General features: G+C 49.6%; 73 protein-coding genes and 1 non-coding gene across 74 annotated transcripts in view; 33 read left to right on the plus strand and 41 right to left on the minus strand.

Moving 5' to 3' along the window:
* Window positions 1–15,093: 15,093 nt before the first annotated feature.
* On the minus strand, window positions 15,094–16,670 carry B0H65DRAFT_577988 (uncharacterized protein; the record flags this gene model as incomplete). The annotated part of the gene is made up of 2 exons (XM_062830712.1): window positions 16,289–16,670; window positions 15,094–16,109 (listed from the first exon to the last, which is right to left on the minus strand). Exons 1-2 carry the CDS (start codon window positions 16,410–16,412, stop codon window positions 15,094–15,096), a joined length of 1,140 nt encoding a protein of 379 aa, XP_062679313.1. The 5' UTR covers window positions 16,413–16,670.
* A 255-nt stretch (window positions 16,671–16,925) lies between these two features.
* On the plus strand, window positions 16,926–18,634 carry B0H65DRAFT_528787 (uncharacterized protein; the record flags this gene model as incomplete). The annotated part of the gene is made up of 3 exons (XM_062828903.1): window positions 16,926–17,408; window positions 17,485–17,815; window positions 18,026–18,634. The coding sequence occupies exons 1-3, from the start codon at window positions 17,278–17,280 to the stop codon at window positions 18,632–18,634; spliced, it is 1,071 nt and encodes a 356-aa protein (XP_062679314.1). The 5' UTR covers window positions 16,926–17,277.
* A 1,030-nt stretch (window positions 18,635–19,664) lies between these two features.
* On the plus strand, window positions 19,665–20,638 carry B0H65DRAFT_430691 (uncharacterized protein; the record flags this gene model as incomplete). Its single annotated transcript, XM_062824897.1, has 2 exons — window positions 19,665–19,926; window positions 20,067–20,638. 2 exons carry the CDS (start codon window positions 19,665–19,667, stop codon window positions 20,636–20,638), a joined length of 834 nt encoding a protein of 277 aa, XP_062679315.1.
* Window positions 20,639–21,142: 504 nt separating this feature from the next.
* Window positions 21,143–23,751, minus strand: B0H65DRAFT_432002 (uncharacterized protein; the record flags this gene model as incomplete). The annotated part of the gene is made up of 2 exons (XM_062824973.1): window positions 21,143–23,450; window positions 23,582–23,751. 2 exons carry the CDS (start codon window positions 23,749–23,751, stop codon window positions 21,143–21,145), a joined length of 2,478 nt encoding a protein of 825 aa, XP_062679316.1.
* Window positions 23,752–28,936: 5,185 nt separating this feature from the next.
* On the plus strand, window positions 28,937–30,727 carry B0H65DRAFT_577990 (uncharacterized protein; the record flags this gene model as incomplete). The annotated part of the gene is made up of 3 exons (XM_062830713.1): window positions 28,937–29,005; window positions 29,697–29,958; window positions 30,056–30,727. The coding sequence occupies 3 exons, from the start codon at window positions 28,937–28,939 to the stop codon at window positions 30,304–30,306; spliced, it is 582 nt and encodes a 193-aa protein (XP_062679317.1). The 3' UTR covers window positions 30,307–30,727.
* Window positions 30,728–31,142: 415 nt separating this feature from the next.
* Window positions 31,143–34,584, plus strand: B0H65DRAFT_497914 (P-loop containing nucleoside triphosphate hydrolase protein). The gene is made up of 6 exons (XM_062827804.1): window positions 31,143–31,477; window positions 31,571–31,594; window positions 31,661–31,716; window positions 31,771–32,020; window positions 32,086–33,577; window positions 33,637–34,584. The coding sequence occupies exons 1-6, from the start codon at window positions 31,418–31,420 to the stop codon at window positions 34,227–34,229; spliced, it is 2,475 nt and encodes an 824-aa protein (XP_062679318.1). The 5' UTR covers window positions 31,143–31,417; the 3' UTR covers window positions 34,230–34,584.
* Window positions 34,585–34,621: 37 nt separating this feature from the next.
* On the minus strand, window positions 34,622–36,704 carry B0H65DRAFT_257462 (pyridoxal phosphate-dependent transferase). Its single transcript, XM_062822567.1, has 3 exons — window positions 36,231–36,704; window positions 35,910–36,170; window positions 34,622–35,828 (listed from the first exon to the last, which is right to left on the minus strand). Exons 1-3 carry the CDS (start codon window positions 36,493–36,495, stop codon window positions 34,720–34,722), a joined length of 1,635 nt encoding a protein of 544 aa, XP_062679319.1. The 5' UTR covers window positions 36,496–36,704; the 3' UTR covers window positions 34,622–34,719.
* Window positions 36,705–39,222: 2,518 nt separating this feature from the next.
* B0H65DRAFT_257488 (fork head domain-containing protein) lies at window positions 39,223–41,787 on the minus strand. The gene is made up of 4 exons (XM_062822569.1): window positions 41,549–41,787; window positions 40,413–41,423; window positions 39,521–40,350; window positions 39,223–39,457 (listed from the first exon to the last, which is right to left on the minus strand). Exons 1-4 carry the CDS (start codon window positions 41,663–41,665, stop codon window positions 39,352–39,354), a joined length of 2,064 nt encoding a protein of 687 aa, XP_062679320.1. The 5' UTR covers window positions 41,666–41,787; the 3' UTR covers window positions 39,223–39,351.
* Window positions 41,788–43,963: 2,176 nt separating this feature from the next.
* On the minus strand, window positions 43,964–48,504 carry B0H65DRAFT_257515 (clustered mitochondria-domain-containing protein). Its single transcript, XM_062822570.1, has 3 exons — window positions 48,298–48,504; window positions 47,925–48,088; window positions 43,964–47,864 (listed from the first exon to the last, which is right to left on the minus strand). Exons 1-3 carry the CDS (start codon window positions 48,335–48,337, stop codon window positions 44,205–44,207), a joined length of 3,864 nt encoding a protein of 1,287 aa, XP_062679321.1. The 5' UTR covers window positions 48,338–48,504; the 3' UTR covers window positions 43,964–44,204.
* Window positions 48,505–49,149: 645 nt separating this feature from the next.
* Window positions 49,150–52,360, plus strand: B0H65DRAFT_472184 (uncharacterized protein). The gene has a single exon (XM_062827133.1). The coding sequence runs from the start codon at window positions 49,446–49,448 to the stop codon at window positions 52,302–52,304; it is 2,859 nt and encodes a 952-aa protein (XP_062679322.1). The 5' UTR covers window positions 49,150–49,445; the 3' UTR covers window positions 52,305–52,360.
* A 342-nt stretch (window positions 52,361–52,702) lies between these two features.
* Window positions 52,703–53,536, plus strand: B0H65DRAFT_257525 (uncharacterized protein). The gene has a single exon (XM_062822571.1). It carries the CDS (start codon window positions 52,985–52,987, stop codon window positions 53,450–53,452), a length of 468 nt encoding a protein of 155 aa, XP_062679323.1. The 5' UTR covers window positions 52,703–52,984; the 3' UTR covers window positions 53,453–53,536.
* Window positions 53,537–55,668: 2,132 nt separating this feature from the next.
* B0H65DRAFT_472188 (uncharacterized protein) lies at window positions 55,669–55,939 on the minus strand (the record flags this gene model as incomplete). The annotated part of the gene is made up of 1 exon (XM_062827134.1): window positions 55,669–55,939. A coding segment is annotated over one exon (234 nt), but the record flags the coding sequence as incomplete, so codon positions are not given.
* On the plus strand, window positions 55,669–56,800 carry B0H65DRAFT_257547 (uncharacterized protein). Its single transcript, XM_062822572.1, has one exon. It carries the CDS (start codon window positions 55,969–55,971, stop codon window positions 56,707–56,709), a length of 741 nt encoding a protein of 246 aa, XP_062679325.1. The 5' UTR covers window positions 55,669–55,968; the 3' UTR covers window positions 56,710–56,800.
* A 7-nt stretch (window positions 56,801–56,807) lies between these two features.
* Window positions 56,808–58,693, plus strand: B0H65DRAFT_432070 (ferric reductase like transmembrane component-domain-containing protein; the record flags this gene model as incomplete). The annotated part of the gene is made up of 2 exons (XM_062824976.1): window positions 56,808–57,569; window positions 57,632–58,693. The coding sequence occupies 2 exons, from the start codon at window positions 56,808–56,810 to the stop codon at window positions 58,691–58,693; spliced, it is 1,824 nt and encodes a 607-aa protein (XP_062679326.1).
* Window positions 58,694–60,299: 1,606 nt separating this feature from the next.
* On the plus strand, window positions 60,300–61,193 carry B0H65DRAFT_510529 (yippee zinc-binding/DNA-binding /Mis18, centromere assembly-domain-containing protein; the record flags this gene model as incomplete). Its single annotated transcript, XM_062828407.1, has 2 exons — window positions 60,300–60,806; window positions 60,960–61,193. 2 exons carry the CDS (start codon window positions 60,300–60,302, stop codon window positions 61,191–61,193), a joined length of 741 nt encoding a protein of 246 aa, XP_062679327.1.
* Window positions 61,194–61,885: 692 nt separating this feature from the next.
* On the minus strand, window positions 61,886–63,871 carry B0H65DRAFT_257657 (uncharacterized protein). The gene is made up of 3 exons (XM_062822573.1): window positions 63,586–63,871; window positions 62,604–63,493; window positions 61,886–62,514 (listed from the first exon to the last, which is right to left on the minus strand). The coding sequence occupies exons 1-3, from the start codon at window positions 63,679–63,681 to the stop codon at window positions 62,250–62,252; spliced, it is 1,251 nt and encodes a 416-aa protein (XP_062679328.1). The 5' UTR covers window positions 63,682–63,871; the 3' UTR covers window positions 61,886–62,249.
* Window positions 63,872–64,492: 621 nt separating this feature from the next.
* On the minus strand, window positions 64,493–66,415 carry B0H65DRAFT_257681 (uncharacterized protein). The gene has a single exon (XM_062822575.1). The coding sequence runs from the start codon at window positions 66,018–66,020 to the stop codon at window positions 64,929–64,931; it is 1,092 nt and encodes a 363-aa protein (XP_062679329.1). The 5' UTR covers window positions 66,021–66,415; the 3' UTR covers window positions 64,493–64,928.
* A 583-nt stretch (window positions 66,416–66,998) lies between these two features.
* Window positions 66,999–67,813, plus strand: B0H65DRAFT_257708 (tRNA-splicing endonuclease subunit Sen15). Its single transcript, XM_062822576.1, has one exon. It carries the CDS (start codon window positions 67,208–67,210, stop codon window positions 67,673–67,675), a length of 468 nt encoding a protein of 155 aa, XP_062679330.1. The 5' UTR covers window positions 66,999–67,207; the 3' UTR covers window positions 67,676–67,813.
* B0H65DRAFT_257673 (chaperonin 10-like protein) lies at window positions 67,753–69,730 on the minus strand. The gene is made up of 5 exons (XM_062822574.1): window positions 69,406–69,730; window positions 69,084–69,138; window positions 68,149–68,910; window positions 67,993–68,085; window positions 67,753–67,926 (listed from the first exon to the last, which is right to left on the minus strand). Exons 1-5 carry the CDS (start codon window positions 69,491–69,493, stop codon window positions 67,830–67,832), a joined length of 1,095 nt encoding a protein of 364 aa, XP_062679331.1. The 5' UTR covers window positions 69,494–69,730; the 3' UTR covers window positions 67,753–67,829.
* A 350-nt stretch (window positions 69,731–70,080) lies between these two features.
* On the minus strand, window positions 70,081–72,171 carry B0H65DRAFT_257754 (Zinc/iron permease). Its single transcript, XM_062822577.1, has 3 exons — window positions 71,811–72,171; window positions 71,625–71,755; window positions 70,081–71,545 (listed from the first exon to the last, which is right to left on the minus strand). Exons 1-3 carry the CDS (start codon window positions 71,884–71,886, stop codon window positions 70,208–70,210), a joined length of 1,545 nt encoding a protein of 514 aa, XP_062679332.1. The 5' UTR covers window positions 71,887–72,171; the 3' UTR covers window positions 70,081–70,207.
* A 1,048-nt stretch (window positions 72,172–73,219) lies between these two features.
* On the plus strand, window positions 73,220–74,608 carry B0H65DRAFT_257775 (mitochondrial nuclease). The gene has a single exon (XM_062822578.1). The coding sequence runs from the start codon at window positions 73,487–73,489 to the stop codon at window positions 74,465–74,467; it is 981 nt and encodes a 326-aa protein (XP_062679333.1). The 5' UTR covers window positions 73,220–73,486; the 3' UTR covers window positions 74,468–74,608.
* Window positions 74,609–75,330: 722 nt separating this feature from the next.
* B0H65DRAFT_431176 (polyadenylation factor subunit 2) lies at window positions 75,331–77,299 on the minus strand (the record flags this gene model as incomplete). Its single annotated transcript, XM_062824929.1, has 2 exons — window positions 75,331–77,103; window positions 77,159–77,299. The coding sequence occupies 2 exons, from the start codon at window positions 77,297–77,299 to the stop codon at window positions 75,331–75,333; spliced, it is 1,914 nt and encodes a 637-aa protein (XP_062679334.1).
* A 5,395-nt stretch (window positions 77,300–82,694) lies between these two features.
* On the plus strand, window positions 82,695–84,931 carry B0H65DRAFT_257804 (MBOAT, membrane-bound O-acyltransferase family-domain-containing protein). Its single transcript, XM_062822580.1, has 4 exons — window positions 82,695–83,146; window positions 83,213–83,253; window positions 83,334–84,372; window positions 84,461–84,931. The coding sequence occupies exons 1-4, from the start codon at window positions 82,855–82,857 to the stop codon at window positions 84,712–84,714; spliced, it is 1,626 nt and encodes a 541-aa protein (XP_062679335.1). The 5' UTR covers window positions 82,695–82,854; the 3' UTR covers window positions 84,715–84,931.
* A 1-nt stretch (window position 84,932) lies between these two features.
* On the minus strand, window positions 84,933–86,140 carry B0H65DRAFT_257799 (Isoprenylcysteine carboxyl methyltransferase family-domain-containing protein). The gene has a single exon (XM_062822579.1). It carries the CDS (start codon window positions 86,035–86,037, stop codon window positions 85,102–85,104), a length of 936 nt encoding a protein of 311 aa, XP_062679336.1. The 5' UTR covers window positions 86,038–86,140; the 3' UTR covers window positions 84,933–85,101.
* Window positions 86,141–86,918: 778 nt separating this feature from the next.
* Window positions 86,919–90,210, plus strand: B0H65DRAFT_510540 (uncharacterized protein; the record flags this gene model as incomplete). The annotated part of the gene is made up of 4 exons (XM_062828408.1): window positions 86,919–86,983; window positions 87,340–87,401; window positions 87,581–87,582; window positions 87,967–90,210. 4 exons carry the CDS (start codon window positions 86,919–86,921, stop codon window positions 90,208–90,210), a joined length of 2,373 nt encoding a protein of 790 aa, XP_062679337.1.
* Window positions 90,211–90,471: 261 nt separating this feature from the next.
* On the plus strand, window positions 90,472–91,356 carry B0H65DRAFT_257835 (uncharacterized protein). Its single transcript, XM_062822581.1, has one exon. It carries the CDS (start codon window positions 90,732–90,734, stop codon window positions 91,275–91,277), a length of 546 nt encoding a protein of 181 aa, XP_062679338.1. The 5' UTR covers window positions 90,472–90,731; the 3' UTR covers window positions 91,278–91,356.
* Window positions 91,357–91,980: 624 nt separating this feature from the next.
* Window positions 91,981–92,671, plus strand: B0H65DRAFT_541099 (uncharacterized protein; the record flags this gene model as incomplete). The annotated part of the gene is made up of 2 exons (XM_062829168.1): window positions 91,981–92,080; window positions 92,186–92,671. The coding sequence occupies exons 1-2, from the start codon at window positions 92,063–92,065 to the stop codon at window positions 92,669–92,671; spliced, it is 504 nt and encodes a 167-aa protein (XP_062679339.1). The 5' UTR covers window positions 91,981–92,062.
* Window positions 92,672–93,158: 487 nt separating this feature from the next.
* On the minus strand, window positions 93,159–95,529 carry B0H65DRAFT_472226 (uncharacterized protein). Its single transcript, XM_062827135.1, has one exon. The coding sequence runs from the start codon at window positions 95,301–95,303 to the stop codon at window positions 93,495–93,497; it is 1,809 nt and encodes a 602-aa protein (XP_062679340.1). The 5' UTR covers window positions 95,304–95,529; the 3' UTR covers window positions 93,159–93,494.
* Window positions 95,530–95,652: 123 nt separating this feature from the next.
* B0H65DRAFT_472227 (uncharacterized protein) lies at window positions 95,653–96,572 on the plus strand. Its single transcript, XM_062827136.1, has 3 exons — window positions 95,653–95,911; window positions 96,017–96,492; window positions 96,550–96,572. The coding sequence occupies exons 1-2, from the start codon at window positions 95,868–95,870 to the stop codon at window positions 96,333–96,335; spliced, it is 363 nt and encodes a 120-aa protein (XP_062679341.1). The 5' UTR covers window positions 95,653–95,867; the 3' UTR covers window positions 96,336–96,492; window positions 96,550–96,572.
* A 238-nt stretch (window positions 96,573–96,810) lies between these two features.
* B0H65DRAFT_510544 (WSC domain-containing protein) lies at window positions 96,811–99,056 on the minus strand (the record flags this gene model as incomplete). Its single annotated transcript, XM_062828409.1, has 3 exons — window positions 96,811–96,923; window positions 97,192–98,409; window positions 98,480–99,056. 3 exons carry the CDS (start codon window positions 99,054–99,056, stop codon window positions 96,811–96,813), a joined length of 1,908 nt encoding a protein of 635 aa, XP_062679342.1.
* A 3,114-nt stretch (window positions 99,057–102,170) lies between these two features.
* On the minus strand, window positions 102,171–105,581 carry B0H65DRAFT_444409 (uncharacterized protein; the record flags this gene model as incomplete). The annotated part of the gene is made up of 2 exons (XM_062825682.1): window positions 102,171–105,359; window positions 105,579–105,581. The coding sequence occupies 2 exons, from the start codon at window positions 105,579–105,581 to the stop codon at window positions 102,171–102,173; spliced, it is 3,192 nt and encodes a 1,063-aa protein (XP_062679343.1).
* Window positions 105,582–107,993: 2,412 nt separating this feature from the next.
* B0H65DRAFT_510546 (uncharacterized protein) lies at window positions 107,994–108,368 on the plus strand (the record flags this gene model as incomplete). Its single annotated transcript, XM_062828410.1, has 2 exons — window positions 107,994–108,134; window positions 108,183–108,368. The coding sequence occupies 2 exons, from the start codon at window positions 107,994–107,996 to the stop codon at window positions 108,366–108,368; spliced, it is 327 nt and encodes a 108-aa protein (XP_062679344.1).
* A 902-nt stretch (window positions 108,369–109,270) lies between these two features.
* On the plus strand, window positions 109,271–110,628 carry B0H65DRAFT_472247 (Rdx family-domain-containing protein). Its single transcript, XM_062827137.1, has 2 exons — window positions 109,271–109,624; window positions 109,872–110,628. Exons 1-2 carry the CDS (start codon window positions 109,517–109,519, stop codon window positions 110,484–110,486), a joined length of 723 nt encoding a protein of 240 aa, XP_062679345.1. The 5' UTR covers window positions 109,271–109,516; the 3' UTR covers window positions 110,487–110,628.
* Window positions 110,629–111,760: 1,132 nt separating this feature from the next.
* Window positions 111,761–112,765, minus strand: B0H65DRAFT_258093 (uncharacterized protein). The gene has a single exon (XM_062822582.1). The coding sequence runs from the start codon at window positions 112,485–112,487 to the stop codon at window positions 111,882–111,884; it is 606 nt and encodes a 201-aa protein (XP_062679346.1). The 5' UTR covers window positions 112,488–112,765; the 3' UTR covers window positions 111,761–111,881.
* Window positions 112,766–112,927: 162 nt separating this feature from the next.
* B0H65DRAFT_431942 (Metallo-dependent phosphatase-like protein) lies at window positions 112,928–114,135 on the minus strand (the record flags this gene model as incomplete). The annotated part of the gene is made up of 4 exons (XM_062824970.1): window positions 112,928–113,017; window positions 113,080–113,379; window positions 113,460–113,861; window positions 113,956–114,135. 4 exons carry the CDS (start codon window positions 114,133–114,135, stop codon window positions 112,928–112,930), a joined length of 972 nt encoding a protein of 323 aa, XP_062679347.1.
* Window positions 114,136–119,641: 5,506 nt separating this feature from the next.
* Window positions 119,642–124,107, minus strand: B0H65DRAFT_472256 (uncharacterized protein). The gene is made up of 2 exons (XM_062827138.1): window positions 121,351–124,107; window positions 119,642–121,294 (listed from the first exon to the last, which is right to left on the minus strand). The coding sequence occupies exons 1-2, from the start codon at window positions 123,840–123,842 to the stop codon at window positions 120,010–120,012; spliced, it is 3,777 nt and encodes a 1,258-aa protein (XP_062679348.1). The 5' UTR covers window positions 123,843–124,107; the 3' UTR covers window positions 119,642–120,009.
* A 1,533-nt stretch (window positions 124,108–125,640) lies between these two features.
* On the minus strand, window positions 125,641–126,138 carry B0H65DRAFT_258264 (uncharacterized protein). The gene has a single exon (XM_062822583.1). It carries the CDS (start codon window positions 126,010–126,012, stop codon window positions 125,740–125,742), a length of 273 nt encoding a protein of 90 aa, XP_062679349.1. The 5' UTR covers window positions 126,013–126,138; the 3' UTR covers window positions 125,641–125,739.
* A 493-nt stretch (window positions 126,139–126,631) lies between these two features.
* Window positions 126,632–129,738, minus strand: B0H65DRAFT_258288 (uncharacterized protein). The gene is made up of 3 exons (XM_062822584.1): window positions 129,715–129,738; window positions 129,405–129,651; window positions 126,632–129,320 (listed from the first exon to the last, which is right to left on the minus strand). The coding sequence occupies exons 2-3, from the start codon at window positions 129,444–129,446 to the stop codon at window positions 126,792–126,794; spliced, it is 2,571 nt and encodes an 856-aa protein (XP_062679350.1). The 5' UTR covers window positions 129,447–129,651; window positions 129,715–129,738; the 3' UTR covers window positions 126,632–126,791.
* A 6,203-nt stretch (window positions 129,739–135,941) lies between these two features.
* B0H65DRAFT_258347 (uncharacterized protein) lies at window positions 135,942–136,480 on the plus strand. Its single transcript, XM_062822585.1, has 2 exons — window positions 135,942–136,395; window positions 136,471–136,480. The coding sequence occupies exon 1, from the start codon at window positions 136,055–136,057 to the stop codon at window positions 136,295–136,297; it is 243 nt and encodes an 80-aa protein (XP_062679351.1). The 5' UTR covers window positions 135,942–136,054; the 3' UTR covers window positions 136,298–136,395; window positions 136,471–136,480.
* B0H65DRAFT_258355 (uncharacterized protein) lies at window positions 136,444–137,282 on the plus strand. Its single transcript, XM_062822586.1, has one exon. It carries the CDS (start codon window positions 136,589–136,591, stop codon window positions 137,081–137,083), a length of 495 nt encoding a protein of 164 aa, XP_062679352.1. The 5' UTR covers window positions 136,444–136,588; the 3' UTR covers window positions 137,084–137,282.
* Window positions 137,283–141,473: 4,191 nt separating this feature from the next.
* Window positions 141,474–142,853, minus strand: B0H65DRAFT_510551 (uncharacterized protein; the record flags this gene model as incomplete). The annotated part of the gene is made up of 2 exons (XM_062828411.1): window positions 141,474–142,687; window positions 142,793–142,853. 2 exons carry the CDS (start codon window positions 142,851–142,853, stop codon window positions 141,474–141,476), a joined length of 1,275 nt encoding a protein of 424 aa, XP_062679353.1.
* A 401-nt stretch (window positions 142,854–143,254) lies between these two features.
* On the plus strand, window positions 143,255–144,955 carry B0H65DRAFT_472275 (uncharacterized protein). Its single transcript, XM_062827139.1, has one exon. It carries the CDS (start codon window positions 143,681–143,683, stop codon window positions 144,782–144,784), a length of 1,104 nt encoding a protein of 367 aa, XP_062679354.1. The 5' UTR covers window positions 143,255–143,680; the 3' UTR covers window positions 144,785–144,955.
* Window positions 144,956–145,337: 382 nt separating this feature from the next.
* On the minus strand, window positions 145,338–145,441 carry B0H65DRAFT_t370. Its single transcript has one exon. It is a non-coding gene; the product is annotated as a tRNA-Met (tRNA).
* Window positions 145,442–145,530: 89 nt separating this feature from the next.
* B0H65DRAFT_472276 (CoA-transferase family III domain-containing protein) lies at window positions 145,531–147,512 on the minus strand. Its single transcript, XM_062827140.1, has one exon. It carries the CDS (start codon window positions 147,282–147,284, stop codon window positions 145,869–145,871), a length of 1,416 nt encoding a protein of 471 aa, XP_062679355.1. The 5' UTR covers window positions 147,285–147,512; the 3' UTR covers window positions 145,531–145,868.
* A 6,184-nt stretch (window positions 147,513–153,696) lies between these two features.
* Window positions 153,697–155,772, plus strand: B0H65DRAFT_432090 (fungal-specific transcription factor domain-containing protein; the record flags this gene model as incomplete). The annotated part of the gene is made up of 4 exons (XM_062824979.1): window positions 153,697–153,795; window positions 153,846–154,197; window positions 154,256–154,949; window positions 155,010–155,772. The coding sequence occupies 4 exons, from the start codon at window positions 153,697–153,699 to the stop codon at window positions 155,770–155,772; spliced, it is 1,908 nt and encodes a 635-aa protein (XP_062679356.1).
* A 242-nt stretch (window positions 155,773–156,014) lies between these two features.
* Window positions 156,015–157,120, minus strand: B0H65DRAFT_578012 (Intradiol ring-cleavage dioxygenase; the record flags this gene model as incomplete). The annotated part of the gene is made up of 2 exons (XM_062830714.1): window positions 156,015–156,801; window positions 156,863–157,120. The coding sequence occupies 2 exons, from the start codon at window positions 157,118–157,120 to the stop codon at window positions 156,091–156,093; spliced, it is 969 nt and encodes a 322-aa protein (XP_062679357.1). The 3' UTR covers window positions 156,015–156,090.
* Window positions 157,121–159,549: 2,429 nt separating this feature from the next.
* B0H65DRAFT_550873 (small oligopeptide transporter) lies at window positions 159,550–162,465 on the minus strand (the record flags this gene model as incomplete). The annotated part of the gene is made up of 6 exons (XM_062829769.1): window positions 159,550–160,321; window positions 160,428–160,633; window positions 160,696–160,891; window positions 160,945–161,163; window positions 161,226–161,565; window positions 161,628–162,465. 6 exons carry the CDS (start codon window positions 162,463–162,465, stop codon window positions 159,550–159,552), a joined length of 2,571 nt encoding a protein of 856 aa, XP_062679358.1.
* Window positions 162,466–163,275: 810 nt separating this feature from the next.
* On the plus strand, window positions 163,276–165,043 carry B0H65DRAFT_472297 (putative3-oxoacyl--synthase). Its single transcript, XM_062827141.1, has 3 exons — window positions 163,276–163,834; window positions 163,904–164,626; window positions 164,683–165,043. The coding sequence occupies exons 1-3, from the start codon at window positions 163,412–163,414 to the stop codon at window positions 164,842–164,844; spliced, it is 1,308 nt and encodes a 435-aa protein (XP_062679359.1). The 5' UTR covers window positions 163,276–163,411; the 3' UTR covers window positions 164,845–165,043.
* A 149-nt stretch (window positions 165,044–165,192) lies between these two features.
* Window positions 165,193–167,027, plus strand: B0H65DRAFT_258650 (ubiquinol-cytochrome C chaperone-domain-containing protein). The gene is made up of 2 exons (XM_062822587.1): window positions 165,193–166,037; window positions 166,148–167,027. Exons 1-2 carry the CDS (start codon window positions 165,575–165,577, stop codon window positions 166,792–166,794), a joined length of 1,110 nt encoding a protein of 369 aa, XP_062679360.1. The 5' UTR covers window positions 165,193–165,574; the 3' UTR covers window positions 166,795–167,027.
* B0H65DRAFT_472300 (dihydrofolate reductase-like domain-containing protein) lies at window positions 167,018–168,133 on the minus strand. The gene is made up of 2 exons (XM_062827142.1): window positions 167,799–168,133; window positions 167,018–167,618 (listed from the first exon to the last, which is right to left on the minus strand). Exons 1-2 carry the CDS (start codon window positions 167,946–167,948, stop codon window positions 167,076–167,078), a joined length of 693 nt encoding a protein of 230 aa, XP_062679361.1. The 5' UTR covers window positions 167,949–168,133; the 3' UTR covers window positions 167,018–167,075.
* Window positions 168,134–168,272: 139 nt separating this feature from the next.
* B0H65DRAFT_528884 (uncharacterized protein) lies at window positions 168,273–172,580 on the minus strand. The gene is made up of 4 exons (XM_062828904.1): window positions 172,316–172,580; window positions 172,052–172,172; window positions 169,194–171,979; window positions 168,273–169,131 (listed from the first exon to the last, which is right to left on the minus strand). The coding sequence occupies exons 1-4, from the start codon at window positions 172,316–172,318 to the stop codon at window positions 168,502–168,504; spliced, it is 3,540 nt and encodes a 1,179-aa protein (XP_062679362.1). The 5' UTR covers window positions 172,319–172,580; the 3' UTR covers window positions 168,273–168,501.
* Window positions 172,581–172,927: 347 nt separating this feature from the next.
* On the plus strand, window positions 172,928–175,785 carry B0H65DRAFT_498000 (rRNA processing/ribosome biogenesis-domain-containing protein). The gene is made up of 2 exons (XM_062827805.1): window positions 172,928–173,514; window positions 173,575–175,785. The coding sequence occupies exons 1-2, from the start codon at window positions 173,176–173,178 to the stop codon at window positions 175,750–175,752; spliced, it is 2,517 nt and encodes an 838-aa protein (XP_062679363.1). The 5' UTR covers window positions 172,928–173,175; the 3' UTR covers window positions 175,753–175,785.
* B0H65DRAFT_528889 (uncharacterized protein) lies at window positions 175,786–177,545 on the minus strand. Its single transcript, XM_062828905.1, has 2 exons — window positions 177,292–177,545; window positions 175,786–177,194 (listed from the first exon to the last, which is right to left on the minus strand). The coding sequence occupies exon 2, from the start codon at window positions 177,159–177,161 to the stop codon at window positions 176,121–176,123; it is 1,041 nt and encodes a 346-aa protein (XP_062679364.1). The 5' UTR covers window positions 177,162–177,194; window positions 177,292–177,545; the 3' UTR covers window positions 175,786–176,120.
* Window positions 177,546–179,025: 1,480 nt separating this feature from the next.
* On the plus strand, window positions 179,026–180,591 carry B0H65DRAFT_258737 (concanavalin A-like lectin/glucanase domain-containing protein). Its single transcript, XM_062822588.1, has one exon. The coding sequence runs from the start codon at window positions 179,238–179,240 to the stop codon at window positions 180,444–180,446; it is 1,209 nt and encodes a 402-aa protein (XP_062679365.1). The 5' UTR covers window positions 179,026–179,237; the 3' UTR covers window positions 180,447–180,591.
* Window positions 180,592–184,295: 3,704 nt separating this feature from the next.
* B0H65DRAFT_578028 (uncharacterized protein) lies at window positions 184,296–185,426 on the minus strand (the record flags this gene model as incomplete). Its single annotated transcript, XM_062830716.1, has 2 exons — window positions 184,296–184,808; window positions 184,834–185,426. 2 exons carry the CDS (start codon window positions 185,424–185,426, stop codon window positions 184,616–184,618), a joined length of 786 nt encoding a protein of 261 aa, XP_062679366.1. The 3' UTR covers window positions 184,296–184,615.
* B0H65DRAFT_472314 (uncharacterized protein) lies at window positions 185,031–186,109 on the plus strand. Its single transcript, XM_062827143.1, has one exon. The coding sequence runs from the start codon at window positions 185,500–185,502 to the stop codon at window positions 186,052–186,054; it is 555 nt and encodes a 184-aa protein (XP_062679367.1). The 5' UTR covers window positions 185,031–185,499; the 3' UTR covers window positions 186,055–186,109.
* Window positions 186,110–191,253: 5,144 nt separating this feature from the next.
* On the plus strand, window positions 191,254–194,451 carry B0H65DRAFT_258805 (uncharacterized protein). The gene is made up of 3 exons (XM_062822589.1): window positions 191,254–192,587; window positions 192,708–193,686; window positions 193,745–194,451. Exons 1-3 carry the CDS (start codon window positions 191,592–191,594, stop codon window positions 194,203–194,205), a joined length of 2,436 nt encoding a protein of 811 aa, XP_062679368.1. The 5' UTR covers window positions 191,254–191,591; the 3' UTR covers window positions 194,206–194,451.
* Window positions 194,452–195,982: 1,531 nt separating this feature from the next.
* Window positions 195,983–198,270, plus strand: B0H65DRAFT_590577 (dihydrouridine synthase-domain-containing protein). The gene is made up of 2 exons (XM_062831071.1): window positions 195,983–196,314; window positions 196,396–198,270. Exons 1-2 carry the CDS (start codon window positions 196,126–196,128, stop codon window positions 198,121–198,123), a joined length of 1,917 nt encoding a protein of 638 aa, XP_062679369.1. The 5' UTR covers window positions 195,983–196,125; the 3' UTR covers window positions 198,124–198,270.
* Window positions 198,256–199,722, minus strand: B0H65DRAFT_472321 (uncharacterized protein; the record flags this gene model as incomplete). The annotated part of the gene is made up of 1 exon (XM_062827144.1): window positions 198,256–199,722. A coding segment is annotated over exon 1 (1,034 nt), but the record flags the coding sequence as incomplete, so codon positions are not given.
* A 2,263-nt stretch (window positions 199,723–201,985) lies between these two features.
* On the plus strand, window positions 201,986–203,086 carry B0H65DRAFT_472323 (dolichyl-phosphate mannosyltransferase polypeptide 2). The gene is made up of 3 exons (XM_062827145.1): window positions 201,986–202,181; window positions 202,279–202,359; window positions 202,489–203,086. The coding sequence occupies exons 1-3, from the start codon at window positions 202,179–202,181 to the stop codon at window positions 202,675–202,677; spliced, it is 273 nt and encodes a 90-aa protein (XP_062679371.1). The 5' UTR covers window positions 201,986–202,178; the 3' UTR covers window positions 202,678–203,086.
* Window positions 203,087–203,389: 303 nt separating this feature from the next.
* On the minus strand, window positions 203,390–206,753 carry B0H65DRAFT_258891 (uncharacterized protein). The gene has a single exon (XM_062822590.1). It carries the CDS (start codon window positions 206,510–206,512, stop codon window positions 203,450–203,452), a length of 3,063 nt encoding a protein of 1,020 aa, XP_062679372.1. The 5' UTR covers window positions 206,513–206,753; the 3' UTR covers window positions 203,390–203,449.
* Window positions 206,754–210,117: 3,364 nt separating this feature from the next.
* Window positions 210,118–210,987, minus strand: B0H65DRAFT_258948 (uncharacterized protein). Its single transcript, XM_062822591.1, has 2 exons — window positions 210,730–210,987; window positions 210,118–210,578 (listed from the first exon to the last, which is right to left on the minus strand). Exons 1-2 carry the CDS (start codon window positions 210,902–210,904, stop codon window positions 210,199–210,201), a joined length of 555 nt encoding a protein of 184 aa, XP_062679373.1. The 5' UTR covers window positions 210,905–210,987; the 3' UTR covers window positions 210,118–210,198.
* Window positions 210,988–211,944: 957 nt separating this feature from the next.
* On the minus strand, window positions 211,945–215,182 carry B0H65DRAFT_472342 (uncharacterized protein). The gene is made up of 2 exons (XM_062827146.1): window positions 212,440–215,182; window positions 211,945–211,966 (listed from the first exon to the last, which is right to left on the minus strand). Exons 1-2 carry the CDS (start codon window positions 214,927–214,929, stop codon window positions 211,952–211,954), a joined length of 2,505 nt encoding a protein of 834 aa, XP_062679374.1. The 5' UTR covers window positions 214,930–215,182; the 3' UTR covers window positions 211,945–211,951.
* Window positions 215,183–215,336: 154 nt separating this feature from the next.
* B0H65DRAFT_472343 (uncharacterized protein) lies at window positions 215,337–216,325 on the minus strand. The gene is made up of 2 exons (XM_062827147.1): window positions 216,178–216,325; window positions 215,337–216,107 (listed from the first exon to the last, which is right to left on the minus strand). Exon 2 carries the CDS (start codon window positions 215,966–215,968, stop codon window positions 215,738–215,740), a length of 231 nt encoding a protein of 76 aa, XP_062679375.1. The 5' UTR covers window positions 215,969–216,107; window positions 216,178–216,325; the 3' UTR covers window positions 215,337–215,737.
* On the minus strand, window positions 215,630–216,799 carry B0H65DRAFT_578053 (uncharacterized protein; the record flags this gene model as incomplete). Its single annotated transcript, XM_062830717.1, has 4 exons — window positions 215,630–216,107; window positions 216,178–216,276; window positions 216,372–216,425; window positions 216,513–216,799. The coding sequence occupies 4 exons, from the start codon at window positions 216,797–216,799 to the stop codon at window positions 215,981–215,983; spliced, it is 567 nt and encodes a 188-aa protein (XP_062679376.1). The 3' UTR covers window positions 215,630–215,980.
* Window positions 216,800–219,250: 2,451 nt separating this feature from the next.
* On the minus strand, window positions 219,251–220,856 carry B0H65DRAFT_259071 (uncharacterized protein). Its single transcript, XM_062822592.1, has 3 exons — window positions 220,329–220,856; window positions 220,124–220,205; window positions 219,251–220,054 (listed from the first exon to the last, which is right to left on the minus strand). Exons 1-3 carry the CDS (start codon window positions 220,685–220,687, stop codon window positions 219,377–219,379), a joined length of 1,119 nt encoding a protein of 372 aa, XP_062679377.1. The 5' UTR covers window positions 220,688–220,856; the 3' UTR covers window positions 219,251–219,376.
* A 1,120-nt stretch (window positions 220,857–221,976) lies between these two features.
* Window positions 221,977–223,637, minus strand: B0H65DRAFT_510570 (uncharacterized protein; the record flags this gene model as incomplete). Its single annotated transcript, XM_062828412.1, has 3 exons — window positions 221,977–222,790; window positions 222,926–223,515; window positions 223,623–223,637. 3 exons carry the CDS (start codon window positions 223,635–223,637, stop codon window positions 221,977–221,979), a joined length of 1,419 nt encoding a protein of 472 aa, XP_062679378.1.
* A 23,547-nt stretch (window positions 223,638–247,184) lies between these two features.
* Window positions 247,185–248,389, plus strand: B0H65DRAFT_259167 (uncharacterized protein). Its single transcript, XM_062822593.1, has 2 exons — window positions 247,185–247,620; window positions 247,750–248,389. The coding sequence occupies exons 1-2, from the start codon at window positions 247,528–247,530 to the stop codon at window positions 248,206–248,208; spliced, it is 552 nt and encodes a 183-aa protein (XP_062679379.1). The 5' UTR covers window positions 247,185–247,527; the 3' UTR covers window positions 248,209–248,389.
* Window positions 248,390–249,131: 742 nt separating this feature from the next.
* On the plus strand, window positions 249,132–250,089 carry B0H65DRAFT_578063 (mitochondrial import inner membrane translocase subunit tim-14; the record flags this gene model as incomplete). Its single annotated transcript, XM_062830718.1, has 3 exons — window positions 249,132–249,182; window positions 249,381–249,508; window positions 249,800–250,089. The coding sequence occupies 3 exons, from the start codon at window positions 249,132–249,134 to the stop codon at window positions 249,936–249,938; spliced, it is 318 nt and encodes a 105-aa protein (XP_062679380.1). The 3' UTR covers window positions 249,939–250,089.
* Window positions 250,090–250,765: 676 nt separating this feature from the next.
* B0H65DRAFT_259251 (QDE-2-interacting protein) lies at window positions 250,766–253,302 on the minus strand. Its single transcript, XM_062822594.1, has 5 exons — window positions 252,497–253,302; window positions 252,389–252,441; window positions 251,591–252,331; window positions 251,110–251,514; window positions 250,766–251,046 (listed from the first exon to the last, which is right to left on the minus strand). The coding sequence occupies exons 1-5, from the start codon at window positions 252,920–252,922 to the stop codon at window positions 250,875–250,877; spliced, it is 1,797 nt and encodes a 598-aa protein (XP_062679381.1). The 5' UTR covers window positions 252,923–253,302; the 3' UTR covers window positions 250,766–250,874.
* Window positions 253,303–254,365: 1,063 nt separating this feature from the next.
* Window positions 254,366–256,996, minus strand: B0H65DRAFT_498037 (SPOC like C-terminal domain-containing protein; the record flags this gene model as incomplete). Its single annotated transcript, XM_062827806.1, has 6 exons — window positions 256,313–256,996; window positions 256,188–256,248; window positions 255,622–256,137; window positions 255,172–255,569; window positions 254,906–255,117; window positions 254,366–254,847 (listed from the first exon to the last, which is right to left on the minus strand). Coding segments are annotated over exons 1-6 (2,163 nt in total), but the record flags the coding sequence as incomplete, so codon positions are not given.
* A 268-nt stretch (window positions 256,997–257,264) lies between these two features.
* On the plus strand, window positions 257,265–258,876 carry B0H65DRAFT_259317 (uncharacterized protein). Its single transcript, XM_062822595.1, has 4 exons — window positions 257,265–257,406; window positions 257,476–257,509; window positions 257,597–257,903; window positions 258,335–258,876. The coding sequence occupies exons 1-4, from the start codon at window positions 257,357–257,359 to the stop codon at window positions 258,499–258,501; spliced, it is 558 nt and encodes a 185-aa protein (XP_062679383.1). The 5' UTR covers window positions 257,265–257,356; the 3' UTR covers window positions 258,502–258,876.
* On the minus strand, window positions 258,877–260,140 carry B0H65DRAFT_259318 (uncharacterized protein). The gene has a single exon (XM_062822596.1). It carries the CDS (start codon window positions 259,897–259,899, stop codon window positions 259,252–259,254), a length of 648 nt encoding a protein of 215 aa, XP_062679384.1. The 5' UTR covers window positions 259,900–260,140; the 3' UTR covers window positions 258,877–259,251.
* Window positions 260,141–261,441: 1,301 nt separating this feature from the next.
* The window catches only part of B0H65DRAFT_259369 (uncharacterized protein), a 1,628-nt gene continuing 108 nt past the window's right edge, over window positions 261,442–262,961 (minus strand). The window contains exons 1-3 of the mRNA XM_062822597.1: window positions 262,606–262,961; window positions 262,265–262,553; window positions 261,442–262,204 (exon numbers count right to left, since the gene is read on the minus strand). The exon at window positions 262,606–262,961 is cut by the window's right edge and continues 108 nt beyond it. Of these exons, the coding sequence (XP_062679385.1) occupies window positions 261,771–262,204; window positions 262,265–262,553; window positions 262,606–262,961 (1,079 nt within the window). The 3' untranslated portion in view covers window positions 261,442–261,770. The remainder of the gene's footprint in view (window positions 262,205–262,264; window positions 262,554–262,605) is intronic.

Here is a 262,961-nt window from a genome sequence, read left to right on the forward strand (position 1 = left end):
CGAGGGCGTATTTTATAGTTACGGTCGAAGGAAGGCCGGTAAGGGGATTATTATTAAAGTTTATAAATACATTTGCGAAATTATTATAAATTATTTAATTTGCGGGGTTAGAGACTTAAAGAGCTCCGATTATAGTAACTACAATAAAGTTATCTATAATAATTAGGACGCCCAATATTAATCGCTAGATTAATTATAATGGCGGTAATTTTTTAAAGTTACCATTTTAGAAATAAGAGGGGAGAGAGGATTAAATACTTAATTAATTAATTAATTCCTAGCTCGGACCTAGGGGTATTAGGGTCGAATCTTATACTTATCCTATTAATAAAGGCCTAAATCTTAAAGAGGTCACGATACAAGATCTATAATTATTTAAAAGCTTGATTAATTAATTTCTTCCTTAAGCGCGCGTAGCGTAATAGTTAGGTATAATAAATTATTACGGGGCGAGGCACTGTTGGGGGTAGGGTAAAATATATATTATTATATAGAGGAGAGGAAAGGGAAGTGTGCGTAGAGGACTGGCTATATAAGCGAGAGCCCTAGCAGGCCAGTCCGTATACGCGTACACGTACAGCTGCACACAACTGCTATACTCTAGGCATGGCACATAAGGTAGTCAATACAGTGCGAGAATGTCACAAGCTAGCCCTATAACACTTATTAAATTTACTATACCCGCTGAACTTACCGCTCCTACCGAACTTACTATATTTACCGAACTTACTATACTCGCTGAATTTACTATACCCGCCGAGTCTACTATACCCGCCGCTCCCGTGTTCGTTAAATTTACCGTAGCCGCCGAACTTACTATACCCGCCGCTCCTATATTTATTAAATTTACTGTAGCCGCCGAACTCACTATATCCGCCGCTCCTATGTTCGTTAAACCTACTATAGCCGCCGAATTTACTATAGTCATTAAATTTATTCTAATTATTAAATTTATTATAATCGTTAAATTTATTATAATCGCTAAGCTTATAGAAGTTAATAAAAGTAAGAAACTTATTTATTTAAATATATATAAAAAGGTTTAAATTAATATATTTTATTAAAGCCCGCCATTCTACCTACTTTACCTTCCGAAGCCTAGGACCCTTTTTATATCCCCGTAAACTTTTTAGAACGGCGAATATAATTCTTTTTATACTAAGAGGACATTTTTTATATAAAGGAATAATAAGTATAATATAAGGACTTTTTAAATATAATTTATACGCCCTCTATAAAGTAATACGTACTTAAAAAAGTTAAAAGAGCGACTATTTTTTTACTAGTAACCTAATCTTTATATTATTAATTATATAAAAAGAATAAGAAAAAAAGGGGATGAATCGAAGTACTAGTTAATATAAGAAACTATTGTATATATTATCGGCTATAATAAATCTATTAAGAAAATTACTTTCCCGGACAGATTAATATTATTTTAACTGGCTATTTAATTAAAGAATAATCTTAATAATATTAATAATTTACGCTATTACTACGACTTAGAATTTTTAAATTAAAATAAAGTTTTAAATAATATTCGGAAGTTTTTATTCTATAAGGCCATTCGTAGCCTCCTTCCCTCTACTATTTATAATTAGCTATATAATAGTAATAACCGAAATCCCGATTTTGAAAAGTAATTATATAAAGCGGGTAAACGTTAATTCACAAAGCAAAATATTATTAACGTAGGCCATTTATAGCGATTTATATATTTTAATCCATAGCGAATAAATAAGGACTTCGTTAAAAATATTTAAATAAATTAAATACTAGACTTCCTAAACGCTCAACCCCCCGACCCGACCGATAGAAGTACTTAATATATTAAATTTATTATTATTATTCGAAAATTAAATAATAAATTATTATTAGGTATATTATAAATTTTACTTAAATAAATCAAGATTTTAAAACGGCGCGGCTATTTAACGCTTATAAATACTATTTATAAAATTAATTAGTTTAATTAATACCTTCATATACTATTTATTTAGAATAAATAATATTATTAAATACTATATAATCATTTTCTTACCTAAGAAATTAATAGTAATATTATTACTAAAGTATTATTAATAATCCGTAAATAAATTAGGAAATAATACCTTAAAGAGTAGCCGTTTCAGTATATATTCACCGACGATTCGGTTATAGAATAAAAAGTAATGTGCCGCTACTAATATAAATAAATATTATATATTCGAATCGTATCTATAATAATCTTTCTTTCTCTTTTACTTTATATTCGTAAATATAACCGTAACACTTAATCCCGTTTACACTAACCTCTCATAAATACTATACAATTTTATCCGAACTAAGGAGACTGATTTAGGGAGAGCTATTTATAAAAGTCCTATAACGCAATAAAATAAACAGATTAAAATATAATTAAAACAGACTATCCCTCGGAATAAATTTAAGAGATTTATTTCTAAAAACTTAAAGTAGAACGTACTTTGTAAGTCCCAAACTCTTTTTTTTTTTTTTTTTTTTTTACTAAAATTTTATCGATCGCTTACTTTTTATTTAACCTTATACCTCGCCGAACTAGTAATACCTCTAATTATTATACTAATTCTAATATCTCTAAAATATCTAACGCCCGTTATTTCTAACATTATATTATTATAAGCAAACTCAGCCAACGGTAGCTAATTTACCCACTCGTCCTATACTTAATTAACGTAAAAACAAAGATATTACTCTATCTCCGTATTAATTCTTTCTATTTAATTATTAATTTACGAATAGAAAGCTGAAGAAAACTTTACCGTAATACCTAACCGTTTATATAAAGTCCTCTAAAATATTAAAATAAACTTTAAGCCCCTATCCGAAATAATATTATTTAGAAGGCTATAAATACTATAAATCTTTTTGATAAATCTTTTAACGAACTCTTTTATTTTTAGGGTTTCTATCAGAATATAATACTTTATTTTAATTAAACGGTTAATAATAACCGCCACATACCTATAAATCCTGCCCCTTCATATATATAATATTATAAGCGTAATATAATTAATTCAAATTTCCGTCTAAAATTTAAATACAATTAGGAAAAGCTTCAAAAATCCAATAGGGGAATATCTTAATAATTCAGTTTTAATATAAACTAAATAAATTTTATAAAACTCCTTAACCGACTAATATATTCCTAACTAATAATAAAATCTATTAAACGTTTTATATATCCTCTTACAACCTAAATAACCGCCTAGTTTAACAGTATACATTTTATAAATAAATTATAATTAAATATTTTTATCGTCGGAATTAATAAATACCCTCTCTTTTACATCTTTTTTCTAATATATATAGCCTTATTTAATTAAATATTCTACAAAAGCGATCTTAAACTTCTTTTTAATTTTTATGGTCTAGTTTCTTTATTCCTCTTTTTATAAATAAGAAATTATTTCCTATATTAAATTAGACCTAACGTAACTATCGTCGATTAAATCGTCTATAGACTTCGTAACATAGAATTCGTAAAAATTAAGATCCCAAAATTCCAAATCCTAATCGTATAAATCTATAGCGTAATTTATATAATAAACTTCCTCTATAATTCCTAAATATATTCACATAATATCTAAATTCTCCTCTATATTATTATCCTCAAAAAAGGCCGGGTCGAAGTAGTCTAGGTCGATTAAGGGCTTTTTCCTTACCAGCAACCGTTTATTATCGTCGTCCATAATCTATCCTTAAACTTCCGGCTCAAAATATTAGATTTAATATTATTTAAACTTTACTTATATATAATATAGAAAATAAAACGATTGAAAAACTCTAACTACCTTATATAACAAGGAGTAAGCTACTTTATAATTATAAACGTTTTAAAATTTTTATAATCTATAATAATTTCTACCTCCTCTTAAGCTCCTTCGAATTTAAAAGATTACTCCCCTAATACTTTTATGATCGCTAATAATTTCTTATTATAAATATCATAATTATATTCTATTACGATATACTTTATTAAAAAGTATATTACTAAGTAGAAAATTCCGTTATTTCCCTATTAGAATAAGGTTCTTCCGGAAGCCTAATTCGAAGTATTTATTTTAACTACTATTTTCCTATTCTAATCATAAATCTTGAAAATTAATACCGTCGTAAAAGCAATTTTAAAATTATTAAATGCCTTCTAATACTTAATCTCCTAATACTAATCCGCCGTCTTCTTAATAAATTCGTAAAGGGGTTTAACTATATTTGAAAAATTCTTAATAAACCGTCGATAGAAATTAATAAAGCCTAAAAAAGATTATAATCCCTTTTTCAACTCCGGAGCCTCCTATATAATTACCACTTTAACCTTATCTATATCCATTTCAATACCGCCTAATATAATAAATAAATCCAGATATTTCGTTCTTATAATAGAAAACTTATATTTATTAATATTAATATATAGCCCGGACTTTTCGAATCGCTTTAAAATATCCAATATATATTTAATATAATCTTCCTCATTATTTAAACAAATTATATTATCGTCGAAATAAGCGGTAGCGAACTTCTTTAAAATATTATAAAGAATATTATTAATAAAATTCTAAAAAGTCGTTAGCGTACCCTATAAACCGAAAGGATAAACTAAAGACTTATATAGTCCAAACTGTATTATAAACGCTATTAATTACTCATAACCTTTATAAATTCGTATATAATTAAAAGCTATAATAATATCGAACTTAGTAAAAGTTTTAACTTTATAAATAGTATCGAACGTCTCTTTAATTAAAGGAAAAAAGTATTGTATTTTTAAAGTCGTATTATTAATACTTCTATAATCTACGTAAATATAGATACTATTGCCTAATTTCTTAGTTAATAAAATTAGGGAAACCGTTAATAATTAAAATAGTTTAATAAATCCTTATTTAATATTCTTATTTAACTATTTTTTAATAACCTCTAACTCTAAGAGGGAAAATAGTCGTAACCGAATATTAAATAATTCGGCTCCTAGGATTAATTCAATCTTATAATCGTAAGACTTATATTAAAGTATAACTTTAGCGTCGCTAGAATTAGCTACCCTCTAATATTTATAATAATATATTAATATTTTTACCTTAATTTACTCTTCAGTAGCCAAAAATCTATCCGCCTTCTCGTAGAACTTCCTAGCGTCCTCCTTTATAATCCTTAATATAATTTCGCCTATATTACCCTTCAAAATCCTTAGAAAATAATCTATAAACCTATCCTTATATTTAATTCTATTACCCGTATAAATATCTTTATATATTTAATCCGTAACTTCTAACTTTCTTGATTCTTCTTTATCTTTACTCTTATCCTCCGCTTCCGCCTTTATTTACTTAATTGCTTCTTCGATTTTAATTTTATTCGTAATGATCGCTTTCAATTACTCTATATAGATTACGAAATTAAAGTTCGTAACGTTAAATTCTATAATATTATTTATATTAATAAAAATACCGCTAACGTCGAAAAGCCTTACGAATAATAGTCTTAAAAACCTTCTAACTAAATCTATAATAAATATATATTATCTATTAACTATTTTACAAAATATTAATTTAATTTTAGGATCGGATATAAGTATTAGGTTATAAAGTAGTATCATTACTTAATTCCCTTCTAATAAATTAATAGCCTATAGTTATTTAGGGTTCGTACCCGCCCTCTTTATAATTTTTTCCTATAATCGAACTCTTCTATATTAAATCGTACATTTAATTTAAAATAATATTAGGGGTTCCCGGAAACATTTCGGGTTTAGTATTACTAAAGGTTCCTAAGTTCCAGGTTTAGTACCGACGGCCGAACCGGTTCTAAGTTTAGTATTAATAAGCGAACTAATTTTAATTTTAATTTTGATAATAGCTTAGCCTTGGGCTCCGGTATTACCAGTATATTCTCGAAATTTGGTCCGTTATTTAAAAAAGGCAACGCCGTTATTAATACCGATTTTATTCCTCCTTCCGTCCCCTCTTTGACGACCTTTATAATATCCTTGTATAAAATTTTAAATACCCATATTTAAATATCAAATATATCCTTAAAAAGATATTTACCCCGGTATTTTCTATTAAATTTAAACTCTCCTATCTTCTAATTCGTAGAAGGGTTATACTATTACAATTAAGGGAATTCTAAAATAACCGGGTTTTCTAATAATAATATAAATATTAATATATCGATTTCCTTATTATAAAGGCTAATCCTCATCGTTAACCGTATATAGTTGGTAATATAAATATTAATATTACCGTCCGCTAACTCCAATAGTTATAGCCTTTCTAATTTATAAATTAATAAATTATTTTATTTAATAAAATTTATATTAATAAACGCTTTACTCGTATAATTACTATTAATTAATACCGAATAATATACTTCATACCTACTATAATAAAAATAATTAAAAAGAAGGATATATTTCTCTAATCTAATTATAATTAAACTAATTAATAAAGATTCCTTTTAATTTAATTCTCTACGCTCTAATTTTAATAAATATTCTTCTAACTCCTTTTCCCTTTCCTTCTTTTATAATAGTTTCTATTAACGATTTATAACGGAGGCGCTATATTTCCCGTACTGGTAGTACTATTATTAATTTTGAAAATAGCTTTACCGCTATTACTGTCGACTATATTAATATTATCGCTGCTATTATTATAACCGCTCTAATTAAGCTTCTTACTATTATTATTACCAGACTTTTTATTATTGTTAAAATAATTAATTTTAATACTAGCGATAAATCCTTTATTATTACCCAAATTTACGAATTGCTAATAATTCTTCTATTTATAACTTTTCTTACCGTATTTCTCGTATTCGCCATTATCCTAATAACGTTTCTAAATATTAGAAGGTATAATATAACGTATAATAACTTCAAACTAATCTAAATCTATAATATCGCTGCTTTATAAAACGGTTTTAATAAATCCGCCGCCGTTACTACTATTATTAAAATTACCATTATTAGAACTAGAACTACTACGACTACTAAGAGGGTTAGAAAACTTCTTTTTGAAAGTAGCCTCTTCGTAATTATAAACGAAATTATATAAAAATATAACTTAACTTTAAAAATTATTACTAATTAAGAGGTTAATCTAATAATCAATTGGCTCCCTAAATTAATTATTAACTTTCTTCCTAAATAAGAAAATTCTTATCGAATCGCCTATATTATAGTAATTGGCGTAAAGGATAAATTTATCCTCAAAGTCCTAAAAATTAAATTTCTATTAATGTTATTAAAAAGTACATTTGGCATCCAATTTTATATTTATAATATTATAACGAATATTAAAATAATCGATTAAATCCTCGCCTATTTTCTAAAATTACGTCGAAGAATCCTTACTTTTTATAATAAATTTTATACCCTTCTTCATATTAATTATAAATACTTTACCTAAGCGGGTATAAATATAGAAAAATTTAGTATATTCCGTAAGGAAAGCTTATTCGTTTATATTCTAATATAAGCGATCTTTCGTACGCTAAATCGAATAAGCGTTGTTACAATCCCTAGGAATTTTACCTAATATATCGAAAACCTCGGGTTCTAATACTATACAATGACAACTACTACTATTGTAATTTACGGCCGGAATTAGAATTAGGAGTTTAGAAGGAACGTTGTAATTACCACTACCGGGACTTCCGGGACTTCCGCCGCCGCTACCGCCGGAGCTATTATTATTATTAAAACTAAAGTTAGTAAAGGTACTAACGCTATTATTTTTAAACAAGGCCGTAAAGTTATCGTTATTAATTTATAATTCCGCAACTTAATTCTACAAATAAAGTACCTAAATTTACAAAGAGAGCACTTAAATTTTCATAATACCGTTATTATTAACTATATTAAGTATTTCCCTATTATAATTTATATATAATTACTCTTTATCTTTATATTTATTAAATTACTTTGTAACCTCTAACTTCCACTAAATAACCTCGTTTTAAAGGGTTTTCTAAAATTAATAATTAATATAATCTTCCGCTTCCTTATATAAAATCTGTTAATAATAATGTTCTTTAGAAGTATAAAAAGCTTCAGTAATAATATTGACTATAATTATAAAAACGGGTAATTAAGTAATATAGTTAGTATATTAATAAAAGACAACCGGGTATAAAGCGATAAGGTCGTTAATTAGTAGTATATTATATAAACAGGATTAAGTGTAGTAATGTATAGTATTATTATTATATATATATAAAGCTATTAATAATTATTTTATTATCATCGATTAAAGGATCGTTTAATTTCTAAGGGACAAAATTAGGACTATAGAACTTATAACCCTAATAATAATAGTTAGGGGGACGAAGAACGTTAGCCTTATAAGAATTCAACTCCTAAGGAATAGGGTAATTATTAATTATATTAAAGGTTAAAATTTGATCGATAAAAATAGAAATAACCTTACCTAAAAGATTAGGAGGATTATTAATAATTAGTACTTCGGTATCGGTATTATTATTATAACGGATAACTACCGATTCGGTATTATTATTATTTTTAAAGTAAATAAAATAAACGTACTTAAAATTAAGGACGTTGTTCAATATTTAATTATTATAACTACGACAATTGTAGAATCCGCTTATAATTAGGAATACCAAACGGGTATATCGTTATTAAATTAATTCTCCGTTTTATAAAAGGCGAAAATATCGAAAATAATCCGAAAATTTAATTACTAATAAATCGCTACGAAAAATATTCGTCGCGATATCTATAGTAAATGAGCGCGCGCAACGCAATATATAAGTACAACAAACTATTACGGGGTAGGCACCGTTAAATATAAAGTATAATCTTTATTATTATACAAATAAAGTAAGAAAAGTATACGTAACCAAGGTAGATATAGGATACGGATAAGATCCACCTAGTTGGGTAGATCTACCCTGTAACTATTGCCAAGGCTAAGCCTAGTGCTATAGTAATAGCTACAGCTGAGCCGCAGTGCAGCATTGGCTAATAGTACGACTGGTACAGAGTATGTAATCTAGCCTTGTAACAACTTTATAGCGTATAACCCTTTAATTAAACCTTATAAGCGACTTTATAAACGACCCTATATATAATTAATTCTTCTTACCTACTTTACCTAATCGCTCCTCCTTTAGCTAGTCGTTCCTACTTTAGCCGGTCGCTCTTACCTTCCCTTTTTATATACTTTGTAATTACTAATTTAAGGAAGGTACAATCCGACGGTTTAAATTACAACTTTCGAATTTCCGTAAAATTTAATTTTCTAGGAAATTTTAAAAGTCGACTTACAACTATTAAATTCAACTCCCCCGTTATACTTTTATATTAACTTCCCCTAATTAAGTTGGCCACCGCAGTTAATATATAAATAAGGTAATAAGGTAATCGATTTAAATGCCGGGTAAATAAACTACCTTCCCCTAATTAAATTAGCCGCTACGGCTAATAATAAAGTAATCGATTTAAATATTAAGTAAGTAAACTACCTTCCTCTAATTAAATTGGCTACTATAATTAATAATAAAGTAATTAATTTAAATGCCAGGTAAGTAAATTACCTTTCCCTAACTAAATTGCCCGCCGCGGCCAATAATAAAATAATCGATTTGAGTACCGAGTAAATAAGCTACCTTCCCCTAACTAAATTGGCTGCTACGGCAAATATATAAATTAAGTAATAAAGTAATCGATTTAAATATTGGGTAAGTAAATTACGTTCCTCCAATTAAATTAGCCGCCGCGGCTAATATATAAATAAAGTAATAAAGTAGTCAATTTAAATACCGGGTAGGTAAACTACCTTCCTCCAACTAAGTTGGCCGCCGCGGCTAATATATAAATAGGGTAGTAGTAAAGTAATCGATTTAAATACCGGGTAAATGAACTACCTTCCTCTACCTAAATTAGCCGCTACGGCTAATATATAAGTAATATAGTAAGGTAATCGATTTAAATACTAAATAAGTAAATTACCTTCTCTTAACTAAATTGGCCGCTGCGGCCAATATATAAATAAGGTAATAAAGTGGTAAAATAATATAATAATAAAATAACAAATAAATGAAGTATTAGAGTATTAAGTTCGAATATAAAAGAGAAATTAATAATTTATAAATTATTCTTATAATTATATGCATTATATTAAGTAAAATAATAGTAAAATAAAAGTATAAAATCGAAAATTTTATTTACCTTATTATAATATATAAAAAAAGAAATATTCATTAATCTTTATCTATTATTTTGACAACCTTATAACTTTTTTCTTTTAAAGTTTCAAATATTCTTTTTCATTTTTAACTTTCTTATTTTAAAACCCAATAAAGTATATAATTAAACTACCCTATATACTTTTAATATTATTATAGCTATAAAGAATCTAAAAATATTTTTTATAGAATTTTATTCTTACTACCGGAAGAGGAAAATAATTATTTATCTTATTTTAACTCAGAAAAAAAAATTCCCAAAGCAAAACCTTACCTACGTAAAAAAAACCGGTAATAATAAGAATCAAATTAACGACTTCAATAGCATAATATTAACGCATTTATTATTAAATTATAAGACCGTTAATAAAAATAATCATTTCTTTTATTTATTTACTCCCTTCCCCTCTCTTCTTTCTAAAATTTTCAATACCGTTATTTACAATGTATATGCGATATAAAAATTTTCAAAGACGCGAATTTGGAATAAATTATACGTAACAATTACGTATAATATATTACTAGAAAGGGAAAAGAACAGTTTTTTCAATCTTGACTATTTTGAGCAATATATATACGATACGAGCCTTATACGCCACGTTGAGCCACGCGCGCGTGGGTCGCGTATAGGTCTCGCCCGCGCAAGTGGGCCCAGGAGGTACGTCCCTTTTATATAGCCCTAATAATCGATACCCCTGTCTGGTAGTATCAAACGAACTTCTCTCCGATGGCCTCGACCCGACGGAAATGTAGCACGGCGATAAGTTTGTAACATCGAAGCTCGGGTCCGAATTGCTACCTACATGACACTTTACCATGTGCTACACGTCGAGATAGTGCCAACAGATTCACTGGTTCTCTACAACGCCGCAACCGTGTACTTATCCAGCCGCCTATCACACTTTGCGCTTCTTTCCTGTAAGGTACTTGTTTGCTGGGCAGTTGAGCACTCTATTCCTGCATCAGAAAGTGCAGAATACCATATTCTGTTCTCCCCTCCTCGTCTCAGATCCATCCATGGACTAGGACGAGGACCGGTGGCCCATCAAAAGCTGGGTTTCAAGGGGTTCTTGAAGGAGGAGGAGGAGAAGACCTCCATGGTGCATAGAGTCACGATAAGGAATCAACGAAGTCTCTTCCCGGCCTGTCAACCCTTACCCTGCTCCCATTCGTCGCCCTGAAATCTTTCAATTTGGGTACAGATGCATCAACAAGAAAGCTCACTTGCACCTACCACGCCTCGTCACGAATCCTGCCGAACCTAAATGCGGTTAAAAAGGCTTAGGTCGAGGCTTATTCCTATGCCGAAGGTTCCCTCTTGGTGTTTCCAAAAGATCGACAGGGCATATTGCTCCGGATATCAGTCTGGTGGTTCTGGCCTCCGAGCACATCGACCTTAGCCCGAGTCCTCACATATGTAGGGACAAGTTGTGTTGATGGTACAACTGATGTTCTATGCAACCCATATACTACGTATAATGCGTCAAGGTGTGTACGCCGTCATCTGGACCTCGACGACTCAATGGACGGGTATCGTCCCGGTAGCAGCCTTACGGTATGTATAAGCATACCAGACCTTGATTTTGAATGCAACATGTCACCCAATGAGCGTGTAGCTGGATGCGTGTGAGCTAGGTATAATGGTACTACCGCCAATACACAGGAACTACGTACGAACAAGACAACGAAGAAACCTGAGAATAGTTGTGCTTTCTGTTGGTAAACAAAAGGGGAAAGGGGGGGCAGATCCAACCTTAACAGTTCCCGTTGTCTCAGACAAAGATGCATGGCCGGAAACCATTCGACAGGAAGAACAAACGGCAGGCCTCATGATGGAAGTCGATGGTCAGGTAAGCCGTTGAAAAACTCGCATCCGGCAGCAACGCTTTGCAAGTGCTTATGGTGTACATCCAAATCCATATCAGTTACGGTACAGCCATCATCTTCCCTCAGACCCAGCTTGTCTGAAACACAAGTTGAAAACTAGTCGAAATCCCACAAAGAAAAGAACCAGTTCACCTAGGAAAACCCCCAAAGATTTGCTTCTTCTGTCAACATAGCATCCTCCTATAACTTTACTTCACCATATCGTCCATCCATCCAGACAACCATCCACCGAGCATGTGATACACAGTACGTATATAGCAACAAACCGGCCCAATAGAGTATCCTCGAACGAACAGGCCCATACAAGGAACTCAATGGGGCCTTCCATTTAGATGCCCCTGTTCCCCCTGCTTCTCTTTTTGCAAGTCCCGTGATGATCCCCCGCACGTGTGCGGCTGTTGGCACCTCCAGAAGGGAAGCAGCCGCGGAAAGCAACCACACAACAAACTTGTGAAGGAAGCAGACATCCGCCCCACCATCACCATCATCACCATCACCATCATCACCGCCGACTTTCTGTTGTTGGCACCAATGCTCAACCCTACCTCTAGACCACCGTCTAGGTAGTCAAGCAAATCCGGACACATGGGAGTTCACAGCTCCTGCTCTCCCTTTCCATCCCGGTTCTCCATGTCCACGTTTGAAACCACATGCATATGTAGATGTATACATATGCTATGATCACCATACACAAGTAGTAGTTTCGGCCGAGTTTACCATATGGGGGATGATGCTCATACCCGTTACATGGCACTAGGAATCCCGGGCAAGTTTTCCATGTTAGCAACCCCCACCCCTCCGGTATTCCTTTCCAAGTCAGGATCACAATTTACATATATCACATCTCATCATACACTCGTTCGGACGGCGGCAGCTGCCGCTTTGCTTCTTCCTTTACCGAATGTCTGGGGTACAGTACACTGGCAAGAAAACCTTTCTGGCTTTTCTTCCTGCCTCTCTCCGTGCCAGCTTTCTTGTCTATCAATATGTACCTTGACCTATCACTGTCAACAACGGGTTTGTCTCCGAGAAATCAAATGCTTGCTTATTACCCCATACCGCCCATTGTTCTCCTTGTCCGGCGTGGGGGTCGTCTCACATATGAGTGAGTGTAGGTAGGCTGGTATGCCCGCGCTTAGTCGGCTACCTACCTCTACATCATTATAACCTTTGGAAACATACACGCCATATGAACTATACAACATGGTGCCTACGTTTCTCATGCAAAAGAACACACTAACGGAGCATAGGTAACGAGAAACATAGGTGCTAAACAGATCGTCAGCCTTTAAAGACTTCACATCTACTCACTTCATTCGCTTCACTCCCCAAATACCTACCTTCACTTCAGCTTTCCATCCCGCTGCCCAGCATTTCCGTTCCCGTGATTTATCTTGCTTTCCTCGCTACCGACCTCTCGGGATGACTTCTCCCTTTTCGGGGATGTTTTCAGTTCTTACATCCTTACTATGCCACCTGCAAGCGCCTCGTTCCTGATTGAGTCACCATAGCCGAATCACATCCCGATCACTCGCTGTCACTTGTTGAGGCCTTTTGAGGGGAAACAACAGATATATCACGATATCTTTCCCCGTAAACATGCATACAATACCAGGTTTTACGTGTATACCGCTTCCGTCTCCCGCTGAAACTATTTGCCGTTGCCGTTGCCGTTGCGGCTCCGCTGCCACTGTTCCTGCCGCTACCGCTCTTGCTGCCGTTGTCAGTAGGTTGTCAGGTGGCGTTCGGAACTGGCGAGTCCGCTGCGGGATGACAATCGAATGTGATGGTGATATCGGAATGACCACCGACCCCAAGTCGTAACTTCCATGGAACTCGGCAAATTCATGGTCGTTGAACAGCTGGAAGGTGCGGTCGTGCGGATGGATGGATGGAGGGGTGAAAAAAAGGATCTACAACGTCACTTCCCTTATTGGACAAATTTCCTACCTCTTTTCCCTGCTTGATGCCCTGGCAGGCAGGCACGTCTAACACGCAGGTTGGGTTAGCAACAGAAAAAGGCTGGGTCTGGCCAGCCGATCATTCAACTTCCGAACTTCAACTTGGAACCATTCCGGGTGGGCAGTTTACGGTTCTGGCTCCGAATATTTATGCCTGCATTGTTATAGTCCGGCATGGATGGCCAAGAAATTGATGGGAAATCCAGATCCAACAGCCAGTTGTATGATTGCCCGAAAATGAAGACCGAGAGTCACGATTGTCGTCGATTGATCGATCGATCTCGTATCCATCCAAGTCGAAGCCTCTCCCGTTGCCCCGGTCTTATCACCTCACTTGTGACCGTTGCTTGTCAACCACTACTTACTTGCCCGTTCGAGTGTCAATCTGTCAATCTTACTACCTTACCTTACCCTACACCTGTAACTGTCCTGTGATGTTCGGTGATTTGCGAGTGATATGTAAATCACCCGCGCGCGTTCCTGCGGTAGTAGTGTACTTCGTACCGACCAACTTGTATCGGACTACGACGACAGAAATATGGTGGTTGATCAACGTTCTTTGTCATTGCCGTACATGAAGGAAGATGGTCTCTCTGCATGTCTCTTAGTCGATCATACAACCGGAAGATTCTGATAACTTCTGGTAATCTCTCACAGATGAGAGAAACGAAGAAACACGTTCTGTCTTACTCAGCATGAATACAAATTGGCACTGATAGTGAAGTATGATTCTGAGGTCGATAGTACTATTCGAGTGTTCATCGAGCGTTGGGGTTGAATTAGCCCACCATCATCACCAAATGCCGAGTAAGAATGTTAGAAATAAACTTTCGATTGAAAACCAGTATGGGAAATCCTATTTTGCCATCATACATAGAGGTAGAAACGCAAAAGCCAGCTGCTGATGAGACACACATCGGCCTCTGACCGTTGACTAAAAGATACCATAGAGTGCTTCGCCTTCTTCATGTATGTTGCTGTCCCTGATCCTCTTGACAGATTTTTCATTAGTACCTTAGCCATGATGACAGTTTGCATAAGGATTCTGAAAGCCGTGAAGACGGCGACGTCCACTAGGTTCAGCTCGTCCACCAGGTCTGGGTCCATTCTGCTTGCCAAACTGCCCCTGCTGCTGGGCGCCATTGTTGAAGCCTTGTGCACCTTGACCTGGCTGGTTACCCACGTTGTTGTTCGTGTTGTGGTTGTTGTGGTTGTTGTTGTTGACACCCGGCAGCTCGTTGTTGGTTTGGTTCTGGTTCTGGTCACCAAAGGCGCCGCCACCGTTTTGACCCTGACCGGCACCACCTCCCTGGCCGACGCCAGCAGGACCTTGGTGCGCGCCGCCGTAGCCGCCTCCGAGGCCGAAGCCACCGGGTCCAAAGCCACCGGGTCCGAGGGGACCGGGGAAGCCTTGCTGCCCCTGGTTGCCGAATTGCTGGTTGCCGAATTGCTGGTTGCCAAACTGCTGGTTACCCTGGTGTTGACCACCAAAGGCACCCTGCTGACCAGCACCAGCGCCTTCACGACCGGCACCCTGAGCACCAGCACCACCAGCTCCCTCACCACCAGCGCCCTGTCCACCCTGAGCCCCTTGAGCACCGGCACCACCAGCGCCTTGAGCGCCACCAGCACCCTGAGCACCTTGACCACCATTAGCACCCTGAGCACCGGCGCCCTGCTGGTTACCATGCTGCTGGTTGTTCAGCCCTTGATTATTGACGCCTTGCTGGTTGCCATTACCATTGCCGTTGCCATTGCCGCGAATCTGGTTCTGGTTGTTGCCCTGGTGTTGATTGTTGCTCAGACCTTGCTGGTTTTGGCCCCCCAAGCCGCCTTGGCCCTGGTTGTTTCCTTGTTGTTGGTTGTTGTTGTTGAAGCCTTGCTGTTTCTGGCCATTGTTGACGCCTTGATCCTGGTTGGGGTTGTTGCCATGGTTCCGGTTGTTGCCCTGGTGTTGGTTGTTGTTGTTGTTGTTGCCCTGTTGGTTTTGGCCATTGCAGAACACGGCCAGCCAGCAGGATCGCCACCACGCTGGTGCGGAGACAACTCAAAGACATGTTTGGTTTCTGACCAGGCACTTGCCGATACTCAAGTTGCTCGAGATGTTACAAGTCCACGTTGACTTGGGTAGTAAAGCAATCAAGAACGAGAGTGCAAGCAACACGAGTGATAAAACACCTTTTTATTTTGCCGGCACTGGCAGAGCAAACCTGGCACATAGAGATGGGCATATGATTCTCCCAAGTTCGACCACAGAGGCAAGGTGACGAAACGATCTGGAGGGGATTCCTGGTTCCAATGCTCCGTGGCCATGGCAGGACATAACGATGGCATAATACTCCACGGCGTGTGCGTGATAGGAGAAGATGCAGCTATTCACGTGAAGTGTACGGCACTACCCGTCGAGGTTGGTTGCTAGAAAATGTTAGCACCACGTTTGGGCAAGAAGCTGAGGACAGACGGGATGTATTTGAAAGGACAACAGCATTGCCTGCGCTTTTGTATGCCGATACCAAACAGCTCTACTTTGTTGGGACACCGATGCCCTCCACCCCTCCAAGGCGTACCTACTGCAGGAAGACAGATGGGGTGGCATGAAGTTGAAGTTGAAGGTTGAAGAAGCCCTGTTGCAGCCGAAGTTTTGTAAGTGGGAGCGTGCACAGACCAGACCTAAGTGGATAATTAAAACCTTGGTCGGACGGCCTACAAGCTGTCCTGTTGATCACAGACCTAATTATTTACGAGTGCTGCTCCTGCACGCGTCCTAAACAGCTAGGCTGTACCCAGGTACAAGTCCAATAACCTCAGACCCCTGGCTGCACCTGCACTGTTACCTGTAGCCCGTCTGGCAATACCAGAACCTCCACTGGAACTTCCCATTCCTCACAGCCTCGTCTTCATTGTCCGCCGCGTTTTCCAACCTCGCTTTCCATCTGCAGAGACCTAACCTTCTTCAACTTCAACTTGCACCGCTTTTTACCGCATTTTGAGATATTCGACTGCCAGCATTTCCCTTGCTGGATTTGGGATTTGCGACCAACAACCTTACTACAACTTTCGGCCGTGCCCTTCTGTCAACCCTCTCCGGCGCAATCGTATCAAAGACCTTCCACTTCTGCTTTCTAGCCTCGCCTTTCGCCCTTGAACCTCCGAAACCGTTAGCTATTTAGCCCACGCATCGCTTCACCTCTTTGCTGCCATGGCAAGCAAGAATTCGTCGGCGCCTGTCAAGGTTTCCGGCTCGGCTGCCAATTACACGCCTGCCACCTTGGATCCCGAGTTGCGATCGGCCATCAATTCGGTCTTGATCGAAGAGGGCCATGTCGGCAAGTACGTACTCTGTCCCCGTATCCCTTTGAAGATGAGCCCCGTTGACCCGGTCACCGTGTTCTTTCCCCGGAAATAGGATTCAAGACCACCTCTTACACTCGCTGCATGCCCACTCGTCGAACTGGCCTACGACCGTTCAGAACCACGCCCTCGCCCTCCTCCGCTCTGGCGAAATCAGTACCTTCCCCGCCCTTCTACGACGAGTCTTGGAAGATGTGCGCCACGATACAGCCAATGCTCCCTCCGGCGACGCCAACGGAGGCGATGTAAACGGCAAGAAGCTAGCCAACGGCGCCGACACTACCAACGGCAATGTGCCCACTGCGACCACGACAGCACCAAGCCTAGCGGTTCCGCAGGCCGTTATCAATGACGCGCTCAAAGTCACGCGCGAAAGCCTGGAGATGGTGTGTGAGATTGAGGCGAACGGGGCGACGTGACATGTTTGATTCCCCCCAAAACAAGAAATCTTGAACCAGGTCATACACACAAAGCACCCATCCAGTTTTGATTATCTTTATCGCACACAAATCCTCAGAATCCATGTCATTCCTGCGGCGATATACAAGAAAAGGGCCAGTACCGTTGCTGACCTCGGCTTTGGTATTTCGTTATAGGGGTCTGGCGCCGGCGCCAAAAGTAAGCAGCCAGTAGGGCTGAGAAATGATGGAAGCAATAAGCGGAGAAAACTGTCGTCAAGAGACGATCGAGTCTACTGTCAAGTTGACAGTCTTCCCAGTCATATCGAGGATGGTCACGGTCAGGGTGTTAACGGCGGGGAGGAGGAAGAGGAGGAAAGAGATGGTCGCAACCAAGGCGTTGCCTCAGATTCGACACTAGCAACGGCGGCCACAGAGGATGACCCGTCGATATCCGATGACGACCAACGGGAAATCATCAGAAGGCATCACCCAAGGGTAACCAACGCCCTACCGGATGCTCTTCGGAGAGCTGGCTTGTTGCCCCAGAGGTTTCATGATACTCGGCCTCAAGATCAGGGGCAGCACCAGGGCCAACACCAACATCCACGACAAACTCAACAATATCAAACCGCACGTCATCCCCTGCCTGGATCTCCAATCCGCACACATCCTCAACCACAGCTACAATCGGAACCTCAGCCTGGCGCATCACATACCGGACTGGGCAATGCGCAGGAAGCACTTCAGACTCAAGATACCGTAGGGGCAGCTGCCCAAGCAGACTCATCAGAGCAGCCGAGCTAAATGGGGCATAGCTACATACTTGGAACATGTAGCAAACACCGAGTATGGTCTAGGTGGCATGTACATAGCTGGGAAACTTCTGTGACCGGTCGCACTGACGAGCAGCCGGTGAATCCATAGCCTCGGTACATATATGGCACATACATTATTGCTTGGTGCTTGCTTAGTTCCATTACGTGAGCTCATTGAAGAACAACTTTTTAGAACCGGTTCTGACCAAAATTTTGGAACAAGACACATTCTTTAAGGGAAGTAAGGGGACATATGGGTGTGACGCCGTTTCCAACCTAAGAAAGGGGTGGGGGGCCGATAGGGTACAAAATATCGGGGCTCGCAATAATACCCACCTCGCTCTAGGGTCTTTATTTTGTACAAGAAGCCTCCAATTACTCTAGGGCGAATGGCGCTAATAAAGGACGAAAAGAAGGTAACACAGCTGTGTCATAGAGAATTTAACAATAAATCCACGAATTGGTTTGAGCTTGTTTGAGCTTGTTTGACAGTTATCTTAAGGATGGTCGTTTTTCTGTACAAACCACAACCCCGGGGCACGTACCCCTCGCTACCGGTGTTAGTCGGGTGACCCGCAGACTCGCCTAGAACCTCCAAAGAATCTCGACGGGCAAGTACACCACAATGGGCGGTCGAGCATAGGTGAGCTCGGGAAGCGCGGGCCAACAGTTTTCTACTTACCTTACTATTTGCACAGCAATGACCTCACTTAAGCTTATTTAACAGCTTCAACCTTCAGTTCACGTTAACCTATTCCGTTGTTTCCTACAGCACACACACCGTTCGGTGCATCACCTTGAGCTTGGCTTGATTCACCTTGGCTGTCTACAGCTTCTCACTCACCAGGGGCACTTACACAGACCGACCCTCAGTGATCACCACGCCACCTGCCCATATCTAGATACTGACCGACATAATCTCTCACCACACCTACCAACCTTCACGCCTCTTCCTTAACTCTCACACAAATAACAATCAATCATCATAAACTAGCCTGTCATCAATCAACTTCCCAAAGATGCCCATCTACGCCGGTGAAGACGGCTCACCACAGCTCTACACCCCCTCCTCGGCCTCCTACGACACCACCACCTTCCCACCCACCCCCATCCCTCCCCGCCCTCAAAGCCAACACAACCGGCAGCACGATGCGGAAAAGCATCCGCACGAGGTAGCCCCCGTTCCCATAATGGGAGGCAGGGCGCCTCAGTCGGAGCAGATCCGTTTCCCAAGCGCCAAGCCGACCGTGATTTTGTTTTTGAGGCATTGTGGGTGTCCTTGTAAGTTTTCTCTTCTTTCCCCTCCCCCCTCTCTCTTCCACTTACCTTGCCTTATCCTTTTCCCCCTTTCTAGTTTGTTTCCCTCCCTTTATCCCCTTTCCCTTTCCCACCTCTCACTAGGTACTTACACAAAAATCCAGTCGCAGAAAAAGCCTTCCGCATCCTCACCGCCCTCTCCGTCTCGCACCCCAACCTTCACTTCCTCGCCGTCTCGCACTCCTCCCCCCAAGACACCGACGCCTGGGTCATCGACGTCGGCGGCGAATGGGAAGCCGACGTGATCGTCGACGAGTCGCGCTTGCTCTACGCGAAATGGGGTTTGGGCACGACATCCACGTGGTACGCGTACAAGCCGACGGCGCTGTGGAATACGTACGTACTAGGCGTGGCCGAGGGGATTTGGGGACGGAAGGAGAAGCCGAGGGCGGCTAGCGTTGGGTCGAATTCTAGTGCTGATGGACATGGACATGGTGATGGGAAGGGGATGAGTGTGCATGAGAGGACGGGAGGGACGTATAGTTCGGGCAGTGTCTGGCAGATGGGAGGAGCGTTTGCGGTGGATAGGATGGGGTTTGTGAGGTGGGTGGGTGTCCCACAGGATGCGAGTGAGGTGCCGGATTTGAAGAGGGCGGTGGAGGTTTTGGAGGAGCAGTATGGAGGGCCGGGGCAGGGGAATGGTAGTGTGAAAGCGAAGAAGCATGGCAAGGCGTAGTATGAGATTGTTGTTTCTTCGCCGGTTGATGGGGTTTGAAAGTCTTTTGTTTTGGGTGGTTGGTGTTTGGTGTCTTGAATGGGTTTTCCTGTGGGTTTGGGCTGGCTTGTACATCTTGAAGGATGAAAGTTTTATGACGGCGTTTTCTAATATGAAATGAGTGAGTTTAGTCACTTCACGTCAAAAAGCAGAATGATGGGCCTGGTGGATGAAAATGAGTAGGGGTGCCAGGAAGCTGTAGTGACAGAAACCTCCAATTACGTTGTTCAATATCGTCTTGATTGATTGACTGGAGTTGTTCCGTGTTAAACCTCTACGATACCCCCGTCTCATCCATGCATGTGCATGCTTCTCTGTCCCATTCCATTTCCACGTCCCCCCGTTGCTTCCACATCTCCAATGTCCACAAGCGAAGTCCCGACCCTTAAGACTGAGACCAAACCACGCCAGAAATGCAGCCATGACAATGAAGACCACCCAAAACTCTTGCACCTCAAACCCCGTTCAACTAACAGCCAAATACTCCGTCTGAACATCCCACTCATACCCTAACCCCCGCAGCTTCCTCAGCAAAACCACCTTACTGCTACTCCTCCTCCTCGAACCCGTCCCCTCTTCCTTTCCGTCGTCACAGTCCGACATCAGCGCCGCCGTGTGCACCCGGAAGTGTTTGGGGACATCGTAGGGGGCGTCAGGACTGCGCATCCGTTGGGCTTGGGCTGGTGTTGGCGGTGAATGGCTGGGGCTGAAGGATATGCCGGACGATTGTTTCCGTGAGTGCGGCGAGTGTGGGTGTGTTGTAGTATATGAGGGGGCGTTTGCTGCCGTGATAGTGTTCCAGTTCAGTTGCTGTTGATGTTGGGTTTGCTGTTGGTTTTGAACCAAGGGAGTGGGTGGTTCGAGGAAGATGCTTGGTGTCGGGTATGTGCCGGTTGTTGTTGTTGTTGTTGTTGTTGTTGTTGTCCAGGCGGGTGAGGTTGCTGATAGTGTTGTTGGTGTTGATGTAGCCGCGGTCACTGCTGCCACTGCGGCTGATAATGTCATCGGAACTGTTACAGGCGTGTTGTTCACGTCCACGTCCATGTATATCGTGCCGTTTGACTCAGCGGCGGCATCCATGTCGTACGAAGACGCAGCAGAGTAGGAATAACCGCTGAGCGAGTGCACCGAATGCTGATCTTCAGCAAGCAGTAGGGATGGGTCGACTGGGAGATTGCTGAGGTCCAATTGGGCCAGGTCGACTGTTCCTTCGCCGACTGATCCTGACGAGGAATCGGCGTCGTTATACCCAAAGGGTGTGTCTTGAAGTTCGCTGGACCACATCTCACCAGGGGCGAGAGGGTACGAGAACGGCGAGCCCGTTGCGTCGGGTGGAGATGCCTGATGTGGTGGGGCATAATCGGAGTCGGGGGAGTGCAGATGCCTCTCCTCGAGCTTGATGGTGTAGTCAGCTATCGAAGCCATGATGTCGGCGCGCCAGACATTCTCGCGGCGGGCGGGGTTGCGACGGAGGAGGTCGAGGGCGGCGCGGCGGACTTCGGGGTGGCGGCATTTGATGGCGACGAAGAACAAGGGGGCTATGACGTGGGTTTCAAAAGTGAACATGGCCGAGAAGCGTCGTGCGTCTGTTAGTGAGGCCGCTGTTCCTGTTGCTGTCATTGTCCCGGCTTTGGTTGTCTGGTTTTCGCGTGTTGTAGGGCTGGAAAGAGTTTCCATGAAGGCGGATGCGCGGGGAATGATGGCGGAAAAGAATGAGATGTGGTCATCGAAGGCGGTTTCGTTGGTGCTCAGCGCTGTTGATATCCAGATGTGGATGGTTTTGGTATGTATTTCGATCAAGTCGACACATCCCGGCGGGAGAAGTTTTTGGTTTCTTGAGAGGAAGAGCGAGAATGCGACGTTAAACCTGGACAGCTTCCTCATCAAAAGATCCTGTTCTTCTTCCAGTGCCCGCAGTTCTTCTGGTGATACTTGTTGGTACTTTGCCGGCTTTGACTTCTTTGTAAACCTGAGACACTCCTCCATAAAGTCGTGTAGAGCGTACCGAACTTGGTCAATCGTTTCGAAGGTCGTCGGAACGTCGATCAACGTCTTCAAGGGCACTGGTATAGCAGTAGGATCGCCACCGATCATCATCAACGTTAGACTGATTCGCGTGTACATGGGAACAATGTGATTCCGTATGATCTCAAATTCGGGGTTCCCCCGCAGCGATGGCTTCCGTTCGAGCTGACTTAATATCTGGTGCCCTTGTTGTAAGTGGATAAGTGATTCGACATCCTTGAATTGCATAAACTCGACAAAGACGAAGAGGATGCAGGTGAGAAGTGGTACAAGGGGCCTTGAGTCGGCGTCTGGCATCCGGTCCAAAAGACAAGAAATGGCTTTGTTGTATTGGAATAGCGCAAATGACTGCTTGTCGGTAATGTCGACGTAGGGCGCCACCGCACCGCGTACCATTGCCTCGTGCAAGCTGCTAACAGCCAACACGGCGTGCTTCACTACTGGTTCGGATTCGCAGATCTGGAGCACAAGCACACGCCAAAAAGCACCGTCGAAGTCACCGGAAAGACAAGGTGCCGTGACGTCCTGGAAAAAGTGAAAGGAACGTTTTTCGTCGGAGGAGGCCCATTCGTAAAAGACAGATAGCGAGCCGCGAGGGTTGTTGGCACCGGTCTGGGACACGCCGCCGGACCTTCGGGGTCTCCTGCTGATCATGGTTTTTGCGTCCAAGTATCCATCGCATCTTCGACCGGTCTTTGTGCAACGGACACAAAACGGTTTTGCCTCATCGCACTTGACTTTGCGGATTCTATACGCGAGTGTCAGGTACAACTTCCAGTTGATTGAGGGCGTCAAGGGGAGATCCGGTTGTTGATGTACTCGTAAACCGTATTTTTTTTTGTGAGACTAGGCTGCTGGGGATTGGGAGCTCGGACTTACTTGCAGGTTAGACAGCCGGTTCTTACTTTCTTCGACCCTTTCCTTCCCGACTGAGCAGGCCGAGGTGTAGAAGATGATGTTCCTGAGGGGTCTGGACGGGGACCCATGATAGTCGTGGCCTCCCTGGTACCCTTAGCTCGGTGATAACTCATCCCTATTTGCTGTTGCATCTTGTCTGTGGAGGGTTGGTAGTAGGTCTAGCTCGGACTCAGAGATCGTTCATGAAATCCGAGCAGTACTGGTTCGGGTTCGGGAAGTTGACTAAGAGGAGAGAAGGGGCCAGGATAAAGTCCGCCTTCGTTCTGAAATAAGGAAAGACAGCGAGCCGAGATGTAAGGTGTGGAACATGAATGGGCGAGATATCAAGCAGACCGAGAGTAGGCTTCGTGGATCAAGGGTAGAAGGCCGAAGTGGTCATGCCCTCACATATAAACGAAAAGAATCTGAGGCGGTTGTAGCTGGCTAGGCGAGAGAGGATGTAATAAGCCCTGGGCTTGGGGCAGTATCCATCATAACTTGGTCCTATACTCCCCGCCTATGATGGGACCCCAACCATAGCCATGAGGGAGGTTTAAAATGGAAATGGGATGGGATGGGGAAGGGTATGATGCTGCCGGTAGCGTTGGTGCATGCCGCCTCACTGTCGAGCGAACCAGGACGGTACCCTTTTTTTGCCCCGTCCCTTGGTCGGATGGTATGATTCTGTGCTTGTCCCCTTGTCACCGCAAGGCGCCAATCGTATCAGCGAAGGGTAGCGGTAGCATTGGGACAGTACAAAGTACAAGGCTTGCCAAGCACGTGTGTTCTTTGAAGGTGTGGAGGATCTTCATGCTCTGCCATAGTTCTGGGCATGCTCAACTCGAATAGATGCCTTTCTCGTCTGTGCCCGTCTTGTCATACCACGAAACAGGGACCATACACACCAGAATACTGGCTCTCAGCCTTGTGACGACAGGTTCGGGCAGACGAAAAGGGAGTAGACGCGGTACAATGGCCAATGACCGTCTGTATGACAGCCACCTAGAGATGGTCTCATACGCCTCCTTGACTTCCACGATATGGACAAGCTGTGCTGGAAGAGAAAGAGAGGCAGAAGGATTTTGTGACAATCCAGAAGCCGCCAAGCCGGGGCAAGGAAACCTTCTTAGAGAAGCAGGCCGCGATGTCATGTTACACCGGCAAGCAGCACCAACAGCATCGAGGACCGACCCGCCATCATCTGAATCCCATTGTTCTCCATGGCCCATGCTCCTCAGCTTCCCCAGCTCCCCTGGCTTGCCGCATACCCAGCCGCCATTGAGCTCATCTCAACATAGCTAACCCCCTCACTGCCACTGCGTCGTATCTAAGGGGGACGGGAGTGGACGTGATCGATCCCAACTAGGAAATTATTAGCCGTCAAAATCAGGCACCCATTTAACGTCCCGTAGACTTGAGGCATAACGACGACACAATGGGGCAGTGAACGGGAGACGGTATCAATTCCACGCTTGGCGATAGGGAGAGAGGCTCGATCCTGGGAGTCATCTGGTTCGATGCTTGTTGCTGTCGAGGTTACATCTGATTGTCATGAGGGGTTGACATTTTGACAATCAATAACATCAAAGCAAGGGTTGCTGACTGCCGGGGGCTCGGGCAACAACGTGGTGTTAGCGCTTATGTTGCGATCTCTAGCAGCGGAGTTAGCGGCTATGCTGTTATCTCCAGGCGTCACTAACAATTAGCAACAACAGCTAATCGCAGCACCTAACAGCTGTCTCCATCCATGGAAATAGGGTATTGGGGAAACAGCAACTCACCTCAGTCAACGCAACTTCCCGTTATCAACTCCCAGTTTTCAACAACACCAGCAGTCCTCAAAATCAAGGTGATACCTTCCACTTCTTTCATAAGCAGGGTCCATAACACCGAAATGTTGACGAAGCAAGGTGGTACTACCGGGCCGTCCTACCGTAAGAGTCTTGTCGATAGCGTCCCCCCCTCATTGGTACCTCACACTATTGGTTGACCCCCCACTTCTTTCGTACATATGGTGAGATTCTTTTTAGCTTTTGTGACCTTTATCCTTTCCCATGCATTATTCCAAATACCCTGTTTGCCCTGCCACGATCTTCTGACAATCAACCACCAGTCAACATCTACCAACCTTCCACACAACTGTCGTGGACGTTGAGTACCGACTATCAAAGAGAAGAGACACAGCAACCAGGAAAGGCAGTTCTCCCATGTTCACCTCGAAAGGTTTCACGGTTACCACCCCCTCTCAAACCGACGAATGAAACAAAATACCATCTAGCAGGGCTGGAATGATAGAGTTGAGACAACCGGGATCTTATCCAATTCGTCCCGATGGACACTGGCCAGTATCTAAATGTCTCCCCCCTTCCAGCACCGTTGTTCATTAACTTCTCAACAGATGAGACCATGCAACCTTAAATGCACGGTTCTACTTGACTCCCCGGCAAAAGCCAAAGCTAATGCCGCCACTGGGTTCTATGGCTCTACCTGACCAAAGTACGCTTATCATGGTGGTATCGATTATCATGGTTACATGAGCCTCTCAGAATCAAGCTGTCCTACTGGGCAGCAGTATCACAACTCGCCTTCTTCTCGACAGTTTTGCGTCTAATCTGCGTCTAAACTGGCCGAGTGGTCACAGTGACGGCAGCAGTGTCACCTCAAAGCCCCCCTCCGGTGGATCGGCGCTGTTAGCCACACCGCCCTTCCGTCTTCCGTGTTCCGACCTCCGGGCCACTCCGTCTCCGAGCTTCATCTCCGTCACTTTCTTCATCGTCTCCGTTCGGCATCCACAGCAGTTCATGGCTTCTCTATGTCGAAAAAGGGCTGGCTGTCGATGGAACTCAAAATACCTCTCAGCTTGAGTTTAGAATTATTACACTCTGCTGTCACTGATATTTTTTGTCAACAAAGTGCCATATCACTGAGCACCATCTTCACTATCCGTGTAAGTCGGGTGACTTGGAAATATGATCGGATATAAGAGCCAAGCGGCCAGCAGTTTTCCTTATCTGCCTCGATGCACATAGGGCTGAGGCTGAGCCCAAGCAAAACATTTGTCAGATTTCAAGGGGAAAGAAAATAAACTACTCGCTAGGCCCGGCCTGGCCGCAGCTTTGTATGCACTTGCAAGTCCTATGGGGGCGTAACTCAAGTGTAGATGGTGTATAGGGCGCCTCATCAAGTGTCTCGAGGCTGAAAATGGTTGCCTCGTCTGTTTCGCCGTTACATCACAGCTTCCACCCTCTTTGACGGTCTATCATCCTACGCGTGGAACGGCAAATTTGATCAGTGGTTGAAATGTCTAGCAAGGCACAATTGGATGGGAATAGCTTCTCCGTTTGATTATCACAAGTGTGAGTTTCACCCCTTATGAGATCAAAAAACACTCGTACAGTTACGTGCCGGTGACCATCATTGCCCTCGACTGTTTATTTTGAGCAGGTTAAACTTTCTTCCACGACACTCGCTTGGGCACCATCCACTACGCCCTGCGCCACACCGCCAAAACCTGGTAGGAAACGATATTATTTCGCAGGTGGAATGGCGGGCTCTTCGACTCATTGGCAGAGTTGGCAGCGTAGCTTTGTATTCATGCGGCACCAGGCGAGAATAATAAGACTGGTCCAGTCCCGGTCCCACTTGTTTATAAGTGCGAGCACCTCGGACTTTTCTCTCTACTACCTACCCCTGCAACCACTCACGTTTCCCCAACCTAAATACAACCCATCTCCCACTTCCCACTATCTACTCGGCTACTGGACCGGGAGCATATGATATCGAGCCGACCGGAATAGACGCGGTAGGGCTGCCGTTGCCGAAAATGGTGAACATCCTTTTTAGTGTACCAGAAAAGCACCACACGCTACTTACCCGACGTTGGGATAGGGCAAAGCACATCAAGACACCCACTCAACGCCACGAAAACGTGCTTTTTTTGCATATCCCTCTTGGATTTAAGCGCGCGTCTGGGGAGAAGATGGTGTGGCAATGGGAGATGACGGGAAACTATGAAGTGATGCCGCACCCATTTCATAAAAAGCTTAATTTCTTCACTCGGGAGAGTTGAACAAGATCATCAGTTGTTATTTCCCGTCTGGATACGACTTTCGATGCCTCGAGGCAGCATGGTAAAATCCGCAGTGTCTGTGTCTCTGTCATCCTCGCTGAGAACATGAAGGACTTGTAAAAATAACAGGAGAGAGAGGCAGGACACTTCTGTGGCTTCAACTCAGCTGAATATCTGACAACCTACCTAGGACTGTTCTTAGTGGCATCCACATGAAAAGCAGACCAAGACTGTGTCTCTGGATATATCAGGCAGAGCAGTAAAAAAAATAAAGCCGTGCCACAGACATCCGTTCATGCATCATGTCCATTCCTTCCTCCCGTCTCTGGTACTCGATTGAACCCATCCAATCGCATCTAAAACTTAGCGAGGTAGAACAACTTTCTATCGTTTCTTCATTAGCTAGAATGAACTTCTGCCGCCCCTTCACCTTACTCATAATACGCCTTACCGTACCTTATCTACCTACTTTGCCTATCTTCTACTCTACCCCTGGGACAAAACATATCATACCATCGCTTACGTATTGCCGTTCTGGTTCGATGCCTGCTCACACACATATATATTATGTATATATATGCAAGATAAACTTTCCATCGATCTCTATGCACATACATCTTGGGTAAACTCAACCGGATCCCCTGCGCCACAACCGGGCGTTACTCCGTAGTCTGGACGAGGAAGGATTGATTCAGTACCTCTACGTACCTAGGTACACCATTTTATGTTGTTCCTGGTCCATTTGAGTCCTGTCAGTACATACCCCTAAGAGTCTGTTCCTCTTGTGCCTTTCCCCTTGCAATGTCCTTCCTCGCTGGTACACTTGCCACTTGGGATCACATAGGTCCCTATGATATCGGTTGACCAGGGGCAAGTATCATCATTCTGGTCATTCCAAAACGACAACGCTGTTACATTATCATATTGAAAATACTAATGATGCGCACCACCTCATCACTAGTTCCAGTATAGTCGCAGAAGGAAATATTGGATGGCCCGGTCAGGGATATCCTGGAGACATAGTCCCATCTTGTCACTCATACGGTTCAGTCCTCATTGCCCGAGTGTCCCATCTGAGACGCCGGTCTAGGCATAACCAAGCGAGCCAGACCGTTACCCGTGAAAGAGTGTGGGTATTGGTAAATTAGGCTTGACGACAGACTGCCTCAACGAGACACCCACGAGCATCGAACCTCACACGCTACTGCTACGGACCGGAGGTAGTTCCATCCCTTCAGTTATTGGTCCTTCTTCAAACCTCTCTAGATATGTATCTGCCTAGAACAGTGAATTTGGACGAGACCGGCGCTTATGGTGCCACCGACGTCTGCCGGGTGGTAACAGGCAGCAGAATTCCACTTCCGGGTCTACTTGAAAGCGGGAGAGGCTTGGTACCTTGCTTAGTTCCGAGGGGACGGAGATAAGGCCTGAAAACTCGCCCGGGCAGTGTCCTCCGCGGTGACTTGCAAATGTACCGGCACTTTCAGGGTTGGAAAGTTACCTTATGAAGTGACGAAGTGAGTAGTGGCAATGTGATTTCATGAAGGAAGGAAGAAGGGAATGGTGTGCGTTCCATGTACCGAACAAAAGTCCTGTAAGGCAATGGAATTATGTGAGTTTTCGGTTGACTTCATTACCCCGTCACTAACTCGAGATTTTTGCTGTACGTCCTGGACATGATACTTGGGACATGAGCTTCTCATATCAGTCAACAGCTTCTGAGCGTATTGCGCCTCCTTAGAAGTAGGCTTGCAGTATCTACATGCCCCTCTGAGCCTTCTCCATCCAGCTGAGTGCGGTTAGCATTGAATGTATACACGTCTTCCATATCGATGCCGCATCTAGTTGATGCTCTAATCTCAGATCTTATGACAGAGACTTGATAGGTACCCCGGGGTCATCTGCCTTGATCATGATGAGAGTCCTATCTTTAGCAAGAATGTCAGAACTCAATCAGGCTTCCAGGTACCGCGTGGCTGGGGCAGATATTTGGGGGGGGGGGACGCTAAACTGCCAGAAAGGCAAAAGGTCAGATCTAGTCGACTGAGGATGACTCTCATGCCTGATGAGCGAACCCCGGGAGCCGCCACACCTTGCTTGCGCCAACACGATGAGAGTAAATACCGTGAAGCCTGGAGGCAGGATGATATAGAGAGAAGTCCTGGTATTGACAGGCTGATTTTGAATGTTATTCTGTTGCCTGAGAGGAAATTGTCGACTCTGTCGGGCTCAGCCTCATTCTGGCTCAGCGCATGTCGTAGAGGTAGTTCATCGGATCCGGAACATAGAGGTATCGGACTTGGACCCTGAATGGTCAGCTGGGCGGCGTGCCGTAGCGTCTTCGGGGTTACAGCGGGGTAGGTAACACCCACGGTACTACGCTACAGGGGTACCGAGCTCCCTGGCTTCTAGTCCGGCCCTCTACCAGCCGAGCGCCGAGCACCCCGGGGAGAGACTCCGGGAGGTACTGGGTATCGGCTTGCCGGGGCAGAACCGTACGGCCGGCACCTCTTTAAACACAGACGTGCCCCTTACGGCCCCTGACGGCCCCGCTCTCGGTCGGGTCGAGGGACGTCGTTTGCTCTCCATGTTAACCTTGCCTTGGCCGCAAGAATCAAACGCCACTCGCTCGCACTAGTCAAAGCGGCATGCGGGTTCCTGCGACGTCCGGAACGGACTCATATCAGTGTTCAAACGGACTCCCTCAAATCTCGATAAGACAACAGCTGCACCTATCCAGCTTGCCGGCCTGTTATCCTGTCCTATTTCGTGTCGTGGTCTGTTGATAGCAGCACCTTTGACCTGTGGCATCACGGCATCTGTACAGGCCACGGTGGTGCATGCGAACAACACTGACCGCCTTGTTGTTCGTACTGCGGGGGAGGGGCAAATCAGTCCAAGCGTGTCATGAATCGAACTTGGAGAGACCTGACAGCCTGGCCATCTGGATATCGGTGCTACAGCATCCGAACCTCCCTTCACTGTAATATCGAACTGAAGAATGGAACGAACTCCAAGCCAACAAGATGAAGCTTTGATCTGTCAGCAGGTTCGGCAGCGGTAGAACGCATTCGAAGGTTCCGGCCGCACCGTTGCTTTGCCAGGTGTGTCGACCTGAAGATCCTCGGAGGGATGGCAGAATTGGCAGAAGAGGTGCCTGGAGCCCTGGAACAAGGTGGCAGAATCGAGGTGAATGGGCGAAAAGCACGGACCTTTGTCGCCCCAGAAAAGGCTCCGCTTGCACTTCGTCATCCAAATGGTCGCCTGGCGGGGCGGTTTGTCAGTCAGTGACACTGACAGTGGTGAATGAGGTGCTGTTGCTGTTGCCGCTCCCAGCTGCTGGCCACCAGCTGCTTGCCCCTGGTTGGCTGGCCTTGGAGGGAGCAAGCGGTGCCACTCGCCGGTGCAGCGAGTGGTGCTTGCTCGCTTTGGCTCGAACCGTTCTCCCAGGTTGTCCTCCCAATGAAACTTCCAAGTGAACCTGAACGTAAACGCAACCAACCTCCAACACCAAAACGCAAAGGCACTTCGTCCCTCCGACTGGTCCTTTTTTCCATCCCAACACCATTCACATTCACCTCGCCGTCCAGCCTCCAAGGATCCTTTTATCAGCGGGTCAAGAGGCTACGAATCTTATTTCTTCTCCGAAACCACTTCTTCCCGCTACATCCTCTCCGTGGATTAGCATCACCGTCCGCGATACCCAAACACCACATTTATTCTACTGATCCATCAACACAAACGTCAAGATGGCTCCCGACCCTAATCCCGACCACGCCGAGCACAAGAAGAAGGTCAACTTGATGTACGTGAAACAGCGACCCTGATCGCGGGAGCTCTCGAAGCCGTCGCGCCCCCCTCATCGCGAATGACGCCAAGCTGACTTGAAGCTAAATAGGGACGCTTCTGGTGCCGAGCACAAGGCCGTACGTTCAACCTCGCTTGCCCGCCAAAGACATCTCGAGAGCCGCTCGTGCTGACCGATAGAACAGGAAGATGATACTGCCACCGCTATTCTCAAGAAGAAGAAGAAGCCCAACCAGTTGATGTAGGTTGACGTTGACGATGCGGGGCACAGCGACATGAGCTAACACATATGCAGGGTTACTGACGCCGTCAACGATGATAACTCGATTATCGCCCTCTCCAACAACACCATGGAGCAGCTCCAGCTCTTCCGTGGTGATACCGTTCTCGTCCGCGGAAAGAAGAGAAAGGACACCGTCTTGATTGTCCTCGCCGATGACGACCTTGATGATGGCAGCGCCCGCCTCAACCGTGTTGTTCGCCACAACCTCCGTGTCAAGCACGGCGACATCATCACCATTCACCCTTGCCCCGATATCAAATATGTTAGTCTGAACCAGTCGCCTAGTCCTGGGATGCGCATTTTGCTGACACATACATTTCCTTGCAGGCCAAGCGTATCGCCGTCCTTCCTATCGCCGATACCGTCGAGGGCATCACCGGATCCCTCTTCGACGTCTTCCTTGCTCCCTACTTCCGCGAGGCCTACCGCCCTGTTAGGCAAGGCGATCTGTTTATTGTCCGCGGTGGTATGAGGCAAGTCGAGTTCAAGGTCGTCGAGGTGGACCCACCAGAGTATGGTATTGTCGCTCAGGATACCGTCATCCACTGCGAGGGCGAGCCCATCCAGCGTGACGAGGAGGAGAACAACCTCAACGAGGTCGGTTACGATGATATTGGTGGCTGCCGCAAGCAGATGGCACAGATCCGCGAGATGGTTGAGCTGCCCCTCAGGCATCCTCAGCTTTTCAAGTCCATTGGTATCAAGCCGCCCCGTGGTGTCCTGCTTTATGGGCCCCCTGGTACCGGTAAGACTCTGATGGCTCGCGCTGTTGCCAACGAGACTGGTGCCTTTTTCTTCTTGATCAACGGTCCTGAGATTATGTCTAAGATGGCCGGTGAATCTGAGTCGAACCTGCGCAAGGCCTTCGAGGAGGCTGAGAAGAACTCGCCCGCTATCATCTTCATCGATGAGATCGACTCTATCGCCCCCAAGCGTGACAAGACCAACGGCGAAGTTGAGCGCCGCGTCGTCTCCCAGCTTCTTACTCTCATGGATGGCATGAAGGCCCGTTCCAACGTTGTTGTTATGGCTGCCACCAACCGTCCCAACTCGATCGATCCCGCTCTTCGTCGTTTCGGCCGTTTCGATCGCGAGGTTGATATCGGCATTCCCGACCCTACCGGCCGTCTCGAGATTCTCCAGATCCACACCAAGAACATGAAGCTCGGCGATGACGTCGATCTTGAGCAGATTGCTGCTGAGACCCACGGTTACGTTGGTTCTGATATTGCTGCCCTCTGCTCCGAGGCTGCCATGCAGCAGATTCGTGAGAAGATGGACCTCATCGATCTGGACGAGGATACTATCGATGCCGAGGTCCTTGACTCTCTTGGTGTTACCCAGGAGAACTTCCGCTTCGCTCTCGGTGTCTCCAACCCCTCGGCTCTTCGCGAGGTTGCCGTTGTCGAGGTTCCCAACGTCCGTTGGGAGGATATCGGTGGTCTCGAGACCGTCAAGCAGGAGCTCAGGGAAAGTGTCCAGTACCCCGTCGACCACCCCGAAAAGTTCCTCAAGTTCGGTCTTTCGCCATCTCGCGGTGTTCTTTTCTACGGCCCTCCCGGTACCGGTAAGACAATGTTGGCCAAGGCTGTTGCCAACGAGTGCGCGGCCAACTTCATCTCCGTCAAGGGTCCCGAACTGCTTTCCATGTGGTTCGGTGAGTCTGAAAGCAACATCCGTGATATCTTCGACAAGGCTCGCGCTGCTGCTCCTTGCGTCGTCTTCCTCGACGAGTTGGATTCTATTGCCAAGGCCCGTGGTGGCTCTGTTGGTGATGCTGGTGGCGCCTCTGACCGTGTTGTTAACCAGCTTCTTACCGGTAAGTTGATTCTCCCTTGTTTCGTGCCACTCTGCTTTGCATACTAACCTCAGCTATAGAAATGGACGGCATGACCTCCAAGAAGAACGTTTTCGTTATTGGTGCTACCAACCGTCCCGAGCAGCTCGACCCCGCGCTCTGCCGTCCCGGCCGTCTCGACTCCCTCATCTACGTTCCCCTTCCCGATGAGGAGGGTCGTCTCGGTATTCTCAAGGCTCAGCTCCGCAAGACTCCCGTCGCTGCTGATGTTGACCTGAAATACATCGCCTCCAAGACCCACGGCTTCTCTGGTGCCGATCTTGGCTTCATTACCCAGCGTGCTGTCAAGATCGCCATCAAGGAGTCTATCACCGCCGATATCCAGCGCACTAAGGAGCGCGAGGCTGCTGGCGAGGATGTTGAGATGGAGGATGAGGTTGAGGACCCCGTTCCTGAGCTCACCAAGCGCCACTTCGAGGAGGCCATGTCGATGGCTCGTCGCTCCGTCAGTGACGTCGAGATCCGTCGCTATGAGGCTTTCTCCCAGCAGATGAAGAATGCTGGCCCGGGTGCCTTCTTCAAGTTCCCCGAGGGTGGTGTTGAGAGCAGTGGCAACGGCGGTGCTGGCAACTCGTTTGGTGATGCTGGCAACGATGATGATCTTTACAACTAGAGGGGGAGGGGTTCAAGACTCAGTATTAGAACAGTCTTCCGCTAGCCTTGGGGCTCTGCTTGTATGTTAATATGCGCTCAAAGGAAAGGAGTTGACGAGCTATTCCTTCAGAAAGTTGATTCACGGTGTGTTGGCATAGTCTCTTTTGCCTGGCCCATCCGAGGTCGGTTTATAGCAATGGGGCACGAAGGATATGACATTTCCACTTATCAGCGGTTACTCTTAGACAAATAGGAGGAGATCGAGATGGGAGAAGCCCGCGTCAAGTAGATGTGGTGTTTTATCACCATAGCGGACCCCAGCGAGTGTTTAGCACTCGGATTCGATGAAATTGAGAAAATCATTTAAGCAATGCCTTTGTTTCCTTCAACCTCGTTGTCTTTGTGTTTGACTTGGTTCTATCCATGCAGCTAGCTCTAGATGCAGTCTTGAACACAGGAACAGTGACCCTAAACTGATGTCGACGTGCAGCTCTTTTTCTACTCACTCCTCAGATTCCACCAAGTTTCTCAAACACACTCTCAACCGCCTTCCCAAGCCTATCCACGATCATCTCCAACTCCTCCTCCAAAATATCATACGCCGGCATAACCATAACATGATCCCCCCTCCCCTCTCCAGCACATCCCTGGCCATTATACACCAAAACCCCAAACTCCTTCATCGCCGTCCTATGCACCATCTGCGCTACCCCCAGTCCGACATCAAACGGCTCCTTGGTCTCTCTATCCTTCACAAACTCTACCCCCCAAAACAGTCCCCGCCCTCTGATATCGCCCACATTCGGATGTTTGCTTAGTCGCTGTCTAAGTAACCACCCCAGCACTTTTTCGTGTTCTCTCACTTTTGCAAGTAACCCCTCCCGCTCAATAACACCCACTTGGACTGCCAACGCCGCGGCCGCTACGAGAGGGTTGTTTTGGTAAGTATGGCCGTGCGTGAATACCCTTTTTTCTTGTTCCATGACTCCGGCGATTTTGTGACCGACGAGGAGGGCGGAACCGGGGGTGTAGCCGCCTGTGAAGCATTTACCGAGGGTTTGGAGGTCTGGGACTACCTCTCCCCCCTCCTCGCCGTTTTCTGGCCGTTCGATCGACTGCCACGCGTGTAAGGTGCCGGAACGTCCCATCCCACACATAACCTCATCAAAAACCAACAGCGCCCCATACCGCTCACATAACTTCTTAACACCCCTCATATACCCCGGTGGGGGAGGCACACAGCCCAAAGCAGCGCCGACGATGGGCTCCATGATGACTGCCGCTACTGTTTCTGGCCCTAGCCTCAAAAACATGGATTCCAGCTCGGCTAGTTTGCGGGAGACGTAAGCAGCGGTGGGTTCATCGACAGAAGAAAAAAGTTGGTCGCGGTAGGGGTTGCAAGCTGAAATAGGGTGGAAGTGAGACTCCAAAAGGATGCCGGAGGAGATGAAAGGTAAGCGACGGGAAAAGTGGTTGGAGGCGGAGAGGGAGCCGAGGGTGGTGCCGTGGTAGGAGGGGGTGCGGGTTATGAAGTTTGTTCTTTTAGTGGTAGAACCGCCGGTCCAAGAGTGGTGGAATTCGAGGGAGAGTTTGAGGGCTGCTTCTATTGCTTCGGAGCCTGGTAGAGGAGAGTTGATGAGTAATGACATGATATTTGGAGAACAAGCGGAGGTAGAAGGGGGGACTGGGGGAGACATACCAGAACACATCAAATAAACCTTCTTCATCATTCCCCCCGTGCTTTCAACCAGCCACTCACTCAACCTTTCAACAGGGTCCAGTTTGAAGTGAGCGTACGAGGCATAGGAGCACGAGGCCATCTGTTTGGTGATGGCTTTGATCACCTCTTTGCGCCCGTGGCCGATGCAAGCGACGCCGGCGCCGCCGCAGGCGTCGAGGATTTTTGCGCCCGTGGTGGTGATCCAGTAGTGGCCTTTTGCTTTGGCTAGTTGTGGGAGGGCTTCGTTGTCGTCATTGTTAGTGTCATCTTGGTGGTGGGGGTGTTGTTGTTGGCTCTTGCTTGTGGGAGGGGAAGGGGGAGAGTCATCGTTGCTGGAGACTTCGGAATCGGTGCCGGTTTCGTAGGCGGAGTCGAACAGTTCTGGTGTTGTTGTTTTCGGAGTTTGTTGGTCGGATATAGTTTTGATGGGTAATGGTTTTGAGGGAATGGTGTCGTTCACGGTGGTAAGAAGACACTGGTCCATCTTGTTGGTCAAGTCTGTGGTAAAGGATAGAGAAGTTCGTTTTGAGAAGAGAGGTGAGGGGCGTCGTGATGGGATGCTCATGGAAAGATGGCGGTTCCAAATGGAGGAGGGGGTTCAATGGCTTTAAATCATCCTGCTCACCACCGTGAGGGATCAACACTTAATTATCCCACATCGTGAAATGTACTTCTTCTAGTGAGAATGCTGTATGGTGTACCCTAGTGAGAATGCGTGCTGCCTGTCATCCTCATCCATACATCTCTTCTCCCGTAGTTGCATCTGTCTAACGGACCGGTGAACAAGATTATCCGGCTGTTGCGGTTCATTATGCTAGAGGCAGTGAAGTATCGAAGCATAACTACCAAAAAGAAAAGAGGGAAAGAACGAAGGCTTGGTCCTACACAGTCGGGACTCGGAAGAGTATCAGAAGCAAGGTCGTCCCTTCCGCGGATGGTGAACCCTTGGAGACTGACACGGTTTTCCGTCCATGACACTTCGGCCCTGATGGCTAATGGACGGGAGACTCCGATTTGGATCCCGTCCCGATTCGCGAGTTGAGTGAAGTCTGGCCGAACTGGCTAGACCGAGGAATGACAGGGAGGGTCAGTGACACTGAGCCATGAGAGGAAGAAGGATGATTCGTTGTTTCTACGGTGCATAGAGAGTCGGCTAAGCGAGGCATCAGCGGTAGAAGAAAATTAAGAGCGTTAGCCGTTCTGAGAGGGAAGGTATGACCTAGCGGAAGGCAAAAAGGCTCTACCTCTAGCCAACGTTAGACGGGAGGTTGCAGGATATACAATGTCGGTCTTTATGGATTAGGGAAGGAGCGAGTGGGAAGTTGTACCCGAGACAGGGATGTTCACTTGATCGATTGTAGATGATCAAGAAGTTTCACACAATTTGAGGTGGTCGGAGAGAAAGAAATCCTAGCAAACTGTCAAAGGAAGATTATCCTCATCACTACCAATTCTAAGCAACAGCACACATCATGTTACCTTGTTGAAACCGACCTTGAACATTCAGTCAACAACCTCGAATTCACGCCCAACCAACACCACTCCAGCACACACTCAATCATTAATAATGCCCTTTCTCTTCCAGCACTGTGCTCAAAGTACAAGTACCTTTCCCCCAGCATGTAACCTATCCAAACACCACGTGGTATACCGTTCGGCATGGATGGACAAACGTGGTTTGAACGACAAGCGAACACAAAGTTTGCTTTTCTTCAACTAGCCACTCAACTAGCCGCTTTTGCTGCCCAATTCCAGATTGGAACACTATACCAATTCATATGGCTACAATTAGTCGAATCATGTTGTCTGCCGAGCACGACTTCCGTCATTCATACTTCAACGTTGCCGTCCTCGCGTTGACCTCGACTCGGGCCTCAGAGGGTCTATAACTAACATCGGGCCGAAATTTTGTTTGAGAATGCCCTGCCCGAACCGAGGCCAACCCCGAGACTCGAACTAGAGCACAGCCAGAATGCTACAATGCTACTATACTTATCATACCGTTCTGTGTTTTCCAGCCAACTAACTGGTTGATCAGATTTCTTTTCGGAGTTTCTCCCGTTTTTTTTCAGGGACTGCATTCATTTGTTGTCACAAATTTTAAGCCACGGCGCATAAATATGTATACCTGACATTTGATATCCACGGTTATGTAGTGAACCCTTTTCGTTGAACTCACGTTGAGGACAGACAGGGTGCTCGTCCCGAAGCATCTAAGCAGTCGATTTAGAGATACCGGCCGGTTCCGCACCATGGAGCGGTAGACGGTGTTGATTCTGGTTGTCATGTATTCTTGTTCGATAATGTTGATAACCCCATTGTACAATGAGTTTCGTCAGGCGTAACTGCGTACAGAAGTGAACGATACAAACCAATCCACACTGAGTATCTCTTCTTCCGTAGTCATCAGATTGAGCTCGATCAACTACTACTGACAAATAAATGCCCGGCTCTGCTCAGTTACAACATAAATCCTTCGCTGATCTGGAAACCTCCGCGTGGAATGCGAGTGAGTATAAGGAGCACCACCAGAACCACCCATCTTAAGATCATCAAACCCTTAACCAAAGGGCATGCTATCCCTATCCGTGCGTGCGTGTGTGTGTGTGTGTGTGTGTGTGTGTCCCTCCTCATGGTGTCTGGTCTTCCTAGACACATCTGCCTGGTCTTCCTAATCCGCCTGCATTCACAATCTCTGAAAATAACAACCAGGACACAAGAAACAAAAGGCCTCTGGACCATGACGAAAGAAGAAAGAGAACGCAACTTTGGGATATCAATATCAAAGCCATTTAGACCACCACCCCGTCAGAAACACCGTTGAGTAGTAGTGAAGAGGGGAAAAGACAATGACCTCCGAGAAATGATCCTGAACTGAACTGAACTGAACTGACCCGACCCAACCCAACCCGACCCAGATTGATGGAAAAGATGAGGAACGTGGCACTTTGACCTTTTTTCCCTGAACTTTTGGCCTGAAACACCCTGTTCCCTCCCATTTGTGTTTTATACCTTCCGTACTCATATGACTACCCGCCTCCAGGCCCAGGAAAATACAACTTGAACATAAGAGGCAGAAGAAGAATGACAACAAAGAGAATAGTTTGCCCTGAAAGCAGGAAGCCATTGTGCCCTTCCTCGATATTGAAATTATCGAGTCCATCCATCCCTTATGGTATCACACAAGACACGAACTAAGGAATATAATACCCGGTAACGAATACCCTTAAAAATAAAAAAAAACTGGTTTAATGGTGATAAACTCATACGGCAAACGACAAGGAAGAACTGAAGAAGAAGAATGATGCAGAATACGTGAACAAAAGCCCACTTAGAACAATGATGCGTAAATGGCGCTAGCCACGTTCTTGTATATTTCGCGAAATCGGTGTTGTAGCTGCACCCTCGGCTACGTGCCCTTCTAAGAGCTCAGGGGCGCCATAGAGGGCACATCGCCGTTTTCAGCCGGCTGAATCTCCTTGCCACGACTGACAGGAGCATGATAACTACCGATGCTTTGGAATCCCCTAAGAACGTGAAGTTTAGTATATATGGCCAGACGAACCACTAGAGTTGAGAGTTGCACTTACTTTGTAAGATCAAAAGCCCGGTCCTCCTCCTCGGCAGGGCTCGGGGATTCTTCTACGCCGACGGTGGCGCCGCGGCTGGTCGTTCTCGTCGGGCTTGCACTCCCGGCAGGCGACTTACTCCGCGCCGGTGGCGGGGGGCTGCTGCTCTGCGATGGCAGGTTCCCGTGTGTCTTGGAGGGGCTGGCGTCGTACTGAGCAGGCTTTAGCGGCGTACTTGAAATATCGGCATATCTCCAGAACGGGGCGGGTGAGCTGGTCGGCATGTGTTGACTAGGCCGTTGGGCCGTGCTGGGGGGTACAAGCCGGGGATTAACTCGGTTTGGAGCCGGCGTAACGAGAGACGCACCATCTTCCTGCAGGTACGACGACCCCAACGTCGGCGAAGCAGGCGTATCCTCCACTATCCCCGATGTACTCATTGTCGCGGGCTTCCGGATCGTCGACAGCGGGCTAGCCTCCGTACCATCCTCCGCTTTGTCAGGGAGAGGTTTGCGCTGGGCGGCGCGCACAGGCGTTGATTGCGAGTCGCGGAGTGTTGGGTGCGGTTGTGGTTGGGGCGAGTCGGACGGCGAAATCTTCCGCTTACGAGACGACGTAGGCTCCTTGGCGGCCATGTCCTTCGGACCCTGCGTGATGTAATTCAGCCCACTAGGAGAAGCTGGGTTAGAGGTGCCTCTATGTCCACCACGACCACCTCGGTACGCATTGCGTATCATGTCGTCACGGGCGTCGGCAACAATCTGCCACTTCATGCCCTTGCCGGGCTCGTCTGTCGACCTTGCGACCTTCTCGAATGACTTATTCAACGAAAGATTATGTCGAATCGAGTTCTAGTAACAGGTATGTCAGCTATCCAAGTATGCGAGGGTACAGCAACAGCTGAGAAACGTACCTGCCAGCCACCAGCGGGTTGATGCCTATAGTATGAGTAGCGGTTCATGATGAACTGATAAATGCCGGAGAGATTGAGCTTCTGGTCTTCTGTGTTCATGATCGCCTGCGTGATCATTTGTGCATAGCTGAATTGCGGCTTGATGTGTTGATTTTCGTCGAGACTAAGATCAACCTCGTTGTTGGTCATGACAAGCGGGCCTGCCAAACCTTCATGAACCATCCTGTGCATCGGCGGCCGAGGAAGGTTAAGGGGAGGAGTGACGCCTCTCCGGTAGTCTGGAGGAGCTGGAGCCAATGCCTTTTGTGGTCCTTGATTCCGGGGGGCGGCCTTGCTAGTCGGAGACACGGCCTGAAAAGCATGCGATTCTCCTGCTGAGGGAAGGGGATGGCGAGCTTGGCGAGGAGAAGTCTGCGAGTCTGGGGGAACGATGCCGGCTCGCTCGAGATAGTCCCTCTTGATTTGAAGAGCACTGATATCGGCCGGCAGAACAAACATCATCTCCATGCCGCCAATCTCGATGACCTCGCCGCTTCTCAGAGGACCCTCGTCGCCCACTTTCCACGGAACGCCATCGACCTTGAGCGCATTGCGACCCTTGACGCGCAACCACCACTGCTCCTCTGTAGATTTGAAGTAAATGAGAGCATGCTGACGAGAAACCTGCTTGTTGGGGCCTAGGTCGATGTGTACAATTTTGCTGGGGTCTTCCTCCTGGCTCTGGCCGGCGGTAGTCTGTATAGGTTCGGAGGAGCGACCGATATTAACATTGAGGCTCGTGATGTAGTAGGTCCAGTCGAAGGCCGCGATTTTAGCAAAGGCCTGAACGCCCTGGCTCGACTCGTGGATGCTGTTGGAGTGGTCCTTGCTAGCCTGAACATTCTTGGGCATCTCGAGATACTGTATCACGCGTGCGACCACCTGGTCATCGTCGTTCATGTCTAGAGCTGACTGGTCGGCGACTAATGACGAGTCGGCCTCGTCGGCGAGATCGGTCGGCGCATCGTCATCCTGCAGCAAAGAAGAAAGGCCTGGTTAGTTTGGATCAGGTAGCTTATGGGGGTAGTCAAAGAAGCGCACGATGGCAACAAAGCGTGGCAAAGGAGAGGGGTGTGCGAGAGCAGGGTGCGCCTTACCTTCTTGCGACGCTTCGAGGGCCGTGAGGGCGACGACTCTCCAGTAACTGGATCGCTGAGATTTTGCTGGTCGGCAGTGTTGAAGCTCGCCGTGTGCTTCGGTGGTGAAGGCGACATCGTGGGTGGGAGAAAGCGCTAGCACATGCGCTTTGTGAGGTCTGATGGAGCTCGGGGAACGGAGGGGTTGAGGATGTTGTAAGTAAACAGAGCAGGTCAGGGGCCCGGGTGGTGGAAGTGGGTAGGCATCTACCAAGACCAACGTTCGGGTAGTGTAGCGGAGGGCGACGTTGGCAGACGTAATCAATATTGCCAGATCGGAGGGCGGCGCAGTGGCCGGATTGGTATGCGTGCGGTTGCGGGCGATGAAGGTGGTGAAGTGTGGACGAAGATCGATTGCGACAAATTTATTGAACTTCAAAGTTCCATCGATTACCAGTTCCCCAGTCCCCTGCGTTAATGGCAGATGCTGCAAGGGGCCGCCAAGCCTTCGAGGTTCCAATTACCAATGTCTGCGGGCCGGGCAGCCAGACAACGTCAACAAGCTTGTTGAAGACAATAGAAGGGGGGCCTCGGGATCGTCAAAGGGCGCTGTGAGACTGATGAATAGGAGCGCGTCGGTCTTCTTTCTTTCCTTCTTTGAAGCTTCAACTTTTGGCTGAATGCGTGAGTGGCCGTGGGGGGTTAAGAAGAAAGAAAGATATATGTTCTCGTGCCCTAAAAGTCAACGTTGAACACCTTGTAACTTGAGGGCCGTGGTCGAATGCGGGCGGTGCCTTGGGTAGGAGGGTAGTTAAGGTAGGTAGAGGTTTGTATTTGAAGACACCAGATCAAAAAGTGAATGATTTGTTTAATTGACCCGCCGACGCTTTCTCCGAATCCCAGGTTTTTCGCGTGCGCAATTGGGAGGCATGCGCAGAATGCGGATTGAAGCAGGCACAGGCCGGCCACGGGCCAATGACTGCGTCAGGTTGCTGGGATTTTAGCGGGGCGGGGTGGAGCATTCACGTGTTTGAAGCTTCCGTCCACTCTGTTCGTCATCACTCGCTTTCGAAAGCAACGCAACGCAACCTAACGCCGTTCGGTTCGGACCTCCTTCGATTTCCCCGTGATCCTATCATGATTTTTTTTTTGCAATAGAGAAGATGGAAAGCAACCAAATATGGCCTGCTTCACCATTGGCATCAAATGTGCTGCCCATGTTGGGTGAAATGTGCAAGCAAGGCCCGGTGCCATTTTCAGACACCGCAAACAAAGCAATCACCACGCATCCTTCGGTCGCTTGTCCGAAGGTTTGTTTACATCAATCAGGGGGATGACGAATGAAGCAACGATGGATGTCTTGGAACCTTTTTTGGGGTGTTCACATTGCGACTTCCCAGGGTGAAGGAAGATACACCGTATGATCACCCTTCTTCTGCACTGTGATTCTTCAGTCCTGTCTTTCCCCTTCCCGCAGCACTCCAATGGGCAAGTCAATTTGGCAGACGGGAATGGTTGGCGAATGGCTGGGACTTGGGAGTCTGGGGGCGGGGGCGGGTACCTGAGCACCTCCAGCCTCGATCAGATTTGTTTGGGGGTTGGCGGGGCTTGATGGGATGGAAGTTTGAGGTTGGGGCTTTTGGTTACGATTTGGAGAGGTTTTCATGATCCGAATTACACATTTCAGTTTACATCGGTATACACAATCATAGCCTTGGTCATGTTGGCTCTGAATAAAGAGAGATCAGACCCCAGTTACCTTCGAGCTGTCTTCGGTATACCTCTACCGCTGAAACGGTAATTCGGCACTGCACTCGAAAGCAGTGTGACCTCGCCCACGCCGCGCCGAGAACGACAGAAAAGGGGGAGGCGGACATGTCATCCATACACACTGTGCAAGTAAACAAACTTCAGTCTGTTTCTTTTCTTCTTTTCCTTCAACAATCCAGCCACCCCCTTCCTCACGAACCGTCTTGGATCAGCATGTTGGCTCTTGATTTCCAATGCATGCTGCCAACAGCTGCCCGATCCTCTCCAGTGACCTTGTACACTGTTTGATGTATCCTGTGAACGCTTCATCTGAAGCAACTTACCAACCAACTTAACTTTTCCCAAGTAGCGCAACTCCGAGCCGTGAATGATAAGTTCGAAGGTATGTGCATTTTGTTCAAGCCAACGGAACCGTTCTATATATAAAGGTTCTGTAAACGCACTCGGCGATTCAACTACTCGCTCATCCCATCATGAAAAAAAACATAGGAAATTCTAAAGAAAAAAAAGTGGGGTGTGTTCTGTATGCTTGCCTCCTCTTCTTGACCGCTTTATAAATGCTTCTAACGCACTGCCTTTCCCTTTTTATTTTTCCCTTTTGAAACTTTACTCTTCATATACAAGGATATCTCTATGACTTGCTGGACCGTTTTCCGCGTGGCCCCCCTTATTGCGTGTTAATACAGGTACATACAGAGTGCTTTTAAAAAGACGCCAACCAGCCAAGAGAATTCCAAAAAGGTCCCCACAAGCCCAGGAACGCCAGCCATATCCGGTACCTAAATTTTGTTTGATGATGATGGATAACAATGGATGATCATATACATCAAGTAACGGTTCAGTCAAAGAGTAATGACATGGCAGTCATGGTACCATGAATCACAGAGACATGACAGGGTCAACACGCTTAGGCGTTGCCGCCACGCTTCTTGGGGTTGCTGGGTCCCTTGGACTTCTTGCCGCCCTTCTTCTTCTCGCTGTTCTCAACAAACTTGACGAGCTCATCGATGTTGCGGTTGTCAACGCCGACAGCGCTGGGCACAACACTTCCGATACCAGCCGCGCCAGCGGTGGCGTTGCGAGGGCTGAAGCCGAGACCACCCTTCGCGCGGCGAGCCTGGAGCTCCTTGGTGGCCTTGGCGACCGACACGGCATTGTGGGTGAGCTGAGTGAGCCAGTGCTCGGCCTCCTTGGTGTTCTTGTCCTCAGGGCCCAGGAGGGTCTTGAAGATGTTGTAGCTCTCGCGCATGCGGTCGACGGCCTTCTTAGCGTCCTGGTCGAGGGCAAGGGCCTGAGCAAGCTGGAACAAGAGGGTGGCGGAGTGAACGGTCTGCTCGCCAAAGACCTTGTTGCACACACGGAGGGACTCCTCGAACCAGCGGCGAGACTCGTGGTAGGCCTTGATGCTCTGCAACATGACGGCATAGTTGTTCATGGTGGTGATCGTATCGGGATGGTCAGGTCCATAGATGACCTTCCAGAGATCAAGAGCATGTCTGGCGTAGAGAAGAGCCTCCTTGCTGTCACCACGCTGGTGGAGGAAGAGAGAGAGGTTGAGGTAGTTCAACACGGTCTCGGCAGAGTCAACGCCGACGGTACGCTCGGCAACGATGGCGGCCTTGCGGGACAGCTCAACAGCGGCATCCTTCTGGCCCAACTGGTAGTAGAGCTGCGAAAGAGTGTGGTACATCTGGGCAACCTCGGGGTGGACGAGACCATAGATCTGCTCATGCAGAGAGAGGGACTCGAGGAGAAGGTCCTCGCCGAGCTTCTTCTGGTTCTGGTAGATGGAGAGACGGCCGGCCTCGAGAGCCTCCTCGGCAAGGGCGCTACGGGGGGTAGAGTCCTTGACGATAGGGACAACGTTGACGAAGTCGTCAGGGCTGAAGGTGTGGGGCACGGTCACAACAGGAGCGGCAGCCACAGGGGAGGCCTCACGAGCGGCCTTCTTCTTCTTCTTCTTCTTGTTGCCATCCTCAACGGGGGCAGGAGCAGGGGCAGCAGGCTTCTCAACAACAGGCTCGACCTCGCCCTCGGTGGCAACGAAAGCGTACTTCTTGTTCTGAATCTGCAGACCGAGCTTCTGGGAAACCTCGCGGAGCATCTGGACGTGATGGAGCTGGTTGAACCAACCATCCTCCAGAGTGAATCTGAAGCGGTGGAGGATCTCCTGCTGCATAGCCTCCCTCAAACTTTCAGGAGTGACCTTCTCGAAGCTGTAGTCGGCATCGCTGAACACCTTGCGGAGCTCCTCATCAACCTCGGCGACAGGCGACGAGTTAAGACCGAAGCCCAAGAAGCAGTTGAGGAGGTGAGCCAAGCAGGCCGAAGTCAAAGGCAGAGGCAGGTACCTCAAGTACTTGGCGGCGACGTGCTTGAAAGCTCTGGCGATCATCTCACGAACGCAGAGCTCACGGAAGCACTCTACACGGGTACCCTCGCTGAGGGTAGCGAGCTTACCGAGGTAACGCATGTTGATACCGCGGCGGTGCAGAAGGCGGGTGAGCGAACGGCCATCCATGGGGAAGCTAATGTCGGACTCCTTAAGATCGTTCAGAAGGGCAGGGATGACCGAGTCACGGAGGTAGGTGCAGGCGTCACGGACGTCCTGCTCATCCTGGGCCATCTCAGCCTTCTCCTCCTCAGTCTGAGGAACCTGGCCGCTGAAAACATCGGGGTTCAAGGCAAACTTGAAGTTGCTGATATCGATGCGCTCATCCTCCTTGGCGGCCTCCTCATCCTTCTTCTCAGCGACCTCGGTGGACTCAGCAGGCTCCTCGGTCTTCTCAGTCTCCTCAGCCTTGGCCTCATCAGCCTTGGGCTCCTCAGACTTCTCGCCCTCCTCGGTCTTGGTCTCCTCGGTCTTGGCCTCCTCAGTGGCCTCCTCGCCCTCCTTCTTCTCCTCGGGGTTCTTGATGATGCCGCGCTTCAGGAGCTCGGCCTGGACGTACTCCCTGGTCTTCTGCTTGGCCAAAGCCTCAACAAGCTCGGGGCGGAGCACAGTCATGCGGTGAGGGTACTCAGCTCCCTCAGGTCCGCTCTCCTCCATCCAGGCAATATCCAGGGGAGTGATGCGGTACAGGTCCAAAACGTACTTGCGTCCATCAGTTCCGAGAAGACCCTTCATCTCAACACTGGCCTCAAGGTCGTGGCGCTTGTTCTCCTTGTCCCAAACGGCGTGCTTCTTGACGCGCAGGGCAGTGGCGAGCTTCTCGAAAGAAGGAGCGAAGCGCTCATCAGCGGCAACAATGTCCTTGCCGTCGACAGCACCGTAGTGGATCTGGTTCTCACCAGCCTCGGGCTGCTTGAAGATGCCAGGAACGATGCTCTGGCCGACAATGCGCTTACCGAGATAATCGATAACAACGGTGCCGGGAGTGTAGAGACCGTCAATGTCAAGCTGGTTCACGAGCTTGACACCAAGAACGTCCTTGCCAGTGGCAACACGCGCAGCCTCATCACCACCCTCGCTGGTGAAAGTGCCGACACCGTCAGCGCCGAAGGAGAAGAAGATGTTGTTGTAGACGAAGATCTGCGCATCCTTGTCCTCAGTAGGGTTGAGAGGGGCGACCTCGCCACGAGCGACAAGGACGCCACCGCGGGCAGCGGCATCAGTGTAGTCAGCAAAGAGCTTAGCGAGCAGGCGCTCCCTGAAGACGCGATCCTGGATGGTCTCCTTGGGAAGTTCCTTGGCAGACTGGAACTCCTCGTTCCAATCCCTCAGAGAGTCAACATTCTCAGCGCCGCCGAGCAGGTAGGTCTCCTGCGAGCGGGTGGGGTCGGCCTCGTGGGCAGTAAGGGAAGAGTTGTTGGAAGGAACCAACCACGGCGCAGATGGGAAGGTGTTGCCGACTTGGAACGTGGCCAAGGGGTCCTTTTGGCTAGAGAACTCCTGGAACTTCTTGAACGACTCCTCGAAAGAAGGAGAAAGCTTCTTGATAAGGGTGAAGAGAGAGTGGGAGGCGCAATCCTTGGGGGCCGGCTTGGGGAGAGGGTCGAACTTGGCGTTGCTGCACCTGTTGACGAAGAAGCCACCAGCATGGGCGGTAACGTGGTGCTGCTCACCCTCGTTGGTCTGGACGACGAGGTAGAGAAGGTGGCCCTTTTGCCTCCAGTAGGCAGGAGGGGGGTTCCAGGGGGATAGAGAGATGGACTTGATGGTCTTGGGGGCGGGGCCAGTCTCCTTGGGGAGCAGAATGGCGAGGTCAGCGGGAGCCTGGAAGTCGTACTCCTTGATCTCGGCCTCGGGGGCATCGGGGTTCTCGACCACAATATCGTCATGAACGGAAACGCCAGCAAGAACGCCGTGGACGGTATCGGTGCGGTCTCCGGAGGCGCCAATCAGTTCGCGAATGCGGATGAGGTGAATGCGGGCCTCCTTCTCAGTGTAGGGATCCTCGACAAGGTGTAGCTGGGCGCCGTTCTCGAGACCCTCGACGTCGGAAACCTGGATGAAGTCGTTGATCTTCTTGCCGTTGAACTCGAGGTGGAAGCAAGAGAACTCGATGGCGATGGGGTGCTCGATTATCGACTGGCGGATCTCATGGATCTGCTCCATAGGGGACACCTGTTGCGCCGTCTTAGAAGACTGGTTATTGGTGGTGATATGCGGTCATGGAACACATACCGGGATATCAAGTGTCTCGGTGGTGTGGGGGAGAACGATGGTAACGACGAAGGGCTGGTCCTCGAGGGCCTGCTCGGCGCCCTCCTCCGTCTGTTCCTGTTCTGTTGTGCCATTGACATCGGCCGGAGGCGTCTGGGTCTCGGGAACCTCGGGGACGGGGCTGCCTGTTGGGAGAGAAGGCTTGTGTTAGCGACGATGTACGGTGGCAGCAGTGACAGTGACAATGACGGCGGCAGGGTCTGGCAGATAGCATGTATGCAGCGGGTAGGTAGGTAGGCAGGTGTGTAGGTATGACAGGTCCAGGCTCGTCTCGTCTCAAGTTTAATATGTACAACGGGTGCTTGGGACTTGTTGTTTGGGGTTGGCTTCTTACCCTCGACAGCGGGAGTGGTTGCTTGGGATGCGTCCGCCATGATTGTGTGTCGATACCTTGTGGACTAGCGCAGCAAGGTGTAGTGGGAAACAAAAAGACGACAGGCTGAGGTATATGAAATGAGGTTGAAAGGAGGGGATGGGGACAGAGGCTCGGTTGGTCCTAGGCCTGGTCCTGGTCTCGGGATTCGAGGCACACAAAAAAAGAGTGGTTTAAAAGTGGAATTCTACAAGTCCCTTGAACCGGGCAAAAACAAATCAGAGAGTCCAATTGGGAGGTTTTTGGACAAGTTCAAGCCGCGAAAGTCGTGGAGAGGATGTCTCAAGTGTAAATATATTTCACGGTAACGCAGGCGTGTGAATGACTCTTTCCCTTCACCTTCGGCCTTCTTCAAATTCTGGGGGCGATCGGATGAGACATCGACTTTTTTTTTCTCGTCTCGGCCTATGATGCAGATTACTGCCGGGTCTAGCGGCCGGCAACAGCCCGTTACCAGGGCATGACTCGAGGCGGGCAAAGGCGGGCAGGCGGGTACCGGGGGTGGTACCTCTACCTCCACGCTGATGCTTCCTCTCCATTCCCCCGCCTTCAGCACTTTCCCTCCGATCGAGGGAGGGACGGGAGACACGCACACACGCCCTCGTACGCGACCACCCACTCACAGCGCTCACTGCCCTCCGATGCAGCTCGCGACGCTCCAGCCAGGGCGAAGACAGGAAGTCACTCCCGAGTCCCGACAACCGAAGCAGAGAGCGAAAGGTGGCCCGAGCTTCTGCGACGGGCGATTCCTGCTTCCACGCGCCCTGGTTGGCTGATTGCGACCAACTCCATCTTTGCACCTCCATCCAATTGCTCCGTCCCGCGAAAGACGCTAGTCCAAAGACGGTATTCAAGTAAACATCAATATCATTCCAGAACCGCGACCAAAAAGCAATCTCGAACACAGCATTCCAACAAACAGCAATACACCGACCAAACATGTATCAGCATTGAACAAAGGACTCGACGGTATTTTTGGCGTATGGCATCCTACAACAATATTTCCCCTTTATCGCTTCAGCTTAATCGCGAGCCTTTTGGTCGTTGCGATATTCGTCGCCAGCATCAAATTCACCACTTTAGCAATTGCTTAACATCATTTTCGCTTCATGGATTATTCCCCGCCAACCTCTCCGCAACCATCATGGCAGTCAACCAAGCGCAGACCACCACATCAAACCGGAACGGCACATGAACAAGCTCAGCCCTGGACAGCGACGAGATGTCACCGCCTACTTCGCCCTCTGCTCGCCCACCTCGGCGCTTTGAAGAAGGAGAAAGCGCGAAAGTCGGGCGTATCCGAGAGTACAGACGACGGAAACGGCCCATCGAACGGAAGTCCAAGTAAGCGACAAGGCCGAGGTGGTTCAAAACAGACAACGTATTCCGGCAAGACATCATCACGAGCGCACTTGACGACGCCTGAAAAACCCCGGCGACAACGGGCTGGCAGAAGGCCTGTTCAAGAAAATGCAGTGCCTACTCCCTACCTTAGGCATACTACGAACAACCATTTAGCATCGTCTCCAGCTCAGCCCGTTTTATTTGCTCCGGCAGAAAGCAGCTCAGCCAGCGACCATGGAGGAAGCGCAAAGTGTATTCACAGAGGATGTAAGGGAGGTCGATGCATGCTGGAGGCGTCGTTAAGGTGTCTTCGTGAAATGGTGGACCCAGAGATGTATTCAATATACGAGTCTGTATTCCGCGCGCTGGATGCCTTGCTCCGAGCTACCTGTCCTCCAGAGTCTCAACCCAGCGGTTCCTCCAAGTCCTTCCTCGCCATGTGCTTGCGGAGAATACCGGATTACATTACAGAGCTTGAATACTGGGAGAAAAAGGACGCCGAGGCAAACAAGACCAAGTCCGTCATACAAGAGTCCAAAGCGTCCTTCGACATATACTCGGAGCTCGAGTCGCTGGGTGCGCTCGGGGGCTGGAAACATCTTCGCATAGTTGTCCGAGCCCATGGCGTCAAAATTATCCAGGGCGCCATCAGGGACGGCTTGGTAGAGGATCGAGTGGCAACTACGCTCATCGGTCTCTGCTGCATGTACCTGCCGTTCGTCGAATCTCAGGATCTTATCAATGTTTTTATTTCGCGTCAGTACCCACCTCCAGATCCCTCCGTGCGTGACGGGCTTACGGTGAAAGCACCTGGGCTATTCCCGCTCTGGGCGTTTGGATTCGGCAATGGGAAGACTAAGCGCTTCATGCTTGGAAAACTGGCTGACCTCTTTGCCGATGGCTCTTTGCCGGCGGAGTGGATGCTTGTCGATGCCTTCAAGACCACGCGCCTTGATGCCATGGCGAAAATGTTCTATGGGGCTGGGCAAGACTGTGTTGATTTCCTTATTACCATGATCAACGTTCTTTCTCCGCTGATGTCAGAAGGAAGACAAAAGAAGAAACCTGCTCCGACTTCTTGTTCTTCCGCTGACATCGCGTCGCCCCAAATGGCAAGAGGAGTCCTGACTGGATTCATGGCAGCGCTGGTACATCAGGTGCTCCGTCACTTAGACGATCCTGACAGGGAAGAGGCCGCACTCACGCAGTCCCAGCGAGCGGTATTCGTCCACCGCGTGCGGTACATCTTCCGCACATACTTACTTCATGCTAGGAAGACGGCGGGCCTTCCATCCCCTGCTGTATATCTTATCAGCCTCTGCGACTTCCTCGCATTCGGTACCGAGTCCTCGGCCTCCACCATTGCTTCAACAGCATGGATAGGGGCAAAAAGCAGCCACCGCAATGACCGTCTGTCTCAACAATACTCGACCACGCTGGCAGTCCTGACCACGATAGTGCATACCTACAGTCGGGAAATTGGGGCGACCAGTGCTCACGCCTACATTCCCCAAGTTTGTGAAAAGATAAAACCGTTACAGGCTCCGGGCAATCTGCCTTACCATCCCTTCGAGAACATCGAAGTAGACGTCGCCTTCGCGGTGGCGTTTGAGACAAACGACCTCCAAGACCTCGCCTACGCTGAGAAGCTATGGGCCCAGAAGAAGTCGGTAAGCTGCCCCCACGCCATGATGAAGGCGAAGCCCTACTACGAAGAGCGCATCCGCCGCAGGAAGGAATCGGAGGGTAAGTCCTTTGCCGGGTTCAAGTGGGACGATGCTCTGAGCGAGTGGGTCACGGTAGACTCCCCTGAGCCGCCCGTGGGAGCAGGCGGAGGTCGAACGACGAGGAGGTCGACAGGGTGTCCACCTATAATGAAGGCCATTCAAAGGTATCCTCCTACTGCTGCGTCCGCATCAACATCCACGTCTGTGCCCAACCCAAGACAGACGCGCGGTACACGCCTGCTACGATCTAGCTCAGCTTCTACTGCAACACCTACCACAGTTGATACCACCGACGATAACATCGACGCGAACGATGACGACGACCTCGAAGACGACGACGCCAGCTCTGAAACAACTACCGCAACATCTCAAACCGACGCCGACGTCGCCTCAGACTCGGACTGGGATTCCGACTTTGAAACATCAAACGTCGTAGGCCCAAACGAAACATACCAGCAGATACCACCACCTCCTCCTCCAAGAACGCAACCCCAACTGCGGCGGCTAACCGGCAAGCGAAAACTAAATCCTCTCGAAACCGAGGTTGAGGACGAGGACACCGAACAAGAAGAGGACTCCAATGAGGATGACAACGACGACGACGACGACGACGACCTCTCCGCTCCTGAGCCGCCGCCGTCTAGAGTTACTGGGCGTCGTCGTCCGCTGGCTAAACGGCCTCGGACGAGGGCTTCATTGGCTGCTGTCACAGCTACTTCTAGTGCTAGTGCTAGTGCCAGCGGCAGTGCTAGCGGCAGCGGTAGTGGTAGCGGTACCAGTGGTGGGAGTACTACTGCTCGCCGGCGATCATCACTCAGGAGATCTGCCGGTAGTAGCAGCGGCAGTGGCAGGGCGGTTCACGGGGGAGAAGAGACATCCGAAGATGAACTTGGTTAGCTTTCGAAAAGGGACAGGATGTGTGTGGATTAATTCTCCATTTTTTTTTTTTTTTTGCTTTACGGTTGGTTTACTTTGCGGAACACGAGAGGTGTTTGGGGGTGTACACAGTCCGTCAAGGATGTGGGATGTTGGATTGCGATCTCCCCGATGAAGAAATAGGGGAAAGCAAGTAAGGAAGGATGGATACCCGATTGCTTTTGCTTAACATTAACATTGGCTGCTTGCTGGATGGATACTGCTCTAGGGCACACATTGACATAACTGGCTAGCTAGCTGCTTGACCTTTGTATAGACGATTTACTCTTGATAAGTAATGTTAGAGTAGATATTGTACTTATTTGAGTATACAAACCAAAAGATTATGGAATTTACTAGCACAGAATCACATCTTCTACCTCGCCTTGTCCTTGCCCATGTCACCTACTCAACTTCCCCCTACTGACGTTTTTCTACATCATTTTTTTCCTTCCTGGCTCCTGTCCCTGCACCACCCCCTCCCGTCGAGACAAGATGAACTTACACATATGAAACATCCCCCCCAACTGCGCTTCGCCTTGCCTTGCCCTTGCCCCTGGTTTACTCTAGTCTCCTCACAACGCACAGACACCGCCGCGCGTATACTTGCCTGAACTCTTCGCTTCGCTTGGGCTTGGGAGTTTGGGCCGGTTGGTTATCTGATGCTGATGCGGCTTGTGTGTGTATTGTATGTGTGTCCGGATCCTCCGTGTCGGTTGAGCTGGCCTGCTGGGTCTGTCGGCCTGCCGGGAAAGGCCGTCGGGTTCTTATCACATCAATCTACAGCGTATCTACCTGATACATACCTACCTACCCTCGAGCTACCCAGGCCTTGGGGGTTCACAAGCCCGAGTATGTACCTCACCCATCTACCCATCTTTCCCCGGTCCGCCCGGTATGTACTATACAAAATTGGGAGATCTCAGTCATACGCATATTATCCCATGTCTCAAGAACGGGTACCCGTCAGTCAGTCCGTCAGTCGTCAACCGAGAACCTGCTCTCTTCTTTTTAAAAAGACTTTAAAAGATGGTCCGTCGTGTCACGTGGTACGTACACAACCATTTATTAGGCAACCAAGGGGGGGGGGGGAGAAAACATTCCAAATTACCTATACTGCGAGCCTATGACGGTCTAGACTCCAAGAGAAGATCTAGCTAGGTACGTATTTTGTTTGACGCTGATCCCAGGAACAAGATTAGATTGCTGCTCTTGCTGGCTGCAAGATGGGACGATGGAGGTATGCGTGCTCGGCATACTCTACGGTGCTTAATTGAGCCTCTCGTGCCTCACTCAGTTCAGCGACCTCGCGGGTTCAGGCTCGGGTTTGGGCTCGGGGGTGCTTTCACAAACAACAGTAATGGTGTATGGGTTTCATCAAGTGTGTCGTTCAGTTTTGATGACGCCGCATGGCATGGTTGTTGTTGAGGCTCTATCTTTCCTTTTCCTCTGTCCATTGTTTCCATTGTTTGTGATCGGGAGAGAAAGTGATAGTGACAACTGACCCGGTGAAAATGGCAATGACGAGCGACCGAGGTTCGAACCGGGCCGTTTCGACGAGCCGCGCAGGCTAGACAAGCAAGGCCAGATGAGACGGGATGGGAGACGATCTTATCTACCGCCAGGGGTTCGTCTCAAACTCAAACTCCCAACTTGGCGATAAAATTTCGATGATGTTGATCCAAGAGGACAAGGACAAGGTTAGGTTTGATCAGGGTGGAAAATGGAAAGAGAAAAGTGTTTTATAAAACACTACTACCATAAGCCCACCAGTCCTGAGCTTGGATTTTCGGAGAGTGAAGTGACGGGAAGTGACCCTATGTATTGGCTATCCGGGGGTCTGTTTCGATACACGCTTGGCTTCGCAACGGCGGTACGAGCAAGACGGGGGAGGGAGATTACGAATACCTTCGACGACCTCGTGTAGAATTGGATGCTACTACTCGGCGGTTGAAGACCCTAGAGGCCACACGGCGATAACCTCCTCTTCGAGGTCTTGGGTTGCAAAGCAGATCCACAAAGATGCTCCGTTTCTCGTTCCCCGGCGAGCCCGGCAACCGGTAGACGAGCCCGGGATAAAAGGGGAGGAGGGTACGGGTTTCTTGGTAGCATTGGAGTCCATCAAGGTGGAAGCCTCTGGTCGCAACTGTGATTGTTTGGGATGCGTTACAGGGTTTGCCGCACATGGCCGTTGCTCGGCTGATGGATGTGTGGATGATATGCGTGTCAATGGGGAGGATGATGAGTATGTAAGATGTTTGCACAGCGTCGGTGATTCCTGCGAGAAAAGATTGTGTGGGCGGTGGCTTCTATCAAACCGAATTCTCTGCAGTTTGTCGGCAACGAGGTGTTGTTGTTCACTTGACAACCGGAGCAAAAGAGACGTGATGAGATGACACAGAGAACAACTGCCCGAGACCTGCTCGCTCCATGTGGAGATCTCGGCTCTTCCTTCCGTTGGCTGATGGTGATTTAGAGGTCATTTCAGCTGACGTGCGCTTGTTTGGGAACATGGCAGCTTCTGGCCGGGAGGGCTGATGGTTGGATTTTGGGATAACCTTGCGAAGGGGATCTCAGCGACCTCAGGGGGGCGTTGTAGAGGCTGTTTCAGATGTGGCCAATTGGCTCCGCAGAGTCCAGTGAAGTGGAAGCGCACGGGCCAACCCCACCTTTCTTCGGAGGGAGTTCCCGTTCGTCTCTTTTCCAGTTTTCTCTTTTTTTTTGCCGACCATCCAGACCGTCACATGTGGAAGAGTGTTTGTAACCCGGACGTCGTTATTTTCAGCGCTGTGACCCGGCGGTGGAGAGAGCATCACTCGCAGCACTGCAGCCGCCACAATGCAGGGACACCCGATCCCAAATTGTTAGGCCAGGAGGAGGCGAGGAGGGCTAGGTGGTCATAGCTTTGAATCCTGCCCGGCGTACTGTGTAGACTCCGCTGAATACGACAGACGACATGGATAACTCGGAGGCAGAACTGAAAAACTTCGGACGAGCCACTTCCGCGGCACCTCGTGGAGATGGACTGATCGTGGGGAATATTCCATGTGATTAGAAACACCAAACGGAGATCCTATGTGAGTTGTGACGGTAGTCTGGTTGAGTCTGGGGTTTTTAGGGCGGTAGTTGGCGGTACGTCAGAATGGATGCCGTTGGAATTCTCTAATCCACAACCACTTGCTGGATCGCAGTGACGGCGCTTTGTGACGGATGTGCATGCCACACGACATCTGATGTCTCCCCTTGCGTGGAGAGATCTGAATTACCTTGAGCACAGGCTGGAATGTCGTCAGCAGGAAGAAATAGAAACGCAGTTGCAACACTATTAGGAGGATCTGACCAACACCACTATTTCGCTATTTACTACCCCCATCGTTTGGAAGCTAGACACACATCCCGATGTGCATGAGAGGCGTCTGGCAAGTCCCGTTGTACGCCCTCGTTGTGACTCTGTTGATGCAGCGCATTAACCAGGGGCAACGACATAACCACAACCACAACATGCAGGAGTGAAAACACAAACGGAAACCACAAGACGCCTTCTTTTTGGTGGAGGGCCATGAAGAGGTACTTACAACTGGTACACAACCCGAGGCACACAGGCGCATGAATAAAAGGTACCTATGGTCAGGGATTGGACGAGGGCATGGCCCCCTCCCCTGGTCTCACCTTCCGCCAAGTCCATCTTCTCAAGTTCCATTTGGACGATCGCGCCGGCGATAAACCCACCCCACAAAACCCACTCTTGGAACCTACCACGCCTCGAGCACGCCTGCCAGTCACACCCTCCTTCTCGAACCCATCTGTGCCATTCTCTCTCATTTTACTGTGTATGCCCAGGAGACCCCCTTCTCACTTTTCCATCTCTTGTCATCCAATTTTCCTCCCTCCACTCCCTTCCCCAACTCCTGGGTTCCGTCATCTTTTTTTCATCCACAAAAGGCCCCATCCCTCGTGCCAGTCGCAACTTGACTGTCACCTGGCTGTCAACAATCTTGGCCTTTTTTTCTTCGCCCTCCTTCTTTTCGACCGTCACTCATCCATCATTCCTTCCTTGTCAGTGTTGATCGTTGACCGAACACGCCTACTTTCACTACGCGCCTTCGAAAGGATCCCTTCTTTCCAAATCTTACCCCGGAGGCTCAACCGTCAAACCGAACTCGGCAATAGAAACACTCACCAAACCCCAACCCGGTCACCCTTCTTCAACTCATCAGTCCCACGCTGGCGACCCAGGGACAGGACGTCACTATCATTAGACCTTCACTCGACACGCCCTTACGACACTCATATACCCGCGCTGGACTCGGGCAACCTTGGGGTCGTATATCAAACATTCATTCGTCAAGAGCCATATCGACCATCTAGACATCTACCTATGCTTTAGGACCGTTACACCAAAAAGACGCTCTCAGGTGTCAGTCACTTGTATCACAACATCAACAACAACTTCCGGAAACGAACAAAAAGAAAGGATAAACCAAAATGTCAGCTCAACCACAAGGAAACGCAACAGCGGGGGCTCAAGGGGCGCAGGCAGGAGCAGCTCAGCATGCTGCGGGGAGTAAAGCTGCTGCAGGTGGAGGTGGAGCTGCCGAAGGTCCGGATGAAGCCGCCATTATCAACGACATGCTCTCGGGATATCTACTTCTTGTCCTGGGGTGTATCTCCGTTGTTCTGATCATCTGGAGACTCAGCACAGGCCTCAGCAAATACGTACGACATGTTTCGTGCCTCACCAACGATACACAGAAATACTTTGCCAGGGCAGGCGCCAAGTGGACGTGGTTCAAGAAGAATATCCAGTACTCACCCATTCTCAGCAAGAGGCACAACCGCGAGTTCCAGCTCAGCTCGGCCATCAACGTTGGAACTCTCCCCACCCGCCTTCAACTCGTCTTCCTCCTCGGCTACTTCTCCACCAATGTCGCTTTCTGTGTTATGGGGATCGACTTTTCGAAGCCAGTGGGCGCGTCGGCCACTGTGTTCATCAATCGTACTGGAACCCTCGCTGTCGCCAACATGATCCCCCTGTTCCTCATGGCTGGCCGGAATAACCCCCTCATCAACCTTTTGGGTATCTCGTTCGATACGTTCAACCTCCTTCACCGATGGTTGGGCCGTATTGTGGCTGGGGAGGCTCTTGCTCACACCCTGGGCTACCTTTACCGTTCAGCTGCTTCCAAGGGCTGGGCTGTGGCTTTCCAGGGTATCTTCAAGAGCAACATGCTCATCTACGGTTTCGTGGTATGTAAACACTATATCTTGATGATTCGTATTTGAAGTACAGTAACTAACATCCCTCCTAGGCAACCGCTGCTTTTGTCACCATCGCCATTCAAGCGACCAGCGTTTTCAGGCACGCCTTTTACGAGATCTTCAAGATTTTGCACATCGCATTGGCCATTGCCTCCGTCGTCGGCTTGTACTACCATCTCGGACCGACGGGCTTACCGCAGATCAAGTACCTCTACCCTGTCATGGTCTTGTGGGCCTTTGACCGTACTGCTCGCTTCCTTCGGGTGGCGTACTACAACTTTGGATCTGGCGGCGGAAAGGCTCTGGTTGAGGCTCTCCCTGGCGGTGCCACGCGAGTCACTGTGACTGTGGCGCGCCCCTGGTTTTTCAAGCCCGGTCAACACGCTTATCTTTACTTGCCATCCGTCAGCCTCTGGCAATCTCACCCGTTTTCCGTCGCGTGGAGCGAAGAGGCGGACTCGCCCAACGGCGAAAAGCTTCCCATGGACCGCCGCGACGTCCTCGCCATGAAGAAGACGACCGTTTCTTTCATCATCCGTGGTCGCACGGGCATGACTGGCAACTTGTATGAAAAGGCTGCTTCATGCATCGACGGCAGGATGGTGACGAGGTGCCTTGTTGAGGGCCCCTATGGAGGCATGCACCAGATGCACTCGTACGGCACCGTCATGCTCTTTGCCGGCGGCGTTGGCATCACACAGGCGGTGCCTCACGTCCGTGATTTGGTTATTGCCTACAGCAATGGCATGGCGGCTACCCGCAAGATTATCTTGGTCTGGACTATCCAGAGCCCCGAGCATTTGGAGTGGATCCGCCCCTGGATGACCGAGGTCTTGGGTATGGAGAAGCGCCGTGAGGTGCTCCGTATCATGCTCTTCGTCAGCAGGCCGCGCTCGACAAAAGAGATTCACAGCCCAAGCTCAACAGTGCAGATGTTCCCGGGTAGGCCGAACATCGACATGCTACTAGCAAGGGAAATGGAGGACCAGGTGGGCCACATGGGCGTCTCGGTGTGTGGCCCTGGTGCGCTCAGTGACGAGGTTCGTCGCTCTGTCAGGAACAAGCAATACAACGGTGCTATTGATTTCGTCGAGGAGGCATTTTCTTGGTAAAATTAGAGGATTCCGTTGGAATTGGCATCAGGCAGAAGGCTTGAGGTTATGAGATATGAACTCACATTTATGCTATTTGAAGAAACTTGTTCAGCCCGTCTTGTTGTACATCTCATGGCTGGTCTCTGGGACAAGCTTTCATCGCGCGGACATTTTCCCATTTTGTCATACATCACTGTCATTTCCGCTTTGCGAAATGTACAATGAACATTCTTGTACATGAGGTTCCCATTCCCTCTTTTTTATCTGGGTGGTTGTGTCGGTAGGCAAAAGATAGCATAGCATTCACTTGTTTGAAATGACTATATCACAAGAAGACGTACCCAAAGTTATGATGCCGTGATCAATGCCTGTTCTAAATGATGGCAGTTCATTAGTTATCCCCTTTCGAGCCAAATGTAAACAAAGGTGATAACTGGGAAAAGGGGACGAAGCCCCTGCCAGTGACAAACACTACACTAACCATTGGATTTGCGTATATCAGTACGTGTGAATAATTTCCCATCGCTCCCATTTCTTGTCAAACGCAAAAATCTTTGTTTTTTCCAAGAAGTAGTGTTCGAATGCTTCGCTTGACGCCCAATTAATTTTTATATAGGAGTCACGAGGGCTTCGTTCAGTCCGGTAGTTATTCATAGGAATCCAAGATCAAGCTGCAGCTCACACCTTCAAACAATCGGAAACCTTCGATCTGAAGTGGACGATGATTTATGTACAGCATAGACATACAGTACGAGCACGTATCCGGCATGTTGTACGCATTCGCTGCATTATAGACAGTACAGCGGCCTGCTGCCAACCATAACAGACAAAGACTGGACTGTCTACGCCAGGCATGCTTGCCAGGTGTAGGTGGGAGGATCACCATACGACGGGACGCCGAGCGGGTGCTACCATCCATTCAACGAAAGGCAACCGCAACCGTACTGCATACCTCTAGCAGTGTCGTCACTTTGAAGCAAGTGCAGCCACATACACTGGCAGGTGACAGCATTCCCTACCTTCCCGAGTCATGCCTCCATTGCGGGCACTTAAACACGACTTTCCCAGCTTGCTCTTGCCTAAGGTATTCAGCTCTGGGTCGCACGGTTTCTCATCCTTCCTTCTCACCATCTCTTACAGGTCAACAGACCTGCCTATTTTGGACCTCATATCTGACAATTCGTTGCCCAAAAGTAAGTGACACCTTCCGTTCTGTGTGTTTGACAGACGGACTCTTTGTTTGGTCAACTCGTCCGGCTTACACATCGGTTGACAGAGCAACCAAAGTAAGCCAATCTAGGCTCCGCTCAACGACGTCAGTGGTCGTTTTATCACAAGGGTACCTCTACACTAGTTGTATACTACCTAACCGCAAACGTTCGTCCTCTTATCGCTCCGCTTGTTAGTCGTTGGCTTCGCCGCCGTCGGACAGACAACCCCGACAACAGCACCGTTCATCAGACCAAACCAATCGGTCGATCATTGATTACCATTCATCGTATTGATTCATCCCATCCGTCGTTTCGCATTCTTGTGAATTGCCCTTCCGTTTATCCCTTTTGCAACTGCTGCTCGCTCGCAAAGCAATAACGAACACTCATCATTTTGTATGTGAACTCTATAGATGATCGAAAGCGAACCCCGCGGCTTTGGCAGGAGAGCTGAGCGAATCGTACCGGAACTGGAAGTTCACCATCAGCAGCATCAACCTCAAGAGCAGAACGCCGAAGCCCAAGACCAGCAGCAGGTCCAGCAGCAACTTCAGCGACTCGACATCAGCGACAACACCGACGAAAGTAACAACGCCCGGGCAGCACCTGAGCCGGCGGCACCAGCATCAGCGGAGGAGGACGCCGGAGTCATCCGTGTCAGCGTCACCACTACGACCACCGTCAGCGAGGCGGCCTCAGGAGCGACACCCGCTTCCAACAGCAACAACAGCAACTTCACGAACTACAGGAACTACAGAAACTACAGGAACACCACCACAAACAACGCTGCCAACGATACTACCACCAACAACAACAGCAACATGGGTCTCGCCTACAACGTCTACCTCAACAGCGGCAAGATTTACGGATGCAGGAACTGCAAGACCCATTTAGCTAATCATGAGGATATTATCAGCCGTGTAAGTCACCTTCCCTTCCGTTCCCTTCCGTTCGGCCCTTTCTACCCTCTTTCCCATCTCTTCCCCTTCCCCTTCCCTTTTCCCCTTACACTCTCCCCCTTACCCGCTTATCTTCTTTCATTCCACTAACCCTTCCCTTCCCACCAAAAACAGAACTTTAGGGGCCAACACGGCAAAGCCTACCTCTTCAACTCGGTCGTCAACGTCGAGACGGGCGACGCCGGCGAGCGTAATATGACGACGGGCCGCCACGTCGTTCGGGACATCTACTGCCGCCAGTGCAAGGAGGTGGTGGGGTGGAAGTACGATAAAGCCTACGAGCCTAGCGAGAAGTACAAGGAGGGCAAGTTCATTTTGGAGGCTGAGTTGCTTGCCAATGTTAACTAGGTTCACCTGTCGGGATCTTGGGGTTCGATACATACTGGGTGAGGGTGATGAGGCGAGATGGATAGGAGGGGACTGGAGAGTCGGATGGTACAGGACGACAGACCGATGGATGAGATTACGATATGACACTACACGACTTTACATGATACGATACGGCAGGAATAACAGGACGACAGCGGAATGGACGACTACCTGCAACAGAACTACCTCTAGGGCAGGATCATGGCAGCGAGGCAGCAGGGCGCAGGCAGGGCGCAGGGCGAGCACAGTCAAGCTTATATGCACGGCCCGGAGTTTCAAGAGCTAAACGGAATATGCGCATCATGTACGGTAAGTAAGGGGTGGAGAAATTATTAGGGTTGTTATTGACTTTCGGTTGTAAATCAACACTTTCGAACACTTTCCCTCTCTCCAGGCTTGGTGAAACATGTTCGTGGTCTCAAGAAGTGAGAGTCCTAGAACGAGTAGAATGCGAGAGCGTTGAGCCTGTGCTTGAAGGACATGTGTGTTCGATCCATCTCTTTGTTGCAGGATGTCCCATCTGCTTTGTTATCTGCATGCACTCGAAACCATGACCCAGACCATCTTTCAGCCGAGACACAATCATCTCCATGTCTAACATAGCCAGATCATCAATGATCCACATGCTACCCCCAACTTCGCATCCGCAAGTCATAGACATGTCGCGGGAAGTAGAGTATCAACATGTCTTGTTCATTTGCCTGAAAGGTGATGTATGATACATCACCTGTATATGTGTATATATGCTATCGCTGCAGAAGTGAACCCCCATCGTGACCCTTTGTCATCTGTCCGAAACCAACCTATTGAACGCCTTACGTCCCTAACCTCACCCACCACCTGATATCGACCCTGACCATCGAGCAGCATGTCCTATGACAAGTGACACTAGTGATACCCGTCTTACCCAAACTGAGAAGTCAAACTAAATACCCAAAAAGACTACATAAAACCAGTACAGACTATGTCCCTGTTTACCGTTCATATAACACCGTGTATGAATGTTACAGTATCCCACCCTATAGTCCAGTTCACCTAGTTATGTTCAATAGGCTCCTCAGGCAACAACTCCTCCACCTGGCTGACGCGGAGGAATTCGAACGGCGGCTCGACGATGCCGTTGAACAGGAAAGTAAAGTAGACGAGCAGGCCGAAGCCGACGACTTGGAGCCACTTGAACGTCTCCCAGCCGAGGCCGAGCGAGACGATCCAGATGAAGAGCGTGCGGCACGTGTCGATGGTGGAGCGGGAGGTGGCGCTCACGCTGCGGGTTACGGAGAGACCGAAGAAGTTGAAGCCACTGTAAGAAGAAATCAGTGTTAGGGTGCTGTTCTGTTTGGAGAGGTTGGGGGGAGGAAAGGAGGGCATATGGACGTGAATGAAACTCACCCAATGCTAATCATAATCAAAATGCTCGAGATGAAGACAGACTTGTACTCCCAAAACTGCCTCCACCCCTCAACCATATCGAACGGTCCATACCGACCTGCCTCGGTCCGGCCAATGGCAAAGTGCAAGATCACCATGCCCAAGAGCGTGACCGTAAAGCCAAAGAGGCCCTCCCACCCGACAACACGGATTGGCTCGATCGTGGACCGCTCCAGGATGTACTCCTCCAGCACAAACTGCGTAGCAGTAAAGATCTGTGCGCCCGCAATCATCAACACGCCAATGATCACCTTGAGGGCGTCGGCGCCCACATCCGCAACCGCAGTCGCACTAGGATGTTTCTGATCCGGCTGAATCGCACCAGCCAGTCCCACGAGCGCCACGCCGACCATGACTCCCACCAGCGACAGCCACTGGAAGGCGTACAGCTTGCGGCGCAAGAAAACGACGCTGAAGACGCCGACGAAGAGCACCAGGGCGCCGCGCGTCATCTGGTAGATGGAGGCCGCCACGAGCAGCAGGCCGGCGTTCATGAGGGTGGTGCCGCAGATGTCGCAGATGGCGGGGAGCGAGAGCAGCACGACGCGCCAGCCGCGGAGGATCGAGGGGCCGTCGTACTTGGAAGATGCGGGCGAGTCGGTGAGAGGGGTGTGGGAGCGGATGCTGGCGTCGTCGGGGATGGTGGTATCCTCGTCATCGGCCGCCCGGTTGTTGATGCGCTCGTAGGTGGTGGATTTGGAAACGTAGCGGCTCCAGAGAGACATGATGCCTACGACGAGCCAACAGCCCATCTCGCCGACGAACATCTGGAGGGTCTGGATGACGGGCTGCTCGAAGTGCTTCCGCTTAAGCGGGTCGGGGTCGTCGCAGTTGCGAACGCATTGGTTGTCCTATACATACAACAACAAAGAACGGATCATGGTCAGCAATCGATCTATGATAGGGACATACAGTACTTTGAGCTGCAAGATTCCTTCCTTACCTGGTACTTGGTCAAGAGCGTATTGCACACTCCTGTAAGCAACATCATTCCCACCAGGAAGGGGATGATGGCCCGGGCGGGTATTATCGAAGTCATCGTGTCGGTGGCTCTCTCTCCCTTCAACTCAGGTTTGGTGAATTGTTGTGTCCGGGAGAAAGTTTGAACTGGCGAAGCTTAAGGAAGGAATGGAAAGGTCGAAGTCAACCTACGGACGGATGACCGGTTGACGGAGGGATGATCGGGGAGACGGGAGGTTGATCAAGTGATATGATGCCAGGACTGATAACGATATCGGTAACCTTCCCTCTTGGACGATCAGTGGCGCTAAAATATGCCGCTACTGCGCGTGCTGGCTAGCTGCCTCCTTCGGTTTGCTTGAGGTTGGGAATGATGCGATGCGGTTTCCGATAAACCTGATCGCGGTCGTGATGCGGTTCTGCGTGAACGTGTTTCTGTGAAACACTTGGATTGGTTCTATATGCTTGAAAAGAACACCTTCGTGGTTGGTCTTGAATTCCGAGAGAGTACGAGTCAATCCGTCCGTCCTTTTCTTTGTTTGTGGACGGTTGCCATGTCAGGGCGAACAGAAGGTCGGGTCGGGTGGGTGACAAACGTGGAGTGGAGCGGTGCGCTGGGAGGGTGCGGGTGCCAAGGCTGACGTCCTCAGCGGACATTTAGACTGCGGCACTTGCGGCACCCCAGATAAACGCCCGCCGATCATTTCCACAGCGGATATCCACAGGGCCTCAGTGGTGAAACGCCCGGGCGGAACAGAGGCGGGGACACGCCTTGAGGTTGGTCGCTGTGGCTTGAATAGGCCGGAAGAGGTCATCAAGGTGTTCTCCTCCGTGAATCTCGAATCTCAAGCCACAATGCCCCAACCCCTTGCTGCTTTACATGCTCAACTGACTATGTATGGTGCATCCAATAACAGAATGATTACGTAGGAATATCTACGTATATGATTGTCATGTGTTTGGGGCCGTGCTGAGGGCAGGGAATATTCGCGGACAGCCTGAAGAGAGAGAGACAGATCCAGATATTCACCGCCTCACTTTCTGACCTTGTTCATGCAGTGCCTGGAACTGTGAGATGCCCGTGGCGATCTCTGCTCGCGAGTTCCATATGGCTCTTCATACATATTACTAGCCGTAACTACCTATCGTGTTCTGTTTTCCATGTCATCTTCTCACAAAGAAGGGGTATCCCATACAACATAACAATGTTCCCTATCCTTTCCCAAACTCCCGTCATAACAACCTCCTGGGTTGCTGCGAAACTTATTCCTCCGAATAACGCCTGGTCCCAAAACCCAAATGCCGAATGCCTCTGCCAAGAACTCCCTATTTCTCAGGATCGCTTTGCTTCTTCTTCTTGGGCTTCTTGTCGCCGATGTTGTTGTAGTGCAAAATGCCCAACTCCTTATCCTGCGCCAGCTTCTGCAAATCTCGCTCACTGCAGGGAACACCTTCGATCCTCTTCACCTTTCTTCCCTCAAAGAACATAACCAGCCCACCGACCATAGCGATGATACAGCCGACAGCCACCAGAAATCCCGTTGACCAACTCGGGCGGTCATACCGGTTCATACCCCACATGATGCCACACAGACCGACCTGAGCCAAGGTATTGAGAACCATGCACCAGATCATAAAGTCCATCTTCCAAACCTTGGTGGCCGGCGCTCGAACGCCCGTCAAGGGAGCGTTGGGCATCTTCTCCTGCGGGATAGGAACGCACTGCTTGGGGACATCAGCCGGGAGGTTGTCCGGTCCGATATCCGGAGACAGCTCCTCCGTGCCCGGGAGACGGAACCAGCTGCGATGAATCCCAGCGAGCCTGAGGAGGCCTTCCTGCTGCCCCTTGATCCGGTACTTCATCAGAAGCCACAGATCCCGGAAGCGCCATGGCGCCAGTCCGAACGCAGTGACGCAGAACAGTCCCGTGAGGACTTGCGAGTCCCACTCAACCCATTTCCGCCTAGGCGAGTTGATGTCGTTGCATGTCGGATGGCACATGGCCGGCGCGGCGTTGCAGATCAGAAGGAATAGCATGCCACCCCAGGCTACCACGTTAAGACCGTAGAATGTCCAGAAGGCTCCCATCGGTGTCGTGAAGAACTTCCAGAACGAGGCGAGCCCTTGCTTTGTGGACTCCTGCCAGGAGTACTTGGGTGGGAAGTGGTAGCCATTGTCGAAAGGCCGTGTGTAATCTGTCTCTTCTGCGACGCGTTCTGCGGGCACTGCTAAGGTGACATCATCTGATGATAATCGAGCAGGCTTCATGGTGTCGGTTTGCTGTGAGACTTGGCGGCTTGCGAGTGACTGTCCTGATGTGACTGGTTTCAAGTTCTCCGTATTTCGGTCATTGTGAGGAGATAGATTGTCGTTGGGGTGGGTTAGGCCCTCGGCTGCGGCATGGTTGCTTTGAACCATCGCAACTTCTTTGAGGAAGTCGTTAATCGAAGGGAGCTGTTGGCGGCCGTGGTTATTGAAGCGTGGCGGGGGTTGATTAAGGATTATGTACTTGGTATTCGTAAATGGGCAAACAACTAATGCTTGGTTATAATGCAAACAGGTAGAAGGTAAGATGAGAAAGAAGATGGTAGGGGATGGATCGGAGACGGATTATATTCTACTGTCTCAAAGTAAACGAGAGACAGTCATTGTGAGCACGGTTGATGGGGAAGGAGGAGGATGAGGAAGGGGAAAAAATGAAGGGGCGGCCGAGAGGTCAAAGGGTCCGATAGCAATCGTCGTCACAGAACCAACTTGCACCCTTTCAAAGGGCACGGTAAGTACCTCCGGCTGCAACTGACGACACAGGAGGGTCACCTCACTTGCACAGGACGCACCGACTACCCGCGTCCATGCAACTGCTCAAGTGGCAGAAAAGGAAGCGAGGAAGTCGACACAACAAAACCGCCTGAGGTAACGGCGGCTGGGGGGCGAGTGACGGGCCAGACCTCAACCTTAACTGCCACTACGTAGCAGCCAGAGCCCAGGAACCTGCCGAGCAGACACTCAGCCCCGTCGTCACACCCATCCTCCAAAAACCCAGAAAGACCTGCCCAACAGAAATGTCTTGGACCCTCATTTCATTGGTGAACCTTTCCCGTTGTAATCTCGGCCTGCTCACTGGGAGCTGGTGGAACGAAGCTGGCTTGACGGGATCAAACACCGGCCGACGTAGCGGTGATGTCATGCCGCATGTGTCTGTAAAGCTTCAGATCACAGACTGACTCGGAAAAAGCGTTGGAATTTGTCGTGTCGACGGGAGGTGATGTGAAGATGATATGGGGACAACATCTGAATCATTCCATTCAGACAAAGTCCATGCTGTCGTATTTCGGCGGCCAGCGGCCTCATGTTCCAGGCTCGACTGATCTTCAGTGACCCACTGTCCCCACCGATAGGGGACCCTTGCTGATCGCGTCCCTTCAGGTTCAGGCTTCTTTGTGGGTGAGACCCACTGAAAATTGGAGTCGGAATCAACCCCGCCAACAGCCAAACAGACTCGGAAAAATGAACCGAGACTGGACATCTTCACAAGCTTCGACAACTTGACCTCTCACACAGTCGGTCAGTCACCCCAAACGCAAGACTGTCTAATTATCGCCAACATGTCGGTCGATCAACACCTCCAAGCTCTCACAAAGGTTGTGGTGAACAACCTGGAGAACCAACACGATTGGACCCAGGTCAAGATACACACCCAGGACAATCTCCCTCGACCTCTCCTCTACGGACTCCCGCCAAAGCGTCTCTATGTGCACCCCGATGAGCAGATCGAGATCATCAAGGCCGAGAAGGAGTTGAACGAGCGTATCCCCCAGGAGCCTGAGCTTGAATGGGTCCTACCACTTCACCTGGCTGAGAAGTGGTCCATCAGCGACTTCGCGGCCGTCTTTGATGCCATCACAGCCATCCCTCCCGGAGGTGAATCTGTGAACGCCAACGAGGATGCTCAGTGGCAGTTGTGGAGGGGCCCGAAGCGTGGCAAGCGCATCTTGCTCGCGACCGTCCAGGATGATTCAACTGTTACGTATTACTGGATGCACAACGGCCTCGTGAAGCCCAGACAGAACTGAGAGTTACCAGGCACAACAAAGTTCTACATCCGTCAGTGTAATGCGGTGGTGTCTGTCTGTGGAAGTACTTGTAGATGGCTAGGCTATCTGATCTGCTCCGGATACTCTACCCATGCGTATGACATCTACGGCCCGCAGAGAACATGCCTCCCTATCAAGGCGTGAAGATCACCTTCTGTACCTTCATGTTATCAAAGAGATCATATCCCTCGACAGCCTCGGCAAGGGGCATGATCTTGTCGTACATGAAGCTATATGCGACAGCTGGTCAGCATTTTGTATCAACATTTGTACGAAGCACATAGAGCGGGACTTACCTAAACTTGTGCTGGTTCCTAGCCATCACCTCCAACGCTTCCGGGAAGATGGACCGTACCGGGCACCGGCCCATCTGTACTCTCAGATTTTTGCTGTCACCGGATTAGCCAATCCATCCTCCATCATATCAGGATACAAAACGGGGAAAAACTCACTTATACCCATCATCACCCGTCCACGGCAAATCATAATGTCCCTGGACACCAATACTGCTAATCACCCCAAACGGCCTCAAAAGCTCATACGCCGTCTTAAGCGCCGACCTGTTGCCCACCACCTCAACCACCGCATCCGCGCCCCTCCCCTCCGTCACCTCCTTGACCCTCTTCACCATCCCATCCATGCCCAACCCACCCTTCTCAACGTCCGCAAAGTTCAACGGCTCCGCCCCCAACTCCTTTGCCAACGCCAACCTGCTCTCCACACAATCCACAGCAAACAGATGCTTAGGCTTATACTCCAACGCGCTCACAACCGCACACAGTCCCACGGGTCCACAACCCACCACCACCACCGTCGCCTCTTGGGGGTTCAAACCATGCATCAACCCAAACGCATTCTTGGCCCCAAAATACCCCGTGGGGAAAATATCCGCCATCAACACCAGCGCCCTCTCATCTTCGATTTCGGGGGGCGCCACGACCGCGGTCCCGTCGGCGAGGGGGATGCGGACGTACTCGGCTTGGCCGCCGTCGAGCCCGGGGGACCCGAACAACAGGGAAGAAGCGCAGCGGGATGAGAAGCCGTGGAGGCAGTAGAAGCAGGTGCCGCAGGAGATGGTGAAGGGGGCGACGACCTTGTCGCCTACTTTGATGGTGGTGACGGCGGAGCCGACGAGGTGGGCGACGCCGGTGAATTCGTGGCCCATGATGAAACCTGGGGTTGAGGACTCGCGGCCGCGGTAGGTGTGGAGTTCACTTTTGGGGGGTTTGTTTAGCTTTATGCCGGGAGGTTGTTAAATGGGGGTGTGGAAGTAGGTTGGTAGGTTGGTAGGTGGTAGGGTACGTGATGATGGGGTGTAGAGGAGTAGAGGTAGCTTGATTATACTGAGGCTTTATAAAAATGGAAAGAATAAAAGTAAAAGACCTACGAGCCACACAAAGCAGTCATCTGCACCTTGACAATGATGTCCCTGGGGTCTTGTACTGCTCATGTATAATACACTCTCGTCAGCTAACCTCACAACACAAAGACTCCTATGATGATTGATGTAGATGGTGGTTTGAGTTGCAGTCAGTCAGTCAGTCCCATCAACTTGAACAGAAACAACCCCCTTATGCCGACGACCAAGCTTGTGCTCGAGTTGGCAGGCAGCTCAAGTGATATACAACAAGATAACCACATCGTATGTATCCCCTTGAGTGAGTACTAGTAGAGCGTGACTGAGGAGAAAAGATAAAGAGAAAACCTACACTCAGGAATAGGCCTCTCCTGAACAGAAACCTTCTTAGGTCCCTCAAAGACCACGGCCTTCATTGTCTTCTTTGCTTCTGTCGACATTTTCCGTGTTTTTTGATTTCTTGGTATTCACAGGCCAAAATTGGTATGTTGATTTTCAGTATGCTTGTGTTTTGGTGGTGACTCCAGAAATTGTGTTGTAGAGGATAAACAATGGAGATGATGATGATGATATCTCACTGAGACTTTATACCCGCCAATATCCGATCGGCTCTATGAATGTTTAGTCCCGAGGTTAGATCTAGATATGTACACCACACCAGTGACCACAGTGACCACACCATTGACATGTACTTGGTAGACTTGGCTCCAGCGAGCGACCTCGGAGAATCGTAGAAGGCGGGGAAAATTCGGGGCTGTGAGGGCGGGGGTTGATTAGCACCGGCTTGAAGTGGAGTAGCGCGTGGCATTCAGATTTCGTCTTGTTTCGGCACCACGTAGGAGACGACGTCCAAGTTATTGATATTCAATAGGCTTAATACTAGATATATCACAAACTTCATCGCTAGCAATAAACCCGCCGCTTCCTTTTCCTATGTCAAAAGTCATGACTTCTCCAATGTCCAATGTTCCCAAAACGCCCCGTGACCGACCGTTGTATTTGTTCCCAATTGTCATTATCGTAAAAACTTCATGCGATGATGTCCCCTGATCCAAGTCAAGAACGCCAATTAGACAAAGACCACTTCAAAATTCGTTCTAGTAGTCATGTAGTCTTCCGTCTATAAACGTATTCAAAAAAGGGGAGTTGCGGTTCTACTCGTCGGCGATGGCGTCGCAAACCCCAAGCATGGTCATGCCCAGGAAAGCAAAGAATATGCTCATATTACGGTTATGGGTCAAACTCAAGCTCTCCGAAAACAGCTGCAGCGCCACGCTGGTCATGATACCCGCGGTGACAGCGAACAGGCATCCGTACGCCGTGCCGTTGATGGTGATGTTGCTGTGCTTGGCAACCTTAAACCAGAGCACTGCAACTCCGGCGCCCACTGGCTGACTGAGACCACCTAGCAGTGTGGCCCAGGCAATGGCCTTGAACCGGCTGTTCAGGGCCATGTACAGCGGCAGGGCCATGGAGAATCCCTCGGCAATGTTGTGAACGAACAGGGCCATAAAGACATTGAGTCCGAGTGAAGGGTTCACATGGTTGGTGGCGTAGGTAATGAAGCCCTCGGGGAACTTGTGCAGCGCAATGGCTATGACGGTCTGCAGGCCAATGGAGAGGAAGGCGTTCGTCGGTACATGATGGTGGTGTTGAGCCTCGATATCTTCCTCTACCGCTGAACAACAAGTGTCATCATGGTCATCTTCGTGATGATCGTGGTGTCCATCGTAGTCGGCATGATCTGCGTAACCGACAGACGAGTCTCTGGAAATTGTTCGACTCCGTACTTGGTATATGGGACCGTTGAGAGATTCCGGTACCTCGCCCGTACCCACGGAGCCTCCGGAGCGTATAACTGGGAAGGTGGCGAAACGTCCAGGCTGGTTAGAGCGTGTACCAATGTGTCTGAAGCACTCCTGCCCACAAGGATCCGTATATCCGAAACATGGGCCATCGCCATCGCAGTGAACCTTGGTGTCCTTAACAAATGATAGTACTCTGCTCGTCATCTGCCGTACGGATGGCCGTCTGCTTTGGATGCCAGTAGTGCTGCGGGCCTGCCTTCCAATGGCATGAGAATGACCAAGAGGATTAGGCCTGACTGGAGAATTCGGCTGCGCCTCGTGATCGGTTTCGGTTGGGAGGAGGGGAGTTGATTCGGTCGCATGTCCATTCGCTTCGACCATGGTTGGTGTTTCTGGAGATTCCGAGGATAGCGTCCTGACTGACTGTCCATGGGTGCGGCTCGCCCAAGGCGGCTGGTGATGATGATCATGCGCATTTGCGTGTGGGTTATGGGAATGAGAATGGTCGCACCCAACAACGTGGGAGGGTATAAATCGATGGAGGACTCGGGAGACGACCTGAATGCCGAAAAAGCCAGCGATGTAACAGCCCATGTTGATGAGGCCTGCGGTCTTCTCGTCCCGCCCGTCCTTAGTGAGGTATCGCAAAGCAGATGGAAGCAGGCTAAACAAGGCCGAAAACATCTGTACATCCAATAGTTAGCTCGCTATGTTCCTGTAATGTCGAGGAAAGCCACTAGAACCAGGTCTAAGGCATACTCACCATAACCCCGAAACTCAGACTCAACGAGCCTGATATGAAGACATTGCTCTCCTGTATACTAAACTTGCTCTTGATGTTGAAAAAGCGGATGGGGACATCGATGCAAATGATGGTTGATCCAAGCATGCATGCTAGGAATTGCTGGTCAGCTTGGATAAGGGACAATGGAAGGTGATGGATACGTACCCAAGCCGCTCACGGCGGTCATAATCCACCCTCGGGTGTCATTGTCGATCCCGGTTGTAAGCATTGTGGCAGACATTGGGTGGGAATCGGAGGTTGCCCGATTGTCGTTGGCGCCGCTCGTCTGCAGTCGGTTTCCGCAGTCTCTTCTACTCCCAGGACGGCGTGTATGGCATGGAGGGGAGACGGGGATCGATAACTCTGCTGGTCGGAGCTAGGAACAGTCGAGTAACTGTCAGGATCGTATATATATCGGTATTCGTCGAGGAGGACCAAGAAGGGGGAGTCGGCGTCAGCAGAAGTCGGATGGACGAGAGGGCGTCACCAGTTCGATAAAGATGGTGTTGGGATGGAAAAGGCGGCGAGGCAAGATCAGGCGTAGGCGGAAACTAGCAGGTCGTGTTTGAGAACCTCAACGGCCACACCCAAGCCCAGACAATGTATGACACAGGACAATCAATTGGAGCCTGCTCTTTGTCCCTGGGACGGTGGGTTTGTGTTTGGCTGAGATTGTTGATCCGGACCGGCGTTTGTAGATGGAAAACTCTATAAGAGATGGTGTGTGCTAGTATTGAGGACCTTGCTGGCTCACGGTAGCCGCCCCTGGATGGGCTGTTGGCGTTGTGAAGGTAAGCAGGTGATCAGATTGGATGGAAGAAAGTCAATCGGTCAGAATTTTTGTCAATCGCGGTAGGTACGTATGGAGTGCAGGTGTCTGGGGCGCCGAGTGCGGAGACGGGAAGCTACGCAGGGCGGATGCCGGTGGGAACTTGCAGCCTTGGAGCTGTTGTAGACTGCCGCGAGTTGATAAGTTGACAGGATCTGCTACAGCCGATGTTTGACGTCGAAGTCGATTGATTTGGAGATATCCAGGCTGAGGTTGTCAAGGCGAACAATTGCGGCTCTCGCAGGCTTTTAACAAGGACCGTCCGTTCGTGCTTGATAAGAAGCAGCGAAAGGGACAAGGATCATTGAGGGGAGCACTATCTCAATGCCATCATAGGTCCCCATCTTGGCATTGTTGACAACAAATCCCCACTTTGTTTCTCTTTTTATCCATTGTGAGTCTCAACAATTCGGCTTTCTAATAGGTGCTATTTGATCTAGTATCTTCTCTAGCCTCATGTTTCCAATATCGAGAAGAGTACTGGTCCATACATACCTCTACCAAACTATGATCCGTCGGAACGGTTGGCAAAATGGTCCATGTCAGGCACCATCACAAGTTATACCTCCAAGGGACTGGACAGCATTTGATCTCCATGTCTCTGCCTACCAGATGAAGAACCCGTTCACATAACGGCAAGTCCATGTGTTTGTGATGTGGTACCGTACAGTGTAGTGGTTGCCCGGTGGGCACCGAGGGCACGTGGGGTAAACGTTGGCCTCCCCACTCTCGTCGCCGTGTCACCAACCGGGGCCCGGAGCCGGGGTCACTGGGTCGGGTGTCCCTTGCTGCCCGAGATACCGCGGGAGCGCGAGTCGCAAAGTGGCGGGTCGCGGATCGTGGGAAATTTAAAAGTTTAACATCGGACCTCTTCACCTTTGCAACTCCTCAGTCCGAATCCCATCACCACCTCACCCACCTCAAGCCCACGACAAGTACCTTGCGCCGCAACACGACCGCAAGCAGGCCCATCGAGTCTACCTAGGAGGAGACCCCACGAGAGCTATTCACCATGTCGAAAGCTACCCTCGCCGTTATTGCCGCCGTGAGCGCCGCCGGTGGTGCCGCGGCCACCGCCGCCATGTTCTCCCTCAAAAGCGACAAGAAGGTCGACACCACCTCGCTGAACGCCCCCGTCCCCGTTGCCCCTCCTAAGCCGGGCCCGGTTCCTGCCAGCCAGGTCTTCAGCGGTGACAAGATCGTCGACCCCTCCGCCTTCTTCGAGTACGGCTTCCCGGGCCCCGTCGCCGACCTCGCGACCCGCCAAGGCTTCGTGTCCTCGTACGACCGCCGCACCAAGAACCCGCACTGGACGGTCGAGCACATCACGCCCGAGTCGCTATCCATGTCCAACGGCGACCGCAAGAAGTCGACCTTCGTCGAGGACGACGCGATCCCCGAAAAGTTCCGCGGCAAGCTCAAGGACTACTACCGCTCCGGCTTCGATCGCGGGCACCAGGTTCCCGCCGCCGACTGCAAGTGGTCGCAGGCCGCTATGGACGACACCTTTTACCTGTCCAACATGTGCCCGCAAGTCGGCGAGGGTTTCAACCGCGACTACTGGGCGCACTTTGAGGATTTCTGCCGTCGCTTGACGAAGCAGTACCCTTCCGTCCGCATCGTCACGGGTCCCCTGTACCTGCCCAAGCGCGACCCCCAAGATAACAAGTGGTACGTCAAGTACGAGATGATCGGCCAGCCGCCCAACGTGGCGGTGCCGACGCACTTTTACAAGGTCATCTTTGCCGAGGACGGCAAGAAGGGCGGAAACGTTGCGCTGGGAGCGTTTGTGCTGCCCAACGCCAAGATCCCCAACGATAAGCCGCTGCAGGACTTTGAGGTGCCCCTGGAGGCGGTCGAGAGGGCGAGCGGTCTCGAGTTTGCGCACCAGTTGCCGGTGCAGAGGCGGAAGAGGCTGTGTGCGGAGACGAACTGCTCCGTTCTGGTTAAGGACTATGCTGAGAGGCAGAAGTCTTTTGGCAAGAAGCAGTAAGGGGGGAATGCACGTAATATGGGGGAAGAGAAGGAGGGAGTTGGGTCGTAGCAAGCTCGGTGTTATTCAAGATACCCTCTTGTATATACCTCTACTTCTTTACGGGGCGGATTGGTGTTGGCTTCGAACTCGATAGATCGGATATGTTCGGGGTCGATGAGCAAGTATAGACGGGCATGTTTGTTCTTGTTGGAACCGTCGTCGGTTTGACAAAGGTTAAACAGGCCCTTCTGTACCTGTTCATCTACCCCGAACATATCCGATCTATCAAGCCAACACTAATCCGCCCGTAGCGGTGGCGGAGGTCCGGCATGCGGTTGATGATGGGGAACAGTGGAGAAGGCCGCTGTGAGGCTTTATACTTGCATATAGACGGGTTGTGCATAGCATCATACATGAGCATAGTTTAGCGTTTATAATTATACCCCATCGGGAGGGAGCAAGATCATTCACATTTTTCCTAAGCTACAGTGATATAAGCGTACAACTTCATAACATTGGAAAGGAGGAAAACATTGTGATGCACTTGGGACATCGGAAAGTCAGTGAACCCAGCAAGACCATATTTATCGCTATCAGCCTTGGATAACCAGGTAGCCTTATCATTACATCTACTCTCATGCCTTTGAATATTTCCCTTTTCCTATAGCTTCCTTCTTATGTCCCTTCAAGACACTCGCCACCCATGTTCTCCCAGCACATCCACCGCCCGTCATGTCCTCAGCAGCGCTAGATTGACCAAGACCATCGACCTGAATAACACAGCTGATAAAAGCCAAGTATTTCTAAAGCCAAGTATTTCTAAAGCCAAGTATTTCTAAAGCAAAATATGTCTCCTCCACAACCTCCTCCACAATCTCCCATTATCTTATGCGCGTATAATTGCCCTTGCTCTGCTCCATCCTCAGACTCTCTTCCTGACTAGGCAGCGGCGCACGTCTCCTGCCCGACGAGTCATACTGGTCGTTTCCACCATCAGGGTGAGTCACTCCTCCCGGGATCACAGCACCAGGAATCGGCGGCGGAGGCGCGAACCCAGGAGGGGGCATAGGGAAGCCCGCCGCGCCTGGGGGCGGAATGAGGCCAGGAGGCAGGATGCCGGGAGGGGGCATCGGTCCACCGCCAGCACCCGGCGGCGGCGGCGGTTGGATACCGGCCTTCTTCATCATCTCCGCGATCGCGCTGAAGTCGGGCGGGTTCTTCAGGTCCATGCCGGGAAGGGGCGGCGGGACGACACCAGCGGGTAGACCGGGCATGCCGGGGATAGGGAAGGGGAGAGGAGGCGGCACGCCGCCGGCACCGCCGACGCCGGGGATGACGGGTGGTGGCGGGATAAGGCCGCCGCCGCCAGGGCCAGAGCCAGGAACCTGCTGGAGAGGAAGGCCGGGGATGCTGGGGAAGGAAAGGCCGGGCATCATTCCGCCGCCGGCGCCGGGCTGCCCCTTGATGGGCATCTTCTGGTCCACCAGGCCGTCCATCTCGTCCTCCAGCTCCTGCTCCTCTTCGACTTGCCGCATGTGACGGCCGCCGCGGCGGTCCCAGGTGCCTTGGGCTTCGGCTGCTGCTTCGCCGATGTGATAGCGGTCGTTGAAGGACTCGGGTGCTTCGCCCGGTCTTGCGCGGGACCAGAAACGGGTGATGCGATCGTTGGATCCCGAGGCGAGGATGTGGCCGAGCGGGTGCCAGTCGAGCGACCAGATGGCGAAGTCGTGGGCGTAGGGGATCTTGTGGGCTGGGTAGATGGGTTGGGCAGGTGCGGAGGAAGGGTCGGCGCTGTCGTAAACTGCCGGAATCGGCATGACCGAGCCGTCGGGTGCAGTGTTCGGCTCGTCCAGTAGGTAGTGGAATAGCGAGCCGTCTGAGCCGCCGGTGCTTAGGAGATTGGAGTGGACTGGGTGCCACGTCAATGTCGAAATGTCCTTTTCGTGGCCCCTGAGGAGGGCGATGTCTCGCATCATTCGAAGGTCGAACACGCGAGCTGTCTGATCTCTGGCTGATGTTGCCAGACAGTTTCCTTGCACTCTCTCGAAGAGGGTTTTGGTGATGGTGTTCTTGTGCCCATGAAGCGTGGTCAGGCATCTACCTGTCCTGGGATCCCACAGCTTGACCAAATGATCTTTCGAACCAGAGACGATCAGGCCTCTGCTGGGATGCCAGTCGCAACTCTTGGCGTCCCAACCATGCCCAGTCAAGGTCATATCCGTTGAGCCGCCAGCAAAATCGAAAACTTTGAGTGTCTGATCATCTGAAGCCGTGACGAATTTGGTGTCGTTGGGGCTGAAGGCAAGGTCACGGATGGGGTCTGTATGGCCCCTGATGCTCTCGACATTGTTGAAGTTTGGCTGCCAATACTTGATGATACCGTCGTGATCCGCAGAAACGAGCCAGTCGTCACTGTGTGAATATACTAGAGCACGAATGGCAGAATCGTGGGCCTGCATGATCGTTTCGAAATTGAATCCTGTGCCGTTCCAGAGCGTAAACTCTCCACTGCTACTGGCAGTCAACAACCTTCGTCCTTCTGGGGTCCATCGTACAACATTAATAGGGTGCTTGATTTTGTTCAGGGAAGAGTGAAGATGCCGCGATGGTACGGAGTCTGCTGGGCTGGTGACTCGGGCGTATGGTGGCAGCATCTATGTCAGGTATTAGCATGCATCCGGTGGTTTCGTGGTTCGCATTTGTCCTCACATCAACGATATAACTCGGGCTGGGCCTTTCAACTTCACCAGCATATGATCCCCGGTATCTTGGTTGCCTGTGGCGCATGTAGTGAACTACTGAAGCACCATAGTCGGTGACGGGGCCTGAGTCTGGGGTCAGTTTCTTCATTGTCGAACGGCGTGTGAAAGACAGGTGCTATCGAGCTAGATGAGGGAAAGGATGCCACGGGGGCAGCCGGAGATGGTGATGTGAGATGATGGCGGTGGTGATTAGGAACGGGTGAACGAGAGGTGAGAATAAAATGAGTGTCAACGAGGTTGAGTGTATTGTCGTCGGTGATGTCCAGGCCATGGTCGGCAACAAAAGCTACGCCATTACGGAGCAAACGGATAACTGTTGTCACCTGGGACGCTATCGTGATTGATAGACAGAGCATTGTGATGAATGAGGCCTGGCCAACATGCGCTGTGTACATGGTATATTCACTAGAGGTAGAGTTTGGTTATGTCCGAAGCATGAACTTACGTCTGCCTCTATTTCGGGGTGGAAGGCCGTCGTGGCCTCCTCCCCCTCCATAGCCCTTGTCATGATCTCCCCTGGGCTCGTATGACATGATAATCAATCGACTGAATTCTGATGCTGACGCGCTTGGTGGTCGCGTTTGAGATGATGGCTTGTATCTCCTAAGCGCGTGTAATTCTCAGAACTTTTGTGAGGTTATCTAGATGTACATTAGCTGCATGCTCCACCCTGAACTTTCAAGGACGGAGAGACTCACTTCACTTGAAGCGCGGCTTCCTTCTTTGTTGGAGTTGTGTTAGTGGTTTGGTTGAACAGGCCGTGTGGTGAACCAGTCAGTGTTGAATGGAAGTCGGTAGGTGGTCCGTGCCCTTGGTGGTTTCGTTCAGGAATGACAGTGCATCAAACGCGGCCGGCATAGCGCACGGGCCAACCCTTCCGCTTGAGTCCACAGCGCCTGCCTCCAACGCAAGGCCCGGCGGGCGTGCGATCAGTGGGGCTGAATGTTTGGACCGCCCGTATTGAGATGTTCCCGTCTCAACCACAGCAGGGACACTTCAGGTCAGCACTGAATAACAGTTGTCTATCCGAGTTCACATTACGAAGTGTCAATGCTTCTGGGCATTGGATGAGCGATGTTTACCTTACCGTGGAGGTAGGTATACACAAGAGTTCCGATATCCACAAAGAAACCCTTCCCAGGTCCTGTTCTTCGTCGGTTAGTACAATAACAGACAGATATGATGGCACCGTGGGTGATCCTCTGCGAGTAGGTGCCTTGAGCCTATTCTCCTCACTTCAGAAGTTTAGTTTTTACCTCGTGGATTACATGTGTGGCTACTCGTCAGGTCTAGAAGCGACTCTGACCCTTTCCGCCAGGAAAGGGTTAGGGGGTTCAATTAGCAAAAATCAGGGCGATTAGCAAAAAAATTTAGATACTTACTCTACTACCCAAATGACTAGCAAATGGAGGTACTACTGTATTGTTATATAATTGTATGTAAGTTAGAAAGTTAGCTTTTTCAATTCTAATTACCGTATTGTATCGCCACATTTTCGTATAGTGTTTTGAGACTAAAATATCGTGATTCTTATTAAATATTATAATTACTCGTTATTATTATTATAATTATCGTAATTTTCGTCACTCTATTATTCCTCCTCCTCCTCTTCTCCCTCTTTATCTTCCTCTTCCTCTTCCTCCTCTTCCTCCTTATCTTCCTCCTCCTTATTAAATGAATTGAAGTAATAGAATTTGAGAGGTAAGTATAATTTTATTAATTTATTCTCTTTTTACTAGATCTTATACTTTTGTTAAATAATAGCTCGATTTATAGGGGTTGGAATTATATACGTATAAATTTACCTCCTTAATATTATTATCCTTGATTTTAATAATTTGATTGGCAGTTGGGTTAATACTAATAATAAATGTAGTAAGTACCTTCTTTACTAATATTTCCTTTTTAATATTATAAATCTAGGGAAGGGATAAGTTAATTTTTAGTAATTAATTATGAAGGAATTGTATATTATTAACTTTGTAACCTAATTATATTATAAATATTATAAGCGCTTTACTCTTTTTATCATTAAATTAATTCTAGCGTATTTTCTTAATTTCTTGATATTAAGTGAAAAGGTAATCTTTATCCTTTAATAATTCTAACGATTGTTTTATAATATTATTTTATTTAAAATGGTTCTTACTTTCTATTTTTAACTGTATTTTATTTATTTATTTATATTTTTTAGTCTTTTTTAAAATTACTAATCTATTTACGTAAAGTAATTCTTTTAACTTCTAGATTTTTCTTTTTAATCCGATCTTTTTTTAAATATAAGGAAATACAGTTATTATTGTCAATTATTAATCGAAAACGAATATTACTAATAATAATTAGATTAATTTTTATTACTATTTTATTAGATTTAGAATTAGCTTTCTTTTTGAAGGTGTTTTTAACTTCTTTCTTCTTCTTTCTTTTACTAACTTTTATACAAAATATTGCTACTAATAAAAGACTAGTTTATACTTTATCCCGCTTATATATTATATATTTAATTATTAGATTTAAGGGAGTTTTATTAAATTTTTAGTACGTTTAATACCCTTATCGATGTATATAGAATAATTTCTAATAACCAGTAAAGTAAAAGGAGGGATAATTACGTTAAACCAGTTACGTTTATTAGTTGGCTTCTTAAGAGGGGTTTTAAAACTATACGTTTTATATAAGGGGACTATAATATTGTATATTATAGGATTTGTTATAATAGTTATTATTTCTTTCTTTTTTATTATAAAAAGAGATAGTTATTTTTAATAGAGGAATATTCCTGCTAATTAGAATTATTTCTCTTATTTTTATAATTTTTATTAAGAACGATGTGCCTTCTTTTCTTAGAGATAACCATTAGGTTAATTATTAAAGTAAGAGGATTAGATAGTTTTAATAATATTATATTAGGGTTAATAGGGTAAAGGTTAGTTTGCTCCTAAGTAAATTTGATATTACTTCATTTAAATAAGTAATTACGTATATTATATAAATTATTAAGAAAGGTTAGTTTAGTATATTCAATATCTTTATATGTAATTTTCTTAAGTATATCCTTTTAATAATAGTATTTGTAAATTTGAAAGATGTTTATATTAAAAGGTTGTAAGAAGTATATGGAGTGAAGAGGAAGGAGGAAAAGAATAATGTTATTCTTATGGTAACGTTTATTAAATTTGATAGTATAGTGATTATTATAATTATTTAATAGGAATAATTGTTTCTTTTACTTATTGATAGGTATATTATGTTAATTCTAGTAATTAAATTAGTATAATGTAAGTTGGTCGTTGATATATCTTTTTAGCGATATAGATAGAATAGTATTGTTATAGAGGCAGTTATTAATGTAGTTTTTTATGATTTTGAGCTTAGAAAGGATAATAAATAGGGGAATAATTCGCCCAGCTGCTAATATATACTTAATAACGGTAATAAGCTTCCTAGTATTTAGGTTAGCGATTTAGATAATTGGGACTCTAATATAAATTTAGATTATATATAATTTAGTAAGATAGCCGATTTTATAATTAGATTCGTCCTTATTCTATTAATTATTTAGTATAATATTGTAATTTATAATATAATTATAACATTATTCGAAAACTTCTTTAATAGTTGTTTTAGATTGTGTTGCCTTTTTTATTTAAGTAAGGAATTTGGTGCGGGTTGTTTTGAATTCGTTGTAATAGTCTATATAATTTTTACTTTATTATCAGTTTACGTTATTGGGTTTTTTATTTATTTGTAAGATTTATTATATTGCTTTTTAAAGTTCGTAATTCGTTACTTCTATTCTTATATGAACGTTAGCTATTATTAATTGCAATTAACGTTAATTAAAGATCAAAAAGGTTGATTAATTAATGGAGAGACATATATTAATTTAAGTTAGTATAATAAGGTTTTTCTTTTTTATTAACTTTTGGTTAAAGTTACCGTTTTATAACCGTGGTAGTGCGTTGTTTATGTGGCTTCGTATTATATAATATAGTATGTTGTATACGGTGGCGGTAGTTTGGATATTTTTAAATTAATTTCGAATATATACGTTAGCGGCGAATTCAATTACTTTATTGACGTCCTTTTTGGGAATGCCTTTATTATAAAGTTTATGTTTAGTTTTCTTAACCATTTTTGGCGGTAGTATTGTATAGAGTTAGTTCGATTTAGTAGTTGGTTAGAATAAAGAGTCGATATTAAAATTAAAGAATAGAATAGAATGTGACTGCGATTAGTATATAGTATATATATTCGATATATAGTAATTTTGAAAAGTACGTACATTTTATTTATATATTAGAAGATCTTAAAACGCTACAGTTCTATTGTACTTTTATTTATATTATTAAAATAAGAGATATGAAAAAAATTAAATTATTATTAGATAAAGCAAAGAGAAGCGTATAATTTAGCATGTTTATATCTTAGATGTATGTATTGTGTGGTTAGAAATTAATATATAAATACCTTTACCTTGTTTAGTAATATATAGTTATACTGAGCTACCTTCATTTATTAGTAAATTTGTAAGTAGGTAATATATACTAAAATTTTGCTAATCGCCCTGATTTTTGCTAATTGAACCCCCTGACCCCATACTGTCGCATAGGGTTAGAGACGTTTCTAGTGCTGACGAGTACTGGCTGTCTCGCCAATTTATACAATGGATTATGGATGTTCATGAGGTCCGTGACCTCCAAAATTGGTAGCGCATCATCCCGGCCCTTGTGCTTTCACATGCGTCGAGGAAGCTTCGAACCTTCAATTTTTAGGGCTCCGTCCGTGGACTCCCTTCCGGCTCCCATCATTCCAACTCTCAAGTGGAAGGGACATCTTGAGTTACATTCGCGTCCCACTTCTTCAAGTGAGGATGCCCGAACAGGGGTCCATTGCATGGAACTTGAAATCTCGGAGCGTGGAGCTAGAACGACATCGACGGAGATTTTGTCTTGGGTCGTCGCTTCTGCTCGGGAGCCGAGAGTTAGAGTTCGAAGAGGTTGTACAACATGAGCTCCATTCAGCCAAGATAGCGGTAACCGTTGATATACGGAACCGGAACCCCTTTTTGGTCTTTGAGATAACACGAAGGAACGAAGCTCCATTTCTCCTTTATTTCGGGTTCTCTACTGAATTAACTGGAGGCCTTCTCGGATGGTCCAGTTACAACGCCCGGCCACCAATTTCGCGTGCTGCTATAGCTATCTCTGTGTACGCTACAAAGCTTCCAAGACCACACTCTAGCTGCCCTTCTTGTCTCTTGTACAACCTCAACCAACGGATTCATTCCACAGACTCCGTCCAAAAAGGTCCCCTTGCATAATATCATCATACCCTCGGCCTCCACCGTGTCATTCCGAGGCTTTGACCGTTCAGAAAAACTTGATGTTCGGGGCAGGGTCCGGCGGCGTGCCCCAACCAACATTGACAGTGACCCGTAGCTAAACTACGAGCAAGCGCCCAACCCGGCTCGGCTTGACCCGGAGATACACCCTTGACCCTTGCCACCTTCACACTGTTTCATGAATATACATCAACAACACCCCCCGTCCTCCTCTCACGATTTAACTCTCGAGAAACATAAAAAGGCATTTTTCACAAAGTCACCAGCTACTTCATCCCTTGCCGGCCTATGCTTGCAAGATGAGTAGTCCAACGGCCACGACGACGGGGCTTGACCCCGCTGTCCAAAACGACAACGTCATCCGTCGGGCTCATGGTCCAGAAAATGGCAACACTCCTAATAACAATAACAAGGCCAATGGCTCTGTTGACAGTGATAACGACACCAGGAAACAAGTGAAAAAGGCAATTCGGAGTAAATACCGCCATGTCGAGGCCGTTCACTCTCAGTCAAGGCCATCCTGTCTCAGCCATGACACAACTGAGAGCCCCAGCTTCCTGGGGTTCCGCAACCTGATGGTCATTGTTTTGGGTAAACATTGAGAACCTTGCTCCTTTTTATAGTTGAGACAGACATGTTGGCTAACGATATTTTCAGTTGTCGGTAACCTTCGTTTGATCATTGAGAACATTCAAAAGGTTGGCCATCTCCTACCTCACTTCGACCGGTCTGGCCTATCTGTTCTTTAAGAATCGGGATAGCTAACAACCCTTAACAGTACGGCGTCCTGATATGCATTGGCTGCCATGACTTCCGCAAATCCGACATCAACCTCGGCCTGCTTCTGTACTTCCTGATCCCCTGCCACCTCTTCATCGCCTACATCATCGAGCACTACGCCGCCGTCCAAGCCCGTGCCGAGCGCAATGTGGCCGCCTCCGAGCAAAACGGAAAGGAGCACCATCACCAAGACGGCACCAGCAGCCCAACCGAAGAACAGCACCGCAAATTCCAATCCACCTGGAAACTAGTCCGCCTCCTCCACGCCATCAACGTAACCACCGCCCTCGCCCTAACCTCGTACGTGGTCTACTACCACATCCACCACCCTTTGATCGGCACCCTAACGGAGGTGCACGCCATCGTGGTCTGGCTCAAGACGGCCTCGTACGCCTTCACCAACCGCGACCTGCGGCACGCGTACCTGCACCCTGCTCGCGGAGAGCTCGACGCCCTGCCGGAACTGTACGCGCAGTGTCCCTATCCGGAGAACATCACCATGGGCAACCTCTGCTACTTCTGGTGGGCTCCCACGCTGGTCTACCAGCCCGTGTACCCGCGCACTTCGAAAATCCGGTGGTCGTTCGTGGCCAAGCGGTGTGGAGAGGTAGTCTGTCTCAGCGTGTTCATCTGGTTCACGTCGGCGCAGTACGCGACGCCCGTGCTGCGTAACTCGCTGGACAAGATCGCCTCGCTCGATATTCCGAGCATTGTCGAGCGCCTGCTGAAGCTGTCGACCATTTCCTTGATCATCTGGCTGGCGGGGTTCTTTGCGCTGTTCCAGAGTTTCCTGAACGCGCTGGCTGAGGTGACGAGGTTTGCGGACCGCTCGTTTTACGACGAGTGGTGGAATAGCGAGAGTCTGGGCGTGTACTGGCGCACGTGGAACAAGCCGGTTTATCAGTACTTCAAGCGCCATGTGTACTCGCCGATGCGGTCGAGGGGGTGGAGTAATGGGACGGCGAGTTTGGCGGTGTTCTTTTTGTCAGCGGTGCTGCATGAGTTGTTGGTTGGTGTGCCTACGCATAACCTTATTGGTATGTCCCTTTTTTCCCCTTTCTTCTTCTTTCCCACTTCACAGACAAGCTGTATAAGACGAATTGTCTCTAATAACACAAATTACAGGCGTCGCTTTCCTCGGCATGTTCCTCCAGTTGCCGCTCATCGCGCTCACCAAGCCCTTGGAGAAGAAGACGTCTCCCAACGGCAAGCTGCTGGGTAACACAATCTTCTGGGTTTCCTTTACCATCTTTGGTCAACCGTTTGCCGCCCTCATGTACTTTTACGCGTGGCAGGCCAAGTATGGGAGTGTGAGCAAGATGGCTACTATGCAGCAGCTTGTCCAGCAAGGGCAGGGGACTTGCCCTCCCCTTGTGTAGTTGGGTGCTTCTGGATTTGTTGGATTGACGTTGGGGGAAAATATAGGCTTAATCAAAAGGACAGTGTAATGTGATGGACAGTTGTTGTTCTTGCATCTGTATGAGGTTCTTTGGTAGACCGATTGCTATAGCCACGGTGTTCGAGGGCGTTATCTCGGGGCTATGATGTTATTTTATAGCAAAGAAGGGAAAATATTACGCGGTGTCCAAATCTGGGCCTAGCACAGGCTTCCTTCTGGACTGGCGGAGCTGTTTGATTCTGATGAACTCTCTGGATCTATTCTTTCAACGTGTATATCAAGTAAAGAGACACCATGCGAAAAAAACAATGGCAGACCATAGTCTGGCTCCCTTTGAAGAGCACCACCCCTACACCAGATGCCCAAATCAGGGGACAAACGGAATCTTGGTCCCCACCCTCCTCCGATAATCCACATACTCTTGCCCAAAGAACTTGACCAAAAACTCCTCCTCATGTTTGATCCTCGAGCTAAAGAACTTCCACAACACCGCCGCGTAGGCCACAAAGCTAACGACGTTGCCCATAGCCATCTGCGTCCCCAACGCCCACCAAAAGAAGCCAAAGTAGCTCGGGTGCCTAAACTTCCCATATATCCCCGACGTCACCAGCACGTGCGCCGAGCTCCGCTGGCGCTGCACCAAGTGGTTGAAGCTCGGTCCCGCCTGCACCATGGCCACGCTGCGCACCACCTGGCCGATCGCCGTCAGGGCCAGACCGAGCAGACACAGCAGCGCACCGGTGCCGAACGGCGCCCACGCGCGGTTCGGCCAGAAGGTATTGGTCAGCAGACACTCGAGCGTCGCGACGCCGTGCGCGATGGCGTAGCCGGGCCAGTTGGCCGTGAGCAGGAAGGACTTGACGTCGGCGGCGCGCGTGTTATAGGCGGCTGTGGTCCAGAACTCGAGGAAGTGGAAGGTTGCGAGGGCGGCGAGGAAGAAGGGCAGGCGCCAGAGCGGGCTGGACGTGTAGAGAAGGGTGGCGCCGGTTGCGCCGACTCCGATGGTGACGGCGATGCCGAGGCAGAAGGAGCGCGTGGCGATGCCGGCTAGGGACTTGGGTTGGTAGGGGAAGTAGACTCGGTCGTTGACGAGGTTGGAGTTGGAGTTCGCGCTGGTTGGGCTGTCCATTGGGAGGGAGAGGTCAGCTTCTGAAGGCTCTTGAATAGCGGAATCGGTAGCGGCGGTGATGTTGATGTGGGTGGTTTGTCCGCGCGAATGCCGTCGGTTGTGGGCGGATGGACCGTCACTACGACCAGTAGCCAAGGGCGCCGACGACGAAGGGCTTGACGGGATTCCAGACATGGTAGACTAATCTGGTGATGTGGTGCAAAGGAGGGGGCAGAATGGGCAAGACGGCATGGCGACAGAGAAGTGGGAGGTAGCGAAGATACATATCATATGCTGGCGCCCGGGGACGGCAACGCCGCAACAGAGAACAATGGCAAGAAAACGAAACAATAGCATTTAGGGGAGACTTACCCATCTTGCGACCACTGCCGCACGTTGGATGAGGTTTCCATTCTTTCTGACGCCAGTCAATTGCAGGCTGCCGGGTGCGGAAGAGCTGAAGGTACGTATTCGTCGAGGTCGGGATGCGGTCGAGAAAACGATTCGCGATTCGGTCAAGGTTGAGGTGTTTGTAGTCGTAGATATTGTTGTTGCGCCCCCACCATTTCCTTTCGCATTGTCGTCTGACACGCCAACAGATTGCCCTCCCTTGCCTCAAAGGCCGAACAGCAACACAGAAAACAAAGTGGTGATGTTGGGTCGAGGATGCAGAGGTGGAATAATATCAGTAACAAATACCTATCAGGACCTCGGTGCAATTTGTCGGCCCCGGATGTTGTGCCCCGCCTTGAACCCGCTAACAGCGCTGCGTACAGGGGCCGGGGTGCTGTGAGCGTTATGACGCAACCTGGGTGCCCCTAGAACCCCGTATCGTCCGTGTTCCTGATCGCCATGTCCAGAAAAGGGGTGAAGTGGTCGGGTGGGTTCCATTCAATGAAAACATGCCGTTCCCTCCCGGAGCCGTCTTCACCTCAGCTCAACATTAGGCTCGGTGCCTGAATAGACGGTGGACGTATGCTGAGCACTTCCAGAAAGCACACAGCTTATCGACCTTGCAGAGAAGCCAGACGTCCCACTAAAGACCGCCCTGGATTCGGAAGGACGACAGAATCAAGATGAGCACGTTGACCCAGCCCCAGATGAAGGGGATCCACGTCGACATGGTGAATGCGCCCGCCTTGTAAGTAGCTCCCACTACTAACCCAACGAGACTTCCGGCCAGCAGAGCCTCGGCGCCAGCAACAGCAGCATAGAGCAAAGGGACCAGCCAGAGGAACTTCCAGTTGGATTTCTTCTTGCCGACTTGCATCATGAGGGCAATGCCAGCAGCACCGAGGTGGACAAGGCCAAAGATGATAAGGGTCCAGAGAAGAGTGAAGCGCCACATGTCCTCGAGGTCGTAGAGACTGTAGATGTCATGTTGAGGAGGCCAGTGGAGGGAAGGAAAGGGAGGAGTGACATAGCCAACCGGTTTAACGCGCCGGATGATACTGCAAGTATGGCTATTAGTGAAAATACACCATATTGGGGAACTAGTCAAGAGCCGTACGAGCGTGTTTCCATTGGAGATGGTGCCGTTTCCATTGAGCTGCAAAGATGTTGACTATTTCGTGGTGTGAAGTCTACTTGTCAGATTGATTGGTGTAAAGTTTGAAAAGTGGCTGGCTTGGTTGATACTGTCTAATGTGTGGTGATGTTTATGAATTTGGCTGCTTGTTGTCGTTGGCCGTGTAAGAAAAGTCCCGTTTGTAACCATTCGTTACTTGCAAAATTACAGATGTCAAGAACAGTGGCCGATTACGTTACGGTAAGGTACCTTAACTAACACCCGACTATTCAATATGGGGCATCCCCGTATCATCGAGTTAGCTGAAATGGGGGCAGGAAGATCGGGTCGGGTTCAGCTGGAGACGGGACTCACCTGCTGGAGCCCCAGAGAGCCTCCTCACTCCCTACCGCGTAGTTCCTCCTTACAGTACTACCTCGGCCCCGGCAAACAACGTCGGTCGCAACCTTTTGTCTTTAATGTTCTTTGCCAATTGACATGCCATGCGATTAGTTTTTATTACATACCGCCCCATTAATCTCTAATATCCGACGACGCATTGACAACGACGGCGACTGCGACAGCGACGACGACGACGAGCACGACGAGAGCGGCAGCGACCATCCACCAAGCACGCCATGTCGGTCGAACGACTTCTGACCAACGTCCTTCGGTTATACCAGGACGTCCACGACGATGATCGCACCGAACAGTTATACTCGACCACCACCACGCTGCTGACCCACCTCTCCAACCCGCTCAACATCACCGTCCTCACCTCACAGCTGCTCAATGCGCCAGCGATATGGGAGCGCGGCGATGGCATGAGGGCCTGCTACCGCGTCATCAGCATCTTCAACAGCGCTGCCACCCACGTCCGCAAAAAGGAGTTGGAGGCCGCGAAACTCTCCGAGCAAGCCAAACACAAGCAGCCGCCCCAGCCACTTCCACTCCAGACACACCCGGCACTGTCGCGAGCGTCACAGGGCCCGCCGCCAGGTTCGACGGGATCTCAGGCAGGACCACCGCCGGTGCCACAGGCGCCACGCACTGGTGGTGGTTTGTCGTGCGATGACTGGGTATCAGCCGTCCTCAAGGGTGCAGACGACAAGTCCAGCAGGTGGCAGCATCTGCTTGTCTTCTGCGGTGTTCTCCTTGGCATGACAAGTCAGAAAGATCCCAGGAACCGCCATGGCCTGAGCTACTCGATGCGCAATACCGTCGAGCAGGCCATCGTCACCGCCGTCAACCTTGCCCTCCGTCCCAATGAACAACCACACGGCCAACATCGCGAACCAGAGCCCCCTGCTCCCCCAGGCCCGATAGCGCTGGCCCTCACCTACGCTTTCCCGCTACTTTCCAAGTCCTCTCGCCTCGCGTTGGACTGTGATGCTATTGTGCCCGTTGCTCTGAATGGCATGACTGGAGCAGATGGCCTGCAAGACGGCCTGTTCCTCTGCACTATCGATGGAGATCTCAAGCAATCAGGAAACCACTTTACTTGGCAGGAGAGCTCCCCATCGGCTCTTCTTCTCCGCCAGCTGGAGCAAAAGCCTCTGGTTAATGGACTTGGACCTCTGTCAAAGGTCGTTGGATTTGCCATCGAACATGCGCGTGATGCCAACGTTGTCTTGCAGGCTCAGAATGATCTGCTCACGTTTACCCAAAGGCTCTTGCACGAGTGGGAGGCTAGCAAGCTCTCGGAAATCGAAATCTCCGAGGAGGAAGTGTTCCTCACCCAAGAGACTCTACAAGGTCCTTGGGTGGCTTTGTGGACGCTCTTGAGGAAGGTCATGTATGGCTCAGTTGCTGTGCTGCAGACCATTGTGGCTCGCAGTCTGCTCGATCCTCGGATGAGGAATGATACCATGGCACCCGTCGTGGCCAGCAAGACCCTCAAGGCCCTCCGCTACCTCTACTTCATTTCGTCTCGGAACGGAAGCGATGCCTTCCAGGTATACACCTTCACGTACCTTACGTCCGTTGACAACCTGGCGAGGTACTCGGACGCCTGTGCCGCCTTTCTACGCGATACGAAGCCACTTAACCCGGGCACCATTCCTCCACATCCCCTTCACAGAACCCTGGACTTGTTCTACCTGAACGTTGCCGAACACCTCCCCCTTAAGCTGACACCCGAGGACTGCGACTCGCTCATTGTGCAACCGGCCATGGCCTACCTGACTCACCACTCAACCCCCCTCTCGCCACGCATGCTCGAGTTGTTCGAGGCAGCACACAGCGCTGTCCTTTCGGTTCTCTCGTGCCCACACAACGCACCCGTCACCGTGAAGCTCGCCCCTTTCTATGCCGAGGCTCTGTTCTCGGCCTTCCCCACGTACATCTCACCGCGCCAGTTCCGCCTTGCTTTCAAGACCTTGATGCAGATCCTCTCTCCCCCGTACCCCATCTCGTCAACCCATCCGCAGCTGGCTGAGACACTTTTAGAGATGGTTCGTTTCCGCATAGGTGTCGCAAGCAAGGTGCCGTTGCCGCCTCCTGAGACCCACGTCCAGTCGGCCACTCCCGAGCTACCCGTGTCTGAGCAGAGTACCTTGGTGATGACCTTGATAGACTCTCTGCCGTTCCTCCACCTCAGGATCTTTGAGGATTGGCTAACGTTGGCCGCTCATGCTGTGAACCAGATCGAGGACGTGGCCATGAGGGAGGCTGCCAAGAGACGGTTCTGGGAGATTCTGGTCAGCGGAGAGATGGACGTCGAGAGATCGGCTATTGGTGTTGCATGGTGGGGGACAAAGGGAGGCAGGCAAGCGGTTCTCTACGGATCTCAAGGAGGACTTCCTGATGTGCCCATGATGAGTGGCGCCATTCAGAACAACATGGACCGAGCCAAGCTCTGATTCTTTCTTGCATATGGAATAATGACATCTTTCTCTCTCTACTTTCAGTAAAAAAAGCATGGAAGTTCTCTCTCAAAATAATACGTCGATACCCCCTTTATTTTTGCCAACCTGTAGTCTTTAGTCTTCTCGCTTGTCCGCCCCGCGTAGGGGCTTACGCGGCTGGCCGTAACACTTTGCTCAAGCTGATACGCCTTGTACTCTTTTCTTGTCCAACTGCTCTTCTCGCCTGGTTCTCGAACAAAAATCTCAAGTCGCAATTGCGTCAATGATGCCGTGGGAGCGTGGCACGCCCAGCTTCTTAGTCTAGTATGGCAGCGTCATCAGCAGACTAACCTGATGATCCTATCGTTTTCCAACTTTGAAAGCTCATGAGGCTGGATTGACCGCTTTGCTTGCATTGCAAACAACACAATGACCTTGGCCAATGTTCTCGTGAACAGAACAACAACAACCATTCGAGAGCGCGTATCTTGCCCACATAACATACGAGAGAGACTCACCGTCCCCCAAAGCCTGTTATGTACGGCGGTAGGTGGTACACCGACCGAGCCTTTCATTTCCCTTCCCCCCTCACCCTCCTCTCATCCAATTACGGGATCTGCAAAGATGATACAAGTTCAAGCGTTGTACCTCCTAGAAGGCGCAAAACAACCAACGCAATTCTCTGTTTCAGTCTCGCTCTTTTGTTCGTTCTCTCTTTTTCTTCCTTTTCCCCTGCCCGGCATCCCACCACCCCACATGATCGGGGAACGGGGATCGGACAGTTTTTTTTTTTCGATCATAACATCGAGGCGAGGCGAGAGGCCATGAGGGAACCACATGGTTTGTTGTTTCTGACCGGTTGTTGTGTCCGCGCGTCAGTCAACATTGTCTCAGATTTTTTCTTGAATATGGATGGCGAGGGGAGGAGGAGGAAAGCGGGAAAGCAAAAAAAAAGGGCAATAAAAAGGAAAAGGAGATTACGCAGGCTTTTTGGTTATACACTGGGGCTACTACCGTACACGACAGCTCTTTTTGTCGGACTTGAGGATTTGGGGGGGGGAAGGCGGTCGGATGGGAGATGACCGAGAAGGAAGAAGCATCTTTTTCTTGCAGAAAGACAAACAGACAGACAGACAGACAGACAGACAGACCTACGATGAGCCAAATCCGCTACATTGATTGATTGATTGATTGGCAAGGCGAAAACAAAGGCGAGTGAGTGGATGGGGGAACACTTGGAGCTTGAGCTTGAGCTCCGTACTCCAGAGTCCAGACACTGAAAGTGTGGGACAAGTTACCTCTACCTTGGGTATGTTGAGGTAATCGGAGACACTTCGGCAAGGACTTCAACGGCGGCGGTATGGTCGCGAGTGGGGAGTGGGAAGGGAGGCTGATGGTCATGGATGATGATGGTATGAGACGATTTCGACGTGGCCGAGAAACTTGGTGGGCGGTAAACGACTCGTGGAAGGGCAAAGCGGGAAGAGATGGGTATGATTGTGTCGTTTCAAGGAGTGAGGGAATGGTTGCGGTGGTGTTGCGCGGGATCCGTTCTTTTGTGTACAGTGGGGAAAGAACTTGCTTGGTTGTTGATGAAGGGCGTTCGAAGAGACGAAAGTTACTCGGCAACTTTTCTTGGATGGGAAGAGGAAAAGGAAGGAAGGAAGAGAGAACCCAAAGGACGGGAATTTGGGTTAGGAAGAAAAAAAAAGTATAAGTATGAGGGCATCGCCGAGTTGGAAGAGAAAAAAAGATCTAGAAGAAGAGCATCGAGAGTCCTTTGTCCTCATCTGCCTGATAACTCTATATTACTTTACTACAATCACCACTCAACCACTTCTCCAACCCAACTCCCACCTCAATCACCATGTCGTCTTACGAGAACGTACGTTGCCCTTCTCTTTTCACCCAAACCTCACCTCCATGGTCATGATCACAAAAGACACATCTTTGCTAAGCCTCACTTCTGTCTTTTTCCTCCCACCAACAGACTCGCGAGGAGACATTCGTGAGGAGGCCCTCATCTCATACACATCACCATCATCATCATCATCATCATCATCATCATCATCCTCATCATTCTACCCGCTCCAATTCCTCACCAACTCCCACAAGCTTGTCTTCTACTACATATGCATACGTCTCATCCTCATCCTCATCACCCTCACAGAACACACAGAACCTCAACCACATCATAATCTACCGCACCAGACACCCCTTCCTAACCACCACCGCCACTTCTTCTTCTTCTCCTTCTGACAACCAACAGACCTCCGGCCAAGACACCACCACCGGCGGGACTACCTTCCCCGGTGACGAGCAGGTCCCCAAGGATCAAACCACCACCGACACCTCGAAGAAGGACGAGTCGTCCTCCAAGGACTCCAAGGACGAGTCCTCGAAGGACCAGAAGCCCGAGGAGACGGAGGCTTCGACTACTACTGCTTATAGCAAGAAGAAGTACCAGTCTGGTTAAAGGATTGGGCACCGTCTTCTGGAGGGGGAGGTTGATGGGGTTGGTATGTTACTTCTTTTACTCGGATTATGTATGAGAGGAAGGGGAATGTGGGAAAAGTTGGGATGATAACTGACTGACTGACTGACTGACTGGTTATGAACCATCCAGATGGCTACCACAGCCACGACCACGACCATGTAGACATGGATACCGATACCCTGTGGTGTGGTTGATGGGTTGGGAAGGGAATGGATGTGTTGATTAGAGTGGTGTGAACGTATACCCGAGACAAGACAAGACGAACAACACTGATGAAGGAAGGATGGGCAAAGAAAGAAAGAAAGGGATTACGATCGTTTGCAAGTGTTGGGATTTTTTCTTCGAACTTGTTTGGTTAGCTTGTTGTTGTCGGATAGATACCTCGCCGGAGCTTGAGTGAGGAGCTTTGATCAACTATACGACTTGGAGCTGGCTGGGCATGAATAAATCACCATGGTTGCTGTCCCCTAATGTCAGTACATCGGTTGTGAAGCTTTGAGTGAGCTAAATTTGCTTTATTCTCTTTTGATAAGCAAACGCTACAGAACCGTGTATGATGATATATGTGGAAGAAAGCGAAGCTGGCCGCGACCTGTATGTCTATTCCGTTCAAACGCCGTAACCGTAAACCATATCTTGTTCCTCCATGTAGTCTACACGTTGTCAAAGCCACATAACAAAAGGGTATCAATATTTCCGTGAACCTTCCCACCTAGCATCTCCTATTTTGTTTCCTTGACGATAACATCAAATAGATGACAAGTCTCCCGCTCTTGACCATTTACTGGTCTCGCCGTGTGTCCTACGCTCTGGCAAGCTGCGGGTCCGAACCCTCACCATCCTGGCCCATCAACAGCTGCATATCGGCAGCCCAATCTTCGAAGACAGGAGGCTGTTGCTGAAGTGAAAACGGATCTGCCTGATCGCCAAGCCAGAAAGGCACAGCGCCGAAGCTTCCGCCATCAGTAACTGGAACATGCGTGAATTGCTCCATTTGAGGGGAAGGGGCAGCGCCAGAGGAGGTGAGTGCGGAGTGGACATCTCCTTGCTGAAGTTGGGGTTCAAGACTAGGATCGATAGCATATCCCAGGTCGTCGACGCCAAAGTTGGCAGCACTCGGGAATGGTACCGTGGCTGCCTGTTCCTCGGCCGCGTGCAATTGAGGTAGCAGCAGCAGCTGTTGTTGCTCTTCTTTGATACCATTGCCGCCATGATCATGCTGGATATGTCTATCCAGATCAGCATGACGGATGAAGCGAGCGGCGCATCCGTACACAGAGCAAGCAAGGTCACGACTGTCCAGCAAAGCCTGTTGAGCTTGCTGAGATTGGGCGACCATTGAAGGGACGGGATACAGCTTGGGTGGACGCTTCTTCCCAAGATGAACATGAAGAACATGCTCCTCCAGCTTCACCCTGGTTGTAAATCCCTGGCCACAACCCTCTTCCGCGAAGTTCCAGTCCGCAATCTCCGGAAGTTTGGCGTCGTAAGTATCGGTTTGTCCGCAGACGAAACGATGGCCTTCGTGGGCCGACTTGATGTGCGTGTTGAGATTGGAGACACGTGTGAACTTCTTGTCACAGCCCTCCCATGTACAAGCGATGGTCTTCCGATCCTCAACCGTCTTGGCTGAGTGGTAGAGCTCAACGTGGCGCATCATGTCGTTTTGTGTACCGCATCTGACACCGCAGAAGGCGCAGTTGTTGTGCTCCTTCTTCATATGAGCTTGAAGCAGCAGCATAGTGGTAAATCCAACACGGCGACCTCCATTGTCATCACCCTCTGCTTCGGCGTTGCATTCGTCGCACCAAAATTTGAGATCACCGTGCTCGCGCTCTACGTGCCTCCTCAAGGCACTTGCAGTGTCGAAGCCGGCGTCGCATCCGTCGTTACCGCATGGGTACGCCGACTGGCCTATATGGGCCGTTCGGATGTGTCTCTGGAGCGTTTGGTGCTTTCGGAAGCTCTGGACACAGTCCCCATAGCCGCGGCAGCGGTAGCGGTCGGCGCCCTCGTGGACGAGAGCATGGCGGCGAAGTCGTGTGTTGGTCACGAAGGACTTTCCGCAACCGGGTTCGGGGCAAGTGTACTTTCGATCGTTGGTATGGGAACCCTTGATGTGCTGGGACAGGTGCTTCTCTTCGAGGTAGTCTTTGTCGCAGTCATCGTAGGGGCACTTGAACGGGCGATCGTTGGTGTGGGAACGGAGGTGAGCAGCAAGACGAGCAGGGCGGTTGAAGGTCTTGGTGCAACCGGCGAATGTGCACCTGATGGTCTTGAGGTCGGAGGGGAAGCGGCGCGAAGCACGAGTCGTGGTAGTGTTGATACTAGTTGCTGCTACCGTAGTCGTCGGGTCGGCGTGGGTGAGGGAAGTATTGGCGACCGAGGCGACAGAGGCCGAGTCAGGGTCGAGTTCGGGGCTGTCGTTGCCATCCATAAGAAGTGGTGATTGCGATTGCGAGGGCAAGGCCGGTGCCTCTAGCTGTTCCTCTAGGGAGTGTTCCTTCTTCTGCTGCTGGACCCAATCAGTAGCTCTTTTCTTGGACTGGACTTGAGCATGGTCGGAGCCGTCATGGCCATCAGGGCCCTCGTCGTCATGTTTTCGCTTCATTTTGGGGCCTGGAGTAGCAGCACTGGTCGCCGTGGCCTGCTACCCTGGACGTTGTTGCAAGCTCCGGGTTGAAGCTCCAACATTGGAGAGAGAGCTCCGAGGTTTGGAGGAATTCGCTTGAATTGATTTTTTACAAGTTCACATTTCCGGTTGTGACGGAACCTTTGCATTGCACCTGCCGATTGGACTTTTCGTCTGGGGTGGGTGTCCCTGCCGCTTCAAAAAGTTTATCTGACGTTTTCCGCAGATTCCAGTACCGGCAGGCAATTTTACGAGCAATTCGGGAGGATGCCCCATTGGCCCCACCCCCATGTCCTTTCAAGTTCCATGTCTTGGCGCGGTTCAGCCTTGCATAACTACCGGCCCCACTCGAATTTTCTGTCGTCCTTTGTCAGCCCTTCGCCTTCCCTCACCACCCTGCTGCGCATTCACGGTCGCCAAACACGTCCAAACCTCGACATCCGCGCGTCTTGGGTGATCCCGTTTCGCCCACATAATTGTGCAGCTGCAGCCCATATCTTATCATCCTTAACACCAATCAACTTCAGAACAAACACAACAACAATGTCCGACTACGGTGACCACGGTGACGATGATCGCGAGCCTATGTAGGTTTTCCAACGCCACCTACCCAGTTACTGGCATCAACCTCTACACACACACGAGACCGCAGCTCATGCGCAGAGCAAGAGATGCTAACACGTATCCGCCAGCGACGAGCCCGCCTTCGATGAGGACCCGGATGAGTACTACGAGCCCGAACCCGAGCCCGCGGACGACGACGTAGCGGGCAGACCCGGCGATGAAGTCGACGAAGCAGAGAATGACAATAACATTGTCACGTCGGGTGACCCTAACGCGGCCGCCAACGCTGGCAAGGGCAATGAGAAATCCCATAAGGACAAGAAGATCCCCAACGACCAGCGTTCCACGACGCCCTACATGACCAAGTACGAGAAGGCTCGTATCCTCGGCACACGCGCTCTGCAGATCAGGTGGGTTTCCAAATCGGTGGCGCTTGGAAGACTGTAGGGATGGACTTGGGCTGACAGGGAATTGCGCTTTGTAGCATGAACGCGCCAGTGCTGGTTGATCTCGAGGGCGAGACGGATCCTCTTCAGATCGCCATTAAGGAGCTGCGCGAGAAGAAGATCCCTCTGATTGTCCGTCGCTACATGCCTGATGGATAGTAAGTCACCTTTTTCCTCGGCACCTGGCTGAAGCACCTGCTAACGTCCCTATGTAGCTACGAGGACTGGACCTGCGAGGAGCTCCTGCAGTAAACGGAAACCTACAAGACCCGTCATGGGATAATAGGGGCGACCCAGTCTTTGGTCAGAAAATACACAAAATTGCATTAGCGAGGGCGTTCAGGTTGAAATTTTACACATCATATTTTGAACATTTTGGGAGGGTTGGACTCGATCCAAGGGGCAACAAGAAGAGCACAACGTGTTCCTCGAGTTGAATAAAAGGCCCATTCAAAACTTCACGTGCGTCTGATCAGTCATTGTCCTGTACGTTCAAGTGCTATTGTTGAATAGGCCTGGGCATATGAGGTATCAAGAGCCATGTTTCCTCCAGACTTCTCACGCTGATATCTGATTAGATTTCGCGTTGCTACTCGATAGCGAATGTTCAAATTAATTATGTATGTCAATTATACAGAACAGGGGTAGAGTGAACACCCATACAAAATTATGGACTTGAGAATCGAAGTAATGTCCCTCGCATATTCAGAAAACAGCCCCATTATCAACACCTCTCCAAACCTTCCCTTCCTTCCCCCTTTCACATCACAACTCATACAACCCACACGCTCACCAAGGCCCCGTCCCCCAATCCTTACACTTCGCCCCCGCATCCCTCCCCCAATTAGCCTGCCAACAATCCCCATACTGCTCCTTGCACTTTTGCACCGCCCCCGCATACGAAGTCGAATCGTCCTTGCCGTACTTCCCTTCCTTGCACCCCTTGGCGTACACATCCACACAATCATCGTACTGCTCCTGGCACGCGTCCAGACAGGCCGTCGAGAACGACGAGCGAGCGTACGACTTGCATTTGCTGGAATCCGAGTCCGTGTACAGCTTGAAGGGGTGACCCGAGGCAAAGGAGGAGAGGAGGTCGTTGCAGGTTACCACGGGGAGAGGAATTCCGCCTACTGGGGGTTTGTTGGAGGAAGGGGACTTGCAGAGTGAGGTGGAGGTTGGGATTGGGCATTTGGTGCTGCTGGTGGTGGTGGTGCTGCTGGTTGTCGTTGTCGTTGCCGGTTTGGTGGAAGTAGATGTTGGCTTGCCAGTGCTAACAGGGAGACAAGGAACCGTGATCACCGTCGTTGTCGGAACACCACCAGGTCCGGGAAGGGAGGGGGGCGATGACGAAGGCGGCTTGTGATTCCAGAAATCCTTCTTGGAGCAGACGCCGCCGGACTTTCCTCCTCCTCCTGATCCCTTGCAGTAGACACTGAGGGCGGAGCACCACTCGGCAAAACCGAAGCAGTCGAGCGCACCAGGCCACCCGGCTTGCTTGAAGCAGGCGGATACTTGGAGGAAGCAGTTGGCGTGGCTGGGGAAGCAGGACTGGGGGGAGTCCCATTCGGGAAGAGGGGAGGAACACCACTTGCCGCACTTGTACTCGCAGGTGGGCGGGAGGGTGACGGTTTCTTTGCAGATGGAGGAGGTGGTGGTTGTGGTGGCTGTGGTGGAGACGGTTGTGGAAATAGTAGTAGGCGGTGGTGAGGTGGTGGTGGCTAGAGTGGTGGAAGTGGTGGTGGTGGTTGAGCTGAGGGTATAAGAAGTAGTAGTGGAAGAGGGTATATCAGAAGTTGCCGTGGTCGAGCTGGTCACGCCTGGGGTAGACGAGGAAGAAGCAACTGAAGTCGTTGATGATGAGGATGCTGGGACGGAAGAGCTGCTGCTGCTTCCTGGGGGAGGTGGCACATATCCACAGGGCTCGAGGGACTGAAGCTCGTTGGCGACGTAGAGGTTGAGACGAGCACGACCGCCGCAAGTCTGCGTGGAGTTTCCATTGCAAGGAATGTCACACTCGCTATCAGGGGCGGAGAAGGTCCCGTTGCCTATGACAACACCACACCAACACTCGCCTAAGGGCACCAGCAGTTAGCATCCGGCGTTTCTCGTTCACACAACGTTCAAGTACAGCTTGCTACATACCGCCAAACTCAGTCCCAGCAAACGGATACCCGCCATCACGACAAGCTTGCAAGCACTTCTCAGTCGTCAATGTGGCCCCATCAAGCTGATCCTGGGGATAAGCCAGCGCCCTTCCGTACGCGGAATCATCAGTCCAGCATCCAAGATGATCATAATCCGCAATGGTGACCTCATCAACCGGCAAGAAAGTGGGATCCTGGTAGATGGAGATGATATCAGTGCCTCCGCAGACCTGCGAGGAGTTACCGGTGCAGGGGTAGTTGCACTGCTCCTCGTCCAGCTGCTGGCCGTTGACGGTTTCGCCGCAGTAGCACACGCCGTAGTACTCCAGACCGGCGTAGCGGAAGCCGTTGCCCTTGCAGACGGAGACGCATTTCTCGATGGTCATGTTTTGCTGGTCGAGCTGGCTACGCAGGCTGAGAGCGTGAGGGTTGCCGGTGTCGGCGTAGCAGCCGGAGTAGATGAAGGGTTGGAAGGGGTCCAGGCAGGGAGGCAGTTCGATGGTTGTTGCGCGGACGCCATCGCGAAATAGAGCGAGGGCTGCTAATGCTGCAGCTCGGAGGGTGAGGGAAGTCATGGTGAGGACGATATGGAGCTGTGAAAAGCCCTCGGGATGGTTGAAAGAACGTCGGATGCTGAGCAGCAAGAGGCAGGTTGATGAAGCCGGATGGCCATCTTATATGCTCACCACGACGATGAAGTGGTCACGATCCAAAGCAAGCAATGCGAGATACATTCTACAAGTCTCTCAGAAGCAGATATCGAAGTGGGCTCACCGGCGTCCAGTCTGGAATCAACACAACAACGCCACATCACGTTGAACGTCCGGTCACTGAAGCCTTGCGGGCTTGAAAACGGAAAGAGTAGTGCTATCCAATCTCTTTACTCTTCCGGCAAAAGAGAAGAATTCGGTGCATGTGAAGACTCTACAACATACTATCTTCTGCCATGGTACCTACCTGCAGCTTTACCGAGAAGGTGACTTTTACGAGGGACATCGGTGAAGCTGAGTACGAGAACCACAAGGTAGCCAGCTGAAAAAATATATATCAAGCCCTCCTCGTGTTGGACTCGGGTGTAAGCCCATGGCGTTGACCATCACACTTTCACATCATAGGAGGTGGTGTTTTTGTTTTCGTGGATTTGGTTAGCTAATCTCAATCTGCGAATCTTTCCCTCTCTTGGATTTGGGGCTTTTGGATGTGGTCCATGGTTCCGGTAACCATCACCTTCACCTTCGGGCTTCAGCTGAGAACGGGAGCGGGGGAACACGGGACAGGACGTGATCTGATCTGATCTGATCTGATGCTCTTCAGCTTTCTGTTGTAGGGGTAGTATTATTGAGGGCTTACAAGTCTACCGAGAGGGTCCAGGCCATACCTCTGCATCTTCAATGTGACTTTGTACGAAAGAAGAAAGTCAGGATGTTATCGTAGGGAAGCTGAGGACGGGGCCTGAGGAGGAGGAGCTGCGATAACTGATAAGGTTTTGGGTGAACGTCCTGCCCCTGTATCTTGCAGTTTTTAGGGAACGGGTACCTGCATTCGCTCCATCTAAGGTACCCCACAGCGCCAGTCTGGACCCTGCAGCAGCTGACTTCTTGCTTCTCAACTTTGTTCCTTGCCGCCTTTCACTTCTCATTCTTGTCTTTGTCTCTCTATACTTAGTCCAGGGGCCATCAACGGCCACAACAGTCAAGAAATATTGCGCAAGAGTCATTGGGAGAGAGGAACAAGAAGCCAGCCATCTGTCATCGATGGTGTCCTGATCTCGCCATATCACGGCCCCCTTGCTTGGAGATCTCTCTCGATGCTGAAGCTACCATTACATGCTTACCTCTCTCGAGGACGGGAGCTATGGTACGGTAACTACAATAGTTTTAAAGTCTGCTTCAGCAGCCTGACAACATGTAGTCCAATCTGGACATCTGCAACGGTTCGATAGGGCCGAGGGGCCAAGAGAAAACTACATGGAGATGAGGCTGTGCCCATCACCTGCTGGGTTGGAGGACTTTCTTACACATTGCTCAGTGTGTTCTCGAAGAAGGAGACATCGATTTGGAGTCTAAGCGTTGTGGCGAGGATATACGTTCTTCCGTGGACGTCTTGTAATTCCGCAAGAATTACTGGTTGAGGCATGACAAACTCAAGGTGTTGTCACGAGACTAAGCTGAGGTGTACTGATGTTGAGACATACGTTAAAATGGTATTGCGCCTCTCTTCATATTTCTCTCGGGGAAACGAAGAAGAAGCATGTTGGAACCCGAACAATAAGACCAGAAAAACCCACCATATCTTGATGCAAATGTCAATCTAACTGCACGCCCGCTTCATCACCGTTGTACAAGTCTTTTTTTCCCCCGTGGTCATCCGTGGCACATGAAACTCCTTCGAATTTCCACGACGGTAACCGCTTTTTCCAAAAGGGAGACATCAGACGATCCAAATCCAGCTATTGCTTGCCCGAATCAGATCAGTCACAAGTTTGGCCCATAACAAGGCACCGTTGAGAACGTGTTCGCGCTAGAAAAGCAAACATCGGAAAGGTTTATCAGCCACAATCTCGTGTAGGGTGTCTCGAAGGTGAAAAGTATTTGTGAGTGTTGAGCCCCGCCTCACTACGAGGATGAGCATGACTAACCTCAGGGTAGCGCAGTTACCTACATGCCCAGCCATGTCCTATCCAGGCTCAGCCAGGCTTGCATTGACGACACACACGTACGCGACCTGTGTATCTTACTAATCGCCTAATCCATTTTGCTGCGTCTTGTCTTCAGCTTTCCACACAGAGAACCTGGACTTCATACGGGTACTAGTATCCGTCAGAGGTCCGTCCTAGATACTAGCTAGGTAGGTAATCCTCCAACTTCACCTCCTAGCTTCCTCCCCAGAGGGAGTTCTCCCAGCCACCGTCGTAGCAAGCATTGCGAAACGTCACAGAAAACCCCTTGAGCAATAACAAAACCGCACTATTGACAACGGCTAGGCGCGGCAACGACGGGTGATGATGCGACAGCCGGAAAACACGATACGATACCTAGATAAAAGGAGGCTGATGCGACGAACTCAGGGGTGGTTAGGTAGGTAGTGTAGTACCGGGGGAGGTGTGAAACGGGATTAATGAAACAGTTTTTCCTTGAAATTGGGAAACAAGGAAGAAAAAGAAAAACTTCGTTAAAGATTTCGGGTCTTTGTCACCGTGGTGAGTGCCGTGATCGTCGACCGGGGTGTTCCCAAGCAACGGGGCTCTGGGGTCGATCGGTGCTCCGTCCTCATCTTGAACAGTGGAGCTGCGACGGAGAATAACTCGTCCTTTGATATTGCAACGCAATTTCGAATTCTCCCGAGACCGAACCCTTGGTCTTTTCGTCGCTGAATTACTAAAGTACGCTAAAGGATGTTACAAGGGATACATAAACGTACGGACTGGTACCAGCAGATTCACTACGTTTGTGGACAGCTTTTGGAACTTGTCATGACCATTAACCCTCAGATCAACGCTTTGGAGGACTGGGACCGTTTGGATGAATGAATGATAAACGTGAAGAAAAACGCACAACCACTTTTAGTCCAGTCTATGCTGCAAGAGGTGCTCCCCGTATTACGTGATGCTAATTTACATGAACCTCGTAAAAAAAGGAGCGCGAACAACCCTTAAACTCCATTGTGAACAAGTGCAAAGAGACAACCTCTTAAGCACCCTCACGTCTCCACTTAGGAACATACTTGCCGGGAGCACCGCTCGCCTTCAAGGGCTCCGCAGGAGGGACGTCCTTGTCATTCTCGAGACGACCGGATCCAGCCCCCTCGACAGTAGGGCGAGGGGCGGCAGCCCTGAGAGGAGGAGCGCTCCTCTCGGGGACGGCCGCAGGGGTGCTACCTCCAGAGGCGGCCTTGGCAGCCTCTCTGTCGCGCCAGCTGGGGCGGTTGCCGGTAAGGGGCAGGCGGGGAGGAGCAGCAGCTTCTGTCCTCTCCGCAGGGGGAGCAGCGGCACGAGGTCTCTCAGCAACGGGCTCGGCGGCAGCAGGCGCGGGAGCGGCGGTCTCTCCAGAGGCAGCCTTGGCGGCCTCGCGCTCTCTCCAGCTGGGACGGTTGCCAGCGAGGGCAATGCGGGGAGGAGCAGCAGCCTCGGTACGCTCCGCAGCCGCGGGGGGTCTGTAGGCAGAAGGGGTCGCGGCGAGCTTCTCCTTCTCGGCCTTGCGCCTGGCCATGGCCTCCTCCTCGCGCTGTTGCTGGCGGGCAGCAATCTCGCGCAGCTTCTCGCGCTCCTTCTCCTTCTCCTCCTTGAGACGCTGGAGCTCCTCCCTGCGAGCCTCCAGACGCTTCTTCTCTTCCTCCTTCTCCCTGGCGGCGCGCTCCTCAGCCTCGCGGAGTTGACGCTCACGCTCCTCACGCTCGCGCTTCTCACGGATCTTCTTCTCGCGGGCCTCCTTGCGGCGGGCGTTGATCTGCTTCTCCATCTCACGCTCGGCATCACGACGGCGCTTCTCGAACTCATCACGGCGACGCTCGTGCAGGTCAGACCTGAACGACTCGTAGTGGGGCATGAGGCGAGTAAGACGGTGCTTGAGCTCAACATCAGCCTTGTGCGTAAGCTCAGCCTCCTTGAGAGTCTGGGCCTTGGTACGCTCGTAGGCAGCGAGATCGCGCTCGCGCTGCTTGGCGTAGTCTTCGGGGAGCTTCTTAGCCTCCTCCTTCCTGAAGGCACGCTCGAGATGATCAAGACGCTTGCCGGTAATACGGAGCTTCTCGGAGACGGTGTTCTTTTCACGCTCGAGTTGCTGGAGCTTGATCATGCGGATCTTGTTGCTGTCAAGGGTCTCGATGTCCTCACCCTGGAGTTCTTCGAGCTTCATGTCCTTGAGCAGGGCTTCAACCTCCTTCCTCTTGATCTGCTCACGCTCGTTGGCAAGACGCTTCGCCTCGCGGAGCTTCTGCTCCTCGGCAAGACGGGCGGCCTCAGCCTGCTGGAGGGCCTGCTCCTGGAGCAGCTTCTTGCGGGCATTCTCCTTCTCCTTCTGGGCCTGAGCCTCAGAAGCCTTGTCCTTGCGCTTCTGAATGATCTCCTTGCGAGCAAGGACCTCCTGGTGCTCCTTCTCGGCTCCAGCCTTGGCACGAGCAAGGGCCTCATCACGAGCCTTGATGCGAGCCTCGTTAAAGCTAGGATCAATGTAGCGGCAGGTGGTGTAGAGGGCCTCAGCGAGGCGAGTGAGCTGAGAGCGCACAATCTGGGAGGGAGTGCTCTGGAGACGCTGGACAGAGCCAGTCTCGCTCTCGGCAGAGCCGGCAGAAGAACCGGCGTGGACAGCCTTGGCGGAAGAGAAGACATCAGCGTCGAAGCTAAGAACGCCAGTGGCGTGGTCCATGCGGATGGCAAGATCACCCTTCTTGTTGCCGTTCATGATGAACTTCTCAATGGTGCCGCGGGTGACCTGGAAAGGCTCGGGGAACTGAGCCAAGCTCTCGACGAACTCAAGGTCGACAGTCTCATACACCTGCGAAAGCTGCTGGAACAGGCGGGTGAGAATGACCTGCTGAAGAGGAAGGATGTACTTCTGCATCTCGGCATCGGCGCCAATCTCGGCAAGAATGGGGGAGATCTTTTGGCAAATGGAAAGAGGGTGGAAGTCGACCTCGAGGATGTTGTAAAGATCGCGAATCTGAGGCTGAGCGCGGCGGAGGAGCGACTTGGAAAGGGCATCACGGAAGAGACCAGCACGGGTAGGGGCCTGGGCCATGCCGAGCAAGTGGGTCAAACGAGAGTTCTTGTTCTTGCGGGCCTCGTCAAAGTCGACCATGGCACCGCGAGAGCGCGAGGTGCTGATGACGGGGATGGAGAGGGCGGAGAGAATGACGAAGGTGGCAGCCCTCTGGAGATCAGCATCGCTGCAAGCCGGGTTATCAGCCTTCTTGCTGTGGCCAGAAGCAATGAGAGCAGCAGACTGGCGCAAGAGGTTGTAGTAACGGGCCCAAGCAGCGGCGTGGAAGAGGTAGTTCTCGCCAACGAGGAAGATACGGGTGAGCTTCTCGTAGTAGTTGGCCATCATGACGTTCTTGGCGGGACGCTTGCTGAGGCTGAGGAGGGTGTGGATATCCTCAACACTGCGGAAAGCCTCCTGCCAGAGCTCGAGCTCGACAGCGACGTTGAGCTGCTGGAAACGGGTCTCAAGGTGACGCTGAAGAGTATCGGGGTCGTTCAGGTTGATAGCGTGCATCTGAGCCGAGTACTTGGCGGCGGTCTGGACATGGTTGCGGAGAAGCTCGCAAAGGCGGCGGAACTCGGTCTTGCGGGTGTACTTGAAGCAAAAGTCGAAAGCCTGCATGGCGGTGCTCTGGTAGAGAACCTCGAGGCGGGCATTGTTCCTGAGAATATCAAGAACAGTGCGGTAAGCCTCCCAAAGGAACTTCAGCCAAGGAGTGACGATAGCGCGGTCGGTACGGTCGCGAGACTGCTCACCGGAAACGGTAGCGAGCAGGATAGACTCGGGGGTCTCGCTGGCCTCGAGATCGTCGATGTTGGAGGTGGTGGCCTCGATGCTGGACTGGACCTCGTCGGCCTTGGCCTGGGCAGCGGTGACCTTCTCGGCGGCGAGCTCGATGAACTTCTTGAGAACCAACTCGATGGTGGCGACGTTGGTGTTCTGGGCGATGTTCTTGTACTGGTAGAGGGCGTCCTTGGCGAGCTTGCCCTTCTTCTGCTCGACGGAGAGCTCGACGAGGAGGAGCATGACGGGCTCCAGGGAGGCGATGGGGACATTGCGGGAGCGCTTCGAGGTGATGTGCTCGTGGAGCAGGGTCAAGGCGGCGGAGGCCTGGTTGACCCCGATGAGCTCGTGGGCGCGCTTGAGAACATTCTCAGGCTTCTGGTGAGGTGGGGGAGGCTGTTGATGGTCAGTAACGGTCACCAAGGGTCACAACACTCGACGACATTTGGAGGTGAGCGGGACAGGCGGGGAGCGGGGGTGGTCGAGGGTCGAGGGTCGAGGGGGGGTGAGGGCAGGGTGGGCGGTGATGAGGTAGGTGACGATGCAAAAGGAGGGGCAGAAGATAATATGAACTCGAAGCCATAACCATAAGGCTAGGCTGTGTTCCCAACTTACCATGATGGGCGACTCCTCTGCACTTGGCTAATCTAGAGGAGATATGGATAAAGTGGTGTTAGGGACGCGGCGCGCAAAGCAGCACGTAGATATGCTGGAGACTTTGGCTGAGGCTGCGCTGTCCAGGACGATTTTTTCGCCTCGTGGAGAAGTTCAGTTGCTAGGGTAGTCAGGCTCGATTTTGCTGAGGAGCACTTTGTGGGCTGGGATGATGCGGGACAGTCACGTGATGCAGCTTATAGAACCCGGTGCTGCGAGAACAACTCAGAGGCGGGAAGTGCAAGCTGTTTGGTCACACTCCTGTGGCAGTTGGGATTGATGGACATGATGATGCGATTGTTTTCTTGATATTGAATCAATCTGAAGTGAGGCTATTTTGCACAATGGTAGAGGGTTAGAATGTCGCAAAGGACAAGTGGGATGTTCTGCCATCTTTGCGACTGGTGCTGTCCAGTGTGGAAAGTGTGTGCGTGCGGCTGCCTTTTCTTTGTTCGTGCGCGAGTTCCCAGCCCGCTGGCGACGTTCTTTTCTGCCCGGCCACGGACCCCCGCCTTGCGTGACGGACCGTCGGCAGTCTTGCCAAGCTTCCTAACGGCTGTCATCGAGCACGTTGCTCTTCGAGGCTTGGAACTTGAACTGAACCTTGGTGAACCTCAGTCGAACCTTGACAAAGTACCTCTATGCCCAATTACTGCATATATATCTTTGGGTACTGCTGCTTCAAACGTGAGAGTTTATGTTCAGTCTCTCCCTATAAGTGAATATATACCCGCAACTGCATAAGATAAGACTTCGAGATCTGTATAACATGCAGAAACAGGGGATTCTCCTCTGTATCCTCGTCGTCCCACCCAAAGCGTTCAAGCGTCCATTCGGAGCAAGTGGGCATCCACCCACTTGCGCCATTCCCAATACCGACCGGAGATGCCTGTTGGAGCCGGGGTGGTTCCGCAAACATCAAAGGGGGGACGATAAAGTGGGGGCGGGCTTGGCGGGACCCGTCGTGTTCCATTCTGGCTGCTGCATTTGCCATTTGCTGCAGCATTTAGTGTACAGTATGCACAGCACCGACAGCCCGTCCAAGAGGTCGGTTGGTCGGGCTAATCCTGCCGGTGTCCCTATCCAGAAGGAGCTGCCCATCTTCAACGGCTTTCATCTTCCTTTTTTCCCAGATCTTGACTTCCAGTCTTCCAGAAGCTTGCACAATGTCAATCACAATGGCACGGATGGGGCTGGATAATAGGGAGGCCGGACATCCTGAATGCGGAGCTTGCGGTGATACCTGCTATCTTGCCTTGATACTAACTCGACTGCACCCATTCCGTCTACGGTCGTAGTTAGTGTTGAGTAATCTAACAAAACCTTGCTAAGCGACCCCCTGGTCCGTCTCATTTGCACCGGGCCCTTTTTTCCTCGTCGCCTTGGGTTGCTTTGGCCGCCCAGAAGAGGAGTGCAGCACCGAAGCGAACCAGCATTGCAGCAGTGCAAGTGCAGGTAAAAGCGCAGCACTGCAGCAGGCCAAGCAGGGGGAACTGGGGCATTGCACGGACTGCACCCACCTACCGAACCGTTCCCTTCAGGTTCTGTTGCGCTGCTACTGGCTCGATACAGGCTGCGCACTGACCACCGTCGCGGTCCGGGGCCCGCCAGTGCCTGCACTGAAGGAATGAAGGAACTTCCATCCAGATATGGGCGCCCCTTCTCTTCCTGTTAGGAATCGTCAATCGTGTGTCGGTCCAAAGCATTGGCATCGTTGTCCGCATTCCTCCATCTCTTCAATCAACTTTGGACAAGTCCATTATACGGCCGATAATCAATCGAATGCGCCTTCTCCGACCCTTCGCTTACAACCATCAACTGTCGACCTGACCTTTTCCTGCTGCGTGCCAGGAGGTTGCCACTTACCAAGAGTGTCCGGTACGTATTCGCGATTCCTGATCGTTCCATCTCAGCTTGCCGCAATTTCCAGTTGCTCCATCGCGGCCGTCGCCCTTCAGCTTCACGTTTGGCACCTCCGTCCGTCCCATTCGTAGCCGCCCATTCGCAAGCCGTTAGTAGCAAGGACAAAGGACCGCGGGAGAGGAGCCCGAACTTCAAACTATTTTTCCATCTCGCCCCGACTCGAGCAAGCACCAGCGCGACCCCGACGACCGACTGGAGTGATTGAATGGCGATTGAACGACGGCATCTGAACAACACGACTGACACGACATGTTTGAGCAGCTTAATTCCTATCGTTAAAGACCCACAGCGCCGCCGACCCCGAATTCCACTTGCGACCCATCTTCACCACAAAGCTTGTCCCACCAGTTCTCGGCTTTTGTCGCAGCACCATTGTCGCCCACGTCCCCGACGACACTCCAACACTCCTTTAATTCCTACCCCGGAGTCGAGGCTTCGACAAAATCCCCCAAAATGCCTCAGTACGCCTCTCGCGATGTCGGCGACCCGTCGCAAATCAAGAAGAACAAGCAGAGCATGGCCGACCTAAAACTCCGTCGATTGACCGAACTCAACAACCGACTACGTGAAGATTTGGAAAGGGAGAGGATTCCGGTCAGCCAGGCGGCCAAGAGGTGAGAACTAGCATTCGTTGTTGCTCAGTCGTTCGGCACATTTGCCGGTCGCAATTCAATGAGGCTGACAGTCGTTTCTTTTTCTCCATACAGCATAATCGCCTACTGCAACAGCACACGAGACTACATGGTACCAAGTGTTTGGGGGCCGGTGCCCAAGTCCGAAGATCCGTACTTGCCACAACAGAGCAGCGGGTGCTGCGTCGTCATGTAAACTTCGGACATGGAAAAGCTATGACATCAATGCGGCGACAAAAGGGAAGGATATTCGAACTACTCGGTCAATCACGGGCGTTCAGTTTCAGCTTTCCAACACAGCGTTTCCTACGAAAGTCTATTGGTGGGCGGACACCGTCGTTCGCAAGCGGGATTGGAGCCGGACGGAGTTGGTTTGGAAGGCCGAGAACGTTATCGGAGATTATGAGCGATCAGATGGCCATCACCGGAAGGGAAAGAGGTCGACATTCTTGCGGCTCATCCTTTTCGCCGCCTTTATCACGATACGTCAAACCGGGGAGAAAGGTTTTGAGGAGTGAAGACACGACGGCTGGCCTGACCATAATGCTTATTCAAATACCCCCATCCGTTACTTCGGATCTCACGGCAGGCAGGCTCGGCAGACTCTTCAGCATGTAATACCTTTTTATTTTTCTACTTTTTTTTCCTTTCTTTTTCGCTTCTTATTCCCCGGTTGTACTCTTTTTTACTCGGCCTTTCTCGATTCCCTTTTTTTGTCTTTTACATGTGTATATCCTGCTTCATGAAGCGCTTTCCGCGCGGCTTCCTCTTCTGGGTCTGGAAAGGAAGGGGCTTACGACATGAGAAGTGAGGCAAATGAAATGCACTAGACTATTCTACTCAACTGATGATATTTGGATGAAATGCATCAAAATAGCTCCAGTTTCCTCATTAACAAGGTACCAGATCCGATGTCCTGGTGAGCTTCAGTGTGGGAATGTCAGTTTGTGAATGCTGCAGTACGGTCATGGAACGGACAATATAAATGTCTGTTAGTGCACTTACGATTGGCGAATCTCCAAACGATAGTAGGAAGCAAGGTAATCCACATTAGATCGTGCTCTCAATGGCAAGGTCGGGTGTTGATGAACTGGAGGCGAGATGACGCACAGGCGATTCGGGGTGCGGAACCCGTCGGATGGAGCTGACTACAGCTCCGGGATTTGACTGTTTCGTGTGTGGACTTTTCCTCCATCACATGAACTCCCACTTACACGCCACCACCAGGAACCGACCAGAGTGACGGAAACACGCAAAGGCCACAACAATCTAGAGGCCTCCGTCTACGAAATTATATATATATCTCTCTCGTTGTTGATATAGCATTGCCCAGTACACACAAAGATGACGGACCAAACTCCTACTACTACCAGTGCCTCGACTCCAACTTTACTACCTCGCGTCACCATCCGCTTTTGTACGCAGTGCAAGTGGATGCTGAGGGCAGCTTATGTGAGTTTGACATTTTCTCTTAGACGCGATTAGTGGTTTTAAGATGTTCCAAGTCTCACTACTATCACTTATTCCCCTCTTTCTTATCGAGTTCTTTTTTCGCTTCCTTACTTTCGCTTCATCCTTCCCTGTACCCGTACCAGTCATCATCCACACCTCATCTCTCTACCACTCATTCATATCACCCATTACGCCCCATGAAATGATCACAGAACTCAAATACTAATTCCAACCAAAAAAAATACAGTACGCCCAAGAACTCCTCTCAACCTTCTCCACCTCCCTCGGCGAAGTCGCTCTCCAGCCCTCAACAGGCGGCACTTTTGTCGTGGACATTACTTACGCTGCCACTACCACCTCTACCTCTACTTCTGCCCAAAATTCCACTACTATGGAGGGTCAAACCCCCAGTGTTCAGCAAAAGACAATCTGGGACCGCAAAACAGACGGCGGCTTCCCCGAGACCAAGGAGCTCAAGAGGCGTGTGAGAGACGTGATTCAGCCAGAGAGAAATTTGGGGCATGTTGATCGGGATTATCATTCCAAGAAGCCCTCCTCTACTTCGCCGGAGGCTGCTGCTGAGATGGGAGCGGCCAAGGCTACGGAGGCTGCCCCTGCCCCTGCCCCGCAAAGTACCTCTAACAAGACGACGGAGTGTGCGGATTGCGATAATTGGATGACGGAGGAGACTTATAAGGGGGATTTTGAGGGGGGGCATGCTGGTGGGAGTGGGAGTGGGAGTGGGCAGCAGCAGAGCAAGGGTGAGACGGCGGGGGAGAGCGGAGAGAGCGAGAAGAGGACGACGGCTGATTCGAACTGGATGACTGAGGAGACTTATAAGGATTTGGAGGGGGGACAGTGAATGGGGGGAACGAATGTGGAAATGAATGAATGGATGGATGAATGGAAGACGGGGAGAGAGGATGAATGTCTGGTCTGGTTAGATGGCTGTGGTTTGGCTGGGTTGGGTTAGGTTAGGTTGGGTTAGGTTAGGTTGGGTTAGGACACTCTCCCCTCTTTGCATGAATACGAATATTGATTGGACCTTCTTCCAAACGTTCGATCAATTGTGTCTAAATGGCCAAAGCCTGGTTGGTAGTGAGTTATACTACTGCGTATATGTGATGACGATTCACATCGAGGATAGAATCAGGCTTGCGGCTGCTTTCTCTGGGAAGCCCTGGTGGCGAGTGAGTTCATGGGGAACGTCGAGAGCATGACTGGAGTCTGGGAGGAATGATATGGATGTATGAGGGAAGAAAAAACAGATGATGATCCTTTCACACGAGTATTATGCCTAGAACAGGGCAGATGAACCAGCTCGGCCATGTACCGGTGTCGGTTAGGAATACTATAGACCTTACATATATGCTCCTAGGTAGATACCGCCAAGTTCACAACGCAACTGTAGAAAGGGAAGATGAAGCAGTGATATCGGTTCACCACTGCATCACCCCTTCCCTTCAGACTTCGACTTGTACAAAGATTGTATTACTCAAGTGCGGTTATCAATATGCTTGTGTCGACACTCGGCAACTACAAAGATCTTGGAGCGATATGTACTACTAAAGCAAGATGTAGAGAAGAACAGCTATATGAGGCAATGTTGTTGGCAATAATATTTGTGAGAGCTCATGAACATGAGAGTATAATCAGTACACCTTAACTTCATATTTCCCCTTATCTGTATTCAGATAGATACATGACAAAAAAACAAACAGCACGCAACGAAGAAAACACAAACGGTAACGGAATCATAGAGATAAGACGAGTCGATCACTTGGAAAAGACATGAAACGAAAAGAAACTTTAAGCATAAAGTACGAAAACAAAACAGTAAAAGAAGGAAGATACGTAGACATCAGAGATATCTTCAGCCCTTGCCCAAACCCAACCCGAATCAATACTCCAGCCCCCTTCTCTTTCGTCCCTCTATCATCCGACCTTCCGACCTTCCGACCTTCCGACGAGCACGCTACGCTTCCCCTTCATGTTATTCGTCCCACCCATACATAGAGGTATGTTCAACGCACCATACAACTTAATCGACTTATTGGCTTCAACATCCCTTTCCCTATCCCGCCCCATCGTAACGTATACTCGTACTAATAAATATACAAATAATTCAACCACAGAACAACTCATATCTTAGGACCACTTTTGGCTCTCAAGTCACCGTAAACCACCACCTATTCAATTCCGTACAACGAGCCTAATCAATCAACCGACAACAAAAAGTCCCACGCGCTCCTATCCGTTAATCCGCCTGCCTCCTCTTTTTCGACCACAGCAACCTTTTCGCCCCATGAGAACAAGACGCAACTGTCCCAAAAAGCCGAGCCTGCCAAGCCGTTCTGTCTTCTCCACACTTATGTCTTAAACTTGATATCGTACTTCTTTTTCCCGTCCTGGTCTGTCCAATGCTGTTTGCTCTTGTATCCATCAGGGTGTTCTCACAATGGCAGAAAGGGACCAGGGCGCAGAGACAACCGCGGCCTTTCATCCCATCCTCTTCCTTCGGTTGCCATCCAAACGTTCCGTCCCACCCGTTTAATATGTTCGTAGCTTTACCTCTGCGATCGTGGCCTAGCCTTTTCCAGCATCCGGAAATATAAATGCCTAGGTTATGAGAGCTGTGGAGTGAGTGAGGTAGGTGAGGGCGGAAGGATTCTTCGACCGGGCCGATGAGCTCCCAGATCAAGACGAAGTCATGTCTGGACGCTGCTGCAATGTGGATGCCCCTCAAAATCGGACCGTAGATGGAAGAGAGCGGAGTGGCGAAACACAGCATATCGTAGTCAGAAGTGCTGGAGCGGATGCAAACGGACAAATTCTCGATACACTCTCTCATGAGGAATGACATATGCTTTGGGTAAAAAGCGAAACAAAACAACTAGTTTCCCCCCAAGACACACACTGCTTATCTATACCTTTCCTAGCAGGAGTAGTGACCAGACAAGAAAAAGAAAAGGTCGTTCGTTATTCATCCCCCCGAAATATAAAAAGATTCCCTTCCCTTCCTACCCTCCCGAGTTGTGTGGATACCGGACAGACGGAGAGACAGGACGGGTAGACGTGGCTTTCGTTTCGTTGGCGCGACAGGAGGGGCGAAGACCTCCCGAAAAGAAGTGGTCAGAATGGACGGCAGACGGGATGATGGTTGGGGGCCCTGGCGATCAAGAAACACGGAGGCGGTAGACAAGCTGGCGGTAAGATACTCATGTTTGTTGCGGGGGCGAAAGTATCAGGCGTTTATCGGCGGCCGAACCTAAAAAAAAACGGGGTTGTTCGTAAAAAAACTCTTCACTTGTGCTTCCTGGGGGTAATAATTTTGCTACTGCCTCCTTTGAGACTGGGAACGTACTTCTGTTTCTTCTCTGCGGGCTTGAGAATCTGCAAAGGGTGTTAGCAAGAGTGCAATGGTCTCGGGGCTTGGCAGGACAAGGAAAACGTACCTGGAAAGAGCAGAGCAAACTTTCGTCGACGCTCATCATAGCACCAGCGTTGTCGAATTCGCCGCAGTAGTTGGGGGCACTAAACAAAGTAACGAGCTGGCGCTTCGAGAAGAACTCGTATCCGTCCTCGACAACCTGGTGAGCACGGCAGATCAAATCCATGTCGTGTTTTTGAAGGAAGCGAGAAACGACATCCGGACCGAAGGTGAAGGAAACACCACGATCGTTTTCGCTCCAACCGGTAATGTCCTTATCGGGATCCGACCACAGGAGATCGCAAAGAAGACCGCAGTCAGGAATCTGGTATTTTTGTTAGCTTCTCAGGTTACGGCAATTTGCCTGAGCAAGCGGGAAACCCGTGCATGTATGGTGTAACGTACGTCAGTTGGTCGCATGACTCGGCGGATCTGCTCCATCGAGTTGAGATCCGGGCTCAAGCCACCGTGCATTGTGAAAATCTTCTCGTCGATGATGGCAGCGATCGGTAGGCAGTTGAAGCAGTCGGTGAAGGTCTTCCAAAGCTTGATGTTGTACCTGCGCTTGCACTCGTCGTAGAAACCATAGATACGGTTGATGGACGCGCACTCGTGGTTGCCACGAAGGATGAAGAAGTTCTCGGGGTACTTGATCTTGTAGGCGAGGAGCAGGCAGATGGTCTCGAGGGACTGCTTGCCACGATCGACGTAATCACCTAGGAAGAGGTAGTTGGCCTCGGGAGGGAAGCCACCGTACTCGAAGAGACGGAGGAGATCATAGTATTGACCGTGGATATCGCCGCAAATCTAGCAAGGTGGGGCACGACGTCAGCCGCAGAAGGGGCAGTATGGCGCACGACGAGGCCATGTAAAGGGATAACAATAAGGATATAATGCTTACCTTGATGGGAGCCTCGAGCTCAAGCAGGATGGGCTGAGAAATGAAGATTTCACGGGCCTTGGTGCAGAGATAGCGAATCTCGGCTTCCAGCAGCTGCACCTGCTTACCAGGCCGGCTGCCCCGCACTTCCAAGAGGCGGTCGATTATAGAGTCGAGATCGACTTCGGTATGGTCCGCCATTGCAAAATCCTCACCAACCGGAAAGATACCGCGCACAGGTTTTCGAAGTCACGGTAACGACCGACAGACCCCTACTAGTCGGATGGGACGGTCCTAAAAGAGCGGCACGCGTAAGGAGTAGAAAACTGGGGAAGATGCACTTCTGCAAGCTAGATGATTGATGAAAACGTTAGTACGTTGCCTATGACGACGCAAATTTTGATTGGGGTTTGCGGCACGCGATCGCGATGGCGGGAAAGTGAAGGAGGAGCGACGACCGGGCAGAGACTGGGAAGCGGCAATGTAACGGCAGTTGATTCAACTTACGCTCAGAAGCGATCCCAGCAAAAAGCGATTGTTGGAGTTTTTCGGAGAGGCGAACGCGTTCTCCTTGGGGATACAGCAAGCGGTAAAGTATTTTCTTGAGATAGGTATTCTTTCGGATACCGAATGTTGTATTTTTGTTTTAGTAAATCGTCACCGGGTTTGGCGGAGGTGCGAACGGTCTAGAGCAAGCGCAAGCAAATCTAGCGCAGCGTCGATCGGAGTTGCGAAGAAATCGGTCCGGTAGTACGCGGCGACAAGAGGGTTAGCAATGATGGAAAAAGGAGACGGGTCCAGAAGTCTCTGATCGTCCTTTGTGAGGTAACGTGGTTTTTTTTGTCGCCCGAACGGGCTGGGGCAAAACGCCGTGTCGTCGTCGAAAACCTGAGTCGAGAAGGTGTAGAAGGGGAGTTCAAGTGGTCCTGAGACTGCGGGATGGAGAGGCTGTCACTGCCACTGCCAAAACCACGGTCGGGGAAAACTGGTCGATGGACTGCCCGGGAGAGTGCAAAGTGCTGCAGTGAGGTGCAGTGCAGAGCGCTGGGCCGGTCGGAGGGTCGCTGGAAAAAGCTGCGTCTAATTGAGCGACAAAGGCCAAAAGACAGAGATGCCGAGAGATGATGCCTATGATGCTAGGACTTCTATCGCCAGGGGTGGGGTTGGAAATGCGCGTTCTTGTGGTTAAAGACGTCGCCCTGTTTTGGTTGGGATAGAAAGCGTCGGGAGAAAAAATCAACGTCGGTGGTGGTTGCTTGGAGACTTTTGGAGGAGAGGGACGAGCGCAGACACTTCCACTTGGCTGCCCGCTGCTGGGGGGTCCGGCCGAGGGATGGGCTAAGAGACTGGCGACTGGCGACTATTAGTTGGGCTATCTATTGGCTTGGGGCCACTGGGCCGATGGAGCAGCAAGATTCGCACGCACGCAACGCAACGCAACGCAACGGAACGCACAGGGCTCCAGACTACCTACTAGCAGAGCAGTGGGCAGGCAGGCAGGCTGGCAGGAAGGTCCAGGTCCAGGTTCGCGTTCATTTAAGGTCAGGTATCAATGAAACATCCGACGCGATGGCAGGCAAGAACAACCCTCACTCTAACTAAACATACTATAGCTGGAGGACGACCACAACAAGGACAAACTCAGATTGAAGTGAGCTTGGCGCCCGTTCTGAATCTCCGTCAGATCCTGGCCGAGCCCTCTTGCCCTTTCCAGTTGGGCCCTTCCCAACTTCCGTTGGCTCGAGAAAAATTGCATGCACTCGCCTCTGGGGGAAGCAGGTATGATGATGGGTCGGTCGATGTTGCTCACTAACGCGACTGGGTAGGAGTTGCGCTGCCTTCCCCCGCAGTTACGAGCAATTCTGTTAGTGAGAGCCCAGAACACCGGACCCTCCTTGGCGGGCCTAGGCCTGGGATTGGTTCGCCTAAGCCGCTCGCGATCCCGATGGATGGTGGATGTCACCTGGAACTTCCATCTCTTCCAACCCTCCAACTTCCTCCTCCCTGACTCTGAGTGTAGAGGTAGTGTGTAATACTTGCATGGTATGTACACGGTAACAGCAAAGACGGGAATGCCTTCTTGGTCGCCTTGTTGTTACTTTACACTAATATTCCGGCCGATTCTAGGGTTTGTCTTTTTGCTCGTTTCCCCCACCATCAGCATCAGGTTCCGCAGACGCAAAGATAGGCAGCCTGGCTCCCTGGCCTATGTCAGGCACAAGCACCTGGTATGCATGATTACAACAGCTCGAAACAAAGGGGTATAAAGACAGGTCGACAGGCAATCTGAGCTTCGAGCGACTCAGCCGCCGACGTGTATCCGCAAGAGCAGTGACAGGGGAGCTCGGCAGCAAATTGGCAAAGCCTCAGTCAGGCTGTCGAGAATCTTGGGGATCTCGGGGATCTACTCCTCTGCGGTCATAGGTGATGCTTAGCTGCATATCAAAACCTGAGATTCTGGTAACTCAAGGATGCCAGTTTCCGTCGAAAAGGAGGCCCTTTGGCAAAATTACCGGGTTGCTGAGAATTCGGTGCCTTGTCCACGTCGAACATAAGTTTCTTTGAACCACCATCACCACAACACCAGGGAGAACCTTTGATAGGTCCAAGTTGGGTAAGATCTTGGTCGGTTACGGCAAACGATACGTTGAGAAGAGAAATCACCATCATAATGGCATCAGAGCATGGGAACTTGCACCTTTTATCCCTTGGAGTCGTGGTTGGTCGCATTGGGTTGTCACCACGACGAGACACATCACACACACGAAACCAACGACTAGGCGCCACTAAGATATGTCTGAACATAAACCTTGGGTAACCTTCAGCTTGCACCTTGGCGCCAACGACGTCTGACCTACGACCTGGATCTCGGGGACTATAAATGTTTCGGCAATGTGTCGAGGTCTCCCTTGTCACTTTTAACCTCGTTGCCGCTCTCCTCAACTGTCCGGGTTACAACTCCGTTTCGTGACATGGGACGGCTCCTGATTTGCTCGGACAGGTCTCCCTTTTGTCTTGCTTGCTATGTCTGGGCATTCGTTCAGCCCAGAGTTTCTCAACATCAAACGCCTTCCAACGGCTGGCTTCCCGCAGTCTTCCAACCGCAGCTCATCATCCCAAGTGCATAGCCTGCCCCACCAAACAGTTCCAATTTGACGACCTCGTCAAACACGGCATCCGTCATCCGCTTCTGGAATCCAAGAGACTCGAGGCTTCAAGTGTTCCTTTCTGCTCTGCTGCTACAGCGGGGATCGACCCATCTGCCTTGCCATCGAGCTTGAATCAATGGGGGCCACCCAAAGCTCTATTCCGTCTTCCATTTTCGAGGATTAAAGTATCTTTTGTCTGCCACCCCGTCAGCATCCTCCCCTCTTAATTACCGGTCAAGACGGACTTTATACACACTGCATTCCAACGACTTGACCGGAACAGCTCTTTTGTCGTTCGTGTTGCCCCCCACAAGGCCTAGACTGCCCAGAGTGGCATGGCTTACTTTGTTCGGGTTACCACGGAAGGCGGGGCAGCCCCTCCATTAGGCGCCCCCCCTCCATCCCGTCCATTTCCCCCCCTCCAGCTCGAGACCCTCTCCTCCGCAATATGGAGCGCGCCCTCTCCCCCTCCTCAAAGCAGCCCCTCCTCCATCATCAACTGAACTGTGACCGGCACCGGGAGCCTGCTCAAAAAAAAGGTTCAAAAAGGGACGCTGTCCTACCACCACCACCCCTTGACTCGATTCCATGCCCCTCCATCCTATGCCTATGCTGTCATTGTGCGCAAGTTCCGATTTCCATTTGTCCAAATTCATTGCATTTCACTGCCCATCGCCCGTTGAGAATATCATCCACTGTCACATGACCAATTATGTGTGACTATCTTTTTGTTCATCTTTCCCAATGCTCCGAGACATAACTTACATAAGGTAACTTTTTTGGCTTGGTATGACAGAGTGGACCACACATCGCCAACGTTATAACGGAACATCCATCTACACTACTAGTGTATACGTACCATACCATTACCAGCTGTTAACGATGGGGAAGCCTGCTACAGAGAGTATGGATATGCACCCAGGGTTCATCCTCCCCATCCTCCCTCCTCCCCCAGACTTCCATCCATGAAACGATCTTCGCCCCCTTCCATCCACTCCATCTACTCATCTTGGCCATCCTATCTCATTGATCCATCCTCCTGTTATTATATGTCATGGGCCCACCAAGGTGATCCAACTAACTGCAAGTCATACATACCGGAAGGATGGGACCACGATCTCGTATGCAGAGCAGGCAATACTTGGCGGAGAAACAGAAAGAAACAAAAACAATCACCCAAGAACCTACGTACGTATGTAGGTTAGAGCACGTATGAAGAAGAGGGAAGAGAGAGAGACTGACATCACTCATGGTGTGGGTTAACTGAAACTACGAAGACCAATCTGACAGATCAGATCAGATCAGATTAACCTGCCTAGCTGTGCAACGAAAACAACTTATTTGCTTGGGTTGAGTAGGTCGACCTGAGTAAGGAAGGCCTGTCGACAACACGTCTGCATGTAGTTAGTGACCGCATCCCATTCAAGAACCCCGATGGATGATGGAAGATGCCGTGACAGGGTGGTCTAGACTACAAGTCGGCCTACTAGGCACATACCTACAGCAAGATGTCTAACATATTAACACCATTTCAAAGAACCTGATGGATGATAGTACAAGTGGCTGGCATATCCAGAGTATGGAGAGGGTATGTCGCGGCACCCGTGCAATCTTGGAAGAAGTGGAAGACGAGAGAGAGCATGATGATAGAGACTATATAGGCATACCTGTAGACGTTCGTTTCCTTAAAAGGTTGTGTACATCTGAAGTAAATAGTGAAGAGCACAACGAAGGTAGACTGACTGTCTTTAAAAACTTTTTTAAGTTACACAGCCTAGTCTAATTGTGTATGAAATACATTCAAATGTCAAGACTTCAAGCGTACTTCAGCCATAGATATCTATCTATATGCATGACACGAAGAATCGGGCTACGATGACATCGTATCGGCCTCCCAGGTAATGCAAGAAAATCACCGTACATAATCATGTATTTTTCTTTGGCTGCTCTTTTTTTTTTCTTAGTGACCTTGTTGCTTATGCCCGGATAACTATGACAGAAGTATGATAGCTTTGGACATCTAGAAAAAGAAGACAACGCAGTTAAATTCAACGCCGGTGGTGTAGATATTACTCCCAAGGAGAGGAGAAATACTGCTGCGCTGGAGAGAAATGGCACATGCGGCAGTAGAGGTAGTATGTGATAAACTATGATGTTGGCATATATATATAAATGAAGAGAGAGGCCAATGTCTCGAGTTTAAGGCATCGATACTCACGAACCGAAAAAAAAAAAAAAGAAACATACCACTCAAGAAAAGGCAGTACCCACGGGCTAGTACCCACGGGCTAGTACCCACGGGCTAGTGCCAACAAACACCGTGACAGAGCAAGCAGTGAAAGCTCATTCGCAGGGTAATACCGAAACAATATTGAATCTCTGTTTCACACCTCTTCGCCTGCCTTGGTTATCATGTTAAGAACACTGATCCGTCCATCCCCTTTGCCCTCCGCGCCTACTCCTGACCCATCCATCCCGTATCCCCCTCCGTTTGGCTATATAATACTCAAAGATGAAAACAAAACAAGTTAAAAACTTCCAAAAAAAAAAAAAAAAAAGCATACTCCGGTTGTGGAGAGGATAGAATCAAGACAACAGAAAACAAAAAAGGGAGGCGATTGCTGAGCCAACGAAACGCAAACCCCGTTCATGAAAAGCGCCGCGCCGCCGCCGCCGCCGCAGAGGTGGTTGATGTATCCGTACACAGTACGATGATGCTCCTCCAAAAGAACAGGTAAAGCAAACAAGGAGGAAGAGGATGATAGAATCGAAGAGAAAAAAAGAATATTTCCCGAATTAAATTTGGTAAAAAAAAAAAGAACACAACGTACGAGGAAAATCCAGCACCATATATCCATCAACTTCATCATAAACGATAAAACGCTGGCTCGCTCCCCCATGTCATGTCATGTCATGTCATCACCTCCTACCTCCTCCTCGCCGAAGTTCTAACACCTTTCCTAGCCCTCGCCGGGTTTGCCCTCTCCCTTCTCCTCGTCGTCATTGATGGTGCTGACAACGTAGCAGCAGCCGTATCAGCAACAGCAACAGTAGCAACAGCAGCATCCTTACTGCTGCTGGCGCCGCCCTCTACTGCTACTTCTTCCGGCAGAAGGGGGACAGAAACATGGTTAGGAGGCGTCGCCGTGAAGGTATCAGCTTCATCAACATCAAACTCGAGGTCCTTGAGGGCCTCGTCGTCCATGTCTGTAAGTTCCTCACTTAGACTTCGCACGGCTTCTCTGCCGGGCCACTGTTCTTCGATGACTGAGGTTCCTTCGATCTGGAAGCCGTGTAGGTAAGTGGGCACACCGCCCTCGGTGAGGATGTTGCTGGTGGGGTCGCGGCCGAAGCTGCCGTTGGACTGAGGTGGCGTGAGGGGCCCGGACTGTTGTTGAGGGTGTGAGAGCTGGGGGACATTTGCGGCGTGGTCGGGACCTTCGCCGGGTAAAGAGGGGGGAGTGCCGGAATCTTTGGTGGGTCCATCGGGAAGCTGAAGCTGTTGGGGGTCTTGCTTGTGATTCTCCTTCTCTTCTCCGCCAGTGACCGACTGGTTTGCTGACAGTGTGCCGTTGGTTTTTTGTGCGTCGTCGACCGATGAAGTGTTTACTTCTATGCTGCCCACATCTGCCTTCTTTTGAGAGGTGTCGACGTCCATCTCATCCGGTTCATCGTCGGCATTAGCGCCAGCGTCCACTTTGTCGTCCGCGTCCCCGTCACCCTCCCCGTCTGCCTCGCCGTCGCTCTGATCGGCTACGATGATCTGGCCGCCCTCTTCTGGAGCATCGGTCATTTCAACGTCCTCAGCCGCGACATCGTCATGGCTGGACACAGTGATTGTGGGTTGCCTGACTTCCAGGCTCGCGTCGAGCATACCTTCGAGTTCTTGATGGAGGGCATCGTAGGGTTTGCTGCAGATATCCGCCTCTGCTTGTAGTGCTGCTTCGAGGTATGGCTGGACCTGCTTCAATATCCTCTTGCCCATCTGCTTGCGTTTCTTAACTTCAGCATTGGCGCCGTGTTTCGTAGGTGAAGCATGCGATGGTTCGACATCTGGGTCTAAACCAGCATGCGGGTTCATTGCAGAGTTGATCTCAGCACTGATGACTTGGCAGAGATCGTGGGTGAACTGCAAAGTTGTGGTGTAGTAGCGCTTGTCCATTTTGTCCTGCAATTCGGACAAGCCCTTCGCAAAGACGTCCCTATCTGACCTATTCCCGTTTGTTAGCGCAAGATTCCTTTCGTGATAGCGGTTTAAGAGACGTACTGGACGGCCTTCTGGAGCACCGGTATCAACATCTCATAGACAGGGAAATAGCAGCTGTCCACGAAATCGCGCTCCATCTCGACTGCTTCAAGCTTGCTAGCCTCGCGCTGCACAATCTCTTCTGACAAGGCCTTGAGGTGTTCAAGGTCTTTCAACAATGTCCGCGCAAACTCAATCCGCCTAGCCAACCGTGTCTTGCCCGATGGTCCCATAGCTGCAAAGTTCCGTCTGGTCAACTCCATGGACGAGAATGTCTCCATCTGGAGCTGAAGTCGCTTCAACAAAGCAGCACCCCTGCGAGCTTCACGTTTGAGGGTCCAATAACGACAAGCCTCGGCGACAAAGTCCTTCCTCTTCAGGATAGTGAAGCGTGCTAGAGCGCTCTCCACTAGATCGTAGACTGCTTGTGGGATAATTGGCGCTCCAGATGGCAGCTTCCATATAGGCTTTCCTGGCTGGCCGTTCTTGTTCTCCCCCAGGACAGCAGAGACCTTGGCTCCCGTCATCTGTGATTCATCAGGGGGGTGTTCAGTGATGGCGTGCCGGTGGGTGGCTGCCAATTGCAGGGCTGAAGCTTGACTGTCGGCCCAAATACGGCCCTTCATGGCGCGTTTATAGAAGCGCTTGGCATCTTTCGTCGCCTGAACCACATCGTTCTCCTTCGCGTAGTCCTGAGGACAGTGTTTGTCGCAGTATGCTTTGAGCGGGAGACCGCCTTCCAACACTGCGAGAGCACCCTGGCTATTCTTCATCTTAAGATAGAGCCGACTTCGTCTGGCGCATGTGACGTGGAAAGCCTGGAAGCAGTTTTTGTTAGAGCACTGGATGCAGGCTCCCATCTTCTGATTGCAAATGTAGCACACGAGTTTCCACCTGTTCTTAGGGACCTTTTCCACTTCCATCACCGGCTCCATGAAGGTGTGATTCCCAAGTGACACTTCTGGAATCCACATGGCACACAGAAGATGTGCCCATTTTGACGAGTTTGTCTGCTTGAAAGCGCCGTCGGTATTTGGGCAGAAGATGCAGGTTGGAATACCACGCCCAATAAGCTGGCATTTTCGACATAGCCACTGGCCCTCTGGAATAAACGGTACACCGTAGCACTCTTGGTGTACTGCAAGATCGCAGCCATCACAGAAGACAATGGCATTGGTGTTTTCGCAGTCCCCATCATCGCAAATGGCGCACTTGCTATCCTGCTCCTCGCCGGTCTGCGGTTCGCCGTTAACTGCCGCTGCTGAGCTCGACCTTGGCCTATGAGTCTGTGGTGGTTTCGGATTTGGCTTTGGTATCCTCTTCTCTAGCGCATGCCACTCCTTCTCGATCTTTGTTATTGTGATTTCGAAGATTTCGCGGGTTATAGTGTCGAGGTTGGAGTCCTTGCGGCGCCTGTTGAGTGTCTCAAGCCACATATCATCTTGCTCATCCATGTCATATTCGACCCTGCCAACAGCCCCCGCCGAAGTGTGTGTAGCTTCACCGTTTGGTTGTGTGATGGTCGAAGGATCGATGTCTTCCTCGACGTTCGCATCCGTGGCCTTGATGAGTTTTCGATCTGACCGAATGAAGTTGTCGCTTTCCTGATAGCCCACGTTAGACATAGATTTGTCGACATATCGTGCTTGCCCGAAAGTTTTGCTCTCGAAAAGGGCTATTCGGTCGGTTTTCCGGTATGATGGTTGCTTGAGGTCCAGACGCTCTTTTGGCGTCTGGTTGTGGATCGGAAGCACCTTTGGTGTTTTTGGTGTGATGCCAAAGTCCAACGGACGGTTGGCATAGAGGGAAGACGATTCCCTCGTTGGTCGCAGTGGTCTACGCCTACTAGGTGTATCCGTGACCGAACCAACAAGTAGAGGTCTATCCTGCCCGCTTGGTGTTGCATTTGGTGCGTCCGTTGACGCTATGTTGTTGTTGGTACTCTTCGTAGGAGTAGTGGCGCCATTCTCTTGGCCACCCAGTTGTTGTTGTTGGACAGCAGGTGTTGGAGGTGCCTCCCTCAAGATACCGTCTACTTCGTCGGCTTGAAAGACCATGAAAGTTCCCTCAATATCCAGGTTTGGGTGAAACTCTTCCCACCCACGCTCCTCTCGGGGCTTGTAGCCTTCGCTCTGGACAACGGCCGCTACCACAGCGGCAGCCGAACTGTATTGCATATCATCGAGTTTGTCGCGGTTTACGGCGGTCCGTATCCTTGTACTTCGCTCTCGTTTCGGGAAAACGCTTGGGGAGGCATGGGCGGCGGATGTTCGTACTCTTGACGCGGAGCCCGATGGCTCGGCCGGTGTTTCGACGCCATCCTCATCAATGAAACGTCCGCCACCGCCGGGGCCGCCAGGAACGTATCGTCTCTTCTTAAGGGGTGGCTCGGTTGCCGGGGCGCCCGAGGCGTGTCTCTTGCTGCGGGAGGTGGTCGCAGAACCTCCGGCCCTCGAACGAGCCTTGGGCCTACTCTGAGGTCGCCGCCGCGGGGTTGATGGCACCGGGGCCATGGCTGCTTGATGGAGGAGCGATAAAGCTGATGGATAAGTCGAAGGTGACGGCTAAGTGATGGGTAGGCGGTGGTTAAAGGGGAATCACCGCGTCGGAGATGGTGGCTGAGGAATCACTCGAGACGGTCGGCGGTTCGGCTCGATCATTGGTGGAGGAAGCGTAGATACGCGACCGTGGGCTAGAAGACAGGAAACAGCGGTTGCGCGATGGTCAACGATGCGGGAAGCGTGAGGGAGTCCGGTAGGTTTGAAGACGTGACGTTCTGGAAAACGCGAGGCTCGAGTGACGGCTAGCCAATCAGCATGCCGCGGGCAAGGGTGGAACTGATGCCCCACCGGCTAGCTGCTTACGTAACGACAGCCGCACGCATGTCACGGGCCCTAAAATCGACAAGAACAGGGGGTTCCAGGGGCTGGGAGGGGCTTGCCGCTCGTTTCGGCCTAGCCTTTTGAGCTTAAATCCGTGTTGCAGCCTGCGTGCGTGGGTCATTTTCACTTCTGTCACCAAACGGTTTTGCACATTTCGATTCCTACAGGTAATCCCAACCACCCCAGAAGATCCCCCAGAATTCAAGCTTTGGCAGATCCAAAAACGATTTCAATTTTAGTGGCAAACCCTTTTGTTTGGCGAACGTCGCTTTGTTTTAGACCGAACTGTTTGGCGGCACATTCAAGATGCTAACCAACCGTCTCCATCACAGGGAGGAGGATGAAAGACCAACACCAACAACAGAACTTGGTTGGTTGGGTATGCGCATTCGCTCGTGACGACGACCACGTCGGCTCCGGCGACCGCTGCGGTGAGTTTTGGCTCTTCTTTCTTTCCTCCCTGTGCGTTCTCAACGAGAAATCCATACTAGTTTGCCAAAACTTCCCCTAAAAAGAAACCACATTCATCTTTCCCTAGGTCAACATAGAAAAGAGCCAGACCACAACAGCTATGTCCACTGTTAAACCATGATGTAATTCTTCAACAAAGATGCGAATCCCGCCAGTCTCGTGCGTGGTAGTATCGATTAGTTGCACTGTCTTGGCGGTTCCCCCACTCACCTTTCCCACGGGCCACGGCCCCCGGCCCCCATCCGTTCATGCATTTTCGAATTGACCATTCAGCCTCGCCAACTCATCAACAGTCAGAAAAAAAAAATGTTTCCTACTTATTTTCTAGGTAACATTCGCGCGCGTGCGCTTAACGTTTGATTGGCCTCTTCTCTATCTGATGGGCATCCCGACTCCCAAGAAATGACGGGCTGCAGAAAAGAGATGCGTACCGTACATACACAGAAAGTTTTCTGTCCAATTGGTTTTTATCCATCCTGATTGATGCCCGTGACTTCGTTTGTGTTCAATCAGATTATCATGATTCATTTCATTGCAGGTATACAGACTTCTGATCAGGGACCGGTTAGATCGGCAACCGAACAAACACTACAACGTACAAATCAAGCGAGCAAGGCCAAAACATTTTAGTCAAGATACACCTTCTTCTTCTGACAGAAGATCCAAGTGAGGGGATCGACAAGGACACTGTCCAAAGTTTAAGCTTAAAAAAATAGCAACCCATGAATCCCCGACGAACCCATCCGATGATCCGTCCGCTCGGATCCGTTGCCGAGACGCACAAGAGATCCACCGTTCTGCGATTAAATCCTGGTTCGAGAATTCCACGAGCTTGTGATTTCTTGAATCTTAACGTCATTGCCAGTGGGGGTTCAGAGTTCCAAGCTAGGAAACTTGTTCCTCCTCAGTCCGCTTTCATACTCTGCTATGTTGACATTCCATGCCAACCAAACGAATCGCGAGTTTGAACGACACAAACCGAAACCCTCCGACATGCGCAAATCACCCTTCCCGGTTCCTTGGATACATCTGGGTACATAGCAATCAGTTGCCGGAGTTAAGGTGCCCCCATGTTCACTATGGGGATCACACAATATTTTAGGATCACGCGTGTGCAGGTATGTGGGCAATGAGATAGATATAATAGAAGGATTGGTAGCCAGCTACTGAATGCCAACAGGCATAATAACACGGGAAGACATTCTAGTTTCCCATGACTTGAATAAACCAAGTTCGAACTAATGCAAACCGTCATCGAGGTACACTTGATGCACAAAACGCAAAGAACAGACATAATACCCATCAACCGAAATAGTAGAAACGTAGACATGAGATTTCAGAAAAGACCAGTATGCATAATTTCTCGCTTCTTGCTGCTGTACTCTGCTTTTTGACCTCACTCAAATGCCATCGGAAATAACGCCAATCATCATCATCATCCAACCACCTCGTGATACCGGATAACAAGACACTACCACCCATCATCATTGTCGTCGTCGTCATCATGCCTCATCTCTTGAAACTGTAAAAAGGACACGCAAAGCCTCCCACCATTTCTGTCTGTCTTTACTCTCAAACTTGAATGCCGCCGCCACCGCTTGTAACTGAAACTCGTCCAAATAAAGAAAAAAGGTGGCCAAATCTTGTGTCCATAGATGGATACATGGCCATGTGGATATCAATGCCAATCGATATTGCAGAAGCACAAGACTTCCACCATCCCAAAAGACACAAACTCCCAACAGTGTCAAGATGCAGACAGCCCCAGTACAAAACGGGGCTTAGCTAAAAAGAACACACAGGAAGAATGGCAGATAGGTGTGGCGGGTTGGGTTATGCAATAGAATAATGTTTCTTCCCCTTCCTTCAACGCCCTTCCGTTCCAAAACGCCAATACGCTATGCTTATATGATATCTCTTTTTTGTGTAAATGCAAACACCAGTCCAGTCCTACACAAGTGCTTCGAGGGTTTTGGTTGGGGAGGGAATGCGTAGAGGTAGCGGGTAGGTAGCGCAGCATTGTCCAGCGAACAGCTTACAATTTATACAACGCCCCAGAAGTCAAAACATGCTTTTTTTGTAAAGCCTGGGGTATATCATATCAAGACTTCATCCAAGTGTCCGACCACTATGGATCGCCTGCACGGATGCGGCTCTAGGAGCTGTCGGGTCCGCAAGTAAGGGAGAGGGAGCACCAAAATTGCCCTCGCGGTAATTGGGCGGAAGCGAAGTGTGATCCCATCCTTCCTCGTTGAGTGCACTCAGGTAGCGGCTTCCCACTTTGTCACGAAGTGACTCGATCTTCCGACGGTACAGTTCGCCGTCGATATCCCAGTTGTCGTTGTCCCTCCACGACTGGGACTCGGAAGAGCCCTTGTGGGAGGGATAAAGGGGAGGTATGCTGGGAATGACGGTGGATTCAATCCTGGGGATATCGGCAGGCGCTCGGGCGTCGGGCAAAGGGCTAGCCGCAAGTGTCTCCTGAGGAGCATGCACCTCAGTGGGTTGTGAAATACGATAATGTTCGTTATGACCCGAAGCGGCTCTATCACCAGGTCTATTGCGATTGTCGACAAGAGTTACAGGAGCGGGTGTCTCGTTAGTAGCGAGATCGACAATGCGTCGCTTGGGTGCTTTCCGACGGCGCGTAGACGCAGTGTTGAGTTCGCTTGATGCGCTTTTGGGCATGGGCCTTTCCTTCCTAAGGACAGCCGGTTCTCTTGGGGGCGGCTCGTAAACAAACGCAGGCTTGCTGACATCCACCGCAGGCAATTCCTGTGGTGCAGGTTTGATGACGGGGACAGCCGGTGGCTCCGCCGCACGCTCAACCAGATACCGCCTCTCCGAGTAGCTGGGCCCTGACCCATCGATAGTGATATCTTCGGTGTATCCCGGTGTTTGACGGAACAGGTTAAAGATGGTAATGCGGTAATCGCGGTGGGTTCGCGTAAAAGGATTGCCCTCCACATAGATTTCCCGGAGTTCGGGGATACCAGTCAGACGAGCTAACTCCATAGGATCGGCAATTTGGTTGTCCCTCAAGTCCAGTCTCTCCAAAGGGTAGAGCTTCTCAATGCCCACGATCGACGTCAAGCGATTCGCGCGAAGGTTGAGGGCTGTGATAGCAGGAAGAGGGCACCGAATAAGCGAATGGAGCGAGTCGATCATGCAATGGGCCAGGTTTAGGGCGCGGAGGGCTGTTAGAGTTGCAAGGCTATCAGGAATTTGGGTGAACAGGTTCGCTGACAGGTCGAGAGAGTGGAGAGTATTAGCAAGTGGCCCCAGACTGGCCGCCGGGATCGAGGCAAGGGAGTTGTCTGCGAGGCTCAAATGCTTGAGGAAACGCCACTTGGAGGGAGGAAGCGTTCCCATAGCGAGCAAGTTGGAGGAACTTCCACGGGAATTATACCAGGAATCCGAGAGGCTTGAGTGTGAGCTTCCTGATCCGGATCGGCGAATCTTGTGGTTTCCCCGGACGTTGCTTGAGCCATTCCTAGAGCTGGTAGGCCGGCGCGGGGAGTGACTTCGTGGTCGCCCGTCCTTTGCCGGTGTCCTTGACTCATCGCTGTCTACCCTCACGACGGACGGCCGCCTGTGGTTATGCAAAGCCGCCCCCAACTGGTCAGGCCCAGATTCACTGTTTAGAGAACCAACCGGTATTTCAGTGTTGGACGTCCTCGCATCTGGAGAACTAGGTGGGGAATTCGACTTCTGCGCCGCCTGCGGGATTGTGGGACTTCTCCGAGGACTTGGTGCGGACCAAGGTCCGGTTAGGGATGATTGCGCTTTCGACGAGCGACGACGCCGCTTATCCATGTCATCCAGCACGATATCGATCAAAACATCTGCAGGGTCATCGAGACTGGCGCGCTTGAGCGTGAGAGAGCGAAGCTGCTCGGCAAGCCGGTCCCAGCCGAAAAATTGCCTGAAGTCGGTGTCGCTCACCTCTAGGGCCTGAACGTTCTTGAAGACATAAAGAGGGACGGCCGAGTCGAAAGGAAATTCTTCGTATCCTTTGATCAACCGCGCGCGGAAGTCGGGGGCAAGGCGTAGGCAAGGAATCTTGGTGAAGGCAGAGTACAAGTACTTGAGGTCAGCCTGGATGGCAGCCTTCTGCTTCTCAGAACGAGCGGCGGATATGCTAGAGCCGATTCCAAAACTCGACCAGAGAGCAGACATGCCCGACATGACACTCCTGATGCTGGAGACGGAGTGGATTGAGCCAACGTCGGAGCCACGGCTTTTAGACCGTTGAGTTTGGCTGAGGAACGATACATAGTTTCCTGAATTCCGGTTGTCGTGCAGGTTCTCCAGGCGAACCTTCATGGGACCGACAGGAATAGCCAGCTCTTCGAATCGGGAGAGTAGATAAAACAGGTGGTGGGCGGTAAGAGCCAGTTTTGCCGACTTTACGTTGTGGGATGTGAAGTTCAAGGAGCCTAGGGATAGAGCTGCAGCTAATGTGCTCGAAGGCGATGAAGACGTCGAAGGTCGCTCTGGCAGGGAAGAGGCCGTTGGGGCCGAGGTGGAGAGCACCGAAACGCTCTGTGAAGATGCATGGCGAGGAGTGTTTTGTCTCCTAAACTGTAGCGCGTTGGCGAGGGCCTTTTCATGGGTCCGCACGAAGCTCGCCAGTTGCTAGAAGCCGATATGCTTGATTAGCCTGATTATCCCCTTGAATCGGAAATGCATTGCAGTTCATGTGCCAAAAAATCCCCGTACCTTGATGAAGAACTCCCCGTCTTCCGAATCCATTTTTAGCATTTAATATGCATAACGGGTTGGGGCGTTGTATGTAAAGAGTTGCGTTCCCGGGCTCGGACAGCGGGGAAAGGCGTGTCAGATAGGACGGTGACGGCGCTGGGAAGGGTTTATGTGCAGCTCGGACTCGGAAGGCTGCGCTCGTGATCGTGCGGTCTGTAGGGAGTTTGCGGGAGTCTGTCGTGGCGAAAGTCGGACAGCAGTCGGTCTGCGTAATGTCAGATGTTAGTTAGTCGAGCCGTCACCTCGTACAGGCACAGACGCCTCGTTCTTTCGGCAAGCCCTTCTTGTCTGGCACAGCGACCGCTTGGAGCTCGCTCAAGATGCGGAAATCGCAGCAGGTCCGGTATTTGTAATGGCCGACGAGATCGGAGAAGGTTATGACAGTCCTTATGGGTCGGTAGAGTGGGCGTATATCCGGTGGAAATGAGCCCATTCGGCATCAAAGTCGGGTCTAGGATATGTCGAGTGCGGGGATACTGGCGACAATGCGGCGCGTATTATGTAGGTGTGTAAGGTGTGCAGATGTGGTTCAGTTCGGCGGCAAGCAGAGGTTCCAGTTTCTGTGCGACGGGTAGGTACTTGAAGGCGGGTTGTTGTCGGGCCACCGGTTGCGGTGTGTGTGTCCTCATCCAACAGTTTCGGTCGTGCTCGGCGGTTTCAAGGCGGGCCACTCGTAGTAGTAGTAGTTGTAGCAAAGTAGCGGTATCGAGGCGGTGATCTCCCAGCAGCTGGAGACGACGCGGACACCGATGCCGCGGCAGCAGAAATGGCGGAAAAGATGGTTGGAATAGAGCCCGAAGGTGGAATCCACGCAGATGCAGCAGTAGGTGCAGCAGGTATGCGAGGACGGAATGAGCCACCGATCACGCGTGCACACCGATGGGGGGGTGCCATGGACTCGCATGGACTAGCAAGAGGCCAACTTGAGGTTTGGCGAACGGGCCAGTCACAAGATGATTTCCTTCCATGCTGTGCCATTGTGGTGTGCCTGCTGGGTCGCAGCACCAAACAGTGTGTCGAGAACGGCGATCTCCGCTGCAAGATGGACGATGGGATCCCATGGGGAGTGCTGGAGAAACCACCAAGAACGACCGAAAAGCCCACGTTGTGGAATGGAAGCCGAAGAAGAAGAGCACGATGACGACGGCGATGCGCTGGGAGCGATATGATGCGACGGCGATGCGATGCGATGCGATGCGAGCAAGCTGGCTGGCCGGCACTGGCCCAGCGGAAGGGGGAACACTGGGTAGAACGGGCGGAAAGGAGGCCAAGGAAACATCAGGCAACTCACCGAGTCCACACAATCTGGCGCGACCGTCTCACGGTAACCAGTCTCCCACAAAGACCAAAGAGGTTTCGGATCCAATCCCGAGGGCGCACTCGACGACTTTTGTGTGCAATGCGGCCGCGAAACGTGTCGGCGGACAGACACGCACGCGAGTGAATACAAGGAAGGCGACGACGGGAAGTCGATACTCGGGGGGTGGGCGAGCTGAAGAGAGCTGAGCAAGTTGTTGAGGTGAGGTGCCCGACGGGAATACACAAAGGTAAGGTAGGGCCTTGGTGGCAGGACAAGGGCGGGGACCTTGCTGGAGATCGGGGTTGTGAAGAGACGGGAGGACGAGGACGTGGACGAGCACAGTCTACACAATGGAACTCTTCTCGACGGGATGTTGCGTGTTGGGTGGTGCTGCTGTCCGGCGCAACCACAAAACCGGAGGGGGAAGGGAGAAGAAAAAGAAGGGTCTTCCTGATAGTTGGTCGGTCGGGGGGGGGGGGCGGACGGGACTAAATCAAAATACGGGCGGGCTGCGAACCTGCGAGTCCCTTCACACAGTCGGGGGCCCCCCGTCCCCTAGCAGCAAGAGGGCAGCAGGCGTCGGTCCAGTCCAGTCGACCGCTGGGCTCCAATAGGCAAGTGGGTTTTGGGTCGTGACTGGGCAGATGAGATTGGCGGCGCTAGCAGCACGACGAGGTAGGGGCAGGACGGCAGCCGCCTGCGCTTCGCGAGTACCTCTCTGTTAGCGGCCCGCCTCACTTGCAAACGGGAAACCACCACGCGTTCCGCTTCCCACGCTTTGGGATCGCTGCTAGGAAGCCTCAACAGTGATAATTACGTCTTGGGGGTGCCATTGTGCCCTGACAGTTCCATCGTGCAATTTTGGTTGATTTCCTGCGTGTCGCTCTCTGTAGCGGGGCACATTGGCACGCTAACAGAATTAGGGAAGATGGTACACCACTGTTACCCAGCTTGGGGGCGGGGCTAACCTGAAGGTCCCTACCCGACCTGTAGCGACGAAACTTGGAAACCTGGACCAACAGCCGTGGGTTGAACTGCCCACTGCTACCCCAGGCAATTTCAGCAATGCGATTTCCCATCTTCGTCTCTTCGTCCAGTGTTCGCACGGCCGTCCTCCTCGTTACATCTCTCCACTGTCTCAGGGTTGGATTGTTGGTAGGTAAGAGGCCGGGAACCGATGAGGTGACTCGGTCGATGATCGTCAACCGTGATGGTTAGGCGGCGTGGATGATTCACTTCAGGTGGTTTTGCATCGCCGAGCTGCTGCTTCGGTGCTTCACGGCATTCTGTGTCAGAGTCCTTTTGTCCGAAAAGACCCAGGGACCTTAAGACACTCCGGACGACTTGTCTGATCTGGATCCCTTCCTTGGAACGGAGTCTCTTCAACTTGGACTTGGAATGTTGGAAGCACGAGCTCGAAGCCTTTGTCTCATTGGAGAATATGCGGGCAAATATACATGCCTATAGCCTATCTGGACCTACCTACTCTCTACACTACACCTACACTACCTAGGTACAGCTCATCTTCTGTCGATGTTGCTTTGCTCTGCCTAGATACTCGGTGCTTGACTGCCGCTAATCGTCCCTCGCAGATATCGTGCTCCATCGATGCTGACTTGACCGCTACGCTCCGACATAGCATCGTCGTACATGTACAGCGCCAGTAAACTCAGAGTCCAAGCCAAAAGGTAGCAATCCTGCAATAGAATCCTGTAGAATTTGCTGTCATACAACGCGCCAGTGTGTCTGTCTCTCGGCTCTCTTGGTTATGTTGTGTTGAAGCAGCCGCTCAAGCAGTCCGGGCTAAAAGCAGACCTGAAACAACCCAATGATGGCTTCGAGATCAGAGATGCAGTGCAGGACGCAATGCAAGTCTCATTTCACCTACCCAAAATGCGCAGTAGAACCTGTTATGGAGAGGACAACAGCGATCGGACCAAACACAACAAGTCCAAGCCTCAATTCTGAAGAGCCGCTTTTCACTTTCACATATTTGTTCGTTTTCTTGACCGATCTTTCGGACATCAAGAGCCCCCTTCAGACGCATAAGGGCGTGTTTGGATGCTCTGAAATTCGGTTCTGAAATGTTCAGATCCTGTTTTTTCACAGTTGCTGTTTGGAAGCGCTCTGAACGTTTCGGTTCTGAAATCTTTCCAAAATCCCCGTTCTGAAATTCTAGCCCCACTCTTTGAGATGCATCCAATCAAATTTCATCAAATCCTCGAATTTCAGAGCCAACATTCAGGCCCAAGAACGTTTCTGAACCAAAATCAGAATTTCAGACAAGGCCCAAAAACGTTTCTGAACCAAAATCAGGATTTCAGAAAGGCCCGTGCAACACTTCTGAAAACGCATTTCAGAGAACCCGCTTCAGAAAGCCATTTCAGAGCATCCAAACACGCCCTAAGTAGCTGAAAAGGCGTCGAGACGATCTCTTGTGCTATCACGGCAGTTATGCGGGGTGACTTTGGCTCATTTGGGTTCCCAGAGACCGATCACAGTAGCGAGACACTGTGCGGGACCGAGGAGCCAAGCTCCAGTGTTTTGTTGAAGCCTCAAAGCAGCGCAACGACTTGGGCTGTTGACCATCTGGCAGACTTGCGTGGCAGATCAGCTGCATTCTCCTGATACCGACAGAGATAGGCTGGCATTCCAATTGCTCTTCTTATACTTATCCATGATCGCTCCGTCATGATGGTTCTTCTGCATCTTGTGGTCGTGGCTCAGCTCACGGTTTCAGTCCATCATCCGAGAACATTCCCAAGTTCTTTGAATCAAAGAGGAGTTGCGCCGGGTCGCTGTCCCGTGTGTTTACGTTGGGAACAGTCCAGCCCCCCTTGTTTACTTTGAGCTAACACTTCGGCAGGAAAGTTTTTCGTTCCGCCCCTTGCCCGAGCCGAGAGGTTAACCATGGGAAGGATGTTTATGCCTTGACCTTGACGTTAAGTGGTTATCTGCCTCAAATTTAAAATTGCGGTCGCCTTATCGCGGCGTAGCATGGCGACAGGGTGATAGCCTGGGTCTGCCACCCTGGGTCTGCCATTCGAGGCCATTGCGTTGCGTCCCCTCCCCCCGGCGACCGTACGATCGGAGATGGAATCTCTCTCAACTCGGTCGTCCTGGCAAATCCCGAGGATGAAAACTCGGCTGACTGCGTAACACTCCCACTTTCCGACAAATGCTGCATGACATCGAACAAAAGGCCATGGAATATCCCTTGATTCTCCTACTATAAAGAGACTGCATACCTGTACAGGTACGAATGCGATTCTCTATCAGAGCCCTAAAAGATGGAATTCAACCCAAAGTCTTCAGGGTCCACAGTCCCAAGAGCCAAGGCCTCAGGGTTCTGAGGGACTTGGTCCAGGGTCCAAGGAGCTTTTCCTCAGTGATCCATGTCTACCGGGGTGGCCTGGGCAAAGATACTCGGTACGCATCATGTAGCAACAGGAACGTAAGATGCGTGGGGAAACCTAGAATCACAGCGATTTTCGATAAAAGGGCAAATGACCGGCAAACAATCTCCCAGAGGAGAGCAAATGGGAAGCAACTTCAACGGACTTCGGACTGACCCCTCTCACATGCCAGGCGGGTAGACGAACGACTTGAACTCAGGCGGGGCTATCTACGGCACTGTATGGCCTCAAGCACCGGAAAGTTCTGACGCCACAGGAAGATCAGGTACCCAGTCAATCAATACCGTTATCTGACACTGTCGAGACCCAGCAGTTTGTTTCCTCCGCTTGGGTGTGTCGAATCCTTCGTCGGGCATAACTGCCATGAAGAGAGTGACGGAAGCCGGGCATTCTTCACAGCCGCCGTACCGTTAGCCCCAGGAACCAGGAACAAATTTCGCTAGGTATGCTTGGTAGAGCTGTGATGACAGGGCTCAACTGATGTGATAGTCCCTAGCTCTATCGCAGATAGCGCTGTTGAAACTCATCTCTGGCGTACTTGGTGGAGTTCTCGGGAAGTCGTCTCCAGGTTTGGGTCGGGCCATGTTACCACTCGGTATGGCTAGTACGCCTATCTGATCTCTGATGACCCCGGGTACCTGTAGCTTTTCCAGGCACCCAGGCTAGGTCGTCAATTGTGGCCTTTTAGTGGGTGACAGTGACGAGAAAATCTGACGTTACAATTTCCGAGGTCTTGTCGCTTGTCCTATGTGTACCTATTTTTTATCTTTTTGGACTGTCTACAAGCTCATCCGTCAAGTCCCCCGCCGGTATGTATCTGAAGCTGATATGGCCCGTGCGAGCGCCAAAAAGTGATTGTTATAGCACTGAATGCATGGGCCAAATCAACATCCAAAAGCCGTGATGCCCTGGAGCGGGGAAGAGAATCAGATCTTGTGATCAGCATGTTTCGACTTCAGACCCGTTGTAAATCTCAGGATCCGAATCAAGGACGCCGAAAACAATTCGACTGTCGCTTATCACAATCCTTGAAACACACATGTTGCAATGTTCGAAAGTCGTTGCGAACAACCGAAATGCATGCGACTATAACCCCCATTCTTCCCCTACCTATCGTTTCTGCACCACCTACATAAATCATCACAAAGGCGCCAAAGTGCCGGCGCTGCTACCTCGCCGTTACAGCATGCGAGAAGAGCCCTGCGCGCTCACCGCCTCCCGCTTTTGCTACTTCTATATCCCTAGTATAGACGGGAGGTAGAAAATCATCGTTGGACGGTGGTCAACTTGCACACTCGTCCCCTCCCCGCCCGCTATACCTCGGGGTTCAACCAGATCTTCACTGGACACGCTTCCAACAAGCCCCCCTCGTTCAGATGCTGTCTCGCCGTTGGACGGAATGAATGCCCATGAATGCGCCTTGGACAAAGGTAGGCGCGCAAGATGGTTACATCTCTCTGTTGACCGTGGTCAAATCCAGGCTTCCATTGGTTACCATTCCCGCCTCATCTCAACCCATAGCTCCGCGTGGGTGATGAAGACGGAAGCAGATGGACAGATCGGCCATGATGTTTGCTGGATCATGCCGAACCGATTGAAACCTCGGGGATTCCAGAACTGGGGTCAGATTTTCCTTTTTTCGCTTCCCCCGTCTCGGAAAGTTTGAAGGGCTCCTGATCGGATCCTGGACCTCGAGTCTCATTCATCAACTGCCAGACTGCTTTGCTCCCTTGGCATGTTAGACATTGCTGAGACGCCCATGTGGTCAAGTGATTTTCCAGGTTCATGACAACCCCGCGCGCCACTTTCTGCCCGGTGCCGATGATCTCTAGCAAGAAGCTTTCCTATCACCTAGACACCTATCGGCTCCGACGGCAGTACCTACGGCGGGCATGTACGGCATCAGCACGTATGGCCCACACAAGCAACCCTCTTCAAGCGCCAAGGCGAATGGGTTTCTCCAATGGAAGCTGGTGATTCTATCACGGTTGGGCCCTGACACTTTCCTGACTTTGCAACCTTGCCAATCTCAGAGAGTGCCATGCTCTTCAGATCAATCAACGGCTCAGGTCGAAAGAGTGGATCTTTGGGAGTTCTTGGGAAGCATTCATCCTCGAAGAGTAAGACCACAATGACGTACATACGGCACTTGTCCCTTCAAAACCCACTGGTGTGCACTTGTTGGATCGTAGGACTAGTGTACAGCCGAGGGCAGTGAAGTACCCCTGCGGTAGTAAGTAGCAGTATCTCGATGTGTGTTTTTCCATTTACTCCAATCTCCATCAAGGAATGACCCATTTTTCGGCAGATCCTCATGAGGCCCTGTCTCAGCTGTCTGTCATCCATGGCTGGGAGCTGGGGAGGTGGGAGCTCCCAAGCCATAAAAGCGTCTGCGAGGGCGCCAAGGGCGGCTGATTCCTCAAGTCATGATGGGGAATGCGCAACAAGCAAGGATTCCCAGCACATGGGGCTCCGGAGTCACTCAATGTCCTCCTCCGTTCTCCGTTTTGTTCTCGCGAGTGTCGCGACTGGACACTTGGACTGATGCCGATGGGACTCCTCATCTGATTCGATTCGGATTCTGTTCTTCCTCCTCGTCAGTCGTCCTGGGGCAATCCCCACGAACGAACGGTACCACGGGCCCCGAGCAAGCAGCACAAAAACACCCCACCTTTTGCGAGATGCACCTTGACGGCTGGACTGGGACTTTTTCAACACCCACCCGCCCACCTTTCCTTCCCTTGCTTCATTTCTTTTACCCCGCGGGAGGATCTCTTCCTACCTCGCTCGCTCGGCGGATCTGGACAGCCTCCTCTTTGTTGATTTTGGGGTTTTTTTTTTCTCTGCCTCTTCTCCTCTCCTCCCTGCGCCCCAGCCCCAAGTTACACACACATACACGGCTGGATTCTCAATGGCTATGATACGCCAATTCGAATCCGCTCACCGCTCATCTCGCTAGATGTATGCCACAGACAATATTCCGCGATGGATGGTGAAAGAGGGTGGTGGGAAGTGCCCCTCCGAATGCGTATCGTCCCATATGTGAGGGTGTAAAGAGCATGGTAGAGGATGGATGGTTGAGTGTGGGTGCCGGGCAGCATCTGGATGTTTTGGCGAAGTGTGTGCAGGAAGGACATGCAGTGGGTTCTTTCCCTTTTGCTGTTGTGGATGCGCCTTTCCTGCATTGCGCTAGCGGACTTTTGAGTTAATGCATCCCGTCGAAGTGCACGGACCAGTATAGTGAGGACGGGCGAGAACGGGGCTCCGGGGGTCATGGGAGCTTCATCAACTTCATCCGTCTTCCTTTTGCTGTCGTTCCATGTTCCATCTGTTGTCTGACGTGCTTTTTTCCTTGAAGCGGATGGTTTACCTTGGCCATTGCCAAACCGACAGTGGAACATTACAGAGCCTTGAATCTAGCGACATGAGTGCAGACTCTGTGAGGGGATCTAGACCCTCGTTAGCGATCATCTGGTTCATCTGCAAGGCTATTCCTTGATGCGTGAACGCGGAGACCTTCGCTCGCATACACATCGTCACATGTATCGGATGATAGGTTTATAGGAATGCGGATGAGGCTCCATAGAGCCTTTTTCTTTCGCCTTCTCGCTGCGGAGAGAAAGAGGGAAAAGTCACAAGAATCACCGATCACAAACAGCGCATATCAAACAAATATGCCGATGATGGAAAGCCATTCCCTGAATCCCACTTCCATAACGTACGATTACCGGGAGTAGCTGGCACCATGCCATGAACTCTTTGTCAAGTCAATACATGCCTACATCGACCGTTGACATGGGACCGCAGGCTGAGAGTGAGGTAAGGCAAGGCAAGGTTGCTCACCTCAAACCGAAGACGACGCTGTCTCGCTTCTTCCCGCACCCTTCCGCTATTGAAGTGGTCAAGTGACAAAGACTCGCGTTTCACAATGGAGGGGATATCGACGATATCACAGACAGCGATAGTGGAAAGAAAATACCTACCGGGTTGCCGAAGTCGGACGTCTTTCGGTTTGACATGGGACGACGGAAAGCAACAACTCACACGGCATTGTACGACAAGTGAAGAAGGAAGTTATACAGAGTATACATACAGGCTAACACTTACACACACCTCATCTTTCCATAACACTTCATTCTACATTACGCACATAAGGCTACTGTTGCGATACCCACACTAGTGAGATGACTGCCTTGCGTTAGTTGCGTAACTTACAAGTCTACCTCTACAACGTCTGGACGATAAGTTCAAAGTCCGTCCTCCGTCACTATATTTTTATCTTGCTCTCGTTCTTCTCTATCCGTCATCTTCACCTTATCCGAACTCGGGTACCCTCGCAACAGTGACTGATGTACTTCTTCCCAGCACGTGTCTGACTCTGAGGGAGTCACAAAGAAACCTGCCCGCGGCGCAAACTCGGCAAATCAAACATCTTGAAAGTGATATATGCACATGCCAATCCCAGTCAGGATCCTGAAACTTCTGTGTACGTCACCGACATATCCGGGGCACGGCCTGATAATGAACCGAGTATGGTCTTTTCTCGTCTCATCTCCTCCTGTTGCTGTTGTGGTTTTGACACTTGCTTGATATGTCCCCGGTCGGATGGGGTACCCCGGGTAGGTGTACGACCTTTTTTATGCACCGCTCAACAAATTGCCTGTTGTGATCTTGTGGGTTGTGTCACAGCAGTATGGGTTTGGTTGTGTCTATTTTCTGCGGGTACGTGATGTGTTGACATGGGCTTAAAGTTATGTCTTGCCAGAGAGTTTAACTGGCACTGATAATTGCGGACTTATGCCAGGATACTTCACTTTGTTCTCCAGCCTGGGAAGGATTATAGTCTGAGAGACAGAAGATTAGATGAGATGTACAGCAGTGAACACTGCTTCATCACTTCATATATTGTTGTTTGCAGTTCTAGCTCTGAGCGTGCGTATCTTGGCCGTCTCAGAGCCCAGCAAACCTCATCGACTGTTGTTGACATGTTCGATCATCAGCATTGTTCTAGATCTCCTCGATTGATAACATAGTATAACCGGGCAAGATACCCTCTTTCGAGAATCTCGTTATCCACGAGTGTCTAAGACAAGCCGCGCGGCCCTTGGTCTTGAAATTGTTTCAATCAAGTTGCACATTTAAGCTTGGTAAGACCAAGTTTGGACTTTGAGGCCTGGCTTTGTAAAGCGGACGGTTGCCGCCTTCAGTTCAAGATTGGAAGGGGACACAAAGTTGCGGGGACGTGAGACTGATTCAGATCATCGATAGTTGTAGTAGTAAGTGAAAAACGGGAAGGCCTTACCTGGGAAAGGCTTGGTGGAAGACCGGAGATGGAAATAAAATAGAAGATAAAGGCTTCTGAAAGGTTATTTAGCATCAGGTAGTCACCGAAGTGAAGAACCCAGGGCCGGCCATCAATAACAGGAGATGGAACTCTTTGCGACTTCGGACGCTTGAAACTTGTATTCACCTCCGGGTCGCTTAACCGTGCAGTGCTCTGGTTAACCCTTCAGCCTCACCAACTCAGAGAAGAACACCTACGGGCCATCGAGAAGAAAACCAGCAGCTACAACCTACCACTCCCCTCCTCGTTGCCGCCCTCTCTCCTCACTCCCTCGCCTAGGTAGTACTTACCAATCTTCACGTCACCCCGCCCGTCCCACGCATCCCATGATCTTTATCACACGCAGTCAAAAGCATCTCATGCATATTTATCTCCTCCCAATCTTTACCGGAGTATGATAACGGAAGAAAGCAAACCGGCCAAGGCATCAGGTGTCTCCAGAGTCTTCAGGGCCCCTTCGTTCCGGGCCCCGAACCGAAGACTAAAACAAAACCTACAGGCCATCAAAAAGAACGTCGCCCTCCCCTCCCCCTCGTTGCCGCTATCCCCTCACTGACTTCAATATCCCCCCGCCCGTTCACACACATTCCATGATCTCTATCACACGCATTCACAAGCATCTCATGCTTATGTATCTCCTCCCAACATTCGCCCCATCTGACCATCCGATAACGGAAAAAAGCAAACCGGCCAAGGCATTAAGGGTCTTACGGGTCCCGACCCTAAGACAGCCGCAGTACTTGAAGCCGGTGAGCTGGCACAGTGGTCGGCTTTGAAATATCAACGGCCTGGACTTCATCAGAGAGGCAAAAGAGGTCGAGGGAATATAAGGGAAATAGAGAGATGTGATTGGTGATGGGGGACGGTATCAATATGCTCGATTGAGGTGTATGACATTACATGTTATACCGTGTGAGGATGGAGGGTGGGTGGACATGGTGGGCACACGGAGCAATTCTTTGGAACTTCTCGCAGATGTAGGTAGGACGCCTGGACGTATACCTACAGTCTGCACACACTATAGACCTCAGCTATGTAGGCATGGTTGTATCCACCGAGTAAAGAAAGCTCTTGTTTTGTTGTTCGTTGGGACAGCCCCGGCGGCATGGATACCTCTACCGTGTCGAGATAGCAAGGTGAGATAATCCGAGTCTTTGGTAGTGTTTGGAAGTGAGACTTTTTGTGGGAAAGGTATTACATAACTTATTTTGTTCTTTGTCTTGGGGCCACAATGAGTGAGTAAAATGGGGATATGAGGTCTAGATAGACCACCTAGTGTCTTCTTGTCATCTGTGCTGACGCGTACTCTGGGCTATAGTCGGTAGGTGAGCCTGCGTGATCAGATGGGAAGTGTACCCGAACATATAAATTTTCTACCGTGAGGCTTCGCTGTGACCGATACACCATATACCTCATCTCTGTGTGGCGGTGCGCCTAGCTCTCACTCTTGATTACCACCGTGTTGGAACTGGATCGGCTCCTCCTGAATCTTGAGATTGTGATAGATGACTTGTGAAGGTAAGGTCGGTCTACCTGCTCATTGATAGGAGATGTATAGCTGTTTGACGTACGAGTTGATCAAGTGACCGGAACATGTCCTAGCAACCATCTCCGGTCCATGTGCGCAGATATTTGAGCGGTTGAACGTACCGTACAGCTCATGAGCTAAAAGCACACCAGCCACATGAAATCAGATCTCGGCCATTATAGCGGTAGAAATGTAGGGAGAACACTCAGGCGTACGCACATTACCGAATGTCTCCGCCAGAGCATCTTGAGAAGAGAATCTAGATCATAAAGCCATAAAAGTGGAAGTCTAGTGCTAACAAGTTACTCCATACAATCCAATACCAACATATGTCAAACAAGTAAACCCCATGTGCATTTTGTGCATTTTGTCCCCTCTCTATAAAAAGCTGATGAGGGAGCGCATGAAGCGAAGAAGAGTGAACAGATCATTAGGTTGTTTATGCCCGCACAAGCTTGTCAGCCTCCTGCTCCAAAACAAGCTTCATCTTACGAAGGAAGGCTTGAGCCCTCTTCTCTTCCGACTTGGGAACCTGCAGGCTGAAAACGTTGGGTCCAGAGGTGGTCAGACCGGGGGTGGCGGACTTGCTCTGAGGAGCGGCGCGCTTGGAGGGAGCGGCAAGGATATCGATAATATCGGCCTTGCGCGCTGCCCGCTGAGGGGCCAGGAAGGAGCCGAATGTGGGAGTATAGGAGCCGCGAGATTCCTTGCGGGTGACCTTGTCAAGACCGAGAACCTGGTTAAAGAGCTCATCGGCAGTAGGCTGGTAGTTTGCGGGAAGGGGGAGCTTCTGGTTGGCGATCTCGGTGGCACGGGCAATGAAGGTCGAAAGAGGGAGGAAGACGCCGATGGTCTTGTGAACCTTATTCTGAACGTCGATGACGGCGGACAGAGAAATGGGAGCGGTAACAACGGCTACGGGAGGAGGAGCAGGGGCATCCAGCTTCTTGGACTGAGCCTTCTCGGTGGTGGCCTTGACGGCCTCGGTGCTCTTGGCAACCTTGATGTTGCTAAGGTCGAGGTGCGACTGCTTCTCGAACCTCTCGGAGACGGTGGACGGAGTCTGGGCGTTAATCTTACCAAGGTAGGCAAGAACGTCACCCTTGAGCAGACGGCCGCCGGGGCCGGTTGGGGTGATATCCTTAACGACAGCGGCGTCAACGTTGTTGACCTTGAGCAGATGGGCGACGGAAGGATAGTGGGGGTATTGCCTGTTCGGGGGCTTGGGAACCGACTTGGACGAAGCCTTTTGAGGAGCGGATTCGGGGACGGCAACGTTAGACTGGTCCGCGGTGGTCGGTGGGGGAGGTGCCGAAGGTGCTGACTCGGCTGGCTTGGACTGTGGGGCCGCGTCGGCCGGGATCTCGAGAGAGCTAATGTCGTCTCCTTCCTCCGCAATGACAGCTATCCGGGTGCCGACAGCAACACCCTTGGCACCATCATTCTGCATAATCTTGACCATGATACCGTCATCCTGTGCCTCGACGTCCATGGTGGCCTTGTCGGTCTCGATCTCCAACAACACGTCACCGGCAGTGAACTTGTCGCCCTCCTTCACCCTCCAGGTTGCGATGTTGCCCTCCGTCATTGTCGGCGACAGAGCGGGCATGGTAAAGTTTTGGGCGGCGAGAGCAGCGGCAGAGGTGCGGAAACCTGTTGTCATGACATGTTTCTCCCAGTCAGTATATGATGACTTTTAAGACCACGTAAAGTAGGCACCATGTTGACGGGCAGGTGACGGGAGGCGAGGCAACCGACCTCTGACGGAACGCCCTGCCATCCTGGCAGAGATGCGACAAGCTGCTGTTAGCGAAGCCATGGCGGACTTTTATGTGGTGTTGTCGCGACGGGACGATGTGAAATGCGTGGTTGACGTGGATATCGCGGTAGGGCTGTGGTGTTTGCTGGATCTCCAATTGAGCCTTATGCTTGACGTATGTCAAACGAGTCAGGTTCAATGCTAATTCCACCGCGAGGTCGACGGGATGGGCGCGGGCAGTGGATCTTTTTGTTTCTTGTCAAGAAATCTGGCAGCGGACCCGGCGGCGACAGAAAACGGTTAGGCACGGGAACCCAGAAAAAGCTGTCGCCAGCTTGTGGATGCTGCGAGGGTCGATGAGGGACATGTTGGGGAAACGACCGTAGGAAGCTTGGGCCACCCTCCAAATCCTCCGATGAACCCCCGCGCCCCATGTCCCCAAACCATTTTCTGCAGCCGTCTCTGCGTAGGACGCGCTAAAAATTGGAGCCAAGTGGAAGTTGGAGTTGTCATCTTTGCGCTAGGGCCAGCAAGGGTTGGGACATCCTCGTCAGCCCGTCTTCGGCCTCCAAAATCTCCCCTGCCGCCAAGAACCGGTTCCCACCAGCGGAGCTCCATTGCGGACCGAGTTCCTGACGGGGATCCGCTAAAATATTCGAGACCTGGGAGCGGGGCCGGGTCCGAAGATAACAAACGATTTTGAACTGGACCCGAAACGAAACGTAACGGCAGCAGGTGGCCGGGCCGCACCGTGATCCAGTTTCCCCCGCCGTCAACTGACAAGGACCCGGATCGGAGCCGCTCGTCCTCAAATCCACATAACCCCGTTGCCGATCCCCGTCCCACGGCGCCGTACAGGACTACCGCCCGGCATCCAACACGACACCATGGCTTCCATTTCCAGTAGGCTCAGCAGCCAGTTCGTCCTGCTTGCACACCGGACGGCGCCATGTGCCAGGACTCCATCCCAAGCTTCGGCAACACGTTTCGCCCTGGTCTTCGGCTCCGGCTCCGGCTCCGGCTTCCGCTCCGCCCAAACGGCACGCTTCTTTGCCTCCAAGGCTAAGAAGGCAGCAAAGAAGTCGGCCTCATCATCCACCGTCATCACTACCGTAACCGCTCCTCCCACTGTTATTCCCGCCTCCTATGCCGAACAGCTAGCCAAGAAGGGCCGGACCCTCCTGTACGAGGCTCACTCCCACGCCTGGTTCCGCTTCGCCAGCTTCACCACCGGCAGCTTCTGCGTCACCTACTCACTCTACAACTACTGGAACATCCACCTCAACCCTCCGGCGGACCTGGCCACCTGGGTCCCCTATGCCTACGGCGTCATCTGCGCCATGACCATTGGCATGGGCGGCTACTTCTTCATGGGCATGCGGCGCATCATCCGGCACATCGAGGCCGTTCCGGCCTCCCAGATCGCCTCCCAGATCACCAGCGGCGGTGCCGCCTCTGCCTCTACCAAGAAGTCCAAAGGATGGGCCGAGCTCCTCACCATCAAGCCCAAGGCCGTTCCCGTGACCACCCCTACCCCGATCTACATCGAGGTCGCCTACAGCCGCGCCATCCCCTTTTTGCCCAACAAGAAGGAGTACTACCACCCTTCCGAGGTCGAGATGCCCTTCCGCATGCAGCTGCTGTGCGAGAGGCTGAACACACTCAGCGCGCAGAAAAACGTCGGGAAGAACCTCCCCACCACCAAGACGGGACAGATCATCGCGGCGAGCAAGCAGAAGGCTGCCAGGGAGAAGGAGCGCAAGGAGCGGATGCAGCATCTTCTTACCTTGCCTTTCAGGGACGCGGCGAAGGTGTTCCGTGGGGCGTATGAAGGCCTCAGGAGGTCGTTCTACCGTGAGGGCTTTGCTAAGGTCTATTTGAGGGGCGTGGAGTATAAGTTGGATATGACTTCTGGATGGGCGCTGGATGATGGACGGGCTATTGATCGTTTGGTCCATGTCAAGCCGAGTGCGAACATTAACGCTTATTAAGCGGGCGTGCTTGGGATGGTGAGCTGGGAGGGGAGGGAGTTGAGGTATGTACCTACCCCTGACTCGTAGGATACGATACCATTGTATAGAATACTGTAGCATATATGTATAATGATACGGGGATGGTATGGAGTCAAAATAAACAAAAGGATTCCATGGTTGAGTTGTAAAGGTTCAATACCTTGGAAGCATATCCAGTTGTTGCCTCCGAGCCTTGGGCTAAGGTAGGCGGCTCGTCTTGATAGCTTGTGCCTTCAGATATTTGTCCATGAAAGCTGGATCAAGAGGTCCGAAGTGAGCGTCATACGAGTAGCAAAATACTGAAAGACTTGTTTTGTTGTATCTACGAAAAGTATACATCTTCTCGTTTTAGAACAATATGTAACGGAAAAGTTGCTGTATTTGTTCCTGCGTGTTGGAAGATGTCATACAAAATAAAACAAGCAAGGGAAACAAAAAAAGACACAAAGCAAAGAAAGAAAACCAAATGGTTGATTGAGTTGCCAGTTAAGTCCCAAAAATTTATACAAAAATCTGAAAAGAGAAAAAAACGTGGGACCTGGGAGGCTCGAACTCCCGACCTCAGGATTACTCTGACGTTAAGCCAGATCATACAAGGTATGAGACCTGCGCGCTAGCCAACTGCGCCAAGGTCCCTCGTTGCAGAAACGAGCGTTATCATGTACTTATCACCTAGCGGCCATGAATGCTTGCGTGGTGCATACGGTACAAATCTCGTTCTTTGGGGCAACATCATCCGTCTTTCAAAGAAAAGAACAACATCAACGAGTTTCACCTCCGATCTCATATGCAGCGCAGTCACCAAAACACCGAACCAAGCTACTAACATCTCTTTCTAAGTTAAAACGCAGATTACCTGACCATGGCCGCAGATATGTTTTGCCATGTCATAAACTACGAAAAGCAACGCTCATCCGCCCATGAGTTTTTGGAACGCACACAATTGGTCCTCCCCCATCCTCTGTCCCGTCATCATGTCTTTTGACAAAGCCATTAATAACCCCCCCTCTCTCAAAATCGCGCTTTATTTTGTCGACTTCGCATCACCCCTCACACGCTCCTCCTAGGCCGTGGCGAGAACAGTGTTCACAGTCGCAATCCTATTACGACGCTGCGGAGCAGAGTTCATACTTCCACTTCCGGCCTGCTGATGATGATGCTGTTCCTCTCTCGGCGCAGGTGTAACAGTAGTGGTGGTGAGGACGGCGTCGTCTTCATCATCCATGATCAAATCAGTCTCCCAGCCCTCCCAGCCAGGCCTATCAAACCCATTCGGCCTTGAAGCACGCTCATGCTGAATCAACAGCCCATCCACCTCGATCGCCTCCTTCGGCCAGCGAATCTCCTTGCCATTGAACCCCATGCTCTTCGCCTTCAGCATCAACTCCGGCCCAAGCAGATGCGGGTACGCGCGCTGCATAGCCTTGAGCGCCTCTCCACTGACCTTGTCGACAGAGTCATAGTGGCGCAACTTGAAGAACGGACCCGTAAAGATATTTCTCAACCGTTCCTGCTCTTGCTGCGGAAGCAGTCCCAGCTTGAGCAAGAAGATGTCGTACTGGCAGAGACTGGTCCGGCACATCCACGACCCGCCCTTGGTCTCGCGCTGGTACAGGCCCGCCATGGCGGCCACGCAACCCAGAGCGCCGGTGCCGTAGTCCGACATGGGCATGGGCGGCACACTGGGCTCGTTTTCTAGTCCCATGAACTGGCCCTGCGCCCAGGCGACGCCGGTGACACAGTCGGCGATCTGCTGCCAGCCGCGACGGCCGGCCCACTCGGCTCCGGGCACACCAGTTCCGCCGAAGCAGTCTTCGGCTACGTAGACGAAGCCGCGGTTGCCGCGCTGCTGGGCTAGTTTGGCCAGCGATGCCGGGTCACACCCAAACTTGGCGAGGGCGCCAGGCCGGTATCCGTCGATGAGAACGTCGGCTTCGGCGAGTAGGTTTTTGAATGTTTTGAGATCGCTCGGGTTGCGAAGGTCGAGATGGGTTGTGTGCTTGCCGGTGTTGACGTCGACTTGGAAGAAGGGAACATCGGGAAGTTTGGGGCCGGTAACCTTGAGCACTTGGGCGCCGTGTGCGGCAAGGGAGCGGCCAATGGTCGGACCGGCTATGACACGGCACATCTCGATGACTTTGATGCCACGCAGGGCGTACTGAGGGCCGTTTGCGGGCACCTTCGGCCAGAGATGGCTCTGGAAGTTCGTCTCGGTGGGTGTGTGTGGTGGTGTCTCCGGTGCCGTCGTTTGGGGTACCTTGATGGCCTCAACGGTGAAAGGAGGCAACGCTGAAGTGGCGTTTCCGTGAGAGGTCTTGAGGAAGGATTCCCACTTCAGGGCCTCTACACCAGCTTGTCCGTGCTTGTTGTTCATATCCTCCAGTTCTGCGACAGTAAACTTCTTCACAGCGGCTTCGATCGTGTCGATACACTTCTTGTAGTCGGTCAATTGAGGATTAAACGGCGGAAGGCCAATCATGCGGAGTTGAGTAGTGGCGTCGAGTGAGCCATGAATATGGTAGTATCTGCCATCCTCCTTGGTCTCGTAAAGGTTCGCGGAAAGTCGACGATACTGGATCGACTGAGCCTGGTTGTAGTCGGTGTCTATGGTCAAGTTAGTGAGGTGTGGCTTAAATACCACGTAGTAACTGGCTACATGGGAGTCGTAAGAGGAGATGTCTTACCTGGAATCAAACCCTTCGGAGTCTGACCCTTGCGCTTGCCGTCAATGGTAGCAAGGTAAGCCGACATTAGGAAGCAGGCCGCCTTGTCGAGATCCACTTTGATCGATCGTGACTTCTTTCCATGACGAAGGTCACCAATGGCAGCAGCAGCACATGCCTCAAGGGCCTTGATGGCTGCTATGACATCTTGCTCTCGGCAAGGACTCGGGAAGTACACTTGGTCTCCATGGCTGGAAGGAGCGAACTTGACGTTGCCGGAATAGGAGCGAAACTCTTTGGGGATTTGACCTTTGCATTGCTTCAAAAGCTCGCCAAAAGCCTCTGATGCGCCAATGGCGACAGAATAAGGTCGGGTAGTCAAGTTGTCCATGCTGTTGGATGCTGAGCTACCACCGGTGCTCAGAGTATCGGGTCGGGTGGATGAGACACACAGACCGGATATGTGCGAATTACTGTTGAGGAGTTCGTGCTAAGGGAGGAAGAAAAAGGGGAGAGTTCGGGGATTCCTGCAGCCATGGGGTTCTTTTATACACCTGCCGTGCAAAACTTCAAGGTTCCCCAAGTGAATGGCAAGTATTCGCTTTGACCTGTCGCTTTCAAGGTCGCTCCAAAGGTTACCGAGGAGCATTGTTCACTAACCAGTCCCCGTGAACGTACCATGTCGAGGTATCATCCTTCGGACCAAAGGCAGGCGGGGAAATAATGAGTGAAGGGTCCTATTCCCTCTCCACTCTTCAAGATGTGGTTTGAATCCGGTTGGTCGGTGAAGGGAGCGGACTGGTTAAGGGAATAAGTGGCAACAGACAAAAGCGAGAGGGAAATCTGATATTGTGTTGGTCCGATATTACCCCGAGCCCCCAAAACAGATTTCACCCGTCATGACCTCATAAAGGTTGCCTCAATGTCTCTTCAAACGCTATTTCTTGTGGTTCATGCCATATCAAACAGAGTTAAGGGAACCAAGTGCTAGGTGAAACAGAAAAAGGGACGCGGTCAGAAGCTGTTCATCCCACCAGCACTCCCAACTTGTTCCATGGATATCTCAAGCTAGCCGAATCGGCGAGGCTGATGAGGCGTCCAAAGCTTTGATGAACATAATGACGTGCCAATTTGGACTAATATGCGTCGACAAAGATTCTGCATAAGACCTGGCTCAGGATACCGTTTCAAGGGCATAATGTCCCGGCAGTTTCATCGGGACCTGGCAGGACATGGGTGCCATTGGGGGGTAACTCGGCCGTCTATAAGAGGTTGGACAGCATACTGGCCCTCGGTTCCTCGGAACGCCGTCACGAGGTGAAGAAGGGCCACGCTACTACGCTGCACCCGACCGGGGGTCAGTTTCTGGAGGGAAGGGAGCGGCAGTTGCTGTTATCTTGTTGGATCTCTTGGGCCGGTTACGCCAAAAACCCCAGCCTACGATGAACGTGCGGGGAGTGTGCTGCACTCCACACCCATCTACCCGCACATTGGGTGCTTGAGACGGTTCCCAGACGTGGGGGATCCGTGTGTGATGTCGAGTGTTGGCCTGTAGGGAGTAGCCGAAGACTTGACTGGTATCTTGCATGCACATTCACCGCATGTTGAACAGTTGAAGTCTGGGGGCGGCCCGTGGTAACTTGAACAAGCCACAAGCTGCTTCAAATAAAGGCATTCCCGAAGGGTTTAGATGCAGGTGTGGGAGCTCAACAGCCATGTAACAAGGGCTGTCATCACGTGGTGGTAACTTGTTGCCCTCTGATGGTCTCTGGGAGGCTGAACAAGGTAAGTCCGGTTACACCTGGCGTAGCAGTTGCGCTTTGATATCCAGAAGGCAGAGAGAGCCGCCCTAAGACAAACCTCTTGTGTGTTAACCCGGCAAGCTTTGGAGTTGGAGGCTTGGAACGCTTTGCCGGAGCTGGGCCGTGTCACATTCCGTGTTTCCAGACTCCAAGGGGCAACCCGTGAAGGGCCGGATTTTGCGTCGCAATAAAAGAGTAGCAAAACCTGAACGAACTATTGGCCTTTGGCAAGATGAGAACATGGAACTAGGCTCGAAGGCCCTGTCGACCAGCCCTCGAGTTCCGCATTCAACCTGAGACTACTCTCATGCCTGTCGATCCGACGACGAAGAACGATCCGAAGCTATAGTAAAAACGACTGATCGACTTTTTTCACTTTCCGCTGCGAAGTGACCAAGTTCGGATGCCTTCTATTCGCCTTGTTCAGGTGTGACATGAGGTGATGAGTGAGACTTGCGTATCAGCGAACTAGTTTTACATGGTCAAAGCAGTATAGAGAACTGCCGGGGAGACTTTGGAAGTGATTTGCCGGCTTCCTTCCTTTTCGCTGGTCATGCTCTGATGCGATCCATGTCTTGAAGCATGAAGAGGGTGACAGGAAACAACCAACGTGCATTTGTGTACGGGGTAGTTATCTACTTACGCGTCAGCTCAAGAGTGAGGGAGATAATCTCGACTTGAAGAGGCTCAGGATGGGTTGGATTCTTGGGCTTATCAGGATTTGTTGATGAGTTATTACCGCAAGCGACCCAGCAAATCTAACCCTGAGGGAGAGTGAGTAGGGCATCAAGATTGGTAGGCAATGAAGTGTGATATTCCGGCAAAAGTCCAAAAATGGGAAGCTCATGCGTTCGATCATGAAGTTGGACTTGATCAGGAGGTTACCTAGATGTGGTTCTAACGTAACAGTTAACAGCATATCTAAGAGATTGGCCGGGAAACTGTTAGAGCCATCATTAATTACCAGAATCCCTCGATATCCCGAATTCCGATGCCACTTACACCACCGCAATACCACACCTTGATGGCTCTCCGGTCTTTTCTTTTGCCGGGGCGGGATAAGAAGCTGAAAGTCAGATCTTTACTTGCCTCGTGGACATGTGATCAACATGCGTTGTCGATGATTGGACTGATGATGTTGGGTGTTTAAAGAACTCGAGGACATCCATGATGTCGTGACTCCAAAAATGGAAGTCAGATGCCGGGTAAAGGTCAGAAAGGCCCGGAGGAAACAGCCCGGGCTAGGTGCATTATCCGATGAACCACAGGACCCTTTCCGTCATCTTTAGAGCGTCAAAAATCATGCCTGTAGCGCTGCTATAGTGCTATTGCTATTGGCAGGTATGTACCTGCCTATGTTACAGCGGGTGCACAGCGAGCGGAGGCAGCACTCAGCCGACCGGCCGGTGGATCTTCTCTCCACTTTCAACCTCACCTCTACTTCTTAGTTCTTCCATTTCTCTCGTTCAGATTTTCAACTTGACTTCAAACTTCAACCTCAACCCGACAAAGTATCTGGTTGTCTACTCTTTAGGTCAACACACAACCACCCTTGGGTACTTTGCGCTTCCTTGACGGATCTTACCTCTCGATGCCAAGACTCGAACAGAAGAAACGGGTTCAGCCGACGTGATGTACCACGCTGCACAAACTTGCAGTTGCAAGGCGCCAGTGCCGCGACCTTTGCAAACACGAAAACATCCATGGACTTGGAGACTGAACATGGTCGCGGACCTCGATCTGGCCCGGCCTTCACACCTTCTTACACTGGACGGCCGGCCTGGTCGAGCTGAGAACACAAAATCGAGGCAACCAGATATGGGATATTCCTGGTCGTATTAATCCCCGGCTGTGTTCCCGAAGCTGACCTCTACCTTCGAAAACAGGCGAGACAGGCGAGGCAGGCGAGACAGGATTCCCGAGGCAAGTGCTGATTCCGATACGGGCACCGTATTCAACTCTCGCTTATGACAAAAACAAAAGTGATGATGGAAGCATGTCCGTGGCGCTGATGGCATTGGCCGTCTCTGAATGGACGCCACAGGCAAGCCTCCCCGTCGTCAGGCTCAGGGTCTTCAGTGCCATAATTTCTCCGTGATCCAATACCAAGGCTTTCGCTTGGTGCCTCACCGTCAAGCACACAGACATGCGTGACGGTGACCGGGGACGAAGGACATATTCGGTCTATCTGCTGTACAACTTGCTGTACGTATGTACAGAAGGCACTGCAACCTCGGTACAGCAGTCATCGGAGCCTGGAGGTATTTGAGTGCTCTGCACGGCGTCATGGACCATGGTTTCTCGACACAAGAAATATACAGAGCACGGGAGCAGCAGGTTATTTTGGTACGGCCCTCTAGCAAAGCTGCTGTTCTATCGACCTGGATTCTCGACGTCTGGACGCTTCCCGTATTTGATTGCAATATCCGCAAGGTAGTGCTGCAGCTGCCACCCTAGTCGTCCATTAGGCTGTACCTGTTATGGCGGTACCTTCTCCTCCGTGTGTTCAAGTCCGAATCATGCCCAACTGAGCCAGCTTTCTTGTCACTGTCTACCTAACAAGGCATATGCGAGCACTTCTTGGGTTTGGGTATCCTTGGGCGCAAAGCAACAGAACCGAGTTCTAGGTACATCGACAAACCACAGATCGATTTATCGACATACGAACCATTGACAATACGAGACGGCAAACAGACACTTGGAGCCGAGTCCGTCTCTTCCCATCTCCTCTTCGTGTCTTCCCCGCCCCGTACCCGATGCTTTTGTCTCGCTTTTCCTTAATCATCCAACAACTCTCACCCTGCTCCCGATTCTAGCTTCGTTGCTGATCACGGCTCCATGTTGCGTGACACGCTCAAGGTGTTATACCGTGGGTCAAGCTATCTGAGCACCGACTTCCAAGCAACTAGGCTCTAGACGACGACAAGTCCAAATTGATCACCCCGGCCCGGCCACGGCGTATCGGATCGTGCCACCAGCCTCCGGTACCAGAACCTGTCTTTGCGAGCTCCAATAACCCTTCAACCCCCGGGCGACCCTACATACGCTGATACGCATCTTCCGATCATCTTCGCTCCACTCCCGGCTCTGCTACCGGGGTGTCCACCCGTGCATCATCCGCTCCGTTACCCAACGGCCACCGCGCCGCTTCCGCTTCCGATACCAGTCGAGGCCCAGTATCCGCGACTTCCTTGAACCCCCGCTCCGCCCTCCGGTCTGTCGCACGTTGTGTGCTTTCTCGCCTTTATCCCGTTTCAGAAAGAGTCTTTACCACCCGACCAAGGGATGACTGTGCTTATCACTCCCTAACCTACTTCGTCATGACGCGACCAAAAGTGCCTGACGACAAGCGTCAGCGCACAGCTCAGGCTTGTGACTCTTGCAAACGGCGGAAGCAAAAGGTTCGTTGTTTGTTCGACTTGTTCTGTCTATCTTCACAGGTTCTCTGTCGCCCACGGTTCGAGAGGCTGAGATATCCGATTTCGTTCATGTTGCTTGCCGGATCATTGTCTGTCCCAAGCCATGAATCTCCTTACAAGCATCCTGCTCTCGGGTATTAGATAATGCCCTGGGTGTCACAGACCCATCGCAGCACCCTTATCATTAGCCTCCTAGGTCAGCTTTATTCCGTATGCGGCTGGGACACAACATCCTCTTATCTTTCTGGGCCTTTATGGGTTCCGAAGGATACTGTCGCTTCGCAGACTCACGCTCAAGCACTCTATTTATTCGTGATCTCCCCGTCTTTCCGAAGTTCGCTCGCCTCCATGGACCTCAATGCACACTGAAAAGTAACCCCTCGAGCATGCACTAATACAATTATTCGGTAGTGTAATGGTCAAAAGCCCTGTCAGACTTGTGTGAAGAGAAGACTGAACTGCTCTTACACCCCAAACAGCGCCTCAGAGAACGGCGCAGGCGAAACCGTCGGGTCCCCTACTAGACGGAGGCCGACAGAAACTTCACCACAAGCAATCCCAGCTGCTTTGGACGCCTCAACAAGGTCTCCGACCAACATCGGGAGTACCGATTTTAATCGGCCTTGGGATGAGGTGCGGAGTCGGGGCCTGAGAAGGGAAGACTCTTCCATGTCCGGCCTGGCGGCACCGCTGTCTTCAGCTTCGCTCGAACATCCTGGAAAAACGTCCGTTTACAGCTCGGGAAATACTTCTGGCCGAAGCAGCACATACGGGCAAGCAGAGGAAGCAACTATCTATACCGAAACCAGGATGTTACAGGATCAGACGGGTCGACTCCGTAGGTTGCTCACATAATACTTGGATTTCGTAATGCTGACCGGTTCTTAGTCTATATCGGGGACTCATCTACTCTCTCTATCCTACAGCTGATCCGCATCATCGTCGAGAGTACTGCGGGGCCTATCCTAGGGTCCAACTTTATCCATGATCCGAAGCGGCACCGAATCATGGAAAATATTATTGATTTTCCAGAAAACACCAAGCTTCCATGCTTCCTGCCGGACAGAGAAACCGCGCAAGTTCTGGTTGAGTCGTACTTTACGAATGTGAGTAACGATGCTTGTCAGTCTGAGTTGTTGCTAATTGGGATTATTAGACACGGGGCTTGATCGAAGTTTTTGACAAGTCATCATTTTGCGAAAGTGTCGGAATGATCTACGCTGATCCCCTGTCTGCCAGCACATATTCGACATGCCACCTTTTCCTTGTGCTCGCATTGGGATTGCTTCTCTCAGCCCCTCAGCCAGGGAGCCGGGAAGACGAGATCATCAAGAAACTGTACGGCGCAAAGCAGGATATGGCAGAACTCTTCTTTCGAAGTGCTAAGTCCATGTGCGATCCCGAATACGGGTTCGAAGATGCCGACTTCTGGTCTATTCAAGCACTTTGCCTGATGACTGTTTACATGCTCACGGTTTCCAAACGAAATACTGCATATGCATACCTGGGTGAGATTCCCTAGTCTGGCCCCCAAGTCGGATCATATGATTAACATATCAATAACAGGCATGGCTGTTCGGTCTGCCTATGCCCTAGGTCTCCATCGAGAGGAGACGATGCATCCGCTCATTTACCCGGAATCGACGCAAAGGGAGGTGAGACGGAATCTATGGAAGACGTTGTTTATCCTCGACAGGTTCCTAGCCGCGTCCCTTGGAAGACCCGTTGCCATCGTTGAAGATGATTGCTCATGCAAGCTTACTACTAATGATGACATCGCCGACTTATCAACCGTAGGGGGAAATGGATCCGAGTCATTACACTTCGGATGCCTCGATGCCTGTGTTAAATCATGCCGCGTCATTGGCGTAACACTCCGTGTGTTTTCGAAGCGGAAGATTTCCACCTCGGTCGTCCAGGATATCGCGAACATGGCCAAATATTGGAGGCGGCCCTCACTCGCAAACCTGACGCCGCAGCAATCACGCGAAGGTCCGACAAGCCCGGAGCAGGGTATAGCTGCTCTTCACGCCAATCTCCTGTCATTGCACTCCCTTATTCTCCTGACGAGGCAGATATTCATCATGCACAACTGGAAACTTGACCAACAACGCTCTGGGAAGGCAAACCCACCCTCAAACCGAGAGTCACATATGGCCAAGTTCTCCGAAGCCTGTGTTGTGGCATCTTACCAGACTATCCACTTGATACAACAAGCCAGGGGGGATGGGTATCTCCCACAAAGAAATCCTTTCTTCATGTAAGTCAAATCCGTTATGATCCTTAATGATACATTCGAATCTTACCTGGCATGTCTCAGATATTTCCTCTTCGCTGCGAGCCTTATCGTCCTAATGAATCAGTTCAACTCACTGTACTACGCCGATACATATAAGCAGACTATCACCGACGCGATTTTGACCATGAAATACTGTGCAGAGATCGACCCACAAGCGGAGAGGGTGCTCGAAATAATGGAAAGCTTTGCACAAGTGGTTGAGACCTGGACTAAGGATCATTCACATCCCGCTCCAGTGCTCTCAGCGGACCTTAGCTGCCTTTATACCAGAGCATCCAGTTCTCGCATGTCACGGGAGAATGGTAGCTCAGCTCCGAGTGTCCCCAGCCCCGTGGACCCAGCAGGCTCAAGAATAGGCAGTATTTCACACCAGCCTCCTTTGACTTCACCACCCCTTCCGCGGCCACAGAAGGCATCCGATGTTTTTATCCCGACCCCTTCAGTCACCGTCCCGGAAGTGGTGATGAACGGAATGTCCACAGTATCATCGACGACTCCACCTATGGCACCTCCACTCGCCCTACGCCCTGGTCATATCACTCATTCGCCCCCTGATGTATCTGACGAGTGGGAATTTGACGACCTCTGGAACAACTATTTACAGCTCGCACCGCATGTTTCAACAGCACCTGAACTGGCTCATATCGCCCCACAGTTTCTTCCCCCGAGTACAGCCGTTTCGTCTGATCCATACGAATCATATCCTCTTCGGGTCGATCCACATATACCACCGTCAGGAATCCGCGGCAGCGTGCCAATCTATCACTTGTCAAATCTGGGTTAACATCATCATAATGATGTAACTTCGCTGGAATACCCGAGATCTTGCGGCTTCTCCGGCTCTACGAATGCGACAATAACCATAGTTTAAGCTCAACTCGCCTGAAGCAGAATCACAAAAGGAGGCAAGGTTTGATTATGCTTATCTCCATTGATGGATGAAAAGACGAGCTGGCTAAATGGAGTTTGTTGAGAAAGAAGCGGCTAAGGCTTTTTGCTAAACAAGGAACACCAATATACAACATCAACTATGCGCCATTATATGCCTTCCACAAGCTCTATACCATCCGTCGACCTACTGCGTTCTCCCATACTCTAAAGCCTAATTCTCCCTACCCAAAACGAAATCATACTCGAGATACCAGCGCGCCTTAGGGTCTCCCTTACGGGGCAAGAACTTGACCACCAACTCATCCTTCACCGCGAAAACCGCATCCTCCGTCAGATACTTATCCCTGTCATCGAAGATCTGCGTTGTCAGCGCGCGATGCTGCGGTGCCGAAACGATGAAGTGGATATGACCCGGCCTGTTCGGGTCCCGATCCAGCAACGTCAGGAACCTGCCCGCGGGACCATCAAACGGAATCGGATAAGAAGTCGGCCGCAGCGCATAAAACGCAAAGCGACCATCTTGGTCAGTCTCAAACCGACCCCTCAGGTTCATGTCGGTCTGAGAATCATCCTGCTGCTCGTACAGCCCGTTCGGCGCGGCAAGCCAGATGTCGACAATAGCACCGTGGATGGGCTTGCCGTCGGTGGACAGGACGCGGCCTGTGATGTAGGCCGAGTCTGCGATGGCTTGGCTGTACCAGGGCGTCTTGGGCGTTAGGTTCTTGACGATGGAGCTGCCGTTCGGTAGAAGAGGCGCGTTGTGCCTGTAGAACGGGCCTAGGACTGCGGATGGTGTGCCGGCGTTGGAACTGGCGAGCAGGTTCGAGGTGATCTCGTCGACCAAGGACTCGAGGCCGAGAATGTCGCAGAGGAGCTGCGTTTCGTTGCGTCGGTCGTTGGAGATTTGGCCGCATTCGTTGAGCTAAATGAAATGCTGGTCAGAAGCCGTCAGAATTGCGGACAGGAACATCAGTATCACATACCATGTCAACGGCTGCCATCCACTCCGGGACTGTCAGGTTGACTTCGCGTGCGAACTCGTGGAGATGCCGTACAAGACTGGGCATGATTTGTGCCAATCTTGGATGTGCCTTCGGCCCCGTGGCAGCAATGACCTGGTCGGTGAGAGACTGGCCATTTTCGACCGGTTCGGGCTGAACTTCCGGGGCCTGGTCGTCTGGGAAAGTGATGCCCATCCTCAGGTTCAAAATGGCGTCTTTGCCGATGAGAACGTTCTCCATGGTGGCGATATTGGGCTTCTGACCACGCAAAACCTTGGTGTTGATTTAAGAGTCGTTGGCGATATTGAAGATATTGATCGATCACGCGAAACGTTATATGGTGTTTCCAAAGTTGACAGGAAGGTCTCACATTCACAAGCACCAGTACAACGAGAAAGTACTAGGAAAGAGTGAAGGGCACGTTTTATATCCAAAGGTTCGGGCCTTTGTGGAATGATTGTTTGTTCGGCTCGTGTGCCAGGATATATCGGATGGACGGGGACGGCTGGAGTGAAACGAAGAAATTAATTGGCCATGCATTCATTCATTAGGCATCATGGGCTTTTTTTCTTCCCACCTACCCAGCTTCACACAAAGAACAGCCTTGGCCCATGTTCATTTCATCGATGTCAATCTTCCGCATTGAAACCCATCAGCACGGATACAACAAACGCAACGCACCCTCCCGAACTCATTCCGGCACCTCGCGAGCGAGGCATGAGGTTGATCGACTACGATAAGTCGACCAACCAACCAAAGGAGCACACACAGAACTTATTTTCCTGTAGTGTCCCGTTCAACGACAGCAGTTGGTGCGGGAAAGCGGGAGAAATTGAGTTTGTGCGCTTGGGAGCATGCTGTGTCGATACACAAACACAAGACGTCCACGAGGTGGCTTTTCCCAGACTGGCGGGATGGTGAGAGATATTTCTTCACTAATCGCCAAATTCGAAATGACTATCTGATGGTCTCATTGACAAGCTTCATGGACTGATCATTGGCGAAAAAAGTACCGAAAGCAAAATGGAAACAGCTGGGGCTTGAAACAAAAATCGAAGATTAGGGGGTCATGTTTTTTCGGCTTTTCCAGAAGGGCTGGTCGATTGCTGACTGGCAAGCGCATCGCTATCCATGCAAGGACCCGCAAAGTTACAAGGAGGAATTCGGCCGTTGGGTCGGCCTGGTCGGTATGCCAACGGTTCATTCAAGGCAAGCAACCACCACTGCCGCAGCTGGGACAATCATCCAGGGTGTTTTGAGAGCTTCGAACGAACCCCTGTCAAGGTTGCTGAAGAAAAGCAATCATGTGCGATGCCGTTTATGCGGGATGCGGTGGCTGTTGGGGAAGAAATGTATGTTCTGCCACTGTACTCGGTAACAGTTTTCTTTCTTGTGTTCCTGATATCTCTCTCAAGAGCGATCATGATAGGCTCCTCCCCAAGAACGAATCTAAGCAACGAGAGATGCTTCTTGCTTGCTAACTACCGAGTGCTGTTGACAGATCGACCATTTCTCTTCCACGATCTATCAAACATACTTCCATCATTACAACTGCTCAAAACAGAGTAAAGTTACTGCACCTTTATAGCACTCGAGCATCTCCTCACAAAGAACAAAGCGGGAGAGTACTTCATCGCTCCTTCAGGAATAACCTTGTCGAGGCAATGGCAGTGGACCAAGATACCGCGTAATGGCGGAGATACAGCACTGAAACAGTGGCTGGGTACGAGAGAAATACAAGTCGTGTCATGAGAGCGGCATTAAGCATGGGGAGGCGGGTGATATGCCCCGTGTCGCGGGTACCGGACGCGGACTGGGGAACAGCACACACCGTGGTGATGACAAGGGGGGTATTTATGCGGCTCGTCTTGAATACCATGCATGGCTGACTGGAGGAGTGAAAGTCTGTTGTTGCACAAACTTCTGGGGACGAGATTGTGGGCGGGCAGGACGGGTGGGTGGCTATAGTGGCTTAATTTGTACATAGGCACCGAGGCTGGACCTTGACCTGAACAATATTCTGAAAATCATATGTAATTCGATGTTGTTAGAAGCGTATTGCCCATATCATGTGACGGTTTTGTCGCGGATGGCCAACTGAGATGGAAATGGATGGAGAGCCATAAACCGACTACTTGTTCAACCATTTCACTCTTAACCACGAACTCTTAAATGTAAGGGACAGACATACTGCTGGTATAATCTTGTTCAAAGATACAACCGAAACAAGAAGCACCCGTATACTGTCCAGGTTATTTCACCACCATCCCCTCGCACCTTCCCGCCTCCGCCTCTCCCAGCCGGCAGCCGCTCCTTCCATCTCAGGCCACCTTATAAACCCCCATCCCATACCTCCTTCCAACACCCCCAGCCAACGACCAGTTCAATCCTGGCCGGATAGCGCAGACAGTAGTGCCGTCCCAGCTCTGCATCTCCCACCCCGTCCGACTTCGAGTTCGATTCTCGTAAGGGGCAGATCATGAGGTTCTTTTCAACAAAGACAAAGGCCGACAGCGTGCCATCCATGTCGTACACCGCGGGAGTTGTATACTGGCCGGGCTACTGGGCCAGTTGAACCGAGCAACTGGTTGTGCTATCTGTTGGCTACCTTCTTTTTTTTTGTTCCTTTTTCCCTCAAACTTTTGAGGTTGTATAAAGTCGTATCTACCTTATATTACCCAGACCCCTCCAAGCGCCCAAACCCTCGGCCCAAACGTCTCTCCCTCCCCCACCCTCTCCCTAACCGCCATCCCCTTAAAATCCAACGTGCCCTTCACCACCTCATTCCCCCACCAGCTGGGCGGACTAATCTCATTAATCGTAAACGCGAAAAACACCACCAACGTCGCCAGCGCCAATCCCAAATCGAGCCCGCAGCTCGTCAAGAAATTCAACCTGCTCCACCACCCAAAGTGTCTCTTTCTTACCACATACTGGAACCCATACCCCACGATGCCCCAACTCAAATAATTCAGCGGGCTAGCGGGCGGAATCGACCCCGCGCCGCCGAAGATGACCGGCGCGATGACGTAGCGCAGCCAGGTTTTCGTCTGCGGATTCCGCTTTTGCGCGCGGCGGAGGAGTAACCAAATGACCAGCGGCACCACGGCTCCCAAGACGAAAAACAAAAAGAGCGACGAGTAGATCTGTCCCGGGGAGAACATCCTAGCGGGACCGATGAGGCCCCAGATGACGCTTGCGGAAAAAAAGACGCGCCCGCCGGGGCAGGTGAAGTGTTGAGGTTGGGCAGGGGTGCAGACTTCGGGAATGGTGCGGAGGGCGTAGTTGAGGACCAGGATCTGGATCACGCAGGAGAAGGTGGTGGCGACGACTTGGGCGGAGAAGAGCACGCGGGGGGGCAGTTTCATGTAGTGACCGAATTTGAGGTCGCCGACGAAGGTGAGGGCTTGGGACATGGTTATGTAGCCGAAGGTTTTGAAGCTTTTTTTTTTGGTGGAGGGTTTGGTTAGTGATGGAGCTCACGGGAAGGAGATGAGGGTGAGGAAGGAACTAAGAGAAGAAGAGAGGGGAGAGGGGGGCCTCTTACATCATGAGTGCTAGGGGCCGGCCTGGCTGGATGTATCCAAACACGAACTCGGTCAAGACGTTCAAGCCGATTTGGTTGTTGGTGACGGCTTGGATGATACCAATAGGAAGGGAGAAGGCGAAGGAAATGAACACGGCGAGGAGGAAGGCCCACCATGTGAGGTTGGTTTGCCAGCCTAGAACGGTGAAGAAACCTAGGGCGAGCATCTAGTTCGATGCATACTGGTTAGTTCCAATCTTCGGATGGTGAAGGATAACGTTGTGCTCACCACTGCGAAGAGCGACATATACCACCACGTCGGCGCCTCCTTGTACTTCCTCATCATCTTCATATGCACATCAGGTCGCTCGCTGGTGCTGTTCTTCCATTGTCTCCAAATTGTTTTCCCGTGATGCAGGTAGGTGTACACGATCAGCGAGGATATGGCAGCAAAAGACAAACCGTACGCTATGGCGAATGTGGTACTATTGAAGTTAGATGACGGCTTCCAGGTTGCAGCTCCTCAGAGCAAACACACCTTAGGAACAGAGGCGAGTAAGTGTTATATGCCGTCTCGTCGAGTGTGAAGTCCTTGCTAAGGACTCGAGAGACATTGTACGTCTTGCCCGTATTGTCATAGACGCTGGAGTCGCTCATCGGCAGATACTTGCCGTACCACGCCCCGGTGTACTGCAGAAAGCTGGCAGCAATTATGAAAAATATCACGACGCCGGCTAGGGTATTGGCAATGGCGTGCCTACGTGGAGTGTTAACTCTGCTTGATGGACAGTCAAAAGAAATGGTGACAATGGATCTTACCATGGAGGCACCATAGGGGAGCCAATATATCCCGTAATCTGCGCCCAATCGAACGTGATAGGAAGCAGGGAAAGGCCCGTCGAGTAACCAAACAGCTGGTTGACGACAGGATTGTTTGGTGCCATCCAAGTCACAACGGCGAAAGAGCTAAGGAACTGTGCAAAGAAACCGGGGATGAAGTAGTACAAGAAAGAGCCGAGGGTAATGTAGGCAAACCATCGGTACCGAGGGATTGAGCCGCCCATTATTGTGGGATCCTTCTTCTCATTCTGGCCGTACATGGCGTGCATCAAGGTAACTGCCACGAGGTTTCCCGGCCAGATCATGGAAGCTGGGTAGACTGGATCGAGAATAGTCAAGTTAGTGAATGAATGTGTAGCTTTAACATCATGCAGACCTTACCGAGAAACCTTCTTAGCATTCCAGCAATTCCATACCCCAAGCTTTGCGTGGATATCGTAAGGAGAACTCCCCATAACAAGCCGAAGTCCTGCTTATAGAACACCTTTTGGGCCAAAATGATGTCGGTAGCATAGGCCACAGAAAAGGAGACACTGGCCATAACAACAATGACGGAGTGTTCTTTAATGTTGAAAGGCCCCGGGTTCAAACTCCACCTTTTACCAAAGGTGTTGAACTCACGTTCGGGCATAAACCTGGCCCAGCCATGTCCCAGCGGCCATGCAATAATCTGGGCAATAAGTGCCCCAAGACTGATCGACGGTGCTCTCAATGAGAAGATGGTGTTCATTGAAGCCCCAAGAAAGATGAGCGATAGTCCAATGGTCCACGCCCTGATGGTGTTGCATGGCAGGTCCTGATCAAAGTTGGGAACGGCAGCCCGGACTTCTGGATAGGGTGAATTCTCTGCTTCTTCTTCCTCCTCGTCCTCACTCTCGCCGAACTTGACCCCTACTTGGTTGTCGTCGAAGCTGAGTGACTTTCGAGTGAGATCCCGGAGTTTGTGGCTGTATTCGGCAGGCAAGTTTGGGTCCAAGAGGAGCTCAAATTCGGAACCATCTTCGTCATCGGCGCCGTGGGAGTCCTGTCTGCGATGGCCTGACTGGGAGGGACCGGGTGCGTCATTCCAAGAGGAAGAGGGTGCCCCGATATCTTCCTCGCCGGCCTCTAAGTTACCAGACTTCCGATCGCTCATGGATGCCCTTCTGTCTTTCAATTCGACAGCTTCCATACCGTCTATAGAAGCACCGGAGGATCTGAGGCTCGAGTAGGAGGCCATTGCTTGGGATGCCGCTCAAGTGAGCATGAAAGATGTTATCGTCTCAATGCTTTCAGAACTGTCATTTCTGAACCTAGGGTATGGATTACTGTATTCGACTCGATCTAGGCGTGTATGTAGATTGGTGCGTAGCTGTGAAGTATTGGTGCAAGTTATGAAGACGAGGTCCAAGCTGTCCACAAAGCTGCAGCTCCCGGGACACCCGTACGTCCAAAGGGTGGATCCTCCAAGTTCTCTCAAGAGTAAGAGACCTTGTGGTCCAGTCAATGGTGTTTTAGACGTGCAAAGGCGACGAAAAGAAGATCGATGGGAAGAAAAGGAATGTAAATAGTCTAGATGTAAAGATGTATGAGAGCAGGTGGTGATAGCTCGATGGTTTGTTGTCACGAAGGGTCAAGGTTGGCGCATGTGAAGTGGGTTGACTGTCTCTTATTCAGCCCTATACAGGTCCCTTTGCAGTTGTGTGTAAGTAGGAAACTCGGAGATAGCTTGAATGTAAGACAACAAATACAAGATTGGTATATCGGACAAACATATCTAGTTCAGGTACCTTTGATGGAAATGGTAAGGTGGCTTTTTGATATCGTGAAGTGGCACTCCTTTGTTCCCGCCAGGTCCAATGTAAACAACCCCTGTATTTCAGGGAGCTGTGAGCTGAACTGCTGAAGATGACCCGAAACAGGAGAGGTTCCACCCATTGGTACCTCATGCTCCGCAATGTTGCATAAAAGCAGCGCTAAGCCTTATACGGTCATGCATGTATCGCTTAGCAGAACCCTGCATCTTTTCAACGTCGCTGCTTCCTCTTCACTTTGTGCATATTCACATATCAAAAGTTATTATCGTCATCACTCACCCGTCCCCGCACATAGTTGTCTCTCACCACAACTGTCACCTGGCACCTCTTCCTTAGACTCTTCCCCGTCCAAAATAACATGGAAAGATAATGAGACGAGTGGTAGTGACAGGCCTCGGTGCCATCACTCCCTTGGCCGTCGGCGTCCGCCCCACCTGGCGCCGGCTCTTGGACTCTCACTCAGGCATCGTCAGCGTCGCCGACCTCGAGCCCCAGGACAAATGGAAAGAACTCACCAGCACTGTGGCTGGCCTTGTTCCTACGGCTTTGAGAAACAAGCAGAATGTTGCTGAGGAGCAGACTTGGAAGGCCGGGGACTGGCTGGAACCGTCAGACCAGAGACGCATGTCCCTCTTTGCCCAGTATTCTGTTGCTGCTACCGAGATGGCCCTGCAAGATGCTGGATGGAAGCCCACGAAGCAGGAAGACCTTGAGGCTACAGGCGTCTGCATGGGAAGTGGAATCGGCAACTTGGATGACATTTATAGCACCAGTGTCACGTATGACAAAGAAGTAAGAGCACACACAAGCTTGACCTTGAACTATACTTGGGTTATCTTGAGTCTAACATGGTTAATGTAGGGCTACAAGAAGGTCTCCCCTCTCTTCGTTCCCAAGATTCTCATCAACCTCGGGGCCGGCCACATCGCCATGCGCTACGGTTTCCGTGGACCCAACCACTCCGCCACCACCGCTTGCACCACCGGCGCTCACTCCATCGGTGACGCCTCCCGTTTCATTGCCTTTGGCGACGCCGATGTCATGGTCGCCGGCGGCTCTGAGTCGTGTATTCACCCTTTAACTTTTGCTGGCTTTGGTCGGTCTCGCTCGCTATCTACCGCGTACAACCACGATCCGACATCCGCCTGCCGACCCTTCGACAAGGACCGCGCCGGCTTCGTGGTAGCTGAGGGTTCTGCTGTCCTTATTCTGGAGGAGCTCGAGCACGCCAAGAGACGCGGCGCCAGGATCTTGGCCGAGCTGAAGGGGTATGGATGCAGTGGTGATGCGCATCACATGACGGCGCCGAGGGAGGATGGTTCAGGAGCGTTCTTATCTATGAAGAGGGCGCTCAAGAACGCGGATGTGAAGCCGGGAGAGGTGGATTATATCAACGCCCATGCTACCGGAACGGCTGTGGGGGATGCGGCTGAGGCGATTGCCATTCGGTCGCTGATGATGGGCGAAGAAGGAGTGGACAATGAATCCAAGATTACGGTGAGCAGCACCAAGGGAGCGATTGGTCATCTTCTTGGTGCCGCGGGGGCCATTGAATCCGTCTTTTCGGTTTTGGCCATCGCTGAGGTAAGTGTCCGGGATGTAGTGCTCGAGAGTTATTGCCTCTGCTAACGTGAATCCAGGGAGCCATACCCCCCACTCTCAACTTGACCAATCCCAATGTCGGTGTTGGATTCAATTTTGTCCCTGTTCAGGCGCAGCAAAAGGAAGTCAAGGTGGCCATGTCCAACAGCTTTGGTTTCGGGGGCACCAATGCTTCCCTAGTATTCTCAAAGTTCGAGTAGGCATCCTAGCTTGAGGCAATGCTGGGAAGGGCTCCGTGCTAGGTTTGTCCGTTCACTGGCCTGTACATGTATCATTACCACAAGGGCATATAGGGCGTTCATTTTCCGGATAGAATCTCACAGAACGGATAAAGCTCACGCATTGTATATAGAAACGGCGAAAATCTCACTGTATAAATATATCATATCCATGGCGCTATATCAGTGACGTGTATACTGCACCAAGTTCCCACTTCTCAACATCACCCTGCAAAATAAAGTCGAAAGAAAGGAAATCCAGGCTCTCGGAGTCGATCTCCCTGTCTGGTCTTCGAGGGATCATCAAGGGTTAGGGTTGCTTAGAGCAAACCAAACAAAACCCCTTCTACAAGTCTGTAGGATATCGACAAAACTCTCGAAATGGAGGAAACAAGTCGGCATCCTACTGAAACTGCGTAGGCGAGCGATTTCCATTCACGAGCTTTATCTTTGAGCTTTACCAACGGATGCAATGACAATGGGCAGGACAAGACTGTAGCGAAGAACTGAATGGAAACACGTCCAACCCTAACCCCGCGAAATTACTGGCAGACATTTTCTCCAGTTCACCATGACGGCATAATGCGAAAGTGAAGAACCATCCCGTCCACCTTCGAGATCCCGGAACTGCTGCCGAATCCACCAACCTCCAAGCCCCGAGACAAGCACCGATTCCCGTCAGCTTTCCGGCCCGAGCAACATACCCCGACCAATGGCTTGCCCCAGCTGCAGATCCGGCCTCGGCCTCCTCCTCCCGAGAGGACCGGCCGCATCGTCGACCCTGCGCCAGGGTCTCTTTGCCGAGAGCACCACTCCCCTCGCCTTGCGCGCCGCGCTATCCTCCTCCTCCTCCCAGTCCAGAAACACCACCGCCAGCAGGAGAAGCACGAACCTCCAACAACAATCTCGACGGATACACACAACGCGCCAATGCCGTGCTGAAGGCGGCGGCGAGAGCGGCGGCCTGGCCGGTGGCTTCCGCAAGCTTCTGGCATCCGTTGCCGGCAACCAAAGCTCATCCTACATCGCCTATGGCGCTACCCAGCGCATTTACAAGGACTGCGCCAAGCAGGCGGACTATACCATCACTCCCGAGGACAGGAAAGCCGGAAGGGTTAAGGAAACGGCGGATGGAGAAGAGATTGGTGTTGGTAACGGGAGCATTTGGCACGAGAGTACGTACAATGTGCCTTGGTTCTTATTCTTTCCTGGAAAATACGCTCGGCCAAACACTTTATTGCAAGCAAGTAAATAACAAAGCTAACGAACCACTTTTACTTTACAGAATTCGGCCTCCTCCCAACCTTCTCAACCTGGGCCCACGTAACCATGCTCCACCTCTACCTCGTCGTCGTCCGCCTGCGCTGCCTCGACAAGGACGCCCACGCCACCTGGCAGGCCCAGCTGGTCGACCACTTCTTCCACCAGGCCGAGGAGAAGATGGACCGCACCCACGACATGTCTTCGCGCGTCATGCGCCAGCGCTACCTGCAGGACCTGTTCGTGCAGTGGCGCGGCGTCGTTATGGCCTACGACGAAGGGCTGGTCAAGGGCGACGCCGTTTTGGCTGCTGCCGTGTGGCGTAACCTGTTCAAGGCGAGCGAGGATATTGATGCTCGTACCCTGGCTGCTATTGTTAGCTGGATGCGCAGCAGCTTGAAGTATCTGGATTCCATGGAGGATGCTGGTTTGGCGCTTCATCCTACCCTGTTCAAGAATAAGCCCGATGCTGAGTTGGCGGTGGTGGATAAGCTGGTCCCGGCGCTGGAGAGTGGTCAGACGAGTAAGGGTGCGGCGGCCGATGTTGAGGGTGTTTCGGCGGCAGGACAGGCTGAGGTTAAGGCGTCGCCTCAGGTTTCGGTAACAGGCCAGAAGGGCGATTCTAAGTCCCAGAAGCCGAAGGCGGCGCCCAAGTTCAAGACTGCTGCTTAAAGTTGGGACGTAGACTAAGAGACGGCATAGTGAACTGGCGAGTGAGAGAGACTGTACAAAATACCTTGTATCATAGCAAGCATATTGGGAATTCCCTAAGCAAAAGGGAGCAGGACGGGATGGATGGATGGATGGTCACATGTAAGGGGAACCTAAAAGTGCTACAAAAAGCACAGGATGTATATATACCACTCAAAGTTTGGGGAATCAAAAAGGCTCAACATAACTCGCTCGTCTGTTCCTTTCCCACAAACCCCCCCCTTCAACTCCCTCCACCCCATCTACCTCCTCTCCCACATCTGAAACTCATACTCCGTCCCATTCTCAACCTGCACACCAGCCGGCACCTCCTCTCCCACAAACTCATCCAACTCCTCCTTGCTCTTCCTCGCCCATTCCGATCCCGCTGCATCTTCCTTCAACTCCAAAGGAAAAAACGTGTCACACTCAAACTCGGGACTCAACACCCTCGTCAACAAAATCCTCTTCGTCACATCCTTCGCTTCCGCCAGTTCCAGCGCCGCGCGGTAGATTTGTCCGCCGCCAATGACAAACACCTTACCAACTTTTTGTTGGCTTTCTTCCTGCTGCTGCTGCTGCTGCTGCTGCTGGCAAGCACGAAGATACTCAACAGCTTGCTCCAGGGAAGAAGCCATCACCGGCCCTTCCTCGGTTTCTAACTTATCCGAAGGGGAAGGGGGAGATGTGACAGAGCGGCTGATGACGATGTTCAGACGGCCTTTCAAGGGGCGGAACTTGGGCGGGATGGAGTCCCAGGTTTTGCGCCCCATTATGACGGCGTTGAGGGCTTTGGTGCCGGTGAGCTTTTGATGAGAGGGGGTAGGGTTAGCTTGGTGTTGGTTGGTTGTGTTTTTGTGTTGTCGCAGTGTAGGGGAAAGGGGGAGGGGCGTTGGAGGGAGAGCAGGGAGGGAGGGAGGGGAGGGACAAGACGAGAACGGAGAAGAAGGGCAAGGAAGACAAGATGTAGAAAAAAAGAAAATTACCTGACTGGGCAACCTCTTGGTCACGCGAGCGAAATAGACCATTTCCTTCTTGAGACCATTCCAAGGGAGGCCGCCGTTGAGGCCGATGCCCATGTCGCGCGTGGCGGCGAGGATGAGCGTGAGCTCGATCGAGGGGAGGATGGCTGACATTTTTGTTTTTGTCTCTGTTTGCCAGGCTGCAGAAATGTTTTAAAGAATCGAAAGAGAAAAAATTGACTGAGTCGGTATTGATGGCTTACTTGTTGGAAATTGTGTCATCGCGGGACGTGGTTCTTTCACGACCTGTTGTGAGTCAGTTGTAAGGTGGTTGCCGTTGCCCGGGTGAAGAAGCGATGCTAAACAATGTGGTGAAAAGTGGGGCGGCTTGGTGTTGAATGTTTCACTTCGTCGTCTCCAGAATTTTGTCTTCAATGAAGACTTCTGCACACAATTCCCCATTTCGCGATATTCGTGGACGCATGGGAGACTTCAGACTGAGAATTACGCATTACTCGATTACCACGCCTCTTCTATCTTTCTCTCCTACTTCCTTCCTGTATCTATATCCATACTGTAGCGATATCTCGTCGTCTGTAGATGATAAGCAAAGTCCGACGCGTGATCAAAATGTTAAACAAAATAATAACCCCAATCAAATGCCCCTTGTTGCGCGCTTCATTCGAAAGAGCTGCTGCAACTCAACTCGCTTTCGCATGATCATCGCCTACAATACATACCCGCCAGCATCAACACAAGTCCACTCCCTGGCCCCCCTTCCATCCTCCAACTCGACGCACCACCAAAGCGCTCCCTTGGCCTTGTCCACTTGACCACTCTCCTCATAAGCCCTGGCCAGCGTGAACCACGCCTCCGAGTTGTTCCACCCGGTGCCTAACTTGGTCAAGCCCGACAGCAATCCGTATGCGCGATCCCTCGCCGCAAGTCGGTCGTGCAGTGGCAGCGAGGTCGCCTTATGCGGCGGTGGGAGTTCAGGGCCACGGTTTGGTGATGAGATACTCTTCAACTTGAGTGCAGCCATACCGTTTTCCAGGTTATCCTCCTCCTTTTCCAGCTTGCCCTCTACCTTCCTTGTACCGAGACCGAGAGGCTGTGAAGGCAGTTCGGGGAACTTGCTAGTTGCTTGTAGCGGTGTGGAGTTATCGCCGAGTATGCTTTCTTCCAGGTTGAAGCTCGGCACAACAGGTGGCGGGAGGAGCTTCTCCGAGTAAATATCCAAAAGGATGTCAGATAGCCCGACGATGGCGACAGGGTGGTCAGGGAAGTGCGTCAACGCGGTCTCGAAATCCGCTCGCGCCTCGTAAGGCTTCCCGCATGCCACGGAAAGATATCCCTTCTGTTGAAAGATATTAGTACGATGATTTTCTTTTTCACGAGGACATGACCAGATAATCTTACCTCTGCCCAAACATCCGCATAGAGCTCTTCAGTGCTCTTGGTCTCGCCCCATCCAGCCTCCCGAAGAGACACATTTCCTGTTGTATCGTTCAGGATCTCGGCCTCCAGTGCCTGGACAATGTTCTGTGCCTCAGTGCATGCTTGTTGTGCATCGGCAACAAGGCCAGCCCTCCGGTAAAATCCGGCGATGGTCAGCCAGACCTTGATGAGAATGGCCTTCCGTTTCCTCTTGCTATGCTCCTGCGAAAAGTGAATCACCGGTAGCAACGAGCCGTAAACCTCGGCGAGAACCGAAGCATCACCGTCGTTGTAGTCCTCATTCGAATCAAACGAGTCGGTACGTTGTACCATATCTGTAGACGGCTCTTCAGAAAGCGGAGCAGCCGCCGCACCATCCTTACCAGCGTAATGTGCCAGGCTCCCGTTAACAGGCATCGGCGGAGGTGCTTCTGTGGCTCCTTGGCTTTCACTGCGAGATTTCCTTCGCAAGCTGTGCCTCCTACCAGATCCACTCCTGCTGAGGCTGTGTGATTTCCGTTTTTCGTCGTTTGTGACTTGGATCGCGGGCGCTCCGGGGGCCTGGGGTACAGGCGGAATACCAGTCAGGTTCTTATCGTGACTGCCGAAAATGCTCTGTCTCATCCCACGGCCCGATCTTACTGACCGGCTACCGAATACACTTGCTCTCCTGTTTCGGTTTTGCTCCTTGGTCACCGCTGTGACCGCGGTCCTGGGGGGTTCTGGCTTTGTTAGCTCCACCTTTTGGTCTAGGTCACCAAATAACCTTGTGAACAGCGTGAGAAGTTCCGAGCTGGCATTGACGGCAACTGTCGGTCCTTCAACGAGCTCCAGAATAGCCAATTGAGTCATCTTAATCTCAAGAAGGCTTTCTTTCTCGAAATCGTCCATCTCGTCGACAATACCGTTGCTAGTATAGCCACCATCCTCAACGCCAGCCTCATTGAGATGCTCACTTTGGTAGGCGCCGTTCAAACTTCTGGTTCCAAAGAGGATAAATGGATCCTTGAACTGTTCCATAGCTCCTTCGCAGGCTCGAGCAGCCATGACATAGTCTTGTTGTGCACTAAGCATCAGCGCCAGCAAATGCCAAAGGGGAATCAGCGATCGCTCTCGCCAGCATGGTCCTCTGTACAGCTCTTGACTCTCATCAATATCAACATCTTCCAGGAGCGCCGTCTTGACTAGATTGATAGCGTAATGAAGATTCCGTTGCTCAGCCAGAAGAGTACCAAGAGCGAATACGCCCCTTGCATCCACGCCCAAGCCGAGCTCAGGTGAGAGGGACTTGGACAGACAGTGAACAGCCTTCTGCTGGAAGTGTGTCCGAGACTCGGACTCGTATGTCATCCGCGCCCATTGCGCGTTAGCGAGGCCGGCCGCCTGGTATGTCAGGGCTAAGGCGCGAGGGGGCAACGATTCTGCAGCCGGGAGAACCAAGTGCCCGTCTTTTGCGGCGTTCAAGTTCTCCTCTGCGCTCGATTCGCCATTTGCTAGCCTTTCCAGCAAATTTTCCAGCTGCAATCCTAAATGATAGGCCTTTTCAGCCGCATCTCTACCGCCAAATCGACAGAGGGCGGCGATACACGCAGAAATAGTTTCAAGCATGGTCGCATCATCGTCCATGGCAGGTTCAGGATGTCCAGTCTTGGCAACTCTCGCTTTGCCCTTTTTGATAATGTCCAAATAGGAATCGAAAGCCGCAAAAGCTAGGTCGAACTCGGCCACGGCAAGGTGGACTGTAAAAAGGTGGCGCAAAACAGATGTCGAATGATATGTCTTTGTCGCGGCGCCGTACAAAGTGTCGAGTGTTCCGTGGCTAAGGGTATCTCTTCCGCCCTTACCGAGATCCTGCTCTTTCCATCCGTGACCGTTCAGAATGATCCAATTCTGCATGACACGATCGACAAACTGCTCGACCTCTGTTCTTTGTTCGTCGGCCCTTGGAAACTTGGTCTCGGTATATAGCAGCCCTTGGAAGATAACCTCTACCTTCTTCAGTTCGGCGCGCAACTGGCTCCTAGCAGACGAATCATTGCTGGGCTCGGAATAGCCGGTGGGAAACGGGAGGTCCCGTTGCAGGAGCTCGGAGAGCACATGGTAGTATTCGGACCACACCTGCCGCCTAGGCACAGAGCCTCGAAACCCATAACCTCCAGCCAGGGGTTGCCCCTTGGCGCTCGCCCAGTACTTGAACCACGTTCGAAAGCTGGCAAGACAGTTTGGGTCGGAAAGGAGCTCATCGTTCTCGCGAATCGCTTGGCTTGCCAGCATACAGTATTCGGTTAGGAAGAGTTCGGCCCAGTACCGTAGCTGGTGGCGGGCCGTTTTGGTGGTCCAAACGCTGCTGAGAGACGGCAGAGCGGATTCGAATGCACCCATGGCCATATCTCGCTGCCCATCGCGTGCCAGGCAGTTCGCTCTAAGATAGGTTGACTTCAAGGCGCAGACCTTGGTCCATTCGGAGAGGGTATCCAAGTTGTCGCATTGCGGGTACTCGAGGTCGAAGTTCTTAGGGAGTCGGACCAAGGCGATGGGGTAGTCTTTCATGACCCAATGTAGCCATCCTAGGCAGACCTTGGCTTGGAAACTTTCTTCGGGATGCTGGGTTTCGTTCTCGATGGCGGCGATGAGATTTGGTATATGGCTTGCCACCTCGATGCCCACGGCAGGCCCTCCTGCAGTACTCGGCCGATCGGTGTCCTGCGGGGCGGCCTTCTGGCAAGCTCTGGTGATGGCCAACTCGATTTCGGCCGTCAAGGTGAGACCTAATGAAGGCGAAAGTCAGTCTCCAAGCTCGGTGACAACATTATATCCAAGGAAGATGGTAAAAGGCATACATATGCGGTCAGGCGCATGCTTCCGCACCTTGCGGACCAGCTCGGGAACAGCATCCCAGTTCTCTTCGCAACGAGCATCGTCGAGCTGTTGGATATAATTCGCCGCTTTTATCGCGTCGGGCTAGAGTTGCATAAGGAAAATCAGCAAGATGTCTGGGCAAAAGAAGCCGTAAAGGCGAAGCGGGCAATGGGGAAAGGAAGAGGCGGAGGCCGGGGCAAGGCAAAGGCAAAGGCAAATGCGGGTATGGATCAAGGTTTACTTACCATGTTGCCTGGTCTACAAAAGAGCACGTACTACGAAGACTTGTCGAGACGAGGCATGTGATCTGAGTATCCTCAGCAGATTATATAGAATGTCTGTAGTTTCGTAGTTGTAGTAGTAGTAGCTTCGTCAGGTTGCTATGTCGGGTTCCTGTTTGGAGAAAAGGAGTGGAGGGGATGGGCCTTGTAGATTGATGTCAGGTACCCGGCCGACCTGGCGACAAGGTGAACGGAGTGAACGTGGCGGCGTCATGGCCCGGCGTAGCGGACACGGCAGGAGTCGACAAGGTGCTTTTACCGCCTGGGAAGAACAGCTCCCGGCCCCTATAAAAGGGGTTCTTTCAGGGCTCAGACACTGACTGCACTTGTGGTCTGGACCCCGGCCCTACAAGTGCTCATTTAGCGGGTGGGTCAGGGGCATCATTAGTTACGTAGCGGTAAGTTAGCATTGTAATTACCTGTACTGTCCTTCTGTAAAACTGTTGCTGTGACGACTCGGAGCAGGCGATAAGACTGGATTTGCCTGCCGGAGCTAAAAGTAAAGAAAAAAAGTTTCGATATGGGAATGGCAACGGACTGCACACTACCAACTGTCCAACATAGAGACTGACTGTCGTGATTTGTCTCGATAAAAATTGTTGGACTTGATCTCAGTGACATTCTTCTAGGGAATTGACTTTGTAGATTTTCCATATATCGAAGCTTTGTTGTTGAAAACCTGGGTTCGAAGACCAGCCGCACGTGTGAATCCTCAAAATCTTACTACTGGGGAAAAAACTTGGACCATTTTCATCCTGAACAACACAACCTCCTCAACACCAACACCACTTGACTACCTATCCGTTAAGTGTAATATATACAAAATGGCAATCCCACCACCAGACCTGCGTGTTCTTTGCCGCAGACTCGCATCGACACCAGTTGACGATCTTCCTCATATCTGCCCCCTCCTCGTCAGCCATGTTCTTCGTTGCGGAGAGGCCCTGTCCGCCGTGCCAGAGACCAAGGCCAAGGACAAGTCTTCGGAAACTGCTACGCTTGTTCACAGATTGAGAACTCACATCACTACGCTTCTTACGGGCAAGAGTGCGTCCGGCCGTTTTGCCGCCGTCTCCCTGGTTAAGGCTGTCGTTGATGTTGGAGGATGGGAAAGCTTGAAGGCTTCAGACGCATGGATCAGGGGTTTGATCAGCATTTTGGGGGTGAGAATCTCAAGTAGACACTGGCGGACAACGGAAGTTCATACTGATAATATCATCTAGAAACCTGATCCCCTCGTGTCCAAGGAGCTATGTGTCATCACCCTGACCAAGATCTACTCTCTCCTCCAGGGTTACCAGACACTGGTCAGAGAGATGGCCACGCCCACTCTCCCCAGCTTCGTCACTGCCATGCTGAACCTCGTCAAGCCGCCTGCCTCGAGCAAGGCACCCAAGGTTCCCACGTCTTTTGTCGATACTGTTGCTGGCTCTCTTTCCAAGATCGTGGCCTTGTATCCTACCACCACGAGACCCTTCAACGCCCAGATCCGAGCTGCCTTCAAGGCTTACGTCGCCCCTACCATGTCTGACGCCGTCATCGTCCCCCAGAGCCTGAGAGAGAGCGCCCGCTCGCTGCTTATTGTGCTTCACTATACGGCGCCTAAGAACGGTAGCAGCGACGAGTGGGTGAAGGGCATCAAGTCGTATATCAAGGAGGCCCATGCCACAGCCGACCAAGTCTTCCGTGCTGTCCGGGAGTCCTGGGAATCCACCGCCGGCTACAGAGTGGACACAGCCCGTACCGACGGTGAGCCTTCCGGGGGAGGTGACGAGGCCGACGAACTCCCTGCCTGGACCGGTGTCACTGCCGGCTCCGAGAGACTTACCGGCCTCGTCGGCCAGCTCATTGAGTACCTCAAGGTGCCCACCAAGGCGCCCGTCACCGTTCCCGTCGGGGAGCTCCTCGACCTCGCCTCGCGCATCACCCTCATCACCCTCCCCAAGCCCACCACCGGCGAAGACAGCGTCGAGACGAACCCGGCCATCAGCAGGGACGAAAAGGCCGAACTCTGGAGCGTCCTCCCCGAGGTCCACATGGCCATCCTTAACCTGCACACCGTCCTCCTCCGTCGCCTGGCTGTCAACGCCCTGCCGCTGGCCACCGACATCCTCGACCAGATGGTCCGCGTCTTTACCTCGGGCCGGCACATTGCCGCCATCCGCGAGACCGTCTACGTCCTCGCCAAGGACCTCCTCGAGATCTCCGGCCCGGGCCTCCTCAAACTCACCGTCGACTCCATGGCCCCCGTCATCCAGTCCACCTGCCAGGACATCCTCCGCGCCACGGGCCACTACGACTCCCCCGCCGGCGGCAAGCAGGACAGCAACAGCACCAGCACCACCATGAACCCCAACCCCAACCCCAAGAAACCCACTGCCGGTAAGAACGGCGCCGGCATCCTGAACCCCCAGAAAGCCCAGTCCTCCGGTAACGCAGACGCCTACCTCACCGCTTCCACCACCACCTCCTCCTCTCCTTCTTCGGATCCCATCTTCGCTGCCGCCCTCTCCCTCCTCCCCCTCTTCCTCTCCCGCCTCCCGCAGCGCCACCTCTCCCCCGAAGCGCGCGGCCTAGTCGACCGCACCGCCATCCTAGCCAACAGCAAGCAAGCGATGCTAGCCAGCGTGCTGAACCCGTACAAGGACACACGGGGCAGGTATTACCCTACCATTTTGCCGTTCTTGGTTAGGCAGTTCCCTGCCGATCAGGAGGTGGAAGTGTTGCGGACGAATCTGATGAGAATTGGTGCGGGTGTGAGCCAGACTGTGGCTACTAGTTGGGATCCCGAGGAGGGGTTGGAGGAGTTGGCTGCTGCTGCCGCTAAGACTGGTGATAAGGATGAGGATGAAGATGAGGATGAGGATGAGGAGATGGTTGATGCTGAGGATGCTGAGGCGGACGCTGATAAGGAGGCGGATGCCCAGCTCGCTGCTGAGGATCAGAACCAGAAGAGCAAGGCCGCCGCCGCTGCTGCTGCTAAGGGGGTCTGGGGTGCTGCTGCGGAAAAGAGTGCTGCTGAAGAGACCACCAGCAAACCGAACCCGTTTGCCACCGTCCCTATCGACAGTCCCGAATCGAGGGCTCGGAGGGCTGCGCAGGGCTTGGTAAACAAACCCAAGCGTAAAATTGAAGAGGAGGCTGCGACTCCTTCTAAGAGAGTTACCAGGAGTTCGAGGAGAAAGACTCTTGACGCTGAAGAGGACACGCCTTCCACGACTGCTGCTGAGGTCGCGGAGGAGGTCGCTACGCCCGCTGTGGCCCCGCCCCCGGCGAAACCAGTTGTGGCTGTGATGGAACAGAAAGAGGGTGAGGATGATAGTGAGGATAGCGATAGTGGGGAGAGCGTCCAGATCGATATGTCGCTCGAGGACAGTGAGGATGAGGAGGATGAAGAGTAGATTTGATACCTTTGGGAATTTGGATGTGAAAGTACTCGTGTAAATAGATATATATTCAGGAAAGTGATCTGCTTGTCCCTATCTACTCTCAGACTCAGCGCAAACCCACCTACGTATCTGAGAGACTCTGTATAAGACCAGTCAACTTCATCCAACCAAAGACAGAATATCCAGCTCAAAGGTTACCCCAAACCTCTAGTCAATCGAAACTAAAGAATAACAAGCGTGGTCAACGTCAAGAACCCCCGGGTATAGAATGAAATGTATGCCTCAAAAAAGATTTCCACCCGCCTGATTCTACGTCTAGAAGCAAACCCAGAAGGACAGGCGACAAGCAAACCACGCTTGGCTGACGATGGAATGGTATCTCAATCACGCAACCAAGCCCTCCTCTTTTCCTCCTTCTTTGCCCTTCTCTTTTCCTTGAACGCCTTCAGCTCGGCCCTACTTGGCTTCTTGCCCGACCTTTCCGCCTTGAGACTTCGGCCGTCGTGCATATTCGCCGCCGCATCCACGTCAAAGTAGGCGTTCAGTTGCCTTTTGCTCTTGGCCTCGTCCGAGTGGCGCTCTACGTTCTGGTCCGGCGCTTGCCACTGGCCCGTAGCCCGGTTGAAGTAGCCGGTGCTGGCTAACTCGGCCCCAGCAGCGGTGGGGTCCAAGCCGGCGAGCGGGTTGGTGGCGGCAGCGGCGGCCTCGGCAGCCGCGCGAGCGTTGACGGCATACCACGCGTTCTCGTCGTAGTCGCCGTGAATGGCGGGATTGTAGCCGCCGGCAACGGAGATGGGGTTGCTGATGGTTGTGGGTTCTACGGCAGAAGGGACGACCACCGGCGCCACCACCGCTGCTGCTGCTGCTGTCGCGGTTGGAATTCGTGGATTCTCCTTCTGCCATACGCCAGTAAATCGGTTGTAGAACCAGTAAGACGAGTCGTTGGGATTCCAATGGTACTCCCAGCCGTCGTCTTCTGGTTCGGGCGCCGGCTCAGCGGGTAGAGGAGGTGCAGATGACGATGATTCGCCGTTGTCTGTCTGGTCCGGGAGAGGCTCGTCGGGAAGGGGAGGGGCGCTTTCGTCGATTTCACCGGGTTCGGCGCTCTCATCCCGATCTGGTGAGGATGGCGATGGCGAGGACGACTCGCGGTCGCCTTGCGACGAAGCTTGACCGTCTGGGGACTCGGATTTCGACTTTTGCGCGGGATCGTCCTCGTGCTCTTGGTCTTTTCGGTCTTCTTCTACCGATTGAGGGTTCGATTCCTCTACCGTTTCATTGCTGTCGAGCACTTGTTCGGCGGCGGCGGGCGCCTCTGTTGCGCCATCGGTAACCTCTGTGACCTTTGTTCCATCTTCTTTACGCTCCTCCTGCACCACTTCTTGCGCGGTAGCGGAATAAGTTGGAGGTGGCGTGGACATGGCGGATTATTGGGGTTGTGTTTGGTAATTGAACTGCCGAGTTAGATCTTGTCAATGAAACGCCGACCAGTCTGAGTGTAGTAGATTCAAAGCGAGTATATGCATTTCCTGACGGTTTCAGTTGCCTTACTGTGCCGGAGAAGAAGATTACTGCAGACGGAGGAGGAGCTGTAGGGCGCTGTGTTGTACCAAGTAGAATTGCAAAGGCGATTTAAGCTGATTGCGGTAAACAATGGAGTGTGAGCTTGATATGGTTCAGTTTGGCGATCCACGTCTGCCGCTGAGCCTACGTGATGTTGATTTGAAGATGATGTTTTGGAAGGGAAGCTGAGAGTCTGCAGTGTCGTCCAGAGGGCGCCATCGTACCAATGCACCCCAGAGCTGAATGCCGGCGGCAATCAGAGCTACAGCTGTCTGTGCGTGTCAAAGCAGTTGGCAAGCAGCTGTCACATGGACTGTCGCCATAGAATCGGGGCCTTGGCGTTTGCAGCGGCGTCCTGCATGGTCCGTGTCAGGACAAGGTGGGTCACGGTGTCTTGGATGTGGATCGGGACCCATTGATGCTCGTTAAGCTTAAACACAAGCGTTCCATCTCTTCCCTTGAACTTCCCTTCTGTCATCACATCTTTTACGAATTTCCAAAAGTTGACGCTGTCAAGTCTCACGCATTTCCAACTCGTGACATCGATTGGAGGCGCGGCCTGTGATATCGACATGATCAACGTCCAAGGACCAACCACTCAGCAGTGGACCTGACTCCCTCCAGGCGTCACTGTCAGCTCCCTTCTCGTCTTCCCCTTGCAGCACATCAGTGCGAGTACAGCCTCCAATCGGAATGTCGAGAGCTCCGCCACGAAACTCCAACAACAAAAAGAGTCTTACGTCGACTCCAACCCATCTCCCTATCTAACTGCCCGACATCAAAGATTTCACCAGGCTGTGCTAAACATTGCGGAGTATTTGATGAGTGACCATCCTGATTCTCACAGAGAGTGGATGATGGACATCGCGATAGTGTCATCGCATCGAAGCCGGTGCGGCAGGCGACCTCTTCATCACATACAAGCCCCTTCCCTCGGATCTTGCCGTGGTTGCAAGTTAATAAGCTTGACCTGGTCCTGAAGCCAGGAAGTGGTTCCTGGTGTTGGGGCTCGGCGGCGCAAGCGTCGTGAGTATATATTGACTTCCGACCTGGTCGTCTTCCCCTCTTCGAGCACCTACTGGCTGTACCGCCTTTGCGTCTTTAACCGGATAGTAAACCCCATCAACTGCACACATATGCTATTTGGCAAAATGCGGATCCAAGCATCCTGGACCTTGGACCTTGGAGAAGAGGTTTCATCTGTCGATGGCCGCAACTTGCTCAGCCTACTCACCTTCTGTTTGTTTTCTCATGTCTGAAAGGCCCAGGCAAACTTGGCTAGGAAGAGTGGTATGGTACCAGAAAAGATGGGTAGCTTCACTCCATTCCACGGGTCAACGTCTAAAAAGCATACGCAGATCTCCCTTTTTTATCATCACCACTCCTCCGACTGCTACTTTCTCCTGGTCTCCGTGGTCGACCAGCACTAACATTGGCCAATCGACCCGAAGACGAAGATGCCTCGACCTGGGACTTGGTAGCACCAAACACAGCATCTGTAAGCTATAAACAGCAGGACATCTCTCATTCATCCTTGATCCGGCGGCCTCCTGTACTTGACCTACCTGACGATTCTGCTCAGGAAATATTTCGAGAGTTTTCGTTCGAAAGCTGGTTGAACTATTCGCATTACTCAACTTATTGCATCTTTATACCCTTCTGGCTGCTTTATACACGGCATCCACATAGGGACTGATTTGACCCCCTGTTGTTACATTCAGCCCACTGTTGTGTCATTGCATCCAGGTGTACTCCTCAATTCTTGTCTCCTTCGTGAGAATCATCAAGCTTTGTGGTTGAGTCTCATTTTACACGTGGCTACCCCTTGACTCAGATCTCGATTTTGACTGATCGATATTCGGCGTGGGCCACTCCTCTCTGCTGTTTTACACTCGAAATTGTTGGTGACAGGGCTAAACTCGACTCGAGCTAAGATGGAGACACATCAAAGGAGAGGAAGAACTCATACAAGTTTATCCTCACTCATCACCCTTATCACCATCGCTTCCCCTCTAGCATCAGCGGCACCCTCTCTTACCGACGATTCAAAATGCGAGTGTTATCTAACAAACGGTACACAAGCTTCCTTCTTCGCCACCCACAGGTTTCTAGATTTCCGAAACCTTGCTAAGCACGCCGGCGTTCCGCCCACCATCGCCAAACCCAACGACAGCGGAAGTGCGCCGGTAACCAGCGAATACTTCACCTCCAAAGAATGGACTGAGACCTTCTGGGTGCAAAGCTGGAACAACAGCCACCAAACCCGCGAGGACGCCACCGTGCTCATGGTCAACTCGCCAAACAACGTCTACATCGAAGCCAACGGCGACCGCAACCCGTCCTCGCAGACCTGGCTCACCCTGCGCACCCAACGTCTCAAGGACTTCCAAACCGCCTCCGAAATCGAGTCCGTCGCGCCCGGCTTCCAGTACCTCTCGGTCCGCATGCTCGCCCGCACCGTCGGATCTCCGGGAGCCATCACCGCCTTATTCACCTACCGCGGCTCCGACCGCCTCGCGGACGTGCAGGAGTCCGATCTCGAAGTGCGCACCATGGACCCGCGCAACACGATCCAGTACACCAACCAGCCGTCCTACACGGAGGACGGCGACGAGATCGACCACGCCACTAAGAACGTCACGATTCCCCAAGGTCTCCCGGATTGGACCCACTGGGCTGTGCACCGGCTCGACTGGACACCGAAGGAGACGGTCTGGTATGTGGATGGAACCGAGGTAGCGACTATTTCGTTCCAGACGCCGAGGGATCCTAGCAAGGTCATATTGAATGCTTGGAGCGATGGTGGCGAGTGGAGCGGGAATATGACGGTTAATGAGGCGGCGTATTTGCAGATTCAGTGGTTGGAGATTGTGTATAATGCCACAGATGAGAATCCGGCGAAGAAGAGGAAAAGAAACGGCGGGACCGGGATGCTGAGAGGGAGGGATGGAGATGATGATGATGATGAGAAGGATGGGAGCTGTGATGTGGTGTGCAGTATTGATGAGACGACGGAGAGGGGGAAGCCGGTGACGTTATGGAATAATGGAGGGGTGAGGATGGTCGGTGGAGGGTTGATCACTTGGATACCCTCTTTGACGGTTCTGGGTATGCTTGCTTTGTCTTCTGGGTGGTTGTGGTAGAGAGACCGGGTGTAAGTGGATTTGTTACATACAATGGCGTTAGGAGGGTGAGGTTTGGCTGTACATAAACATGTTTATGATGTTTTATCCTTAAGTGATTCCAGTGGTGAGGGTGTCTGAAGGTTTGATCATGAAGAGGGCGGTAGTTGCAACTCCCTTTGCCGGGGTCTACCCAAGAATGAGGAGAGGAGCTGGAGTATTATTCACGAGGTACCCAGTTTACCGGGGGAGTGACTACTGCCAATGATTACCCAGCCGGCGTTACTTTACTTATTGGTTGTTCTCCTCCATGCCACGCTTGTGTTTCTTACATATGGCTACCCATTGGAAAGTATCGTATGTTATTTCCGATGTTGCTTACAACAATTACAAGCTGTTAAGCCATCAAGATGCCAAGGATGCGTCCCACGCAAGACGTTAAAACTAGGCCCGCGAAACCGTGAACGTAACGGAAGGGTCTCTAGCATGGTATAATATAGCACAGCACAGTCAATCAAGGAAAGTATCAAGGTGAAGAGCCAGTGGTGAAGATAGGTTTTCCCGAAAGGGCCAAGGAAGAGACGGAACCATGTTTAGGTTATCAATCATTACCTATGAACACCCCGTGGTGACGAATAGAACATACAAACAACAACTCCGGAACGACTATAATACCAAGGCTACCTAATTGTACCCTTTCCCACCCTATTTCATGGCAAACTACAAAGTTCACCAAAACTCACCTTCCCTTCGATATCCTCCTATTCAGATCGACTAGAATCATACATATTATGTTAGACCAAACTTAACCACAACGATGGTTCCGAACTGCAACACCCCGGTTTGGCACTCATATCTTGCTCCAAGTAAAGTGTCATTCATATAACTCGACTCAACTCGCAGGACTTTATGCGAACTTTTCTTTCCAGGATCATTTCAAGCATAGGTATTGAAGACAAGTACCGTACATTTAGATCCGGCATTTGATCTAAAGCTATGTCTGAACTACCGACATTGAGATTGCGTTTCCGGAAGTTGAAAACCATGGTTCGAATTGCGTAGTGAGGTGATCTTTACGAGGCAAGTGCTTCTGAAAGGGGCAAGACTTGATCTGATTAAGCTCAGCTGCTGTGCGTGATGTTACAATGTGTCAAGTTGACTGGATTTCACACAAGTGACTACTATTTGTTTGTGATGCTATGAGAATAAGTAGCAAGTGCGATCTGAAGCCACTTTCAGTGAATTATCGACTCGCACCTTCCCAGCCTATCTATCCATTGAGCTTAGACTACTGCCCGCCTACAACCACCGGCACTTTTCCTGCCTGAACGCCTACCAGCGTCATCTAGACCATCCGATCTACACCATCTACACAACGGCCTTGTACAAAACTACGGAAAGCACCGCGTCTCCTGGTAGTACTTACAGTTTCCTCGAGTTTGAGTTTGGCCTCTTACTAGCTAGCAGATGAGGGATGCGTGTACTCCATGCACCACGTTAAGTCAAGCATAGCATATCAAAGTGTAAAATATTATCTGATTGGAGTATCCAAGGTTCCGATAGGCGGACGGAATATGAAACAACCAAGTCAAGAGGGGAAGTAATCAAGATGAGGCAGGCACCTTGGACTGGTAGGGTCCTAAGCCATAGTAGGTAAAACAAGCCACCATTTACTACACCACCACCACCAAGATGTATGTCTAGCTTCTTGACCGCCCGTTGTTGGGTTGGGTGTCACAGGAAAAACTCTTGGCGAGACATTGGTGGTTTCCCGGCCGCGGGAGGGAGGGAGAAATGTTTTATGGTTGGACACTGACAATGGCGTCGTCGTCTTCTGTGATGTGTTTAGCTGATGGTATCTCCAGGTCGTCAGCTCACTCAGAGATTCCAACTGGGTAAGGAAAGCTCTTGATGGCTGGCTGGCCTGGCCTTGGCATTCAAGGCTATAGGAGTTATTGGCGGGGAGTGTCTTTTATACACTGGCCATTCACTTTCTGACTGACTGTTGTCATCATCTTATAGTTACCTCTACGCAGTGAGACGATGACGGTAAAGGCGAGGCGTAACCCTTGTTCGCTGATTTTTCTGATACTCCTGCTGCTCGGACTGAAACGCTGCTGGCGAAGCATATGAGGCGGACGGGATAGCTAAAAACCCGCCAAGCTGGGTAAATGCTTGTTGTTGTTCACGGATCTGAGAACGGGACTTGGTTTGAGTACAGGTTCCCAAACCGGTCACCGCTCGGAGACAAGATATGCAGTGCATTGTTGCGCAGCAGGGCCATTCGATCATACATGAAGCCATAACCTTGCGAGTTATATAGCAAAGTGCTGTATGTCCAGGGTTCAATAGCCATGGGCACAGAGCAGCAATAGGGCAGGAAAACAAGACCTGACCCACGTGCTTGCCCCGCCGTTCTTCGTATTCTGATGGAGGGGCCCTCAGTTGTCGAGGAGGCGACGACGTGCTGGGTCCAGCTTCAAACACAATCGGACGATAACTGGCCGCTTGGTACGTGTATAACCACGAGTGCCGTGGGTGCTATAGGGGGCCGACCCACCAAAGCCGACGCCGTAGAAGGAGCTCGCAGGTCGTTACTGCTACCGTTGATCGCCGTGTTACCAGATGATATATATAGTCCACACTAGGCCACCCGGCAACATCACGAACGGTAAAGCCTACGACTTGAACCGTCATCAGTTTGGTCGGAGGGATCCGGTGATGCAGTGGTGAGCTGGTAGCTTATATTGATCGGGCAGAGCTTGGCGAAGCTCAACAGTCCAGACTGGCGATGGACATGTTTGCCTTCCGAAGCGGGCTGAAGGCACTTGCATTCAGACGGATGAGGGCATGAAGAGGACATGATACGGCGGGCGGGATTGGCCCGTCTCGACAGCCTTCCGCTGCTGTGTCTCTGCATTGCACAGGAGGAAGAGGCATGTCGTCGCCGGATGAACAGGGGAGAAGGCGAACTGAAGAGGAGCCAGCTTGTCAGCTGCCAGCTACCTCTACGTAGAAGTACCTAGACTTGGGCTACTGATGGCCCGTGTGTGTGTTTGGATGATGATGCTGGAGGGCGATGACGATGATGGAGATGCGGTAGAACTTGAATGCCTGTCCATGTCGACATGGCACGGTTATGGTTCTCACCTCCAGTTCCTCTTGTGTTCCGAGCACACAAAGTCGGGGTTTCTGAGTTTGCCTTGACTAGGTTGCCTTGAACCTTTCAGAACTCCCAACGTCCAACAACATTCCCGTCGAACCGGTGGATTGGTGGATGCTCCGCTATCATCCGAACATGGGGCTGCTGAGACGAGAAGGAGATTGGGAGGCGATCAGGGGGAAGATCATGATGACGAGACGAGAATAGAGATCCGATCGTAGACGGAGTTGGCTTTTGTTTCTTCTTTTCGATGCTAAAATAACGAACTCCTGTCAGGGATCCATGTCTAAAAAGCAGAAGTGGCCATGTTGAAGTTCCTCTCGGGAGGTTTGAAGTGCCAGGAGCGCTTGGGTCTTGGGGATGGAGGCAGGCACGGGATGGAGGCAGCAGGAAGGGCCGCATTATGGCGTAATTGCATAACATGATTAACAATCGCACTAGCCCGCACTTTAATTGCTCCAGGCCGGGTTCAGATACCAATTGGACTTGCTGCTGGCTTTAACTTTCGTAGCACTTGCCAATACAGTCACAAACTCCCACGTTCACCGTCCGACTGTTCTGATGTCGACCGGCTATCACAACATGAAACCGCGCTGATGAAAGGGGGTGAAGAGCGTCTCCATATCGGGCCATCATTCCACACGATTTGAAGATATCGGAACATTTCCAGAACTCACTGACGTGTTGTTAGTATTTTCATCCCTGATAAGCCTCGATATCCAGCTATCCTTTCGCTAATTATACCTACAGTCAGCAACAGTCAGCATCATGACTCCTGTTGTCTCAATTGGACCCTCGCGTTCCTGAGTCCGTCCCTGGGCGTCCCCCAAGTGAGACAACACGTAAGGGGCATGCAGCTTCCAAGGCTAAGAGGCTAGGTAGGTCTAGGTCTCTGACGGTCAAGCACCGGAATAAAGACACGGACAAAAACTTGTTGAATCACAAATACTACTGATAACGATTGTTTTATTTGGGTCGATGTTGGATTGACATTACTTGTCGAGATGATCGGTGGTTGGCAGATGGACTAATGTAACAGATCTGCGCATATTATGTTGCCAAAGGAAGCGGAGTCGGCAGAGCCGTTGAGCGAACAGTTGCCGCTGCCGTTGCGAAATGCGGCGAACGTGAATGTGATTGCATTGTCCACGCTGGCGAGGTTGAATGTCGAGACGTTGAGTTCGGCTTTGGAAACATGCAGATGGAACTTAAAGCCGTGACTGTACTTACGGTACAGTAACTTACATCATGTACTGCAGCCCGTATCGGTAGGCATTGACCCTCCCGCACTGCCCATTCCTACTTAGGTCTACGACGCTGCGCGGTCCTGCGCTGTCCTGCGGTCGTAATGCATCATCTAAAATCCCTACATTAGCAGGCAGAATGGCCAAAGCCACAAAAGCAAGAGCCTTTTGATTTTGCGCATCGACAATATCCATCAATGTGGTGAGAAAACGGCGGGTATAAAGATCGGAATGTTGCCCCTGATGATCACGATATTCCTGTCGCACAAAGAAGAGACGACGAGCCGAACTCCAGATCTGGCCGACCGATTGAGTATCCCGAATGGAGACGAAGACGGGACAGAGGTCGTCGAGGTGTGGTAGAGGTGGTAGAGCTGGTAGGGCCGCAGAGGGGTCACATATTGCGCGCTCACTCAGGGTACCACCACGGGGGTACCACCACGGCACCACCACAGCACCACCCACCTTGTTCTTGGCAGCCGATACGATATCGTCACATATTTTCTCGAAAGACACAGAATTGTTGACTGGTTGACTGGCCGTCGCCTTCAATCGCGTAAGCGTCTTGACGCTCGTTGGCAACGATTCTTGCATCGCGCGATCCCACGATACCCGGAGGTTGAATGCTCGATGCGACTTACCTAGTCGGCCCTCATTCCCGGCCTCGATGGACGAGGCAGCCACTGTGCAAGAGTGCCTGGGGAAACAACACGGGGGTCACCACCATCGAATTTGGCATCAGTCCGGGACTCCAGGTTTGCGGACCCCTTGCTCATTCCACACGTTTCTTCTTTGTTTCCTCATGTTTTTTTGGTCCTCCGCACGCTCCGGCAAGTCGACCACGTTATTGCCGACAATACCATTGCTATCAGCTGACCCAACGGATATAGCAAAGCCCAAGGCTGATCACGGCCAGATCATAATAGCAAAGAGATCCATGAATGGACGAAGAGAGGATGATATTCAATGCCTATCCACCACCAGCACACCACATTGCGGACACCACCGCAGGCTGCGCAGCTCAGCGACATATCGGCTGCAGCACTGTTTTGTAAGCGGAATACCCAACTCCCTGCATCAAACGGACCTGGTTAGCGCGACTTGGACCAATGCCATTGCCATGGGGAGCGCTGATGAGCCCGGCCAATCACACCAATCCGGCTCGCATGCCCCCATCAGAATATATGGACTCTTGAATAGGGATCGATTGATTCCGAAATAATGAGATTATTGCACATTATTACCAGTTGCTGAAATTACCGCTAAAACGAGGGACCGTGCACTCTGGTGAATCTGCACACAACTTGATTATTTCACAACTATTCAATATACCGATTTGCTTCCTGATCCCCTTTTATTGCCAGCTTCTACCTAGTAGCCTTCTCCCTATCTCTTTGATGATATCTCTAGTGATGCCCCTAGTCCGACAAGCTAGAAGCGAGGCAATTCTCAAGGAGTTCGTTTTAACAGATGAACTAGGGCGCGCGGTTTAAACTGCCTAATACAACTATTATAATAACTGTTAATTTACTAACGTTACTAGATTACAAACCTATTTCAAAAAGTGTAAGATAGATTATATTTACCACCTTCGCTAGCAAATTGAAAAGTACAAAGATATTCGCTAGTACGCAGTCGCTTTGAATAGCGCTTAGAAGAAGAAGGTCGACTAATATACTACTAAAGCTATATTGTTCGATAGCCGCCTATTTAACCTATTTAAAAGCTTACTTATAAGGATTTTCTTATATACCCTTATCCCTATTTATACCCTTCCTAACGCAATAGTTATAATTATTAATTAGCTACCCTTTATTTATAAGTAAATAAAGAAGTAAAGATTCGATTAATATATTTCGCCCGCTAACTTTACTAATATTTATTTCGATAAGTTTAATAATTACGTTAGCCATTATATTATTAATATCTCCTTCCTTTACCTATTGAATAAAGTATTCTTCTTTTAATATAATTAGTATATTGAAGCTGTAAAATATATTATTATAAATTTGGTTAATATTATTATGAATATTTATAATAATATAATGAATCTCCTAATTAAAATTAATACTTTCATTACTGATACTTACGTTGCCGCCCGCTATACGATATTTAAAGTGGTTAATAACTGATTTAAAAACGTTTTTTTAAATTTTGAGTGATTCGTATTTATTATAGCTTTTAATAAAAAATTTACTTAATATTAAACCCTTTAAGATTTTAACCTAATAGATTACAGTTATTATAAATTTCTTTCGCGCTTCTAAATTGCAATTTATATGGTTACGTTAGTTTATAGTCGAATATTATAATAAAATTATTATTATATTAGTTAAATAAGTAATAAATTATTTTTATTATTTATTTATTATTTTAAATATATTGTATATTAACTAAATTAGTATAATTATACGATAGGAATTATAATATAAATCGGTATAGTCCTTATAGCGAATTGAATTTATATTATGTACATTCGTTAAATAAGTACGTTATAATAATAATTAGTAGAATAAATTACCCCGCATTGTAGTATTAGTAGGCGAAACTTTATTTATTTAAGTATTATATTTAATATTATTAAGAGCCCGTACTTTTAGTACAGTTTAAGAACCTTTAAGAGGTTTATAGCGCCGGTTTATAAAGTCTAATTAATATAAAAATCCAATAAAAGTACTGTTAACTATATTATACTATATTGGGTCTCTATTTACGATTCTTAGGAGCGCGACCACGCCTCTTTAAATCCTTATTACTTTTAAAAGTTCGAAAAATTATATATAGTTCGTAAGGTAAAGTAAATAACCTCTCTCAATTAGTTAAGATTTCTTCTATACTTAATAACTATTACAGATTATACTATTATAGTACGTCTTATAGTTATTAATATTATAACTACTATATTAAATTACTCTAAATGATATATTTAAATTCTATCCAGCGTTATAGAGGAATAGTTGCTGGGCGATTTCTTATTCTTCTATATCCGTAAGGGTATTTATATTCTGAATTAGAATATTTAGAATTATTATTAGTTCGATCTTAAATTATAATAGAGTATACTATTCGATATTGGCTTTGTCGTTGCCCCTATCGCCGTTAGAGTATTTAATACGCTAGTTAATAGCGTACCTTGTAAACGAGCTTTTTTTGCTATAAATTTTTTCGAAAATCCTAGGCGTAACCGCCTTACTGTTGATAAGATAGATATAGCTACGTTTATTTATATGAATGGCAAGAAGTTTAGAAACTTCGATAAATCTTTCACCGGTTCAAGTATAATAGAGAGGGACGAATTACTATTGTAAATTGAGGAGTAATTGTATAAATATATATAGGAAGGTAATTAGGAAGATAGGGGAGAGGAGGAGTAAGTAAGAGGAGGGTATATATATAGAGGTATAGTTACGAAATAAACCGATTTGCAGTACGATTAACTAGTCCCTGAAATGTAGTAAAAGCTAGTAAAATCTAGTGCCAACATTTATCACTGGATAAATCGATTTTACACAGATTTAGGGGATTTAAGAGCCCAGTCTATATACCCAGTTGAGCCCAGTCGAGCCTAGTCTTACTTTGGAAAACCCGCATTTTAGTTACGTGCCCTGAAACTAATGAAAAAATGTCCATTTTTGTATGAAATTTCTGGAAATTTCAGAAATTACCAGTTGCAGTTATTACTGATCGATCCCTACTCTTGAAGACACCCGAGGCCGAGAGCAAAAAAGCTTTTTCTGGGGTTGGGTCCAGTTTGGGGTAAACCCTACATGTCCTTTTCATGATGATGACGACGAGTCTTAATGGCGCGTCGCGGGCAATATCAAGCGGCTGTTAAGTGCCAATTAAGGCCCATGTTTAAGATGAGATGGTGGTAGCGAAGACCTACTTCTGCGGCTTTTACCTACTCTGAGCAAGCGAGAACACGGGGAAAGGGCAATAAAGGGAAAACAAATATCAGTCAAGTTACCGTGTTTTTCAAAGTTTTGATGGCTTGTTCGTCTTGACTCCTCTGGTTCTGCCATTGTCTTTCTCTAAGCATCCGTTTCTTCCGGTTTCTATCCGCCGCTTTTAAGCAGCTCGTTGTATTGTTTTGCGCTGGTCATTTCGACCGAACGACGATGATATATGCAGGTAATATCCAATATTTGCACTACAATTCGGATGTGCTCGTTGCGGTTCAAATTGCAGTAGCAGCTCTCACCATGTAACAACATGTGCGCATCCTTCCCCCTCTCAGTTGCTTGATGGATACATTAGGTATTTCCTGATAGCTATGTACACATGATATCGTCTCGGTTTCGCTGTTCAACGGCCGACAGATTCATCGATCGGACATATGATTCGGGAGTCTCTGACGACGAGAGCAACATGTAAAGGCAAGGCAAGACTGAAATCAGCTGCAGAGATGTTTTCACTGTAAAGGGATCAGGAACGCACCGTACCAGAACCGGAATAGGACTCTACGGCGCATTGACTGATGAGAGAGATTACGGAAAATATATTTAAAGATGAAGGCGCTTCCACTCCCCGAATAAGGTATTCACCAGTGTCTTTTCAGATAAGCGTATTCTCTTCTGGTGGGTCATGTACGGTTGCTAAGATTGCTTGTAATTGAAGATGGAAGCGCAGTGGTGTTCTTGGTCCCGGTTGTCTGGACGCTACCTTATAAAAGATGTTGCCAAGTAAAGGCGCTGCCATGCCTGCGTGTCTTGAACTTCCCACCCGGATCGAATTGCGCCGAGCCTTTGAACAAATGAAACAAGAAAGAAAGAACCTACCTTACCCATTTACATCGATCGTCCCTCTTGTCCGCATCCTTGAGCGCCTTCTATAAGTATCATGCTGGAACATGATGAAAGTGTCCCGGCTATCCATACCTCTACCTACTAGAACAGTCTGCTAGACAGGAATGTGAACACGGCGTCAACTAGCACTAACATGAAAGTCAATGGACTGGAAAAGGAACTCGAGCCGTAACATTGAATTGCTGCTGCTATGAACGGTATTGTTACTGTATCGAGCGTTGCACCTCCACTATTTCCCATATCCTAGTGCAGATGACAGGGGGCATCGGGTCCACCTCTGAGTGTCCGTTTCCCCCGGTTTCCCGAGAAAGTCGAGAGCAGAAAACGGCCCATCAGTCCAGGGCATCCACCTGTGCATCCACTCTCCCTCCTGTCCACCAGTGGCCATTGAGGTTCTGTTCCGTTGACACCTGCCTGCACGCCCGTCCTCCCAACTCTCCGTCGTGCCCGTCCGCTGTGCCCTCTCAACGCACTCGCGCTCCCACTGCTCCTCCACAGACATTTTGCAGTGGTGAAGTTGTCATCTGTCAAAACTTTCGTCTCGCCACGGCCCATCCCATCTGTCCCCAATCGTCATCAGTCTCTCGTTCTTGCGCCGCCTCCCTCGATCTCCCCTGCGTTTTTGTTTGGGTCTGAGCTTGTCGACACACGTTTGTTTACTTCCCCGGATTTTTCTTTTATTTTTCTCGCGCTGAGGTTGAGGTTGCCCTGCCCTGACCTGACACAGTCAACTCTCTTCGTCGGACCCTTCCGTTCTGTCCTGCACAAGAGGTTCCCGTGCTTCCCTGCATGCCTTTACATATCTGGAGTGCCTACCTACCTTACCTCTACCTATCAACACAGGCACAAGCACAAGCACCAGTCACCACTACCTCTACCGCGTAACGAAACGGCCTCAGTTCGGCCAACCTCAACTTCCATCTCAAGTGCCTCGCCCTTCGTTTGGGAATCGCCCCTGCTTTCTCGAATTTCCGCCCTCCACTTCCCTCCTCCCGGTCGTGGACCTCTTGCCATTCTCCGACTTTTCCGTCCAATCTGCTCCGTCTCTTGTCAACTTTGTTGTCGTCTATTGCTTCTTCGCAACGACTCTTAGAGGAAGGGGAAAAGATCAGGCCGACGACACTCCGCAACAACCGCGGATCCAAGGCTCGACTGCCTGAGAGACTCTTCGAGAGCTCCACCGAATCGCTTCCTCTCTCCTCCACTATCTGCGTCGACCATTCTAGTAGCCCGGACATCTGGTCATCCCCCATGCTTTCGCTCCAATAATCGACCATCTTCCGGTGTCAATCGTGACATTGCCTGCGTCCATCCTCCATCGCACTTATCGCTGTGGGCGGGTCGTGACAGACTCGACTTTGTACCGAAGGGCAAGACGTTCACGGTGATAGTGGACTTCTTCCCTGCAACACCAACAACCCATCTTCCCCCTTGGCCGCAGGCATCCTTCAGTCGCTTTATAGTAACAATCGTTCTTCCAACCTTTTTCAAATACCTATCCCCTCAACAAGGCCTACTCTGTTCGAGGTCGAAAAACACATCCTCTCGCCTCCATCAGCGGCGGAAAAAGGTGAGTGCCAGTACCCAAACAAACTAAACAGCACCACTCTCCCCTTAGCACTGCCTCCAATGTCAAGCAGTTCCGTCAATCACAACAAGACGGGAGCCCTGACGCCGCATCCCCCAACACAACCTACCAATCTGCGAATCTGGCAGACAGCCTTTCGACAGCACTTCGGCCCCTGTGCCATTTCGCTTTTCCTATTTTCTTGTCAAACTTGACTTCGTTTCGCGAAAGATGCTAATACATGCCGTAACCAGATTTCCTCGTTAGCGAAAGGCTCCACTGTTACTTTCCTTGAAATCACACCATCTCCTTCGTTCAGTTACAAGTACCGTTCAACGTCCTGCTTCACATCGCGGCGGCGGGACGACAGATCGCTCAGGTTTGACAATGGCTGCTTTGGTGCAAGGCTATCCCCGGCAATCCGGGACTGCTACCATGCTTCAGACAAGACCGGCCTCCTCCACCGGCATCATCCAGCCTACCCAGTCGCAGTCAAATTCACAATATGGTCACAACATGTCCCAGAGAAACAACAGTATACACGGGATGTCTGGTGTGGTCGGCGCACCAGTGGTGTACCGTCCAGCTTCTGGCTCTGTGCAACAATACGCTTTTACCAACGCGCCAGCTCTCAACCACGGAACACATCACCACCAATTCAGGCAACACCGTACCTCGTCAACGCCATCCGTTCCCCAAGTACAGAACTTTGATCAGTCTGGAGCGCGTCCCCGATATCAATCCAGCAACTCTATGTCAAGTATTCCCAGCGCTGCAACTAGCAGTGGGCAATCAGCCGGCGGTTCGAGAGACGATTCGGTCATTTCAGTGGGCAGTAGTAGGAGAGTCGCTCCTTTACCTCGGCCTCATTCGGCGCATCTAGGCGAAATTTTCTCGGTACCTCTGATCGCTTCAGCGGGCCCGGCCAAGGTGTCGCCAGAGAGGTATCGCCGGCCAGCGCAACGGGCGAATGAATCAGCACCAACCATGTCAAACACATCGGAGCAAAAGAGCGGTATGCTGCGCGGTCCAAACGGATCACTCGCACACCGGCCAAATAGCTTCTCATTGGGGGGCTCAGCGGTCGATGACATGCTTCTCCCTCATGGTCAAATTCGGGAGGATGTCAAGAGAGCCAGGAGAAGCAGCATGCCTGCATTGGATTCCGCCGGTCTTGCGGTGCCCCTAAACCCCCTCTACGCTGCTCAGCCCGCCGACATGTCCTCAAAGTCACGAAAGACTGGCGAAAAGGAAATCAAAACTTCTGGACGAACGGTCAACAACTTGAGTGTTGATCGAGTTGCTGCTCATACACGTACCAGCAGTACTGATAGCCGTTCGTCGAGCCGCAGCACTGCTAGCAGTGGAACCCGCCCAGCATCTGTAAGTTACTTCGTTCCGGATACTTATCCATTGCCACGCCCCCCCCCCCATTTAAACATTGTCCAATCATACGTGCAGTCGTCCAGTAGGATTCGCTAACTGAGGGTTTCTCCTTCCCAGTCTGCCAACCGCAGCGCCAATGTGGCCAACCCCACCGGAAACCCCGCCCACTCTTCTATCCCAGAACAACATCACAGCAACGGCCAAGATCACGCTCGACTGGTCAACATCCCCCCAAGAGGATCTTCTTCCGATGCTACCAACACGAAGCGTCTTGCTAACCCCTCTCCTCTCTCTAAACCCGTGGCTATGGACACTGAGGCCGGACGCAACGCGACCGCTGGTGCCGCCGCTGGTCGCTCGGCATCGCCGGTAAAGACGACCCCCTCGCCGCGGGTTGATAGCCCGGCTGCGAAGCAACTCGCTGCTGTTAGTCAGAACGATAGCAAGCCCAAGAGCAAGACGTCACGACTTCGTCGGGCATTTTCATTCGGCAGTGCGGCTGAGTTCAGGAAAGCGGTCTATCATCAGGACGCCGAGAATGGCCCATCTAAACTGCACAAGGATCGGAACCCCGATGAGCTGTTAGATGCTGAGCAGGCCCGTATCGCACAGCAGCAAGAGGCAGCTGGTATTGGAAGCAACATATATGGCCCCAGGATATTTGGGGGCTCGACCGACAATCTCTCCATCTCCTCAACTGCCTCCTCGGCTTCGGTTATGATTCGAAAGATGGGACGCGGCATGAAGAAGAGCACCAGGTCACTTGCTGGACTGTTCAGACCTAAGTCCGTTACTGGTGTCCCTGCTGCCGACGCAAAGGCACCGGACGCTTCGCGAGCTGCAGTGTCCATGATAACTGTTGAAGCTGAAAGGGAAAGGGTTAACGTCAACGCCGATGTTCGTTCCCAGAACGGAGGCGGTACCGGATTTCCCCGTCTTGAAAGGAATTCACTCGATGCTAGCAGAGCGCCAGGTCTTAGGACGGAGCGTGCGGGAAGCCTGGGTAGTGAGGGATCAGCTGCAAGGAAGAGCATTATCAGCGGTGAACGAGAAAGGGCCGAAGTGCTTGCTGCAGTTCGCAAGGGAATCTTGAAACGTAAGGCTCTTCCATGGATTACGCCCGTTAGCTGCTGCTGACTTAACCATCGATACAGACACCAACAGCAACTCGCCGAGCCCATCTCCCCGACCTGCGGAGAACCGAGGACTTGATGCCCCAAGTGCCATCACTGACTCTCCCAACTCCAGCGCACCCAGCACACCCAACAATGACGACCGAGCTGGCCAAGTTCCGATTGGTAACGAGGATTATTTTGTGACAGCACTTCGCCTTCGGCAGGACACCAAGAGCGCACCTGGGACACCTCAGGGATCCATGAAGCGAAACGCCACATTCAGCCCACGGATTGCCTTCTATGAGACGTGGCCCAGCCAGGAGTATGATCGCCGCGGTGAAGTCGCCACTTGCAATCGCTTGACACCTGTGCTGGCCCAACAAATCAAGGAAGAACTCAACAGCTTCAAGATGGTACGTTTTACTGACCGTTATCTTCGCCTTGGTCGTATGCTTACCTTGGCTCTCTTACTAGGAAATGGAAGTTCACGAGAACTCTAAAATCTACACGCACTTCTTCTAACGAGTCCAACGTTACGGCGGTTCAACGTGCATCTCACCCATAATTCTCGTTTCCGAGGCGTTTCCTATTTCTCTCAGCAAAGAGCATTGTTCGGTGTTTATGGCGTTATTCGGATTTTGTCGCTTTCAGCAAGGCTTTATTGCCTCTAGACTCACTCAAGAGTATCCTAATCTTTCCTTTTGAAAATGGGGCGGTAGCTGGCTGCATGGTGGTGTATATGGACGACTCGGTGTTTGTCGCTGTCGCGAGCGACTGTCTGGCGCGTGTATGGGTGTAGGGTCCTCCAATGGCCTCAACCACTCCTTCATTGGGCTACTCGCGCTGGACCGATGGCGACAACGATGACACAGGGGATCCCACGGGGCGTCGGTTGGACAGAAAGTTGAGACGGTGAATTGCCCGAAGTGCAACAAAAGAGGTGGAGTGCAGTTGTCTGTTCGATATGTTGGAGGTCAAGCAAAAAGAAAGAAATGTTCAAAGGAGCAAGCGTCTCTTCTTGGTCATCTTTGAGCTATCTGGACGGAATTGGTGTTGGAGTCTGGGTCCAATTTGGCCCAAAGCGAGGTGATATGGAAAAGCAAGAAATAAGGGCATCGACAACTTCGAACAAAATCTCTTTTAGTGAGTGGGTGTGGCATTTTGTTTTTCAGTTTCCTTGATTATTTCGGGAAGAGAAGCGAGTCAAAATTCGTACGTCATAGCAAACCTACAACTGGGTCATTTCAAAGCCAGCACAGCATGTTGAATTTGACAGGAAGCGTTACAGCCATTTGATATTGTTGAGATTGTGGCATCTTCGTTGCTTGTTGGACTCCCAGCTTGATATCGTTGTGCCCGTCACAGTCGGCCTCTCTGATTTTTCTTTTATGTCTTAAGCATTTTTTATCTAATTTAGTCACCAAGGAAACCAGTGGAATCTTTTACAGTTTAATATGTTGAATTGGTCTCGTCCAAGTGGTTGGCAACTCCTGCTGCATTCTTGATTTGCCATGGCTTCAATCGCCTCTGGTTGTTGGTAGTACTAGTTTGGTCTGGGGCCAACAGCAGTTACATGGCGAAGTAGTCTGAAAGCCTTCACGTAAATACCTATAAAAGCGAGAAAGATTCCACATCTCTAACGTCCTAGACTCTTCAATGACCCGATATCCGAGTTTATTATGTGGTTGTATGTAGAAGCACAGCGCCTGCACAAACGGGTATGTATATATGCCTAGATGCCCTATTCCTAAATTGATCTTCACTTAGACGGCTGTTCCTGTAAACCCGTGCCCGTACCTGACTGACACTACTGCAATGCCAAGAGAAAGCTTATTGAGACTTATCCGTCCGAGACTTCATTGACTGTCTATTGTCATGACATACCCACTTTACTGTCCCTTGAACCATAATCTTTTTATGTCACATACGCTCACACTGACACCTTTGTCAGACAAAACAGGAAGATGAGGAGAAAACGACACACAAAGATGGGGTTGAACTGTGATGATTCGGAGAACGGCCGAGGCTAGAGTTGGAAGTTCTTGGCTGCCCAACTCTTCCCCGAGATTGGTGGAAGAGGCAATGCACAATGTTGCTCAAATCCCTAACAAGTAACAACCCCCACGCCTTGTGGAGGGTTGACCCCTGTTCGGTGTAGCATTCTCCTGTTCGTGGGGAAAATTGCGGGGCAACCAATCATCATCGGTGGTTACTCCCCGAATCTGATAAGCCGTCAGCCTTGCGGAGAAGGCCTAAATTTTGATGCAGTGAGTGCCCTGTAAACAAAAGTAAACTTTTGATAGACACAGACGTCCAGTGCTCAAGGAAGTACCATACCTGCCACCACCGTGGCTACACTCTCGATACTCGCTAGGAGGACTCTCCTCCACCTTCGTCTACCGTTCAGGTCCTTTGTCACCATGGCTTCCCCTTCTGCGGCAACATCTCCTTCGCCAGCCTCTGCCGCTGCCAACCTGAGCGCAACAGAGGCCAATGCGGCTACGACAACCCAAGCGCCCAAGAAGACGAAGCTCCATGGCAGGGCCTTCTACGAGAGCATCGGTAGCCCGAAGTACATCGTTGCTCCCATGGTGGACCAGTCGGAGTTTGTGAGTTACCGTTGTGGACAATCTCTAGTGACAACGATTTACACAAAAAAAAACCCGACTAACAAGTTGCTTTCATGACAGGCCTGGCGCATGCTGACTCGATCCTTCCTACCCGCCGAAGAGCAACATACGCTCCTTTGCTACACACCCATGTTCCATGCCCGACTGTTTACCGAGGCACCCAAATACCGCGACTCCCACTTCCAACCGATCCGCGGCCCTCTCACAGCCGATAGCCCCCGCCCAGGCTCGCCCGATTACGTTCCCTTCCTCGACGGCAACCCCGAAATCGACCGTTCGCTCTTCGTCCAGTTTTGCGCCAACGACCCCGCCTACCTGCTCTCCGCCGCGAAGCTCGTAGCCCCTTACTGCGATGCCGTGGACCTCAACCTCGGCTGCCCGCAGGGCATCGCCAAGCGCGGCCAATACGGCTCCTTCCTGCAGGAGAACCAAGAGCTCATCTTCGAGCTGATCAACACCCTGCACAAGGAACTCGACATCCCCGTCACGGCCAAGATCCGCATCCTCGACACCAAGGAGGCCACCCTCAAATACGCCCAGAATGTGCTGCGCGCCGGCGCCAGCATCCTCACGGTTCACGGCCGGCGGCGCGAGCAAAAGGGCCACCAGACGGGCCTGGCCGACTGGGAGTACATCCGCTACCTGCGCGAGAACCTGCCCAAGGAGACGGTCATCTTCGCCAACGGCAACATCCTGCAGCACTCGGACCTGGAGAAGTGCTTGGAGACCACAGGTGCCGACGGCGTCATGAGCGCCGAGGGCAACCTCAGCGACCCGGGCCTGTTCGCCCGGTCGCCTGCCGTCGGCGAGGAAGGGAGGGAGTACTGGCGCAGCAAGGATGGCAGAAGGGGCGGCTGGCGCGTCGACGCTGTGCTGAGGCGATACATGGATATCATCTACAAGTACGTCCTGGAGCAGGAGCCGCCGGCAAGGAGACCGCTGTTCATGCCGGGCGATGATGTTGCTTGGCTTGAAGAAGCTACCTCCTCCACCTCCACCGAGACAACAACAACACAAACCAACAACAACAGTGACGAACCACCAAGAAAGAAACACAAATCCGCCAACGGCACCGCTTCAACCCCCTCCACCACCACCACCAACAACCCCCACCTAGACAAAAAAGCCCTCCAAACCTCCCCCAACCTCGTCTCCATGCAACCCCACTGCTTCCACCTCCTCCGGCACTTCGTGACAACCCACACCGACGTACGCGACCTCCTCGCCCGCGCGCGGAACGGTTCCGAAATCGCAAAATACGAAGCCATCCTGTCCCAAGTCGAGCGCAAGGTCGCCCAGGGACTTCTGGAATACGAACGCACCGGTGGCTCGTCATTCGACGTCGACGTGCTGGAGACCTTGATCAAGGAAACGGAAGACTCCCAAAACGACCCGGAATCTTCGGCAAAAGCGAGGAGGGAGAATAAGAGGCCTTGGTGGGTGGTTCAGCCGATTATCAGGCCGTTGCCCAAGGAGGCGTTGGCCAAGGGGGCGTTGCAGTTGAGTAAGAAGGAACTGAAGGCGCAGGCGGCGAAGAAGGCTGCTGGCGGTGGTGCTGGGGTTGTTGCTGCTGCTGGAGCTGCGGCTGCGGCTGCGGGTGTGGCTGTGGCTTCGGTTTTTGGTGAGACTGGGGCGAAGAAGGAGGAGAAGAAGGATGAGAAGGGGGAGGTGAAGAAGACGACTGAAGAGGCGCCGGTTCCTGTTCAGGGAGAGAATGGCGCGGAGACAGCGGTGGAGTCATTGGAGACTACTACGAGTTATCCCAAGAGCGAGCTGGTTAGTGGCTAGTCTCCATGTCTTCTTCACTGGTTTGGGCATAACTGGGTGCCGGTGGTTGGTTTTGTAGAGGAGTTCGGCATATACGTGATGGAGCTCTGGTTTATAGATGTTCAAGGTAGCATTGTTAGAAAGTATCATACCCCTTATTCTATGTTCAAATACGGTCTCCTCAAGTCAACATATCGATCGAGATGTCACTATGTCATCAGAAAGGCACAGATGATTAGCACTCAAACCAATGTGAACGCGACCGTCCTTCGCTTTTTCATCTCATTCTTGCCTTGGTACTACTACTAGCCCTTCTTCTTTCTCCTTCTTTTCTTTCACAACAAATGCTTGCTGGTATCAATACATATTTCGTAGCTTATTCTATATTCCAAGTCAACAATCTTCACCTCCTTCACTTCCTTCCCGTTAGCCCCTATGTCGCCCTTCAGGAGCACCTAATAACGGTAAGAGGACCTCTAATCAACTCTGCCCCGTTTGGCAACCGGTGACCTAGACCTCGACCTCGACCTAGAGCTGCTATACGATCTCCTCCGCTTGTTATTTCCCACCGCCGCCGGGCTTGGTGACCTGCTAACAGCTCTCCGAGACCCCGTGGCGGCACCTGCTGGTGGCAGAGGTGACCGGCTTCGCGATCCCGAGTATGAGCGATCTCGCCCACCACGAGAGGGAGGTGGGCCAGCCCGGCCTGTCACCCTACCCCTCGTCCCATTGCCTCTAATGGGTATTGGGGATCTCGATCGTGACCGGCTGTAACTCCCTCGGCGAGGACGTTGCTGGGGAGGGGGATGTGGCGAGCGGCTTGCCGAATAGGAACCTTCCCTGTGACGCTTGCCGGGAGCGGCGGCGGCTCTGTCGTTGTTGCTGACAGGGGGCCGACCACGGGTGGGATAACCACGAGCAGGCGGGGGCGATGGCGAACGCGAATATGATCTGCTACGGCTGTGGGTTCCCGAATGACCGCGGCGGATGGGAGGCGCCGGCGAGCGGGTACGAGAGCGCGAGCGCGAGGGTGAGCGGGAGTATCGGTCGTAGCTACGGCCACGGCGGGGTGGCGGGCTGGGAGACCGAGAGTCTGCCGCCCTTCGCCTTGGAGGAGGAGACCGCGAGACGGACCTAGAGACGGAGGGGCTGTAGCTGCGGCTACGACTCCGGCTCCGGCTCGGTGTCCGGCTATAGGATCTGCCCCTGCCACGACGAGGAGGAGTGCGCGAGAGCGAACGCCCGCGGGTGTCCTTCCGAGGCGTCCGGGAACGCGAGCGAGAACGGGATGAGTAGGAAGAATAGGAAGAGTAGCTAGACACGGACTCGGAATCGGAGTCCGCTGGGGGTGCTGGCAGGGCAGGTTTTGGCATGTTCGCCAGGAAAGTGCGCATCTCGTCGGTGAGATAACCCATCTTGATGGATGTGAAGTAGTTGATAGAGAAGCGAATGTTGCGGGGCTCATCATGAGGGAAGATGCCTTGCAGACTGGGCTGGAGGGTCTCTTCACTCATGCGAGCCTTCAACTTTGCCGAGCCAATATTCTCCTGGAGATCTTCAAACAGGATCTTGATGAAAATACGGCTCGCGGAGGTCGTTTCTTCCTCGTTTAGGTGAATCACCGAGAAAACGTGCCAGCCAATGGCATCGGTAGCCAAAAGATGCCCAAAGAACCTAGCAATGTTACGAAGCTTGTTGGTCTCGTATCGGTGAATCGTGGAGTAATACTTGGCGAAGGACTCCTCAAACAAATCCATCCACATCCTGTTTAGACGGGCAAACCGCTCTCCTAGCAAGCCCATGAACTTCAAGTAGACCTTCTCCTGGGCACATGACTCGACAATCATCGACACCAACTCGGCCTCCTGGCCGGCAGGGAGCCGCAGCTTCATGAGCTTGTGTGCCGCTTCTTCGGGATCGGCACTCGACTGAATGCTGAGGTAGATAGTCCTCCTGAGGTTGACGAGGTCCGCATTGCTCTGGTCCTTGATCTCCAACGCCTTCTGTTCCTCATCCTCTGATTCCGATTCGCTCTCCGACTCGTCATCGTCGTCCTCGTCCTCGTCGTCACTAGCCTCACCCAAGATCTCCACCTTCAGCTTCTTGTATTCCTCCTCGTTCTCCTCCCAGTTAGGATCCATCTTGAAGACGTTCAGTCCATCTTGCGGGTCAATTTCGTCGTCAAGCCCAATCCGGTGTGTGATTTGATCCTCCTCTTCGACAAGATCCAACTCCTCCTTGATAACCGGGTTGTCCTTGTACTTGTCCTTGCGCACCTGGAAGAGCACTTCGATCATGTACTGCGTACGACGGTCGATATCGGCCTCGTGGAGGATGTTGCGGAACTGGTCGAAAACGGCATGGGCGATGGCCGGTGACATCTCCTCCAAGAACAAGCCGACCTCCCTCATGAGGCCGACGGCGATTTCGACACTGTCATCGGTAGGCTTTGCAAGCAGCAGCAGCAAAATCTGGGCAGCAATCATCTCGTGGACAATCTGGTTGTTGACAAGATGGGCAATGAACATGGTCGACGAAAGGCAAACCGCCTTGTCGTTTCTCTTGAATGCCTTGCGGAAACGCAGGACGAGCCTCTTGACAAGGAGTTCGCCGACCTGGGGCAGCTTGGTGTTGCAGATCGCAGCCAAGCAAGCATAAATGGGGGTAAAAGGCAAACTGGCATGCTGCGCCTTCAAGAGACTCTGGCAAAACAGACCGCGGCCACGGATGAGGTTCTCGCCAAAGAGTTCGGGGACTACGAACTTGATGTTTGCAGTGTTGACCTTGTTGACCAGACCGTTGATAGACTTCTTCAGTGCCTCCCAAGCCATACGCTGGTATTCCCTGGTCTTCTTGTCGGTAATAGCGGCCTGGAGGGCACGAAGCCTGTGCGGCGGCAGGTAGACACCTTGACTGCGTAGGTTCAAGAGCTTCTGGTACTCTGCTCTGGCGTCGGCAAGCTTTTCCTCCTCGGTCTTGACAGGTGCAGGGGGTGGCGTCGGGGTGCGCTCCTTCCTTGCCGGTCTGTAGTCGTCACCGGCATCGCGACGGCGCGGAGGGGATTGTCGTCTCGGCGGAGGAGAACGGGAATGACGGCGTGGCGGCGGCGAGCGTGCCCGAGGGGAGGGTGAGCGGTCATCACGGCGCGCCGGTGAGCCGTCTCTCGGAGATGGCGAGCGGGCAGGGCGTCGGGGAGGCGATTGGCTGCGAGGTGTAGGCGAACGGGATCGTGGGCGTGAGTACGACCGATCTCTTGGAGAGAGCGAGCGATCACGGCGAGGAGATGGCGAAGGGGTGCGTTCGCCTGGTGATCGAGACGGCGACGGATCGCGGGGAGGAGGTGAGGGTGTACGTTCACCGGGGGATCGAGAGCCGTCTTCGTCCCTAGGGGGAGGTGACTGGGGCCTGGGAGACGGGGACCGGGTCTCGTCGTCGGGATGGCTACGCGACGGAGACATGTTGTCTGCCGAAGCCATCGTGAAGAACTACCCTTGTCTCTGTTTTCTTTCGTCCAAACCAAGTATTCGATATGCTGGAAGTTGAGTTGGGCGTCCTGAGGTCTCGTCAATGACTTGTCGGAGCCAGATATGTTCTGCGTGTGGCTGATAGTGTATCGTCAAGGAAGGAAACTAAGATGCAAGAAAGGAAAGAATTATGGTGCCTCGCGCAAGTTGCAACGGAACCCCGATTTACGACAAGGCAAAGGCAAGGCAACTGTGGACGTGACGGGAGTGGCCGCAACCAAAACTTGACGAGGCTGGTGTGGAGTTTAGTGGCCAGAACGCTAAAAGAGTGGGGCTGTCCCTTCTGAGAAAGCCATCAGGGCCCACTAACGTCAGCGAGCCGCTTGTGTTCAACGCGCCACCCCTGAAACAGTGACGCTACGGTTCGCGACGGCAGCTGGAGCTTTCCGTAGTGGCCAGGTCGCTGTTAGTGCAGGTGTATTGGTGTTCCCTATCTCCGTCAAGGTGTCATCACAACTGACGATACTTCACTTTTTTTCCGTTCCAACAACCAAACCACCTTTGTCCAACTACCACGTCACTCATTTAAACAACCTTTCCGATCAATTGACAATGGTATGCTTCAATTGCTAACTCGAGCTCTGTTCTATCCGAACCCCCAAAGCCTGGAAACTAGATGGCCGAACACTGCTAACCCCTATCACGACCACAGCTCGACAAACTCGTAGGCCTCGCCATGCTCGTGGCCGCCACCTTCGTCTTCCTCTACTACACCATCTGGACTCTGTTGATGGTGCGTTCACAAAAGTCCCCCAACTCCAACCTCTTACTCGTCTGGGCTAGAAACGCCCTTTCAGACCCCAGGAATACCCGTCCCATCCTTCCTCACACAACAACAAACTAATATTGGAATCACCAACAGCCCTTCGTCGACTCCGACCACCCCCTCCAAAACGTCTTCCCCCCTCGCGAGTGGGCCATCCGCATCCCCGTGATCCTCATCCTCCTGGGCGCATCCGTCGTCGGCTCCTTTTTGAGCATGGTGATGATCAAGAGCAACAGGAAGAAGGCAGCCAAGGCCAAGGCGGCGGCGGCCAAGAAGAAGGCGTAAAAGCTTCTTAAGAGCCTTTCTTCCGTGACTGGACGGGACAGGAGAGGAAAGGACAGGATAGGACAGGCGCAAAGCGGCTGGCTTTGGGGGTTTGGATCTGACCTTAGGGAGGATCAGGTGGATTTACTGCGTAGATGCAATGTATACTATACTGGGTGATAACGGAAATATGAAAGGGGGAAAGTTTGAAACGGCAACCGAGGAAAACATGAAGCATGTGGGATAAGGGTACTGTTCCCGGTGACTTGGATGTAATCTCCAAGTTGCTCTGTAAAGGGGCTATGGGGGACCTGAAATGTCTGTGAACTCTCCTTCCATGCGTATTAGGTTGGTAGGAACAGCAGTTTTAAAACTTTAGTGCACACAGTATCACATGTTATCATCAAGAACCTCGAACCATGTTTTTCACGTCTATTATTTGTTTATTGTTTCGCGTTGCTGGTTTCCGTTTATGCTAATTACTAAAGTAGCAACCCAGTATTTGCCCAGTGTTCCCTATCAAAGTTGCATGCTCACAGCACAACCATCTCCAACAAAGCCGGTGCCCAAACTCCATCCCAGCGCCAGCAGGATGTGGACTCTAAAAGCAGAGCCACCAATGGCAAATGTGAATAGGCCAAGATTGATCGTTATTCCAAAGTTTTTGCTTTGATTTGTTTGTTTGTGGTCATTGATCTCATCACCGTAAACAGCAAAGCAGAACCCGTAAACGAAGTCAAACAAGCAAGTACACACTGCGCCTGTGGGAAAAGAACGACTGTCCTGGCTTTGCTCAAACTCGCTGGTCCGCAAAATCGAGCACCTCACAATCATCCTCAAAGAACCCGTCATAGTCAAGGGCCGCGGCGGTCAAGCGGGAAGCCCCGCGCTTTCGACGGGTCGTGACAACGACTTGGTCGGTGTCCCCGTTCCGTTCCAGGACTCGTTCCATCGCAGAAGGAGGAAGAGCCCTCAAGTCGTCGTTGAACATGAAATCGTCATCACCCAGCTGGTGAAGTCCCAAATCCAACTTTCTTCCTTGGATTCTGCCGCCGAAAGCCCATGCCTGAGAAGCTCCTGACCCGTCTTCAACCTCGTATAGGGCAACACGCCGATCAGTGTGGAAGGGTTGATACGGCGCGCTAGACTCTATCTCCGCCTGGGGGATTGATGATCGGATGGCAAGATTGGTTATCTTTGCCCTAGCTCGATGTCGGTCGAGGACCATCGTCTCATTGCCCGTATCGAGGTCCCTCTCCGTGAATTCGTAATACTCTTCCTGGTCAACGAAAGCCTTCGCACGCGCTGCCAAGGAGAGGTCCGGCATCAGAGGAACCTTCACATCCTTATGTCTAGAAAGTCGTGGAGCCCGTCTCTCGCCTCCGGATGTCCTGCGGTTCATGACCGCAAACGAGCGAACGAGACCGTTGCCCAGAACATAGAGCAAGTGACCTCTCTTACCCGTCACCCACGTCACGCATGACATCCCTGGAGCGGAGTTGCTGGTTGGTAGAGATACCCGGTTTTCACCTGTGTGCCTCAGCTGGCTGATGGCATGTCCAGTTTTGCCAAGAGAATGACTAATGCTCGCAGCGATAACCTTTCCACCATGTGTTGCATAATCGCCAATTCCAGACCCTACAAGCTGTCCGTTGCTACTAGTTCTGCGAGGTCGGCTGATGAGTGGCCGGGCGACTTCACGGACCGAGCTCAAGGCGTTGGAAGCAATCGCGATCGCAGAAGTTCCTTCCGAAACCGAGTTTGTTGCCTCACTCGGCCTGATCCGGCGACGTGGAGGAGGCCACGAGAAGGCGCTTACCGGCAGATCCAGGATATGAACGGTTCCACGTTCCGTTACCATGGCTATGCGCTCACCATTCGGCTGAGTCCAGGCCACATCAACAATGCGTGTCACTGTCATACGGGAGAACTGCGCAACCTGGCGCACTCTTGGGCCTCCCGTAGTAGACAAGCCAGTACCCTGCAAGGGCGATGATTTGGTGTACTGCAAACGCATCAAGTCCCAGACAGTCTGGACATCTCCCTTGCAGCTGGCAGTGAAGAGAGATAGGCCAGACGGAGAGAAAGACAGGAAGCTGCAGCCTTGGGGAATATGAAAGCTGGTAACCGGATGGATAGTGGCCGATGAGGACAATATCTCTAAATCAACAATCGAGATCATGTTCGGATCCTTCGCGACTGGCGGAGTAATGGTACCATGTGTCGGAGGAAACTGGGAAGGGTCTGGCTGGGCAGATCCTCCCCAGCTTTGAGGGGCGAGAACAGGAGACCGGCTGGTTGGGTTCGTTTGCGGATTCCAGTAGCTGTTCCAAGCCTGCCAGCCCTGCTTACCAACCCATTTGGCACCTTGAATAAGCTCCTGGGTCGCATCTCGCACGATCTTGTTCACAACGCTGTCACCCAACGGAAGATCGATCTCGGAAGAAGCGGGCGGCAGCTGACCAGGCGTCAACGAAGACAGATTCGGAGCCCGACCGTAGATTGGAACCGGAACAGTCGCTCGAAGAGTTATCTGCGAAGACGGCGTAGCCGGACAGTAAGCGATCCATTTGCCTCTGACGCTCAGGATTGCAGTCTGAGGCCGCGGGCGAGGCGGCACTGGAGTGTAATTCCGATCCATGTCCTGTGATCCATCACTACCTCTTGGAGTCTGTTGTAGTGTAGTCCAAAGCTTGCCATGGCAAACAAAACGCGGCGCGGATTCGTCTGTTACCACCTGTTGATAGACCCAGCATTCGCCAGTGATTCCAGATGATATAACCACACTTCCGCCATCTGCGTGAATGTGGAAAGCACCAGACGGTAGAGGCGCTTGGAAGATCGGGCTCAGAACTGAAGTCTTCAAGGGGATCTTCGGTGCTTCGAGTAGAATGTCGACTAGCTTGTTGGTCTTAAGCGAGTAGATCTCAACGGTTGTCTGGTAACACTCTATGAAACCAGGTACCGCCCTATCACCAGGCGTATCCTTAGGGGCATCAAGTGGGACGTTAGCCATGGCCTCGGACCTATCCTCAGACACGGCATCATAGTCGCCTTCGGTTTTAGGGGCCGAATTAGGAGATGATTGAATAGGAGGAAGATCTGGACCGTGGACAACAACTGCGATCAGCGGAAAGACGTCCGCTTGCGCAGCCGTCCAAGGAAGAACCTTGGCGTGATACACGCCTCCGCGCAATCCCTTCAAACTCGCAAAGGCTTCCAAATGACCTCCCTTTGTAAGCTTGTGAACTTCCAAACCACCCTCGTATCCAGCCAAGACGACCTTGTCGTTCCTCATAACATGGTCCAGGGATGGAGAGGCAATAGTATCATATCCAAAATAGTAGCCTCTGTCGCCCGCCTTGATGCCATCATGGCGATGGGTGTCCAGGTTAAAACCGGGTGCAGAATAAAAGTGAGGTTGCGGTTGGTGAGGCAGCGGCGGATTCCCAGCACGTGCAAAGTGCGAGTGCATTGAGCTTCTCCTAGATGCCGGCTCGCCCAAGTGTCCGTGAAGTTCAGCAGGGGATTTAGCCATGTGAAAGCTCATCGGACGGCGGCCCGCAGTCGGAGGCGATACCGAAGCTGCATAGAGGTTGCTGGGAGGCCTGGGAGAAGACCAGCCAGAGGACATCCCGCGCGTGTCTTCGAAGGATGAAGGTGTATACGACGAGGGAGCCGTAGGAGGCGACTCGCCCGCCAAACTGAGAATATTCCCGGGCGAGCCGGCCATTGCTGGCAGGTTCTTTATCCATTCCCTAGCGTTCGGCGAGGGGCTTGTTGCGAACGAAGCTGTGGAGACAGCGTCAAGATAGGGGGAGGTGATCCGGTCCCTAGGAGAGGGTGCGATAGGCATGTTTTCGGGAACTGTCACTGCCGGTATCGGGGTAGGGGTCGGCGACGGGCTAGACGAGACGTCTGTGGCGTCGGTTGTGTTTCTAAGGAGGCAATTGATGATTAGATCAAACAGTCCAAGTGGTGACGGGCACTCAAGCACAGAGGATCATCCGTTGAACAGGAGGGGAACCCACGAAAACTTGGCGCCCTGTTTCGTCACCGCTGCGACCACTCCGCCACTGTCCTTGCCATTCTTCCGGTCTTTCTTAGAGGCTAAACAGAGTCTTGTGTTAGAATATCACAGTGGTCACTCTGATTGATTCAAGGAGCGAAACAAACCTGGCATGAATGGCAACGCGGGAGAGTGTCGAGCAGGTTCCTGCCCGGGGGGAGAAGCAACAAGCGTCGGAAGCTCTCAAGGCACGCAGAGACACAAGTGGCCGACCTTCAAAGAATGAATACGGCAGCTATGTATATGGTCAAGAGACTCGGTACACTAGATGGTTATACGTGGGTTGTACGGTGTATGCTCGGAGAGACGTAAGACAGGAAAGCTATTAGTGAATTCGAGCGGTGATATCGAGAGCGTCGAGGCAGTTGAGCACTGGGCTGTGTCCGGGAGTTGTGGTGTCGTTACCGGGGGACAAAGGAGTGTAATCGCAGAGCCAACTCTGCGACAGATAGACAGATAGAAAGAGGATGATTGCAAGGCAGAAAAGCGAAAGTAAAGCAGCAGTTGAAGTGACGCGATATTACAGATGGTCGGTAGATTAGTAGCAGCGTGTCAAGCTCGTAATGTGTCGTGATCAAAGCAAAGAGAAGGAAGTCGCCGGCGTATGCTAGTCGTTGAACGTTCGTGATAGTAACTGGTCGGAAACTCGGTGCTGTTGTTCCTGGTATGAAGTAGAAGCTGGTACCTTGTGTGTGTGTGTGTAGTGTAAAGTTGTGTGAAGAGAAGAGGTCGGATGGAAGTGAAGCAATGCAGGAGGAGTCAGAGAGGTGGTGACTGCCGACGTCAACAGCCCCCCCAGTGAGTGGCAGTCTACAGGTCAACGGCCAGGATCAGCCAGCAACTGCCCACACCTTGCTGGACAGTGCCTGACGAGCTCTAGGGGAGGTAGAGGGAAGTACCTGGCTCCTGCTGGTTAGACCTTGCGTGGGCGGTGACTCGGGGTGACGGGGTGAGGACCTTCCCCTTCCTGACTGCCCAGACTGACCAGTCACCAGGGAACCTGAGCACTGTGAGGCCTGCTACTGGCTGCGATGAACAGCTGGGATGCGGGACAAGAAAGAGCGGAACCCACACACGGGTCCAGTTAAGGCGCCTTGTTGGCTATCACGACCTGGAGATACCCTACGGTCTATCAGCCTGTTTGGAGGATGTCGTTTGAAGTCCGGGCAGAGCAGCGGGTTCGGCCGGGGGAGTCGGGATTCCAACAGTTGAGAGGCGACGACAACCCAAGACAGTGGAAGCGGGCAAGGCGGGGAGATCTTCAGCGAGGTTGTCGTGAGTGAGTGGTACAAGCGTGTGGGGCGTGATGCAGGTGCAAAGGGACGAGGCATGAGGTACCCACCGGGTGCTGGATCTCCATTCGTGACGTTCAACCCGTGAGCGGGATAGCGTGACGGTTCCAGTGTCCCGAGATAAGAAACCACTGGACGGCGCCAGACTGCCAGAGAGCCCCTATCTCCATAACAACAACAAGGCACAAGTACCCCCATGTACCATGAAACCGCTAAATGGACGCCGATGGCGGGGCGATCTATACCTCTATCCAGTCCCCTCCCCGGTGCTCCCACCGCTCGGTATCTATCACCTAATCACTCACACACCGACCTTCGGCGCTTCTATTCAGTTCTCTTCTCTCCTCTTGTACATTGTATTGGGAGACCAGCTGACTCCTTCTTTGTGGCAACGGGTGAAAGAGCCATAAGTCTCCAATGGCGGAAGTGGCTGCTGCTGCTATGATGGGCATGGCTTAAGTTGAATGGTTCGCGAGGGACCAGTTCTCTTTCTGTGGTAGGGTCGTTCATTTCATCTCGTACACAAGCACTCAAAAAGTACGTCATAGGTTCCGATGCCAGATGGGTGGATGGATCATGGATCCGTGTTTCATGACCGCGAGGAACTCACGGGTACCTTTAATAACTGGTAGGTTTCCAACAACGTCTTGATGCTCAAGTCAAGTCTTAAAGAGACAGATAGCCGCCCAGGGTTGGTGACTGTTGGGCTCACATGGCACATGGTCGAAATGCCCTTTGTTTTAGTCATTCCGGGATCTACAAAGCGTATTCACCATTGTCGGTTATATGATGGGACCCAAGGTCTTTCAACATTCACATGGCCGGGCTCACATCTTCCGGGCTTTTGTCTTGTTATCTCAAGGTCCTTTGAATCCTTTCTGCTGGTATTCAAGGACAGGAGGTCCGTCTTACATCACGTCATCGTACCTATAGGTACCGGTAAGCCAGACGGTGGTGGTGTTGGTGCTTCAACAAGTTCACAGGGCAGTCCGCATTGCTGCGTACGTACATTGCTCACCTGGCACACCAGTGCCAACCATGAGGTGTACAGAGTATGTATTCCGTCCGCAAACGCAAGAGGCCCTTCAATGTCCATCCAGATCCAGTTGTTAAGGTCACCCGGAAGCAACCGACCCGCCGATCTCGCAGGCTATGGTAACCCCAAAAGGAGTCATCTTAGGTCAGGTTGTGATACGCCGCTCGCCTGATCCGCGGCTGGCTGAGGTAGAAATAAGACGCTGTGCTCCCTTCCATGTCCCCCGCAGTCGTCGAGGCCGTTTGCCTCTCGCCGATATGTACCCTGACGAATTATACATACCCCGCTCCGAGGATCCTGATAGCTGTGACCTACGGTAGCTGATCTCTCTGCCTGGCGACGCAGAATTGTCCTATCAAGCGAAAGCGAGACCAGCCAGATGCCGGGAAGTTTGCCAGGCTGAAGGCAAGACAAATGAAAGACAGCCAAATCTGAACCTGAAGAAGAAACAAGGCAAGGGGGGTTTCAGTCAGCTGGCTGCATGTGCCTTGTCTCTTATCCCGCCGTCTGGGCGGGTGACGCTCGGCGTGTCATGTGGGTTGCTGGAGTTACGTATCGAAAAGGGAGGTGGGGTTTGTTTAGTAGGTAGACCTCGGGGGTTTGCGGCAATGCCTGGCTCATCTGGCAATCGAACTGTTTAGAATCTTGTAGTCGGAAAACAACAAACGTAGGATTGAATGCTTGGTCGTTGTGAACTAGGGATATACTCTTTCAATTCGCAAGCGTTATGATTGTGAAGTTGTCGAGAGTAGAATGGGAAGAAACAGCGTGCCATCTGTGTAAGTGCTGTTAGTACTGTCTTGTTGTACTAACAGATGTTGGTGTGTAGACTGATGATTGGTGTTAGTACACTAGGCCCACCTCAATCAATACTGAAAATTCCACTTCTCAACACCCTTCGCTCCTACGTCCAGGAGCATCAGATCCGAGACACCGTGATGCAAACACCGGACTCAACACATTCTTGCAAGCCCCGTATCTAGGTCACGACTCCTATCTGTTGAAACTGTGAGATTGATACTGATTGTTTACAAAGAATATCAACCCAAACCACAGTCGCAATCCAGATCCTATTAGCAGACCTTACTCCCCCATCAAACCCTTCATTACTATCCCGTCATCATACGATGGGAACCTCCCCATTTCTATCCTGACGAGTACTCAACGCTGGGAGATAGATAAACTCTATAGCCCTTGAACACATATACCGACGTATTTCCCCTCTCGGACGACGCTTCACCACCATCACCGTCAACCTCCCACTCCCTATCCATCCAATCCCTAGGATGCTTCAGAACCAACTCCGCATGCGCCGCCCAATCCATCCTCTCCTCCTCTCCCGTATCCTTCATTGTATAGACCACCGTTCCGTAAACCATAAACTCCAAATTCTCAACACTTCCTCCTCCTCCTCCTCCTCCTCCCAATTGCCAAGGGAGAGAGAACCCCCCCGAAAAGACCTTCTCAACTGTATGCTTCCTCGCCTCGACTCTTTCCCACATGCTTTTTCTTAGGGTGCGGATTTCTATGTGTGGTTTTCGATTCTTAGTTAGTTGCTGGTGGGTTATGCTCACTCTACACTGATGGTTGTGGCCATAGTGTATGTAGGTGGTTTGAGCTGAGAATACCACGATAGGAGGAGGGATGTGATAATGTATGTAGAATAGTGTACGTACCTTCCCTCCCCTCAGCAACCTGATGACCCATCACAAGCTTGGCATTCACCCCGAAGAAACTGACCCATTCCTCCGTCAGGTCTGGGTTGTCGGAGACTTGGAAGAAGTGGGTGATGAAGTCGGAGATGGTGTAATTGGAGAGGAGAGAGGTAGGGATCTGGGACGACGAAGACATGGGTGAGACTGGGGAGAGATTCCGTCAGGTTCTTGGTGGTGGGCCAGGTAAGTAGGTTCGTCGTCGGAGAAGGCGGGTTCTGAGTTGAAGTGATTCCAATGATGGGGGAAATGTTTGATTGGTGTCTTGAGGAGAAAAACGACGAGGAATGCGTGGCCAGACCAGGTCTAAATACAGGTACTGAAATGGAAATTCAGGGTGTGATGCACCTTCCCAACGTCACAGTTCTCTTGATCTTTGTGGGGTTTTGTTTTAGGAAGCCATGGTAGGTAGAGGGAAGTTGCTCGTCTTGACTTTAGTTTCCTTGCGATGTCGGGTATGACACGTGGATCGCCAGATGGAACTGCGTTTGCCGTTTGCTCCATTGATCTCGACGATGATCCCCGCGATTGTCGTTCTGGCTTGGCAGGCACACACATTGAAGATCATCACCGCCCGTATTCATCGCAACGTCTGGTATATGATTGGTATATAAACATTACCTATACATGTTCTTCGCCGCTTTCTCGCCTGCCAACTTTTGCTATGGGATACTTTTTCGCTCTATAACAAGGGCTGGTATCTAGTCCAAGGGTCCTCCTCTTCCCGGCCTTTAAACGAAACTACTAGCAGCTTCGATCTGGCATAGCGATGTTACTAAAGTCTGTATCCCAATGTACTGCTCCGCAAGTTTGATTAATCACCGAATATGGTGAAAAGGGAAGTCAACCATCCGCCTGGCAGGCTGGCCAGGTTAAAATGCAAAAACGCGTTACCAAACGCCCTTCTCACACACCAGCGCCTTCAACTGAAAACCAACGCTCCAATGCATTGCCATCACGCAGCCAAACTTAGCCCCACGCTGGACATAAACAAGACAGGAGGCAAAAAATCCCACCGACCCTAGAGGTATCTCAAGGCCTCAATTGGCCCTGTTGTGTGGCTCTCTAGGCTCTCTAGGCATTGATACCTCTAGCTCTTTAGGCCTTGATGCCTCTAGCACTGACTTCGCCCTTCTCGCCAATGTTCAGCGCCTTGCGACAGTCGGGACAATACCACTTCGTCGTCCTAGCCGGAATCGCGGTGAGTCCTACGCATTCGAGATGGAACCATTCCTGCTGGCATTTCTGTGGTTTGACATTGTGGTTAGCCTTGTGTCCCTTCTGGTTGTTCTGATTCCCTCCACCACTCTCTCCATCATCTTCATCATCGGAATTGTTCGAGCACTGGCTCCGGGCGATTCTCACCCTCTTCTTTCCCGTCTGAGAGGGATAGCTCTCTGCGTTTTCTTCTTCATTTTCCTTGTTGGGCGCTTGCTCTTCGTCTTGCTCTTCATCATATTCATCCCCCTTTGTTCCCTGTTTTCGCTTGAGACCTTCTTGGTCGATCTTTGACCTTGTAGAAATGGACATGGTAGACGTAGAAGTTGCCGAAGCTCGACTTGCTGCGGCCTTGCCGGACTTTTTGGATGTTGACTTCTTCTTCTTGGTGGGTTGTTTACTCACATCAACGTTGTCACATTGAATCATTATCCCAAAGCTCACACGGTTGCATAGGCAGTACCTCGGCTCGTCGGGATCGATCACGTTTCCCTCGTCGTCCACTTCGACTTCCGTCTCGTTTTTGGTTCCGGCGGCGGCTGCTGTTGCTGCTGCTGCTGCCGCTGCTTGCCGACCTTCCGCAGCTGCCTTGTCCTTACCCTTTCCGGTGCGGGCGCTCTTCTTTGGCGCGGCTTTTCGTTTCCCAACAGCACTATTGCCGCCGCTCACAGTCCGGCTAATGACACCTGGCGCTGGTCTTTTAGTTCGCTTTCCGGTCGTCCGTGTGGTTATGGTCGTCTCTGCCGGAGCCTTGTCTGGTGCAGGGGTGTTCCGGGCAGTACTTGTGCGACGAGGGCGATCTGATGCAAGAGATGGCTGGGGTTCTATACTAGAAGCCTTGCGACGGATAGACGTGGTTGATGCCACACTGGGAGGCGCAGTCGCCGTTGTGGATCCTGCTTGTTCATCTGGATCTGGTGTGTGACTGGGTACATCTGCAGCTGGAGTTGTTTTACGGGACAAACTTTTTGTTTCCTTCTGCTGTTGCTGCACCTGTAGTTGTTGCTTCTGTGGTAGTTGATTTTGCTGCGGCTGCGGCTGCGGCTGCGGCTGGTGCTGCTGTTGTTGTAGTGGTTGTGGTTGTATTTGCGGTTGATTTTGCGGTTGTTGTTGCTGTTGCGGTTGTTGCTGCTGCTCTTGGGTGCGAGTCGTTTGCATCTTCCTCGTCTCTCTAACAGGAGGAAGAATCGGAGTTGTAGACTTTCTGGGCGACCGTAGCGGCGGCGGGATCGGTGTCTCAGCGGGTGGTAGCTTTATGGGTGGAACTGGAGGGGCCGCACTGGAACTACCGGCGATGCTGCTTGGGGCGGGAGATGTCGCCGAAGCGACTGAGGCACTAGATTTGGCAGCGCTGGAGTGATCTTGGGCATGAATGGGGAGAGGAATGGGGGTTGTAGAATGCAAGACGGGTGTAGGCACTGCCGTTCTCTGGTGTGGTTGAAGATTTAGCTGCGGAGTAGGGACAGGAGTCTCGTTTTTCATCCGCTTGATCTGCGACTCCGGTTTCGTCGCATCGGCCTCGATGACAGACTCCCTCTTGCGCTTCTTTGGTTGTTTGGGTCGGCTGTTGTTGACTATCGTAGGGGTTGGGGTTGGTTGGGTAATGGCAGGTTGTGAGTTATTCATCAGTATCCGGGCAACATTGTCCAAAAGCTTTGCCGATTCTTCGGCCTCAATCGCAGCCTGGTGTGCCAACTGGACTCTCTTGAGTTTCTTGGCCTCGTTCAACTTCATGCCGCGATTATAGGTATTCGCCTCGTCTGCAGCCAAGGCCTCTTCCGAGACCGCGCCCACGGGCATCTGCATCTCTCCAGTTGTAGGGTTCTTGACTGGGACAGGCATCTTTCCTTCAAAGACCCTTCCCTCTTGTTCCGCTTTTTGCTGTGCAGCTTTGAAGGCTTCATAACCGCGGCCCAAAGCTTGGAGTTCTCGAGCGATCATGGTAACAGAGGGGGTCCAGGCTGCATTCTTCTTCATCTTCTTTCTCAGCTTGGCGAGTTCGAATGGTGTAAGCTGGCCCCAAGGAGCGTCTGGACCGCCGATTACAGGGTTCACTGGAGGCGGGCCCAGCTGTGCCAGCGCAGCGCTCGTGGATAGCGGTTGCTCGCCGCCTGGAATATGCGGCGGGGGTACGGATGTTCTTGGCTTGGGGGCTTTTCCAGCTTTAGGGGGACGGGCAGGAGCCTTCATAACCTTGATGCGTGGCTGAGGTGCTGGGGTTACACGGCTGGTGGACAGAGATGCCGCATCCTCGTCCTCGGAGCTGCTCTCGCTGTCGCTGGTAAACGGTTCGTAGTTGAGCTCGTATGGTGCCAAAACTTCTCCAGGGACTGTGATTCTCGGGACCCTATGTCGTCGTGGTTTCTGGCCATCAAGTCGTAGGGGTGCCTTGGATCCTGCTGCTGCCTGGGGCGACTTGAACGTTGCGACGGGGCTCTTGATCTCTTCTGGGGGCGGGTAGTTCTCAAACATGGTCTCCAGCTTGGCGAGAATGGTTTTGATGCGACTGTGATGTCGTTTAACCTCTCCGTCCATTCGTACAGCTTCCGCGTGGGCGGAAACACGGGCATTCATGCCTTGTTGAAGCTGTTCGGATATGTCGGCGCGCAGATCGACGGCACTGGTCCGCTCGGAGGGCGGGATGTTTGGTAGCTGAGACCATTTCTTGGTGAGTTCGTGGACATTGGTGGACGCGTTAATATGGGTTTCGTCGAGTTTGCCGATGAGGGTGAGGGAGCGCATAATGTCGGCAGGAAGGTATTCGGTAAAGTCGAGGAAATCGGTGACGGTAGCTTGGGCATCGGGGTCGGCAGGCATGTCGAGAGAGTTGAGGGGGTTGAGGGCGCCGAGGGTCTGAATCGCCTGCTGGATGGGCGGCGCGTCCTGACGCGGGGAAATGGGTTCGTCCATCGCGTTGGACTGCGCGATTGCTTCGGCAGCAGACATCTCGAATGGGGAGTGTTGTGAGGCTCGGAGGACGATAAGGAAAGGGGCTATATATCGGCGGGCAGGTTCATTTCTAGGCGTCGCGCACGCTGCAAGATGGTCGCCTTGGTTTGTTGTCCGAGTCGCCGAGGTATCGAGGCTTGGTTGAGGGTAAAGGTCCCACGCGATTGCGGGCGGTTGGCAGCAAAATGGCCGTCCGTTTGCTGAGCTGCAGTGGGCGATGATGTCGTGGGACGCGTGAGGTCAAGTGGAAAGTCCGGGCGTGGACCTAGCTTGTGAAACGGGCCTGTGGAGTTTGCCAATGATCGGCCTTTGTGGAGAAGGGACCGTGGGCTGGAAACTTGGCGCCCCACTTTCCTGCAGTCAGCTGCAGCGCTCAGGAACGAATACCTTGACAGGTTTAGCGTGTTTTGTAAACAATTTATTCGCCTTTTTTTGAACTCAAGGTTGTTGGTCTCCCTCCAGTTTTGGCTCCCTTTTTGTTGGTTGATGGTCAAAGTTGGTTGGTTCTGCAAGTGACCAAGCGAGCCAAGGAAAGACTGCTGTTCCCCCAACCCATCATTGACAGTAGATCCCCCAGTGGTTATCGTCATGATTGCCTCAGCTGTTCAAGCACGGCCCGTGTAAACGAGCGTTGTTGATTTTGTCCCTCTAAATATCTATCGAATCCACCCATCAGAATCTCGACTGTACCTCTAGCTGATGACATAAACATGTAGATGAAAAACAAAACCGAAAAGGAAAAAGACTTCCTTTCCAAACAATTGATCCTGCGCGCCGCTCACATCATGTTGCCTCTACTCCATCTTCAAAGTCTAAATGAGATAACCGCGAGAGGAAAAGAACGAAGGATAGGAAACAAGTGAAGGTGGCCGGAATGACAACTGCAACAACGAACACCAAGCCCATGGACTAGGAAATGAAAACAACCAACAATAACACACGGTATACCAGGTCTAACACAAAAAAGTCTTCCAGCGTCTAAGAAGAATAAAAGAAAGTGGAAAAAGCGACCGAGGAAAAAAAGTAAGGAATACATCCAATGAACTTTCTATCCCTCATAGTTAGTCCTCTGGATAAGCTTAGCACCATGGACCGTCTCGCCCTGCTCAGTCTGATACCAAGACTGGTCACCGACGGTAGTTATGGACGCGTATGCTGTCAGAGTTTTGCACTTTCTGTAATTGTGATTTCGGTCAGTATGGAGTCATTTGTTCTGTGGCTGAATAAAAATCTGAGCAAACTTACAGATACCCATTGATGGTGATGGCTCCCCACACTTCCAAGTCCCCTTGGACCTCGAAAGTTCCGGTGATTTTCAGTTTTCCAAAGATTTTGACTCTGTCGCTGTTTTGGGCAGGATGGACGGTTAGAATTTTTATGGTTCTATAAAAGAGAGAGAAAAGAGAGGCGGGGGAGGGAGGGGGTGAAAAGTGACTTACACACACAAAGCACTCCCATTAACCTTGACATTCCCATACGCCTTAATCTTATTACTATTTCCAACGTCGTTAGCATCGCCCACTTCCTTCGCATCCTCATTTCCAGAAACCAAAAGTCAGAGAAGAAGAGAACAAACATACCTGCACCTCAAATCCCCAACAATATCAATATCCCCATACGCCTCAATCCGATCCCTCACCGCAAAGTTCCCCGAGAAAGCAACGCCTCCGCCGGACTTGACTGACCCGTCGACTTCCATTGGTCCTCTCAACTCGATGGAGCTGTCTGATTCGATGCTCTTCTTTCTCTTGACAGTGGCAACTTGTTGCTGGTTGTTTGTGTTGGAAGACCCCGTCCCGGTATTGGTGCCGTAGACTCCTCCCTGCCCTTGGGAATCGAAAGTCATGATGTGCTCGTATTGGTACATTGTTGTCGATGGCGCTTCGGGCTCAGAGGATGCTGTTGTTGCCGTTGGTGCTGCTGGTGTTGCTGGTGCTACTTCTGCAACAGGAAGAGAAGATGAAGTAGACGAAGAAGTAGTGTCAGAAGTAGGAGGATGCTGATGTGGTCTCTCTCTCATAACATGTTGCCAAAATACTCAGTCTTCGTGGCCTATCCGCTGAGTGATGTCCTCGAGGATATGACTGCTGTTGATGTTGTTGAGTCCTAATTGCTGATGAAGCTCATGATATCGAAGAGTGTCAACCTCCGTTGTCAACTGGGGGATCAAGTGCAGCTATATAGTAGACGTCGAAGACCAGAGTCTGTAGCCTTACAGAAACGAATGGCCGTAGAGACACTAGATATTCATGACCCAATGGAGGACAGGAGTGAGAAAATAGTGAAGCTCCAACCCAGACGAAAGCGTCATAGTCCACTTCGAAAATTTTCTAGGACTGTCTGTCGGAACTCTGACCTAGTCTACATTACAAACACCGACCGGCGAAGCTTCGCCCAGCCTAACCTGAAGATAGAGGTATCAATATGGCGGTGGCATGAGCCTTCGGAGCCCTATGGAGTCGAGAATTCTTCGTTACCATTTCCCCTTTGGGACGGTTTATGAGAAGCTATGCGCCCCCCATGTCCCATGGGCGCAACGGTAACGGAGCGAGTCAACGGCCGGCCGATATGTCATCACAAGGACCCTAACATACAATGGCATGTTGGTGGTTCTCCATCAAGCCACGGACCGCAAAGCCATGACACCAGATTATCACACATACATGGTCTTACTACTGCCACTGCACCCAGATATGTCCACAACAGCAAACATCAGTATGAAAATCTCCGCTTCTGTGCCTCGCCCATGATGATACATTGGACATGTACGTACACAGCAAGCCACCCACGTCCTTGCCAGGCTTGCGCATCAACACCACCCATCAATGATCCATGTCTTTCTAGCCCGGAATGTGTACCGAACCCACTGCCCCCAGTCCCTTGGCATCGAGGAATGGAATGCTAGACAAGATTTCTTTTTTTTTTCCCCGGAAAAAAACAATGCTGTGAGTATTCCCTAACAGAAATTGCGGGTAGCATAAAAGTCACCTATTGGATATCAACCTTCACTTGATGGGACTGAGGCAGTCAGAAGCGCAGGACTTTTGATATTGTCCTAGGGCACTGGGTAGGAAGATGAACTCCGCCATGTCATTGACACAAGGTAAGGCAAAGCAAGGAACCAGCCGGTCCTGGTACTGGTCCTAACTCTGAGCCATAGAGATGCAGTACATAGTCTGGTATACCTAGAGGTATGTAATGTAGTCAATGTCTTGCTTTCTCGCCGACCGAAGTTGAAGTCGAGGTTAGTCTACTCCATGTATGTACCTAGCGCCAGATCGCGCTTCTTCGCTTAAGAAAAGCTGCGTCTACACGGCGTGACGGCGTAGAATTGCAACTCTGGCGTTACAACAACAACAAGCCACCGACGGACGGACGGGGCCCTCGTGGGCGTGTGTTTGGCGCCCTGGTGTCGTCAACGAAACACACTCGAGGAGGCCGCCCATAGCACTTCACCTAGGTAGGTAGTAGTGTAGCAGCCGGCTACCCGTTCGCGGCGCTCGGTGGGGGTGGATCGCGTTAAACGGTGGTAGTCCGGTGTCCTGATCCGTTCGGCTCTGTCGCTAGAAATGAGGCGTCGTTATGTTCAATAAGGAGGGTTACAACAGCTTGCCATTCGCCGACTTTGCCGGCCGCTGCCGATAAGGTTCATGGCGCAGCGGCGCAGCAGGGCTAACTAACAGTTCGACGACGACGAAGAAGAAGAAGAGGGGGGATCGGGAACAACGGCACAGCACCCTGTCTTGCCTGTTTTGACAAGAGTGACAGTGACTTTTGCCGAACGGAACACACCGACCGATCGTGAGACTTCTCCATTTAGTTCCGGGCAGTTCGTTTCATGCATGGCTTGCAGACCTTAGCTTGGTTGCCCGATTGAGAGATCTTCAGCTTTGAAACAGCCTTGCCTCGCGCTTAAGCTGCCTTGGCTGGACGTCAGCCTGTGTTACTACCCCAGTCAAGATACGCCGTCCTGCAGTGATGACATACCGAAAGTGGTGACCGCATCCCACGGAACAGTTTCAACGCCAAACGCCCATTTCTGTTTGGACTGCAACAAGGATAATGAAGATATGAACCGAGAAAAGAGAATTCGCGATGATTGCCCATCTTGGTCCTGGACTGCGACTCCAGCCTTGCTAGATATTTGGTAAAGCATTAAGAAGACCGAGTATGCCAAGCATGGGGTTAACATGGGTCACTTCCCCAGCCAACCCACGTGGCATACATATCTGGGCATCAGATCACCATTATCACGCTCGGTGAGACGGTGAGCCTATTGTGTAGTTTCATATTTTTTTTTTGATACATGTATGTGAAAGGGTAAACCATTGGCGTCCAAGAGAACATGCAATATGACAAATGACTTCATTCTCCAAGGCGAAGCAAATCATATCCAGCAAGTGCTGCCTATCTCCAACATCCCCATGCCGTAGTTAGAGGTAGCTTACACACTTCCTACATATCTCAGGGCCAGGCCGGTGATCGCGGCAGCCAGAACCCAGACGCTCGCATAGACAGCTGCTCCGTATGAGTCTACGCCGCTGAGGACAGTGGTAGCCTGCAGATAGGTATCGACTCCAGCAAAAAGCATGGCCACGGCAGTCCTCTTGACCGAGACCTTGGTCGGGGTGGTGTACCCCCAAAGGTTCCAGCAGATGGTCTGTCCAAGGGTGGCGGTGGCCGGATCAAACTCCGCAACCTCCTGGTCCTTGACGGTGGGCGAAGCGGTGACGAAAGGAGTAAAGATCAAGGTCCGCGCAGCCACGCCGAAGAGCAGGCAAAGGATCAGCGTCAGCGGACGGTTGAAGCTGAAGAGCTGGGCGTCTTGAGCAGGCTCAATGGTGCGGATACCCTCAAAGTAGAGGACAAAGTTGGTGGGAAGGAAAGTCCGGCAGGCCAAGAACAGTGTAACGCTGTAGACGAGGGCGGAAAGCATCGAGGTAAGCACCTGGATCTGCCTGTCGACAACGATGTCCCGGTTAGGGATACCAGGTGCGGCTGAGTGGGCGCCCGAAAGCCGGCGCAAGAGGAGGAAGGGAACGAAGGTCGATACGACCTCAACAGCGAGGTAGGCGCCGGCAGTCGAAGCACGGATGCCATAGTAAGTAGAGATCAGGTAGGCCTGTGGAACATATCAGTTGTGTGTGTGCCAAGATAGGGATGGGATGGTAGACAGCGGATGGAAACTCACCATCGGACCATGAGAGAGAACAGCCAGAGCAGCAAGGTCAAAACCGTCATAGTTTCCGTACCAACCCAGAGCAAGTCCAAATCTGCCATGCCATTGGCGTTAGTAAGATGGAGCTGAACCTCATGCGTCTCTTTTCCAGCCCTACGACAGGGGTTTGTTTGCCGAAGAAGCGCGCCTCTTCGGCAAAGATCAGGGAGTTTCTTACAGTTTCCAACCCGCCAACGCAAGCGCTTCCGTCTGTGTCAGAGACGAGGCGGGCCTAGCAACCTTGGCCAGCTCGCCGTGGGTGTACTCCACCACCAGGGACCGCCCGAGCGACTCGAGATAAAAGCTCAGGACGGCAACCAGGGCAAAGCGGACTGCACCCGGCAGTCGCGCACGCTTCACAGGCGCAGGCACCACTCCGTGAGTCTGGGCAACTTGGACAGCAGCCTCCACGGCGGGCACGGCGATCGAGGTTGCGAGTGCGACGGGGTCCGCAGCCTTGACCGCATCTCCAGCTGCGTCCTCCACCGCTGCCGCCACCGTGTCCACTACTTTCTTCACAGACTTTTGTCGAGCCATCGGTACCTAGTGCCGTTCGTGGTTATCGATGCGAGATACTCGTCAGGGATAGAAGTGTTCGAGCGGGGCGCGGGTTGCTTCTTTTTTCTGCGCGGGGGGAGACGGGCGTGATGAGAGGCGACGCGCGAGTTTTGTGTTTTTGTTGAGCTTCACTAACGGGGCGTTGACCGAAATGTGCACGGGATTCGTACGAACCAATGCAATTGGTGATTTGTGTTATGAAAAGAGAGCTCCCAATTAGGCAAATGACAGAATGAAGAGAGACTTGCTCGGTTTGAGTGTAAACGGCAAGAGTCGCGTCGGATGATGATGGAGATCGATGCTAATGGGGAAAAGAGCTAGGGAGGCTCGGGAGGGAAGCTGATGGGTAGGTGGTGTGGAGCAGTGACGTCCCCCTTCCCGTCCTGCCGCGCTAACCTCCGCATCGACCCCACTGCCCGCCCGCTGGGGGAGGCAGGAAAGTTCAGGTAAACACAGCAGCCCCAGGTCGAGCTCTTCATCACCCGCCCGACCACGCAGCACTGCCAGGTAAACCTGCGCCGCCGGGCGGGCATCAAGCAAGAAAATATTACCACTGCAACAAAATCCGGGCATTATCAGTACATAACATCTTGTCACGAACCTGAACTGTGCCAGTCCACGGTCTATCGACCGAAATCGAAAAGTATTTATTCTACGCCCTCTGCCTTTTTTTTTCTTCTTTCAAGAAACAACCTACGCGAGCAACTCTCCCGCCTGTTCGTCGCATCCAACTTGGCTTGAGCCCAAGCAAAACCCAATCTCACTTACCCTGGAGACAGCCAGGAACAGTCCTCAACCATCAACACCTCACATCTCTGCTGTTGTGTAACCCGTCCTTTTCCACTCTCGCCAGCCAAACAAACCACACGGCGGCACTTCTTCATCTGTGCTTGTGTTATACCTTGGTGTATTGTTGTTCACGTAGGTTGTTCATATGGTATTTGTTCGCTCGCTAACTAGATGTGTTTCCAAGTATTTGCTCGACGCTCGCTCACAACACTCACTTTAACCTCGTGGAGTTATGACTGTGTCCCGCGACACCTCTGGCGCTGGCATCTCTCAGCCCATGAGCCATGGCTCGCCAACCACAGTGCTCTCCACTCTTCGGTGCCAAGTGTCGTCGGCGGAGCAAAGTGCCTCATTAACATGGTTTCGATATAGATATACAAAAGGAAATCCTTCATCAACATCATAAGTTCCTTCTCTTCCCGAACCAAACACGAGTTGCTTCCGCAATATAGTACAGGCAACGAACCGCTTCGCCTTTCTCATTCTTCCATCCTTCCAAAGACACCGTCGTCGTCCTCGTCGCTTCTTGCCCGGGACCGCATGTCTTCGTCGTCGTCATAGTCCATGACGCTATCTTCGTCCATCTTGACGTCGCCCCGCTCGCTCGTCCGGTAGCTTTGACGCAGCTCCCCCCTGGTAAAGCTTTCCGGAGCTCTACTAGGATAGCTGTTGATGAAGCTACCAGGGAGGAGACTCAAAGACTGACCCAGGTATTGGTTTGGGAGAGGTGGCACTGGGGGTGCGTCCGCCGAGAGGTGGAACGACCGGGGGCCAGCGCTGCTGTTAAAGCTGCAGCTAAGACCTTCCACCGCCGCAGCCAAATCCCGATCTTCCTTGCCAGTTACGTTCCTGCCAGACGACGTTGGCCTTTGATCCTGGCTCATCAGGCTAAGCTGGCGGAAATGACCTGCAAATGGCGAACCAACCGGCACGCTACCCGCCACCGAACTACCGAACGCCGCAGATTGGTACGACTGCGCAAACCCGCTTGGGGTACTCTGTCTCTTGGTGAAGCTCATGGGGAACCCAGTCATGTTGCTAAGGGTATCCAGCTGGGGCGGTGGGGTCGTGTCCGCAGAGCTGCGCTCTGGTTGATCCGAATAGCCTGATGCTGCTGGGGATGCCGAATCCTGATCGCTGTTGAAGTCGTGGGTCGAGTCCGGAGGCGTGGTCCCGGTCGTTGGCTTGTTGTTCATCGCTACCAGGACAGAGGCAGCCTCGAGAAGCTGCACTTGCTGGTGCTTGGAAATCAACAGCTTAGAGGTATATGACCATTCGGGAGTGTGCTCCCACCTGACGGAACAGACAAGTCAACACAAAAGCTCTCCAAAGGCACTATCCGAGTCCCGTGGCCAATACCAGTCCTTTACACTCAACAGTCATGGAACAGGGAGTGGGAAAGGGGAGGAAAGGAAAATGGGCACAAACAAATGCTTGGTCAAGCAGCTGCTATGCTTGTATCCCTTCCCGCACTTCTCACAGCGAAGTTCCGGGCGGTTGATCTTTCGGCTTTCCTTGGGCGCCGGCTGGCCGTCACTGGCCCTCCTGTTTCGGCTCTTGTTGGCCCCGCTGCTGCTATTGTTGCTGTTGTCTCCTTCGTCTCCAGACATGTGAACCTCATCATCGATTGCGCTGTCCTGCATGTTGACCGTCCCGTCTGATGTTACGAACTTGTGTGTTGGTAGGCTGGCCGGTGGAGAGGGCAGGCTGCCGACGACAGCGGATCGCGAAAGACCGTTCTTGGATATCGTGTTGCGGCGTGCGTTGATGGAAATGGGCAGTGGCATAGCCTTGTCACCGGATTCTTGTTGGAGGGCGGCAGCAAGAGCAGCGACGTTAGCACCCGTGTTTGTCATGCTCTTCCGGCGTGTGACGCGGTGGGTGCCGTTGAGAGATCCGGAAAGTAGGGAGTGGGAGTTGGTGCGTGAGTGCGGCTGTCGAGCGATCGACAGGGCTGGAATGGGATTGGAAGACACCGAGGGACGGTGCGAGAGCGGTCGTGAGGTTTGTTGCATTTCCTGAAAGAATAGCCGAGATCATCAGCAACGAACGGGGTTGGTTCGCAAGTGGGTTTACTGGGAGGAAGGGAGGGAGGAGGAGTCATTGGATATTAGCAGAAGTCTACCTTGAACGAAGCCATTGCCAAGCGATGTAAAAGTGCCCCTTTTTCTCCGTCGTCGAGCGTAAACAGCAAGATGACAAGGTAAGAGTAGAAAAGGCTCGGGAAATATTGTTGCTATGTCGTGAAATTCGGCGGCCGGGTGTCGATCACAAAGAAGTAGCGTGTGGTGGTCCGTATAAGGCCAGGCAAGGAGCAAGGCGGGGAAATAATAATAATCTCGGGATCGGCCAGGGGTTGGTTGGTGAACCGGTGCTCGTCTCCCACCACGATAAGATGAGGTACGTCGAAATGGAAAGAGAGAATAAAAAAAAAGTTAACCAGCTGGGTAGCAGGAAGAAGGTAGGCAACGCCAACACCAGTCAGATGGCTGTTCGTCCAAGAGGACAAGGCAGGAGTGGCTGTGCCTCGGAGAGATCAATACTGTGTAGGAGGGAACGGTGGTATTCGCAGCCAGTTCCAACTAGAAATGGTTGCGGGCTGCCTTGGATGGGTGAGGTTGATAACCGGGGGCTCTGGGGGGATGAAGCGATTCAGACGAGGAATGATGGGAGGTGCAAGAGGTACGAGTCCAAGCTGTCACCAAAAATTAATCCAGAAAGAGAGGATCTGGAGAGAGACAGGACAGGCGCCTCTGCTGTCCGCTGAGGTGGTTCTATCCTGGTCGGCGGACTGGATCTTGGTTGGCTGCAGACGGTTGGTCGCAAATGGGATGGCGTGGAAGCTACCTAGCCTCTAGCCTAGACGCAGACGCAGCACGCAGCAGCCAGACACCAGACAGCCGAGAACGCAGCAAGGGGTCCTGGATGGATGGGTTGAATGAGGCACTTCTACTGGCTTGTCGACAGCCCTGGATGAATGGAGAGAGTCCGAGACTTTCTTGAGCAGGATGGGATGGTACCAAGTGGAAGCACCTCGTTCATTGCTCCCGTCAGGTTCCAGTGCGCTGATCCGAGATGGTGGTAGACGAGGTAGAGAAGGAGGAGGGCCGGCCGGCGGTGCCAGCTCCAACCGTCCTCCGATTGCGAGAACAGAAAAAGGTGGGAACTGACAAAAGCCCGGCCCGGTTGGGTACGAGAGGAGTACCCATATCCACAAAGACCGGGCCCGTTAAAACGACTGTGTCTCCTAGTTGAACGACTGTCCCTGACCACGCAAATCCATCGGCCTTGGCGCGGTCCACCATGCTGAACTGCCAAGATTGGTGCCAAAACCACTACCAAAGTCATGACTAGAATCATCATTCAACATCACGACATTCAAAGCTCAAAACAACGTCTTTCTCAGCGTCAAACTCACATTCACACGCGGGGGCCTCTCGCCGGCCCCCTGCACCCCCGGGACTAACCCTAACTAACCCTAAGCGCTAACTCTAACAATAACTAACCCTGACCCTACTTCTGCGGCGGGCGACTTATATGATAGCATGTCAGGTATACAGTCGTCTTAATATGGGACACAGTCGTTTTAACGGACTCGACAAAGACTGGGGGAGGCACTGACAGGTACCCCACAAGAGCAAGAGGCAGGAGACGAAGTACTTTTTGGCCTGACACAGTGTATGAACGCCCGGTTGGTTACGGATTAGGTTCAACTTCCGCTCTTTGCCTTTGGTGTTTGTTTCCTTGCTCACCCCTCCCCCCCTTTCCAGGGAGAGCCTCGAGCCCAAAATGTGCCAGAGGTTACCTTACTCCTGGGCTCCGGGCCATGTGTCTTGTTAGACCTTTGGTCCCGACTAGGATACATAGCTAGCCCATCACTCACCATTGATGTTTGTGTTGAGGACTATTTTTCTATCTCTCCTTTTTTGTTCTGTGATGTCTACTTTAGCTTCCTAAAGCTGCTTGCATTCTGCACTGCGGCCAGTGCATAAATGTGGTCTTTGTAAGATCGATGTTGTCAATCCAAGTTCAATGCCCGCATATACCATACTTGTAGGCACATCCGACTGCGGACCGCACCACCTGGCATGACCTCCCGTCATCTGGACTTTTCCAATCGCAACTGTGGCATGTTCCCCAGGAGCTCAGCCGTCTACGGCGGGGATACCAGGTACGGTTCGTTTCAGAGACCAAGGCCCTGATCGGCTCGCGTGTGTCGTGCGTAAAAAGTGTGCAAGACTTCTGGGAAAAGATACTTCAAGGGAAGTGGAGAGCCTGCCTTCGTACTATAGTACGTACTAGAACTTAGCATTCCGATCTTCTAAGCTATTTATATTTTAGGGGCTTCGAAAAGTAGTGCCGCTATTCCCATTCTTTTTCAAAAAAGGCTGATCTTCTTCGAGAAGTGCGCGTAATAGTCTTTGGAAGCCTTTTGCGTATAAGACTTCTGAATGGGGCGGTGGAGGAAACTAATGTGTAGAAATAGGGCTATCCAAACCGTTTTGAGGAGGCGATGGATGGTGGCTAAACTTCTTGAAGTTAGTATATGTACTTTAAATTCCCCGTTACGATTCTATTTTGGAAGTACGAGTAGGTTTTTATATAATTTCAGAAGACTTTAGAAGTCTACAAGGCCAAAAACCGATTCCATTTTACTAAACCAAAGGAAGGAAGGTTACATAGTAAGGAAGTTTTTGGGCTATGTTTAGGCTGTGCACAACTCAGAAGTCTTCCCAGAAGTCTTCACGCGCACGCGAGCTGATCACGCTCCAAAGGGCCGCATTGCTCTTTATTCAGGGCCAGGGACGACAACAATAAAAAGGCGGTACAAATGGCGGTAGACAAGCTTGCGTGGGTACTTAATGACCAATTCGGATGACCTTTAGCTTAATTTACACTGTGCCATCGCAAAGGATCATGTACCGTATCGACGACATCGGGGCCAGGGACAGAATTCAAACATTGCAAGCATGGGACCCCATTCCAATGTTCTGGACGCTTTGAGTTCTCGATTGACTTTCAACTAATTATCCGCCCATTACAGCGACTTTGGGGGTGCACCGAATGGGGCTCAGGTGAAGTGTCTGGTGATTAGGCGATGCAGAGACATAGGCAAAGGGGTGTGAAGCCAAATTGGAGCTCGGCAATGTAGCTATGGCTGAAGTACTGTATAATCTCTCGAAATTGACTTTCGGGTAAACACTGTAGAGGCACATATATGCCATTTTTCTGCCCGATGCGCTGCATATGTATGCCTGCCAACTCCCATACAGTTGATATATTGCTACCCCAGAGCACTGTAAATTCGAAATTATTATGCCCAATTTGTACCTTATCTTTTCTCCCTTGTCTTTTCCCCCTATCTTTTTATTCTCCTCTATAACTATCCCCTGTAACTAAACCCTAGCAATCTAACTATAGTAAAGATAAAGCTAATCTTTAGTAATATCGATTTCGTTTATAAGTAAATAAACTCCTAGTATTGAGGCTATTTTTCTCTCTATTTTTCTAACTCCCTTGCTAACTCGCTTGCCCTATTTATAAATATCATTGACGATTACCTTAACGCCTAATAATAGTTCGTCGAACGAACCGACTATATTATTGTCCTGCGAATACCCTTATTTCTTAACGTTCTAAAAGGCCTTACCCTTATAGATATGGATAAATGTACCTACTTTGGTTGGGTTCGTAATAGAAGCCATTAAAAAATCGAATTCGAAGTCAAATTTAAGGGTATTAATATTTATTGTTATATAATTGAATAAGGTAAGTACTAGTATAAATGGGACAACCGCTTTAAGGTAGTTCGTTGGTGGTAGGAAGTTAGGAGTATTGCTTTTATGTATATTGATATCGTTGAGTATATTGACGATAGCGAATTTATTAATTCTAACGACGGCGAAGTTGGTAATAAGGTTTAATTACTATTATTTAGATTATTGGTTGCTTTCGTTGCTATAGTTGCTGCTGTTTATACGCTCGAAGGCGGGCAATAAGTATATTTTTGTTACTATACGATAGCAACCTTCTTTATTTATATTAAACTACTAAATCCTTCTTAAATATATTATTAAAACTAGTTCTAGCCTACTCCTCTATATAATAAAGGTTATAATTATCTTCCCTTTTAGGGATAGTTTTAAAGTTGTTAATACCCCTTATAATATTAATAGTGTATTCCTAATTATGCTAATCGATGATTGCCCGGTCGATTTTTTTAATGTTAATAAGGTGATTCTTACTATTATTTAGAAGGATAGATAAACTGTTATTTTTAAAAGATTCGATTATTATATTCTTTTTATCCATTTGCAACGTTTACTAATACTTTAATACTACGTAAGTAATTATAATCCTTCTATTGGAGACGGACTATTATTTACTCGGATTCTTTTTTTCCTAATCTTTCTATTATAGGGCTAGCCTATAATGTAGTTGTACTACACTAACTGTATATACGCTATACTAGAGCTAGTGCCATAGCCCAAAGCTATGCACTTACGTACTAATTACATATTCTAATCACGTGTAGTCTTACGTGCGCGCGCACGGACTAGCCTGCCTAAGCTCTCGCCTATATAGCCAATCCTCTACGTATACTTTTTCCTTCCTCTCCTTCGTATAATAACGTATATTTTACCCTACCCCTAACGGTACCCTCTCGCCCCATAATAGTTTATTATACCTAACTATTACGCTACGCGTGCCTAAGGGAGAAATTAATTAATCAAATTTTCAAGCAATTGTAAATCTTATATCGCGACCCTCTTAAAATTTAAAGCTTTATTAATAGGATAAATATAAGATTCGACCCTAAGATCCCAAGTCCGAGCTAAGAATTAATTAATTAATTAAGTATTTAATCCTTTCTCCCCTCCTATTTTTGAAACGGTAAGTTTAAAAAATTACCGCCGTTATAATTAATTTAGCGATTAATATTAGGCGTTCTAATTATTATAAACAATTTTATTTTAATTACCATAATCGGAGCTATCTAAATCTCTAACCCTGTAAATTAAACAATTTATAATAACTTCGTAGAAGTATTTACAAACTTTAATAATAATCCCTTTACCGGCCTTCCTTTAATTATAATTATAGAATACGCCTTCGCCCTCGCGATTCTCCCCGTCTTCCGTAACGTAATTATTACCCTAAATTATTTAATTTATAATAATATTATTAAAGCCCGCGACCGCGCCTAAAAAGTAGAGGAAGATTTAGAAGAATCTTAAAAGGAAATTATTAAACTAAATAGTAATTTAATTACTACAGCCCTCTAATATAAATTTAAAATTAACGAACTATATAAAGAAATCGCTATATTAAAGTAATCGTTCGCCGATTTTAAAATTAATACTAACTTCACTTTCTAAAAATAATGGGAAAAATTTATTTAAATTATTAATAATTTCCGCAATCGATTAAAATAAGCTAATACCGCTGATTTTATTTATAACCCGGCCTAAATCCCTATTCCTAATAATTCCGGCCCCCCGAATAACTCTAATATATCAATTACGGCTACCGGTAGCGGTTAATTAATATCGTCCCGTTCGTACGTTCCGCCGTTTAATGCTAAAAATAATACTTCTTTAGAATACATAAAATGCTACCGCGCTTAGCGTATAAAGATTAAATTATATTAAATTAATAAGGCTACTTATTTTGCACCCGAAATTAAACGTTTTTCGTATATTACTAAATCCCTAGAAAATACGCCCTTCTCCGCTATTAAATCGGACTTGAATATAATTTTTAAATATTCTAATAATAATATTAAATAAAAATAAAAGATTACGATAAATCTTTTCGCCGAATTTGATATTAAATATAATAATATCGACTTTACTATTTATATTTATTACGAAATAAATAAATTGAAAATAATTAAGGATTCATATTAATAAATTTTCGAAAACTAATTTACCTTATTCATTAACCGCTATAAATTAAATAACGCTATAAAAGCTTATTATTTTTATAGTAAAATTATTAACGAGGTCAGGGCTATTTTCGTTCTTTAATACCCTTAACCCGCTAATAATAATTATATAAAATAATTTAAAACCGCCCAGGGCTTCGCTTAGAATTTCGAGGATAATATTTACTATAATAATTTTATTAATCCTTTTTATAAACTAAAGACTACTTCTACTTCCGCTACGGACAAACCCGTCAATTAAGGCGGCACCGCTATAAATATCAATATTAATAAAATATCCGCTACTAATAACACTATATAGTATAATCTTTTAAGAAGTCTTCGATTATTGTATATAAATAAATATTTATATCCGTTACAGCCGTTAAAATTATTTTTCGGCTACGTATTACGCTAATATTAATTTTAAAAAGGAGGTCCGCCTATTCCGTAGTAGAAGCGGAGGTCGCGGAGGAGGTAGAAGTAGTAGAAGTAACGGCGGTAAAGGAAATAACGCTACTCCCTAGTAAGACTAATATAGCTACAGTTAGTAATATTATAATTAATATTGCCCAATTAAAATTTATTATGTTAATATTATAAATATAGCCCCCGCGGCCGCTTAAAACTATTAGAACGCTCCAGCCTCCATTTATTTAATCCCTACTTATTAACTTAGTTTCGTTAACCCTATTCAAAGTAATAAGAACGATATCGTCAGTTAGTAAGGAAATGTATAGCCTCTAAACTAAATTGCAATTAGAAATAGAAATCTATAAAATTAGGAAGAAAGAAGGGGAATATCTTTATATAATTAAATATAATTAAAATATATAAATCTTCCGTAGATAGCTATTATAAATACTCTAATTTATTAAATCTTTTTATATATTCATTTAACGGATTGTGTAACTTATACTATTCTACGCTAATTAATAATATCTATACCGCTCTTAATTTTATTAATAAACGCTTTATTTACCGTTATTAATTTCCTTATTATAAATTAAGAACGCTAAAAATCTTCTACTTCGCTAATAGAGGCTTAGTTAAAGGTAATATTACTTACTTCTTTAAATTGATAATATAGGCGGGACTCTATTACGAAATTATTCATTTTTTAATTTACGATTTAATAAAGGATAACCTAATTATCTTTAATGATTCCTAATTCGTTTACTACGCCCTGAATATTTCCTAGCCTTACAATTCTCTATAATTTACCCTAATATATAAATTACGAAGTTACTTCCCGAAAGGCGCCCCTAATTATATACGCTACACTCCTTTAAAATTTAGGAAAAATTATACTATTCTTCTACTTAATACGCCGGGTATTTACCTAACCCTTATTTATAAGAAGGCTTCCTATAAAGAGGTTTTAAATGAAGGGGAATTTACTTTTAAAGGAAAACTTAAATTTAATTACGCTTATAACCTTTAAATTGATATCGTATATCATATTTCTATTCTTATAATTATAAAGCGAACCGCCTGTTAACGTTTTAAGTATTTTTAAAATAAAGTTACTAACTGCTTAAGCGCTATATTAATTGGAAGGACCCGTAGCGGCCCTAATTAAATTCTTATATTTTTAATATTACTAGAATAGCTCTAAATTTTCCGTTTTTCTTTAACGCCCTATGGGATAAATAGAAGGGTCCGTATTAGTAACGCCGATTACCGTACGCTAATCTATATTTATAATATACCTTATAGTTCTATTAACCTTAACGATATTCGGGAATTATCAGTAATAATTTTTAATTAAATAGCCGAAAAATATAAATTCTAAGTAATTTATATAATGAAGGCCCAAATAATTGAAGATATTAAAAAAATGAAAGAGGAGGATAAAATAGAAAAAGAAGGGAGCGTTTTAAATCTTAAATATATCAATAACGGATTAACTGAAGAAATAATAATAGAAGTATTAGTAGGAAGAAGAGGAAAAAATAAATATTAGTTTAATAATAATTTTTATAAGTAAATTAACGGCCTAATTAAAATTAGGGATAGGGAAACCCTATGTACTATAAAAATCGCTAATTTAGTACCGCTATTAGAAATAAAAGAGGACTTCCTACGTTATGAAACCGTTATTAATAAATACTTCGTAACGGATGATAATATATCCCTAAATAAGATTATATCCGAAAATATAACGAAATTTTATAAAAAAGCCGATAAACTACTAAAAACCAACGAGCAAATTAAGGCAAAAGTCCCTTCTTAATACTAGTATTATATTAATATATTTAAATAAGAGCGCGTTAAAATACTACCCCCGATATGCTCTTATAATTTTAAAATCGAATTCCGCTTTAGAATTACCCCGCTAGCGGTTCGAAACCGCCTATTTAACCCTAACGAACTAAATATTATTAAAAAATAGATTAACGATAATTTAGCTAAGAAATTTATCCGGCCATCCCAATTTAAAGCCTCTTTTCTAATCCTATTCGTTAAAAAACTAGAAGGCGGAGTCCGCATTTATATTAATTATAAAAATATTAATAATATAACCCTAAAGTCCCACTATTTATTATTATTAATTAAAGAAACCTTCGACGCTATTTACCAGGCTAAAACTTTTTATTAAATTCAACGTTATTATTACTTTTAATTACATTCGCATTAAATAAAACTACGAATAGTTAATTACTTTTATTATACGGTTTAGCCTATTCGAATCCTTAATTGTACTATTTAATTTATAAAGCGCGTTAAACGCTTTTTAAAATTATATTAACGATATTCTATACAATATTTTCGACATTTATATAACCACTTATTTCGATAACGTCTTTATTTATTCTAATAACGTTAAAGACTACGAGCAATATATGAATAATATTTTCGACTACTTAATATAAACCGTCCTTAATATTGATATTGATAAATACGAATTTTATATAATACGTACGAAATATTTAAATTTATTTATTACCTCGGGAAGTATCGAAATAGATCTAGAAAAAGTTAAAATTATTATCGAATAAGCGGTTCCGAAATTTAAGAAGTCCCTACAATCTTTCTTAAGTTTCGTAAACTTCTACTGGCGCTTTATACGAAATTTTTCAATAATAGCGACCCTACTATACGAACTTACTAAGATAAACGCCGCCTAGATTTAAATTAATACCTATTAGTAGGCCTTTAATAGATTAAAGGGAGCCTTTACGAAAAGCCCCGTTCTAAAAATTTACGATTAGATTAAAAAGATTATTATTGAAACCAATACTTTAAATTAGGCTGCGGGCGGCACCTTATCCTAATATAGGGATAACGGAGTACTATACCCGGTCGCCTACTTCTTAATTAAGTATTCTTTATAAAAATATAATTATAATATTTATAATAAAGAATTCCTCACTATTATTTAAATATTAGAAGAATAGAAGCTAAAATTCGAAAACGCTTAATAATTCTTCGATATTTTAATAGATTATAAGAATCTATAAACCTTTATAGTTAATAAATAATTTACCCAACGCTATATATAGTAGTCCTAATTCCCATTCCGTTTTAATTTTTAATTAAATATACGTTAGGCTCTAAAAGCCTCCGTCCGGATATACTAAATTATAAGCTAAATAACCGCCTAAATAATACGAAAAACGATAGGTTTATAGCAAAAAAAAAAGCCCGCTTCTAAACCCTATATAATTCGAGAACGGCTATTTTTTTAAAGAGGATTCCGCAGCGGATTTTTCCCTTTATTTATTAAGAATAAATAACTTTAATAATAAATTTATTAATAATTTAATTTATATCAATTGTAAAATATCTATCTTCTTATAAGAATTCGTCTCTTATTTAACGGACGATATATACTATTAATAGCTACCGATTATTAAAAAGGTTTTTCACTGCGCTTTTTCTAAACATTACGCCGTAAACGGTATTGTAAAATAGCGGGATAAAATAATTATCAACCTCTATAATGAAGAACTCTAACGTTAATTAATTAATTGCTAATATAATTTTTCTAGCGTAGGCTACCCTAATTGTAATATAATATATAAATTTTTATAATGTGAATACTATTAGGAGGGGATATATAATAATGTAAGGACTTTTTATAAACGTTACTTCCCTTATATAGAAATAAAATTATTAAAGTAAGGCTTAACCAGATATTTTAAACCCGTAGCCGTCTCTTTAACGCTATAAAAGGATATATCTATCGATTATATTACCTTACTACTAAGGAATACCTATTTCGGCTAAACTTTTAAATATATTGCTATTGTTGTTAATTAATAAACTAAAATACAATACTATATACTTATGGTAACTTTAAAAGCGGAAGAATTAACGGACCGCTTTATCGATTGTATTTATTTAATTTATACCCTATTAAATAGTATCCTATCTAATAAAAGTACCTAATTTATATTATACTTTTAAATTACTCTTTATAAAAAGTTACTAATTATCCGTAAATTAACTTTAATCTTCTACTTTTAAATTAACGCTTAAATAAAATATATTAAGGTAAAGATAGAATAATTTTTACGGCTGAATATTAATTAAGTATAAACCGATTGGGCGAAATAGCTATTAATTATAAGATTTACTAAAAATAACGCTATATTGTCGTCTACGGACGTATCCTCCTTCTTTACTAATTACGGTTACTATTTACGAATAGGTACCGAATTTTATACCCCGCTATTTTTAAACCTCTCCCTAATTTAATTTAAAGAGTATTATAAAATATTTAAATTAACGGACCGTTTCTAATAAATTTAGAACTTCGTCATCTAATAAACCCTTCGGGCCTAGTAACAATATAAAAATAATGCTAATAAAAAGTATATTAACTCCCCTAAGTATTATTCCGGCGATATAGTCCTACTAAATACGATAAATTTCGTTAATAATTAATTATATTTTAAATTTTACTTACGATATGAAGGTCCTTTTCGTATTACCCGAGCGGAGAATTATATAGTTTATTTCGTATTCCCAACTAATATAAAATACTCGCCGGTATTCTACGTTTTTATAATATAACTTTAAGTCGGTAAAAGCCTTCCTAACTAAAATACATCGTCTAATATAAAAATAAATAACGGGCGAATAATAATTAGGACGGATAATTATAAAGAATGGGAAGAATAAACTTTTAAATAATTTATCGATTACGTTTAATTTGGCGGTAATTATTATTAGTACTATTACGTTGAATGGAAAAGTAATTACTAACTAACCTAGGAACTCAAGGATAATATTATTAATTATAAGGAAATATTTTAACGCTTTTATAATAAATTCCCTAATAAATTTATATTATTAAATGTAAAAGTTATATTAACCGGACGTACTCTAATACCGGTTACCGTTCTAATACCGGCTATTATTCCCGCGCCCCTAATACCCCCAAAACGCCAGTCTACTTACATTATTTAACGAACCGAGACCGCCGCCGCTGTTATCGATATTACTTAACCGTTACCTAATATAGTTACGATTACAATAAGGCCGGAAAATAAACTTATAGTATATAAAGAATAAGGACTAGAAATAGTATTTACGAAGATAGCGAAACGTTTAATAAATATCTAGTCTAGTCGAATACTAAAAATGGAATATATAGACTACGATAAAATATTAAAGCATTACAAGAAGAGTTTGAAATAAATAATTTAAAGTATTATTATATATATATATAGATTCGAAACTATTAAAGCTTCTTTTAAGGGGGGATAGTATTATAGGGCTAGCCTATAATATTCTCGCACTATACTAACTGCCTTATATACTATGCTTAGAGTATAGTAGTCACGTGCAGCTGCACGTGTGCGCGTGCACGGACTGGCCTGCCAGGGCTCTCGCTTATATAGCTAGTCCTCTACGTACACCTTCCTTTTCTCTCCTCCGCATAATAACGTATATCTTATTCTACCCCCAATAGTGCCTCGCCCCGTGATACCCCCGCCTTTTGAAAACCCTAGTAACGACAAAGACCCTGAGGACCCCGAAATAATAATTTTTAATGACGATAGAGGCTATAAGTTAATATTACGTATTATTATGTCTCCTATTTTCGATAGTAAAAGTACTTCTATTAAGTATATTATTAAGTATTATATTTAGTACCTCCGCATTAAATTAATTTGGGTCGATAAGTTAAGCTTTTATTATTGAGCGTATTAAATTCTCGTTAATTGACCGTTCTATCGAGGGCCCTCCCTTCAAAGTTATTGAAACTGAATTTCATAAAGTATTTATTAACGAGCCTGCTAAATAGAATATAACTTTTAAATTATTTAATAAATATAATAAGAAGTATAATAATGTCGACGTTATTATATATTTTTATTGTAAGTTGGAAGAGTTGAACATAATTAAGGGAATAAAGTGGTAGGATTTCGAAGAGAAATTTACCCTCCTTATCGATCGTTACAATTTCGATAATAGTATAAAGGTTTATTACTTTCGCTAGAAGATTAGCGAATAGGTCTATATTACTTTTATTTATTAAAGCGATCAGTTTGCTAATAATAAGTATAAAGAGTGGCTTATTAAGGCCCGCAATTTAGTTAAAAATTTAGAGGATAAAGATTGGCGCGAAAAGAACGCTAATCCTTTTTATAAAACTGGTACTACCGTTAGCACTTCTAATACCCCCGCTCCCGAGGCTAATATTAATTAGGATAATAACGCTATAAAGTTTAATGCTATATCCGCTTTTAATATCTAACTTTTTCGTATAATCGATAACGAAGTTTTTTAAATTCCGTATAAAGAATGGAATGTGTATTTGCTACGGTAAGAAGGGTTATTTTTCAGCCGAGTACCGCTCTCGTATTAATTTTAAAAAGGGGGTTAAACCTTCTAACCGTAATAAAAATAAGAATAAGAATAAGAATAGTAATAATAATAATAATAATAATAGTAGTAGTAATAATGACAGTTAATAGCCTACTTAGGGTTAATACGGTTATAGTTAGTAGCGTCCTTATAATAGCAGCGGTTATTAAGTTAATATTATAGGTACCGCTCCTACTATAAATATACCGAGGGGCGTTCTAGTTCCCGGTACCCCTAGCCTCGGCAGCTATTACTACCCGGTTTCTATTTATTAGCCCAGCTTCGTCGGCCCCGTTATAAGTAACAACAATAGTTTTATTTATAGTTAAGGAAATGTACAAGTTCTTAATTAAATTGCGCTTAGAAATATTAATTTATAGGATAAGGAGGAAAATAAGAGCCTATCCCTATATAATTAAATATTATAAAAATAAATAAATTTTTAATAGATAGCCGTCATAAATATTCTAATTTATTAAGGTTTTTTATTTACTTATCCTATAAATAATATAAATTATATTGTTCCACCCTCGTTAATAATAGTTATATTATTCTTAATTTTATTGACTAACGTTTTATCTATCGTTATTAATTCTCTTATTTTAAATTAGCGACCCCTAAGCTCCTTTATCTCGCTGACGGCTATATTAAAGGTAGTATTACTTACTTCCCTAAATTAATAATGTAAATAGGCGTTTATTATGAAGTTATTGACCTATTTATTTACATTTTAGTAGAGGATAACCTCATTATTTTAGGCTATCCTTAATTAATTTATTATACGCCCGGTATTAATTAACCTAGTGACTCCTTCCGCTTCGGCCCCGCTTACGAATAACGCAATTACTTCCTTTATAGAATTTTAATTTATTTTCGTTATATTCCGCTAATTACATAGTACGCGCTTCCTATTAAAGTAGTTAATACGCGCCCTATGTACTAGAAGCCTTTTTGTAAAGAAATTCCTAATAAAAGGGAATTGGAGCTATTATAATTAGAAATTATATATTGTCTCTTAATTTTAATAATTATAAGGAAGGCCGCTTATTAACAGTTTAACCGCTTTAAAAACTAGATAATTAACCGATTAGGAATTATACTTATTAGTAAAACCCTTAATAGCCCGGGTTAAATACTTATATTCGCCGCCGTACTATCCCAAACTAACCTTCGCGTTTCTTAATTCCCTATCGGGTAGCTAGAAGGGTTCGTACTAATAATATTAATTACCGTATATTAATTAGGTTCTATAATATCCTTAAAAGTCCTATTAATTCTAACGATATTAAGGAGTTATCTGTACCGAGCTTTAATTGGCTAACCGAAAAATATAAATTATAAATTATCTATACAATTCGAACTAATATAGAGGAGAATATTAAGAACATAATTAAAGAGGGTAAAGTAAAGGAAGAGGGAGGAGTTTTAAACTTTAGTAATATTGGTAACGGTCTAATAAAGAATATAATAAAGGAGGTATTGTAAGGGAGAGGTTAAAAGTATAAGTAATTCTTTAATAGTAATTTCTATTATTAGATTGATACTTTAATTAGTAGAGGAAATAAGATTATATTACGAACGGTAAAGGTAACTAATTCTATCTATTTTACTGGTAAAAACGAAGATTTCCCCCGTTATAAAGAGATTATTAATAATTACTTTATAATTAATAGTATTTCCGTTAATAAAATTATATTAGAAAACGTTACTAAATTCTATAAAAAGGTTAATAAACCCCTTAAAACCGACGCTTAAATTTAAACGAAGCTACCTAAATAATATTAGTATTATATTAGTACCTTTCGATAGGAAGGTTTTAAAATCCTGCCCCCGAACCGGTCTTATAATTTAAAATTCAAATTCTGCCTAAGAGCTACGCTCCTAATAACTTACGGCCGACCTTTTAACTTTAATGAATTAAACGTTATTAAAAATAGATTGACGATAACTTTAAGAAAAAGTTTATTAAACCCTCGTAATTAAAAGCTTCCGGTCTAATATTATTTATAAAGAAGCTAGGCGGAGGAGTCCGCGTTTATATTAATTATAAAAGTATTAATAATATAATTTTGAAGTCCTGCTATTTATTCCCGCTTATTAAAGAGACGTTCGATGTAATGTATTACGTTAAAATATTTATTAAATTCGACGTTATTGCCGCCTTTAATTATATCCGTATTAAGTAAGGCTACAAATAATTAACTACGTTTATTATACGGTTCGGCCTCTTCGAATCCTTAATAATACCGTTCGGCCTATAAGGCGCGCTAGAAGCGTTTTAAAATTATATTAATAATATTTTATATAATATTTTCGATATTTATACGACTATTTATTTCGACGATATTTTCATTTATTCTGACAACGTCTAAAATTACGAACGCTACGTTAATGATATTCTTAATTAAATAATTAAAGTAAGTTTTAACGTCGATATTAATAAATACGAATTCTATACGATACGTACGAAATATTTAAGATTAATTATTATTCCGGGAAGTATTAAAGTAAACTTGGAGAAAGTAAAAGCTATTATTAAATAAATAGTTTTAAAATTTAAAAAATCTTTATAATCCTTTTTAAATTTTGTAAACTTCTATAGACGTTTTATAAAGGATTTTTCGATTATAGCGACCTTACTTTATAGATTTATTAAGAAAAATACTATATAGACCTAGAACGACGCTTATTAACGGTCTTTTAAAGTATTAAAGAAAACGTTTATAAAAGGATTCGTATTTAGAATCTATAATTAAACTAAAAAAACAGTTATAGAAATAAATGCTTCTAATTAGGTTATAAGAGGCACCCTCTCTTAATACAGGGACGACGGTATTTTCTACTTAATAGTTTACTTCTTAATAAAATATACGTCCTAAGAGTATAATTATAACGTTTATAATAAGGAATTATTCGCTATTATTAAAGTATTAGAGGAATAGAGGCTAGAATTTAAAGGGGCTCAATAGCCTTTCGGTATTTTAATAAATTATAAGAACCTATAGACTTTTACGATTAATAAATAATTTACCTAGCGCTATATACGGTAATCCTAATTTCTATCCCGTTTTAACTTTCTAATTAAACATATATTAGGTTCTAAGAACCTCCGCTTAGACGCGTTAAACTGCAAATTAAATAATTGCCCCGATAATGTAAAGGATAATAAATTTATAGTATATAAGCGGGCCCTATTAAACCCCTTATAATTTAAATATAATTATTTCTTTAAAGAGGACCCCGCTACCAATTTCTTTTTATATTTATTAGGTATAAACAATTTCGATAATAAATCGACTAACGACCTAATTTAGGTAAATTACGAAACCTACGTTTTTTTTATAAAAATTAGTCTTTTATTTAATAGACGAAGTAAAGCGCTAATAGCTGTTAATGATCAGGAAGGTTTTCTATCGTACCTTTTTAAAATACTATATTATTAACGGTATTACAAAATAGCGGGATAGAATTATTATTAACTCTTATAATAAAGAGCTCTAATTCCAATTAATTAGTCGCTAATATAATTCTTTAAGTGCGGGCTACCTTAATAGCAACGCTACTTACGAATTTTTATAAGGCGAATTCTATTAGAAAGGTATATATAATAATATAAGGATTTTCTATAAAGGTTGCCTTCTATATATAAAAATTAAATTAGTAAAACAGGGCTCTATTAGCTACTTTAAATTAATAGTTATATTATTAATACTTTAGAAGGACGTTATAATCGACTACGTTACCCCGCTATTAAATAGTATTTACTTTAACCAAACCTTTAAATATATTGCCGTTATCGTCGACTATTTAATTAAAATATAGTATTATATTCTAATTGTAATTTTAAAAGCGGAGGGGATCGTGGATTGTTTTATTAACTGTATTTATTCGATTTATAGTCTATTAAATAGCGTCCTATCTGGTAAAAGAACTTAATTTATATTATATTTCTAATTTAGTTTTTTATAAGAGATTATTTATTATCCCTAAATTAATGTCCGCTTTCTACCCCTAAATTAACGTTCAAATTAAAAAGATTAATATAAAAATAAAATAATTCCTACGGCTTCATATTAATTAGGTATAAACGGATTAGGTAAAATAGTTAGTAATTACGGAGTTCGCTAGTAATAATACCGTATTATTATTAATAGGCATCTCCCTCTTTTTCGTTAATTACGGTTATTACCCCCGAATAGGTACCGAATTTCGTACGCTACCCCCCTCCAATTTATTACCGGCCTAATTAAAGGAATATTATAAAGCCTCCAAATTAGCGGACTATTTTTAAAAGATTTAGGACTTCGTAATCTAATAAATTCGTTATATTTAAGAGTGATATAAGGATAACGCTAATAAGAAATGTATCGATTCTTTTAAGTATTGCCCTAATAATATAATTTTATTAAATATAATAAATTTTGTTAACGGCCGCTTATATTTAAAACTCTCGCTTTTTTAGGAGGGACCATTTAAAATTATTCGAATTAAATTTTATACTGTTTACTTTACCCTATTAATTAATATAAAGTATTTGCTAATTTTCTACGTTTTTATGGTATAGCTATAGTCTAGCAAAGGATTATTAATATAGAATATATTATTGGATATCCGGGTAAATAACGGTCGTATTATAATTCGAATAGATAATTAGGAGGAATACGAAGAATAAGTTTTCGAAAAGTTTATTGATTATGCTTAATTAGGCGGCAATTTATATTAGTATTACTACGTTAAATAGAAGACCGGAAATTTAATTTAGGAGCCCGTTAATAATATTATCGACTATAAGTACCGCCTATAGTAATTTTACTATAAGAACCTGGGTAAGCCGGTCCTTCTAAAAGTTTAGAGCTTTTTATATTGCTTCGCCTCCGATTCTTTAACCGCCCCCGACTTTCTAATTCCTACCCCCGCTCCCGAATTTCTATAGCGCCGCTCCGCCCGCTTTTGAGAGGCTGCTTCGGTTATTAATACGACGAAACCGCTCCCGTACTTAATTATAGTAATCGAAATAAATATAATAGTTAACAAAGAAGTAGAGAATAAGCTATATTTAATATTCGGAAGGATTGTACGGCGTTTAATAAGTATATAATTAGGAAAGCCACCCTCGACGCAATTTGTAAATTATAATAGAATAATATAAAGGGATAAGTCTATTATTATACGTATATATAAATTTTTCAATTCTACGAGCTTCTTTTAAGGGGGGATAGTATTATAAGGCTAGCCTATAATGTAGTTGCACTATACTAACTATATATATGCTATGCCAGAGCTAGTGCCATAGCCTAGAGCTATATATTTACGTACTAGTTACATATTCTAATTACGTACAGTCTTACGTGCGCGCGTACGGACTGGCCTGCCTGGGCTTTCACCTATATAGCCAGTCCTCTACGCACGCTTCCCTTTCTCTCCTTCGTATAACAACGCATATCTTACCTTACCCCCAACGGTACCCTCTCGCCCCGTCTTACTTCCTCGAGTAAGAACGTTTTTTCCTTTAATATCCTTTTAAACGACGAATTAATAATTATATTAAGAGGTTAAAGAAGGTTGGTAAGGCTATTAAAGATTATAGCTAGTACTACCTTATAAAGTATTTCGTCCTTAAGTTTATTACGTATTTGCTGGGTATTGTGAAATAGATATATATTTATAATTAATAATACTTCTTGACCGATCTCTTTAATAACGGGCTTTATTTCCTCTTTAAATTAAGTAAGTAAGAGTTCCTCGTTCTAGTATATTGCTTTATTGAATTTTATAGATACGTCTTGAGAGTAGAATAGTTATTTAGCGTCTTATATTTTACCCTCCATATAAAAGATAATAGTCGGTTTAAAATAAATAATACTATGTGTAAAGATATATAGAATTAGGGTAATTTATCATTTACCCTATCTATTGCGGTTAGTTTTACCCGTTACGCTTTTATTCCTTTTAATTTCAAACGTATACCCATTAATAAATTTAAATAGGAGGGGGATTTCGTCGAAGTTTATAATAGTAGAAGGAAGAAATTTAGTATTTGTATTAGGTACGATAGGTTGGCTATTACGTTTAATAAATTTGTAACTCGAATTAATTAGCTTCTAATAATTTCTAAGTTTTTCCCGATAATTTCTAAGTCTTTTCCGATAATTATTAGGTTTCTTCGAATAAATTTATGTATAAAAAATAGGGATATAGAGAATGGATTTACTTTAAAAACGAGTTCATTTTTAAATATAATTCAACTGGTAATTTTTAGGTTTAGTGTATAATCCTTCGATTTGTAATATAAAAGCGGTTTAAGAAGTTATTAAATTAGCTACGAGAGAAGTAGAATTCCTTTTTATGTGCTTCCTCTGGGTAAACCTCTTTAAAAAGCAGTATAGAATATCAGCGAAACTAGACTATAGTGATTAAGCTATTCTCCTAACGCGTGAATTAGAACTTTTTATATAGTTTATCCTTTATTTCTAGCTATATAGCTATACCCTTGCATATTGAATTAAGAAGGATTTTTTCCTTTAACCTCTATTAACGGTTAATATTCGCGACGGGAACGCGGTAAAACTTAACTACTTTGTAATTATAAATATTATAATAGCCGTTATCGATAGGGTAAGTATTATTAAATATTATTGTTCCTCGGCGTCGTTATTATAGTAGGGGTCGATGTTAGTAGTCGATTTTAGTAGGTAGCTTTATTTATACTATATAAGTAATAATTTGTATCCTTAATAGTTAGTTCGCTAGCCTAATAATTTTTACTGTATTTCTTACTTAGATTTTAAATTCCCGGGAATAATTTCGCTCTAATTTTTTAATAAGGGCCGTCCGCTTAATTACCCTATTGTTATATTGCTTCGCTTTGGGATTAGGCCTCTTGTTAGCACGATCCTTTTGTGAAGAGCGTGGTGGGGGTGTTGGAGGTGTTGGAGCTACCGTTAGTAGGGGTTTTTGATCTATGACGTGATGGAATTTTAATATTAGGAACGACGACGACGAGTTCTATTGTGTATAGAAGAGGAGGGATTTAGAAGATAGGTAAGAATTAGGGTACGAAAGTTAGGGTATAAGAATTAGAGCACTATAGAGTTTGGGATTGGAAGGTGGGGCGCTAGAAACCACCCTCCTTTATAGAGGGTACGGTTGGTATATATGTTGTAATATGTGCTTAAATCTGTACGTATCTATACGTGAAAAGTGTTTACCCGAAAGTCAATTTCGAGAGATTATACGGTATGCGAGACTGCCACACCCCAATGTTCACGGATTCGGGAACAGGAGGGGAGATGGCAAGCAAAAAAAAAGAAGTTGTGAAGGTCCGATCCTGGTGCTGAATCTCACAACTTTTTTTTTCTCTTCCCCCCTTCTCATGGCCTCGCCTCATCCAATGAAGCTTCGTTAGTCTCACGCACTGCCTTGTGACCCATGAAGATACCATGCTAGGTGCCAACGCCGCGGCACTGTCACGAGTCTGGATGATTCGATTTTTTTGTGTTAATCTGCCTGTTGCCAGGAATGTTCAATGGTATGGAGTGGTAAGCCGGCCACACTGCAACAAAGTCCTATAACGCAATTCCTGACCCGATGGCAACCTACTGGTCGATTCCGCAGCGGGCGTCTGTAGAAATGTCGAATGGCAGAAAACCACTCTAGTTCTCAGCCGTCAAGCCATCAAACAATGAGGTAACTCTTTTCACGATCTCGCCATGTCGGTGCTGTCGCCTCACAAATGAATGGGATGTATCACCCGGCTTTGGCTACCCCGCCCTGCTGTGTTTCCCATGTGTGGTAGCAATTATCTTCCAATTGATAATGCCACGAGAAGAAGAGGGGTTTTCCCGTCCGGTCTTGTGGAGCCGGCTAACATCTCGCAGGAGCTGGGACGGGAGGCGGGGAAACAAAAAAAAGTTACAAAAGTTACACGCTACAACCAACATTTGCCCAGGCCAACAACTTCAAGTTCCCAACAAGGAAGCATCAATTGCCATCGAGGTAATATGAGGTTGCAGACGACATGAGACTATTGAGCCCCAAGCCAGGAATCACCACAACAGGCACGGATGCCCATTGCCTATCCGATTACGTACTCCACTGCAATCGACGATGTTGTTTGGAATTCTATGAACGAAATGTCGGGCTTGTTCTTTGAGGTACGGTGAATGAATGACTGGAGGGAAAGAAGGGAAGGTGTCCACTTGAAGTGAACTTAAATAGCAACCCAAGTCTCCACAACAAGGGAACATCATACACCTACCTCTATACGTACACCCATAGGTCCTCTATGACAGTCGGTACAATTGGACATTGCAGTTTCATGCTCCCCGTGGACCTGCATTTGGTCTCTCCCAACGTGCTGGCATCATTTGTTTCAATGTTTTTTTGTTGACGACGTGAAAAGCACTCAACCTGGCTGTTACACAGACGGTTCAAGTCTTTCAACAAGGCTTGAATATTCGAACTGTCTCCCACTCGTTGACCGAGAACCCGTGACAACTATTTCGAAACTCACTAGCCCTCTTGGATCACTCTTCACTGGAAAGTGCTCGAGGCACGCAATATGTACCCTGTGAGCTTGCCTTAACAATCACACTGTGCATGACTGTCAGGCGGCATGGCGGTAATAGGTTCACGCCTCACCCGGCCTTGGCCAACTGAACATCCACGCTCCCTGTTCATGCAGCACATCGCACGTTGCACGGCCAGGCACAATTGTGCCCTCTAATCGCTGACACTAACGAGAAGGAAGATACACTATCAACAATCGCCCGAAATAATCATCACAGTCAGTAAGCCATCCAAGACAGAACAGGAAAGAAAAAGCAAGCCACCAGGCCTTTGCAGGGCTACCAACTCCCTAGAAGAGAAGGTATCGACGACAGGCCCACTGCCACATCATATGCCGGCAGAGGTGTACCCAGAAATATTTCCCTCCAAGATGTCCTCGTCAGCCTCCCGCCTCACACTGAAGTGGTCCAATGACCGGACTTGTTCATTGCGAGCATTTACCTGTTCCCAAAAAGAGCAAAAGTAGCCTCTGGAATTGTCTCGAGTGGGCCGTTGAAACCAATTATCGGAATGACCAGATCCCCAAGGAAGGAAACCCTACTGCATTTCCCCTAGCTTTCTTGCTTCCCCAGACTTTTGTCGAGAGAAGCCACCGTTCGATCTGTCCCGGGCTTTTCCAACTTGTCACATCTCCTCCTCCGAGTTTCCGGTAACCGTTCCGGACCCGGCTTAAGAACAGAGAGAAGCTGAGCTGCGCTTCTTGGATGGACCCAGACAGTGAGTGACGGAACGGAGTTTCTAGCAAGCTCTCTCGGGTTTTGGACTACACTCCCAACTGATGTTAAACCGATGGAAGCCATTTTTTTTTCCTTGCAAGAAGATCCGACGTTGGGGTCCCAAGGGTCCCAAATTCGAGACCATTCGGAATTTGAGCCGCAAGACGTGTGTGCCAAACCAAACTTGTTCAAGGGAAAAAAAAAGAAGAAAAAAAGAGCTCATGAGAACATGGAGGGAAGCTCCATCTTTTTTGGTACCTGACGGACGGCATTGGCATCTGATATCCAACCACGTTCCTCGACATCGCAAAAAGTGGGCTTTCTTGTTGAAGGAGACCATGATATCCCGCCAGGCTAAGGTACAGATCGTCAGAACGGGCAGGGCAAGAGTGGGCGAGTGGGCAGTCAGCTGTATGCCTGGATGATACCCAACTGGCTCCGATGGAGTTGAGATAAGGCTGCTGTGGGACCGATTGACAATCCCCAATTGTGTTATTTTCCTTGAATTTGGAGATGTTTGGAGGTTTGCCGGACATCCCAGGGAACACATCGGACTCCGCGATGTCGTTTCAATATGGCTGGGGCATCCGAGACGATACCTCTACCTACCTCTACACAACTACTTTTCAAACACTAGACAGGCAACTCTTACAGACTTTTGTTGTAGCCTATCCGCTGACAACAGAATTTTTTTCGAGATCGTCCGTCACCTGCCCTCGAGCTGGATGCTACCCAACGTCACTTGCATTCGACGCAAGGGACCCGCTGTGTCAGCCAGGTTGCCTCGAGAATGTCTAAAACATACCCATATGAGTACATAGAGGTAAAAAGCGGGCCACAGTGCCCGCTAGCTTTCTTCTCACAAGAGCTACTTTGTCCAGTACAAGATGGGAAAAAAGTCAAGGGCTCCGAGGTTTTGTGTTGTAGGAAGACATTCATACAAAGTGTCAAGTGTCCTCGATGTGCCTTTGCTTCCGGGACGTCCTCGCTCGCGTGGAACGATGGAGAATGATATGACGTTGAATGGCGGAAACGGGACAGCTGACCAAGTATTTAAACTTCCTAGCAAGGATTCCACCAAGAAGTCAGAAACACGGCAAGTGGAGGCACAGTCTCCATCCGATCTCTCCGATGTTTGACGGGGAAAAGGCCGGCTTTCAAGAGACGACTTAGAGGCGATAGCATGGTATAGTATTGGCCTGAACAAACCTGCAGCGTACACTTATAAGAACAAAGCTGAACGGAAGATGAAGAGAGGGAAAAGGGTAAAGGGAAGACTCACGGAACTTGTGCTTGCGCAACGGTCGACGGGAGCCGGGAAGTGCCGAAGCCATTAAATGATTGATCGACATGACCAGCCCGAGGCGGACCACTGTTTGATGCACGACCGTACACGTGTATGTAACGGGGCGACCAACCGTGAAGACGGAGCCTCAATGTCGAAAGGTACCCTTTGAAGTCGGTTAAAACTTTAAAGTCGTCTGGTCGTCAGAAAGAAGAAAGGCTCGCTGATAGCAGTTCACTGTGGCCGCGGGACAAGACGATAGTCTGCAGTTGCGCTGCTGGATCTAGGTGGTGATACTCCATAGAGGCCTCTGGCTTTCTGATAAGAAATTTGGAGATGAATAAGGCGGATTGGTTTCGTCAGTCAACTGTCATTTTCTTCTTTTTCACTTTTTGCTCACCTTCTGAAACGATCATCTGAAGTCTGAGGTCACCAGGTGGAAAAATCAACAACCCCGCAATAAAGTCCCCTACAAGCATCAATCCCGACTGTGCGCCGCTCGTCTTCAATCAACGCTGCCTCCCTGAAACTTGTTACCCTGGCCACGGCATAACAAACAAGCCTTTTCTTGTCACGAACTCTCGCTACTACCACCCTTTTGTTGTCCCAGAACTCCTGTTGGCCTGTTGCTGCTGTTGTTGGGCCCTGAACCTACCCTCCCCTTTATCTTTTATCTTTCACCTCCCCCGTTCCCGCGTCGCTCGGACCGCAAATGTCGTCGGAAGTCTTCCGCAGAGTGGGCCGCGGAGGTGCGGGGAATTGGTATAGTAAGAAGGACGTTGAAGATGCCGAGAAGGCGGCTGCTGTAAGTGTACCTACCTTCTTTGCTTCATTGCACGCACAAACTGGAACCAGACGACGTTTTCTTCTATTTTGATCAGTGCCTCACCTTTTCTTCCTTTTTGCGTTCGCCATACTCAAACAAATACCACAGGATCTCGAAGCGCAAAAGAAGTCTTCTTCCGGTTCGACCTCGCCAACAGCGCTCGAGCGCTCCATCACCGCGCAGACCAGTCTCGGCAGCTCGCGAGCCGGCGGTCGCGGCGGTGCCGGCAACTTCTACGACGCCTCGGCAACCGACCCGGCCGCCGCCCAGCAGCAGGAGGAGGAAAAGGAGGCCGAGCTCGAGGAGCTGACGCGCGTCGTGACGGCGAGCGTCCAGCGGCCGAACCCCTCCGGCCGGCTGAGCGGGCGCGGCGGCGCGGGTAACTACAGCGACAACGCGGCGCGGAGCGCCCAGCATCGGATGGACCCGGAGCAGCAGCGCAAGATGATAGAAGATCTTAACGCGAGGGTGTTGCAGGATGTGGAGGCCGGGTTGGCGATGCCGAGACCGGCGTATCATGCCAAGTTCGAGCTGAAGCATGAGAGGTTGGTGTCTGCTGAGCCTTGAGGTGCCCTTGACGATGATGAGAGTTTGCGCAAAAAGATGGATGGACGGATATGTATGATGAGATGGGTGGTAATGGTTCGGGTTCTGTTTACGCTTGGTTCGACTAATTAAAAAGGCGTTTGGGAACGAGATGGAAAACGATGTACAAGCAAGCTCATGCACATCGTTACAAGCAGGAAGCAGGAGAAACCGATTGGTATGCTGTGTATTGGGCAATGATACCCCCTTTAGTCTCCTCAAGCAGGCAAGCTTTGAGTGAAATCTGAACTACGATGCCGTTAGAGACGGGAAGAAACAGATCTGTTTACGATAGGAGTAGAGTTGCGATTGAGGCTTTGGTGATGGCGTCTTGTGGGTGTCCTCCTTGCGGGGTTATGCATAACATTCACTTATACGGAGCATATAACACCCAGAGACACTGACACGCAAATTATCGAAGCCAAGTCACTGATCCAGAATACGGAATGTGTAAGCTGGTCGAGCAGTGCCTGATAACATAGAGCAAGAAGTGGGAGCGGACGGCGAGGACAGTGGTGATACCGACCATGGTGTATTTGGGAGCATTGCCCACATGCACTAAGTGAGTCGGAACCCCACTTAGTTGCATATTCCCTCCAACGCTTGGCAGCGCTCAAGGTGCCCGCCATTGCCTGCCGTAACAACCGCGGCAATGCCGATAACGCCCGCCAAAAAGGGCTGATACGTTGCCGCTGCCGGCAAAAAAGTTCGCTTCGACTCCGGGCAAACCTCGCCGTCCCCCATTCCACCCGTGTATCCGTACATACGCCGGGCCGCCCTCCAAGTCCAACCCACCCGCACGCACGCACTCGATCACCGACGACAGCCTCAACCGAGCCCCAGTCCCCGGACGACGTCAATACCATCGCGTTACCTAATACAACTCAAACACAACCCACATCAAAATGTCGTCAGCAGTAGCTATTGGCGCCGGTGTTGCCGTCGCCGCTTTCCTAGTGAGTCCTCCTACTCTCCGTCCCGGCGCAACTATCGCGAATGGATCCCGCACCGGCAGGCATCGATCGTATCTCATACCAGCGCACTTTACCCTCAACCACCACCATATACAGATGCCTTGCGCAAGCCATGTCGTTGTTCACCATAGAAAAGGAAAGAACAAGGAATCATCGCTAACCATCCTCCTACAATGACAGGGTCGCGCCGGTCTGGTAGCATGGCGCCGCTCGCGCGGCGGCGTTGGCGCCCTCGGCAAGGCTTTCTACAAGGGTGGTTTCGAGCCGCGGATGAACAAGAAGGAGGCTTCGTTGATTCTTTCGCTCAAGTATGTTGTTCTTCCTGTTGTTGTCGTTGTTCCCATCCATCCATCCATGGCTCTTATCTTCCCTTACTTCTTCCCTTACTTCTTCCCTCGTGCCCTGCTCTGCTCGGCTGGCTACCATCGTACCTCACCTCATGCATGCATCCTTTCCTCTATCCATCCATGAAACACACACACACACAGACACAGACACGTATCTACACAACCTCCCACAACCTACATACAAGCCTATTCCGGCATCAACAAAACAAAACGAGACCGAAACAGCAGCTAACACCCCTCTCCAACAAACAGTGAGCGCACCATGACCAAGGACAAGATCCGCAAGGCCCACCGCAACCTCATGCTTCTCAACCATCCCGATCGCGGCGGCAGCCCGTACCTGGCCACCAAGGTCAACGAGGCCAAGGAGTTCCTTGAGAAGAACGTTTAAATGAGCTTTGGTCATGATCGATCGACTGTTTCGATGCGATGCGTATGATTTCGATCTCGACGGGGAGTTGACGGAAGGCCTCTTACACGAACGATAGTACAGACATCACATCCTTGCAACGCCACTCTCCACTCGAGTTCGTCTGTTCCAACGGTACCAAGTGTCGCCTAGGTGGTGGGGGGTTGAGCGGCTGTTCCTCTCTCGCGGGCTACTTATCGACAACTACTTGGTTGGGACGTTAGCGGTGTCAGGTTATCGCTCGAGTCGCGGGCAGTTTCCCATCAGTCATGTCTGAGCCACGAGACAAGGAAGAGTTCGACCCGAAAGCACCAACGCCATGGCAGTACGGCCCGCCACTACGAATCGACCGGTCTTGGACGACAGATTCCCTCGGTTTATCATCTCCTGCGGTACGGCTCAGATTCGGTTGCCTCCTCATTGTACAGTACAAAAACACACACATATTTCTTCATAGCATTGGCGTTGACGGGTTTTTGGCTTTGCGGGTGGCTTGGATGGAAAAAGAAGGAGGCTATGTACGTTTTTCACACAAGAAGGATCCCCATTGTACAATAAAACACTTGTACCATCATCAACATCACCGTTTTATGTGCCATAGGGACTGGAGTGCTTCCGGGGATTCTCCTCTAGTATACACGTCGTACACTTGGCTAGCCTGTCACGCAACCGCCAGGTTGTTGGTTCGATGTTCGCTTTGACTGAAGCTCAAGGGCACATGGACGCCATCTATGCTGGTGCCAAGGCACGAATGCTATGACATACCTGCATGACAGTTACCATCCCTCAGTCATTTTTACCTTATTTGCCTCCTTTCCTTCCCTTTGCCTTGCTTCCACTCTTTGGTACCAGCTAGTTCCTCCAAGTATATCGGCCACGCTGGCCAGTGATGGTGGAAATACAATGGTATCATCACCATTACAACTCCCAATTTTCATCCGGTGTCCAATCGGCGGAATTAGGCGGGGGGCTTGCCTCGATCACCGAGTTTGGCTCGCCACCATCCGACTGCTCCCCGTTGCTGACCCAACCCTCATCGACGTCCTCCTTCGTTGCGGTGAATTCGGAGTAAGTGACATAACCGTCATTGCTAAGGGAACATGATTGGTTAGCACTTCGTCCGACCTGTGACGCTTGTTTTTTTACGACTTACCCCGTATTCGCCTTTACAGCCTTCGCAGCAGCCCTCCTCAAGCTCTTCTGCCGCATGTCAATAGCTAGGCCGATCATGGCCTGAAGCGTAAAGACCGCGTCGTTGCCGGCATTGTGCATGTTCTTCCACGGGATGTCGAGGTGACCGCAGACGTTCGAGAGCTTGGAGGCGTTGTTGGAACGGCTGAGATACTGGTACATCTCTCGGGTGTCGACCACCTCCAGGATGTTGTCCGCGCTGGCCACATCATATCCAAGCATGCGGAGGTACTTGAGATCTTGAGACTGGTCGTGGAACACGAGGACCACGGGGCGCTTCGCTCCTTCACCGCCCGCGGAGGACTCGATTTCGATGGTCTCCTTTAGAACGCTGGCGATCTTCGCAACCTCGATGAACTCGCTCTCGCTGGAGATTGTTAGTGGTTTGGTTTCGGATTTGGGACAGGGGCAGTGAAAGGGTTCAGGGATAGGGTAACACGTACCCGAAATCGAAGTATTCGGCGCGGCCTTGGACATGCCTGGAGTTTTGGGCCCATGAAAACTCCTTGACGCGAATATGTCGTGCTTCGATGAGGTCAAACCAGTTCTTGCTGCCTTCTCCAGGAGCAACATTCGACATTTTCGCGGTATCAAGAATCGCCAGGCCAACCTCGGTGATGATGCTCTGGTCCAGTTCATAAGCCTCAAGGTCAATCGCCACAAACACGACAGACTTCTCCGGCTCGATGCCAGTAGGCTGGGTGAGATCCAGTGGGGTGAATGGCCCTTCCGGATTGGATAGTACCCTGCGGCGAAGACCAAGATACCGCTGAACCCTCTTGACATTTCTTCCCCAGGTAAGATGAAGATTGCGTCGCTTCTGCTGGTTGTTCTTGGTCTTCTTGCCCTTTTCTTGGATTCCAAAGATGCTATTCAAGCGGCGGGTCAGCTCCTGTTTGGCGAGGAAAGGAGCCTTTTCCGACATGTCGCCGGGCTTACGCGCCGGGACGTTGTTTGTAAGCTGCTCCCATTCCTCGGCAGATCTGGAACGGCCAAGGAAGCGCGGTTTCGCTGTATTACTCTGCCCAAACGGCATGGCGAACAAGTCTTGATGTCCGCGAGGAAACGTGAACTCCACGTCGAGTTTTCTGTTTATGACGTCGAGCAGGTGTTGCATCTGGTAGGTTGGGACAAAGATCAAGGGTTTCTTGTTCCCCTCGTTAGCCGGTCGATAGAGATAGAACCTGGACTATGTTAATATACTGACATTAACCCACACCGACGGGACCTCAAGAACTTACAGATCCCAAATGCGATTCTCGTGTAGGCTCTCCAGCGTAAAAAGAGGCCGAGCCTTGGGAATGAACGGTTAGCGTCACAATCATCCTTACCACAAGGATTTGACTCACCCTCTGGCCATTGCGCTTGCCAACAAACAGGTTGGGATACTCCTGAACCATTCTCCAGGGGGTGAAGAGTTCTGTGATGGGATCGATCTCGCCCTGCTTCACGCTGACCTCCGGCCATCTGATGTTCTCCAAGTCCGAAGCATCGCGGTACTCTTCCTTCTCGTCGGTCACGTCCTCAACGCGCAGGGAGGTACGGCCAGCATAGTTAGGGCGAGTAGTAGGTTTGGTCTTAGAAGGATCCAAGTGGCGGGCGCTCAGGACAGAAGCGTCGGATGCATAATCGTCGTCTTTATCACCCTGGGCGTCATCACTAATGTCCCAGTCATTGATGTCTTCGTCGCGCCACTTTGAAGGATCGAAACCGCTCCAGTCCACAGTTTGGCAGGTCAGGTTCCGCAGCTGTTGCATAAACTGCTCGTCCTCCATGGTGGCGAGCGATAATCCGGTTAGAAGTGACTAAGAGATCAGTTAGCGTTGACCATGAACTGAAGTGCAAAGCTTTTGTGTCGACGCCGGCGATTCTGATATTGGATTTGGTGATGTCTCTTGGGTGACGCGATAGGACCAGCAGTATGAGGGGAGGCTGATCTGGAAAGAGAAGATTTTTTTGGTAGATAGAGGACTCCAGGCTCGGGGTTTTTGCCACGATATCCAACTTACGTATCGAGGAGTAGAACTGAGAACGAAAGGATTAAGAGAGCGACGGTTGATCCGAGGGGGCTTGCGCGCGCGATCGTTGGGTTGTCGTCGTTGCTGGACGGAGGACTTGCGCGGAAGCAGTTCTCGGAGAAAGAATACGCTAGGTAATGGTTGGGGAGAAAGGTGAGCGGAGAAAATATTAATACTCCTACACGACCGATCCTAGGCAGACACAATGAGAGTGAATGGGAAGCGCCAGATGCCGTCCAAACTTCTCATCCGAAACCTATGTTGTCAGATGGTCAGTTGATGAAAACGGATTTAGGCACCTTCATTTGTCGCATGATTGGCGGTCTTGGGCGGTACTTACAACCAACGCGGAAGGTGCAAGTGAGTGAGAGATTGCGTGAGTGAATGCTCCCAGGTGCTAGAAAGGGATTGAAGTGGAAGGAGCGAGCACAGATAAGTAAACAAAATCGCAACTGCCCGTTGAGGTTGTGACGATTTGAGGCCTACAGCTGTACCCCACTGCAAAGCTCACAAAGGAACAATACCCCGCTTGGCAAGAGGATGAATGGGCGTTTCCTTGAAAAGGAAAAGACGGTTTCCTGGGTCAGTCTTATAGATTAAATCACAAGCAAAACGACTGCTCGTGATGAGATGGAGAGATTGAAATGCAAACGGTTGGACAAGTTGAAGTGTGCGAGTCGTTGTTAGGTCTGCCTGAATGGTGACATAATTGCACTGTGCATGCCGGACCCAAGTTGGGGGGAGCAACGAAAGTAAACAAATCAGTTACAAAAAAGACTGACAACCAAAGGACACCAGCCAGGAGGTTCTCTTCCAATGCACTCGCTTGCACACTTCCTTGAACACTATTCATTCGTGAAACCTTCTACTTGCAGTGGCCGTATTGGTCAAATCAGTACTTAATGAGACGTTGGGCAGCAAAGCCGGAAGCCCCATCATCTGGCTCCGAATCTGTAGTACCACAACACATGACTTTGTGTATTTTGACTTGCACTTGTTCCGTATTCCTGTAGCCCCGAGGTGGTAGGAATAGCAAAATGCAGTTACCGTACCTTTGACACCACGGAGGCCTTTCCGGCAGCGTGCTGCTTGATAGTATTCCTGTAACCCCAACCCCTTGGGCGCAACAGGGCATCTCACTTCAGAAACTAGAACCAAGTGTTAGCTAATGCCAATTCAACGGGTAACTGTTGGACTTACAGCCTTTGCCTCCTCCTCATTGACTTCCGACACCTCAGATTCATCCTGCGTGATCAACCCCAAGCGCCCTCCAACAACCCATCTGAACCACATCTCCCTTCGATCCCCATTCAACTCTCCAGAAAGCAAGCTTTCTTTGAGTCCTGTAATGTACTTGTTGTAAAGCGTCGGGACCTCCATGCTTATAAGCTCCTCCCTCATCACCCGCAGGTTCTCGGCAGCTCTGGGGTACAGCACATCCGCAAAGCTGTCGCTGATAAGCTTGCGGATGATATCGCCCATCTGCTTGGCGGCAGTTTCGATGGTCTCGTCGTCTTCCGCTGTTTCCAAGATTTGCTTGAATTCGGGAATCGCGTTTTCCGTTGATATAGGAGTCTTCTTCGTTCGCGGCCGGGTCTCTCCGAGAAGGGCGTCGATGTCCAGCCCGGAAAGGGGCTTGACGGTGTCTTTCCTGCCGCGTTTTCCTTGGACTTTTGGTGGAACTGTGTGAGAGTGTTAGAAGGAGTGCTGGGCAAAGGAGGGGGTGGAGAAGCCGGTTACCTTTTTTGACCTCTGCTGCTTCGATCAGTCCGTCGATTTCAGACTTGGCTTTTGCTAGCAATGGTTCCGGCGGATGAGTGAAGCGTGTGAGGATGTCGGCTACGGGTGGTAGCGGAGCGTCGGGGTTCACTGCACGATTGCGGATCGCTTGGTTCATGTGGTGGATGACGGGGTTATACAGGTCGTCGATGGGCGCGTATTCCGCAGGGTTTCTGTCGTTCGGTTAGCAAGGGACAAGAGACCACACCGAGGACAGAGCACTTTACCCATCTTCATCTTGCCCGAATTCGGTCAAGTCCATTGCATCGACATAGTCGCTCATCGCCTGTTGTAAATCATTGTTGGGCAGAAGGCGATGTTCCGTGAGCACGTTGCCCGTAATGGTCAACACCTTGTCCAACGGAGGGAACTGATAACTCCTGACGTCCTCCGCAAATGGTAATGGGACATCGTACAAGCACTCAATATCGTCTTCGATTGCCGGGTTTGGCTTGAGCAGAAGAATTTGTGGTTGTGAGTTGTCTTTGTTGACATACCTAGCCACCGCGTAGGACTCAAGCTCATGTAAAGCGTGGATAAGAGCTGATAGACCTAGCTCCGCCTCCTCATTAAGCTTCTGAGCAACGATGAGGCCTGTCTCTCCCATATTCAAGAATGGCTCGTACTGTAGATATGTTAACGCTCGTTTTCATAGGAAAAATACAAACATGACTTACGCTGCTCATAGGAACAAAGCCGATAATCGTGAAACTCTTGGTTGTCTCGTACTTTGTCATATTCTCCTCGCTCTCACTAAACGGGACCACGGTCCTGCCATACTGATATGCCTTGGCAAGATCCTCCCTGTCGACGTCTTTCTTCCCTCCTGCTGCCTTGGCATCATCAACTCTGTATGTGCGCAGTTGCTTGACTGACTGAAACTCCACACCACTCATTGGTACGCCGCTGTCCTCGTCCCAAACCTGTGTCTGAGGCGGTCCGTTAGTGATGGCCACATTGCTCGCTGACGGAGGTGTTGCTCTCTTGGTCTTGAAGTAGCGCTCAACATGAATACTCAGCGCGCTCGGGTATTTTTGTGGGTCTCCGAGTGTCAGGGGACCATCGTATGCCTTAAAAGGCCTGACGGGCTTGATCCTGGGGATGGCGAGCTCTTCCACTGCTTGAGCCATGGTGCCGAACACGCCGTTCTCGCAGTGGTCGACCAGCGTTTTGAGGATTTTCTCGTTTTCCTCCTGGAGAATTGTTAGCATGTTGACTTATCGCCCTGTGGTGTTTGCCCTACCTTGTGACGTGACTTATCCTCCTCCTTGAAGCCATATTCGGCATCATCAAAGTCAACCCCGCTATCTGATGGTCAGCGATCAAGCACTTGCAACGGAAGCTCTCCGGTGGAAGCCGAACACTCACATTACGACAAGTTCTATCCCCACATCATTGAGCATATTCGCTACCTCTTCAGACTGATCGTCATCAATAGGAGACTCCCCGTTCGTTACGAGGATAACCTTGCGCTTATACTTCAACTTCTTGGTGAAGACTTGGATCATTCTGAGGGCAACCACAATTGCCGAGATAGCGTCTGCGCTGGAAGTACTGGACGGCTCAATCCTGCTCTTCAGTGCTCTGAGAGAAGTCATGGTCATGGGTCCAAGCTCCTGGAGGACCGATATGTTTTCGTACCCCTGGTACTCTTCCCTGTTTTCATTGTTGTCGGTTTCGTCGGTGTTGAGGCCCACGACGCCTACGTTCCAGGTCTTGCGGCTGGCTGCCACGGTGGTTGAGATCTTGTCCCAGATGTAGCGCATGCCAAAGTCGAGATCGGATTCGTCCCGTCCATTGTGACAGTCCGCCATGGACTCGCCCAGGTCGATGACATAGACTGTGGCTTCTTTGTCCGCCATGGTGAGGGAAGGTGAGGACTGCCCGTGGAGTAGCAATTGGTGACGACGATGGGATTGGAAGTTCGAGGGAAAATAAAAAGGACTAGATTTTTCGAGGTAAATAATTTCAAGGCATGACTTCGCTGTGGCCCGTTCGCTTCACATTCATTCGAGGTGGAATTCTAGGCAGCATCGCCAGAGTTGGAGACAGTTCGGAGCAATGACACGCTGTAACGGGAATTGGAGTTGGCGTTTGACGGTGTGTATTACGTTACAATACACCGTGTGCTTGCGCGAAGGCACATGTTCTCGCGTTACCCATGGCATGCAGCTCATCGCGATATTTGATTGGTCAATGGTGACGTAGCTGCGCACAAGTGGTAAGCTCGCTCCGCTTTATGCATGCACCAATGCATTGCATAAGAGCATGATGGGGAGTCCAATCGGGTTGCTGTCGCCAACTTCATCCCTTGAACCTCATTCCCATATTCTTGAGGTTATCAAGAACTGACGTGAATATCTTTGAACCAGCTCCTTCCTTATCATCTGTGTAACTTGTTCAACAGTGGATATGTCATCCTCAAGTCTATTACTCTCACCAGGTCCCTACCATATCATCAGGTTAGTGACATCAGAGTCTCCTCGCTTATGATGAGGTCAACTGCTAACCACCCCCATCTTCACCTCCAGTTATGGCACTTTACTTGGGACAACATTCTTCCATGTACGACATCTCACCAACATGACCACATTCCATCCACAACTCTCAGGATCATGAAACCGAACACTTCCCACTAACCTTCACCTCTAGTCCTTCGTGGGCGGCATCATCTCCTTCCAAGTCCTCCCCCGCCCGCAATTCTCCGCGCTCCAGACCAAGATCTTCCCCGTCTACTTCTCCATACAAACCACCATCCCCGTTATTCTCGCCCTGACCTACCCCGGCGCCACCTCCGCATTCGGATCTGCTGGTGCCGCTGGGATCGCCGGCGTTCTGGACCCGGATAACAGGTGGTCCGTTCTCGCCCCCATTGCTGCCATATTCTTGACCGGTTTAGCCAATCTCGCGGTGGTTGGGCCCGCTACTACTAAGTGTATGAAGGAGAGGAAGCATCAGGGTAAGTTTGCCTCTAACGATTTTTTGCCTTGCATTTTGAATGAACGTGTTGCCGGTTTGGTGGCAGGCAGCTTGCTTTAACCAAGCGAATGGTCGTAAGAATAAACCGAACACGTCACGGTCAGTACATCACACCTTGGATATACTCTTTCACGTATCCAAACGTCTTTATTACACCTTAAAACTCAAACTCGACGCGGTTCCCAGATGGGAAAATCCCTAATGGACTCTGGCCGATATGTTTCTAAATTATTGTGATCCCTATCACAGTTTTGTAACGGCCTTTCCCAACTACAACGAGCGGTATTGGACTGTCCGTGTTCGGTTTATTCTTACGACCGCTCGCCAAGCTGGGCTATACAATCTGGTTCAGGTTGCCTTGTTTAGATGATGTGTCGTTACTGACGTTGGGATAACTTGAAAACTTTGCAGAAACTAAGGACGGCAAGAAGAGCTATGATGCTCCCCCGCACTCTCAGGAGATGACTGCGCTGAACAAGCGCTTCTCCCAGCTCCACGGCATTTCGTCGCTCCTCAACCTGGGAAATTTCATTGCTGCTGTTGTGTATGGCTTCACCTTGGCTTCACGCCTTGACTAGAGGAAGGGGTAGATACACAAGTTTGTTCAAGAGCCACTGAGGCATGTCCATTTCCTTGCTATCTACTTGTCGGATAACACGAAGGATTATTTCAAGCCGGTTTACCCCCTTCCCCCCCTTTGATGTCAAATTATATCTGTTTTCTTTTTTTCCCGTTTCCCTTTTGCTTTTCCATCGTCCTCCATGATGCATGTGAAATCCTCTCTGCATCAGTTTCTTATCTCTTCCAACCTTTCTCTGCTTCGTGGTTGACAAAGGCCCAAAAACACTCCATTAACGCCGCCGCCTGTTCCGTGAGGAACATGATGATCCCGTTTTTCCCTTATCTATGTCCGTCTAGTTTATACTTGACTTGGCTGATGCCGATCCAAGACTAGGTTGATAGGAGAAACGAAGACGAAAAAAATCTATCCCTTTACCGCCGATGGTTTGCCGTGGTATCTCAAAAAGTGGTGAAGAAAAGTTGAAATAGGTATCTCAGAAAAACCCCGTGGTGAGGCGCCGAGCGCTCAGCCACAAGGTCGAAAAGAAGCCAAACGAAGTCGCTTGCTGAATGAAGAATCGAAAAGAAGAAAATTCCAAAAAGGAATCCCCGAAATCGGATGCCGAACGGACTTCCATGGTCGCTCGCTCGCTACTGTCGCTAGAGGTAGCAAAGCCCCCATCAGTCAAAAGCGCTTGCTAAATTGATTGCCGGTAAGCAGAAAACCAAGTTGCTTTATCCCGAAGGTGGCGAGAGGCGAGAAGGACTTAAATCTTCAAGTCAAAAGCCGCCTTCGCAGCCAACAACTCCGCCTTGGCCTTCTCAAAGCGCTTCCTTTCCTCCTCGGGGTCAACCATGTGCAAGCGCTTGTCGCGAGCGTTCTTGACGTAGTGGCTGAGCGAGTGCTTAAGGGGAGGGCGGGCCAGCAGCTCCTCGACGCTGGCCTCCTCTGTGGGCTTGGGAAAACGGCGCTGTAGGATGTCGACCTTGGTGGTGGTCTTGGTGGTCACCGTGGTGATGCGAATTTCAGCAACAGCGGCATCTGAGGTAGTGGAGGTCGTCGCGACGGATGAGGTGGTCATGGTGGAGGAAATGGAGCCGCGATGAGCAGAGGGCTTGAGGGTGGTCTCCTGGGAGAATGAGGAGAAGTAGCCCGAGTCAAAGGTCTTGTTGGTGGAGTCCGCGGTGCCCACCGGGGAGCGCAGGGCGGAGAGGATGGGCGACTTGCTGATGACAGCTTCCTTGGAGGACGGCATGATGGACATTGGGATGGAGGTCGAGTACATCAACGCTCTCACCAGAGATGGGGTCGCGGTAGAGGTGGGAGGAAGAGGAGGGAATGGCGATGGGCTTCGAGTTGGTGCCGGAGTGAAAAAGAGGTTGAAGTAAGGGTCTTCTGGGCAGAAGGAGGCCATCGTGAAAGAGTGGGAGGAAAAAAAGTAGATGTGGGGTGCGGGATTATATAATGATAGCTGCAAGGTTTAGGTTATGTGCGTGTGTGTGTGTGCTGTAGCCCTGGTGACTCAATGCTACAAGATGCGCGAGTGAAGGGTACCGCTCGTATTGTAAGGAACTATCGTGAGTATCAAGCTGTTGTGGGTTGACTGTTCTTTCCGTGGGCGCACTAGGGTGAACCCGTAATTTTCGTCTTGTCTCCCAGGTTTTCACAGGTTTTCGGACGGAAAGTGGATAACCCCAACGAAAACTTGTTCCGATGAAAAACTTAATTTCGACTTTTCGAGTGTTTGTAAGCCCAGGGTTTTCAAAGCAGGTGAGGCGGAGGGTCGTCAGGTTTGGTGTATGATCAGGCGCAAGAGATCGAGTGGAGTTGTTCGGTTTCACCAGTGATGCAGAATTCGGGATGATGTGGTGTTGAAGTATTGGGATGTGCCCGGTTCAAAGTACAACGGCAGTGAATGGAAACCGACAAATGAATGAGCGTCGTTGGTTCCCGAAGTGGTTCAAAACGAGTGTTGGTTTAGTTGGATCGATTATTAGTAGGATGATAAAAATGTTGGAGAACGAGTGACAGAGATGTGACCGAAGTACGAAGGCCGAGCTGGGCATCCAGAGAGGAATAAACAGATAGAAAGTCCAGACTCTAGGAGTCAAGACGGGGGTGTGATATCTCCTTTATACTTCCCAAACATCCGCGGTTGGCAGATGTCGCCTTCCTCGGACTTCGCTATCCAGTGAATTACGAAGACACCCATCTCTCCTGGCGCGGAAAGTCTGATCGAGCCCCATGTTGCTGTTGATCTTTGATGAGATCGAGGCTATTGCGAAATCTCATAAGCACGTCTCCACATCAATATTTCAAAAATATCACAAAAATGAAGGGATTCCATTTGGAGATGGAACGTGCGTTGTGTCATCCTCTCGGTTTTCTGGCAATCTGGAAATTTTACGGAGCCTCTTCAATGTCTTCGTGTCCAGGGGACCCATCGGTTGCTCTGCCGGGATAGGGGTCCCGGGGCCTGGGTGAAGATCTACCGTGCAGGGCACTTCAGGGGTTTGTGATCTGGCCCCCCCACCCACGTTTTGGTCAGGGATTTTAAGAGGTCCCATTTTATTTCGGTGTTCTGGTGCGTTCTCGGGCATCAACAACGCAATTTCACGGGTGGTCATGTGGCCAGAATGCAAATTGTGGAATCACACCGGACCCCTGACACAACAACAACGGTTTGTTGGAATTCCATATTGTATGTGCCGTTTGCCTGTACTTCAGGATTCCGGTTGTGCTGCCGTCTCATTATGTCCGTAGAGCTAAATGCCATGACAACACTGAAAGCTGGAGGATGCTGACTGCCCTGAAAGCTGGAGGATGCTGACTGCCCTGAAAGCTGGAGGATGCTGACTGCCCTGAAAGCTGGAGGATGCTGACTGCCCTGAAAGCTGGAGGATGCTGACTGCCCGAGAAACTTGGGTAGAGCAGTTCACCATCACTCATGGTGCACACCAACATCAGCCATGGGCCAGTACGACTCGACACTGCACAGACACAAGTGAGAATTATGAACTCGGCAATTTTGGAGTTGCAAGGGTTGATTGAAGCTCGCCAGTGTAAATTGCATCCAAAATAAGATAGGCGACCAGTTTGCACTGTTGACCACGCTCTCCACGGTACATGCCTGGCCCTTGCAAAAGGAGACTCCCGTGCCCGCCGCTAAGACTTTATCCACTGCTTTCAGCCCGGCCATTCCCTTTAAGCTTTTGCCAGAGCCACCGCAGTTGGTTGTCTTGCCAGGTTTCACATATTGGAAAAGACACACTTCTTGGGCTGTCTTCACTGTTGCTTCTTGCTCTCCTTCTCCTTCTCTTTTTCCTGCAGCTTCTTGGCAAGATCGCTGGTGCGGATAACCTTGGGCACAGTGGTCTTGTACCCCTTCAAAGTCTTGGGTACGAACGTGCCGACCTGCTTTTGGTACGCGCTGTATTCTGAGTACTTCCCGGCGGTGATGCGCTCAGTCAGCCACGTGGAGCCCTGGAAGACACTCAAGAGCATGATGGGAGAGACGATGGTCCAGTTATAGAGGGTATTCGTCGCAAAGCAGCCCCATTGGTAAAGCGTCAGCCAGATGGATTGCTCAGCAGCAAAGTTCGGATGTCTGCTGTAAGCCCAGAGACCTGATGTGATAAAGCCTCGGTCAAGATCAGCCTGCTTGTGACCGGCCGGGACATGACCAGAGGTCTGGTACTCCTTCTTTGCTGACTGGAAGACTACACACGCTTCATGTTAGCAGGCGCTCCCCAGAGGAACACATGTACCATGAAACTTACCCCATTGTTGATGGTCAGCAATGAACTCGGTAAGAATAAGACCCAATTGCATGACGGTGAAGCCAATATCAGCTGTAGAGAGCTCGGGCTCGAACTGGGTAGCCAAGAGAAGGACATAAACAGGAGAAGCAAACATATAAAGCAGAACGCTCTGGATGAAGGAAATGAAGGTCCAGTTCAAGATATGGAAAGCCCACTTGGGCAGCATGTCGCGAACAATTTGCCATCTGTAGTCCTCGTGTCCGATTCCGTACCCGCCCTTTCTCCAATAGTTGTATGTCAAGCGTGTCTAACAATGTCAGTAAGCACTCCTGCCAATTCCACAATGCGACTCGACTTACGCTCCAAATCGTGCTGAAGAGCAAGGCGGCATCAATGCGCCGGCTGGGAATTCCGGCCAGACGCGCCCATGTCGCAAAATGAGCGATATAGACGGTCGGTAGTATGCTCCAAAAGCGATCAACTTGCGAGTAGTTCTTGTTGACCTCGCCAGCAACAAGAAACACGCCGCCCAGGAAAATGGAGGCTCCAAGCCCGCTGATGAACGGGTTGGTCTCCATGTACAGCTTGAGGAAGCTCCCTCCATTGAGAACAGTGCCCAGGATTTGACGCGGAAGGGCGTAGAGCTGTGGCAGGAAAGGCGTGACGGTCTTTGAGAAGTCGGAGCACTCTTGGAGTGTACCCAGCTTGGGCAGAG

Source organism: Neurospora tetraspora (assembly GCF_033439725.1).
Source record: "Neurospora tetraspora strain CBS 560.94 chromosome Unknown B0H65scaffold_6, whole genome shotgun sequence".
NCBI classification, from domain to species: domain Eukaryota; kingdom Fungi; phylum Ascomycota; class Sordariomycetes; order Sordariales; family Sordariaceae; genus Neurospora; species Neurospora tetraspora.

Coding starts and splice junctions, on each gene's coding strand:
- B0H65DRAFT_257775 (XM_062822578.1), top strand. CDS start 73,487: ATGTCGAAAGCTACCCTCGCCGTTATTGCCGCCGTGAGCGCCGCCGGT.
- B0H65DRAFT_257525 (XM_062822571.1), top strand. CDS start 52,985: ATGCTGATGCGGCTTGTGTGTGTATTGTATGTGTGTCCGGATCCTCCG.
- B0H65DRAFT_472314 (XM_062827143.1), top strand. CDS start 185,500: ATGGACGAGGCAGCCACTGTGCAAGAGTGCCTGGGGAAACAACACGGG.
- B0H65DRAFT_472323 (XM_062827145.1), top strand. Junction 202,360..202,488: donor CCATCTGGACTCTGTTGATG/GTGCGTTCACAA, acceptor AATCACCAACAG/CCCTTCGTCGACTCCGACCA.
- B0H65DRAFT_257804 (XM_062822580.1), top strand. CDS start 82,855: ATGAGTAGTCCAACGGCCACGACGACGGGGCTTGACCCCGCTGTCCAA. Junction 83,147..83,212: donor CCTGATGGTCATTGTTTTGG/GTAAACATTGAG, acceptor CGATATTTTCAG/TTGTCGGTAACCTTCGTTTG. Junction 84,373..84,460: donor GCCTACGCATAACCTTATTG/GTATGTCCCTTT, acceptor CACAAATTACAG/GCGTCGCTTTCCTCGGCATG.
- B0H65DRAFT_472276 (XM_062827140.1), bottom strand. CDS start 147,284: ATGATTGGCCTTCCGCCGTTTAATCCTCAATTGACCGACTACAAGAAG.
- B0H65DRAFT_257488 (XM_062822569.1), bottom strand. CDS start 41,665: ATGTCGCCTTCACCACCGAAGCACACGGCGAGCTTCAACACTGCCGAC. Junction 41,424..41,548: donor CCTCGAAGCGTCGCAAGAAG/GTAAGGCGCACC, acceptor TCTTTGCTGCAG/GATGACGATGCGCCGACCGA. Junction 40,351..40,412: donor AACCCGCTGGTGGCTGGCAG/GTACGTTTCTCA, acceptor ACCTGTTACTAG/AACTCGATTCGACATAATCT.
- B0H65DRAFT_498000 (XM_062827805.1), top strand. CDS start 173,176: ATGGCAATCCCACCACCAGACCTGCGTGTTCTTTGCCGCAGACTCGCA. Junction 173,515..173,574: donor GTTTGATCAGCATTTTGGGG/GTGAGAATCTCA, acceptor AATATCATCTAG/AAACCTGATCCCCTCGTGTC.
- B0H65DRAFT_258347 (XM_062822585.1), top strand. CDS start 136,055: ATGTACGGCATCAGCACGTATGGCCCACACAAGCAACCCTCTTCAAGC.
- B0H65DRAFT_590577 (XM_062831071.1), top strand. CDS start 196,126: ATGGCTTCCCCTTCTGCGGCAACATCTCCTTCGCCAGCCTCTGCCGCT. Junction 196,315..196,395: donor TGGTGGACCAGTCGGAGTTT/GTGAGTTACCGT, acceptor CTTTCATGACAG/GCCTGGCGCATGCTGACTCG.
- B0H65DRAFT_258355 (XM_062822586.1), top strand. CDS start 136,589: ATGATGGGGAATGCGCAACAAGCAAGGATTCCCAGCACATGGGGCTCC.
- B0H65DRAFT_472256 (XM_062827138.1), bottom strand. CDS start 123,842: ATGGCCCCGGTGCCATCAACCCCGCGGCGGCGACCTCAGAGTAGGCCC. Junction 121,295..121,350: donor GTGCTCCAGAAGGCCGTCCA/GTACGTCTCTTA, acceptor AAACGGGAATAG/GTCAGATAGGGACGTCTTTG.
- B0H65DRAFT_257754 (XM_062822577.1), bottom strand. CDS start 71,886: ATGTCTGCCACAATGCTTACAACCGGGATCGACAATGACACCCGAGGG. Junction 71,756..71,810: donor GACCGCCGTGAGCGGCTTGG/GTACGTATCCAT, acceptor AGCAATTCCTAG/CATGCATGCTTGGATCAACC. Junction 71,546..71,624: donor GTCTGAGTTTCGGGGTTATG/GTGAGTATGCCT, acceptor TTGGATGTACAG/ATGTTTTCGGCCTTGTTTAG.
- B0H65DRAFT_528889 (XM_062828905.1), bottom strand. CDS start 177,161: ATGTCCACGCCACCTCCAACTTATTCCGCTACCGCGCAAGAAGTGGTG.
- B0H65DRAFT_472226 (XM_062827135.1), bottom strand. CDS start 95,303: ATGAAGCGAAAACATGACGACGAGGGCCCTGATGGCCATGACGGCTCC.
- B0H65DRAFT_258891 (XM_062822590.1), bottom strand. CDS start 206,512: ATGCCTATCGCACCCTCTCCTAGGGACCGGATCACCTCCCCCTATCTT.
- B0H65DRAFT_257799 (XM_062822579.1), bottom strand. CDS start 86,037: ATGTCTGGAATCCCGTCAAGCCCTTCGTCGTCGGCGCCCTTGGCTACT.
- B0H65DRAFT_472275 (XM_062827139.1), top strand. CDS start 143,681: ATGGCTTCCATTTCCAGTAGGCTCAGCAGCCAGTTCGTCCTGCTTGCA.
- B0H65DRAFT_259318 (XM_062822596.1), bottom strand. CDS start 259,899: ATGGCCTCCTTCTGCCCAGAAGACCCTTACTTCAACCTCTTTTTCACT.
- B0H65DRAFT_257547 (XM_062822572.1), top strand. CDS start 55,969: ATGGCCCCCTCCCCTGGTCTCACCTTCCGCCAAGTCCATCTTCTCAAG.
- B0H65DRAFT_259251 (XM_062822594.1), bottom strand. CDS start 252,922: ATGGAGGACGAGCAGTTTATGCAACAGCTGCGGAACCTGACCTGCCAA. Junction 252,442..252,496: donor GCAAGCGCAATGGCCAGAGG/GTGAGTCAAATC, acceptor TTCATTCCCAAG/GCTCGGCCTCTTTTTACGCT. Junction 252,332..252,388: donor GAGAATCGCATTTGGGATCT/GTAAGTTCTTGA, acceptor AACATAGTCCAG/GTTCTATCTCTATCGACCGG.
- B0H65DRAFT_258650 (XM_062822587.1), top strand. CDS start 165,575: ATGGCTTGCCCCAGCTGCAGATCCGGCCTCGGCCTCCTCCTCCCGAGA. Junction 166,038..166,147: donor CGGGAGCATTTGGCACGAGA/GTACGTACAATG, acceptor TTTACTTTACAG/AATTCGGCCTCCTCCCAACC.
- B0H65DRAFT_257673 (XM_062822574.1), bottom strand. CDS start 69,493: ATGTCGACAGAAGCAAAGAAGACAATGAAGGCCGTGGTCTTTGAGGGA. Junction 69,139..69,405: donor GGAGAGGCCTATTCCTGAGT/GTAGGTTTTCTC, acceptor ATACATGAGCAG/TACAAGACCCCAGGGACATC. Junction 67,927..67,992: donor AGGAACCAGCACAAGTTTAG/GTAAGTCCCGCT, acceptor TGTCGCATATAG/CTTCATGTACGACAAGATCA.
- B0H65DRAFT_257835 (XM_062822581.1), top strand. CDS start 90,732: ATGTACGGCGGTAGGTGGTACACCGACCGAGCCTTTCATTTCCCTTCC.
- B0H65DRAFT_258093 (XM_062822582.1), bottom strand. CDS start 112,487: ATGTCATTCCTCATGAGAGAGTGTATCGAGAATTTGTCCGTTTGCATC.
- B0H65DRAFT_472247 (XM_062827137.1), top strand. CDS start 109,517: ATGACGGACCAAACTCCTACTACTACCAGTGCCTCGACTCCAACTTTA. Junction 109,625..109,871: donor GGATGCTGAGGGCAGCTTAT/GTGAGTTTGACA, acceptor AAAAAAATACAG/TACGCCCAAGAACTCCTCTC.
- B0H65DRAFT_257708 (XM_062822576.1), top strand. CDS start 67,208: ATGTCGGTCGATCAACACCTCCAAGCTCTCACAAAGGTTGTGGTGAAC.
- B0H65DRAFT_257462 (XM_062822567.1), bottom strand. CDS start 36,495: ATGAGCATCCCATCACGACGCCCCTCACCTCTCTTCTCAAAACGAACT. Junction 36,171..36,230: donor TCCCCCTTCCCCTCCCACAA/GCAAGAGCCAAC, acceptor ACGACAACGAAG/CCCTCCCACAACTAGCCAAA. Junction 35,829..35,909: donor GGTTTATTTGATGTGTTCTG/GTATGTCTCCCC, acceptor CTCCTCTACCAG/GCTCCGAAGCAATAGAAGCA.
- B0H65DRAFT_472227 (XM_062827136.1), top strand. CDS start 95,868: ATGTCCGACTACGGTGACCACGGTGACGATGATCGCGAGCCTAT. Junction 95,912..96,016: donor GACGATGATCGCGAGCCTAT/GTAGGTTTTCCA, acceptor CGTATCCGCCAG/CGACGAGCCCGCCTTCGATG.
- B0H65DRAFT_472300 (XM_062827142.1), bottom strand. CDS start 167,948: ATGTCAGCCATCCTCCCCTCGATCGAGCTCACGCTCATCCTCGCCGCC. Junction 167,619..167,798: donor CCAAGAGGTTGCCCAGTCAG/GTAATTTTCTTT, acceptor TCTCATCAAAAG/CTCACCGGCACCAAAGCCCT.
- B0H65DRAFT_472342 (XM_062827146.1), bottom strand. CDS start 214,929: ATGTCTGCTGCCGAAGCAATCGCGCAGTCCAACGCGATGGACGAACCC.
- B0H65DRAFT_259317 (XM_062822595.1), top strand. CDS start 257,357: ATGTCATCCTCAAGTCTATTACTCTCACCAGGTCCCTACCATATCATC. Junction 257,510..257,596: donor TTGGGACAACATTCTTCCAT/GTACGACATCTC, acceptor CTTCACCTCTAG/TCCTTCGTGGGCGGCATCAT. Junction 257,904..258,334: donor GAAGGAGAGGAAGCATCAGG/GTAAGTTTGCCT, acceptor AAAACTTTGCAG/AAACTAAGGACGGCAAGAAG.
- B0H65DRAFT_258805 (XM_062822589.1), top strand. CDS start 191,592: ATGGCTGCTTTGGTGCAAGGCTATCCCCGGCAATCCGGGACTGCTACC. Junction 192,588..192,707: donor GTGGAACCCGCCCAGCATCT/GTAAGTTACTTC, acceptor TCTCCTTCCCAG/TCTGCCAACCGCAGCGCCAA. Junction 193,687..193,744: donor TCGCAAGGGAATCTTGAAAC/GTAAGGCTCTTC, acceptor CCATCGATACAG/ACACCAACAGCAACTCGCCG.
- B0H65DRAFT_257515 (XM_062822570.1), bottom strand. CDS start 48,337: ATGGCGGACGCATCCCAAGCAACCACTCCCGCTGTCGAGG. Junction 48,089..48,297: donor AACCACTCCCGCTGTCGAGG/GTAAGAAGCCAA, acceptor CTCTCCCAACAG/GCAGCCCCGTCCCCGAGGTT. Junction 47,865..47,924: donor CCGAGACACTTGATATCCCG/GTATGTGTTCCA, acceptor ACGGCGCAACAG/GTGTCCCCTATGGAGCAGAT.
- B0H65DRAFT_259167 (XM_062822593.1), top strand. CDS start 247,528: ATGTCGTCGGAAGTCTTCCGCAGAGTGGGCCGCGGAGGTGCGGGGAAT. Junction 247,621..247,749: donor ATGCCGAGAAGGCGGCTGCT/GTAAGTGTACCT, acceptor CAAATACCACAG/GATCTCGAAGCGCAAAAGAA.
- B0H65DRAFT_528884 (XM_062828904.1), bottom strand. Junction 171,980..172,051: donor GCATGCGCCTGACCGCATAT/GTATGCCTTTTA, acceptor CGCCTTCATTAG/GTCTCACCTTGACGGCCGAA. Junction 169,132..169,193: donor ATGCGGATGTTTGGGCAGAG/GTAAGATTATCT, acceptor ATCTTTCAACAG/AAGGGATATCTTTCCGTGGC.
- B0H65DRAFT_472297 (XM_062827141.1), top strand. CDS start 163,412: ATGAGACGAGTGGTAGTGACAGGCCTCGGTGCCATCACTCCCTTGGCC. Junction 163,835..163,903: donor GTGTCACGTATGACAAAGAA/GTAAGAGCACAC, acceptor TGGTTAATGTAG/GGCTACAAGAAGGTCTCCCC. Junction 164,627..164,682: donor CGGTTTTGGCCATCGCTGAG/GTAAGTGTCCGG, acceptor ACGTGAATCCAG/GGAGCCATACCCCCCACTCT.
- B0H65DRAFT_259071 (XM_062822592.1), bottom strand. CDS start 220,687: ATGGCTCGACAAAAGTCTGTGAAGAAAGTAGTGGACACGGTGGCGGCA. Junction 220,206..220,328: donor GCGTTGGCGGGTTGGAAACT/GTAAGAAACTCC, acceptor ATGGCATGGCAG/ATTTGGACTTGCTCTGGGTT. Junction 220,055..220,123: donor TTCTCTCTCATGGTCCGATG/GTGAGTTTCCAT, acceptor TATGTTCCACAG/GCCTACCTGATCTCTACTTA.
- B0H65DRAFT_258948 (XM_062822591.1), bottom strand. CDS start 210,904: ATGTCTTCGTCGTCCCAGATCCCTACCTCTCTCCTCTCCAATTACACC. Junction 210,579..210,729: donor GGTTGCTGAGGGGAGGGAAG/GTACGTACACTA, acceptor AACCACACATAG/AAATCCGCACCCTAAGAAAA.
- B0H65DRAFT_472343 (XM_062827147.1), bottom strand. CDS start 215,968: ATGTATTCCTTACTTTTTTTCCTCGGTCGCTTTTTCCACTTTCTTTTA.
- B0H65DRAFT_472184 (XM_062827133.1), top strand. CDS start 49,446: ATGGATTATTCCCCGCCAACCTCTCCGCAACCATCATGGCAGTCAACC.
- B0H65DRAFT_497914 (XM_062827804.1), top strand. CDS start 31,418: ATGGCTCCCGACCCTAATCCCGACCACGCCGAGCACAAGAAGAAGGTC. Junction 31,595..31,660: donor CTGGTGCCGAGCACAAGGCC/GTACGTTCAACC, acceptor CCGATAGAACAG/GAAGATGATACTGCCACCGC. Junction 31,717..31,770: donor AAGAAGCCCAACCAGTTGAT/GTAGGTTGACGT, acceptor ACACATATGCAG/GGTTACTGACGCCGTCAACG.
- B0H65DRAFT_258737 (XM_062822588.1), top strand. CDS start 179,238: ATGGAGACACATCAAAGGAGAGGAAGAACTCATACAAGTTTATCCTCA.
- B0H65DRAFT_258288 (XM_062822584.1), bottom strand. CDS start 129,446: ATGCTAAAAATGGATTCGGAAGACGGGGAGTTCTTCATCAAG. Junction 129,321..129,404: donor ACGGGGAGTTCTTCATCAAG/GTACGGGGATTT, acceptor ATCGGCTTCTAG/CAACTGGCGAGCTTCGTGCG.
- B0H65DRAFT_258264 (XM_062822583.1), bottom strand. CDS start 126,012: ATGTCTACGTTTCTACTATTTCGGTTGATGGGTATTATGTCTGTTCTT.
- B0H65DRAFT_257681 (XM_062822575.1), bottom strand. CDS start 66,020: ATGGTTCAAAGCAACCATGCCGCAGCCGAGGGCCTAACCCACCCCAAC.
- B0H65DRAFT_257657 (XM_062822573.1), bottom strand. CDS start 63,681: ATGACTTCGATAATACCCGCCCGGGCCATCATCCCCTTCCTGGTGGGA. Junction 63,494..63,585: donor CGCTCTTGACCAAGTACCAG/GTAAGGAAGGAA, acceptor TTGTATGTATAG/GACAACCAATGCGTTCGCAA. Junction 62,515..62,603: donor TTGATTATGATTAGCATTGG/GTGAGTTTCATT, acceptor TTCTTCTTACAG/TGGCTTCAACTTCTTCGGTC.